Here is a 288,358-nt window from a genome sequence, read left to right on the forward strand (position 1 = left end):
CAAGGCTCAAATTATACCACCACACCATAACCACTAATATTACCACTATACAAGGCTCAAATTATACCACCACACCATAACCACTAATATTACCACTATACAATGCTCACATTATACCACCACACCATAACCACTAATATTACCACTATACAAGGCTCAAATTATACCACCACACCATAACCACTAATATTACCACTATACAAGGCTCAAAATATACCACCACACCATAACCACTAATATTACCACTATACAAGGCTCAAATTATACCACCACACCATAACCACTAATATTACCACTATACAAGGCTCAAATTATACCACCACACCATAACCACTAATATTACCACTATACAAGGATCAAATTATACCACCACACCATAACCACTAATATTAACACTATACAAGGCTCAAATTATACCACCACACCATAACCACTAATATTACCACTATACAAGGCTCAAATTATACCACCACACCATAACCACTAATATTACCACTATACAATGCTCATATTATACCACCACACCATAACCACTAATATTACCACTATACAATGCTCAAATTATACCACCACACCATAACCACTAATATTACCACTATACAAGGCTCAAATTATACCACACCATAACCACTAATATTACCACTATACAATGCTCAAATTATACCACCACACCATAACCACTAATATTACCACTATACAAGGCTCAAATTATACCACACCATAACCACTAATATTACCACTATACAATGCTCAAATTATACCACCACACCATAACCACTAATATTACCACTATACAAGGCTCAAATTATACCACACCATAACCACTAATATTACCACTATACAATGCTCAAATTATACCACCACACCATAACCACTAATATTACCACTATACAAGGCTCAAATTATACCACACCATAACCACTAATATTACCACTATACAATGCTCAAATTATACCACCACACCATAACCACTAATATTACCACTATACAAGGCTCAAATTATACCACACCATAACCACTAATATTACCACTATACAATGCTCAAATTATACCACCACACCATAACCACTAATATTACCACTATACAAGGCTCAAATTATACCACACCATAACCACTAATATTACCACTATACAAGGCTCAAATTATACCACCACACCATAACCACTAATATTACCACTATACAAGGCTCAAATTATACCACACCATAACCACTAATATTACCACTATACAATGCTCAAATTATACCACCACACCATAACCACTAATATTACCACTATACAATGCTCAAATTATACCACCACACCATAACCACTAATATTACCACTATACAAGGCTCAAATTATACCACCACACCATAACCACTAATATTACCACTATACAAGGCTCAAATTATACCACCACACCATAACCACTAATATTACCACTATACAATGCTCACATTATACCACCACGCCATAACCACTAATATTACCACTATACAAGGCTCAAATTATACCACCACACCATAACCACTAATATTACCACTATACAAGGCTCAAATTATACCACCACACCATAACCACTAATATTACCACTATACAAGGCTCAAAATATACCACCACACCATAACCACTAATATTACCACTATACAAGGCTCAAATTATACCACCACACCATAACCACTAATATTACCACTATACAAGGCTCAAATTATACCACCACACCATAACCACTAATATTACCACTATACAAGGCTCATATTATACCACCACACCATAACCACTAATATTACCACTATACAAGGCTCATATTATACCACCACACCATAACCACTAATATTACCACTATACAAGGCTCAAATTATACCACCACACCATAACCACTAATATTACCACTATACAAGGCTCAAATTATACCACCACACCATAACCACTAATATTACCACTATACAATGCTCAAATTATACCACCACACCATAACCACTAATATTACCACTATACAAGGCTCAAATTATACCACACCATAACCACTAATATTACCACTATACAATGCTCAAATTATACCACCACACCATAACCACTAATATTACCACTATACAAGGCTCAAATTATACCACCACACCATAACCACTAATATTACCACTATACAAGGCTCAAATTATACCACCACACCATAACCACTAATATTACCACTATACAAGGCTCAAATTATACCACCACACCATAACCACTAATATTACCACTATACAATGCTCACATTATACCACCACACCATAACCACTAATATTACCACTATACAAGGCTCAAATTATACCACCACACCATAACCACTAATATTACCACTATACAAGGCTCAAAATATACCACCACACCATAACCACTAATATTACCACTATACAAGGCTCAAATTATACCACCACACCATAACCACTAATATTACCACTATACAAGGCTCAAATTATACCACCACACCATAACCACTAATATTACCACTATACAAGGATCAAATTATACCACCACACCATAACCACTAATATTAACACTATACAAGGCTCAAATTATACCACCACACCATAACCACTAATATTACCACTATACAAGGCTCAAATTATACCACCACACCATAACCACTAATATTACCACTATACAATGCTCATATTATACCACCACACCATAACCACTAATATTACCACTATACAATGCTCAAATTATACCACCACACCATAACCACTAATATTACCACTATACAAGGCTCAAATTATACCACACCATAACCACTAATATTACCACTATACAATGCTCAAATTATACCACCACACCATAACCACTAATATTACCACTATACAAGGCTCAAATTATACCACACCATAACCACTAATATTACCACTATACAATGCTCAAATTATACCACCACACCATAACCACTAATATTACCACTATACAAGGCTCAAATTATACCACACCATAACCACTAATATTACCACTATACAATGCTCAAATTATACCACCACACCATAACCACTAATATTACCACTATACAAGGCTCAAATTATACCACACCATAACCACTAATATTACCACTATACAAGGCTCAAATTATACCACCACACCATAACCACTAATATTACCACTATACAAGGCTCAAATTATACCACACCATAACCACTAATATTACCACTATACAATGCTCAAATTATACCACCACACCATAACCACTAATATTACCACTATACAATGCTCAAATTATACCACCACACCATAACCACTAATATTACCACTATACAAGGCTCAAATTATACCACCACACCATAACCACTAATATTACCACTATACAAGGCTCAAATTATACCACCACACCATAACCACTAATATTACCACTATACAATGCTCAAATTATACCACCACACCATAACCACTAATATTACCACTATACAAGGCTCAAATTATACCACACCATAACCACTAATATTACCACTATACAATGCTCAAATTATACCACCACACCATAACCACTAATATTACCACTATACAAGGCTCAAATTATACCACACCATAACCACTAATATTACCACTATACAAGGCTCAAATTATACCACCACACCATAACCACTAATATTACCACTATACAAGGCTCAAATTATACCACACCATAACCACTAATATTACCACTATACAATGCTCAAATTATACCACCACACCATAACCACTAATATTACCACTATACAATGCTCAAATTATACCACCACACCATAACCACTAATATTACCACTATACAAGGCTCAAATTATACCACCACACCATAACCACTAATATTACCACTATACAAGGCTCAAATTATACCACCACACCATAACCACTAATATTACCACTATACAATGCTCACATTATACCACCACGCCATAACCACTAATATTACCACTATACAAGGCTCAAATTATACCACCACACCATAACCACTAATATTACCACTATACAAGGCTCAAATTATACCACCACACCATAACCACTAATATTACCACTATACAAGGCTCAAAATATACCACCACACCATAACCACTAATATTACCACTATACAAGGCTCAAATTATACCACCACACCATAACCACTAATATTACCACTATACAAGGCTCAAATTATACCACCACACCATAACCACTAATATTACCACTATACAAGGATCAAATTATACCACCACACCATAACCACTAATATTACCACTATACAAGGCTCAAATTATACCACCACACCATAACCACTAATATTACCACTATACAAGGCTCAAATTATACCACCACACCATAACCACTAATATTACCACTATGCAAGGCTCATATTATACCACCACACCATAACCACTAATATTACCACTATACAAGGATCAAATTATACCACCACACCATAACCACTAATATTACCACTATACAAGGCTCAAATTATACCACCACACCATAACCAGTAATATTACCACTATACAAGGATCAAATTATACCACCACACCATAACCACTAATATTACCACTATACAAGGCTCAAATTATACCACCACACCATAACCACTAATATTACCACTATACAAGGCTCAAATTATACCACCACACCATAACCACTAATATTACCACTATTCAAGGCTCAAATTATACCACCACACCATAACCACTAATATTACCACTATACAAGGATCAAATTATACCACCACACCATAACCACTAATATTACCACTATACAAGGCTCATATTATACCACCACACCATAACCACTAATATTACCACTATACAAGGCTCAAATTATACCACCACACCATAACCACTAATATTACCACTATACAAGGCTCAAATTATACCACCACACCATAACCACTAATATTACCACTATACAAGGCTCAAATTATACCACCACACCATAACCACTAATATTATCACTATACAAGGCTCAAATTATACCACCACACCATAACCCACTATACAAGGCTCAAATTACACCACCACACCATAACCAGTAATATTACCACTATACAAGGATCAAATTATACCACCACACCATAACCCCTAATATTACCACTATACAAGGCTCAAATTATACCACCACACCATAACCACTAATATTATCACTATACAAGGCTCAAATTATACCACCACACCATAACCCACTATACAAGGCTCAAATTATACCACCACACCATAACCACTAATATTATCACTATACAAGGCTCAAATTATACCACCACACCATAACCCACTATACAAGGCTCAAATTACACCACCACACCATAACCAGTAATATTACCACTATACAAGGATCAAATTATACCACCACACCATAACCCCTAATATTACCACTATACAAGGCTCAAATTATACCACCACACCATAACCAGTAATATTACCACTATACAAGGATCAAATTATACCACCACACCATAACCACTAAAATTACCACTATACAAGGCTCAAATTATACCACCACACCATAACCAGTAATATTACCACTATACAAGGATCAAATTATACCACCACACCATAACCACTAATATTACCACTATACAAGGATCAAATTATACCACCACACCATAACCACTAATATTACCACTATACAAGGCTCAAATTATACCACCACACCATAACCAGTAATATTACCACTATACAAGGATCAAATTATACCACCACACCATAACCACTAATATTACCACTATACAAGGCTCAAATTATACCACCACACCATAACCACTAATATTACCACTATACAAGGCTCAAATTATACCACCACACCATAACCACTAATATTACCACTATACAAGGATCAAATTATACCACCACACCATAACCACTAATATTACCACTATACAAGGCTCAAATTATACCACCACACCATAACCAGTAATATTACCACTATACAAGGCTCAAATTATACCACCACACCATAACCACTAATATTACCACTATACAAGGCTCAAATTATACCACCACACCATAACCACTAATATTACCACTATACAAGGCTCAAATTATACCACCACACCATAACCCCTAATATTACCACTATACAAGGCTCAAATTATACCACCACACCATAACCCCTAATATTACCACTATACAAGGATCAAATTATACCACCACACCATAACCCCTAATATTACCACTATACAAGGATCAAATTATACCACCACACCATAACCACTAATATTACCACTATACAAGGCTCAAATTATACCACCACACCATAACCACTAATATTACCACTATACAATGCTCATATTATACCACCACACCATAACCACTAATATTACCACTATACAAGGCTCATATTATACCACCACACCATAACCACTAATATTACCATTATACAAGGATCAAATTATACCACCACACCATAACCACTAATATTACCACTATACAAGGCTCAAATTATACCACCACACCATAACCACTAATATTACCACTATACAAGGCTCAAATTATACCACCACACCATAACCACTAATATTACCACTATACAATGCTCATATTATACCACCACACCATAACCACTAATATTACCACTATACAAGGCTCATATTATACCACCACACCATAACCACTAATATTACCACTATACAATGCTCATATTATACCACCACACCATAACCACTAATATTACCACTATACAATGCTCATATTATACCACCACACCATAACCACTAATATTACCACTATACAAGGCTCATATTATACCACCACACCATAACCACTAATATTACCATTATACAAGGATCAAATTATACCACCACACCATAACCACTAATATTACCACTATACAAGGCTCAAATTATTCCACCACACCATAACCACTAATATTACCACTGCACTGTGCTATTGCGTTCATGCATTAAACCACTTTGAATGAATAAAAGCACCAAGATATTGGTAATTTTACTGACTTCCACTACTTTTTCTTCTTTCCTCGGACTGTTACATGGGACTTTGCCTGGTTGAGCACCACGTTTTGCCTTGACAGCTCCCGATGAATGTTTCATGATGATGGTAGCACTGTTTGCCGACTTCTCTGTCTCTTTGAAATATTAAGATGTTGTACAAAGACCAATATTACCACCATGCAATAATGAGAGCACAAAAAAGGTGCAGCCCCTATACTCCACCCGCACTTTTGTCCCTACCTATTTGGAGTAACCACCCTAGGCGATGGCCCCCAATTGGGCAAAGGATGACGGTTCCTTCATTTATTAAGTGCAGAGAACCTAACCTGGGTGAGGGAGAATGGTCAGACAAACCGGGTCAGAAGCCGCTGGACACATCAGAAGCAAAATCAGAAACAATCTCATAGTCAAAGTCCAATCTAGAAGTTAAACTTGGAGGTTACTAATCCTGCTAATACCCCCAATTCTGTGCCTGCTGCTGCCCCTATGCCACTAGTAGAGTAACTGCTCCCAGAAATAAGTGTCATAACTATAGTTACCTCCAAAAAATGCCCACAAAGACAATGCCCCTGATAACAGTGCTGTGTCCATACATCCATACATACTGTGTCCATACATCAAAGCCGGCCCTACATTTTGGTGATATCTTTTCTCCAATAGAACAATGGGATCATGCATTGGATCATCCAAATGTCCAGTCCATTTCACTCTGATATCCGTCATTGAGACGAGGCCCCATACACCCAATATCACCCAAAGACGCATTTGTTTTACTGGATTCTATTTACCTACTTTTAGGACTTGTGTAAAATTTTGATGTAGTTTTGGGTGAAACTTATGCAGAAATAAAGAAAATTGGGAAGGGTTCCCAAACTTTAAAGCACCACTGTACCTCTCTGTCTTGGGACCATGCCTACTGTCCCAGGAGAGTAGGCCTCCTGGACTCATTCTGTGGGCCCTGCCATTAGCAGTCCTGAAAGGACTGTCTCTAGTCAACATATGGCATTCCCCTCCCCATCTCTACCCTGGTGAAGGTCTCAAAAAAAATTAATGGATTGTCAGGGTAGATATGGTAAATCTAGAGTGTTCTCAAAGGAAAATAGAATCTTCCTGCATAGTTATTAAAGCGTACTCGTCAGATCCAACAAAAAATGTTTTTTTTAAAATATATCACCCAGTACCTAATCCTAACCATGTACATCTAATTGTTATGTGTCTAGCACCTTTATTAATTTTTTTATTTCACTTTTGAGGTTTTTTATTACACTTTTAATTTAGCTCACTAGTCTGAATTCCTCTCAAAAAGAGGGGGCGTGGCCTCACTGTGCAGGTCTCCGCCCCCTCCCTCAGTATGCTGTCTGCTCACATCTCCCCTAGCGTTAGCAAAACTACAACTCCCAGCATGTCCTCACTGACAGTAGCGGGACACAAGATGACAGTGGGAGGATTTTTCCTCCAGCTATGAGCCCTGCACTCACAGCTGTCAATCAAGGAAGTGTGTCCATGACATAGGTGATGACGCATGGACACAGCAGGACTAGTATGTGTCCAAGCAGGCAGGCAGGGGGGCAGTTGTTTGACTGGATTTTTCAGTATGAAATACTGAAATTTTCTAATGAAAGCAATTGCAAAACCTATTGGTTATACATGCTTTATAACATATCAAAAGTTTTTGTATCTGACAGTGCCGATTTAAGCTCTAGATCATTTTAACTATATAATAAAATCTGTCTTTTGCTAGTCTATTATCTTGAAGAGATTTAGTGTAAGCACCATGGATAGAGACATCAGTTTTTGGAGTAATGGAGACAGTTTGTTAAAGGGGAACTCTGACACTTATCCTGTGGATAGGGGATAAGTGTCTGATCGCAGGGGGTCCAAACACTGGGACCTCCCCGCGATCTTCTGACCCGTGGCCGCTCTGTGCATGGGGACAGCTGGGGTGTCGGGCAAGAGCTTGTGGGGGGTCATGGTCACAGCAGTTAGACCCTCCACGATGAGACACTTATCCCCTATCCACAGAATAGGGATAAGTTGTCAAGTACTGGAGTTCCCATTTATTGCTAATCTGTTTCCATGTAAAAAAAATAAAAGGGGGGGGGGATATTTAAAGGAGTGGTGTAGTGAAAAATCTATCCGTAGGATAATGGATAAGTTAAAGGGGTACTCCGGTTGAAAACTTTTTTTTTTAAATCAAATGGTGCCAGAAAGTTAAACAGATTTGTAAATTACTTCTATAAAAAAAAATCTCAATCCTTCCAGTACGTATTAGCTGCTGAATACTACAGAGGAAATTCTTTTCTTTTTGGAACACAGTGCTCTCTGCTGACATCTCTGTCCATTTTAAGAACTGTGCAGAGTAGGAGAAAATCCCCATAGCAAACATATGCTGCTCTGGACAGTTCTTAAAATGGACAGAGATGTCAGCAGAGAGCTCTGTGTTCCAAAAAGAAAAGAATTTCCTCTGTAGTGTTCAGCAGCTAATAAGTACTGAGAGGATTAAGATTTTTTAACAGAAGTAACTTACAAATCTGTTCAACTTTCTGGCACCAGTTTATTTAAAGAAAAAAAGTTTTCCACCTTTAAAGATCCGACCACTTGGAGGATACTTGGGGTGCGACCACTCTGAACCCCCGTGATCCCGGTAGCCGCAGGAAGGGGGCGTGCTGACCCCCCGCACGTAGCAGCGGCAAACACGCCCCCTCCATGTCTCCCATAGAGATAGATGGAGGGGGCCTGTCGGCCTCCTGCAAATAGAGGATACTTTTTTTCTCTGCACTACTCCTTTAAGGAGCAGAGAGTGACAGTTCCTCCAAAAGAGGGACACTCGGGAGGTATGCTTCCATTATTGTCGGCAGCACACCCTGTGTACACTGATGGTTGTGCTATTAACACACAATGGTTTTGATGCCCATTAAACAGATGTGATCGCCCAGCTGACTGCTGGGACTTTTACATGGGGCATTTATTAAAAAGAAAGGTTTCCAAGAATGTTTTTGTTCAGACAATAATCACCCACTGTTAAAGATTCTCAAGCATCCATACGTATGAGAGCTAAGCCCAGTAAACTTGGTTATGACGGGACCAGACGACCAGAGGCGTAACTTGTAGCTTCTGGGCCCCGATGCAAAATCTGCAACAGGGCCCAATGTGCCAATTATAATACTGGTCTCTTAAAGGGACAGATTTGCTTTGGGGCCACCTTAAGTACCAGGGTTCTGATGTGACTGCTACCTCTGCACCCCCTATAGTTACACCCCTGCAGACAACTATTCTTAGTCTTCAAGGGAACACGAGTTATCAGTTGTCTGAATGACTGTTTGCCCATTAGTTATCCCCCCTGGTAGGTTTGGACAACCCCATCCCAATGTACAGGATTCCAGGTGATAATAGGATTACTAGGGTGATCCCACTGATAAGGACTACGGTAACAGCCCCAACACCTGAACCCAAAATGCAGTACAAAGGGGAAACAAAAATATAACCTCACTATATGTATAGGATCTGTCTTCACCCTAAATACCAGGTAATGTGTCCACTTCACAAGGATTTGACAGGTCTCGAGTGCTGTTTGTTTTTAGTCATATGAACAAATAGGACATCCTATAGACAGTATGCCATAAAGAATAGTATGTCAGATAAGAATCCCAGGCAGGCTGGCCGCCTCTTATAAGTGCAGGATGTTTCCTCTCCATCTAAGTGACCCAGGAGTATTCCCTCACATAAGAGTGTACACAGAGGAATTAAACCCTCCATTAGCCACACATTACAATCAAACGCCACATACAGCAAAACAGATTCTATTTCAGGCCATGGAGCAATATCCTGAAGATGAGCAGCACATAGAGGACTACAGTGATCCCTCGATTTACAATGGGCTCAACATACAATAGTTTCAATATACAATGGTCTTTTCTGGACCATCGTAAGTTGAAACCAGACTCAACATACAATACTACGGACAGTCCAGATCTGTGATACCTGCCAATGGCTGGAAGAACCGACCAATCAGAATGGGCATTCACTGGTAAAACCCCTGTATTACTGAAGTGTATCCACTGACTGGCTGTCTGGTAGCGCCCCCTACAGTACAGGGAGGTATAACATGTTCTGTACTCTTTACCTGTATTTCTGAAGTGTATGCACTGACTGGTGTCTGGTAGCGCCCCCTACAGTACAGGGAGGTATTACATGTTCTGTACTCTTTAACTGTACCAGGGTTAGCTGCTCCTTTGGACACCAGGTGAGGGCGACTCCATTACTTTTTTAGGACATTGTGTGTATTGTACAGGACCCCGAAGAAGCTCCTGTCCTCTACATAGACCAGTGTTTCCCAAGCAGGGTGGCCCCAGCTGTTGCAAAACTACAATTCCCAGCATGCCCGGACAGCCAAAGGCTGTCCGGGCATGCTGGGAGTTGTAGTTTTGCAACAGCTGGAGGCTCCCTGCTTGGGAAACACTGACATAGACAGTGATTTACAGCTCCCAGCAGATCTTTCCTACTTTTATATGTAAGGACTTGATTTATCTATATTAGTTATCTAGTTATTTTTCTTTAATTCTCACTTTTTTCCTATTTTTGGATGACATTTTGGTGCCTTTAGAACCAATTACCAGGTTTCCATAGAGTTATGGTCTCAACATACAATGGTTTCAACATACAATGGTCAGCCCAGAACCAATTAATATTGTAACTTGAGGGACCACTGTACACTGCTTATATGATTTATGACATGATGCTACAGCCTTTGGGAGAAGATGAAGTAGCGGAAGAATAGTTATAGCTCCCCTCACATTGATTTGCCTCACAATTCTATATATAATATAAATAATCAGCTGGTAAAATGGTGGATGGGAGGTGTGTATCATGAAGGCTTTTTATTTCAGTGACTTAAGACTGGATTTTGGGTCCGGTTTTTTGAAGGGACTGAAGGATCTTGACATAACGTCACTCCCATATTCCAGTTCTGGTGTGTTGCAGTCCTGAACCTGACCTTACAGGTGTGTGAGCACTGCCAGAGAGCAGGAGAGAGGAGCGGATCAGCTTGTGTGTTGTATGTTGGATACTGACACTGTCACTGCACAAAAAAACAAAAATGGAGTTTGGACTGAATGTGCCAAGTTAAGGGTAAGAAGCTCAGAAGTTTGTGTTCATATGAAGAACCTGATGTGAAGGACATTAAAGTTTCTGCTATACTGCATGCTGCAAGGCATGGTCGATTTTTTTAGTCCAGTAGTCAGGAATGTTAAATGGTGACCGTGATTCTTACAGACTGTGCAAAAACCAATAGTATAACAACTATAAGAAACTTTGTAATATGTCTTATGAGAGAAAAATTCCCCTTTTCCACTTGTCAGGCTACTTTCCTCTCTCTCGCTCTCTTCTAAACTTTTCCTTCACTCTGAAAAACTGCTAAAATTGTCTCCCTGCTGAGACCTTAACCTATCCTGCAAATGAGATTGAGTTTGGTGAGGGTGTGTGGAAGGGCAGATGTTATTACCCTAGGGGCAGATGGCATTAACCCCTTGTATTTGTGATGCCAGGACGTGGTTAACCTCTGCACCATCCGAGGTATGGCTGCTGGATCCTGGGCCTGGGCAAATAATGACTCCGATGCCAAGTTACCACAGTTTTAGTTCCGGAGAAAAAGTGCATACAGCGCAAAAATGAGCCGACCAGACCGAACGTTTCACTCCGGTCGGCTCATTGAAATGAATGACATACGGGAGCGCATACGGTGACATACGGGAACGCGAGGTTTTAGCTCCCCCCTGCCGTATGCGCTCCCGTATGGGAGAAAACGTAGTGTGAACCCACCCTTACTGAGGTAGACAGGTGTTATAGTCTTTACAGGATAGTTAGGTCCAAGTAGATGACCAGTGACTTCAGAGACTTGAAGGCTCGCTGGGATTTGGGCAGAATTAGGCAGACTGAATTTAGCAGACTTGACTGACTTTACCCCTGTGGTAGCTTACCAAGCTTTGACTTTCACCTGTGGGGCACTTGATGATGGAAGCGTGGCTGCGTGGATAGGCCTTGGGTCTCTTCAGGACCCCAGACACTCTCAGGTCTTGACTGTTCTGTACTCAGATAAGACTGGAACTCAAGAGAGCTAGCTAACTCCTCCCTTAATTTATATAGGAGGACTTTGGAGGGGTCCTATAGGTCACCTCCAAGTCACCTGGTCACAGGCATCTTCCTTGGTTACATATCATAACAACAGCACTTAAAAGGCATATACATCTTAATAAAATACATTAATCATTTGTAGCTGGAATAAGGGATATCCAGCACCACAAATTCGAATAAGAACATAGCTCTTTATTTTAGAATCATCGACAGGAACATTAAACACATAAAGCACGGACCAAGGAGTGACGCATTTCGGCGGACGTCCTTGGTCCGTGATTTCTGTGTTTAATGTTCCTGTTGATGACTCTACAATAAAGAGCTACGTTCTTATCCGAATTTGTGGTGCTGGATATCCCTTGTTCCAGTTATCGTGTGCGTGTAGTCCCCACGTATCCGTGCACACGAGGCAGATTGGTGAGCTGGATACCCTGTTGCTGTATTAATCATTTGTAGGAACATTCACATAACCAGAGTCCTGAGGAGTGTGGGGCCAGGGGACTAGGACGGAATCAACCTGAAAAGGACCATAGATTGTACAGAAGGGTCACTTCTGTACTGGGCCACCACAATAGTTAACCCAGTAAAAGCATTAGTGACTGATTCCCATTCATTCCGGTGAAAAGAGACTGCACATCTATAACATCCACTACTGGGGTAGGGTCACACGTAGCACATCTGCAGCATATTTGACGCTGTGGATGTGCTACTGACCGTCCCTAGAGTGAGCCTCCTCACTACCACTCCCACCTCTGTTCTTGCTTGATTGACAGCCAAGGCTCAGCTTCCAGCTGTTAGTCAAGCAGGGGCAGGGATAGGAGGGAGAACAAGGAGGCGTTCCAGCCTTCAGCAGTTACTTAGGAACTCCTTTTTAACAGCACTTGGGTAAGATATAACACTTACTAGAGCTTTCAATAGTGTTTCAGTGTTTCTGTCTGCTTCTGTCTCATTCTGCAGCTAACTGCTCCTCCCACCTCCTTTCTCCATAGACATCTTTAAGTAGTGTGTAACCTGGTATTTCAGTGAACTGATTTGTTTCAAGAGAGGCTTTTATGATTTTTGATATGATAATGGTGAAACAAATGAAACAATGAATACCCACTTTTACTTCTGCAATCATCTGTTCAGCTTTTGACGAAAGTCTCGGATGGTTGCTTGTGGCTTCTCGTGCCTTATTCCTTGTGCAATTTTGTTAAGTAATATGTTTTACTGTTGGTTAATACAAACAGATTTCTCCATCTATGTTAAATTTGAGACTACATCCAACCTAAAAACTACAGTGGAGGTCATGATGGTTACTAAGACTTCAGACATGGTGGTAGATGGGGGAGATTTATCAAAACCTGTGTAGAGGAAGGGTGGTGGAGTTGTCCATAGCAACCAATCAGATCGCTTCTTTCATTTTCAAAGAGGCCTCTGGGAAATGAAAGAAGCAGTCTGATTGGTTTAATAATTAACTAATTAATTAAAAATGTTTCACTTAATTGAAGTAATAAATGATGGCAGTCATCTACAGTTCACACAGGGAACAGCTTATTATTATTTTTTAAATCAAATCTCTGAAGCTTCCAGGTAATGTGGGGGCAGAATAACACAACCTCTTTCACTGGGCAGAACCTGATCCGCAGGGACCTTGTAACTACAGAAACATCTGCAAATTATACACATGGGATTTACAGTTATCCTAAGAGGAGCTAGCTAGCATTGTTTTGTGGAAACAACAACAGCGCCACCTGGTGATAAGGAATGGGAAAGACAGAATACAAAAAAAAATTATGGCACAAAATTATCAGGACTTTCTGTTTCAAAAAAATTTATTTCTTATTGTTAATGGCAATGATCAGATCTCTCTTCATTAGACTAAAATGCTGTAGCACAACTCTGGTTCTTCCATAAGGTGGCGCTTTTATTTGTCTGTAATGTGCAGAGATACTGTGTAAATGCCGAATTTCTGGAAAAGTTCATTCAGGCAACTGCAAGGCTGTGATCATATACTACTGCTTAGTCATGGGTTTACTGCAGTTTTCCAAAATCAGGGCAAAACTGCTACTGTTTTACCAAAACAGATTAAACAAATCACTGTTCACATGGACTATTTGATTTTGAACCCGAGAGGGTTTCCAGCTGCAAGTTTGCATGGTGACGGGAACGGCAGATTTTCTGCAGCGGAAATTCCACTGACCCACATTCAAACTCGCAGTGGGAAACACGCTGCAGGTTTATAATCAAATCGTCCATGAGAATGAGCCATAAAGGAGACATCCAGCCAAAAGTGGGGAAAAAATAAGCTCACCATGAATCCACAAGACATCCAGGCTGATTTGTTTCAAAATCAGACCCCCATAGCCCCCATAAACAACCTTTGAAAATCTTGAGAGTCAGCTTGTTTCCTGTGCGAGCTGCAGGGAGGGGCTGCTGTGAGAGTGAGCAGGGAGGGGGGTGTTGCCCTCCAGCCAATCAGAGACACTCAAACATGGCACACTGAAGCTGTCAGCTCTTTGAACAGGGAATAAGGGAGTGTGAAGTGTTGTCTAAAGTAGACACTAGTCATCAGTGTGATAAGATCTCCTGGACTTCCTGCCTTGAGAGAAACAGAGTATGTGCTCAGAAAAGATTACACTTCACATTGCAAAGTTATATAACATTATCATGTGCAGCTATATAAAGGTAATTTCATTTGGCTGGAGTTCTCCTTTTAGGGGTCCATATTTGCTGGCAATGGGTTAGCAGAAAATCAGCGAAAGTATACACGTACAGGTTCTGCTATATATTTTTGCTGCATATTTTGTGCAGCTGATTCTGTGACCCATTAACTTCAATGGGTAGCAAAATCAACTGCGGAAAATATGCAGCAAAAATATACAGCAGAAAGCGTACGTGTGAACGGACCCTTAAGGTACGTTCACACGTGTGTACTTTGTTGCAGATTTTCTGCAGCTGACATTGCTACCTATTGACTTCAATAGGTAACAAAATATGCTGTAAACCATCTGCAGCACAATAAATAGCAAAATATGCACGCATGAATGTATCATAAAGCTGCAACCTTCTTACTACTATCGCTATCTCTATCTCAAAACCACAACAAAACTGCAACAAAACCGCAATGTGTAACACAGCTTCAGGATTATGTCCCAACCTCTAGCCAAACTTACAGTATGACAGATCCTGTGGTTAGGCTGGAGGTGTACAGTCATAATAAGGATGCTTAAATGCAGCCTTATAATAGCCATGTGAATGAGGCCTTACTGCATTTCTTTCTACATATAAGCTCACACTTCAAGTTTTCTATACACGGACGCGGTTGGTGAGGAGTATAAAGTATAACCCTGAACCTATGTACTCATTGGGTGAGATTTATCAAAACCTGTGCAGAGGAAGAGTGGTGCAGTTGCCCATAGCAACCAATCAGATTGCTTCTTTCATTTTCCACAGGCCTCTAAAGAGGCCTGTGGAAAATGAAAGAAGCAATCTGATTGGTTGCTATGGGCAACTGCACCACTCTTCCTCTGCACAGGTTTTGATAAATCTCCCCCATTGTACCTGTCATTTGCGGGGTGCACTTTTCTAGATCAGAGGTATACATATGGGTCTCCATAGAGGTATAGTGTGTTGCAAAGCAGAGCAGACTATGTTTCCCTATACATTTCCCTATACAGTAAAATGAAAGGTAATTCATAAGGCCATATGCTGGATGTACGACACATACACAGCAGGTCGGCTGGTACAAACACCCCCCCTCCATTCATCTCTATGGGAGAGGTGAAGACACATTCCCATAGAGATGAATTAAGGGGGTATGTTTCGACCAGCTGACGTGCTGGGTCCGAAACCCGTTCAAGCAGCGAAGAGCCGGGGCTGAGCCAGGGCCCCGTAAGGGAGATCGCGAGGGGTCCCTGCGAATGGGGGATACATTTCCTAGCACTGGACATCTTTAAGCCCCTCACCCCTCAGCAATCTCCTTCATGTTTCACTGGATGGCTCCATTTTCCTGTAAGGAACAAAGTGGCTATAAAGTGTCCTGAAGGGTGGGGGCTAGTCTCAGTGAGGGGTTTATACCAAGACAAGGTGGATTTGAGAATTATATCCCCCTTTAATGACCAAGCTCTTTATTTGACATGTGTCTCTTTAAATGGTAACTTTAGAACGCTTTTTCTGAGCGGAGCGAATCTGAGAGTTTTTTCGTGACATATTGTACTTTATATAAGTGGTGTATTTTTATTGACAGATACAGTATTTTTTGTGAAAAACTCCAAAATATTGTGAAAAACTGGAAAATTTCAGGTGTTTTTTAAATTTATTTTTTATTTAATTTTTTTATGGTGTACACCTGTGATGTTATATTTATTTTGTGAGTCAGTACGATTATGGCAATTTGCTCCTGCTCTGGACAGTTCCTGACGCAGACAGAGGTGTCAGCAGAGAGCACTGTGGTCAGGCAGAAAAGAAATTTAAAAAGAAAAGAACTTCCTGTGGAGCATACAGCAGCTAAGTACTGAAAGGGTTAAGATTTTTAAATAGAAGTAATTTACAAATCTGATTAACGTTCTGGCACCACTTTGTTTAAATAAAATAGTTTTCCACTGGAGTACCCCTTTTATAGGGTTCTAAGTCTATGGGGCTTAATGGAGATTTGGAATTATGTGAAACAGGGAGTGAAGTGGGCTACTGTGTGTTTCTCCCTTTTCAGTCTAATGATGTGGGTCTCAGCACTTGACAGGGACACTTTAAGCTGGCCATGCACATTAGATAAGTGTAAGTCAAACCTGCTGATTTTGGTGAGATTGGATGACCTTGATGGCAGATTTTGGGGGAAAGAAGAATTGGGGCCATATTGGATTTTAACTTGGGCTCTTAAAGGGGTTATCAAGGAAAAAAACTTATATATATATCAACTGGCTCCAGAAAATTAAACAGATTTGTAAATTACTTCTATTAAAAAATCTTAATCCTTTCAGTACTTATGAGCTGCTGAAGCTGAGCTGTTCTTTTCTGTCTAAGTGCTCTCTGATGACACATCTCGGGAACCGCCCAGTTTAGAAGCAAATCCCCATAGCAAACCTCTTCTACTCTGTGCAGTTCCCGAGACAAGCAGAGATGTCAGCAGAGAGCACTGTTGCCAGACAACTCAACTTCAGCAGCTGATAATTATTGAAAGGATTAAGATTTTTTAATAGAAGTAATTTACAAATCTGTTTAAAGGAAAACTGTCATATGTTTTGTCCCACACTATCCACGGGTACCTGTGGATAGTGCAGGAGACGCTGAACATTTTGAGTCCTACCTTGGCCGGATCCGCTGCGCCGTTCGCCTGTTATAGCTTGTTTTGGGTATATTCAAATTAGCTGTTAACTGGCACGGGCGGGGTTACTGCCTTCAACTGGCACTGTGACGTAACTGCCGCCCGGCCCACAGCACAGCTGGCTAATGAATATTCATACGTTGTCTAGCACTCTCTGTCTCATCTCGGCCGAGTCCTGGATGATACTGCGCATGCGCGGGATTTCCTACTATACCCGAAAGCGGTCTTCAGCATTGCTTCATTTGTCCGGAGCAGCGCTGGAGTAAGGGTGCATGCGCAGTATCGTCCAGGACTCTGCCGAGATGAGAAAGAGAGTGCTAGACAACGTATGAATATTCATTAGCCAGCGGTGCTGCGGGCCAGGCGGCGGTTACGTCACAGTGCCAGTTGAAGGCAGTAACCCCGCCCGTGCCAGTTAGCAGCTAATTTGACTATACCGAAAACCAGCTATAACGGGCGAACGGCGCAGCGGATCCGGGCAAGGTAGGACTCAAAATGTTCAGCGTCTCCCGCACTATCCACAGGTACCCGTGGATAGTGCGGGACAAAACATATGACAGTTTTCCTTTAACTTTCTGGAGCCAGTTAAAAAAAAAAAAAAAATGTTTTCCCTGGAATACCCCTTTAAGCATATGCTGTTGTCAGAGAGGTCTTTCTATCTTTCTTCTGTCTCCCCATTGAGAACACACAAACACTGAGCATAGATATTTATAGGGGGATGAGGAGAGACAGCTGTCCTATATGTATGGCCAGCTGTAGACAGCACTACAAGGCTAACCCTTCGTTTTTCTGCTTTACTGACCACTATTGTTTACTATATTCCTATTCTTTACTATAATACTATAGCTCCTCTTCCCTTCTCGCTGTACCTCTCCATACCACTACTCTGACCTGTACTTGAGGGCTTCAATTATGGCTTTTTACAGACCTTGTAGTGGAGTCGCCCCACTAAATGCAACACACTGCAGTAAAATATCATCCTCCAAAATCTACAATGAACTACTACATTTAAACACAGATATGTGTTATGTAAAAAACTATGAAATGATACATGACTTTCTGCTTTCCTCACAACCCCTCATACTCCAGGCTGAAGACACGCCATCTTATTTAGGTGGAGTAGATAAGCTAACTATAGGCCTCGGCTAGTGGAAAGGATATAAGAAGGATGTCTCCAGTTCCAGAAGGTACACTTGTTTCTGAAGATTCTTGATGTATTCTGTCTCAATTAATAAACCGGGTTCTATTGTCCTAAAATCACAAAAGAAACAGGTACATAATCAGGATTTTGGGCTCACAGGGATTGTATAGTATGGACTTCTAAACCGGTACAGGAAAAAGCTAAGGCTGCGTTCACATCACGATTTCTCCATCCGACTTGAATGCATGATTTTATAACTTAAAGGGAACCAATCATCAGATTTTACCCTATATAACGCTTGGCAAAGCGTTATATAGGGTAAAATCTTTATTTTCACCATTCCCGGGGGATGCTGCTGCCCCCCAGGGATGGTGAAGATATGAAGTTATAAACTAGTCACCGCCGCCGCCGCAAGTAGTCACCTGGGCGGGGAGCTCTTCTCATCTACTCCCGTTCTTTGGCCAGGAGCGACGCCCCCTCCGCTTGATAGATGGGCCGCGTCATTGTTCCACTTACTGAACGGACGGAGCTGAGTGATGACGCGGCCCATCAATCAAGCGGAGGGGGCGTCGCTGACGGCCGAAGAACGGGAGTAGATAGAAGAGCTCCCCGCCCAGGTGACTACTTACGACGGCGGCGGCGGTGACTAGTTTATAACTTCATATCTTCACCATCCCTGGGGGCAGCAGCATCCCCCGGGAATGGTGAAAATAAAGATTTTACCCTATATAACGCTTTACCAAGCGTTATATAGGGTAAAATCTGATGATTGGTTCCCTTTAAAATCGTTTGAAATCGTATATAAAGTCGGATCCATTGACCTCCATAAAAAAAATCGCATCCAGTACACACATCCGATTTGATCCGCATCCGATTTCACACGATTTTTGTTCGGGTCTGAAATTGTGGTCAAACCCGATTTCAGACCCGAACAAAAATCGGATGCGGATCAAAACGGATGTGTGTACTGGATGCAATTTTTTAATGGAGGTCAATGGATCCGACTTTACATACGATTTCAAGTTATAAAATCATGTACAGAAGTCGGATGGAGAAATCGTGATGTGAACGCAGCCTTAGAAGTTGTCTATAGGCACAATGACATTGATATTTACCATCTCCGTCAGTGCCATTTATTTTTGTACACAGTTTTTTTTTTATTATAGAACAAACCTGGAACTTGAAGTCTCCATTGCAGATTTCAGACCTTTCATAGCAAGGGATTTCTTCAATATTTCTGTGGGGGGGGGGGGGGGGGGGGTAAAAAAAACAAAAAAAACTGAGAAACAGATATCAGAAAAGATGTATGGGAAGAATTACTGGAAGCGCCAATTAATAAGCCAAAGAAAATAGTAAAAGTAACATGATAACTTTTGCACAACTCGACAGTCATACCTGACACATCTCATGTCATGTGCCACTTCATGGCCGGTGTACTTTTATAATAAAATTTTGGAACATTTGTTTTTACAAATTTGTTGCATCTTAAAGGAAAACTGTCAGCCCGTTCACCCACACTAAACCTTATACACTGTCTTATAGAGCGGGTGAAGAGGAGTCCAACGAGGGGTCACTTACTTAAATATGTGCAGTTGGTCCTGAGATATGTCCCCCAGAAGATCCTCTGCTAAATTCTGTGAATTGCGCAGTGGGGGCGGGGCTTCATTGGCTTAATTTACATATTCATTGCCTGTGAAGTGGAGTCACTAAGCCCCACCCCCTGTATAGCCCCGTACCCCACTGCGCGATTCACTGAATTTAGCAGGGGATCTTCAGGGGGACATATAAGGACCTACTGGACATATTTAAGTCAGTGACCCCTCGTTGGACTCCTGTTCACCCACACTATGACCTAGTGCAGTGGTCTTCAACCTGCGGACCTCCAGATGTTGCAAAACTACAACTCCCAGCATGCCCGGACAGCCGTTGGCTGTCCGGGCATGCTGGGAGTTGTAGTTTTGCAACATCTGGAGGTCCGCAGGTTGAAGACCACTGACCTAGTGTATAAGGTTTAGTGTGGGTGAACAGGCTGATAGTTTTCATTTAATGCTTCTATTAGCCACTCCTCTTTCTGTAGACAAGTGGTCTACAAACTGTGGACCTCCAGATGTTGCAAAACTCTAACACCCAGCATGGTCGGACAGCTAACGGCTGCGTAGGCATGCTGGAAGTTGTAGATTTGCTACATCTGGAGTTTCACAGTTTGGAGACCACTGCTGTACAGAAAGAGGAGTGGATAATAGGAGCATTAAAGGAGTAGTCCAGTGGTGACCAACTTATCCCCTATCCTAAGGATAGGGGATAAGTTGCAGATCGCGGGGGTCCGATGCTGGGGCCCCCTGAGATCTCCTGTACGGGGCCCCGACAGCCCGCGCGAAGGGGGTGTGTCGACCTCCGCACGAAGCGGCGGCCGACACGCCCCCTCAATACAACTCTATGGCAGAGCCGAAGCGCTGCCTTCAGCAATCTCCGGCTCTGCCATAGCGATGTATTGAGGGGGCGTGTCGGCCACCGCTTCGTGCGGGGGTCGACACCCGCTATCTGGCCGGAGAGCCTGGCCCCCGTACAGAGAGATCGCAGGGAGCCCCAGCGTCAGACGCCCCGCGATCTCAAACTTATCCCCTATCCTTAGGATAGGGGATACGTTTTTCACCACTGGACTACCCCTTTAAGATGTGGAGACCAGTGCTCCATTTATCTAGATCTAGAAAACTGTAACGGTAGACATGATAGGTAGATAGATAAAACTGTGTTAATATATGTGTATATGTATGTTCCAGCATAACTTCCAAACGGCTGGAGTTATTTCACACACCAAAAGTCCTATGCAGGACTTTACTCTCAGGCAACAGAGAGTGCCTTGGTGTTTTAAAGGGGTACTCCGGCGCTTAGACATCTTATCCCCTATCCAAAGGATAGGGGATAAGATGCCTGATCGCGGGGGTCCCGCCGCTGGGGACCCCCGTGATCTTGCATGCCGAACCAAGTTTATAATCAGTCCCCGGGGCATGTTCGCTCCGGGTCTGATTACTGTCGATCACGGGGCCGGGGCGTTGTGACTTCAAGGCTCCCGCCCCGTGTGACATCACGCTCCGCCCCCCTCAATGCAAGCCTACGGGAGGGGGCGTGACATAAATGTGTGTCACAGCAGTGTGTCCATCTCTAATATGAATCCAGACCATGAACCAGTGTTTCCCAACCAGGGCGCCTCCAGCTGTTGCAAAACTACAACTCCCAGCATGCTGGGAGTTGTAGTTTTGCAACAGCTGGAGGCGCCCTGGTTGGGAAACACTGCCATGGACAATGAAACCTTTAGGCAGGTCTGATCACTCCTATACACATCGCATAGTATAATGGTTTATGTAACAAAGTGTTTACCAACTAGGGTGCTGGGAGTTGTAGTTTTGCAACAGCTGGAGGTTGGGAAACACTGCTCTAAACTGTGGCCCTCCAGATTTTGCAAAACTACAACTCCCAGCACTGCCCGGGAATGCTGGGAGTTGTAGTTTTGCAACAGCTGGAGGCACACTGTCTGGGAAACACTGAGCTAAGGAAACCATTATACCAGTGGTGCCCAAACTGTGCGTCTCCAGCTGCTGCAAAACAATAACTACCAGCACTCATAAATGGGCATTAATAAAGCTGAGTGGCATGCAGGATATGTGGAAAGATGAGTGGCATGCTGATGGGCAACCTCTAGCTGTTGCATAATTGCAACTACAAGCACAGGTTGTGAATACTGTTAGAACTGGAGAGGGACGGGGCTATGAGTGTATTTCTGCTGAAAAAAATGATCTACAATGTAATGGCTGTTGCCCCCGTATAAATCATGTACAGGACTCTGCTCCCTACACTCACCAGCCATTCCTAGCCGCAGTCAGGTGCTGTCAGCCCGGCCGTTACTGTAGCAACGTATACAAACGCCTACACTATGGCTGCTGGGTGGAGTCTGCACTACGGGCGACCATTTTGTCGGAGACCTGGGGGGTTGCTGTAGTCTAGACTGATGTTGTTGAGGTGACTGGACCGAGCTGCTAGAGCAGCCTCCATTTTAGTCACGTCATCTACCTTTCTTTGTCCGCACTCCTACTAGGCAGCCATTTTGTCGGAGTTCTTTCTCGAAACCTGACTTTTGTGGTGCCTCCAATCTGGACTGATCATCATGACGAAAATGGAGTATGTTGTGTATCCAATTTTATTTTATTTTATTTTGATACACTTTGGAGCTTTTTGTTGTGGTTGGAAACCTATTTAACCACTTGAGGACACAGGCAATTTTCCAATATGTCTAATAGACACATTTCTTATTTTTCGACCTACATATTGATTTTCTTTTGCAACCAAATTAAAATTTGGTTAAAATTTGCAATTAAGCCTTTTATTTTACCATAAAATGTAGTTTTAATGCAGCGTTCTATACAGAAAAACTGACACATCGGTGAAGAAAAGTTGCTGAGTTGCCCATAGCAACCAATCAGATCACTTCTTTCATTTTTGAAAAGGCCTCTAAAAAATGAAAGAAGCGATCTGATTGGTTGCTATGGGCAACTTAGCAAGGTTTTGATAAATCTCCCCATTATCTTTATTTTGTGGCTCAATACAGTTGCAATACCCAAATTCACATGCTTTTGTATTATTGTACTACTTAAAATAACTAAAAAAATCGAACTTTTTTTTTTTTTTTAACAAAATCACTATGCTTAAAGGGGTAGTCCAGTGGTGAAAAAATTATCCCCTAGCCTAAGGATAGGGGATAAGTTTCAGATCACGGGGGTCCAACCGCTGGGGCCCCCGCTATCTCTCTGTAAAGGGCCCGGCTCGCTGGCCAGATAGCGCATGTTGACCACCGCACGAAGCGGCAGCCGACACGCTCCATCAATACTGCGCTATGGCAGAGACTGAGATTGCCGAAGGCAGCGCTCCGGCTCTGCCATAGAGATGTATTGAGGGGGCGTGTCAGCCACCGCTTTGTGTGGTGGTCAACACTCCCAGTTCCCGCGGGCTGTCGGGACCCCGTACAGGAGATCGCGGGGGGCGATCTGGCACCATTTGATTTAAAAAAAAAAAAAATGTTTTCCACTGGAGTACCCCTTTAAAAATAAAAAAGAGCCGAAAGGGTCAGATTGCTTTTATTTTTCAGAGGCCTTTTTAAAAATGAAGGAAACAATCTGATTGGTTGCTATGGGCAACTGCACCACTTGCTCTTTGCACAGGTCTTTGCACATCCCGCAATGAGCTTACCTCTTGATTTCCTTTGCCCACCACTTGAGTTATAAGAAGTTTATTAAGTTATTAGATGTTGTTCCATTTACATTTTTTGTCACCATATATATAAAATTTTATTTTTTGCACTAACATTGTAGAGATATTCTGACAAGAAAATACCAATTTGTACCCCTAGAGGGCAGTACATATTCATTAAAAACAGTAGAAATGTATTGTACTTTTAATACCTTTTTCACTACAGGAAAATAATATTGTTCTTATTATTGTTCTTATTATTGTTCTTATTATTATTATTAGATAATATAGACACAAGTTAAAGAAAGTAAGTGCCCCTTAAACTTGTGTTTTTTTCTTTTTCTTTGTCATTCCTCATCCGGAGGTCCCTCAAAGGAGTACCCGGTGGAAAACTATTTTTTTCATATCAACTTACTATTTTTATTTTATTTTTTCCGCCCTTTACCCATCCTACTATTTTCCCAGGTCGGCCCCCTTATACACAGCACACTAATATAATCGGCCCTGGTTGGTATACACTGGCATACACACACAAAAGGGACTACAACTCCCAGCATGTGTCATTCAGGAGTCTTCAGTCTGTGGTATAACACCAGCATGCTGCCTCTGTAGTCTCCTGGAGTTGTAGTTCACCACACCTCTGTAGGGCATACACCAGTGTTTCACAACCAGGTGTTGCAAAACTACTGCAACCAGCATGCCTGGACAGCCAAAAGCTGTCCAGGCATGCTGGGAGTTGTAGTTTTAATACAGCTGAAGATACCCTGGTTGGGAAACAATGCACTTTGTTTGTAATATACTGAATAGGCTAGGCCAGTGTTTCCCAATCAGTGTGCCTCCAGCTGTTGCAAAACTGCAACTCCCAGCATGCCCAAAGGCTGTCAGGGCATGCTGGGAGTTGTAGCTTTGCAACAGCTGGAAGCACACTGGTTTGTAAACACTAGCATACAGTGGGGATCAAAAGTTTGGGCACCCCAGGTAAAAATTTGTATTAATGTGCATAAAGAAGCCAAGGAAAGATAGAAAAATCTCCAAAAGGCATCAAATTACAGATTAGACATTCTTATAATATGTCAACAAAAGTTAGATTTTATTTCCATCATTTACACTTACATAATAACAGAAAACAAAAAAATGGCGTCTGCAAAAGTTTGGGCACCCTGCAGAGTTAATATCTTGTACATGATGATGTCTAGCTGCCATCTTGTACGTGATGCCGTCTAGCTGCCGTCTTGGGCGTGATGCCGTCTAGCTTTTGTACTGCTTCTAAGGCGTTCTGCAGGGCCACAGCATAGGCCCGGAGAGTCTCACCTGGTTTCTGTCGTCGTTCATACAAACGTACCTCAGAGGGGGAGTGAGACTCGAACACTTGATATAGCCCCTCAAAAATCTTTTCCACTGTAGCCTTGTCGGCCGATGGCCATGTACGTATCTCCTCCAATGCAGGTCCCTGCAACTGTCCAGTAAGTAACTGCACCTGTAGATGAGGGGAGAAATCATAAAAAGCGAAGAGGCTGGATATCTTCTCTTTGAAGTCCCTCAGCGTAAACGGATCCACGCTATAATGTGGGAGAACAGGGTTCCCCAAGAAGACAGGAGTGGCCGCAGGTGTCCTGGTGGTCAGATCAGCGGCGGGGGATGTATCCGGTTGGGCCTGTCCTGCTAACTGTGCTGGCTCCCTTGAGGAAACCACTGGAGCATCACCATGTTGCTGACTAGGGGGTGCAGGTGATGCTGGAACAGGCACCAGAGCAGGGTCATGGAAGTGGTACTGCCACTGTGGGATCCGACATCTTGGCAAACGGGATTGTCCCTTTAAATGAAGCTCGGGAACGTCGGTCCCTTTAAGAGACGTAGCTGTTCTCTGATCTGGAACTTGAGTGCGTAGATCTCGAACTTGAGAGTGTTGATCTGGAAATTGAGTGCGCTGACCTGAAACTTGAGTGCGACGATCGGGAGTTGAATATCGTGCAACCAGGATTTTAGTTTAGCGATCTGGTGCTTCAGGACTTTACACTGGGCCGGTTCTTTAACCTTTTTAGTCTTCAGCCCAACTCTACATTTCTTTTCCGCACCCGCTAGGTCTGTCTGCAAGTTTTCTGTCCCGGACTCCGCCAAAATGTCCGCCACGGCTCCGGAGGCTTCGGTGGGCGGAGTTTCAGGATCACGCGCGCGGTAAGGACTAGCTATGCCCTTAACCCCTTGTGCTGCGAATTGCGGCTCCGCAGTATTTTTCGCCTCCCCCTTACTTTTCTTGCGCACTTTCTGCACACCGCACCAACAGTAACGTCCCGTACTTTAGCAGGCGATTCACAATACATTAATACAGTCTTTCACCTAGGGAGGAGTACACTTTACTTGGTGGCAACAGCTGGAGGCACACACCGGTATCCTGTTCGTAAGACGCCAAAAAGCTATGTGGTAGCTTGGGGGGTGTAGGGTATGGGGAGTGTAGTTGTGCAGGTAATAAAGGGTGTTTGTTAACCCTTGCTATTCATGACGCCAGGGTGAGGGCTCCTCAATAAAGCTTTTCCTACTGCCGCCCTTCCCAGGAACGATAGGGAGGTAGATGATACTGAGTTTAAGTAGTGAGTGATAATGGATTGTCCACAACCAGAAAGCTTCTGTAAACAGTGTTGACTTTACTGAAGATTTTCTGTATACTTCAACAACATAACAGTCTCCCATCAATACAGCTTCCTTTTGGAGATTGACAATGGTTGGGACTTTAGCTTTAAGAGTGTCCAGACTATTGTGCTGCTCCACTGGATTTAGGGAATTAGTTGTGGTCCAGTAGTCAGGCTAGTATTAGCAGGAATTAGTATAAGACTCACGATTTTTGGTTCTGCTGAGGCCGTAGGTTTGAGGCCTAGCGTGTCGTTGAAAGTTGCGTAGCACACCGTCCTGTTAGTCCGGCATCCACGAGAGCAGCAACCCAAGAGAGCGATAATTGGACACAGATCCCTTATATGGGCAGGGGCTGGACTAAAGTTAATTGGTCCATACGGATGTCAATCACCATTACAGAGAATGCTGGGTATCACGTAACCCAAGGACCTCCTAAGGTCCTGCAACATACCATAGAGGTTACTAGCTTGGTCACATGACCGAAGGTCCTGCGACACTGAACAAGGTAAGTACTATACATTCCTATATAATATAGATAGAATTACTAATATATACATTTACTAATATACAAGTTAATCTTAAGGAGAGGCTACTAGGGGCTGTCCCACCTGAGGGACCCTACCTGAACGTAGTTACTCTGACTTTGGGGACATCTACACTATGTACTGGATGCAATACGGTACCGGGACACCACATGAACATTAAAAGACGATGCAATATAGCCAAAAATCTTAACCACCGGAGAACCCCTTTAATGTGTGTGTTTTGAAACTTTTTTTTTTACATGTTCAGTCCCCTTAGGGGACTTTTTAGGATGAATCATTTGATTCCTCATACAGATCAATGGGGTTACATACAATCTCATTGATCTGTGTGCCCTGTGCTCGATTGATAAAGCCTGGTCCTTCCAGGTTTTATCATTCCGAGCACCTCAACTGCCGCAGCAGGAGAGGTAGGCCCTCACGCTACCTCAGAAGTGGATCGACCCCCCCCGCGCGATCACGCTGCGGGGGGGGGGGGGGGGTTGGAATGGGGGCGATTCACCCCACTGGGGACGGGATACAGGCAACTTTAGATGCCACTGTGAGCTTTGACGTCCATGGTCGTTATCGGGTTAATCTTTCCTGGTAAGTTTTATCCTGCAATCCATGTACTAGTTTAGTAGCTCTTCTCTGTACTCTATCTAGAGTATCTATATCCTTCTGGAGATACGGCCTCCAGTACTGCACACAATACTCCATGTGAGGCCTCACCAGTAGTGATGAGCGGCATTGCCCATATTCGAATTTGCAATATTTTGCGAATATATAGACGAATATTCGTCCTATATTCGCGAATTTCGCGTATTCGTTATATTCTCATATGTGAATATTCGCATATTCGAGGAAGAAAACAGTGAGGGTGAGGGCAACTTTACTATCGGTTGCTAGGGATGTTGTTGATAACCTCTGACAAGTGTATTTGCATCATTCTAATTGGCCCACAAGTGAAACGAAGGAATATGCGAATGTTCACATACGCAAATATGCGCATATGCGGGAAAAAAGTGAATAGTTGAAATTTCGAATATATAGCGAATATATTCGCAGAATTTGCGAATTTGCGATATCCATGATAAAAATTTGAAATGCGAATATTCACGCCCAACACTACTCACCAGTGTTCTGTACAGCGGCATGAACACTTCTCTCTTTCTACTACTTATACCTCTCCCTATACATCAGAGCATTATGCTAGCGTTTCCTGCTGCTCTATTACATTGTCTTCCTACCTTTAAGTCTTCTGAAATAATTACTCCTACATCCCTTTCCTCAGATACTGAGGTCAGGACTGTGTCAAATATTCTATATTCTGCCCGAGGGTTTTTAAGCCCCAGGTGCATTATCTTGCACTTATCCACATTAAATTTCAGTTGCCAGAGTTCTGACCATCCTTTTAGATTGCCTAAATCCTTTTCCATTTGGCGTATCCCTCCAGGAACATCATCCCTGTTACATATCTTTGTGTCATCAGCAAAAAGACACACCTTACCATCAAGACCTTTCGCGATATCACTAATGAAGATATTAAACAATATTGGTCCCAGTACAGATCCCTGAGGTCCCCACTGGTGACAAGACCTTGCTCTGAATATACTCCATTGACTATAACCCTCTGTTGTCTGTCACTCAGCCACTGCCTAATCCAATCAACAATATGGGAGTCCAAGCTCAGTGACTGTAGTTTATTGATAAGTCTTCTATGTGGGACAGTGTCAAAAGCCTTACTAAAATCTAGATATGCAATGTCTACTGCCCATCCGCCATCTATTACTTTAGTCACCCAGTCAAAAAAAATCAATAAGATTTGTTTGACATGATCTCCCTGAAGTAAACCCATGTTGTTTTTTTTATCTTGCAATCCATGGGATTTTAGATGTTCCACAATTCTATCCTTTAGTAGGGTTTCCATTAATTTCCCCACTATTGATGTCAGACTTACTGGCCTATAGTTGCTTGATTTCCCCGTACTACCTTTCTTGTGAATGGGCACGACATTTGCTAATTTTCAATCTTCCGGGACGAAATCTGTTACCAGTGATTAGTTAAATAAATCTGTTAACGGTTTTGCTAGCTCACCACTAAGCTCTTTTAATAATTTTGGGTGTATCCCATCAGACCCCTGTGACTTATTTGTCTTTACTTGACAGCAAACGTAGAACCTCTTCCTCTGTAAAGACACATGCATCAAACGATTCATTAGTCTTCCTCCCTAATGGAGGTCCTTTTTCTTCTGTAAAAACTGAAGTATTCATAAAGGCAGTCCGCTAGCCCTTTATTCTCTTCTACATACCTTCCTTCCTATGTTTTTAATTTAGTTATTCCCTGTTTTAATTTCCTTTTTTCATTTATATATCTGAAGAATGTCTTATCTCCTTTTTTCACAGACTGAGCTAGTTTTTCTTCTGCCTGCACTTTAGAAGTTCTTATAACTTGCTTGGCCTCTTTCTGCCTAGTCTTGTAGATTTTCCTATCTTTATTGCTCTGGGTTGTTTTATAATTACTATATGCTAGTTTTTAGTTTTTTATGATTTTGGTCACTTCTGCTGAGTGCCACAGTGCATCTTTTAAGTAGTCCAATTTCTCCTGGACTCCATGTAATCCGCTCCAGTCTGATAGGGACTCATTTATGACTAATCTCCTTTTTGAAAAGTCTGTTTTTCTAAAATCTAAAACTTTTGTTTTTGTGGGGTGTGACTCCTTTACTGTTCTTATATTAAACCACACTGAATCGTGATCACTAGTTCCCAAGCTTTCGCCTACAATAACATCATATACCAAATCCCCATTTGTGAATACCAAATGCAAAATGGCCTCCCTCCGGGTTGGCTCCTCAACCACTTGTTGTAGAGATAATCCCAGTAGGGAATTTAGAATATCTGTACTCCTGGCAGAACTAGCTATTTTGGTTTTCCAGTTTATATCTGGAAGATTGAAGTCTCCCATAATGATAACTTCTCCTTTCATTTCATTGTCTATTTCTTCAACTAGTAGATCATCTAATTCTTTAACTTGGCCAGGTGGTCTATATATCACACCTATACGAGTTACTGTCTGATTTCCAAACTGACTCTATGTTGGCCTCACTAACTTGTATTAGGTTAGAGTTTATGCTATCTTTCAAATATAGGGCCACTCCTCCTCCTTTCTTGCCTTCTCTGTCTCTTCTGTATAAAGAGTACCCTGGTATGGATATGTCCCACTCATTACTTTCATTAAACCATGTCTCAGTAACAACCACTAAATCTACATTCTCAGATGCCATTATTGACCCAAGTTCACTGATTTTATTACGTAAAGTGTGGGTATTTGTAGACAGGACTCTGAGCTTGTAATTTCTTAACGTATGTGCAACTGACATGTTCTGGCATTTGGACTCAAGGATTTTCCCCTCATTTGCCCCCCCCCCCCCCCCCTTCAAGTTTAAATACTCCTTAGCAAATTCTTGGAATTGTTCACTGAGTACATTCGTTCCTTTGAGAGAAAGATTCAAACCATCTTTTTTGTGCAGTTCCTTTCTATTCCAAGTAGAGCTATCATGAGACACAAAGCCAAATCCTTGCTCCTGACACCATTTACTAAGCCATAAATTGAACTCCTTAATATTCCTCTGCCTATCATTCTGAACATTATGCACAGGCAGAACTTCAGAAAAGGAAACAGTGGATGCAAAATCCTGTATATCACAAGTGTGATAAAAGATTCCTTCACCTCTGAAACTTAATTGCAATGCCAGGTCATTTGTCACCAGATGAACAAGAACATCCACGTCCCCTTCCTGCTTTGATTGCTTAACAATATTAAGAATACGTCTTCTATCTCTTCTAGCAGTAGCACCCAGGAGACATCTCACAAAACCATTTTCCTTAAAGGGGTACTCCGGTGAAAAACTTTTTTTTTTTTTAATAAACTGGTGCCAGAAAGTTAATCAGATTTGTAAATTGCTTCTATTAAAAAAATCTTAATCTTTCCTGTACTTATTAGCTGCTGAATACTACAGCGGAAATTCTTTTCTTTTTGAAACACTGAACTGTCTGCTGACATCACGAGCACAGTGCTCTCTGCTGACATTTCTGTCCATTTTATGAACTGTCCAGAACAGCATATGTTTGCTATGGGGATTTCCTTTTACCCTGGATAGTTCCTAAAAATGGACAGAGATGTCAGCAGAGAGCACTGTGCTCGTGATTCAGCAGACAGCTAATAAGTACAGGAAGGATTAAGATTTTTTAATAGAAGTAATTTACAAATCTGTTTAACTTTCTGGCAGTTGGTTTTAAATAAAAAAAAAAAGTTTTTCACCGGAGTACCCCTTTAAGCTCCACATTTCTTATGATTGAATCACCCAACAACAGCTGCTTCTTTTCAGATTTACTTTATCTTTTATGTCCTTGGCATACATTAGACATGTCTTGCATACATTAGACATAGGAGTTGATGGTTCCTCACCTTCTGTGCTTGAGCCAATATCCATGTTGCCCTTACAGTCTGAGAGTGCTGCAAATGAATTATGGAGAACCACAGACTATGGGACATGTCTTCTATCCACAACTCTAAGTCTTCCAGAATCTACAGTAACCCACTTTGTAATTGGATTTAATAAAAAAAAATGCTTCCTTTTTATGTGTATTTTCATTTTGAAAATGTGGCCACTAGGGGTCTCCCTAGGAGTCCCTGGCCACAAGCTTTTTCATTGATTTCGGACTCACGCCGACCTGGCAGTGAGTCTGAAATCGCAGCGCTGGCTGAGCATGTGACGATCTCAGCACAGCTCTCCACCTGTCAATCAGACAGGCGGGAGCGCTGTGCTCACACGCATAGCCTGCAGGACAAGTGGCGCTCTGTACACTGATGACAAGCAGGGCTCTGTACACTGAAAACAAGCAGGGCTCTGTACACTGAGGACAAGCAGGGCTCTGTACACTGAGGACAAGCAGGGCTCTGTACACTGAGGACAAGCAGGGCTCTGTACACTGAGGTCAAGCAGGGCTCTGCACTGAGGACAAGCAGGGCTCTGTGCACTGAAAAAAGTGCGCTAAGAGCCTCCATTGTTTGACCAAGTGTGCTGCTGCAGCCTTCTTTTTGTATCCTTTTTATGTACCACAGCAGCGTGCACCCGTGTATTAGGTAGTTGTGCTGGCTATTTTTCTTTTTTTGTGCAACCTAGAGGGAATGGCACCCTCTGTAGCCGTGCACCCCTCCCATTTTTCACAGGAGGTATTTTAAATTGATAATGGACCCAGCATGTCACCCAGTGAGAGGCTATATGCCCAGCAGAGGTGACTGTTATGAGTGTTAGGCTCAGAATGTGTGTTAGGGTCCCATCCGAAATGAGCCCACCTCCGCATGGTGGATGGGGGGACACGTTTTGATCAAAAAGTGCGCTAAGAGCCTCCATTTTTTTGACCAAGTGTGCTGCTGCAACCTTCTTTTTTGTATACTCACTGAAGACAAGCAGGGCTCTGTACACTGAAGACAAGCAGGGCTCTGTGCACTGAGGACAAGCAGGGCTCTGTACACTGAGGACAAGCAGGGCTCTGTACACTGAGGACAAGCAGGGCTCTGTACACTGAAGACAAGCAGGGATCTGTACACTGAAGACAGGCAGGGCTCTGTACACTAAGGACAAGCAGGGCTCTGTGCACTGAGGACAAGCAGGGCTCTGTGCACTGAGGACAAGCAGGGCTCTGTACACTGAGGACAAGCAGGGCTCTGTACACTGAGAACAAGCAGGGCTCTGTACACTGAGGACAAGCAGGGCTCTGTGCACCGAGGACAAGCAGGGCTCTGTACACTGAGGACAAGCAGGGCTCTGTACACTGAGGACAAGCAGGGCTCTGTACACTGAGAACAAGCAGGGCCTGGTCTGGTAAAATTGGCCTGGTCCTTAAGGTCAAAATGAGCTTGCTTGCTCAGCAGCCAGGGACCTGCCGGTAATGGTGGACATGAGCGATCACACTGATGTCCGCCGTTATCCCCTCAGATGCCGTGATCAATACAGATCACGGCATCTGTGGCAGTGCGGTCGGTAAAATGGATGATCGGAACACCCGGAGAGCTGTCATGGAGATCTGATCATCCATAATGGCGGACGGAGGTCCCCTCACCTGCCTCCGTCTGTCTCCACGAGTCTTCTGCTCTGGTCTGAGATCGAGCAGACCAGAGCAGAAGATCGTCGATAATACTGATCAGTGCTATGCCCTATGGGGACTATTGAAGTGTAAAAATAAAATAAAATTTAAATGTAGAAGAAAAAATCTAAGAAAATGTGTAAATCATCCCTTTTTTCCCTATTTTACCCCCAGAAAGTATAAAAATAAATACATTTATAAACCTCTTTGGTATCACCGGGTGCGTAAGTGTCCAAACTATCAAAATATAATGTTTTTATCCTGTACGGTGAACGGCGTAAATGTAAAAAATTGCTGCTTCATATATGCAAATGTGGTATCAATAAAAAGTAATGGGTATCATGGGTATCATTTTAATCGCTTTGACTCACAGAATGAAGAAAACATGTCATTTTTACCAAAACCTTCCAAAATTAGCAAAATTGCAGTTTTCTTTTCAGTTTTTCCACACAAATAGTATTTTTTTAATTTTGCCATACATTTTATGGTTAAATGAGTGATGTCATTACAAAGGACAACTGGTCCCGCAAAAAAACAAGCCCTCATACTAGTCTTTGGATGAAAATATAAAAGCGTTATGATTTTTAGAAGGTTTGGTGGAAAAAAATGAAAATGCAAAAATAAAATTGCCTGTGTCCCTAAGGGGTTAAGAGAACCAGTGTACCCCATGTGACCCTGCCTGCCAATGGGAACCCCTAAATTCTAGCCCATATAGTGTAGTGTGGGAGAAGTTGCCCCAGTCTAAGTTCAGTACAGCCTAGAGCTGTGAGTAGAGCAAGAGTGGTTAAGGTGTGTTGTGTGTGGAAGGCCCAGATCAAATCTACTTTATACGGTCACCCGTACTGTGGAAGTTCATGCCCTGGCGGAGGAAGCTACAAGACCTTGACGGAACCCTAGCTACCAGGATCAATCTTCAATTCTCTCAAGTCAGTACCAATTTATTGGGTGAAAGCACCACAAGTCCCTGCAAGGCAACAGGGCTCCCAAGGGGTTACGCTGCATCCTCTCTTGCTGCACCATACTGTCTGTGTAATACCATGTGCACCCTGCTCAGTAAAGACAGTTATCCGTAACCTGACGTCTGTGTGTTCCTTTCCTTCCTGTGTCTGGCCCAGGAGAAGCTGTCTCCAACCTTGGACCGTGTATAGGATAACTGTGCCCTGGCGTCACAAAGTGATAAGGTATTTCCCTCCACCACCGTGGCTACCACATAAAATGTCCCTTTGAATAAAAACATAATAATTTTATGGCTGTAAAATGAAGAATCAGGCGCTTCTCTAGGCTGTTTATGGGCCCAAAATATATTTTTGATATGAAATGTTTAGATCTTAAAAAAAGGGTCCAATAAATCATTTATAAAAAAAAAAAAAGTCAGGGTCCCAGAAGTGATTCTCTGTGAGAATATAGAGGGTCCCCTACTCCCCAAGATCTTTAAAAATTCAATTACAAATTTAATGACAAAAGTCAATTGCTATCTCCCCCGGAGTCTTCACACAGAAGCCTGTGACTTTGGCAGATGACATTGTAACTGACCCAAAAGACACCATTGTTCTCCCTGCAAAAATGGAAGTGATATGAAAGCTAAGCAGCATAGAATCCAATATTTACCTGCTCCAACAAACTCAGATAAGTTATGATCACAGCAAAAACCCACTTGTCTTTTTCATTGTTTTAAATGGAAAATGTTATTTGATAACCTGTTACTTTGTACTGGATAGGCGAAAAAATCTTCCTACTGAATATGTTTTCAATATGTCCGATACATATTTCATAAACACATATTAGAACTAATGTACAGGACTGTGTGCTGTAAAAATATACCACATGCACCTCTTTGTTGCCCTGTGGCTCAACGTTTGTTACAGTGAAATTAGCTGCACATCTATAACAGTTACAGACAGCATTAACCCCTTAAGGACTCAAAACTATTTTCGTTTTTGCACTTTCATTTTTTTCCTCCTCACCTTCTAAAAATCATAACACGTTCAATTTTGCACTTACAGACCCAGGGCTTGTTTTTTGCATCACCAATTGTACTTTTTAATGGCATTCCTTATTTTATAACATAATCTGCGGCAAAACAAAGAAAAAAATTATTTGTGGGGTGAAATGAAAAATAAAATGCCATTTTGCAACATTTTAGGGCTTCCGTTTCTACGCAGTGCATTTTTCGGTAAAAATTACACCTTATCTTTATTCTGTAGGTCCATGCAGTTACAGGGATACCCAAATTATGTAGGTTTTATTTATTTTACTACTTTAAAAAATTATAACTACATGCACCAAAATTAGTATGTTTACAATTGTCATCTTCTGACCCCTATACCTTTTTTTATTTTTCCGCGTACAAGGCTATATGAGGGTTTAGTTTTTTGCGGCGTGGTCTGTAGTTTTTATTAGTACCATTTTTGTTTTGATGGGACATGATTTAGTTTTTTGTTTTTCATGTGTACGCCATCGACCGTGCGGTTTACCACATATGTTTATTTTTTTTATTACATTATTTTATTAAAAAAATAGGAAAAGGGGGTTGATTCAAACTTTTATTGGGGGGGGGGGGGCTTAGCGCTTGGAACAGTAGATCGCCGATCGGACGACCAGGAGGCAGGAGAGGACCCTCCTGTTGTCCAGTAAGCTGATCTGGACATCGCGATTCTGTTACGATAGTCCTGATCAGCTCTGCTGAGCTGCCGGGATAGTCTTACTATCACTTTAGATGTCATGATCAACTTTGATCGCGGCGTCTAAAGGGTTAATGCCGGCATCGGCCCGATCGGCAGTTCCTAGCATTAACCCTGGGTCCTGGCTGCTGATAACAGTTGTGACCCACGGGGTTTGAAGCGTTCTCAGCTCGTGAGAATGCTTTAACCCCTTCATGACCCAGCCCATTTTCACCTTCATGACCTGGGCATTTTTTGAAAATCTGACCACTGTCACTTTAAACATTAATAACTTTGGAATGCTTTTACTTATCATTCTGATTCCGAGATTGTTTTTTCGTGACATATTCTACTTTATTTTATCGGTAAAATTTCACTGATATTTGTATCCTTTCTTGGTAAAAAATCTAAAAATTTCATGAAAATTTAGAAAATTTAGCATTTTTCTAACTTTGAAAGTCTCTGCTTGAAAGGAAAATGGATATTCCAAATAAATTACATATTGATTCACATATACAATATGTCTACTTTGTGTTTGCATTAAAAAATTGACAAGTTTTTACTTTTGGAAGACATCAGAGGGCTTCAAAGTTCCGCAGCAATTTTCCAATTTTTCTCAAGATTTTCAAAATCTTAATTTTTCAGGGCCCAGTTCAGGTTGGAAGTGGATTTTAAGGATCTTCATATTAGAAATACCCCATAAATGACCCCATTATAAAAACTGCACCCCCCAAAGTATTCAAAATGACATTCAGTAAGTGTTTTAACCCTTTAGGTGTTTCACAGGAATAGCAGCAAAGTGAAGGAGAAAATTCTAAATCTTCATTTTTTACACTCGCATTTTCTTGTAGACCCAATTTTTTTATTTTTACAAGGGGTAAAAGGAGAGAAATCACCCTAAAATTTGTAACCCAATTTCTCTCGAGTAAGGAAATACCTCATATGCGTATGTAAAATGTTCGGTGGGCGCAGTAGAGGGCTCAGAAGGGAAGGAGCGACAATGGGATTTTGGAGAGTGAGTTTTTCTGAAAGGGTTTTTGGGGGGCATGTCCCATTTAGGAAGCCCCTATGGTGCCAGAACAGTGGACCCCCCCACATGTGACCCCATTTTGGAAACTATACCCCTCATGGAATGTAATAAGGGGTGCAGTGAGCATTTACACCCCACTGGCGTTTGACAGATATTTGAAACGGTGGACTGTGCAAATCAAAAATTTTATTTTTCATTTTCACAGACCACTGTTCCAAAAATCTGTCATACACCAGTGGGGTGTAAATGCTCACTGCACCCCTTATTACATTCCGTGAGGGGTGTAGTTTCCAAAATGGGGTCACATATGGATATTTATTGTTTTGCGTTTGTCAGAACTGCTGTAACAATCAGCCACCCCTGTGCAAATCGCCTCAAATGTACATGGTGCACTCTCCCTTCTGGGCCTTGTTGTGCGCCCCCAGAGCACTTTGCGCCCACATATGGGGTATCTCCGTACTCAGGAGAAATTGCGTTACAAATTTAGAGGGTCTTTTTTCCCTTTTACCTCTTGTGAAAATGAAAAGTATAGGGCAACACCAGCATGTCAGTGTAAAAAATTTATTTTTTTACACTAACATGCTGGTGTAGACCCCAACTTCACCTTTTCATAAGGGGTTAAAGAAGAAAAAGCCCCCCAAAATTTGTAAGGCAATTTCTCCCGAGTACGGTGATACCCCATATGTGTTCCAAAACTGTTGCCCTGAAATACGACAGGGCTCCAAAGTGAGAGAGGGCCATGCGCATTTGAGGCCTGAATTAGGGATTTGCATAGGGGTGGACATAGGGGTATTCTACGCCAGTGATTCCCAAACAGGGTGCCTCCAGCTGTTGCAAAACTCCCAGCATGCCTGGACAGTCAATGGCTGTCCGGCAATACTGGGAGTTATTATTTTGCAACAGCTGGAGGCTCCGTTTTGGAAACAGTAGCGTACCAGACGTTTTTCATTTTTTGGGGGGAGGGGGGCTGTGTAGGGGTATGTGTATATGTAGTGTTTTTTACTTTTTATTTTAGGTTAGTGTCAGTGTAGTGTAGTGTTTTTAGGGTACAGTCACATGGGCAGAGGTTCACAGCAAGTTTGCCGCTGGAAGTTTGAGCTGCAGCGCAAAATTTGCGCCATCTCAAACTTGCAGCACTCACTGTAAACCTCCGCCCATGTGAGTGTACCCTGTACATTCACATTGGGGGGAGGGGGCAAACATCCAGCTGTTGCAAACTCCGAGCATGCCCTTTGGCTGTCCGTGCATGCTGGGAGTTGTAGTTTTGCAACAGCTGGAGGAACACTGGTTTGGAAACACTAAGTTAAGTAATAAACTTTCAAGTGTTTTGCAACCAAACTTAGTGTTTCCAAACCAGTGTGCCTCCAGCTGTTGCAAAACTACAACTCCCAGCATGCATGGTCTGTCAGTGCATGCTGGGAGTTATAGTTTTGCAACAATTGCAACAGCTGGAGGCACTGAGGTAGGAAACAGACAATGTTTCCCAACTAGTGTGCCTCCAGATGTTGCAAAACTACAACTCCCAGCATGCCCAGACTGCCAAGGCATGCTGGAAGTTGTAGTTCGGCAATATCTGAAGGATCAGATGTTGCTGAACTACAACTTCCAGCATGCCTGGGCAGTCTGGGCATGCTGGGAGTTGTAGTTTTGCAACATCTGGAGGTCCACAGTTTGGAGACCACTGTATAATGGTCTCCAATCTGTGCTCTTCCAGATGTTAGAGAACTACAACTCCCAGCATGCCTGGACAGACTGAGCATGCTGAGATTTGTAGTTTTGCAACATCTGGAAGAGCACAGATTGGAGACCATTATACAGTGGTCTCCAAACTGTGGACCTCCAGATGTTGCAAAACTACAACTCCCAGCATGCCCAGAAAGCCAAAGGCTGTCTGGGCATGCTGGGATTTGCAGTTTTCAAACTCTCAGAGGCAGCAGTGAGATCGCTTTACGGCGATCTCACTGCTGCCAATGAAGATGCTGCACTGCTGCCGGAAACTCACCTCCGGGACGCAGCGCAGCCGGGACCGCACGGAGGACGTCGGGACCGCACGGAGGACGCCGGGACCGCTCGGGACACCGCTCGGACGGGTGAGTGACACCGGGGGACGGGACAGGGACACTTAGCAGAGCGGTGTGTGTCCCGATCCCCGTGATCGGAACTCACACACCGCGCTGCTAAGTATTCTCATAGCAAAACGCTGCTATCAGCTAGTCAGATTTGACCAGCTGATAGCAGCGATCGCTGGGGGGGGGGGTGGGGGACGAAACCCCCCGTGGTCGCACGGTAAGATGGCTGGCTATCAGTGATAGCCACCATCTTTCCGGGCGCTGCGGGATGCCGCGAGTAGCGGCAGTAATATCCATGACGTACCTGTATGTCATGGGTCGGGAACACCTTGCCACCCATGACGTACAGGTATGTCATAGGTCGGGAAGGGGTTAAAGGGGTTATCCAGGAAAAAACTTTTTTTTATATATATCAACTGGCTCCAGAAAGTTAAACAGATTTGTAAATTACTTCTATTAAAAAATCTTAATCCTTTCAGTACTTATGAGTTCTGAAGTTGAGGTTGTTCTTTTCTGTCTAAGTGCTCTCTAATGACACGTGTCTCGGGAACTGCCCAAGCAAATCCCCATAGCAAACCTCTTCTAAACTGGGCGGTTCCCGAGACATGTGTCATCAGAGAGCACTTAGACAGAAAAGAACAACCTTAACTTCAGAAGCTCATAAGTACTGAAAGGATTAAGATTTTTTAATAGAAGTCATTTAAAAATCTGTTTAACTTTGTGGAGTCAGTTGATATATAAAAAAAAAAGTTTTTTCCTGGTCAACCCCTTTAAACCCCGGTAACGGGACTCAGGATGTTCAGGTACGCCCTAAGTCCTTAAGGTGTTAAAGAAGCACTCCAGGTTTGGTTTGTTTTTCTGCCCATATCATGCACACTCACCATCACTAGTCGTACATAACAATTTGTTTAATTCCAGCGCATCTGCACCTATGCGTCTCATTAAGATAACTTGGTCATGTGATCACCAACCTGACTACTTGGTTTACTTGGTTTAAAGTTTAATGTGTGTGAGAGGATTTCAATCCTGGGTCAGCTGTCTTCCTATGAACTACAGGATGATGTCATCACCTACCAGATCCTATTCTACAAGCTCCTAGACCCTTCCCCTCCAAGCTCTATCTGTATGCTACTGCTATTTTTTATGGAATCAGGATATAGATTAGTTATTCACCTCCTCTAAGGCTGTTTTTGCCATGATTTTTTCAACATCATGGCCAAAATTGTGATATTTTACAGCAATTGTGCAAATCACAGTAAAAAAGAGGACTTTTCAGAAATGAAAGAAGCTATCTGATTGGTTGCTATGGGCAACTGGTCAACTTTTCCTCTGGACAAGTTTTGATAAATCTCCCCCATCTTGTTTACCACGATTTTGGAACATTTTGGCAGGAAAACAGCATTAATGCAGTAGGAATTCAACATGCAAACACAGTCTAAACACTTTAAATCTTTATAAAACATCTCAATTGTGATTCTAGGTAAAATCACTTTTGCTTCAAGGCAATATTTCCCTAAAAAGGCACGTTGAATAAGAAAATGCATCAAAACAACAGATGATGTGAACTGACACCAACTCACTTATGAGTCTAATGGGTTTACCTGGGTGATAAGATGACTAGCTGCATTCAGAAAACTCCACACCCTCAGCCAGAGGATTCATGGGAAATGTAGGCAGCATAACAGAATCACTTCAGTGATTAATTTACATACAAAATTGAACCAATTTTATGCCTGCCGCATCAGCTAAATTAGGTTAGCACAAGGAATGCACTCGAATATCTACATTGTTCTCTAATAATAACATAGGCTGCATTATATAAGCATATATTCCTTTGGAGTTCCAGAGAAAAATGTTCAACTGAGCCATGACACAGGGGATGTGTCCGGAAGGTGGTCTCCCGACTTGCCTCCAGCCCTTCTTGGCTTGATTGATAGGTCTCTCACTAATCATAGGGACCTATCAATCAAGCTTAGTGTTTGAAGGTTTCGAAGTAAAACTTAGGTGTCAGTGATGAGGGACCTTGTGGGAATTTCAAGATGTCCGTGGTTAAGGCAGTATAAATCTTCTAAAAGGCTTTCTTTAATACTGCAGTTTTTACTGCATCTTAACAATGAACAGTTGTAGCAATGGGAAGCTTTAAAAGGGTTGTCCCATCATTAAGACCTTTCCTCTATCCACAGGATTGGAGAAAAGTGTATGATTTTATACGTTGGACCCCTGTGATCTCGAGTACAGGAATACTATAGCTTTGTTTAGAATGGAGCAGTGTCATATGCGGGCACTACCACTCAATGCTGTACTTGGCTGTTTTTAGCAGTTCCATATATGTGCGGTGACCCAGTAAGGTAGTTGCACCCCTGGGCCCCCCCCTGACCTGTCTCCTATGTATATTCCCTTACGTGCTTATGTTATCAAGTGTATTGTACATTAAATGTGTTATACATTTAAGTAATATTGCTATGTGTTGTATCCAAGGAAGGTACCAGTGACATGTAACCTACAGGATGACCTATGGGACTCCTCCTGAATCTCCCCCATATAAGCCCTGGGTGGAGTTTCCTCAGTCTCTCTTGTGCTCTTTAGTGTTGAGTTGCAGAGAGGTCAAGTCTGGAGAGAGTGTCTGGTGTCCTAAAGAGGCCTAAAGTCTACCACGCAGCCATGGATCCACAAGTCCACTACCCCCCTGGTCCAAGTCAAAACCTTGTAAGCTACAAACACGGTAAAGTCTGTCATAGTCAGTCTCAGTAAAGTCAGTCCAAGTCAGCATGGCCCTGCATCAAATTGTCCAAGTCCACCATAAGTACCAGAAAGCCCTGTGGTCTCTGAAGTCACTGGTCACCTCCTTGGGCCTATCCAAGCTGTATGGACTGTTACATCTGTCTGACTCAGTAAAGCTGCCATTGTGCTGTAACTTGGTGTCAGAGTCATTATTTGCCCCTGTGCCTAGCCCAGGATCCAGCGGTATACCTTTGGGTGGTGTAGAGGATAAACCACGCCCAGGCATCATGAACACAAGGGGTTAATGCCATCTGCCCTTAGGGTAATTCCATCTGCCCTCATCACACCCTCACCACAACTTTTGGCGTCCAACGAACAGGATACGGGTGTGCGCCTTATGCAAAAAGTACCCCCCCCCCAGTCTGAACTGTGTCCAGTGTTGCCGAAAATTTGCACGCAGATGTGAACAAACATTGCGTCAGAAAGTGTATGGGACTTTGTCAGTGAAAAGTGTTCATTCCGAGGCCTTGTGAAAAAAAGGGGGAGGTGAAGAAAAGACTGTTATCTGCCATTGTGAACTGTATAGAGTCTGTACCTGAAAGTGTAAATCTGGTCCTGTGTTTCCCACGTGCGCGAGCGGTCGCAGCTCCACCCACGTCAGTCCCCAGCGGTGACGCCTCTTCAATCAAGTGAGGAGGGACCAAAGAGCCTCCCTATGTTGCACAGGGGAAGATTTTGCTGACTGGACCTAGACAGGAAGTTCCCTGGGGGCAGCCATCTTGGAGGTTCTGGCTGCTGCGTCCGTCTCCAGCAGTCACCCACATAGCCACGCTGCATTACAGGCTCCGCAACCACCACCGATCATCAGTATCAAGTCTCCGGTGCCCGAAGCTGTCATTACTGTCACATTACTGTCCGCAAGTCTGTTTGCAAGACTGGTCATCATAGGGTACCTGCAAAATAGAGGGGGAGTGTCCACTGTAGTACCCCCATCAGTAAAACCGGAGCTGCTGCAGCACTTCATCAATTCTCTTAAAAGGGAACACACCCCATTCTTCTTAAAGTGACAGTGCACTCAAAAAGCAACAGGATGTCTGAACCCAGCCCCACAGATCAATCAGGTGCCAGTACCCCTTCATCTCCAGCGGCAAGGTCATCACCTGCTCGAAAAGTCAGGGTCCTGCCCCCCCTGCCTCCAGCAAGCATCAAGAGTCCTGGTGTTTTAACGTCTGCAGCGGTATTCATGGGGAATGCTGTCCTTCCTATCTACAACGGAGACCTCTTCACCCTGAGGGATTTCAAAGAGAGGATCCGATCCAGAGCTTGTTTGTATTTTACTCTTTCCCTCCTAGCCAATAGGTGCAACAGCTAACAGGACAACTCCAGGGACCGGCACTAGAGGAAGTCCGCATCGGGCCAGCATCTGAGAAGGCGACGGTGGAGAAGATCTGTAACAGGACTGTACCAGGTGTTTGAGTCACATTCTCCATCAGAGGTACGTCTCCGGCTGTATGAAAGGCGACAAAAGCCAGGTGAGACTTTGAGAGCATATGCTGTAGCCCTACAGAATGCCATAGAGACTGTCCAGAAGTTAAATGGTATAACTCCAGAGCAGGGCAACAAAGTGTTAATAGACAGATTTATTGATGGAGCCCATAATAAGTGGGACAAGGCGCAACTGAGAATGTTAGCAGCCCAAAATCCTAATATGTTATTTCCCGCTTTTAAGAGACTAGCTATCCAAGTAATTGAGTCAGAGGCTGAGTCCAAAGATGTTTGTACCCCCCTTGCACCTGCTCAGGGCTATACCACCCCATTCAACTATCCCGGCCGAAGTCCAAGCAACAATGTAATTCACTTACAAAGTATTAAAAAAGACCTTGAACAATTCACTAAGACTATCAAGGAGTTCGCCACCCGGCCTGCTCCACTCTCCTGTGAGAAATCCTTGCCTAGAAAATCCCCTTCTGCTCCTGCCCCCATGTAATTCCAATTACTGTGCTCCTTCACCCGCTAGGTATTCTGGGAGTAACAGACCCTTCTGTACTTACTGTAACAAGTCCAGCCACTGGGAAATGCACTGCTGGGGTTTAAATGGAATTCCCTCTGAGGTCAAGGACCGGACCGGTCAGCAGGCTTAACTCCCAGAACAACCTAAGTCAGGACTCTCACTTTATGTCGCCTCCTGCCCCTTTGTAACAGTTATTGTAGAAGGTGTACATTTAGAGGCGTTAATATATACAGTGTCACAAGTGTCTACCATATCTAAACTTGTTTTCTATCAGCATTGGGATGCTCGTGTATGGTGCGAGCCTGATGATGTTAATTTCCAAGTAGTTGCAGGTAAGGGGCAACCAGTCCCCAGATGTGGATACTTGGAGCCAACCATTCAATTGGGTGAACATGTACTTAAAGGGCAGGGAGTAATTGTAACCAATGTGACAGATAAGGGGTAAGCTGAATTTATATTGGGGATGAACATTATGAGGAATTGTTTTACTGAAATTTTGGATGCCTTGTATGCATCTCTTCCCCATATGTCCCCTTCAGACCAGCGGGCTGCGCAGCACCACTTGAAAGTTCTACAGGCGGAGCAGAAGTTTGCCAACAAGCAAATCTGCAGAGTAGGAGTTCAAGATATCAGGTCGGTGACCTTAGAACCCAACACTGAAACCATCATTTGGTGTTGTGCACGTCCCGGAGTCAAAAATCGGGCCTTGCTGGAACCTATGCAATTAGAAGTTCATCCTCTTGTCCAAGTTGCGAGAAGTCTTGTCACTGTCACCAACGGGAGAGTCCCGGTGCTGTTAGTAAACCTGTCTGACTCTGCTACTGTCTTACCCAAATACACTCCAGTGGCTCAGTTGTACCTCCTAGAGTCGAAAGACACTGTGACAGAACTTCTGGTGGCCCGACAGCATGCAGCTCAAGTTACTGATGGATCCAATGCTAACCCCCTAGAGCCCTGGTGGACGCAGCTCCAGGTGGGGGACAACACTACCCCAAGGGACCAAGTCAATGGAGTCATCAATGTCACCAAAAGGTATCATGAAGCTTTCAGTAAACACCCCACAGACTTCGGGAAGACTTTGATGATCCAGCACCGCATCCTCACAGGAGACAGCCAGTCTATCAAGGAAAAGCACCGTCCGCTGGCGCCAGGCATGTATCAGACTGTCAAGAAGATGCTGGCCGACATGAAAGAAGCGAACGTCCTACAAAAAAGTCAGAGTCCCTGGGCGGCACAACTTGTCCTGGTCAAGAAGAAAGACTAAACCATCTGCTTCTTTGTCGACTACAGGAAACAGAACAATGTCACGCAAAAAGATGCTTATCCTTTGCCAAGGATTGAGGAGTCGCTTACGGCCCTCGGGTCTGCTGCTTACTTCTCCACCCTGGATTTAACTAGCGGATACTGGCATGTGCCCATGACTATGGAGGATTGGGAGAAGACTGCCTTTGTGACACCCATGGGGTTGTTCAAGTTTAAAAGTATGCCGATTGGCTATGCAATGCCCCTGCTACGTTCCAGCGTTTAATGGAAAGGTGCCTGGGTCATTTGAATTTCCAAAGTGTTTTGCTGTACCTGGACGATGTCGTTGTGTACTCCAAGTCTTACCAGGAACACGTCAGTCATCTGTCAGACGTCTTTCAAGTTGTCACGATGCCGGCTGGCAGGTAGTGGATCCTCTGTGCCAGAGAGGGATTGGCATGGACCGTGCTAGTGGATCGGTTCTAAGTCACTACTGGTTTTCACCAGAGCCCGCCGCAAAGCGGGATGGTCTTGCTGCGGCGGTAGTGACCAGGTCGTATCCACTAGCAACGGCTCAACCTCTCTGGCTGCTGAAGATAGGCGCGGTACAAGGGAGTAGACAGAAGCAAGGTCGGACGTAGCAGAAGGTCGGGGCAGGCAGCAAGGATCGTAGTCAGGGGCAACGGCAGGAGGTCTGGAACACAGGCTAGGAACACACAAGGAAACGCTTTCACTGGCACGATGGCAACAAGATCCGGCAAGGAAGTGCAGGGGAAGTGAGGTGATATAGGGAAGTGCACAGGTGATAACACTAATAGGAACCACTGCGCCAATCAGCGGCGCAGTGGCCCTTTAAATCGCAAAGACCCGGCGCGCGCGCGCCCTAGGGAGCGGGGCCGCGCGCGCCGGGACAGGACTGACGGAGAGCGAGTCAGGTACGGGAGCCGGGGTGCGCATCGCGAGCGGGCGCTACCCGCATCGCGAATCGCATCCCGGCTGAAGGCGGTACCGCAGCGCCCCGGGTCAGTGGATCTGACCGGAGCGCTGCAGTGAGGAGAGTGTAGCGAGCGCTCCGGGGAGGAGCGGGGACCCGGAGCGCTCGGCGTAACAGTACCCCCCCCCTTGGGTCTCCCCCTCTTCTTAGAGCCTGAGAACCTGAGGAGCAGACTTTTGTCTAGGATATTGTCCTCAGGTTCCCAGGATCTCTCTTCTGGACCACAACCCTCCCAATCCACTAAAAAAAAAGTTTTCCCTCTGACCTTTTTGGATGCTAAAATCTCTTTGACGGAGAAGATGTCCGAGGAGCCGGAAACAGGAGTGGGAGGAACAGATTTGGGAGAGAAACGGTTAATGATAAGTGGTTTAAGGAGAGAAACGTGAAAGGCATTAGGAATACGAAGAGAAGGAGGAAGAAGAAGTTTGTAAGAGACAGGATTAATCTGGCACAAAATTTTGAAAGGACCAAGATAGCGTGGTCCCAACTTATAGCTAGGGACACGGAAGCGGACATATTTGGCGGAGAGCCATACCTTGTCTCCAGGGGAAAAAATGGGAGGAGCTCTTCTTTTCTTATCCGCGAATTTCTTCATGCGTGAAGAAGCCTGTAAGAGAGAATTTTGGGTCTCTCTCCATATGATGGAAAGATCACGAGAAATTTCATCCACAGCGGGCAGACCAGAGGGCAAGGGGGTAGGGAGGGGGGGAAGAGGGTGACGGCCGTACACCACGAAAAATGGGGATTTGGAGGAGGATTCAGAGACTCTGAAGTTATACGAGAATTCGGCCCATGGTAGAAGATCAGCCCAGTCATCCTGGCGGGAGGAAACAAAATGTCGTAAATAATCACCCAAGACTTGGTTAATTCTTTCTACTTGTCCATTGGATTGAGGATGATATGCAGAAGAAAAATTTAATTTAATCTTAAGTTGTTTACAGAGAGCCCTCCAGAATTTAGACACGAATTGGACGCCTCTATCCGAGACGATCTGCGTAGGCAACCCGTGAAGACGAAAAATGTGTACAAAAAATTGTTTAGCCAACTGAGGCGCTGAAGGAAGACCAGGAAGAGGGATGAAATGTGCCATTTTGGAGAATCGATCAACGACCACCCAAATAACAGTGTTGCCACGGGATAGGGGTAAGTCAGTAATAAAATCCATACCAATCAGAGACCAAGGCTGTTCGGGGACAGGCAGAGGATGAAGAAAACCAGCGGGCTTCTGGCGAGGAGTCTTATCCCGGGCACAGATAGTGCAGGCTCGCACAAAGTCCACCACATCTGTCTCTAGAGTCGGCCACCAATAGAAGCGAGATATGAGTTGCACAGATTTCTTGATGCCTGCATGACCTGCGAGATGGGAGGAGTGACCCCATTTGAGGATTCCGAGGCGTTGGCGTGGAGAAACAAAGGTCTTTCCTGGAGGAGTTTGCCTGATGGAGGCTGGAGAAGTGGAAATCAGGCAGTCAGGAGGAATGATGTGTTGAGGAGAGAGTTCAACTTCAGAAGCATCTGAGGAACGAGAGAGAGCATCGGCCCTAATGTTCTTATCGGCAGGCCGAAAGTGAATTTCAAAATTAAATCGGGCAAAAAACAGAGACCACCTGGCCTGGCGAGGATTCAGCCGTTGGGCAGACTGGAGGTAGGAGAGGTTTTTGTGATCGGTGTAAATAATAACTGGAAATCTTGATCCCTCCAGCAGATGCCTCCATTCCTCAAGTGCTAATTTAATGGCTAGAAGCTCTCGATCCCCGATGGAGTAGTTCCTCTCCGCCGGAGAGAAGGTCCTAGAAAAAAAACCACAAGTAACAGCATGCCCGGAAGAATTTTTTTGTAGAAGGACAGCTCCAGCTCCCACTGAGGAGGCATCAACCTCCAATAGGAAGGGTTTAGATGGGTCAGGTCTGGAGAGCACGGGAGCCGAAGAAAAGGCAGACTTGAGCCGTTTAAAGGCGTCTTCCGCTTGAGGAGGCCAAGACTTGGGATCAGCATTTTTTTTGGTTAAAGCCACGATAGGAGCCACAAGGGTAGAAAAATGTGGAATAAATTGCCTGTAATAATTGGCGAACCCCAAAAAACGTTGGATGGCACGGAGTCCGGAGGGGCGTGGCCAATCTAAGACGGCAGAGAGTTTGTCTGGATCCATTTGTAGTCCCTGGCCAGAGACCAAGTATCCTAGGAAAGGAAGAGATTGGCATTCAAACAGACATTTCTCTATTTTGGCATAGAGTTGATTGTCACGAAGTCTCTGAAGAACCATACGGACATGCTGGCGGTGTTCTTCTAGATTGGCAGAAAAAATCAGGATATCGTCCAGATATACAACAACACAGGAGTATAGGAGATCACGAAAAATTTCATTAACAAAGTCTTGGAAGACGGCAGGGGCGTTGCACAGGCCAAAGGGCATGACCAGATACTCAAAGTGTCCATCTCTGGTGTTAAATGCCGTTTTCCATTCATCCCCCTCTCTGATGCGGATGAGATTATAAGCACCTCTTAAGTCCAGTTTGGTAAAAATGTGGGCACCTTGGAGGCGATCAAAGAGTTCAGAGATGAGGGGTAGGGGGTAGCGGTTCTTTACCGTGATTTTATTAAGACCGCGGTAGTCAATGCAAGGACGTAGAGAGCCATCTTTTTTGGACACAAAGAAAAATCCGGCTCCGGCAGGAGAGGAGGATTTACGGATAAAGCCCTTTTTTAAATTTTCCTGGACGTATTCAGACATGGCAAGAGTCTCTGGGACGGACAGAGGATAGATTCTGCCCCGGGGTGGAGTAGTGCCCGGGAGGAGGTCGATAGGACAATCATAAGGCCTGTGAGGAGGTAGAGTCTCAGCTTGTTTTTTGCAAAAAACATCCGCAAAGTCCATATAGGCCTTAGGGAGACCGGTTACAGGAGGAACCACAGAGTCACGGCAAGGGTTATTGGGAACCGGTTTTAGGCAGTCCTTGGAACAAGAGGGCCCCCAACTCTTGATCTCCCCAGAGGACCAATCCAGGGTTGGGGAATGAAGTTGAAGCCAGGGAAGTCCAAGGAGAATTTCAGAAGTGCAATTGGGGAGGACCAAAAGTTCAATCCTCTCGTGATGAGATCCGATGCACATTAGAAGGGGTTCCGTGCGGAAACGTATGGTACAGTCCAATCTTTCATTGTTTACACAATTGATGTAGAGGGGTCTGGCGAGACTGGTCACCGGGATGTTGAACCTGTTGACGAGAGAGGCCAAAATAAAATTTCCTGCAGATCCGGAGTCCAAGAAGGCCACAGTAGAGAAGGAGAAGGCAGAGGCAGATATCCGCACAGGCACAGTAAGACGTGGAGAAGCAGAGTAGACATCAAGGACTGTCTCGCCTTTGTGCGGAGTCAGCGTACGTCTTTCCAGGCGGGGAGGACGGATAGGACAATCCTTCAGGAAGTGTTCGGTACTAGCACAGTACAGGCAGAGATTCTCCATGCGGCGTCGTGTCCTCTCTTGAGGTGTCAGGCGAGACCGGTCGACCTGCATAGCCTCCACGGCGGGAGGCACAGGAACAGATTGCAGGGGACCAGAGGAGAGAGGAGACGGGGAGAAGAAACGCCTCGTGCGAACAGAGTCCATATCCTGGCGGAGCTCCTGACGCCTTTCGGAAAAACGCATGTCAATGCGAGTGGCTAGGTGAATGAGTTCATGTAGATTAGCAGGGATTTCTCGTGCGGCCAGAACATCTTTAATGTTGCTGGATAGGCCTTTTTTAAAGGTCGCGCAGAGTGCCTCATTATTCCAGGATAATTCTGAAGCAAGAGTACGGAATTGTACGGCATACTCGCCAACGGAAGAATTACCCTGGACCAGGTTCAACAGGGCAGTCTCAGCAGAAGAGGCTCGGGCAGGTTCCTCAAAGACACTTCGAATTTCCGAGAAGAAGGAGTGTACAGAGGCAGTGACGGGGTCATTGCGGTCCCAGAGCGGTGTGGCCCAAGACAGGGCTTTTCCAGACAGAAGGCTGACTACGAAAGCCACCTTAGACCTTTCAGTGGGAAACTGGTCCGACATCATCTCCAAGTGCAATGAACATTGGGAAAGAAAGCCACGGCAAAACTTAGAGTCCCCATCAAATTTATCCGGCAAGGATAATCGTAGTCCAGAAGCGGCCACTCGCTGCGGAGGAGGTGCAGGAGCTGGCGGAGGAGATGATTGCTGAAGCTGTGGTAGTAACTGCTGTAGCATAACGGTCAGTTGAGACAGCTGTTGGCCTTGTTGCGCTATCTGTTGTGACTGCTGGGCGACCACCGTGGTGAGGTCAGCGACAACTGGCAGAGGAACTTCAGCGGGATCCATGGCCGGATCTACTGTCACGATGCCGGCTGGCAGGTAGTGGATCCTCTGTGCCAGAGAGGGATTGGCGTGGACCGTGCTAGTGGATCGGTTCTAAGTCACTACTGGTTTTCACCAGAGCCCGCCGCAAAGCGGGATGGTCTTGCTGCGGCGGTAGTGACCAGGTCGTATCCACTAGCAACGGCTCAACCTCTCTGGCTGCTGAAGATAGGCGCGGTACAAGGGAGTAGACAGAAGCAAGGTCGGACGTAGCAGAAGGTCGGGGCAGGCAGCAAGGATCGTAGTCAGGGGCAACGGCAGGAGGTCTGGAACACAGGCTAGGAACACACAAGGAAACGCTTTCACTGGCACGATGGCAACAAGATCCGGCAAGGAAGTGCAGGGGAAGTGAGGTGATATAGGGAAGTGCACAGGTGATAACACTAATAGGAACCACTGCGCCAATCAGCGGCGCAGTGGCCCTTTAAATCGCAAAGACCCGGTGCGCGCGCGCCCTAGGGAGCGGGGCCGCGCGCGCCGGGACAGGACTGACGGAGAGCGAGTCAGGTACGGGAGCCGGGGTGCGCATCGCGAGCGGGCGCTACCCGCATCGCGAATCGCATCCCGGCTGAAGGCGGTACCGCAGCGCCCCGGGTCAGTGGATCTGACCGGAGCGCTGCAGTGAGGAGAGTGTAGCGAGCGCTCCGGGGAGGAGCGGGGACCCGGAGCGCTCGGCGTAACACAAGTCTTGATCAAGCATGGGTTGAAGATCAAACTATCAAAGTGTAATTTGCTCAAACCTCAAGTCCATTACTTGGGTCATGTTGTCAGCGCAGAGGGAGTCCAGCCAAATCCTGAAAAGGTGGATGCTGTCAAGAACTGGCCGACCCCACGCACGGTGAAAGATGTCAGGAGCTTACTAGGATTTGCCGGCTACTACCGTTGCTTCATCCCACACTTCGCCCAAATTGCAGAACCCCTCACAGGTCTCCTACGGGGTATGGCGAAGGAGAATTACAATGGAAGACTACCTATTGAATGGTTCGAAGAGCAAGAGACAGCGTTCCGAGCTCTTAAACGTCTGCTGACAGAACCACCCATCTTGGCGTATCCAGACTACATTCAGCCGTTCCAGCTATACACTGATGCCAGTTTTGATGGTCTGGGAGCTGTCCTGTTCCAAGTTCAAGATGGACAAGATAGTGATTGCCTATGCCAGTTGTAATCTGCGAGGAGCAGAGAAGAACGATGCCAATTGCAGCTCATTCAAATTGGAACTTCTTGCCTTGTGTGGGCCGTGACAGAAAAATTCTAAGATTATTTGGCTGCCACATCATTTACTGTCTACACGGATAATAACCCTCTGACTCACCTGAATACTGCCAAGTTAGGTGCTATTGAACAGCAGTGGGCTTCAAGATTAGCCAATTACAGCTTCTCCATAAAGTACAGAAGCGGCAAGTCAAACGTCAATGCCGATGTACTGTCTCGGATGATCCCCGGAGAAGAACCACCTGTCGAAGACAGGTGGGAAGACGTGGAGATGCCCCCATTTTATCAACGGTTTGTGAACCAGAATGTTGTGACCGCCCTCATGGACGGTGAGCCCAGGTCCGAAAAGATAAAATTAGAGTTATGGGGTATCTGCTGGACTACCTTCTGGCAAAAAAGGTACCAACCCGTCTACGCTGGGCCCAGTGTGACTACGAGTTGAAACATCTGTGACGACAGAGGAAGTGACTGTTTGTGCACAAAGGACTGTTGTACCGAAATTCTTTGGATCCGGTCTCTGGTGATCGACTTCATCAGACTCTGGTTCCCCGAAGAGATGCGGCTATGGTCCTCAACGCATATCATGACCAGTCGGGACACTTTGGAGTCCACAAGACTGAAGCCACTGTCAAGCGAAAACTCTATTGGATCGGAATGCGGAGCGACATTGAGAAATGGTGCAGTGAATGTGCTGTCTGTAGTGTCATCAAGAATGTGCGCAAGGACGCAAGAGCACCCCTTCACTACATCCACAGTGACAGACCCAACCAGCTGGTCGTGTTAGACCATGTGAAATTGTCTCCTACCCAGTCCGGGTATACCTATGCTCTCACCATGGTGGATCATTACTCCAAATGGGTTGTCGTTGTACCCTTCAAAGATTTTACAGCCAAGACAGCGGCCCAGATGTTCTACCCCAACTGGGTGCAAACCCTTGGATGTCCGGAGTCTGTCCTAACGGACCGTGGAACTGCCTTCGAGGCCCAACTCAAGAACTATGTAAATTCCACGATTGCAAGAATCTCTGGACCACCGCTTATCACCCTCAGGGAAATGGGCTCAGTGAACGTATCAACCAAGTTTTCATTCATATGCTGTGAGCAGCCTCTGTGCCCAGGCAAGAAGAATGGCACAGGTTACTACCCGAGTTGTTGGAGATTTACAACAATACAGTGCACTGCTCCACTGGATACACCCACTTCTTTTTGATGATGGGACGACACGGGCAACTGCCGAAAGACCGGATGTTCGGGTTGCAGGCCCCGATCTAAAATTCACCACATGCATCTCTTGAGTGGGTTTCTGACCATCAGAGAAGAATTCAAAAGGCCAAAGAGATTGTCAGCAAGAAAATGGGCGAGGCCCAACAAAGTCAACAAGAAAACTAGGTGGGTGACAAAGTCTGGCTACGGAAGTTCCCGTCTGGGAGACAGAACCCTATACGGTGACGGCCATACCCTATCCTGAGTCCGATGTGTACGAAGTGCAGAAGCCTGGGTATGAGCCACAAGCCGTTCACTGAAATCGTATCAAAGTCTGTCTAAAAGAAGATTTGCCAGTACTTCCATCACCGCCTCCCCCGGATGTCCGACCTGCAAGGGAGTATGTTCCAGGCGAGGGGATCCACCCATCCATGGATTTCCCGATGTTTTCTCCAAATCAGCCAGCATTTTTCTATGTGCCTCCAACCTCGGAATTAAGCCAACCAACGTTAGTCAACACACCAGTCCCTGCTCTATCACCGTTGGTTCCAGCTTATACACCTCCAGAGCACCAACAATGTCTCCAATGTCTTCGGTACAAATGCCAGCAATCCTGAGTCCAACAAATTCTGAACCAATTCCAGCTCCTGAGTTCCCTGAGGAATAGCCGGCTGAAGCTCCAGAATCTCCAAGGGTTCCTGATTCTCCAGAGGCGCAGATCCGAAAGGTCCACACAGGGACAGTTACCAGTCAGGTACACAGAATAATAGTACCTTTGTACAAAAGCTATTTGTCCATAGTATACTCATAGTCAGTATATAATAAATATTCTCACTAATTCTAATGTCATTTTATGTACAGAGAAGTCAGTAGTGTACATAATGTTTTGTGTGTATAAACTAGTCAAATGTCATGTCTACTTAGGACTGTAGCTAACCAGTTTATATTCTCAGTCCACATCAGACCTCAAATGTCATATCTAATGTCTAACTATTTTCCTGTCCATCGTGTACAGGGTGCTCTACTGGCCAGAGAGTACTCCTGGAAGCCTAGGTAAAAACGTGCAGAGACAGAGCTACTATGTATCTAGGTAAAAATTGTTATCTATTGTCAGAAAATGTGTATCTGTTTATATAATGTTCTGGGGAGAAGTAGCTAAAGCCAAAGGGCCCCAGCAGCTAAGGCATTCATGTAGAAAGTCTCCAGCAGCCCGTTTCAAACTCACCTTATTTCTCCAGCAAGCAGTTACGAGTTCTAAAAAAAAATTACTAAAAAATTACTAAAATTGAGCATGTATGGACATTACGAGCAATGCTACATGGACCAGTTATTTGTTCATTAGCCCTGAGAAGTACATTCGCAAAATGCCCCAGGAACTGTTTGTTTTCCCTAGGCCTCAGTGGCCACTTTCTGTCGTCCGCCCTCCAGGACTGGGCGCCGAGGACGGCTATTATTAAAAGAGGGAGTTTGTGGTGGTCCAGTACAGGAGTTGCACCCCTGTACCCTTGCTGCCCTGTCTGCCAGACTCCATCCTGTGACCCCTGGGCCCCCCTTCACCTGTCTCATATATATATTCCCTTAGGTGCCTATGTTATCCAGTGTATTGTACATTAAATGTGTTATACCTATTGCTATGTGTTGTAACCAAGGAAGTTACCAGTGACATGTGAACCACAGGGTGAAATTGAGACCCCTCCTAAATTTCCCCTATATTAGCACTGGGTGGAGCTTCCTCAGTCTCTCTTGTGCTCTTTAGTGCTGAGTTGTAGTGAGGTCAAGTCTGGAGAGAGTGTCTGGTGTCCTAAAAAGGCCTAAAGTCTACCACGCAGCTACAGATCCACAAGTCCACTATCCCACAGGTCCAAGTCAAAACCTGGTAAGCTACAAACAGGGTAAAGTCTGTCATAGTTAGTCTCAGTCAAGTCAGTCCAAGTCAATCTGTCTCAAGTCAGCCTGGCCCTGCATCAAATTGTCCAAATCCACCATAAGTCCCACCAAGCCATGTGGTCTCTGAAGTTACTGGTCACCTCCTTGGACCCAAGTCAAGCTGTATAGACTGTTACATCTGTCTGAATCAGTAAAGCTGCCGTTGTTCTGTAACTTGGTGTCAAGAGTCATTATTTGCCCCCGTGCCTAGCCCAGGATCCAGCGATATACGCCCTGGCGTCACGAACACAAGGGGTTAATGCCATCTGCCCCCAGGGTAATTCCATCTGCCCTCATCACACCCTCACCACAACCTTTGGCGTCCTACGGACAGGATACCGGTGTGCGCCATTGGCTGTCAAGGAAGGTCCCGCACTGAGAAAAATCCCTTTTTCCGGCTTTGCCAAATTCTCCAAAAGAGCCAAATGATAAACGTCAGGGAGCAGATTACAAAAAGTATCTGACCTCTAAAATCATCTAAATCAAACTACGCTAAGAGGAAACTGTATCAAAGGCCGAGCACAGAGCTTACCCAAGAGACCTGTTCTAACTGTCCCAGGTGAGCTGGTAAAAACACTGCATCCACCCACACTTAACCTTCTATTTTGTATGTCCCTCCACTGGAAGACAATGTTAGTATCAGCTTACTTGACAAACTCAGAAGACAGAAAACATGCGTGTCTGAGAACGGTAGGGTTCTCTTACTTTTCACATCATTGTTACCATTGGCTTTCTCTGTTAGGAGGTGCCTCTTGAAATGATACAATCAATCACCGTGAAGGTATCCTGTCACACTGATATAGTGTATTTCACCAATATCCGCATTCACTTACACATGCACAATAAAAGATGTTAGAAAATTTAACACAGCTGTTTCAGGTTCTCAGGGTTTGTACACACGACAGAGGACAGAGGGTTTGGGGATCAGAGGAGAGAGAGCTACTGAGACACAAAGGACCTAACCTATTATTAGCGCCGGTGTGGTCTCATTCCTCTGATCCACGTCCTGTTTCTGTCCCTTGATCGCTTTCAAACTCCCGGGGTTCGGAACCAATTGATAAGATAAAGACAATGTGAAACAGCTGGACCAAATTAAAAAGAAATTATTAATTAATTAGGCAGGATTACAATGAAACACGCATATACATAGCATCTCCAAACTATCCTACCGGCATATGCAATTTGATCAGATAACAGCACTGTCTTTTATAGTGTAAATTGTCCATTATAAGCCAATCCGGAGACAAAAAAAAAATATCTATGTTGTATAGTCTTCTTATCTTCATTCCATATGGTTCTTGGTAGGGCGTGATGACATGGGTGTATTACACTCATAAGCAAAACTTAGAAGGAGTACATTTTGTAAGGAAAAAAAATCCCCATGACAAAGCAAAGTGTAATTGTTTCATTGTCTTTTAAGAATCAACTTGATATTAAACTCAGATTAAACTCAGGAAAGATGGTAGAAATTCATTGATTTCTTTAAAACATTCCATCTGTCATATACATGGCACTTAGTTTACCCTCTCCCTCTCTGGCTGCTCCTATCATACTGTGTAAGGGTTAAAATTGCTAAAATAAACAAACCTTCCTGATAAGAACACAGGAGCAGCCAGAGATGGGATCCCATCCTGGGCCCTGATGATGATTTTACAGTTCCGTGTATTACAAAAGCCTCCTCTTCCATCAAGAGAAAATGATAAGATAAGGACTATCATAACTTACAGCCCTGCTCTGCTTCCTCCTCAGCGATGGGCTCACTGTTGCCTGCGGAGCTCTTAAAGGATACCTCCGGGATGTACAAATTATCACCTATCCTAAGGATAGGGGATAATAAGTGTTAGATCGCGAGAGTCCGACCGCTGGGGCTCCGCGATCTCCCCAATGGAGCCCTGACTCCCTGCATAGAACGGGAATTTTCAACCACCCCCAGAAGCGGTGGCCGACACGCCCCCTCCGTACAGTTCTATGGCAGAGCCGGAGCGCTGCTTTCGGCAATCTTTGGCTCTGCCATAGAACTGTTTGGAGGGGGCATGGTCGAAAATGCCTGTTCCATGCAGGGAGTCGGGGCTCCATTCGGGAGATTGTGGGGCCCCAGCGTTCGTACCCCTGCGATCTAAGGATAGGGGATCATTTGTAAATCCTGGAGGTAGCCGTAGCTCTTAAGGAAGCAGCCTTAGGCTGCGTATTCAGAGTATTTTGTGCAGGCAGACAGACGGACCGGCCCACAGTATGCTGATGGCCAGTCTGGCCCTGCACGTGGCCATCTTCCTAAGCCGCCGCACCTGTATATTTATCTATCAGTGGGGCGGCCTGACATGTTTTGTGGCCTGCGCCGCTCCCGGGTATGCGCCCCCGGCGGGGCCGGGTTCGACAAATGGTAGGTACGCCACTGCTGTTCAGAAGATCGCAGGGGTCCCAGCGGTCGGAGCCTCGGTGAGAGGGGAGAAGCATTTTTTCGCTGCACAACCTCTTTACCTGCCTGCTAAGTAACACCAGACTACACAGAACAGAGTCATGTATAATAAATATCAGAGACTGTAGAATTTCATATAGTTTAGTGCAAATGGAATTCAGTTTATTATATAAAGAATAATAACATGTAAGCATTTACATTTAAGGGGGGAGGGGGGTTATAAGTATCCAAACATATCAATAGTTTCACATACAATATACAACTATAATGTATAGGGATAGATATATCATCATTATTGTGCACATAGAACTTTCTGCAGTCAAAATCTTTATAAGACCTTCCCGGTTTCCTTCTTCCAGCTCTGTCCGGCCTATTAACAGATATTCATTGAAATACTGCTAGTAAGGGTCATTTTGGTAAAATGCTATCAGGATCATCAAATGCAATCTAAATAGTACATTTCTTCCATTGCAGTTACTTTACATTCAACGCAGGGTTTGGCATATTGACATTTTGAAGTGATTGTATACAACTTGGCGCACAAGACGGAGGTAGAATATTCGAAAAACGCATCTTCTATGGAATGTTTCTAGGTTATGATTATGATGTATGAGAAAATATTTTTTTTTTGTAAGGTGTAAAGCGGTGTTTCTCAACCAAGGTGCCTCCAGTTGTTGCAAAACTACAACTCTCAGCATGCCCGGACAGCCTTCGGCTGTCCGGGCATGCTGGGAGTTGTAGCTTTGCAACAGCTGGGGACACCCTGGTTGGGATACACTGGTGTAGAGTGACAAGAAAATGTGCTAAAATTGGAAGCTCTGCATCTATTTCTGAGTGAGGCCTCATCTACTTGGCACAGAGAACCACTACGGCGGCACTTTGTTTTCCTCTGTATAGCGCCCCCGTATGGTACAGTACAATCATAACAACATCATAATACAAAATGAGATAATGCAACAATATTATGTTATCACACGTTCCATGTAAATATGAGATAAAACATCCATGTGCCTCTGTATAAAATCGCGGCCCATAGATGTCTATCCGTATATCCATAAAAACACCCATGCAGGCTGCTTTCCCCCCTTCTTTGTATCACAGGTTTTAGTGAAAAGTAATCCAGAGGAAGAACCTCTTTGATCTTTTATTATAGATATGGAAGAAAGAAAAAAACGATAAAAAGGAATCTGTAAGTTTTTTCATTATTTTCGGAGTGTGCTTTTTTTTTTTTGTTCAAACGTATAAACCTTAATGACAAATCCATGTTACCCGAACTTTTGCCAAATTTTGTCAATTTGCATCAGTTCTGGAGTGATATTTATTTTTTTATATTTTTTTTTACAGGATCCTTTTATAATCTGTTTTCTTCTTTTCAAAGAGGAGAAGGGAAGACAGATAAAAAAATCTTGTGTGGACCAAGAGTGTTTTCACTCTATCAAAATAGAGGCGCACATCTCGGCCCAACTATGGGTCTGGGAACATAAATTGTCGGCTGTCAGTTCGGGTCATCAGGCCCACGGTTAGGCCGAGACTTAGGCTAGGTTCAGACTACGGAATCTCCGGGCAGAAAATTTCCGTCCGGAGATTCAGAGTGCGGCCAGCACTGACTGAATCAGTCGGCACTAGGACCGCGCGGACACTGCAGTCTCCCATAGACTGCAATGTGTTCCGCAAGGATTTCCACCTAAAGAAAGAGCAACCCCTTTCTTCAGGCGGAAATTTCTAAGCGGATTTTCCATTCACAAATTCCGCTTCACAAATTCTGAAGTGTGAATTTGTGAACGGAAACCCATTCACTACACTATACATTTAAGCAAGTGGAATTTCCGCCTGCAATTTCAGAGAGGAATTGCAGGCGGAAATTCCGTAGTCTGAACCTAGCCTTACTGTCATAATAGGTCAGCCTTAGACCATGTTCACACCAAGGAATTTCCAAGTGGAAAAATTATACTTGGAAATTCAATGTAGCAGAGTCCCATTGATTTCAATGGGATTCTGCTGCACTGTGCACACGGCAGAATTTGGCAGAAACAATGAGCATGTTCTAGGTGCAGTCCTAGCACCGGCAAACATGCAAATGTGCAGAATGTCCACTCAGACATTCCGCACCTTTTTCGTCATGTGAACAAGTTTCCACTTTTTTTTGCCAATTTTTTTGACCTTTGCTTTCCAAAGATGCACTCCAAAAATAGTGGGTGTTTTTTGTGATTCCTATATTATAGAATTTAATTTCTATAAAAAAAAAATTGGGGAAAAAACAACAGAAAAAAGCCAAATGCTAAACCCACATTGCATTTTTTATGTTTTTTTGCTCCCATGGACTTCTATGGGGGAAAACACCAAGGGGGAGATTCATCAAAACCTGTACAGAGGAAAAGTTACTGAGTTGCCCATAGCAACCAATCAGATCGCTTCTTTCATTTTTCAGAGGCCCTTTCAAAAATGAAAGAAGCTATCTGATTGGTTGCTATGGGCAACTCAGCAACTTTCCTCTGGACAGGTTTTGATAAATCTACTTAATAGTCTCAACAGGCTGTGATTTTGGAAAACTTCCAGTGATCCCCAAACCGCAGAAAAACGTCACAGATGAGTGATAAAAAACGCAAAAGGATAAAACGCCAAGTGGGTATGGCGTGTCATCCAGCTTTGCGATGTGCATGAGACCTAACACTTGTAATAACTTGAAGTAATGCAATGTCATATATATATATACACAACTTGACAACTGATGTGGAGGTATAAAGTAACTCTGTGCTGGAGAACTGGATCGGATCTCATAAGAACAACGCAGGGCAATCTTTCTCAACAAAACCTTCCTGGCTGTTCCACATTGAGATTCAATATCATTCTTCTAGACTGGTATTTCCCAACCAGGGTGCCTCCAGCTGTTGCAAAACTAGAACTCCCAGCATGCCCAGGCAGCCGAAGGCTGCCTGGGCATGCTGGGAGTTGTAGTTTTGCAACAGCTGGAGGCACCCTGGTTGGGAAACACTGTTCTAGACTCAATAAATGGCTTCTGCAAATCAAATTCCGGCCATAAATTAGGCAGGGTGCAAACTCCATACAAATGGTCAAAATTTGCACCTTTACGTAGTCGACCGGAGGGCACACTTGCTTCTATACTCTTACCTTCCTCTGTAGGGGTAAAGAGTGGCATGACTCTCGGGCCACTTTTGGTCCGCTTTGTTGTCTAATGCTGCCTGTCTCTTGAGAGAACAAGACTTGCATAGGTTAACACCACCCATGAGGCCCACTATCTTCTTGGGTCCCATAGCAGCTAGGGGATCTGCATCTGTGCAGGTACTATCTGAAAAATATGATATATTATGCTTGAAATTCAAGGGATATGAAACAATACAATAACTGGTATTGACACATGTCAAAATGGCTATTCTGGTCTTTCAAGTCTTGCTCATGTGTTCTTGCTTTACAACTTGTAATAAAAGGGGTATTTCATATTTCTTTCGGATATCCTTTGAGCCCATTATGCCAAGTTCTAATACTGTGTAATATACTTCTATTACATCCGTGTTTATGGAACCCACACCCACACTTTTATTTAACTGTTGTCTCTGACCTTTCCCAGCATCCCACTGTGCCAGAGACAATATGTCATAAGCCACATGGTCTGCAGGGGGCGTGACTGTGCTGCAGTGGGTGGGGGATAGCATTACCTTAGTACAGTGGTTCTCAACCTTTTTTGCCTGAGTACCCCTTGACAGCCCAATCCCCAAAAAATTGCAACTCCATATTAGAGACATTTTGTAATGATTATACTATAATTCATATGCTTAACTTTCCTCTATAACAGGCCCCCTGTTCTTCTCCCCATCTCCCCAGTCCCCCAATTTACAGGTGACGTCTTTCCTAACTCGAGTTGTTTACTTTTCTTTACTTTCTGGCCTAGACCGCCATTAAGTTTTCTTTCCCATACAAGACTTCTCCATAGAACAAGCCAAACATTTTAGGCTCCTTTCTGCAGTACAATACCCACCTATTTACTAACACCCCATGTTTATAGTAACACACAGTAATAGTACCCACTTTGCGTCCCCATAAAGCTGTTAAGCCCCCTCTGTGCCCCCAAATATAGCTGTAGGCCCCCAAACTGCCCCCATATATAGTTGTAGGCAACCATACTGCCCCGCTTTGGTGCTCCACTGGTCTGGGGACATATTGCTATGGCTCATAGCAGTAGGTCCCTGGGCTGCAGGGGCAGTTGAGCAACAAAGCTGATGGTAGTTACTGCCCACAGCAGCCCAGTGCCCGCGCTTCCCCTTTGCTGTCCTTGTGCTCCGTTCCTCGGTGCAGTGACGCCAGCCTACCATTTCTTTCCAGACCAGTAACCAGTGACTGTGGCTGCCATAACTGATTTTTTTTCAAGTGCCCCCTGGAGAACCTCTGGGGGTACTTGTACCCCAGGTTGAGAACCAATGCCTTAGAAAAATCCCTTCCACCCTGCTATCCATCAACTTCTGCATAGCCACGCCCCCTGGAGACCATGTGACTTATGACAGATTTTCCCTGGACACATGGAATGCTGGGAAAGGTCAGAGACAACGGTAAAATAAAAAGACTTGCTCTAAACTTGTGGGTCCAGTGCATGAAAAATGGACACTGTGCCACATTGAGGTTATAAAAGCTAATTACACTGTATTATAACTTGGCATTATAGACTCAAAGGCTAAAGAAAAAAAATCTGGAATACCCCTTTAACAAATGCAACCTAAAAGTTAACATACAACATATAAACAATAAGGGTTTGCCAGAGTTTGGTAAAAAAAAAAAAAAAAAAAAAACAAACAGGCTACGCCATTTATGCAACTCCCATTAAAATCAATAGGAGTTATGCAAATTGAAAGGGAATACCCCTTTAAGACAACAATAATAAGAAAAGACCCCCGGGAACTTAATAAGTAAAATATTCCTAAATACTTTTTTATCACATGTGGGATTAATTGTTCGTTTGCATAGTTAAATTAAATGTATTAATCCTTTCATTTAATTAGCACTTTTATTAATTTCTATGGGGTTAATAACTTGCTGCAAAGAGCACAAACCCACAGTTACTCTAAGCAGATGTTGGCTTTGATGCAGCACATTGAGTAATGGATTGAGTCATTCCTCATTGCTGTGGGTTACAAAGACTTTCCAAAAATTAAAGGAAAGAGTGTAAAGTAAGACAAACGTCGTTCGCCCATGTTGTCACATTGGAAAATATCTGAAAGTAATGAGTCGCAATACATAGAGAATGTCAAAAAAGTGCAAAAAAATCTGATTAATATTATGTGCAATTCAATAATAAGTGCAGAGAATTGTATAGACAAAAACTCTAATTCTATTTGCAAACTCAGAATAACTGGTCCATGTAGTGCTAGGAAAAATCTGTCAGGACCATGTTTCCACACATCATAAGGTTAAAGCAGTACTCCGCGCCTAGACATCTTATCCCCTATCCAAAGGATAGGGGATAAGACGGCACGAGCCTCCGCCCCGCATCGCCAGTCATCCGGCACGGAGCAAAGTTTGCTCCGTGCTCTGGATGTCTGTGGTGCCGCAGCCGAGCAATTAGACATCTAGGGGCGGAGTACCATTTAAGGTTTTTATTTATGGTAAGCAGGGAGTAGTTGTCACATCCTTAGCCTCATGATCTTGTGAAGTTGGCCACCATAGGTCTCCATAATTGTAAAAAATATATTGTATTTGTATAGGGGCTATACACAAAGACAAAACAGTTTGGTCACAATAAGACAAAGAAAAATGATCCAACAGCACTGCCTACTGTTCTGGTGAAATTACTATCTGAGCCAAGTTATTAAATAATTCTGGCCACGTTTCCTTTAAAATTATGTATTGTTGTCATAGAAGGAGAAGGCATTCAGGTCATATATTATATACCGTATATATATTTTATATAACCAAATTTGCTTATATAGGCACTGGAGGGGTTGTCCAGGTGGAGGAGTTCACTAACCTACTATTGGCCATCTGACAGACCGGGCCTTACTGTTCAGTGCTTCCTGATCTCCTCTCAATAGGAAAAGTCCTATAAGCCAATCACTAGCCACGACATTGTCCCAATTGGCTAGAGGAGGCATTTCCAATTTGAGAGCAGGAAATCCTAGGCACTGTCAGAACAGCACCCACAGAGGATCGGTGACAGGTTATTGCTTTTTTTAAGATCTATCAGACCTTTAGGACACAACCTGTTGATATGACATAAATGTCTGTGATACATCTTTATGCCATTTCGTAAACAATTTCATACATGACCCCTACTGGACTTTGCTCAAGGACGGCATAGGGTAAACACCAGAGGTTTGCACTTTTGCACCTACACTGACTGCCCAGTATGTTTACAAGGGTTGTCTAGTTTATACAAGGGAGTCCTATGCAAGATCCTTATCTAATCATAAGAAATGTAAAACAATTGCAAATAGCACCTCTGGAGGTCTAGTGTTACACAGAAAACCCATTAAATTTAATGGGCACAATGTAATTCAAAAATGTCCCTGCAGTGATGCTACAGGGGTATTGCACACTTTAGGCCCTTTCACAGCTCATTCATGTGGTCCTTTTTGGATCATTCATGTGGCCCTTTTTATCATTGTTGGCCGCATATCACCAATTAATACAGAGCAGTGTGCGGCCAATAACAATGATTTAAATGCCTGCACAAAAGATCCAGTTGGCCAATGAACATGGGTTTTCTGTTTCGTCAGCTGATCGCTGGCCCTTTCAAACAGGACGATCAGGAGTTCTGAGAATATTATTTTCTCAATCCTTTGTGGAGGAAATACCTTCTTTGAACATAAAACCTTTTTTACTGTCAGCCGAAAATATCAAACCCGGCCAACTTCTTTCCAGAAGATGACATGACAGTCTGTTATCGGTCAGCTAAGCTGATCATTCATTTGTTAAATTTCACCCAATGAACAGTTCTTTTGGTTGAAATTGTCATTTTTCATCACATTTAAAGGCTATAGACTCCTTTTCACAAATTTTGTTTTTATAATTATTTGTTCCCTAAATTCTGAATTTCTAAATAGTCTTCATTAAAAATGTTCTACCATTTTGCTGCTCAGAGAAAGATAAGAAAAAAATCATCAAGGAGGATTTCCACTAAGTGTTACAGAAAGCAGTAATGATCGGGGTTGTACATAGAAGCTCAGAATGTGGAGAGTTGAGTGAGCATACATGGAGAGCAGCTCACACAGACTGTAGATAGGAAGGAAAGCAGACAATAGGCAGTTTGCAGGGGAGAATCACATGGGCTTTGTACAGGTGTAGAGAGAAAGTATCTGCTGTGTACAACACCCATTCCTGCCCTGAGGCTATCTCTAACTCAGAAAGAGCACAACGTCTGTCTCATGGACAATTTTTATCTTTCTCTGCGCAACAGATAAATGTTAGGACATTTTTTATGAATTTGCAAATGTATGATCAAAGGGGTATTCCGGCCATAGACATCTTATTCCCTATCCAAAGGATAGGGGATAAGATGCCTGATCATCGGGGGGGGCGCGACGATGGGACCCCCGTGATCTCTGTGCAGGATTGGCGACGTAACGTCATGCCACGCCCCCTTGTGACGTTACGCCACCCCCCCTCTCCATTCACGCCGCCTCCTATAGACAGCGGCAGGCCCCCCACGATCAGACATCGTATCCCCTATCCTTTGGATGTCTAAGATGTCTAAGGCCGGAATACCCCTTTAATTCCATCTTTACAATTAAAAAACAACGTTTCTGAGAAGTGTACCTAGCTGGAGGCCAGAAACAAAACTCTTACTGAGACATATATATCTAGACATTTACTCATGTATTTGTGTAATAATTTGAGTGTGTAATAACTTCAAATGTCATTTGTTTGGCGGTTTAACAGTCCATATAGGACACTATGAATCAATATATGGAATATGGCAAATATGACAATATAACCACTACCTAAGTGATCTCTCATATTTGATGTGTCCAGATCATGTGTTTTGTATTTTTTTTCCATTCTTTCACTTTTTGAATCTTTTCTATTCTTTCTTCTGTTTACTGGGTTTTCCAGTAATTGAAAAACGAGTGCATTTCCGTGTGTATCATATTCTGTTTGTGCGTAGATCAGCAACTGAAGGGGATGAAGACTTGTGAGACAACTACAACAGTCCACATCAAATACGCAATAAAGAAACAGGGTCTGGGACTTACACAGTTCCACAAACAACACTAATACTGTTCATATGTAAGTTCACCAACAATAAGAAGCATGGATCAATGGTTTCTGTGGCGTCTGTTTAGGGTAATGCCATTTGGGTTTCAAATAAATGAATCATAACAGGCAGATGTAAGGATAATGGAAGGGTAACTGTACATTCACCTGAACATCATGGGCACAGCTCTGGGTTTATAAAGTAATATGCATGAAATTGTTTATATATTATTCACAGTATAAAACTAACGTGGACATATTACATACACATAAGGAAGGAAGATATGGAGGGAGGATCCAATTTTCCATCAATAAACAAATGCGAGACACGTGTTTGTATCTCATGTGTAGAGGTTGGCACTATTAGCTAATAGGCTATCACCACCTTCACTGTGGGTAGGTGATACGTCCACTCCAAAAATCTAAAAACATGTAAAAAATGTTACTGTGAAACAAAGTGCAGTAGGCCCGAACCACGGATAGATTCATGGCCCCATATATCTGCTTCACTGAAAGTGCCGCTAATGGGTAACAGTCAATGCTATCAGCAAAACTAGCTCATAGAAAACAGTCCATAGGAAGAGAATAAAAGAGCACTTATGGAAGAATGGTGGTCACAATGTAAGTACACATGGGTATGTCATGTACCAGCAGCTTAAACATTTATATCACAAAATGGCACCGCCCGAGGATATGCTTAATACCCACACTTCAGTACATCATTTTTTGTATGTCTGGGGCACGCTTTATCTTCTTTCACTACAATCAGAGCCCGAGCCATCTTTACTTATTTTGCTCACGACAAGCCATTATCTTTTTGCTTGGCGTGTCTTCTCATCTTCATAGATATTCAATACTTATGGAATAAGTTCTTCTTTTACATAAACAAGTAGCCCAAAGAAAAGAGTTATGGTGGTTTGTATAAAAGAACATCAATTGGTTTTCAGTAACTTTTTTTTGCTTGTGTAAGAAATGCACCAACAACGTGTAAATTTGTAGAAAAGCTGAGCAGTGCAGAGCCCATAAATCATCATGCAATCCAAGATTGGACATCCCCGTAGTTTTATCAATATGTAACCTCTGTAAGAACCCATGTCTTCCCTGATGATCCAGTGGAGCACGAATGCTTTGCTGGACTCTGGATGAGCTTATTCTAGACCGTGTACATTATTCCATGAGCGCAGTTCATTCATCTGAAGTGTCTGATGCAGGTGAGATTGGCGCGGCCTTCAGTCAGGAAATCTCTGACAAGCTTTTTTCCAGCGGCAGGCTGTGCACCACTTGTCTCTGTTCTCCATCCCGTACACCTTGCGACATTTCTTGCCTTCGCCACGTGGCTTTCTGCTAAGGAAATGAGAACACTTCTTTTTTAAAGATACATTTTTGTCATGGCAAAAAAGTATGCTAATTCCATGTTTAGAAGCCCTAAAAACTTTTAGCTACTCATATACAGCAGCATTTCTGACCTTTTGGTTGGCACCTAAGGAAATTTGGGTTCATAAAAGCCCTATTACACGGGGCGATTATTGGTTCTAGGTAATAGCCTGGTGATCAGCTGACAAACAAGCAATTGCTCATACATCGCCTAGTTTTAGTATGTTCCCATGTAATAGGGGATGTACGGACAATGAATGATGGAAGCAAAGGGGGAAAGATACAGCAATCGTTCAAGTGGCCCGGCCTACACAATAGTCAAGTATTGTAATAGACTCCCTTTAAGAGTGTGATCTACAAGGTCAGTGCTCGTTTAGTTCACATGTTGGCCCATTATAAAGGGTCATTTAAATAAAGGGTCCTTAAGCTCATGGCTAGGGCTTTAAAGGGGTATTCCGCTGCTCAGCATTTGGAACAAACTGTTCTGAAAGCTGGAGCCGGGAGCTTGTGACATCACACCCCGCCCCCTCAATGCAAGTCTATGGGAGGGGGCGGGGCGGGACTTCATGAGGGGGGGGCTATGATTTCACAAGCTCCCAGCTCCAGCGGTCGGAAAAGTTTGTTCCAAACGCTGAGCAGCGGAGTACTCCTTTAAGGATCCTCATCAATCCCTTTGGCTTTTATCCTGCCTGGCAGATGGGCAGTAAAAAAAATCATCAAGGAGGGATTCTGCTGTCTCAGAGTTGCAAAGAGAAGCATTGATGGGGAGTTGCACACAGTCTGTGGAGAGCTGGGTGAGCATACATGAAGAGCAGCTCATCCAGACTGGAGATAGGGAGAAAAGCAGACAAAAGACATTTTGCAGGGGAGAATCACATTTGCTGTGTACAACTGTAAAGAAAAAGCAGTTACTGTGTACAATCCCCTTCCCTTATTTAGTGCACATGTTGACCAAATATAAAAGGCCCTTAAAGGGGTCTATGCTGCCCCTAGACATCTTATCCCCTATGCCAGGCCGCCGGCCTGGCACCCCGAACATTTATGTTTAGAATGCCGGTTTCGGGTGACTGTTGTTGTGACCTCAAGCCCCTTTCATTCATGTCCATTGGAGGGGGCGTGACGGCTGTGGTCACTCGATAGGAGATAAGTTGTCTAGAAGCAGAGTACCCCTAGTGTAGAGAGGACTTCATTTTGAGGATCAACATGAGACACGCAGAGATAAAACAGCTATGGCATATCCTAAAAATAAGCCATTACTTTCTGTGGTTAAAAAAAACTAAACATTTTTATCTGTCCCATTTTGAAACATATGTTTCCCATTTGGTCTTAGACTCTCTACCGGAAAATGACTAGTAGATCACTGGACAATGTTATTGTTTCTTCTAATATTTCCTATGTATTTTTGTATTTCTATAGTGGCTTATTTTAGTTTGCCTATACAAGTTATTAATACTTTGGAAAACTATATTCAATTTACTCTATATGCTTATTGCTCACCATATATGCAATTTACTCTATATGCTTATTGCTCACCATATATGCAATTTACTCTATATGCTTATTGCTCACCTTATATGCAATTTACTCTATATGCTTATTGCTCACCTTATATGCAATTTACTCTATATGCTTATTGCTCACCTTATATGCAATTTACTCTATATGCTTATTGCTCACCTTATATGCAATTTACTCTATATGCTTATTGCTCACCATATATGCAATTTACTCTATATGCTTATTGCTCACCTTATATGCAATTTACTCTATATGCTTATTGCTCACCTTATATGCAATTTACTCTATATGCTTATTGCTCACCATATATGCAATTTACTCTATATGCTTATTGCTCACCTTATATGCAATTTACTCTATATGCTTATTGCTCACCTTATATGCAATTTACTCTATATGCTTATTGCTCACCTTATATGCAATTTACTCTATATGCTTATTGCTCACCATATATTCAATTTACTCTATATGCTTATTACTCACCTTATATGCAATTTACTCTATATGCTTATTGCTCACCTTATATGCAATTTACTCTATATGCTTATTGCTCACCTTATATGCAATTTACTCTATATGCTTATTGCTCACCTTATATGCAATTTACTCTATATGCTTATTGCTCACCTTATATGCAATTTACTCTATATGCTTATTGCTCACCATATATTCAATTTACTCTATATGCTTATTACTCACCTTATATGCAATTTACTCTATATGCTTATTGCTCACCTTATATGCAATTTACTCTATATGCTTATTGCTCACCTTATATGCAATTTACTCTATATGCTTATTGCTCACCTTATATGCAATTTACTCTATATGCTTATTGCTCACCTTATATGCAATTTACTCTATATGCTTATTGCTCACCTTATATGCAATTTACTCTATATGCTTATTGCTCACCTTATATGCAATTTACTCTATATGCTTATTGCTCACCTTATATGCAATTTACTCTATATGCTTATTGCTCACCATATATGCAATTTACTCTATATGCTTATTGCTCACCTTATATGCAATTTACTCTATATGCTTATTGCTCACCTTATATGCAATTTACTCTATATGCTTATTGCTCACCATATATGCAATTTACTCTATATGCTTATTGCTCACCATATATGCAATTTACTCTATATGCTTATTGCTCACCTTATATGCAATTTACTCTATATGCTTATTGCTCACCATATATTCAATTTACTCTATATGCTTATTGCTCACCATATATGCAATTTACTCTATATGCTTATTGCTCACCATATATGCAATTTACTCTATATGCTTATTGCTCACCATATATGCAATTTACTCTATATGCTTATTGCTCACCATATATGCAATTTACTCTATATGCTTATTGCTCACCATATATTCAATTTACTCTATATGCTTATTGCTCACCATATATGCAATTTACTCTATATGCTTATTGCTCACCTTATATGCAATTTACTCTATATGCTTATTGCTCACCATATATGCAATTTACTCTATATGCTTATTGCTCACCATATATGCAATTTACTCTATATGCTTATTGCTCACCATATATTCAATTTACTCTATATGCTTATTGCTCACCTTATATGCAATTTACTCTATATGCTTATTGCTCACCTTATATGCAATTTACTCTATATGCTTATTGCTCACCATATATGCAATTTACTCTATATGCTTATTGCTCACCTTATATGCAATTTACTCTATATGCTTATTGCTCACCATATATGCAATTTACTCTATATGCTTATTGCTCACCATATATGCAATTTACTCTATATGCTTATTGCTCACCATATATTCAATTTACTCTATATGCTTATTGCTCACCATATATGCAATTTACTCTATATGCTTATTGCTCACCTTATATGCAATTTACTCTATATGCTTATTGCTCACCATATATGCAATTTACTCTATATGCTTATTGCTCACCATATATGCAATTTACTCTATATGCTTATTGCTCACCTTATATGCAATTTACTCTATATGCTTATTACTCACCTTACTGCCACACCAGCTCTAGGAGGGGAAGATCTCACTGTATGAACTGATGGAATATACTCCTCAGTACTAGTATTACAAGGAAGACAGACCTAAAAAACATTAAGGAAAATACAAGGTTGCATTAATACAAGTGGCTCTCGCAGAACGATTATACAGTGGTCCTTCAAGTTACAATATTAATTGGTTCCAGGACGACCATTGTATGTTGTAACCATTGTATGTTGAGATCATAACTCTATGAAAACCTGGTAATTGGTTCTGAAGCCCCAAAATGTCATCCAAAAATAGGAAAAAGTGAGGATTAAAGAAAAATAAGTAGATAACTAATATAGATAAAGCAAATCCTTACATATAAAAGTAGGAAAGATCTGCTGGGAGCTGTAAATCACTGTCTATTTCAGTGTTTTCCAACCAGGGTGCCTTCAGCTGTTGCAAAACTACAACTCCCAGCATGCCCGGACAGCCAAAGGCTGTCCGGGCATGCTGGGAGTTGTAGTTTTGCAACAGCTGGAGGCAGCCTCGTTGGGAAATACTGGTCTATGTAGTGGACAGGAGCTTCTTCAGGGTCCTGTACAGTACACGCAATGTCCTAAATAAGTAAAATGGAGCCGCCATTACCTGGTGTCCAAGCAGCTAACCATGGCATAGGTTAAAAGTAGTACAGAACATGTAATACCTCCCTGTACTGTAGGGGGCGCTACCAGACAGCCAGTCAGTGCATGAACTTTAGGAATACAGGGGTTTTACCAGTGAATGCCCATTCTGATTGGTCGGTTCTTCCAGCTATTGGCATGTTTAGCAGACTCCATAGCATTGTATGTTGAGTCTGGTTTCAAGTTACAATGGTCCAGAAAAGACCATTGTAAGTTGAAACTATTGTATGTTGAGGCCATTGTAAGTTGAGGAATCACTGTATTCTAGTAGCTCAGGGACAAAAATGCCACATTAAATTTTTACAGAAGGAGATGAAGAAAGTAAAAGTTCAACTCACCCAATCCCAAGCAGCAGTGTTTGATTTGTTTTGTCTAGAAAAAATATGATGATTCCTTGAACAAATTTATACTAGAGTTGTCCAGAGAACTGGAGCGCTTGGTAGAACTACTTTTTCTAGACAAAAAAAATCTGCCACTGACTTGGATTTAGCAATTTGTTCTGCAAATTCGCCCGCTTCTTATTACAGTATAGCCATACTTAAAATTTATGGGCAACTATTGACAGCAATAGAAGGAAGGCAGTATAAATAAGTTTACAAACAATATAGATGTACATAACATTATCTACCATATGCAGTGCCACAATGTAGAGAAGCAAAAATTAAGTGCCGCACTCACCGGAATTTGCAGAATGGATGGTATCCATCTGCTGACGCTCATGTGCTTGACACACGAAACAGATACCATCCATCCCACAGAGGCGCCCCTGCATTAATGACTTATGTACCTGCTGATTTATGTGAATAAAGAAGTCTAATCCTGACTGGTGATTGTGGCACTTAAAGGGGTACACAGGTGGAAAAAGATTTTTTTTAAACTGGTGCCAGAAAGTTAAACAGTTTTGCAAATGACTTCTATTTCTTCATATCTTAATCCTTCCAGTACTTAATAGCTGCTGTATACTACAGAGGAAGTTGTATTTCTTTCTGGAGTTCTTTTCAGTCTAACCACAGTGCTCTCTGCTGACGCCTCTGTCCATATAAGGAACTGTCCAGAGCAGGAGAGTTTTGCTATGGGGATTTGCTTGTATTCTGGACAGTTCCTGACACGGACAGAGGTGTCAGCAGAGAGCACTGTGGTCAGACTGAAAACAATTCCAGCTGATAAGTACTGGAAGGATTAAGATTTTTAAATAGAAGTAATTTACAAATCTTTTTAACTTTCTGGCACCAGCTGATTAAAAAAAATTCAATTACCCCTTTAATTTTTGCTTCTCTACGTTGTGACATTGCGTATGTTCTACTCCCGTGTTCCAGGCACCACTGGTAATCAGCTAAAGAACACTTTCTTCTCTTTGTGCTTTATCTAACAAATACATTCCCCTGCACCAGGCAGAATGATATAAAATGAGATTACAGCACCTCTTTGTCTATTATATTATGCTACATGGAGACGCACAGAATATTTAAGTATCGATGTTTCTATTGAACCAGCTTATACTTTGGATTCAGAGTCCTTCTAAATTCCATCAGAAATCTATTACTGACAGAAAAAATAAATTGGTGTTTTCAACACTGAAACCTAACTACTGACAGACTTATACAGACATCGGCATCAGTCTGCAAATAGCAGGCAATGAATGGTGAACAGCGCAATTCCTCAGCATTGCTGTTCAGCACATTGAATGGAGACAGTTTCCTACACTTATATGCTGCACTACCTTGTACACAGTCATTTATGGGTCAGTAAAAAGTACTCCATGGCACTCTTGTATGAATGAAATTGTAAATGTTATTTAAACATAACGTGGGGATGCACAATCACAAGCAGTTCATAGTTCACAGTGAATATTTCTATAAAAAAGCATTTCGGTCCACCCGGGACCACTGTCAAGCCATATCTGCACAAGGTGAAATGTGTGACAGTTCACTGAGGTTTGTCCAGATTAACAATGGTCCCGGGTGGACCAAAACGCTTTCTAAAGAAATATTCACTGTGTATATAGTTGTGAGTTAGCCATCTTTTCATAGGACTATAAACTGTTTGTGACTGTTCATCTCCACATGATGTGTAAATAAAATTCACTCTTCATTCAACCTGGTGTGCAATGGATTACATCTTTTGGCGATTTCAGACATTGATCCTTTCATAGGTACCCTATACTCCTAAAACAAGGGTGCAGGACCCTTACATTGTTTAAAGGGGTTCTCCGCCCCTAGACATCTTATCCTCTATCCACGGGACCCCCGCGATCTCCCTGCTGCACCCGCTGTTCGTTTAGAGCGTCGGGTGCAGCCTCGGAGGCTCATGGGTCACGCCCCCTCCCATAGACTTGCATTCAGGGGGCATGGACGTGACCTCACGAGCCTCTGCCCCACATCGCCAGTCATCTGGCACGGAGCGAAGTTTGCTCTGTGCATCGGATGTCTGGGGTGCCACAGCCAAGATTGCGGGGGTCCCCAGCAGCGGGACCTCCATGATCAGACATCTTATCCCCTATCCTTTGGATCCCTTGATGCATAGACGGAGCTCAGTGACGTCACTAAGCTCCGCCCATACTCTAAGCCGGGCCCAGAGCTGAAGATACAGAAGAGGATTACCAGAGGATGACTGCATGGAACTGTACAAGAAAAGTACCATTGTCATCAGTGCCACCTGCACTACCTGTTGGTACAGATTTCCTTTCATTTGGTGCATTGTGCCAAAAAGTTTGGTGCAGAATTTGTGGCACACTGCGCCATATTTTGGTGCCTGGACAAAGCAGGTTGGGTTTATAATAGTAAATCAGGGCCATTATGTATAGTTACCAGGTATCTTGTGGCTACCAAGGACTTTTTTTTTATTGAAAATCGTCAATAACTTATATTTAATACACTCACCATACATAGCATGACAGCACAATATACAGCACAGGTTCCCTACGCTATACATCATACTACATGCTACACTAACATTCCTGCATACATTAGAAACGTTTCCAAAAACCACAGTATGTACAATATCAAGCAAAAGGAAGACAGTGGATTTATGGTAAATTGGGCATAATCATGTTTCAGAACACTCTAATGGGTTGAGCATTGACTTAGGGCTCTTTTATATGGAGCCGAGCAGGTCATTTTGATCAGAACTCCTTTCATGAGCCTTCATACAGTTATCAATTCGTGTGTTCCTTCCATTTCATAATTGTCGGCCGCACATTCTTCGTAGGGCACCTATATGTGACTTTACAGTGTCCGTTTTCTTCCTTCTCAAGAGCTAGTTTGCATGCTCCCAGGCCGCACATATAATAGTCTATAAGACTCCCTACTAGCTTATAACCCCTAGTTATTTTCCAAGGCTTCTTTATTCGTTAGTTCATTTACAAGGTGGCATTATTTATAGGTGGCACTGAAGATCCTGCTTTCTGAAGTAGAGCTAATTTGCATATTTTCCCCAGGAAGCATTGCCTGGCCTATAAGACACCCTGCATCAGCTTGGTGGTCTCCACAAGGTGACAATTCCTTGCCCTCAGATTCCAGAGGCCATCATAGTCACAGTGCTACAAAAACAAAATCAAATTTCTTTTTTTTATGATCATGTAAAAAGAATCCCTTGTGTTACTGCTAAAAGTGGCCGAATCAGGTAAATGAAACAATCGCTTTGATTGCTTTCGTCTTGTCTTAAATTTAATTTAAAATTTTCAAATAATTTTGAAAAAAACTGTCAAATCCAAATACTTTTTCATGACCCGGAAATTGCAAAAATATATGTAGGAATCGTCTAAAAAAAAAAAATCTGCCAGACTAGTATTATTAAATCTTAGACCCATATATCTTTTTTAATTGGCAAATTCTTTGTTTAAGCTGGCATACATAAGGCGCAACAGCTGCAAACACTTGTAGATAAACGAAAGGAATAAATGTAGGATAATGAAATGGTAATAATGACAGCCCCGTTGTCTTCTCTACAAAGTCACCAATTATATTCATGAAATATCCAAACAATTAACAATTCACAGACTCAACCAAGTGACTAGTTAATAACTACTGTGCACGGCAGATGTGCTCGCACTGCCACGTCTAATATTACAGCGGGTTACAAAGGCTTAAAAAGACTGTCGACAAAAGATATGTGACAATTGTACAGTGTTCCACGAAAACCAGGCCCTCAATGAGGGATAGCACAAGGCACGGTCTGAAAAAAGTGTCGTTCTTCATTTATTACATTAAGTACCTTAACTGCAGAGTTAAATGAAATTGTAATGGTTAAATATTTTGGAATAATTGCAAAAGTAAAATTTTGTGTCCATTGGATTATTACGTAAATCTGTCACTGAGACATAAAAAGCACATTGTAAAATTTTGGTATAAAAATAACTTGCCCAGAATGACGACATTTAAAAACAAACTGGACCTCCCACCACTTCTCCAGTATCCTACTCCCATCCCCCGCTGTGGTCCTCTCCTGCCTCTTGTGGTTGACTTGTCAAACTGCAGATCAGATATTCACCAGCAGCAAGGATGTCCCACCTCAGCCAGTGATTTACTGAGCAGCAGTGTGACATATTGGGTCCCAGCACCAGTAAGAAGACTGGGGCCGAGGCTCAATACATCACACTGCCGCTCACCATATCACCGGCCCGAGGCAGAGCACTGCTGCGGCTGGCAATAAGCTGATTTCCAGTGTGACAAGTCAACCACAAGAAGCAGGAAGAGGATCTTGCAGAGGACAAGAGTAGGGTACCAGGGCATCTGGGGAGCAGTGGGAGGTTAATCCAGTTTGTTTGTTCAATCCCAGATCAGGGGTCTCAAACTCTCGGCCGACAGAATAAATTTGACCAACGTCCTGCGCAGTGCGTGCGATGAGGTCACTTATAGCGCGCACCTCCGCCAGAAAGTCCCTGCAGGCAGATGTAAGTAGCGCTGTCCAGGTGGGGAATCTGTGCTAAGGCTACCTAATGTGGGAAAACTGTGCTGCGCTACCTAATGTGGGGAATCTGTGCTAAGGCTACATAATGTGGGGAAACTGTGCTAAGGCTACCTAATGTGGGGAATCTATGCTGCGCTACCTAATGTGGGGAAACTGTGTTACGCTACCTAATATGGGGAATCTGTGCTAAGGCTACCTAATGTGGGGAATCTGTGCTAAGGCTACCTAATGTGAGGAATCTGTGCTCAGGCTACCTAATGTGGGGAATCTGTGCTAAGGCTACCTAATGTGGGGAAACTGTGCTACGGCAACCTAATGTGGGGAAACTGCTACGGCTACCTAATGTGGGGAATCTGTGCTAAGGATACCTAATGTGGGGAATCTGTGCTCTGGCTACCTAATGTGGGGAATCTGTGCTAAGGCTACCTTATGTGGGGAATCTATGCTAAGGCTCCCTAATCGGGGGAATCTGTGCTACGGCTACCTAATGTGGGGAAACTGCTACCTTCCTAATGTGGGGAAACTGCTGGCTACCTAATGCCCCCCCCCCCTCAGCAGTAGAACCCCATCATCCGTTAGCTCATGCTATTACCACAAAGGGGTAGGGAGAATGGGGGGTGGTACTGCTGGTGGAAGTTGTTGCTGGTGGATGATGAGGGGCGCATGATCAGGGCATTATATGTGAGGGGCGCATGATGGGGGCATTATATGTAAGGGGCGCATGCGGCCCACCCTCACCCTGCCTCCAGTGGCCCCAGATTATTTGAGTTTGAGACCCTGCCCTATGATCTTGGGAAAACTGCTGCAATGATCACTTTTTTAATCGTTCTGTTAAAATTATTACTTTGGCATATTAGAAAACTTTTTCTATAAAAAAATAAATAAATAACACAGGTGGATAAGGCTTCTTTCACACTACCGTCTTGTCCCTGCTTTTTAACAGCCGTTTTTGTGCTACAAAAGTTAAAATAACGGACTATAATGGGTGCTAACGGCTGAATAATGTCCGTCAAAATAACGGCCGTTAAGACCCGTTATAACATCCATCATGTACAGTTATAGTCCGTTATTTTATGGCTGTTTTAACACCTCTACCTACAGACTCCCTCAGCCGGGACTACTACTACTCCCATCATGGAAGAGACTTCTCCCCATGATGGGAGTAGTAGTTCCCCGGCTGTGGGAGTCTGTACTACTACCCCATCATGGAACAGACTCCCCGCCGGTACAGAGGAGCCATTCAGGGATCCCGACGGGGTTTTTAAACTTCCTGTGCTTAATTTCCATATAATCCTATTCCCCCTGACTTTTGTACAATAATTTTATTCCCCTATGTATATTTTTAATGAATGATTCTCCTGCTGCCCAGTCATCTGTTTCACAGTACAGCGGGGACATGTCAGTCCATTCACCGCTGCTCATCTCTGTACTTGACAGAGATGAGCAGCCGGGAATGGAGGGACCTGTCCCCCCTGTGTGCTGCTTCATTCATTACGTTGCCGGTTCCCAACAGCTGCTGCCCTGCTCCAAGCGCAATCAGCTGCTGCTCTGAGCAGTGGGGAATAGACTGACATGTCCTCGCTGTGCGCTCTGATTGCGCTTGGAGCAGGGCAGCAGTGGGGACATGTCGGGAACCGGCCGTGAATGAATGAAGCAGTGCACAGGGGAGACAGGTCCCTCCATTCCCGGCTGCTCATCTCTGTCAAGTACGGAGATGAGCAGCAGTGAATGGACTGACATGTCCCCGCTGTACTGTGAAACAGATGACTGGGCAGCAGGAGAATAATTTATTTAATATATACATGGGGGGAATAAAATGATTGTTCAAAAGTCGGGGGGAATAGGATTATATGGAAATTATGCTCAGGAAGTTTAAAAACCCCACAGGAGCCCTGAATGGCTCCTCTGTACCGGCCATTCAGGGCTCCCGGCGGGGAATTAGAAAATGAAAGTAAAAGTGCACTGTACATCGCAGGGGAGCAGAGCATGCTGCCCCCTCCTGTTTAATAACTTTAGATCGCATCGGGTCTCAGAAGTGAGACCCAGTGCAATCAATCCCTCAGCCCCTGTACTACTACCCCCAACATGGAAAAGACTATGTTCCATGATAGGGGTATTAGTACAAATACTTATGTAGCCTCCCCAGCTGACGGCAGACTCCCGCAGCCGAGGTATTACTACTCCCATCATGGAAACAAGTCTGTTCCATGATTGGAGTAGTAGTAGTCCCTCAGCACTGCAGGAATCTGCTGATGTCACCTCTTCTGAGCATGGTCAGAAGTAATAACGTATATTATAAACCGGGTGCAAACGGATGACATTAAAGGCTCATCCGTTTGCCATAGACTTCAATGTTAAAATTTTAACGGACGTTATACCACCGTTATTTTTGACAGGAGAAAAATTAGACTTGAATGGGATCCCATAGACTTGAATGGGATTTTTTAACAGCCATTTTTAAGGGTTTTCTAACGAAACTTTGTAACTGGTCTTTTAACGGAGCAACAGTATAGTGTGAAAGGAGACTAAGCAAAGTACAGCAAATCTGGGTTTGTTCTCCATGGGAGATAAATTTTGAGGTAACTACAGATGTGGCGGGGAGAATGTGTATTTTTTTTTGGGGGGGGGGGCGGGGGGGTTGTATAATACAATTATATTTGAGGAACTTTACTTTTTATTAGTCCCACATGGTAACTTTGACATGCAGCCTCCCTCCCGCTCATAGATTACACTCTACTGCTACTGGCTCCACACATACATGGCATACCTGGGGCCTTCATTAGTCCCTTGGCTGTCATGGAGACACCACGGCACCCAGTGATTGTTGTTGCCCAGGTGCTGTTGGGGTAACCAATGCCCAGAAACCACTCAGATGCTGTAGCCTTAATTTCACCGCAACAATTTAGGATTAAACTACCAGAATCCGATTTCTCTGCTTCAGTTAGTTTGAGCAGGAGCCCAGCTGTTATGAGGTTACTACAAATGTGTCGATAACAAACCTGTATTTATATTATATATATATATATATATATATATATATATTTTTTTTTTTTTTTTTTTTTTTTTTTATGTTTCATTAAAAATGATTGTGTCGCCTCAGTGATTGTGTCGCCCCGGTGCTAATGGGGTGACAGATTCCCAGAAACCACTTAGATATTGTGATCACAATTTGACCATAGCATCTAAGGGGTTAAATTACCAAAATCGTAGGTTTCTGCACTGCAGGTAGTCTGAGCAGGAGGCCAGCTGTCATGCAACAGCCAAGCTCTCACGATATTCGCCATAGTTGACTAGTGCTGGACTATTCCTACCCTACTGGCAAAAGCAGTATTGTAGTGACAAAGGCATTAAAATAAAAATAAATTGCAAGACACCTCCTAAGCATTACTCCAGTGCTTTCCAAACTGGGTGCCGCGGCACACTACTGTGTCCTCGGGTGTGTCATAGGACCATCCGGTACCACAGCAGCAGTTGCTGCTGCACACTGATTTAAAGTGGCCGCGACGCCTTCTGCCTGTTCTAGATTTCTAAGGCTGATACTAGATACAGGTAACATGTTGTGCATCGTAGGACATGCCACTTGATAAGTAATACTGGTTGCATGGCGAGGGGTGTGTTGCCAAAATATGCCTGTCTAAAAAGAACTTTACCAACGTCGAAGGACTCCAAAGGTAAAAACAAAAGTGAAAGGACTCCATAGGAAAAGACAACAATATAAAGGTCAAGTGGAAAAAATGATGAATACTAATAGCCTATAAACAAAGAAAATACTACTAAGGAGACCATATTATGAAATTAACTTGTATTATCTTCATAAAGGTATACTAATAAACAGTGGCATTGCCAATGGGGGCACCCTGACCCAGGTGCATCTGACAGCCCCTGTCACTGGCTGTTTTTGTGAGCTCGATCTGCAGACTGCCTTGCAGAGCGAGTGCTCACACAAACAGCCAATGACAAGGACGGTCGGAGGCCTGTGGAGGTTAGAGCTCTTGTGGGGGACTTACTCAGCTCCTCTTTCTCCTCTACTGATCAGCAGCTTTCCCTGCACTGCATGGATCATGTGACATCATAACATCACATGACCCCAGCAAGCAGGAGGAGTTGCTGTTCAGTACGGAGGATACAGGAGCTCAGCATTGCAGAAAGGCTTCTGAGGCAGGTAAACTGGGGGCACTCTTTGTACCCCAAACACCCCACCCCCACACACACACACATACACACCATCCCTGCATGGTTAAGCATAGGTCCCCATATCTCTTTTACCCACCACACTTCTGATGCGTTTCACCACCAGGTTTTGTCCAGGATTTTACTAAACAAAGGGCTTCCATATATTCACTCCAATATTGTATTGGAAAATGAATTTGTAAACTAGACAATGCCTTTAGAGAGGTTTTTGGGACAACCATCAGGATAATCGAGCACCTATTTAATATGGAGGCCTGGCTTACAGCTCATCAAGGTGCTTGGGAAAACTATTCTTGCTAATTCTCTAAAGCCCTAACCGAGTGTATGATAGATATGTGAGAACACATTACTCATTGGTTTTGGAAACAATAACCTGATCCTCAATTTATAAAAGGCAATGGTTGATGCCTAATAATGCACATATCAACTTTCACAAAAGCTTATCTGGTCCACCAATATACAGTTATATACATATATACAGTTATTTTTGTATTTTAGTACCACAGATCATAGAGGCAATATTATCAGGTACAAATAAGCCCTGGTTTTATGGCAGGAAATTCTATAAGGATATCTGGTAGAATTTCTCAGACTTTGCTACTTGATCTGGAAAGATCAGCGATCAATACAAGTCAATCCACTGTGCAAGGGAGGATAATCACATGTGCTTCAGCTGTAAAGTCTATGTATTATGTCTTCAGATGAAAGTATTCTGTATTACATGAATATTTATATCACTCATTAAAGGTATCTAGAGGCACAGGCTGGATACACTGGACTTAATAACACTAAGTCATCCTGATCCTGATGGGGCTATATAAAGACTGGCAAATTCCCACCCGTCTAGGAGGTGACATAGTATGCGCTGTTAGCTTAGGCTGCTTTCACACTATATCATTTCTCAGTTTTAAAGACCCGTTAAGGAAACCTTTAAATGGCCCTTACAAAATCCCAGTCAAGTCTATGGGATGATATATATATATATGTGTGTGTGTGTGTATACACAGGAGGAGGATACCCGTGGTCCAATGTGGAGGTGTAGTATGATGCGGTGAATGGATGAATGATATTGGACTGAATCCAAATTAAGAGAATTTGGGTATACATGAGGATTGTTGATGACATCATATAAAGATATTTAATATATGTGTCAAATTATTGGATATATATGCAAAAGTTAATAGATATCTATGAAGAGTGGGTTATAATTTTAGTATGGGAATAAGACAACTGGATGTGTGGGGAATGATGTGCTAGAGGGGTGTATGGGTTATGAGTGTAGTGCTTGAATGTGTGAACAGATTGTATGGGGGTGTATGGAATGGATTGGAGCAGAGATAGATATATAATATAGGTGAAGATATGTATGATGAATTAGGTTAAAGGGGTACTCCGCCCCTGGCATCTTATCCCCTATCCAAAGGGCCGTGACGTCACGAGGGGCGGAGCCGTGACGTAACGATGCTCCGGCCCCTGTATTGCCCGTCATTATGTGCAGAGCGATCTCGCTCTGCTCAGTAATGATAGCGGGGTGCTGCAGCAGCGATCCCCGGGGTCCCCAGCAGCGGGACCCCGGCGATCTGACATCTTATTCCCTATCCCTTGGATAGGGGATAAGATGTCTAGGGGCAGAGTACCCCTTTAAGTGTATGTATGATAATTTGGTCTTTGATAGGATAACTAAGGTATACTTATATTTAGGTATTCATATATATATGAAGTCCAAAATCACAGCACTAGTCAGGCCACAGATCTTTAAAAAGCAGGATTGCCGAAGGCTACTACTGCCGAAACGTTGCTCTTGTTTTTTGGAGATAATAAAGACAACCCAGCTGTTTAAAGATCCGTTACCTGACGAGTGCTGTGATTTTGGACTTCTTGTGCAATTTCCCTTGGCTGGCTGCCTGGGCAACCACGGGCACAGAGGTCGAACCCCGATACTGTCTCACACATCCTTCTATATATATATATATATATATATATATATATATATATATATACACATACATACACACACACACACTATAAGGCTCTTGATACGGTTGTACAGATATAAAATGATATAATTACTATACGAGTTATTATTGAATATATAGATATATGATATCCATGGTATATATGACTTATGTCATGACGTAGGGCACTATTTAGAGGGAGTAGCTCTGTGCACTTGTGGTATAGTTCATAAGCAATATGATCAGAGGGTTAATCACTTATAGATACGATACATGTGATATTTGGTTTTTATGTGTAGTATATATGCTAGGTATGGGAATTAAGAATGTGTTTACATTGAGCACTAGGTTTATTATGGTATAAAAATGAATACTCTAAACTTGCCGTGGGGTTCATGAGATAAGATACAAATATAAGTACTTATATTTGGCAATGTGCCGGTCGTGCCTTTTTGGTGCATATAAGTGCTATTGATGGGTATGGCCCTCATTTACTATTGCAAACCCGACATGTTTTGTCGGGTTGTGCGCCAGATTTTGTCGCAATGTGCAGGAATGTTGCGGCCAAGCAGATGTGAACTGTGGAGGAGCCGGAAGTACTAGCGGGCACCTGTTCGCGTCCCAGTAAGCGGGCATGTTTGGAGCCACGGACCACATTGAACCTCCTCCTGTTGTTGATTTAGGATAATTATCAGGTATATATATATATATATATATATATATATATATATATAAAAAATTCCAGAAGAGCAGCACAACAAATTTGAGAAAGACAATGCAGTGGTGCACGCTGGGTGTGTACCTTGGTGAGAGGTTCACATGTACTAGAGAAAAACAAGAGACCAGCAGCACACACAAATTAGGTGCAAAAAAGGTGAAAAATTTATTGCATTATCCCAGTGTACAAAGGAAGCGACGTTTCAGCGACCTCTCGTCGCCGTTCTCAAGCTCGAGCTTGAGAACGGCGACGAGAGGTCGCTGAAACGTCGCTTCCTTTGTACACTGGGATAATGCAATAAATTTTTCACCTTTTTTGCACCTAATTTGTGTGTGCTGCTGGTCTCTTGTTTTTCTCTTTTTTTTCTATATATATATATATATATATATATATATATATATATATATATATATAGCAGAGATTGCAGTAGATGACACAACACCCCTGAGGAAGGTGCCGATGGGCAACGAAACGCACGGGGTTCAGGGGGGCACCTGCATGTTTATCCTCCATCTGTTGTCTATAGCCCTGATCTCTCAGTATGAACAAGGTTGTATGTATTATTGTTTTTTGACAGGTTTAATACTATTAGTATTGTGAACTGAGGAAAGCTGTACTTTGGATCTTGCACTTTATATATTTTGTGATCCAGGCTAGGGATTGCTCTGATTATACTTGATCTAGCAGGTGTCCCGGGAGTGGTCCTCCCCTTTTCTAGAGGGGTCCCCACTGTTGTGTAGTGGCCTTTGGGCCATTTTAAGCTGTTTTAAATGTCTTTGTCTGCTTTAATCATGTGTAGAGCATAATACAATTATTTTCTAATTTGTATCTGAATAGCGGGTGCGCGCTTTTTTGGTATATCGTCTTTTTCTTGTGGTATCATGTTACATTACTGAAATATATAGTAGCACCCCGTGAGTTTATATAGTTGCTGAGCCCGCTTGAGTTTGGTTATGGTCTATGGGATTTTGTGATTAACCGTTATGACCCATTAATGCTCCTTATAAATAATGGAAGTTATTTTGTGACGGGAGAAAATTGGTGCATGTACCGTTTTTTTCTCCCGTCACAAAATAACGTCCGTTATTCATAACAGCATTAACGGGTCATAACGGCTAATCAAAAAATCGCATAGATTTGATTGTGATTTTGTAACGGCCGTATGGGATTTTGTAACTTTTTTTTTTTTCCTTTCAACTGGTGCCAGAAAGTTAAACAGATTTGTAAATTACTTCAATTAAAAAATCTTAATCCTTCCAGTACTTTTTAGGGGCTGTATACTACAGAGGAAGTGTTTATATTTTTGGATTTCTCTTATGTCACGACCACAGTGCTCTCTGCTGACCTCTGCTGTCCATTTTAGGAACTGTCCAGAGCAGCATATGTTTGCTATGGGGATTTTCTCCTGCTCTGGACAGTTCCTAAAATGGACAGCAGAGGTCAGCAGAGAGCACTGTGGTCATGACATCAGATAAATCCAAAAAGATAAACATTTCCTCTGTAGTATACAGCCCCTAAAAAGTACTGGAAGGATTAAGATTTTTTAATAGAACTAATTTACAATTTTAGTACCCTGTTTACTTAACAGAACATTATAACAGGTCTTTAAAACGGAGAAATTATATAGAGTGAAAGCAGCCTTAAGATGAATGTAGTTTCAAATTCATACAAATACCAATCCCCTTAATACAATAATGGCATATACCTAGAGCAGTGGTGTCCAAACTGTGGACCTCCAGATGTTGCAAAACTACAACTCCCATCATGCCCGGACAGCCGTTGGCTGTCCGGGCATGATGGGAGTTGTAGTTTTGTAACATTTGGAAGTCCACAGTTTGGACACCACTGACCTAGAGTAACTATACTAATATATGATGACGTGTTTGTTAACAGTTTATTTGTCATAGATAAAACAATGTGTATTATTTAAATGACTTTAAATCATTAATCTGCGGGGCCGGGTGGGGGGAAATAGCCGGCTATCGACCTGAAAGGTCACAGATTATCGCTATCGGCCCTAAAAATCGATATCGGTTGATCCCTAGTCACGGCCATGCCCCCTCAATGCAAGTCTATGGGAGGGGGTGTGACAGCCATCACGCCCCCTCCCATAGACTTGCATTGAGGGGGCGTGGTCGTGATGTTATGAGCCTCCTGCGCTGCACCCAACGCTCCAAACGACTGCCGGGTGCAGCAGGGAGATTGCGGGGGTCCCCAGCGACAGGACCCCCCTGATCAGACATCTTATCCCCTATGCTTTGGACTGGGGATTAAATGTCTAGCGGCGGAGTACCCCTTTACGGCTATGTTCACATCTGTGTTACGAAGCTCAGTTTGGGAGCTCTGTTACAGATGCTGAAAATGGAGCTGGACAGTGTGTTTCAACAGACACCAAAATATCCTGTTTGGGCCTATTCTGGTGTCCCCATGACAATTCTTTAATATAACACTACAGTGGTCCATCAAGTTACAATATTAATTGGTTCCAGGACGACCATTGTATGTTGAAACCATTGTATGTTGAGACCATAACTCTATGGAAACCTGGTAATTGGTTCTGAAGTCACCAAAATGTCATCCAAAAATAGGAAAAAGTGAGGATTAAAGAAAAATAAGTAGATAACTAATATAGATAAAGCAAATCCTTACATATAAAAGTAAGAAAGATCTGCTGGGAGCTGTAAATCACTGTATATGTCAGTGTTTCCCAACCAGGGTGCCTCCAGCTGTTGCAAAACTACAACTCCCAGCATGCCCGAACAGCCTTCGGCTGTCCGGGCATGCTGGGAGTTGTAATTTTGCAACAGCTGGAGGCGCCCTGGTTGGGAAACAATGATTTATGTAGAGGACAGGAGCTTCTTCAGGGTCCTATACAGTACACACAGTGTCCCAAATGTAGCCGCCCTTACTTGGTGTCCAAAGGAGCAGCTAACCCTGGCACAGGTAAGGAGTAGTACAGAACTTGTAGTTCCTCCCTGTACTGTAGGGGGCGCTACCAGACAGCCAGTCAGTGCATATACTTCAGTAATAGAGGTGATTTGCCAGTAAAATGCCCATTCTGATTGGTCAATTCCTCCAGTTGTGACAGGTATCACAGATCTGGACTGTCCGTAACATTGTATGTTGAGTCTGGTTTCAAGTTACGATGGTCCAGAAAAGACCATTGTATGTTTAAACTATTGTATGTTGAGGCCATTGTAAGTTGAGGGATCACTGTATTAGTAATAAGCTTGATAAATGTCTAAATGTCCCCCATTGTGCCTGTAACAAGGTAGCATGGTCACCGTCTAAATCCAACAATGTACATTCAATTTATTTCACATCCATTTTTTTATTCATATAAAGGTTATTCCGGTGCTTTACCTGATAAGCATGATCGGACTGTACTAGGTAAAAGGTGTTGGGTGCTGATCTGCTGAGGCGGCCATTTAGTTTGGTCTCTGTCTTGCTATATATAGAGTCGCAGCTTCCAGCATTTGGAAAAAGTATTGTAGAGGGAGGTGACGCAAAAGACGGAGATATAAGCGGGAGGCTGCATAGTCCTTCAGCACCAGCGTCATTGTTAAACCTGATCTCTGTATAGTAAAAGTCTTCTTCTCCATCACAGTCATCGGAATCTCCAGTACGTCTGTATAAAATATATATATATGTGTGAATCAAATACATCTATACATTACAGAGTCATCTGTCATTTTTCATAGTATATGTAAAACCTCTTTGGGCAAATCACCAAAAAATGGTCTACTAGAGGGGTGGTCCTATCAAAGAAGGGGGGCAAAATACATAGAAGAGAAAAGAAAATCTGTACACTGATACACATGGGGGTGATGGTCTCAAGAGTCTTAAAGGGGTACTCCGCTGCTCAGCGTTTGGAACAAACTGTTCCGAACACTGGAGCTCGTGACGTCATAGCCCCGCCCCTCAAGAAGTTACGCCCCCCCCCTCAATGCAAGTCTATGGGAGGGGGTGTGACAACCGCCATGCCCCTTCCATAGACTTGCATTGAGGGGGTGGGGTGTGATGTCATGAGGGGCGGGGCTATGAAGTCACGAGCTCCTGATTCCAGCGTTCGGAACAGTTTATTCCAAATGCTGAGCAGCAGAGTACCCCTTTAACTTTTCCTTAAATGGGTACTCCACCTCTAGGCATCTTATCCCCTATCCAAAGGTGTCACACCCCCTCCCATAGACATGAATGGAAGGGCGTAGCGTGAGGTCACAACCCCTGCCGCGGGAACACAGCGTTCTAAACATACTGTTTTGAACACCAGGTGCTGCGTGGAGATTGCGGGGGGGGGGGGCCTAGCGGCAGGATAGGGTATAAAGGATAGGAGATAAGATTTCTAGGGGCGGAGTATCCATTTAAGGAATATCCACTCTTATATTATTGGTATTGGTACCTAGGGCAGCAATCTTAAAGGAGTACTCCACTGGAAAAATTCAATCAACTGGTGCCAGAAAGTTAAACAGATTTGTAAATTACTTCTATAAAAATATTAATCCTTACAGTACTTATCAGCTGCTGTATGCTCCACAGGAAGTTCTTTTCTTTTTGAATTTCCTTCCTGTCTGACCACAATGCTCTCTGCTGACACCTCTGTCCATGTCAGGAACTGTCCAGAGTAGGAACAAATCCCATAGCAAACCTATGCTGCTCCGGACAGTTCCTAAAATGGACAGAGGTGTCAGCAGAGAGCACTGTGGTCAGACAGAAAGGAAATTCAAATAGAAAAGAACTTCCTGTGGAGCATACAGCAGCTGATAAGTACTGGAAGGATTCATGTTTTTTAATAGAAGTAATTTACAAATCTGTTTAACTTTCTGTCACCAGTTAATTAAAAAAATGTTTTCCAGTGGAATACCCCTTTAAGTGGCAGCATGTTACGTTATAGGTGTATGGCGCCAAGTAATATATGTATGTACGCCACCGTTTTACATTTGCTGGGATGAATAAAATAGCTCCTGGCCTGGCTATGTAGTAAGCGAGCGGTGCTGCATACAGCATTGCCGCACACCAGACAGAGGTCGTACTCGTTCACTGGGCCCAGCAAATGTAGCGAGCAGTAAAAAAAAAAATACAACAATAATGCACAGTGTTACATTGCAGTTTAATAAAAAAAAATACATTTTTAATATTTTTTTATTTAAAACATCGGGTGCTGGATAAAAAAAAAATATATATGCTTTTTTTGACTACCCAAAATATAAACAGGCTTGCAACATTGATTCTATTGTTAGAATAGTCTTTGTATTTTCTGAGGCGACTACTTACCTGTGTGCTCTGAATAGGATTCCTAGGAAATAGCTTTAGAAAATAATCAGACTATTCTCGCAATTGATTCAACGTTGCAAGCTTGTTTGTATTTTGGGCAGTCAAAAAATGCGTTGCTCCCTTATGCCAGTGTTTCCCAACCAGGGTGCCGCCAGATCTTGCAAAACTACAACTCCCAGCATGCCCGGACAGCCAAAGGCTGTCCGGGCATGCTGGGAGTTGTAGTTTTGCGACACCTGGAGGCTCCCTGGTTGGAAAACACCGTCTTATGCAGTACCTGATGTAGTCAACGCATCAAAAATTTCTATTCAACAGTAACATGAGAACCAGGAGTGCCCCCAGATATTTTTCACTGGGGGTAGAGGGGATAATTTTAATGTTATCTATGCTCCACGTTATACAGCTATGCGAATTAAAATTTTTGGAGTAGACATTTTTTTTTCTTAAAGGGAGAAGGAAATTAACTAATTAACCACTCAAGGACCAAGGGCATACCTGTACGCCCTGAGTCGGCTCCCTTTCTATAACGTGGGGCCACGGCGTGGCCCCCGCGTCATAGCGAGTCGGGCCCGGCCTCTGACAACAGCCGGGACCTGTGGCTAATAGTGCGCGGCACTGTGATCACGGTGCCGCACGCTATTAACCCTTTAGATGAGGCATTCAAAGTTGTTCGTTGTGTCTAAAGTGAAAGTAAACTATCCCCGGCTAGCTCAGTGGGCTGTTCAGGACCGCCGCTGCGAAATTGCGGCGTCCGGAACAGCTGCAGGACACAAGGAGGGTCCCTACCTTCCTCCTGTGTGTCCAATCGCCGAATCACTGCTCTGTGCCTGAGATCCAGGCATGAGCAGTCAAGTGGCAGAATCATCGATCAAGGTTATCCTATGGGATAACAATGATCAGTGTGTGCAGCGTTATAGCCACTAGAGGGGGCTATAACATTGCAAAAAAAAAAGTGTGGGAAAAAAAAAGTTAAGTAAATAAAAATAAACATATATGGTATCGCCGCGTGCAGAAATGTCCAAATTATAAAAATATATTGTTAATTAAACCGCACGGTCAATGGCGTACGTGCAAAAAAAATTTCAAAGTCCAAAATAGCTCATTTTTGGTCACTTTTTATATCATGAAAAAATGAAGAAAAAGCGATCAAAAAGTCCAATCAATACAAAAATGAAACCGCTAAAAACTTCAGATCACGGCGCATAAAATGAGCCCTCATACCGCCCCATACGTGGAAAAATAAAAAGTTATAGGGGTCAGAAGATGACAATTTTAAACGTATAGATTTTCCTGCATGTAGTTATGATTTTTTTTCCAGAAGTACTACAAAATCAAACCTATATAAGTAGGGTATCATTTTAATCGTATGGACCTACAGAATAAATATAAGGTATCAATTTTACCAAAAATGCACTGCGTAGAAACGGAAGCCCCCAAAAGTTACAAAATGGTGTTTTTTTCTACAATTTTGTCGCACCCTGATTTTGTTTTCCCGTTTTGCCGTAGATTTTTGGGTAAAATGACTGATTACATTCATTACAAAGTAGAATTGTTGGCTCAAAAAAAATAAGCCATCATATGGATTTCTAGGTGCAAAATTGAAAGAGTTACGATTTTTTAAAGGTAAGGAGGAAAAAATGAAAGTGCAAAAACGGAAAAAACCCCGGTCCTTAATGAGTTAAACCTTATTCCTAAGGTTTTTTTTGTTTGTTATTTTCATCCCCTTTCCCCTGTAGACATGTCCATGGTAAGAACACAGCCTAATAGACACACTATCATTGCTGGTGAAGGCAATAATTGTCACGTCTTTGGAACGATGGTTCCTGCATGTGTGACTCTGTGTTATAGATTTCCCTGAAGGTATACACCTTGTCATGGTCACTAGGAGCCAACGATTACAGAGGACATCAGAGTGATTACCCAAGATGAATGGTCCTGATGTGCTTCTTGATTCCTGCTGCGGTGCTCAGTATTTTCCCGCATTTCTTCCAGAGACATTTGAACATCACTTTCATTGAGTTCTACAGATGGACAGAACACAAGGTAATGGATTATTAACACATCAAATGATACACATATAAGTAGATGGGCATACAACTGCAAATGATTAAAATAAGAAAATATATACTGTCTATGCCTCTGTGAATTAGAAAGATCATATTAGCTGTTCCCATTATGAGTTGTCTGCATAGTATAGGGGTAACTAAATCACTAAATCTTAAAAAGAAACTACAAACCTGATGGGGTTATCCAGGATTAGAAAAAAAGAGTAGATTTCTTTAAAGGGGTACTCTGCCCCTAGACATCTTATCCCCTATGTTAACCCCCATGATCTCTCTGCTGCACCGGGCATTCATTTAAAGCGTAGGGTGCAGCTCCGGAGGCTCGTGACGTCACCCTCCCATAGACTTGCATTGAGGGGGCGTGGCCGTGATATCACAAGCGGGGTGTGACTGTGATGTCACGAGCCTCCGCCCCGCATCACCAGGATGTCTGGGGTGTCTCAGCAGAGATCACGGGGGATTCCAGCGGTGGGACCGACGCGATCAGATATCATATCCACTTCATTTATACAGGAGCACTACGGATCCCCATTGTTGTGATTGGTACAAATTCACTCCGTGATTGGCGGTGGTCCCAGCAGTTAGACCTTCACCAAGCAGTCACATGTCACCAATCCTGTGGATCAGTGTTTCCCAAACAGGGAGCCTCCAGCTGTTGCAAAACTACAACTCTAAGCATGCCCGGACAGCATGCCCGGACAGCCAAAGGCATGCTGAGAGTTGTAGTTTTGCAACAGCTGGAGGCACCCTGGTTGGGAAACACTGCTGTGGATAGATGATATGTTGGGACATTTAGGCCACGTTGCTGTGGGATCCACCAAGTGTACAAACCTGACTGCAGCATGCTTACTCATGTTTATATAAATGACCCAAAGGTATATAGAGAGATGTGGAATGTTAAAGAAAAATACATGGATAGATAGATATGAGATAGATAGATATATATATTAGACAGAGATAGATAGAGATAATAGATATACAGTATAGATATGTAGATATGAAATAGATAGATAGATAGATACAGTGGGGTTCAAAAGTTTGGGCACCCCAGGTAAAAATTTGTATTAATGTGCATAAAGAAGCCAAGGAAAGATGGAAAAATCTCCAAAAGGCATCAAATTACAGATTAGACCTTCCCTGATGACTGCCATTTCTTAATTACATTCCGAAAAGAGGATATTGACATCTGGAAACGTTTTGCTATCTTCTTATAGCCTTCTCCAGCTTTGTGAGCGACAACTATTTTCAGTTTCAGATTTCTAGACAACTGCTTAGAAGAACCCATGGTGCTGATTGTTGGGGCAAGGTCAGATGAGTCTGGGCATTTAAAACCTTTGAGATTGACATCACCTGGTCTTCCCAGATGATGATGGAGAACAATCCATGACACTGGCAGGTCTCAGCTTTGCAATGGGGGCAGTGCATGCTATAAATTCTGCAGGGTGCCCAAACTTTTGCAGATGCCATTTTTTTTGTTTTCTGTTATTTTGAAAGTGTAAATGATGGAAATAAAATCTAACTTTTGTTGACATATTATAAGAATGTCTAATCTGTAATTTGTTGCCTTTTGGAGATTTTTTGATCTTTCCTTGGCTTTTTTATGCACATTAATACAAATTTTTACCTGGGGTGCCCAAACTTTTCATCCCCACTGTAGATAGATAGATAGATATGAGATAGATATGATATGAGATAGATAGGAGATATACAGTAAACCTGTCTGAAGACCAAAAAAGATTTCAGCTTCAACTGCCAGAAGAATTGTTTAGGATACAAAGGAAAACCCCACAAGTAACCTCAGGAGAAATACAGGCTGCTCTGGAAAAAAATGGTGTGGTTGTTCCAATATGCACAATATGATAAACAAAAATTAGCTACATTGTCGAGATGACAGAATTACTGCGCCAATGGCACTAGAAAGCCCAGTTACAATATTCACCACAACACCTAGACACGTCTAATAGCTTTTGTAATTTGGAGTGTCAAGACCAAAATAGAGCTTTATGGTCACAACTATTAGTGCTATGTGTGGAAAGGGGTCAGCAAGGCCTATAGCAAAAAGAATACAATCCCCACAGTAAGGCATGGTAGTAGTCACTGATGTTTTACAAGTTTGTGATCACGGGCAACCTTGTGAAAATTAATGGCAAGATGAATGCAGCTTGTTACAGGAAAATACTGGGGAACAACTTGCATTCTTCTAAACGAAAGCTTCCTATGGGACACTTAAGGACTTTCCAACACAACAATGATCCTAAGCACAAGTTATCCCTCCAGTGGTTTCTACAGAAAAGGTGAAGGTTCTGTATAGGCCATCACAGTCTACTGACCAAAATATCATCGAGCCGCTATGTAGAGATCTCAAACGTGCGGTTCATGCAAGTTGACCAAAAACTTAGCATCACCTGGAGGCATTTTCCGAAGACGAATAGGCAGCTATACCACCTGCAAGAATTCGGGGTCTCATAGACAACTGCACACTGTCATTGATGTTAATCGTGGATTTTTGAACAGAGGTAATTTTATTTTTCAGTTATTTGTCGCAATGTTTTATTCTATGATTGTTCCATTTTGTTATAACAGTTAAATATTATAAATGTGTTTTCCCTGCTCATCCATGTTTTCTTTAAAAGTGGTACATATATTACCAATTCTTTAAGAGTATGCAAACTTTTAAGCACAACTCTGGCTGTGTGAGCAACTCTTGACACATTGCATTTGTAATGTATTTTAGAATATATTGTATCTTACGTCGTTGTGTAAGGGTTTATCTAACTTTTCCAATATATCCAACTTTTATTCTAGTGCATAAATGAAATTTAATGAAATATGTTTAAACCTCGTACAAATATAATATAATAATACAATATAATCAGCTTACAGACAATGGGTAACATGGGTCCCTTTGTTTAGGGAGATGTTCTTCCCAATTGCTCATGGCTGAACACATCAATGTGGAGCAACATTGAACTTTATGTTCGTCTAACCAGATGAGACATCAGACACAAGGAATGATGCTGATCTCCAACAAGTGACTAACATAAGATGACAGAACGAATCCCACAGAATATATTGCACCCAAAGTCACTTGTCTCAGATCTAGAATGCATGTGGCTGCATTGTAGGAACTGAAGCAGATATGTCATAAAGAGATAAGCATAGATGAATAGACGGAAATATGGATAGATATACAGATGATAGACAGATAGATAGCAAATAAAGCATCACACAGCACTCCAATTCCAAGTGAAAACACGGTGACGTTTATTTCTTCATATACAGCAATGTTGGGAAATAAACTTCACCGTGTTTTCACTTGGAATTGGAGCGCTGTGGGATGCTTTATTTGGTATCTATTGCTGCTGCCAGTGACCTGGGCTGCGATTGGGCCCGCTTGCACCCACATCACCATGGACGCTGCTGTTGGGCTGCTCTTCTCTGCTTGCATAGATAGATAGATAGATAGATATAGATATTAGGTAGATAGATAGATATACAGATGATAGATGGATACATAGATATTAGGTAGATAGCTAGATATACAGATAGATAGCTAGATACAGTGAGGATCAAAAGTTTGGGCACCCCAGGTAAAAATTTGTATTAATGTGCATAAAGAAGCCAAGGAAAGATGGAAAAATCTCCAAAAGGCATCAAATTACAGATTAGTCATTCTTTTAATATGTCAACAAAAGTTAGATTTTATTTCCATCATTTACACTTTCAAAATAACAGAAAACAAAAAAATTGGCGTTTGCAAAAGTTTGGTCACCCTGCAGAATAGCATGCACTGCCCCCTTTGCAAAGCTGAGACCTGCCAGTGTCATGGATTGTTCTCAGTCATCATCTGGGAAGACCAGGTGATGTCAATCTCAAAGGTTTTAAATGCCCAGACTCATCTGACCTTGCCCCAACAATCAGCACCATGGGTTCTTCTAAGCAGTTGTCTAGAAATCTGAAATTGAAAATAGTTTACGCTCACAAAGCTGGAGAAGGCTATAAGAAGATAGCAAAACGTTTTCAGATGTCAATATCCTCTGTTCGGAATGAAATTAAGAAATGGCAGTCATCAGGAACAGTGGAAGTTAAAGCAAGATCTGGAAGACCAAGAAAATATCAGACAGAACAGCTAGCAAGATTGTGAGAAAAACCATTCAAAACCCACATTTGACGGCATAATCCCTCCAGAAAGATCTGGCAGACACTGGAGTTGTGGTACACTATTCCACTATAAAGAGATCCTTGTACAAACATGGTCTTCATGGAAGAGTCATCAGAAGAAAACCTCTTCTATGTCCTCACCACAAAAATTAGTGTTTGAACTTTGCAAATGAACATAAAGACAAGCCTGATGCATTTTGGAAACAAGTTCTGTGGACCGATGAGGTTAAAATTGAACTTTTTGGCCAGAATGAGCAAAGGTACGTTTGGAGAAGGAGGGTAACAGAATTTAATGAAAAGAACCTCTGTCCAACTGTTAAGCATGGGGGTGAATCAATCATGCTTTGGGGTTGTATTACAGCCAGTGGCACAGGGAACATTTCACGAGTAGAAGGAAAAATGGATTCAATAAAATTTCAGCAAATTTTGAATGCTAACTTGATGCCATCTGTGAAAAAGCTGAAGTTAAAGAGAGGATGGCTTCTACAAATGGATAATGATCCTAAACACACCTCGAAATCCATGGGGGATTACATCAAGAGGCGTAAACTGAAGGTTTTGCCATGGTCTTCACAATCTCCTGACCTCAACATAATTGAAAATATATGGATAGACCTTAAGAGAGCAGTGCGTGACAGACAGCCCAGAAATCTCAAAGAACTGGAAGACTTTTGTAAGGAAGAATGGGCAAAGATACCTCAAACAAGAATTAAAAGACTCTTGGCTGCCTACAAAAAGCATTTACAAGCTGTGATACTTGCCAAAGGGGGCAGTACAAGATATTAACTCTGCAGGGTGCCCAAACTTTTGCAGACGCCATTTTTTTGTTTTCTGTTATTTTGAAAGTGTAAATGATGGAAATAAAATCTAACTTTTGTTGACATATTATAAGAATGTCTAATCTGTAATTTGATGCCTTTTGGAGATTTTTCCATCTTTCCTTGGCTTCTTTATGCACATTAATACAAATTTTTACCTGGGGTGCCCAAACTTTTCATCCCCACTGTAGATAGATAGATAGATAGATAGGGAGATAGAAAGGGAGATAGATGGATATGAGGGATAGATAGGGGGATAGATAGATGGATATGAGATAGATAGAAAGATGGATAAATAGGGAGATAGATAGGGAGATAGATAGATATGAGGGATAGATAGGGGAATAGATAGATGGACATGAGATAGATAGATAGATAGATAGATAGATAGGGAGATAGATAGGGAGATAGATAGATAGCTAGATATGAGATAGATAGATAGATAGATAGATAGATATGAGATAGATAGATAGATATGAGATAGATAGATAGATATGAGATAGATAGGGAGATAGATAGATAGATAGATAGGGAGAAAGATAGATTAATAGCTATTAAAGGGGTATTCCAGGAATTTTTTTTTTTTTTTAGATAAACTGGCTCCAGAAAGTTAAACAGATTTGTAAATTACTTATATTAAACAATCTTACTCCTTCCAATAATTATCAGCTGCTGAAGTTGAGTTGTTCTTTTCTGTCTAAGTGCTGTCTGATGACACTTGTCTCGGGAGCTGTCCAGCGTAGAAGCAAATTCCCATAGCAAACCTATTCTGCTCTGTGCAGTTTCTATGGGAATTTGCTTCTACTCAGGACAGCTTCCGAGACGCGTGTCATCAGAGAGCACTTAGACAGAAAAGAACAATTCAACTTCAGCAGCTCATAAGTACTGAAAGGATTAAGATTTTTTAATAGAAGTCATTTACAAATCTGTTTAACTTTCTGGAGCCAGTTGATATATATATATAAAAAAAAGTTTTTTCCTGGAATACCTCTTGAAGATGTAGAAATCCTGTAAAGTCCTGTACTGTACAAGTCTTGCTCCATGATTTATCACAATGCACCCACAGGCATTTATAAAATAAAATATCACATTTACACTTTGTAGTAGATACAAAATCATAGATACTTATATAAAACAGGTATAATCTGTTGCAGTTGCAAGTTTCATGGATCCTCCATGGGAAAAGGATAGGGGGGGGGGGGGGGGGGAGATGGGAATAAATTAAGCAGACCTTTCTTTTTCTCGGAACAGGGTCTTCGAAAAGCATGTTCCCATTGTCTGTATCATCGGGGGCGTCATCAGGATAAACCGTGGATCGGAAGTGCTTGGAGTTATCAGCAGTTAGCGGCGGGGATGGAGTCGATGGATTAGAGTAGTCACTTGTTGTGTTCCAGCTCCAATAACCACTGCTGCTGGAACTGGAAGGGATATACCCGGGGTCTTTCCAAGATTCATTCACATCTGTCGATTAAAGGAGTAATGTAAGTAGGCAATCTTTAGATGCTTTAAGACACAGATACTGCTGTTCAATCACATTCGGGATACTCAATAAACCATATGAACATGTTTGCAAACTGCTCCAGTGCATCAAAAAGCACGCATGAAAAGACATGTAAGCACATTTCTAAATAGATAAGTTTAGTGGTTTCCAAACTGTGGCCCTCCAGATGTTGCAAAAATACAAATCCCAGCATGCCCAGACAGCCGTTGGCTGTCTGGGCATGCTGGGAGTTGTATTTTTGCAACATCTGGAGAGACAAAGTTTGGAGGCCACTGGTTTAGACAATAAACCTCATACAGATCCCATGCAGACCTAAGCATCTCGAAAACCTTGAGTGGGATCTGATTCTAAGGGTTTGTTCCCGTGGGGCTGATACGCAGCAGATTCGCTTGAGGAAACTTTACAGCATATTTTAGTAGCAGTAAAGTGAATGGGAAAAAAAGTCCACACGCTAAGAAAACAGTCAGCAAAGCATCAGTGCGAATTTGAGATCCATAGTATGTCAATTTGATTTCATTGGGGAAGTCAAAAACCGTAATAAATCTGCAGTGTTGCATATTTGCTGGATCCACAATACATTTCAAAATATTAACTATATTGTTCTTTGTTTTTTTTGCATCTGTATATTTTGCTCAAAAATTAGCTGTGGCTAATCCATAATAAATCCACACCAAAATCCGCATGATTTAGAGCGCAATTGCAGATGTGGAAATTCTGCAGACATGGAGAATACGCCGTTTTACACTTGCAGGAGAATCCCATTGATCTCAATGGGATTCTGCTGCTCAGTGCACACTAGCAGAACCTTCAGACGCATATCATGATTCCGCCAAATGAATGAACATGTTCATCCCTTTGGTGAAATCTGCTTGGAAAGGATCATAAGTCAATGGGACTAAAATTATGTGCGCAATAAGCCCAAATTTTAATGGTGCAGATTCAGAGCAGAATTTCCTTAATGGGTATGTGCCCTCAGTCCTTCAGACTACACAGAGTATGCTTGTAGTTTGTAACCATGGAGACATGTAGGTCTGCAAAGGAAATATACAAAAAAGTTGCACCGGTGGATATCTGTATCTGAATCATATTAACACAATAAATCTTAAAGGGGTACTCCACTGCCCCAGCGTTTGGAAAATATTGTTCTGAACTGTGGGTGCGGGCTGCGGGGGTCGTGACGTCACGGCCACGACCCTCGTGACATCACAGCACGCCCCCTCATTGCAAGTCTATGGGAGGGGGCGTGGTGACTGCCACGCCCCCTCCCATAGACTTGCATTGAGGGGGCGTGGCGTGATGCCACGACCCCCGCAGCCAGTGTTCGGAACAAAATGATCCAAGCACTGCTGCAGTGGAGTACCTCTTTAATGCATAATAAATCTTTAATGCAAACAATCGGCCATATTACCAGTAAATCGGATTGGTGGGCTTCGAACCAAGGGGCTGGTAGAAAGGCTGGTGAGAACCATGGCAGCTGTCACCTTGTCCATGTCTAACTCATCTTCATATTTCCTAGAAGACAGCAGAACATGTTTCCTTTACACTATTCAGCGGAAATGTCTACTCGTAGAACAAGCCAAGAACAATTACTTTTCAGCCCTTCAGACTAGAGAAGACAGTTTGTCAGAGATTTATTCAGCAAAATGTGCCAGAATTCTGTCTCCAACTGGGCCAAAAACAGGTGCACATTCTGTGTATTATGTATTTTCAAGCATTTTTACACTTTCATAGAAACATTTAAAAGTGTCTGGAAAAGAAGACACGGCCAAGTGCAGTCCTAATATGTGTCACATTTATGAACAAGGTGTGCTATTCTTTTAGCCCAAAATATTGGAGTAGAAAGGTTGCGTAAGGATGAGAAAAGCGTTGAAGATATCTAGCAAAGTCTATCTAGCATGTGCCACTGTGATACATTGGGGGCATTTTATTCCTAACCTGATCTAAAAAGCCATTGTCAAGACACGACCCTTTATAACTGTGCACACTGGCCCTCATTTACTATTGCAAACCCGACATGTTTTGTCGGGATGTGCGCCAGATTCTGGTACATTGCGCCAGAAATTCTGCCAGCGCCAGATTTTGCGCCAGAATGTGGGAAAAGGGGGCATGGTCACCGAAAGGTTCGTGTTCCCGACATTTTCACAAAAACCCAACATATTTACTAAAAAATGTGGTGGATTTGAGCTGAGGAAAACCCCACAGATCAGAGCATGTGTAAAAAAAAGCAAAATGTAGGGAAAGTGGAAAATGTAGGGAAACCTTAGTAACTACTGTGGAAAAAAAGGGAATGTTGTAGGGAATTAAAACCCACAAAGAAACCTACACAACACTCTTAGTAAATGAACGCCACTGTGTAAAAGTTGTATAAATGTGTAATGCAGCCATATCTTAGGCTGATTATTCCATGGCTTTATCTAACAAAATGACTTTTTCTGAGAGCCGTGGCCAAGGGTCCGCAATGCCGCGTGGCCACCTCATTCCACTCCGCCATTGCAATCGCCGTCGCTCTGTATTATGGCATGCGCAAGATGTATCTTCAGTGGACCTGTCTGCTAATTACACAGAGGGCTAAGCAAAAACTTAGGCAGAGGGAGGTGTGGCACCCCTGTCCATTGCGAACCCCTGGCCACACCTCTCAAACTGTTCCTGAATTTCCGAAAAAGTAATTTTTATTAACATAAAGCCAGGGACTAAGCAGCCAAAGGTATGGTTTCATTACACAATTAGACAACTTAAGGAGTACCTGTCATCAACTAAACTTTCCCTGATCCCCCTCCCCATCTGTCCCTTACTCTAACTATGCCTATCCCTGTGGTTATTGAGGTTTAAAACATTGTGGAAATACTTTTTTTTATCCCTCTTCATTAGCTCAGGAGCACTGTCTTTCTGAGAGGTGGAAGGAGGCAGGTCCCGGCAGGCATGATGTCACATGAAGCCTGGCCAGGACTCTGCTTCTGCCAGTCTTCCTGCATGCTGCTTTCCCTCTGCAGCAGTGTTTCCCAACCAGGGTACCTCCAGCTGTTGCAAAGCTACAACTCCCAGCATGCCCAGACAGCAAACAGTGTGCAAACAGACTAAGTACAGGGGAGGGACGGCAGCCTCTGTCTCTCTCCTGTGTCTCTTTGCACTAAAAAGTCAATGCTGAGAACCAGGGGTGGTGGGAGCAATTACAGAGGCAGTAATTAAGATGTCAGGGGGGGGGGGGGGGGGCACCGAGCAGGGAGTGCAGTGAGATAATACAATGTATAAGATAACGTGTGGTGAGGGGCAGGGAGAACACAGAGCAGGGGGAGGGAGAGGTGACTCGCCTCTGTTATATGAGAGGCATGTGCAGGCTTGTAGCTCACAGTGCTGCTCCAGGTTGGGAGCGAGTCCTGAGCTGAGAGTACTGAACTTCCTGTGGAAGGACCAGAGCCCTTTCAGCATTAGTCCTAAAAGCTGTACACTTACTATGAAAAGCATAGGAAGCTGCCTGCAGACCAGGCATAGAAGAGAGACCCCTAGTGGCCAAAAGTATAAAATGAAAAAACTGGTATAAATATTAATATTTTTTAATGAAGATATATTACAATATGTCTTCATTAATGATTATGAACAACATATTAAAAGTTTTTGTTGATGACAGGTACTCTTTAACACAGTGTGCACATTTCTTAGCCATATTTGCCTCACTGCATTTTTTGGGGCAAAAACACTGCAGCCAGATGTTAACTGGGAGTCAACAGGGAAATGTCTAATGCCATACCTACATTTTTACAACCATACTTTTTTTGGCCTCATTGTAGTGCTGGGCGGTATGACCAAAAATGTATATCACTGTATTTTTCTAAATTATAGCGGTTTCACAGTATTTAACGGTATTTCGGGGGTGGGGGTCCTCAGTATAGTGTCAGGTGGTTGGGGGTCCTCACCATGGTACCCGGGGTTTCAGTCAGGCCGCCGGGACCTCTCCTCCATGTCTCCGCAGTTCTGCTTGAGTTTCCCTCGCCCGCCCAGAAGTCACGTGCCCGCCGGGAGTTGTAGTCCCCTCCCAGCTCCAAACAGTCCCTTTAGTGCGGCTCGGACTACACTTCCCAGAGACGCTGTGCGGCCGGACGTTTCTCTACGTTATCATGCATTGTAGTTGGTTGCAATGGAAACGGTATTGCGGTATGTGAAAAATTCATATCGTAAAAAAAAAACACACCAGTATTCGGTATGAACTGCTATACCGCCCATTACTACCTCAGTGGTCTTCAAAATTGCAGCATGCTTTAGCTTGGGTCAGTTTTTTGAGCCACAGCCAGGCGTGGATTGAAAAGGAATGGAAGGAATGGTTAACCTACTGGGAGGACTTTACCTTTCCGCTGGATCTCCTTCTGGCTTTAGCTCAGAAAACTGCATCAAAAACTGCAGTTTTAGCAAATAACGGTGTATGACATTAGCCTTGGGGTAAGTTCATCCGGGCAACAATTAATCGCTGTGGCTTTCACTGAGCCAAGGGCAGCACAGTGTGGGAGCGGAGCCCTGAAGCTCCCTTTGACTTCAATAGCAGCAGGGTTTTCAAAGCCACACCAATATCTGAGCCAAAAGCCATACGGATATTAACCATGTGAACATGCCCTCGGAAGGGATTACACATGCGGCTGCAGAAGCCAATGTCAGGAGTGAATCACACATGGCGGGAAGTATATAGAAAAGATTGTTCTTTTCTCTTTTTATGTAAATCCACTCCTACTTTTAGCTTAAAGTAGTGGATCAAAATGGCATCTGTTAAAGGAACCTTAAAGGGGTATTCCAGGCTAAAACTTTTTATATATATCAACTGGCTCCGGAAAGTTAAAAAGATTTGTAAATTACTCCTATTAAAAAATCTTAATCCTTCCAATAGTTATTAGCTTCTGAAGTTTTCTGTCTAACTGCTCAATGATGATGTCACGTCCCGTGAGCTGAGCATGATGGGAGAATATCCCTTGCATGATGGGAGAATATCCCCATAGGAGCTGGACAGCTCCCGGGACGTGAGTCATCAGAAAGCAGTTAGACAGAAAACAGCAACTCAACTTCAGAAGATTATAACTATGGGAAGGATTAAGATTTTTTAATAGAAGTAATTTACAAATCTGTTTAACTTTCCGGAGCCAGTTGATATATATAAAAAAGTTTTTGCATGGAATACCCCTTTAAGTCTTTTGACTGTCCTGGTGATTTATGTTGTATTAAAACAATTGTAATGAATGTTGTAGAACAATAGGCCACAAAGATTTGCTTTCAAGTGGTATCTCATAAAGTGATGGCATAATGCTATTCCCTTTATGATAAGTCAGGTCCTACCTATGGGACTCCGACCAAGAATGAAAAGGTACTACTGAAGAAAAAAACTGTTTTCAAATCAGCTGGTGCCAGAAAGTTATACAGATTTGTAAATGACTTCTGTTTGAAAATCTTAAGCCTTCCAGTACTTATCAGCTGCTGTATACTAAAGAGGAAGTTGTGTAGTTCTATCCAGTCTGACTACAGTGCTACCTCTGTCCTTGTCAGGAAATGTCCAAGACAGGAGAAAATCCCAATAACAAAACTCTCCTGCTCCAGACAGTTCCTAACACAGACATGGGTGGCAGAAGAGAGCACTGTGGACAGACTGGAAAGAACTGCACAACTTCCTCTAGAGCATGCAGCAGCTGATAAGTATAGGAAGGCTTAAGATTTTTAAATAGAAGTAATTTACAAATCTGTATAACTTTCTGGGACCAGCTGATTTAAAAAAAAAATAAAAAATTCCCCACCGGAGTACCCTTTAAGGGGCTGCAGCACTGATTTATTGCTATGGTCCGTTCACTGTTTTTCCCTGCATGATAGTGCTTGATCACCTGACTGTGCACATCGGGTGTCCTGGTGCAGTTGTTCAGCGAAACACTGTGAAGGGTCACTAGCACTAAAATAGCACTGCAACCTCTTCATTCTAAAAATCGGTGAAGGTTCAAGAGGTTGAGCCTCCACCAGTCATAAAGCAATGACATATTCTAGCTTCATGACATTACCTTGAGGCTCTCCTTTCCCCACCAGCCTTGATAGATATCTCTCTCCCTCAAACAAGGCCAATGATGCAGAAGCTGCGAGGGACTGCCCGATTACTCCAGGTCCAGGCAGCATCAAAGTGGTGACAGGTTCCTTTTAAATCTTCATTCATTGTTGCTAATGTTATAAAGATTTTTATAGGATCTGTAACTAGTTTGCCCAAGACACTAAAGATCAACCACTGACATTATCTATAAGTACCTTCACTGACATCTTATCTGCCTTTTATTGTTAGATGGTAGAGCAAATGCATCCGAAGGAAGAAGCACATGCATCATCCTATATCTCTTCATTATAATTCCCTGAAGAGCGATTACGTTAGAGATTTGTATATATTTTATTTGAGGTTCTGGAAACAGAGAAATTTCAGCTCACAAGAGATGTCACCATCTACAGTACAAAGATGTTTCTTCATTCCTCACAAGGCTATTCAGGGTGTCACCCTTCACTTCCAGAGATGAGAGTATATACATAAGTATGCATCGCAGCAGACAAGCAGGTAAAAATAAAAATTCAGCTTCACTGCGACATAAAATGATCATGTGCAGTATTAAAAACAATATATGAAAAGACAGTGTCTCTTTAGAGAGCACCCGTCACCACTCCTGACATGTCTGTTTTAGTAAACGCTTGTATTCCCATGGAATAAAACAAATCTAAAAGCTGTTTTCTCATAACTTTGCATTTCGCTATTCCTCTTTTGTTCCTCCTAAAGGAGGCAGAGAGAAAAAAGATTATGATCTTGCTAAACAAAAAAGAACGAAAGAAAGGAAAGGAAGAGGAAACAGCTGCAGAGAGAAACACAAACAGGTGCTGCTGCTTTTAGTAAGTGTTTTAATATTTATACCCAGTGCTGGAATTACAGTAACACTTATTATTACTACCATATAATGTCTCACACGCTGCTGCTGAGTATTTATGTAGCAGTTCCTCCCTGTGTGTTTCTACAGCTATTGTCTCCTTCTTCTCTACCCCATAGACTTCTATTGGCAGCTGTAACCTCAGCTAAAATTGTTGTCCTCTCTGGCTTCTATATATGGATTTTTATCAGGAAAGATGAGAGGAGTGTCATAACTGAAGAAAGAGGCGTTTTTGTATAACAAGATATCCTACAAGCTATTTATTATCTTCACGTGAACTACTGATTTATATACAAAAGACTGCTTATAATTGTAGATATATTTTAAGTAATATCTACAGCAGGGGCATTGCTAGAGTTTTAAGAAATAAGGGAAACTGACAGATAAATCAACCACACTAGGAGAAGGAGATGAAAACTGATGGGGGGGGGGGGGCGTGAACAGGACCCAGGGGATGGGGTCATAGGTGCAGATAGTCTTTAAAACCGCCTCCAGTGGAATTGAGACTTAATTTGCATATTGCAGATTGTGGTATAGCTCAGGAATGGCTGAACAGATTGGGGTAGGGAATACTTAGTTTTACTCAGGATCACCCATACTAACCACCTGTATATTCAGGTTAGTAGAGTTGATCCATCTGCCAGTTTCACTTTAAGAGACATGTTGCTCTTTCAAAATAGAAAAATAGGAGTGTTACGCCGAGTGCTCCGGGTCCCCGCTCCTCCCCGGAGCGCTCGCAGCATCCTCGCAATTGCAGCGCCCCGGCCAGACCTGCTGACCGGGTGCGCTGCAATATCTCTCTCAGCCGGGATGCGATTCGCGATGCGGGAGGCGCCCGCTCGCGATGCGCATCCCGGCTCCCGTACCTGACTCATTCCCCGTCTGTCTTGTCCCGGCGCGCGCGGCCCCGCTCCTTAGGGCGCACGCGCGCCGGGTCTCTGCAATTTAAAGGGCCACTGCGCCACTGATTGGCGCAGCAGGCTTAATCAGTGTGTTCACCTGTGCACTCCCTACTTATACCTCACTTCCCCTGCACTCCCTCGCCGGATCTTGTTGCCATTGTGCCAGTGAAAGCGTTTCCTTGTGTGTTCCTAGCCTGTGTTCCAGACCTCCTGCCGTTGCCCCTGACTACGATCCTTGCTGCCTGCCCTGACCTTCTGCTACGTCCGACCTTGCTCTTGTCTACTCCCTTGTACCGCGCCTATCTTCAGCAGTCAGAGAGGTTGAGCCGTTGCTGGTGGATACGACCTGGTTGCTACCGCCGCTGCAAGACCATCCCGCTTTGCGGCGGGCTCTGGTGAATACCAGTAGCAACTTAGAACCGGTCCACCAACACGGTCCACGCCAATCCCTCTCTGGCACAGAGGATCCACCTCCAGCCAGCCGAATCGTGACAGTAGATCCGGCCATGGATCCCGCTGAAGTCCCGCTGCCAGTTGTCGCCGACCTCACCACGGTGGTCGCCCAGCAGTCGCAACAGATAGCGCAACAAGGCCACCAGCTGTCTCAACTGACCGTGATGCTACAGCAGCTATTACCACAGCTCCAGCAACAATCTCCTCCGCCAGCTCCTGCACCTCCTCCGCAGCGAGTGGCCGCTTCCGGCCTACGATTATCCTTGCCGGATAAATTTGATGGGGACTCTAAGTTTTGCCGTGGCTTTCTTTCGCAATGTTCCCTGCACTTGGAGATGATGTCGGACCAGTTTCCTACTGAAAGGTCTAAGGTGGCTTTCGTAGTCAGCCTTCTGTCTGGGAAAGCTCTGTCATGGGCCACACCGCTCTGGGACCGCAATAACCCTGTCACTGCCTCTGTACACTCCTTCTTCACGGAGATTCGAAGTGTCTTTGAGGAACCTGCCCGAGCCTCTTCTGCTGAGACTGCCCTGCTGAACCTGGTCCAGGGTAATTCTTCTGTTGGCGAGTACGCCATCCAATTCCGTACTCTTGCCTCCGAATTATCCTGGAATAATGAGGCCCTCTGCGCGCTCCCTACTTATACCTCACTTCCCCTGCACTCCCTCGCCGGATCTTGTTGCCATTGTGCCAGTGAAAGCGTTTCCTTGTGTGTTCCTAGCCTGTGTTCCAGACCTCCTGCCGTTGCCCCTGACTACGATCCTTGCTGCCTGCCCTGACCTTCTGCTACGTCCGACCTTGCTCTTGTCTACTCCCTTGTACCGCGCCTATCTTCAGCAGTCAGAGAGGTTGAGCCGTTGCTGGTGGATACGACCTGGTTGCTACCGCCGCTGCAAGACCATCCCGCTTTGCGGCGGGCTCTGGTGAATACCAGTAGCAACTTAGAACCGGTCCACCAACACGGTCCACGCCAATCCCTCTCTGGCACAGAGGATCCACCTCCAGCCAGCCGAATCATGACAAGGAGTTGGCACATCTGTAAGACAACTGTGATAACATAGCAGGGTTAGATACAGTGACTAAGCTTTGTGTATGGTAGGGTACATTTACATAATGATGTCACTAAATAGTCAGATACCAGTTCTATGCAGTAAAAGTAACACACTACAGTTAGGTTTAGTGACTCACTGGTTACACCTCTAATAAACTGGTCATTCAGTGTAAATTCTATACATCAATCAACTATCATTATTAAAGAGGTATTCCAACACCTAAAAACCTATCCTCAATCCACAGAGGTCAGACATTTCACAATATCCAGAATGGGACGCATTGAGTGGTGGGTCTGCATGCGCTCCATGCATTGTCTTTGGGAGCCCCAGAAATAACCAAGCATGTACTCGGGTATCTCCGACACTCTCATAGACAATGCATGGAGTGGAAGCTCCCCCATTGCTCCATGCAGTGGGAGAGTCGGCGCCATTCGGGACATCACACAAATACACATTACACACAGATATCGTTTAACACATTACTCAGATTTCTCAGCTTCTAGAAATAGAGCCTGAGTCCTGCCTGAGCTGTTCTCTACACTCCTTCCCTCTCTTGTCCCTCCTGGCTAAGCTGCTCTCTGCACTCCCTCCCTCTCCTATCCCTCCCTACTGAGCTGCTCTCTGCACTCCCTCCCTCTCCTATCCCTCCCTACTGAGCTGGTCTCTGCACTCCCTCCCTCTCCTATCCCTCCCTACTGAGCTGCTCTCTGCACTCCCTCCCTCTCCTATCCCTCCCTACTGAGCTGCTCTCTGCACTCCCTCCCTCTTCTATCCCTCCCTACTGAACTGCTCTTTACACTCCTTCCCTCTTCTGTCCCATCTGACAGAGCTGTTATCTGCACCCCCTTCCTCTGCTGACTGAGCTCTTCTCTTCGCTCCTTCCCTTTCTGGTCCCTCCTGCCTGAACCGTTCTCTGCACTCCCTGCCTCTCCTGTCCCTCCGGACGGAACTCTTCTCTGCACTCCCTGCCTCTCCTGTCCCTCTGGACTGAACTCTTCTCTGCACTCCCTGCCTCTCCTGTCCCTCCAGACTGAACTCTTCTCTGCGCTTCCTGCCTCTCCGGTCCCTCCCACCTGAACTCTTCTCTGCACTCCCTGCCTCTCCTGTCCCTCCGGACTGAGCTGCTGCTTTCATCAAGTTACAACAGTTCACAAGGAGCTCAATTCGCTGGAAGGGTCGAAGGCAGAACTCCACAGAACCACATCCTGGGCACCAAACCACATCTCTACCTGACTGTACCCGAACAAGGGACCCAGCTGCCCCAACCTCACTAATTTCCTGGTAGAAATAAACTATCGGGAGACAGTCTATGCAACTCTACTTCAGAGCTCACACCTCACCAAGATTTCACCAGATTTCCACTTTGCAAACACAACACAATTCATCCAGTGTGCTCAACCTAGATTCCTCCGTCTTCACGTTCCCCATTCAGGATTCCGGAGCTAGGAAGGAACTGGTGAATTGTTTAACAACTCAGAACAACATTTTGCAAAGTGAAAATGTGGCCTCTTTGTGGATTCTTTATACACTGATGGGGGATAGAACATAAAGAGGGTCTCGGGAGACTAATGGAGCTGCTGTCCCTCCACAAGCCAGCAACAGAACAGAGAAATAAGAGGTAGAAAAAAAATTACTTTTTCTGCACATTTTTTATGATTATTTAAATTTACATATCTTTACTCTGTGAATGCCTACATTTTTTTTTTAAAGGGTTCGTAGGATAACTCCTTGGTCAGCTTTCATCTTCTGATCAGAAACGCCAAGATATGTCTGCCTGTTCTCGCCTTCACAGTGCGTCTTCATCTCCTAAGCATTATTAGTCATTCATCCCAGGCTGCACATTCAAATCACCAGACAATACTTACTAAGAATACTCTTTCATCCAACCTGTACAAAATGATATCATCCTTATAATTTAAAGCCTAGAATAATATCCTAACTGTCCTCACTCTTCCCATTATTTCACATTTAGAGAGAATAGCTAATGATGACAGGTACACATTGCTGACATATGGACTTAGTAAGTGTTTTTGATGAGTAATAATAGATGCCTTTTTGGTGACATAATATATGGCATTAGTAATGTAAGGCTGCATGCCGACAACTGTATCATGGCTCCGAACAGCTCACGAGTTGTACGGAGTCAAAATAAAATTTTCTCCCATTTCTTTCAAATTTCATATAGTAGAACACAGCTCCCGCAATATAGGCAAAAAAAACATTTTATTTTTGTTTATTCTGATGGTATTCAGCCCTTAAAGGGGTTCTCCGGTGAAAAACTATTTTTTTAAATCACCTGGTGCCAAAATATTAAACAGATTTGTAAATGACTTCTATTTAAAAAATCTTAACTCTTTCAGTACTTATCAGCTGCTGTAAGCTCCACAGAAAGTTATTTTCTTTTTAAATCTCTTTCCAGTCTGACAACAGTGCTCTCTGCTGACACCTCTGTCCATGTCAGGAACTGTTTAGAGCAGGAGAGGTTTGCTATGGGGATTTGCTCCTGCTCTTGACAGTTCCTGACATGGACAGAGGTGTCAGCAGAGAACACTGTGGTTAGACAGAAAAGAAATTTAAAAAGAAAAGAACTTCCTCTGTATCATACAGAAGCTGATAAGTACTGGAAGGGTTAAGATTTTTAAATAGAAGTAATTTACAAAACTGTTTAACATTCTGGCACCAGGTGATTTAAAATAAAAAAAACATTTCACCGAAGTACCCCTTTAAAGCACTCAATTCAATAATATGCTGCCATAAGTAGTACCATATTGTAATATACAGGCTCCACAGTATAGAGCAGGGTTTCCCAACCAGGGTGCCTCCGGCTGTTGCAAAACTACAACTTCCAGCATGCCCGGACAGCCAAAGGCTGTCCGGGCATGCTGGAAGTTGTAGTTTTGAGACCGTCGGAGGCACCCTGGTTGAGAAACACTGGTATAGAGCGTGGCTTAGCACAGTCTCTTTTACAAGAGGCCTAAAAGAAGTATTTTTATCTCAACATTTATGGCATATGCTGTGCATATGTCTGATAAATGCAGGTCCTACCTCTGGGACCCACACCTATTCCTAGACCAGGACCCCTCCCGTATGCTTGAGGTAGCCAAACTTGGAAGGGAAGCCAAAAACTGAATGGGATGATTTACACATTTTGCATATCTCCCATTGACTTTAATAGGAGTTGCATAAACAGCATAGCGCTGTCAATGGGAGTTATGCAAAATGCATACAGAAGTCCCGCAGGCTATTTTAGGCTTCCTGACTACTGCAAGCTTTTTGGAAGCCCCCCTTGACCCTCGATGATACCTGCATTGATCAGACATTTATGGCATATCCTGTAGACAGAAATGTCAAGATGGGGAAACTCCTTCAAACCAGAGCCACATCGACCGGATACAGTCAACTGAAATTATTGTAAAAATGTGCAAACTTCAAATGATTTTGATGATGTGCTTGTGTATTAGGTGCAATCATATGTTGTGAAAACGAATGTACTGAAAGTCAGATTGATTACTGTCTTATTCTCGGTGTCAACTTAGTATTGCTTTCACACTATAAAATGTGTCCGTTTTAAAAATCCGTATGATGTCCCGTTATGAAAACCCTGAAAATCGGCCGTTAATAGGCCGTTGGAAAATCCCACTATAGTCTATGGGATTTTTACTTTATCCGTTTTAACCCGTTATAACCCGTTATTAATAACGGACGTTATTTTGTGACGGGAGAATGAAAGGAAGAAATAGCGCATGCACTATTTCTCCCGTTACTATCTTCCGTCACAAAATAACGTCTGTTATTAATAACGGGCTAATTTTATTGTGTGAAAGCAGCCTTAGCCTAGACAATCTAAGGCTGGGTTCACACTACGTTTTCTCCCATACGGGAGCGCATACGGCAGGGGGGAGCTAAAACCTCGCGCTCCCGTATGTCACCGTATGCGCTCCCGTATGTCATTCATTTCAATGAGCCGACCGGAGTGAAACGTTCGGTCCGGTCGGCTCATTTTTGCGCCGTATGCGCTTTTACAACCGGACCTAAAACCGTGGTTGACCACAGTTTTAGGTGCGGTTGTAAAAGCGCATACGGCGCAAAAATGAGCCGACCGGACCGAACGTTTCACTCCGGTCGGCTCATTGAAATGAATGACATACGGGAGCGCATACGGTGACATACGGGAGCGCGAGGTTTTAGCTCCCCCTGCCGTATGCGCTCCCGTATGGGAGAAAACGTAGTGTGAACCCAGCCTAAGACTGTGCCAACTTTACCATAATGACTCATACTGTTAAATCTGGCTTATCTTTAGAATGTCTAGTCTAATTTTACACAACCTATAGGTTGGCTTGATACACGGCAAAATCTGGAACCAAGATTCTGTGCAGTTTGGCACATGCTCTTGCATGTTAAGGCTAGGCTTCCGAGCAGGATTTTTTTTTCTTGGATTTTTATGGAAAACTACAACTGAGGTTTTTGAGCCAAATTCAGAAGTGGATCCAGTAGGAAGGAGAAGAAATACTCCTTCTTTTATATATCCCATTCCTTTTTAATACATTGCAGTGGCAGTTTAAAAAAACAAACTGTGTAGGAAACCTAGCCTTTCTTTGTCGGGACCCCCTTTAAGCTGAAATCTCACCCTATCATTAGAAGTGGCAGAAAACACAGCTAAAGCACATTCTATATGTGGTGCCCAGCATGTGTGGCAGTTTTTTGGGGGCAAGCTGCACCAGAATTAGGGCACTTTTTCAATATTATATTGTTGGTTACATTCACTCGTGCAGATTTTGCTGCAGACTTTCCGGAACAAATTTTGCGACCCAATACAGTCAATGAGTAGCAATATCAGCTGCCGACAATCTGCAGCAAAATACGCATGCGTGAACATACAATGTATATATTATGTGCACTGTTCTGATAATTAAAAACCTATCCACTATATATTTATTCTTTGTGCAGTTTTAGATCTTGCATGAAAGGTCATGAAAGGTTTGTCAATCATTAAAAGACCACCTGTCATCAAAATGGAGTCCCTTGTTTTAGTATGGTATATTCAACACATTTCGCACTTTATCTTTAGTTATGATTGCAATTTTGTTAACATTATGATCCTGAAGTGTTACTTCAAGTGTTAAAGGGTTACTCCACCAGCGTTTGGAAGTAAATGTTCCGAACACTGTTTTTGCGCTGCGGGGGTCAGCCATGCCCCTCATGACATCACGACTATGCCCCCTCAATGCAAGTCTATGGGAGGGCTGCCCAGTGGAGTACCCCTTTGAAGCATAAACTCCACATCGCTCCGCATCGCTCATCTTTGAGTATGCTGAATACAGTGCGCTATCCATACTGGATGAAAAACACTGGACTAGATGCACAGGGCCAGTTTTAGTCAGTGTGTGGCCCTGGGCATATTTAAAAGTGGGCCCCCCAAATTGTAATATATTTTAGCGGCCCAGTACAGGATGGTGTTTCCCCGTACCTTTCCTGCCCTGTCAGGCAGTGTCCCTCAGTGTTCCCAGTGCCCCCTGCAGTTGTTTCCCCCATGTAAATATGTTGTGTATTATATTGTGTGTTGTATCTTTAATAAATGTACCATTTGATTGTTACCCAGGAGGTACTAGTGAACACCTGACACCAAAGGTAACCTATGGGCTCCCTGCTAGTCTCCCCCATATAAACCCTGGGTGGAGCTAACTTCTCTCTCTTGTTCCTGAGGTCCAGTGCAGTCAAGTCATCTTAGTGTGTGTGTTCAGAACATTGGAGGCCTTAAGCCAAGCCCTGCAGCCTCAAGTCAAGTCCTGCAGCCTCAAGTCAAGTCCTGCAGCCACAAGTCAAGTGCAAAGTAAGCTAAAGTCACAGTCCTGTCAGTCAAATCAAGTCTTCTGTCTATCCAGCGTGGTCTGTATTAAATTCTCCTGTCTACTACATGTCCCAGCAAACCTGCAAGGTCTCTGTCACTGGTCACCTCCTTGGGCCCTAGCTGTAGACTGTAACAACTGTCAGCCCTCAGTAAGGCTACCGTTGTCCGTAACTTGGCATCGGTGTCTTCATTGCCCCCGTGCCTAGCCCAGGATCTAGCGGTATACCTTCAGGTGGTTAAGGCTAAACCATTCCCTGGCATCATGAACACAAGGGGTTAATACCATCTGTCCCTAGGGCAACATCTGCCCTGTACCACACACCCCGCCATTACCACAACTTTTGGCGTCACAAACAGGATACGTGTGTGCCTTATGCCACAAGTCCTCCCCCCTAGTCTGAACTGTGTCCAAAATTGTGTACATGAAAATCGCATGCCGATGCGGATAAGGTTTGTGCCAGAAAGTGTACAGGACTTTGTCTATAAAAAGTGTTTTACTCGCGGCGCTTGTGAAATAGAGGGGGAGGTAAAGAAAAGACTGTCACTTGTTATTGAAGTCATGAACATCATGTGCAAAATTCGCACTGAAGTCATGTTACATCCCAAGATGTCTGCCGCCATACCTGAAAGGGTTAATCTGCTGGAAGAAAAACGCGCAAAATGATCCCGCCATGGCCAGCGTCCCGCCCCGGGCGTGGAAGCCAAGTCGTAGTTCCTAGTCCCAAGTGGAACTTCAAAGGTCCACACCTTGTAGCCAGGAGGGCGGAAGAAGACCGCTGAGTTACTTAAGGTCGCGGGCCTTGTTGATGACAAAGTTCCGTCCGGCAGCAATTTTGCTGGAGACCGGTATAAGAAGAGAAGCAGAGCTTGACCTCTTCAGACTTTTGGAAGTTCCTGGTGAGAGCAAGATGGCGCATGCGCAGCAGACTACCCGTGCAGAGAGTCCCAAGATGGTGGCCGCGGCGCACATGGTCCAGGAGATAGCAGATCGTCTCCAGAAGATCTCCATTGGGACCGAGGAGGCCTGCTATCAAGTAGCGCTGCCCAAGGACAAAGGAGAATGGCCTGCAACCCCGGCGGAAGGTATGCCAAAGTCTTCAAGAGAGCCGTCGTTGATGAGGCTGTCGCCCCACCACCGGACCTGGGGATCCTGGGCTGAGATCTACACAGAGGAGTCGTAAGTGAGTACCTTGGCTTAGGCCTCTTTTTATGCCCCTCTATCTACCCCCAGTCCAGAGCCAGTGCCCCAGGTCCGGCATCCCCCAGCATGTCCCCAGTCACCACCGCTACCCAAATGGTTATTTGGCAACAAGCTTGCCAGGGAAGTCCCATCCTCCCGTCCCTGCAGCCCAGTGCGAGAAGGCCAAACTTGAGGCCTTAGTGGCTGCCATAATGTAAGAGTTAAGGCAGCAGAGCAGAAGGGGGTATGGCCCTAAAGTTATGCCATATGAAATATGTCAACTTCAGCAACAGGACACCAAGAACCTGGAGGCCTTATATATCAGGAGGTTAGAACAACCCCGAGAAGGGAAGCCACACTTAGAATGGCGAAGAGCTACAGTCATCAAGTTTGACAGAGTGAGGGGGTATGGCACGTTAAGGGACTGCCACCACGGTGGTCCTATTCTGGTCAACAGCAGAGCGGTGAAGAGAGACTATCTCCCTGCACCCAGAGCCTGCAAGGGGAATGGGCAGCAGCCTTCAGCAGGCCCAAGAATCCTACGTAAATCCCCTTTGCCTATTTCCCCTCTGAAGATTGGGACTCAGATCCATTTGGTCTCCTGCCACCAAACGTCAAGGGGAAGGTCGTCCAAGAGGAATGGTATCCTGAGTCACCTGCTATGGACCCCAAGTATTTACGTCAAGGGTCCACTACAGATGTTCTTCGGCCTACTCCTGCTGAGGAGGAGGTTTTGCTGGCCCAACAGGCACCTACACGTGATCCCCAGTGGCGCAAGCTGCTGCTGTTCAAGTGGTGGTCACCGTGAGCCCGACCATCACTGAGTCAAGTTTGTCCCATGTGTCGTGGGATACTCATGTCAGCCCCATGGACGGGGCACAGTCTCGTGGTCCTAGGTACATGTCCCAGTCTAGGAAGCAAGGTGACCGTCGAGATTGGGATGGAAGTTGCCAGGCCACAGTATTTGAAGAATTATTACTGTTGAGTCGTGAGAATGACCGAGTACAGAACTCATTGTTGTTTTCGGTTTTGCACCGTTTAAGAAAAATGCCTGATGAACTTGTCAACAAGTTTACCTGTAACCACATGCGTAAGTGTCCCTGCCCGGCTTTTTAACCTTTAATGAGACCTTCAAAATGTACCTTAACTGTACAGCGGTGCAATGAAAGTCTGTATATATCATAAAAATAATATATTTTGTCTATCATTTTGTAAAAATTGATGTTGGTATACTGTAATAAAATGTGTAAAATGTATTTGTACCGAAATGGTTAAGGTGTATAGTGTGCCCAAGGACAACTTCCAGCAAGGTACAAAGATTAACTCATAAATAAAAGTTAAAGCGTACCCGTCAGATCCAAAAAAAAAAAAAAAAAATGTTTTTAATATATCACTCAGAGTACCTGATCCTGACCATGTACATCTAATTTTTATGTGTCTAGCACCTTTATTTTTTTTTTTATTACACTTTTAATTTAGCTCACTAGTCTGAATTCCTCTCAAAGGGAGGGGGTGTGGCCTCACTGTGCAGGTCTCCGCCCCCTCCCTCAGTATGCTGTCTGCTCACATCTCCCCTAGCATTAGCAAAACTACAACTCCCAGCATGTCCTCACTGACAGTAGCGGGACACAAGCTGACAGTGGGAGGATTTTTCCTCCAGCTGTGAGCCCTGCGCTCACAGCTGTCAATCAAGGAAGTGTGTCCATGACATAGGTGATGACGTATGGACACAGCAGGACTAGTATGTGTCCAAGCAGGCAGGGGGGCAGAAATACTGAAAATTTTCTAATGAAAGCAATTGCAAAACCTATTGGTTATACATGCTTTACAACATATCAATAGTGATGATCGGCATTGGCCATATTCAAATTTGCGATATTTCGCCAATATATAGACGAATATTCGTCCCATATTCGTGAATTTCGTGGATTCGCATATGCAAATATTCGCATATGCGCATATTTGCATATGTGAATATTCTCATATTCCTTCTTTTCACTTGTGGGGCAATTAGAATGATACAAATACACTTGTCAGAGGTTATCAATGATTAGAATGATGCAAACACACTTGTCAGAGGTTATCATTGATAACCTCTGACAAGTGTGTTTGCATCATTCTAATTGGCCCACAAGTGAAAAGAAGGAATATGCGAATATTCACATGTGAGAATATCCGCATATGCGAATATTCACATATGCGAATATATGTAAATGCGAATATGCGCATTTGCAAATATGCAGAAAAAAGTTAATATTCGTAATTTTGAATATATAGCGAATATATTCGCAATATTCGCGATAAAAATTTGAAATGCGAATATTCACGCCAAACACTACATATCAAGTTTTATATCTGACAGTACTCATTTAAGTACCACACATAGTCCAGTGTAGTCAGTACACTATTATTACTTTAGTCTAATCCAATGTCAATGATTAGATAGGACTGTAGCCTTGTATATTTTTATATTTTTCCAGTCCACCAACATCGGCACAGATGGAGGTTCTTTACTGTAAGAGCAGTGAGATTGTGGAATTCTCTGCCAGAGGAGTTGGTGATGGTGAACTCTGTAAAAGAGTTCAAAAGGGGTCTGCACGCATTTTTGGAGAGTAATAACATCGCTGGTTATGGATACTAGATTTATAGGGACAGAGGGTTGATCCAGGGATTTTTTCTGACTGCCATAATTGGAGTCGGGAAGGAATTTTTACCTCTAGTATGAGGGTTTTTTGCCTTCCTCTCGATTAACTCAGTAGGGACTCATTAGGGTTATAGGTTGAACTTGATGGACATGTTCCATCCGTTGTTACCCGTTATTTCATCCGTTATAGTCCATTATTTTGTCCATTATTTTATTTCCATGTTCAGAGCAGACTGCCCAGACTATGATAACCTGAGTAACTATCCCCTGACCCCTCGTGAAATGACAGAACAACATTTTAACTTATAAATGGGTGGGGGTAGGCCACAGCATTTATTTAAATATATAAATAACTCAGATAAGGCACTCAAACTGTAAACAATGGTTAATTGAAGTATGCTCCCCTGACTCCGGTGAGCACGAGCACACAAAAAATCCCCCCCCCCATCCATTGTGCAAATAGTCTTTTAAATACCGTCTCACTGTGACTTATATCAGGAACACACTGAAAATGAAGCAGAAAAACAATACCAAAAACAGCATAACACACCAAAATTCAAGAAAAAGGGGGGGGGGGGGAGGGGGAGAGCGGGACAACCCCTGGGACCCTGTGTGGGGGGTTTAATGGCGGTAACTTTTCCAGAGACCGTTATAAGGTAGGGGAGGGGAACCAAAAGCCCGGGAAATACACCCTCCTTGATAGGCTGCCTGTACTTGGGGAACCCTCCCTAAAAAAGGTGGTGGGGGGGGAGGAGAAAGAGGGGGAAGGGAAGATACCAAAACTAGCAGCATGATAAGGGGACTCAGGGGAAGGGCATGGCTGAATACCTGAGTTGCTGTGCAGTCAGAAGGTCCTGGCCGACAGCCATCACCGGAACCTGACATGAGCAGTACAAATAACGGATCATAACGGACGTTGAAATAACAGGCACTAATGGATGTCAATTGTGAACATCCGTCACCCATAGACTTCAACTTTAAAATTTTAACGAGCGTTATTCCACCATTATTTTGATGGGACAAAAATGTGTGCATGTACAGTCTCTTGTGCCGTCCAAAATAACGGCCGTTAGTCATACCTGGTGCTGCAGTATGGTCAAAAAATCCCATTGACATGAATGGGATATTTTGACAGCCGTATTAGGGACTTTCAGCCGGGAGTTCATGATGGAAGATTTTGCAGGGTGACAACGGTAGTGTGAAAAGGGCCTAATACAGTTGATGTCCTGCTCAAATGGGGTTGTGTAAATGGAAATGTCAACATGAATGGCATTTACGTTTACTGATAAGTTACAGGGCATACTCACACAAGATCAGCCATAAATGGTAGTATGATTTATCGCTGATCCTTTTCTTAAATTTACATATACACATGTGTGCATCGTAATGATAATGGGCCTTGAAGGAAAACAGTCACCCTGTTCACCCACACTTATCCAATATACTAGGTTATACTGTGGGTAAACAGGAGTCTGATGAGGGGTCACTGACTAAAATATGTACTTTAGGTCCGGGATATGTCCCTCCGAATATCCTCTTCTATTTTCACTGAATTGTGTGCTTGAGGTGGGCCCCGGCGGCTCAATTTGCATATTCATTGTCACTGGTTACTTGAACGCTGACTTAGCGCATGCGCTCACTCAACTTGAGGTCACTAGGATGTAGAGTCACAATGAATATGCAAATTTAGCTGGCGGGTCCGTCTCCAGTGCAGAAGCGGATCTTCGGTGGGACATACCTTAGACCAAAGGTACAGTCTCCAGTTCACCCACAGTATAACCCAGGATTACAGTTTTTGTTTATAGGGTTGTGCAGTGCCGCTTTACTGAGTATGGAATGGAGCTGCTGCGTTCCTGGTGACAGAGCTGCTGCAGCACCTGTTTAACACCTGAAAAGTACTGGTCATGTGTCCTATTTTAATAGTTTGTGTGCACGTTAACTGACTGCCATGCATCAGACGGTCTCCTTGGCAGCCCTGCTGTCTGGTACACAGCAGCGTTTTTTAATGCAGAGGTAATGCACAACCTCTTTAACCCCTTAATGACGCTGGACGTAAATGTACTTGGTACTTACCGGCGGTCATGCGCGGCAGGTCCCAACTACTATCAGCGATCCTGCTTATGTGTGCCATTAACCCCTCAGATGCCGTGATCAATACAGCATCACAGCATCTGTGGCAGTGCGGTAACTAAAATGGATGATCGGATCGCCCGCAGCGCGGCCGCGAGGATATGATCGTCCAGAACGGCGGACGGAGGTCCCCTCACCTGCTTCCACCGCCTTCCTAGGGTCTCCTGCTCTGGTCTGCGATCGAGGCCTATGCATAGCACTGTTCAGTATCTGCAATCAAGTGATTGCAATAAATAGTCCCCTATGGGGACATAAAAAGTGTAAAAAAAAAATAAATAAAGTAAAAACATAAAAGAAAAAACATTTGAAAAATCCCCTCCTCCAATGAAAATGTAAATTGGCCCTTTTTCCCATTTTACCCCCAAAAAGTGTAAAAAAAAACATAATAATTAATAAACATATTTGGTATTGTCACATGCGTAAGTGTCCGAACTATCAAAATATAATGGTAATGATCCTGTACGGCGTAAACGTTAACGGTGAACGGCGTGAACGTTAAAAAAAAATTGCTTTTTTTTCCACATCATATTCCAAAAAAAATGTATACAAAATTTACTAAAAGTTTTATATAAGCAAATGTGGTACCAAGAAAAAAGTACAGATCATAGCGCAAAAAATGAGCCCTCAAACCGCCGCTTATACGGAAAAAGGAATAAGTTATAGGTTGTCAAAAGAGAGGGATTTTAAATGTACTAATTTGATTAAAAAGTTTAAGATTTTTTTTAACCCCTTAAGGACAGAGCCCATTTTCACCTCTAGGACGCAGCCCTTTTTGCACATCTGACCACTGTCACTTTAAACATTAATAACTCTGGAATGCTTTTAGTTCATTCTGATTCCGAGATTGTTTTTTCGTGACATATTCTACTTTAACTTAGTGGTAAATTTTTGTGGTAACTTGCATCCTTTCTTGGTGAAAAATCCCCAAATTTGATGAAAAAATTGAAAATTTTGCATTTTTCTAACTTTGAAGCTCTCTGCTTGTAAGGAAAATGGATATTCCAATTTTTTTTTTTTTGGATTCACATACACAATATGTCTGTCTACTTTATGTTTGCATCATAAAATTTATGAGTTTTTACTTTTGGAAGACACCAGAGGGCTTCAAAGTTCTGCAGCAATTTTACAATTTTTCACAAAATTTTCAAACTCGCTATTTTTCATGGACCAGTTCAGGTTTGAAGTGGATTTGAAGGGTCTTCATATTAGAAATACCCCATAAATGACCCCATTACAAAAACTGCACCCCCAAAAGTATTCAAAATGACATTCAGTAAGTGTTTTAACCCTTTAGGTGTTTCACAGGAAAAGCAGCAAAGTGAAGGAGAAAATTCAAAATCTTCATTTTTTACACTTGCATGTTCTTGTAGACCCAATTTTTACAAGGGGTAAAAGGAGAAAATTTATACTTGTATTTGTAGCCCAATTTCTCACGAGTAAGCACATACCTCATATGTCTATGTACATTGTTCGGCGGGCGCAGTAGAGGGCTCAGAAGCGAAGGAGCGACAAGGGGATTTTGGAGAGTACGTTTTTCTGAAATGGTTTTTGGGGGGCATGTTGCATTTAGGAAGCCCCTATGGTGCCAAAACAGCAAAAAAAAAAAAAACACATGGCATACCATTTTGGAAACTAGACCCCTTGGGGAACGTAACAAGGAATTAAGTGAGCCTTAATACCCCATAGGTGTTTCATGACTTTTGCATATATATATCAAAAAAAAAAATTCACTAAAATGTGTGTTTCCCCCCAAATTTCACATTTTTGCAAGGGTTAATAGCAGAAAATACCCCCCAAAATTTGTAACCCCATCTCTTCTGAGTTTGGAGGTACCCAATAAGTTGACCTGAAGTCCACTAGGGGCGAACTACAATGCTCAGAAGGGAAGGCGTCATATTTAGCTTTTTGAGAGCAAATTTTGCTCGGGGGGCATGTCGCATTTAGGAAGCCCCTATGGTGCCAGGACAGCAAAAAAAAAACACATGGCACACCATTTTGGAAACTAGACCCCTTGAGGAACGTAACAAGGGATAAAGTGAACCTTAATATCCCACAGGTGTTTCACGACTTTTGCATATGTAAAAAAAAAAATACATGTGGGTATTTATTGTTTTGCACTTATGTCAGAACCGCTATAAAATCAGCAACCCCTGTGCAAATCACCAATTTAGACCTCAAATTTACATGGTGCACTCTCCCTTCTGAGCCTTGTTGTGCGTCCCCGGAACACTTTGCGCCCACATATGGGGTATCTCCGTCCTCAGGAGATATTGCGTTACAAATTTTGGAGGCTTTTTTTCTCTTACCGCTTGTGAAATTTTAAAGTATGGGGCAACACCAGTATGTTAGTGTACAAAAATGTTTTTTTTTTTACACTAACATGCTGGTGTAGACCCCAACTTTACCTTTTCATAAGAGGTAAAAGGAGGGGGGGGGCAAAACTACAACTCCCAGCATGCACTGACAGAACTTGCATGCTGGGAGTTGTAGTTTTGCAACAGCTGGAGGCACACTGGTTGGAAAATACTGAGTTAGGTAATAGAACCTATTACCTAACTCGGTATTTCACAACCAGTGTGCCTCCAGCTGTTGCAGAACTACAACTCTCAGCATGTACTGATTGCCAAAGGGAATGCTGGGAGATGTAGTTATGCAACAGCTGGAGGCACGCAAGTACAACTCTCAGCATGCCGAGACAGCCATTTGCTGTTCCTGAATGCTGGGAGTTGTAGTTTTGCAAGATTTAGAGGGGTTCAGGGTAGAGATCACTGACAGTGGTCTCTAAACTGTGGCCCTCCAGATGTTGCAAAACTACAAATCTCAGCATGCTAAGACAGCAAACTGCTGGCTGCTACACGGTTCCCCCCGCTGTGCCCGGACACCGATGGGTGGGCATAGCGGGGGGGGAACCGAACTTTAAACCCCCCCGCCCCCAGTCTGCTATTGGTCGGTCGCTCCGCCGATCAATAGCAGGGATAGGAGGGGTGGCAACCCTGCCACCTCACTCCTATCTCTTCAAGGGGGATCGAGGGTGTCTTGGACACCCCCGATCCCCCTTATTTTATCGCGGCGCCGCCGTTGATGGGCAGGGGGAGAGCGCTCCCCCTGCAAACACCATAGATGCCGTGATCAGAACTGATCACGGCATCTATGGGGTTAATGCTGCCGGGACCGGCGCGATCGCGGCCCCGGCAGCTGCGGTGGGACTCCGGCTGTGATTGACAGCTGAGTCCCACCCGCGATCTCCTGCGCTGCCCGCGGCAGAGCAGGAGATCGCTTGGACGTAAGCATACGTCCATTTGCGTGAACGTGTAGTTCGCCTGGACGTATGCATACGTCCAATAGCGGGAAGGGGTTAAAGCAGTACAATAATAGAAAAGTATGTAATCATGGGTATCATTTTAAACATATTGACCCAAAGAATAAAGAACACATGTCATTTTATCGTAAATTGTACAGCGTGAAAACAAAACTTTCCAAAATTTGCTAAATTGCAGTTTTCTTACAAATTACTGGTTGTGCCATACATTTTAGGACAACTGGTTGTGCAAAAAACAAGCCCTCATATTTGTCTGTGCATAAAAATATTCAAAAGCTATGATTTTTAGAAGGCGAGGAGGAAAAAACGAAAATGCAAAAATAAAATTTGCTGAGTCCTTAAGGCCCAAATGGGCTGAGTCTTTAAAGGGGTTATCTACTTTGTAATGACATTAGTCATTTTACCCAAAAATCTACGGTGAAACGGGAAAAAAAATCAATGTGCGACAAAATTGATGAAAAAACACTATTTTGTAAGTTTTGGGGGCTTCCGTTTTTACGCAGTACATTTTTCAGCAAAAATTATACCTTATCTTTATTCTGTAGGTCCATACGGTTAAAATGATACCCTACTTGTATAGGTTTGATTTTGTATCACTTCAGAAAAAAATCATGAATACATGCAGGAAAATGTATACGTTTAAAATGGTAATCTTTTGACCCCTATAACTTTTTTATTTTTCTGTGTTCAGGGTGCTACGAGGGCTCATTTTTGCGCCGTCATCTGAAGTTTTTAGCAGTACCATTTTTGTTCTGATCAGACTTTTTGATCACTTTTTATTCACTTTTTTGTGGTATAAAAAGTGATCAAAAATGCGCTATTTTGGACTTTGGAATTTTTTTGCGCGTAAGACATTGAACGAGCGGTTTAAAAAGCAGTATATTTTTATAATTCGGACATTTCCGCACGCGGCGATACCACATATGTTTATTTTTATTATTATTTGCACAATGTTTTTTTTTTTCTTGGAAATGCCGGGTGATTCAAACTTTTATTAGGGGGAAGGGATAATTGAAAGGGTTAATGATTTTTTTTACACTTTTCTTATGCAATATTATAGCTCCTATAGGGGGCTATAACATTGTATTAACTGATCTTTTACACTGATTGATCCATCTCCATAGGGATGGATCAATCAGTGTTTTCGACGATTGAATGCTCAAGCCTGGATCTCAGGCTTGAGCATTCATTCGGCGATCGGACAGCACAGGAGAAGGTAAGAAGACCTCCTCCTGTGCTACAGCTGTTCGGGATGCCGCGATTATACCGCGGCGATCCCGAACAGCTCCCTGAGCTAACCGGCAACTTTCACTTTCGTTTTTAGCCGAAAAAAAGGGTTAATAGCGCGCGGCACAACGATCAGTGCCGCGCGCTATTAGAGGCGGGACCCGGCTTCACTATGACGCTGGGCCTGCCGCGACATGATGCGGGGTCACCGTGTGACCCCGCGTTATATCGCAGGACCAGGACCCAGGACGTACCCATACGTCCTGGGTCCTTAAGAGGTTAAGGGGTTTATACCTCAACACATTAAAGTAATCCTTAATAAAAATACAACTTGAAAAAACAATAAACATACTAGGGATCGACCGATATAGTTTTTTTAGGGCCGATACCGATAATCGGTGGAGGTTAGGGCTGATAGCCGATAACTTATACCGATATTCCGGTAAAAGTTATCGGCTATTTATCCCCCCGCGACACCGCTGCAGATCATTGATTTAAAGAGGGCGCTTTAAATCAATGCACTGCAGTGGCTTTTGCTGTGCAATAGGCCGCCACCGCCTCCACCCGCTTCTCTCCCCCTACCTGTCAGGGTGGTCCGCGCCATCCTTCCTGTAGTGTCCGGCGGCATTCTGGGTGGAGGGTGAACCGGTCTGGGCTGTCCTTCTTCTCCGGGGGTCATCATCTCCACTCCGGGCAGGCTCCGGCCTAGTAACGCAGCATAGACGCCGCTGCGCAGTGACGCCGTGCGCAGCGACGCACCTGACGTCACGGCATAGCGGCGTCTATACAGCCTGCCCGGAGTGGAGAAGATGACCCCCGGAGAAGGACAGCACCGGACCGGTTCACCCTCCACCCGGAATGCCGCCGGACACTACAGGAAGGATGGATGGCCCGGACCACTTCCATTACGGGTAAGTTTAATTTTTTTTATTGACTCGGAGGGTGGGGGAGGGGCCCGACCGGTATAGCGGTATGGGCAAAAATCCATACCGGTATACCGCCCAGCACTACGGTGGGGGGTGCGATGCGGTGCGGTGGGTAGGGGGGGGGGCAGTCGCGGTGCGGTGCAGCCGGCCGGGGGGGGGGGGGCGGTGCGGCGGGTCTGGGGGGGCGGTCGCGGTGCGGGGGGCGGGGCATTATCGGCTTATCGGTAATTGCCGATACCGATAATGCCCAAAATCGTGATTATCAGCCGATAATATTGGCCATACCGATAATCGGTCGATCCCTAAAACATACACATATAAATATTCACACATAAACACATTGTACATGTTTATTAACAATACAATATACAGGCCACTCAAACACAAACTCAAAGTGCTTCCTTTGTAAAGATGGATACAGTTTTAGGTGACCTCAGATTGTCATACTTGACTTTTGCAGGTAAATGGAGAGGTAGATTGTGGTAAATATAAAAAACAAGTATACTAAGCGATTGTTGAGCTAGCGATTGTGTGTCTGTATACAGGAGTGTGAAGTATACAAGTGAGTAGAATACAAGTGAGGGGACTTAAAATTAAGGGACTTTAAATTCAGGGAGTTTAAATTGAAATATTTGATTGTTTTTTGTTTTCTGTTAATTTTTGCTATCCCCAAATCTAGTATGACCTCCATGTTGGAAAAGGCAGTCCAGTGTGCATCTTGCACAATGTATGCAATCCTTGAACAACAGTTTGAGGGTGCATATTGTTGTGCGAGATGTCTGTGAGTTGTTCATTTGGAAGCCTAGATCCTGGATCTAGAGGAGCAACTGGCAACACTGAGACGCATTGACAACCTGGAGAGGAGTCTCCTGCTCACTGAGCAAGTACTCTCTGGAGTAGAGGTGGGGGAGGATAGTGGGACGGAGGTGCAGGACAGTCAGGCAGCTAGCTGGGTTACAGTTAGAAAACAGGGTAGAGGGAAAAGTGTCAGGGAGGCTAGTCCTGATCTGGCACACCCCAACAAGTTTGCCCCGTTGTCAGATGAGGGGGATGCCATTTCAGAGCTAGCAGTAATGCAACAGGACTCTGCCTCTGACCGCCGGAGGTGGTCTGCTCCAGTAAGGAGGAGGGCAGGGCGGGCCAGACAGATTCTTGTAGTGGGGGACTCAATTATTAGGGGGACAGACAGGGCGATCTGTCGCAAAGACTGGGATCGCCGAACAGTGTGTTGTCTTCCTGGCGCTCGAGTTCGCCACATCACGGATTGGGTTGACAGGTTGCTGGGTGGGGCAGGAGAGGACCCAGCAGTCATGGTACATATTGGCACCAATGACAAAGTAAGAGGTAGGTGGAGTGTCCTTAAAAATGATTTCAGGGACTTAGGCCGCAAGCTTAAGGCAAGGACCTCCAAGGTAGTATTTTCTGAAATATTACCTGTACCACGAGCCACACCAGAGAGGCAGCAGGAAATTAGGGAGGTAAACACGTGGCTCAGAACCTGGTGTAGGAAGGAGGGGTTTGGGTTCATGGAGAACTGGGCCAACTTCGCTGTCGGATACCAGCTCTACCGTAGGGACGAGCTGCACCTCAATGGGGAGGGTGAGGCTGTGCTTGGGGAGAAGATGGCTAGAAGGGTGGAGGAGTGTTTAAACTAGGGACTGGGGGGGAGGGAACCTACAACATAGAGTGGGAAGATAGTGTAGATAGAGAGAGGGGACTTATTAATGTATCTGGGGGTGGAGCAGAGGGAGGGGTTAGAATAGTTAATAGGGATAGGCTTCATAGGAATAAAAAACATACACCATTGAATTGCATGTTGACTAATGCCAGAAGTCTGACCAATAAAACTGAGGAACTGGAGTGGTTGATGTCTGAGGAGGATTATGACAGTGGTTGGACGATAGCTGTGACTGGGCGGTCCACATACAGGGTTATAGTCTATTCAGGAAGGATCGGACAAAACAGAAAGGGGGAGGAGTTTGTCTTTATGTAAAGTCCAGTCTGAAGGCCACACTGCGGGAGGATATTTGGGAGGGAAACGATAATGTGGACTCACTATTCGTAAAAATATATAGAGATAAAAAAAAAAAATTCTGATAGGGGTTTGCTATAAGAGTATCACAGCTCTCGAATAGCCCTTGTTTTAGATAATCATAAAAACATATATTTTTATTGATATGCATTAAAAATAGATTACACACGTGAAAAATAATATAATTAACCCTTGACACCTATCATGAATCCCTATAAACCTAAACATGTTTATTACCAGTGATGGTAAGTGAGTAAGTAAAACCAATAATAGGTGCTTATTCTCATGAGCACATGAGGAGTTGCTCAGGATCTCTCACATCCAATGATAAGCAACCATAATGGTAGACAATACCACCAAACAAAAATAAACACAATAATACTCGCTCACCTCCAACTCAGGATATAGGAAACAATAATACACCTCGTGAAAAATAATGAAAAAACAACATTACAGTTTGTTGTGCCCTTTAAGTTCTGATGCGTTTCCCCCCATAATGTCTGGGTTTCTCAAGAAACACTTTGGGTAAAAAGTCCCTAAAAATGGACTGATGTCAGGGAGCGGAGCTGGTTATGGATGCAGCTGTAGCACACCCCCCTCACTTGACATCCCAGGAGTTCGCTCAATGGCGTCCGATGAACGCCTAGATAGAATAGTGCAAGCGCACCTGTGCACGTACACATCTTATAATACAAAAAACATGTACAAATGGGGAAACAACTACAGGGGGCCCTGGCGACACTGAGGGACACAGCCGGACAGGGCAGGAAAGGTACAGGGAAACACCATCCTGTACTGGGCCACCACACGTATGTGTGAACGTACTCTAAATTCGTATTTCAACTAAACTGAACAGTAATAAAAAGGGGACATTTCTCAGCTTTGTGGTTCTGCCCCATATTTTTTAAGGATCTGACGGGGTCTTAGAAGCCGGACTCCCAATCATCAAAAATGATGACACATTACTATTACATGTTACTTATTATGTAAGGGGATAGACTGTTTCTAAAATGACATTTCCTTTATGTGATAAAACAAATTTTTTTCTTAAATGGAGAATTACTGAATCACAAATATCCCATCAAGATTTAGTAAGTGTGGGCAGACTAGATGGGCCGAATGGTTCTTATCTGCTGATACATTCTATGTGGTGGTAGAGGATCAAGGATCGGGGTCTTTCTGTTTTTATGATTTTCAAAAGGTACCATTTTTGCCACGGTTGACCACATTCATCCTATCAATAACTGATTACAATTTGTTATGACTTCCAGTAAATGCATGTAAAGTAATGCAGTGCTCATGGTTTAAAAATATAAAAGGTATATAGAGGTAATGGTTGGAGCTTTAGGTAATGAATGTGCGGTCTTTATTACTATTTCAGAAAATAACTTTGTAGCTTTATAGTTTTTTTCAATAAGCACCAAACAGTCGTCAGTTTCTACACAACGCCAAATTACAAGTTAAAGGTTTTATGCACATTGAAATATGTTCATGTCACCTCTAGAGGATGCAATCTGCTTGTGAATAATTCATCAGGATCATTGTGCCTAGAAGAGGTTAGCAGAGCTGAATGGACTAGGGATCGAAATGAGAGAGCTAATGATAGATGGAGTGGCTTTGCCTCTGTTCTCAGTAAGCACTTTCACAACTATTATTTATAGGTGATGCCGAATGTTCTGCTGGTAGCCACTTTCAAGATAATCAATTACTAGCAGCCATTTTCATGATATCTAATAAGGCTATGGTTCAGGATGTATATGTTTATTTAACCAACCTCAGATTGGACAACCAACAGTCGTGATGAGAATATCACTTCATAGACCTAAAGATCTCATCTATCAACTCTGAGGCTACACTACTCATAGAAGCTACAGTACTCATAGAAGCTATGCTACTCATAGAGGCTACGCTACTCATAGAGGCTACGCTACTCAGAGGCTACAGTACTCATAGAGGCTACGCTACTCATAGAGGCTACATTACTCATAGAAGCTACGCTACTCATAGAGGCTACGCTACTCATAGAGGCTACGCTACTCATAGAGGCTACAGTACTCATAGAAGCTACACTACTCATAGAGGCTACATTACTCATAGAAGCTACACTACATATAGAAGCTACACTACTCATAGAGACTACGCTACTTATAGAGGCTACGCTACTCATAGAGGCTACGCTACTCATAGAGGCTACGCTACTCATAGAGGCTACATTACTCATAGAAGCTACAGTACTCATAGAGGCTACGCTACTCATCGAGGCTACGCTACTCATAGAGGCTACATTACTCATAGAAGCTACAGTACTCATAGAGGCTACGCTACTCATAGAGGCTACGCTACTCATAGAGGCTACAGTACTCATAGAGGCTACAGTACTCATAGAAGCTACACTACTCATAGAGGCTACATTACTCATAGAAGCTACACTACATATAGAAGCTACACTACTCATAGAGACTACGCTACTTATAGAGGCTACGCTACTCATAGAGGCTACGCTACTCATAGAGGCTACGCTACTCATAGAGGCTACGCTACTCATAGAGGCTACGCTACTCATAGAGGCTACAGTACTCATAGAGGCTGCACTACTCAGAGGCTACACTACTCATAGAGGCTACAGTACTCATAGAGGCTACAGTACTCATAGAGGCTACAGTACTCATAGAGGCTACAGTACTCATAGAGGCTACACTACTCATAGAGGCTACACTACTCATAGAGGCTACACTACTCATAGAGGCTACACTACTCATAGAAGCTACACTACTCATAGAGGCTAATATACTCATAGAAGCTACACTACTCATAGAGGCTAAACTACTCATAGAGGCTGCACTACTCATAGAGGCTACACTACTCATAGAGGCTACACTACTCATAGAGGCTACACTACTCAGAGGCTACACTACTCATAGAGGCTACAGTACTCATAGAGGCTACAGTACTCATAGAGGCTACAGTACTCATAGAGGGTGCACTACTCAGAGGCTACACTACTCATAGAGGCTACAGTACTCATAGAGGCTACAGTACTCATAGAGGCTACAGTACTCATAGAGGCTACAGTACTCATAGAGGCTACAGTTCTCAGGGAGGTTTATCAAAACCTGTCCAGAGGAAAAGCTGCCCAGTTGCCAATAGTAACCAATCAGATCGCTTCTTTCACTTTCAACAAGGCCTCTGCAAAATGAAAGAAGCAATTTGATTGGTTGCTATGGGCGTCTGAGCAACTTTTCCTTTGCATAGGTTTTAATAAATCTCCCCCATAGAGGCTACAGTACTTAAATGATCTTGGACAATTCAACTTCTATTGTTGTCTTTGTGTTCAGTGTACGCTGTGTTTTCAGTTTAAAGGGGTACTCCCGTGGAGAAAGTTAAACAGATTTGTAAATCACTTCTATTAAAAAATCTTAATCCTTCCAGTACTTTTTAGGGTCTGTATACTACAGAGGAAATGGTTTTCTTTTTGGAACACAGAGCTCTCTGCTGACATTATGACCACAGTGCTCTCTGCTGACACCTCTGTCCATTTTAGGAACTGTCCATAGCAGCATATGTTTGCTATGGGGATTTTCTCCTACTCTGGATAGTTCTTAAAATGGACAGAGATGTCAGCAGAGAGGACTGTGGTCATGATGTCAGCAGAGAGCTCTGTGTTCCAAAAAGAAAACCATTTCCTCTGTAGTATTCAGCAGCTAATAAGTACTGGAAGGATTACATTTTTTTAATAGAAGTAATTTAAAAATCTGTTTAAACTTCCTGGCACCAGTTGATTTAAAAAAAAAGTTTTCCACGGGAGTACCCCTTTAATGCTATCTGTCAAACTATATAGGTGAAAGGTGAGATAATTAAAATAGTGTTAAAATATAGTGTTGAAGACCTGAATATTGCATTATTTTGCAATCGTTGTGAAAAAGTTTCAGCAGAACAATTCAGGAAAAACAAACACCATGAATAGGACGTAATATTTCACTTTCCTTATGTGGACTTAGGGTGCGTTCCCACAGGGCGTATACGCAGCGTATTTGACGCTGCGCAAAATTTATGGCAGCAGCGGGAAATACGCTGCGTATCCCTTGCTCACTATACACACAGGGCTTTCCGGCGGCAGCCCTATGTGTGTAGTGAGTTTTGGAGGCGGGGCCGTGTGCCGGCGTGACTGTGACGCGCGGCCCCGCCTCCAAAACTCACTACACGCATAGGGCTGCCGCAGGAAAGCCCTGTGTGTATAGTGAGCAAGGGATACGCAGCGTATTTCCCGCTGCTGCCATAAACTTTGCGCAGCGTCAAATACGCTGCGTATACGCCCTGTGGGAACGCACCCTTACAGTGGAATCGAACATTTGGTGCCAGGTTCACTGGTATATTGGAGTAAGATACTAGGGTTCCTACTTTTCCAAAATTGGAAAAATAATTGAAAAATTAAACAGGTAACAGCAACTAGATGAAAGCCAATAAATACTTCTTTACACACTTAAAGGGGTACTCCGGCCCTAATACATCGTATCCCCTATCCAAACCATAGGGGATATGATGTATGATTTATAAATCACTTCTATAAAAAAATCTTAATCCTTCCTGTACTTATTAGCTACTGAATACTACAGAGGAAATTCTTTTCTTTTTGGAATGCTCTCTGATGACATCACAACCACAGTTCTCTCTGCTGACGTTATTATAATAGTAATAACACTTTATTTATTGTTGTCTTTAGTGGGATTTGAACCCAAGTCCCCAGCACTGCAAGGCAGCAGTGCTAATGACTGAGCCACCATGCTGCACTTAGCATACATCTGCTATGCATGGTTGCTAAAATGGACAGAGATGTCAGCAGAGAGCACTGTGTTCGTGATGTCATCAGTGTTCCAAAAAGAAAGGAATTTCCTCTGTAGCATTCAGCAGCTAATAAGTACTGGAAGGATTAAGATTTTTTAATAGAAGTAATTTACAAATATGTTTAACTTTCTGCCACCAGTTGATTTAAAAGAAAAAAGGTTTTCACCGGAGTACCCCTTTAAAACAAGTCAAAATGAGGCTCAGTAGTGTGTGTGGCCTCCATGTGCCCGTATGACCTCCCTACAACACCTGGGCATGCTCATGATGAGGTGACGGATGGTCTCCTGAGGGATTTCCTCCCAAACCTGGACTAAAGCATCCGAGACATGATGTCCCAGATGTGCTCAATTGGATTCAGGTCTGGGGATTGGGCAGGCCAGTCCATAGCATCAATGCCTTCCTCTTGCAGGAACTGCTGACACACTCCAGCCACATGAGGTCTAGCATTGTCTTGCATTAGGAGGAAACCAGGGCCAACCGCACCAGCATGTGGTCTCACAAGGGGTCTGAGGATCTCATCTCAGTACCTAATGGCAGTCAGACTACCTCTGGCAAGCACATGGAGGGCTGTAGGACCCCCCCCCCCAAAAGAAATGCCACCCCACACCATTACTGACCCACTGCCAAACCGGTCATGCTGGAGGATGTTGCAGGCAACAGAACATTCTCCACGGTGTCTCCAGACTCTGTCACGTCTGTCAGATGTGCTCAGTGTGAACCTGCTTTCATCTGTGAAGAGCACAGGGTGCCAGTGGCGAATTTGCCAGTCTTAGTGTTCTCTGGCAAATGACAAACATCCTGCACGGTGTTGGGTTGTAAGCACAACCCCCAACTGTGGAGGTCGGGCCCGCTACCGACCTTATGGAGTCTGTTTCTTACCGTGTGAGTGGACACATGCACATTTGTGGCCTGCTGGAGGTCATTTTGCAGGGCTCTGGCAGTGCTCCTCCTGCTCCTCCTTGCACAAAGGCAGAGATAGCGGTCCTGCTGCTGGGTTGTTGTCCTCCTACAGCCTCCTCCACATCTCCTGATGTACTGGCCTGTCTCCCGGTGGCACCTCCATGCTCTGGACACTACGCTGACAAACACAGCAAACCTTCTTGCCATAGCTCGCATTGATGTGCCATCCTGGATGAGCTGCACTACCTGAGTCACTTGTGTGGGTTGTAGACTCTGCCTAATGCTACCTATAATTTCCACCTGTTGTCTGTTCCATTTGCACAACAGCATGTGAAATTGATTGTCAATCAGTGTTGCTTCCTGAGTGTACATTGTGATTTCACAGAAGTGTCATTGACTTGAAGTTACATTGTGTTGTTTAAGTGTTCCCTTAATTTTTTTCCCTTTATTTGTTTAAATGTTCCCTTCATTTTATCACCATAATTTCCAGGCTGTAGGGTTACATGCTAGACCCCTTGTCATTTACACAATCCGCCTTGCCAACTTTTTTTTTATTCTTTATTTATAAGAACATCCAAATGGGTACACAGAAACCGGGGGCATAACCCCTTCACCAGAAAAGAGTGTATAAGAATTCCCATAAATGTTAGAAAATGGGAAAAATTAATACAACAGAACAAAACAAAAAAGCTCAATCAGGTATCAGACAGTGAAGGCACTAAACCCCAGCCCGGTCCCCTGTCCCCTGGGTTTTGTTTTATGTAGAACAATATGCTAAATTGCAAGATAAACAGAAAAAAGAAGAAAAAAAGAAGAAGTGGTCAGAGAACACAAACAGGCGTAATACACCAACTATATGGCGTCTCAACAGTATAGCAGCATATATCATCAAACCCAGTGCAATCACAGAGAAGAAGCAGGCCTAAGTAAGACCTCATAAGCCAAAGTATCCTGAAATTGCATCCACGGCGACCAATCGAGTGAAAACGGGAGTGGTGGGAAGTGACCATCAGGTCCTAGACCTCGGCTCCGTAGTCAAGGAGAGCTGGAAATCAGCCTCACACTTAGCAACATATGGGGAAGAAGACTGCTCAGGTGGACAGATCAGCATGGAGTAAGTCAAGGGCAGCGTATAGTGGTGAACATAAGGATTCAAACGACAATGCCTCAGAGGTAAAATGAGAAGGTAGGGAGCTTAAGAAGTGTCATAATTGAGAAATCCTTTGTGACCCCATTAGCACTGGTACCTCACGAGCCTAGGGGGACTTCTAACAACTTTAGTGTAGTTGGTGGGACGGTGCAGTTGGCATCCAGACAATGGTTTTGAAGAGACAAGTTTGAGGAAGAAACAGTTGACTGCCAGACATATTGGGGGAGATTTATCAAAACCTGTGCAGAGGAAGAGTGGTGCAGTTGCCCATAGCAACCAATCAGATTGCTTCTTTCATTTTCCACAGGCCTCTTTAGAGGCCTGTGGAAAATGAAAGCAGCAATCTGATTGGTTGCTATGGGCAACTGCACCACTCTTCCTCTGCACAGGTTTTGATAAATCTCCCCCCATTGACTTAACCCCTTAAGGACTCAGCCCATTTTGGCCTTAAGGACTCAGACAATTTAATTTTTACGTTTTCATTTTTTCCTCCTCGCCTTCTAAAAATCATAACTCTTTTATATTTTCATCCACAGACTAGTATGAGGGCTTGTTTTTTGCGTGACCAGTTGTCCTTTGTAATGACATAACTCATTATATCATAAAATGTATGGCGCAACCAAAAAACACTATTTTTGTGGGGAAATTAAAACGAAAAACGCAATTTTGCTAATTTTGGAAGGTTTCGTTTTCACGCCGTACAATTTATGGTAAAAATGACGTGTGTTCTTTATTCTGAGGGTCAATATGATTAAAATGATACCCATTATTATATACTTTTATATTATTGTTGCGCTTAAAAAAAATCACAAACTTTTTAACCAAATTAGTACGTTTATAATCCCTTTATTTTGATGACCTATAACTTTTTTATTTTTCCGTATAAGCGGCGGTATGGGGGCTCATTTTTTGCGCCATGATCTGTACTTTTTTTTTGATACCACATTTGCATATAAAAAACTTTTAATACATTTTTTATAATTTTTTTTTAATAAAATGTATTAAAAAAGTAGGAATTTTGGACTTTTAAATTTTTTTTTCGTTCACGCCGTTCACCGTACGGGATCATTAACATTTTATTTTAATAGTTCGGACATTTACGCACGCGGCGATACCAAATATGTCTATAAAAAAATGTTTTTTACGCTTTTTGGGGGTAAAATAGGAAAAAACGGACGTTTTACTTTTTTATTGGGGGAGGGGATTTTTCACTTTTTTTTTACATTTTTTTTTACACTTGAATAGTCCCCATAGGGGACTATTCATAGCAATACCATGATTGCTAATACTGATCTGTTCTATGTATAGGACATAGAACAGATCAGTATTATCGGTCATCTCCTGCTCTGGTCTGCTCGATCACAGACCAGAGCAGGAGACGCCGGGAGCCGCACGGAGGAAGGTGAGGGGACCTCCGTGCGGCGTTATGAATGATCGGATCCCCGCAGCAGCGCTGCGGGCGATCCGATCGTTCATTTTAATCGCGAACCGCCGCAGATGCCGGGATCTGTATTGATCCCGGCACCTGAGGGGTTAATGGCGGACGCCCGCGAGATCGCGGGCGTCGGCCATTGCCGGCGGGTCCCTGGCTGCGATCAGCAGCCGGGATCAGCCACGCATGACACGGGCATCGCTCCGATGCCCGCGGTTATGCTTAGGACGTAAATGTACGTCCTGGTGCGTTAAGTACCACCTCACCAGGACGTACATTTACGTCCTGCGTCCGTAAGGGGTTAAGGATAGCTGCTGGGTAGGAGAACAGCCTATATACAATAGACTATGAGTAAAAGTAGCGGTTAAGGTGTGTAAACACTTAACCGGCTCATTTTTTAATAATTCCTTCATGCAAAGTCTAAGGCCTCATGCTCATATACAGGGGGAGATTTATCAAAACCTGTGCAAAGGAAAAGTTACCCAGTTGCTCATAGCAACCAATCAGATCGCTTCTTTCATTTTTCACAGGCCTTGTTAAAAATGGGCAACTTTTCATCTGGACAGGTTTTGATCTCCCCCATAAAGATGTAATATGGCGTCTACAGGCGTACCACCGAAGGTTCTGTTGGACTCCATATACAGTATACAGAGGTATAGAAGGAACGCTTACAGCATCCAATCTTGTCTTCACACTCAGTTGTATTTAAAGAAGATGTCCAGCAGTAAGAAATCTTCTGATATTCTGTGGATAGGGGATAAATGTCTGATCACAGGGGGTCTGACCTCTAAGGCCCCGGCTGTGCTCCTGTATGTGACTTTTCGCACCCAGCACTTTAGCTTGTTGAAACACGCCCCCTCCATTCATCTCTATAGGAGAGGCGGAGACACAGGCCCAGATTATCAAACTGTATGAGAGAAAAAATGGAGGGATTTTCCCACAGCAGCCAATCACAGCTCAGTGACGGGCTGAGGTAAAGTGAAAGCTGAGCTATGATTGGCTGCTGTGGGAAAATCCCTCCATTTTTTCTCTCCATACAGTTTGATAGATCTGGGCCACAGTGTTTGCGTGTCTCCGCCTCTCCCATACAGATGAATGGAGGGGGCGTGTTTGGAATCGCGATATAGCAATACAGCCCCCAGGAAAACATGCGATTCTCTGCTCGGGTCGGCTCCCGTGGCGGAGGCCGGCCAGAGCAGGTAAAGACAAAATACTAAAAGTCAGTGTTTCCCTACCAGGGGGCCTCCAGCTGTTGCAAAACTACAACTCTCAGCATGCCCGGACAGCCAAAGGCTGTCCGGGCATGCTGGGAGTAGTAGTTTTACAACAGCTGGAGGCACCCTGGTAGAAAAAAACTGAGCTAAGTGTAAAAGGCCACTGGGAGGAAAATAAAAAAAAACTTCTGCTCACCTAGTCCCGGTCCCTGCAGATGCCGTTCCCCTCCGTGAGGTCCAGGGTGTCCTCTCTTCATTAATCATCTTGTAGGACCTTTCCCTTTTCAGCCAATCACCGGCCGCAGTGGTGTCACTTGTCAAGCCTGTGATTGGCTGAATGGGAAAGGGCTTGTTCTGCAGCAAATACACTAGGTTTGAAATCTGCCCGGCAAACCCAGTGTATGTTACTGCAGGACAAGGTGACAGAGGGGGGAATGTGACAAAGAGGGGGAAATGTGACAAAGGGGGGGGGGGATGTGACAAAGGGGGAGGGGGGAATGTGATAAGGGGGGGGGGGATGTGACATGGAGGGGGGGAATGTGACATGGAGGGGGGGAATGTGACATGGAGGGGGGGAATGTGACATGGAGGGGGGGAATGTGACAAGGGGGGATGAATGTGACAAAGAGGGGGAAATGTGACAAAGGGGGGGGGAGAATGTGACAAAGAGGGGGAAATGTGACAAAGGGGGGGGGAGAATGTGACAAAGGGGGGGAGGGGTAATGTGATAAGGGGGGGGAATGTGACAAAGGGGGGGAGGGGGTAATGTGATAAGGGGGGGGATGTGATAAGGGGGGGAATGTGACATGGAGGGAGGAAGAATGTGACAAAGGGGGGAATGTGACAAGGGGGGGGGGAATGTGACAAAGGGGGGAGGGGGTAATGTGATAAGGGGGGGATGTGATAAGGGGGGAAATGTGACATGGAGGGAGGAAGAATGTGACAAGGGGGGAAGAATGTGACAAGGGGGGGGATGTGACAAAGGGGGAGGAGAATGTGATAAGGGGGAGGGGGAAATGTGACAAGGGAGGGGTAATGTGACGGGGGGAGATGTGAAATGGGCGGGGGGGAGATGTGAAATTTCAATGCAAAAAATTGTACCACTTTTGGTACAAATTTCCAGACATGATCATTCCGCCAGGGAGGTTAAAGGGGTACTCTGCTGCTCAGTGTTTGGAACAAACTGTTCCGAACGCTGGAGCCTGCGTCAGGAGCTTGTGACTTCATAGCTTCGCCCCCTCATGTCATCACACCCCGCCCACTGAATGCAAGTCTATGGGAGGGGGCGTGGCAGCCGTCATGCCCTCCCATAGACTTGCATTGAGGGGGTGGGGCATGAAAGTATGAGTGGCCGAGGCTCCGTCCCAGCTCCAGCATTCGGAACAGTTTGTTCCAAACACTGAGGAGCGGTGTACCCCTTTAAGCACTTATGGATTGGATTCCACATATCCTGAGTGTAGACAGCAGCACTTGTAGCAGCCACATATATTACAAAAACGCACAAGCAGGACAACTAAACACTGTAACACTTTTTATATGTTTCCTTTAGAAAGATAAATATATGTGCAAAATGATGCAGCAAAAACTAGAGACCCCTTTAGTAAAACGGTTAGTTCCCTGCTCTTGTTTAGGTCACAAAGTGATAAGTGCAGGCAGGTTACTGTAAAAACAAACAAGTGGCGTATTAAAATTTAAACACGATCTGAATTGCAAATGATTGTCTCTCAACTCTTACAAATAAATTACAAAAACATATTACTAGCACTGGCTCGGAGCCATATCCCTGGATGAGAATCTGCCCACACCACAAGATGTTTTCTGATGAAATGATATCAGATATAGAAACCCTAATGTTGTTCTGGCTCATTCTCTTTAAGGGGTACTCCGGGGAACTGCATTTATCAGACACTTATCCTCTATCCTGTCAACCGGAGATAAATGTCTGATAAGTTCAGTTCCCTGGAGTACCCCTTTAAGTCTTGGTTTTGTAGGTGTTGTAAAGAAATGGTAACACATAAGTTAAGCATTTGGAAAGTTATAGCGTTTTATGAAAATAAATACAAACAATGTGAGAGCTATGTTCCCGGCCCATCAGGAAAACTTATATTCCCCTAGAATAAGTGCTTTTTTTTTTTTTTTTTTTTTAACCCCAAAATATTGCGGAAAATTTCTGGCATTTTTTATTTTATTATTTTTTTATGGCATTCATAAAAATTATGTTATTTTTATTCTGTGGGTCGGTATGATTATGGCGCTACCCAATTTATATAGTTTTTTTTTCCATATTTTTTTTCCTTTTCTTAAAGGGGTACTCCGGCCCTAAGACATCTTATCTCCTATCCAAAGGATAGGGGATAAGATGCCTGATCGCGGGGGTCCCGCCAGTGGGGACCCCCGCAATCTTTCATGCAGCACCCCGCTATCATCAGCCTTCGGAGCTGTCACGCCCCCTCCCATAGGATTGCATTGAGCGGAGCGCGACGTCACAATACACTGGCCCTGTGATTGTGATTCATCAGACCCGGAGTGATGTTCGTTCCAGAGGCTGATGATAGTGGGGTGCTGCATGAAAGATTGAGGGGATCCCCAGCGACAGGACCCCAGCGATCAGCCATCTTATCCCCTATCATTTGGGTAGGGGATAAGATGTGTTAGGGCCGGAGTACCCCTTTAACAAAATCCTTTTCCCCCCTCTTTTGTGTTGTCATGTTCTGACTTTCTTATTTTTCGTCCAACACCATTGTGTGAGGGCTTATTTTTTGCGGAACGAGCTATACTTTTTATTGGTAGCATTTTTGCAATTCATGCTTCTTTTTTACCTTTTTGTACTCCACATTTTGGACCAAAATGTGTTTTTTTATGTTGTTGTTTTCTATGGCGTTCACTGTTCGGCATAAATATGATTATCGTTTTATTGTACAAATCATTAAGAATGTGGTAATACCTATTATGTAAAGGTTTGGACATTTTTTTTGGGGGGGGTGATAATATAGTTTTTTTTTTTGGGGGGGGGGAAATGGGCATTTATTTTATTTTTATTTAGTCAGTACTACAATGACATGCAGCCTGTGCAATCCAGCCTATGGATGAACCTCACAGACTGACTGACCTCACAGACTGACTGACCTCACAGGCTGACTGACCTCACAGGCTGATTGACCTCACAGGCTGATTGACCTCACAGGCTGACTGACCTCACAGGCTGACTGACCTCACAGGCTGACTGACCTCACAGACTGACTGACCTCACAGACTGACTGACCTCACAGACTGACTGACCTCACAGACTGACTGACCTCACAGGCTGATTGACCTCACAGGCTGACTGACCTCACAGGCTGACTGACCTCACAGACTGACTGACCTCACAGACTGACTGACCTCACAGGCTGACTGACCTCACAGGCTGACTGACCTCACAGGCTGAAGATACAAGCATACGTCCTAGGGCGGGAAGGAGTTAAAAATATTTTTAACAGAAAAACTTGCAGAAAAACTTGATTTAAACAATAGGTCATTTTCTGATGACACACTTCTTTTATATCCTCAGGATTGGTAATAAATGTGCGGACCCCACTGATCACAAGAACAGAGGCTCCTAAATGACTTTTGGGAATGGAACTTCTATTCTGGTGCATACACTTTTATTTACCGTATTTTTCGCCCTATAGGACGCAACGGTGTATAAGACGCACCCTATTTTTAGGTGCAAAATCAAAAAAATTTAAGATTTTTAACCCAATAGTGGTCTTCAACCTGCGGACCTCCAGATGTTGCAAAACTACAACTCCCAGCATGCCCGGACAGCCGTTGGCTGTCCGGGCATGCTGGGAGTTGTAGTTTAGCAACATCTGGAGGTCCGCAGATTGAAGACCACTGTATAGGAGGTAATACTCACGTGTCCCCGCCGCTCCGGACCCGTCACCGCTGCCCTGGATGTCGCTCCATCTCTGTCGCCGCGTCCCCGTCGCTCCGGAACGTCTCTGCTGCCGGCCGGATATCCTCGCTCTCCGTCATCACGTCGTTACGCATGCCAACGCACGTACGTGATGACGAGGAAGAAGAGCGCTGGCCATACAGGGGATCCCTGAACGGAGAAGACACCGAGGAGGCAGGTAAGGTCCCTCCCGGTGTCCTGTAAGCACTAACCCGGCTATTCAGTCGGGCTGTTCGGGACCGTCCTGGTGAAATCGCCGGGTTAGTGTCACTTTCCCTTCAGACGCGGCGGTCAGCTTTGATCGCTGCGTCTGAAGGGTTAATACAGGGCATCACCGCGATCGGTGATGTCCTGTATTAGCCGCAGGTCCCAGCCATGATGGTCGCAGGGACCGCCGCGATAGGGGTGTATTCGCCGTAGAAGACGCACCGACTTTTTCCCCCCAGTTTTGGGGAAGAAAAAGTGCGTCTTATACGGCGAAAAATACGGTATCCCCCCCACACTGTCTTTGCTACCAATAAAGCCTTACATAACAGTTTGGCTAATACAAGGGGATTGAAGGGAACCTGTCAGCAGATTTTACCCTATATGTTATGTCCTGATGCCCTGGAGTGCGTCCTCCATAATGCCAAAAATCACTTTGAATAATGTCCTGCACCGTATGTTAATCAGGAACTGTCCAGAAGAGGTTTGCTATGAGGATTTGCTCCATCTCTGGACAGTTCCTGACACGGACAGAGGTGTCAGCAGAGAGCACTGAGGTCAGACTAGAGAACTATACAACTTCCTCTGTAGTATACAGCAGCTGATAGATACTGGAAGGATTAAGATTTTTTTTTAAATAGAAGTCATTTACAAATCTGTGTAACTTTCTGGCACCAGTTGATTTGAAAAAATGTGTTTCCCACCAGAGTACTTCTTTAAAGAGGTATTCCAGTGTTTATCGACTTATATCCTTTCCCCATCCCAGAGGTCTGCCCCCGCACACAATTTCCCCAATGGGACCCTGAATTTCCCAACTGCATGGGAGTGGGTCAGCACGCGCTTCATGTATTCTCTGTGGCAGCCCCGTAGATAAACAAGTACCGAACTAGGAGATAAGTTGTTAAAAGCTGGACTACCCCTTTAATACAGTTTGACTACACAGTTTACTTCAAAGAATGGAACAAGACTGGTGAACGTAGACTGTCCAGGCAATATGGCACTTGTCATAGAACAACCTCTACCAGTCTGTTCGGCCTCTTTTATCACATACAAGATTATATTTTCTCTGATAAGCATTGCAGATGGAAGAAATAGTTGGATTAAGTACTTTAGACACATTTTACTCAGTCTTTAATTCTTTCTATAAATTATGAATTCAATAGATTCTCAGACAGAAGATTATATTTTAAAGGTTGGAATATGGAAACCCTATTAAAGCGGCCCCCAGATAATGCGCCCAAGAACAGAGCAACAGCATATCTGTAAATCACGTATACAGTATATCATTAAAGTAAATTACCATTTAAATGACACGTTTGACAAAACGGTTTAGAATTTCTCTTTTTTATGGTCCTATTCCATGGCCTAATTTAGCAAAACTGTTAATCTCAATTTCGAAAGGTGGCAGCAAAGGTATTACAAGCTTGAACACTTTCACTTTCTGACAATGATAGGACTTATCTCTGCGATTAAGGATGATGTATAGCTTGTTCTAGAGATGTTCATAAAATAGTAATTAAAAGAATAAAGAGGGAGCCCCTTAAAGGGGTACTCTGGTGGAAAACTGGTAAACTCAACTGGTGCCAGAAAGTTAAACAGATTTGTAAATTACTTCTATTAAAACATCTTAATCCTTCTAGTACTTATTAGCTGCTGAATACTACAGAGGAAATTCTTTTCTTTTTGGAACACAGAGCTCTCTGCTGACATCTCTGTCCATTTTAAGAACTGTCCAGAGTAGGAGAAAATCCCCATAGCAAACATATGCTGCCCTGGACAGTTCCTAAAATGGACAGAGATGTCAGCAGAGAGCACTGTGGTCGTGATGTCAGCACAGAGCTCTGTGTTCCACAAAGAAAATAATTTCCTCTGTAGTATTCAGCAGCTAATAAGTACTGGAAGGGTTAAGATTTTTAATAGAAGTAATTTACAAATCTGTTTAACTTTCTGGCACCAGTTGATTTAAAAAGAAAAAGTTTTCCGCCAGAGTACCCCTTTAACCCCTTAAGGACTCAGCCCATTTTGGCCTTAAGGACTCAGACAATTACATTTTTACGTTTTCATTTTTTCCTCCTCGCCTTCTAAAAATCATAACTCTTTTATATTTTCATCCACAGACTAGTATGAGGGCTTGTTTTTTGCGCGACCAGTTGTCCTTTGTAATGACATCACTCATTATATCATAAAATGTATGGCGCAATTTTGCTAATTTTGGAAGGTTTCGTTTTCACGCCGTACAATTTATGGTAAAAATTACGTGTGTTCTTTATTCTGAGGGTCAATACGATTAAAATGATACCCATTATTACATACTTTTATATTATTGTTGTGCTTAAAAAAAATCACAAACTTTTTAACCAAATTAGTACGTTTATAATCCCTTTATTTTGATGACCTCTAACTTTTTTATTTTTCCGTATAAGCGGCGGTATGAGGGCTCATTTTTTGCGCCATGATCTGTACTTTTTTTGATACCACATTTGCATATAAAAAACTTTTAATAAATGTTTTATAATTTTTTTTTATAAAATGTATTAAAAAAGTAGCAATTTTGGACTTTTTTTTTTCTACGTTCACGCCGTTCACCGTACGGGATCATTAACATTTTATTTTAATAGTTCGGACATTTACGCACGCGGCGATACCAAATATGTCTATAAAATTTCTTTTTTACGCTTTTGGGGGGTAAAATAGGAAAAAACGGACGTTTAACTTTTTTATTGGGGGAGGGGATTTTTCACTTTTTTTTTACTTTTACATTTTTTTTAACACTTGAATAGTCCCCATAGGGGACTATTCATAGCAATACCATGATTGCTAATACTGATCTGTTCTATGTATAGGACATAGAACAGATCAGTGTTCTCGGTCATCTTCTGCTCTGGTCTGCTCGATCTCAGACCAGAGCAGAAGACGCCGGGAGTCGGACAGAGGAAGGTGAGGGGACCTCCGTGCGGCGCTCTGAATGATCGGATCCCCGCAGCAGCGCTGCGGGCGATCCGATCGTTCATTTAAATCGCGCACTGCCGCAGATGCCGGGATCTGTATTGATCCCGGCACCTCAGGGGTTAATGACAGACGCCCGCGATTTCGGCCATTGCCGGCGGGTCCCTGGCTGCGATCAGCAGCCGGGATCAGCCGCGCATGACACGGGCATCGCTCCGATGCCCGCGGTTATGCACAGGACGTAAATGTACGTCCTGGTGCGTTAAGTACCACCGCACCAGGACGTACATTTACGTCCTGCGTCCTTGAGGGGTTAAAGGGGTACTCCGGTGGGGGGAAAAAATGTTAAATCCATTGGTGCCAGAAAGTTAAACATATTTGTAAATTACTTCTATTAAAAAATCTTAACCCTTCCAGTACTTATTAGCTGATGTATACTACAGAGGAAGTTGAGTTGTTCTTTCTAGCCTGCCCACAGTGCTCTCTACTGACCCCTCTGTCCATGTCAGGAACTGTCCAGAGCAGGAGAGGTTTGCTATGGGGATTTGTTCCTACTTTGGACAGTTCCTGACACGGACAGAGGTGTCAGCAGAGAGCACTGTGCTCAGACAGAAAAGAACAACTCAACTTCCCCTGTAGTATATAGCAGCTGATAAGTACTGGAAGGATTAATATTTTTTTACTAGAGGTAATTTACAAAACTGTTAACTTTCTGGAGCCAGTTGATATATATAAAAAAAATAGTTTTCCATTGGAGTACATCTTTAAAGGGAACCCATCATGTTTAAAATGCAAGAGGAGATGAGCAGATTGATATACATTTTTGTGGAAAAATATTCAGTAAAACTTCTGAGTCCAGTGGGTGGTCCTTGAATTTTAACAAAGATATCAGAGTAAAAATGGATCGGAGGGCCCTTGTAGATCCAAATTATTGATACTATCTTAGTTATTTCCCAAAGGTAACATCTTTAAAAAGATAGATATATATTTAAAAATATACTGTTACCTTTGGGAGATAATTAATATAATATCTGTAATTTGGATTTGCAAGGGCCCTGCGGTCCAATTTTACACTGATATTTTTGTTATTTTCATTTTTTTACTTCCAATAGTCTTAGTAAATGAATCGAAACATAAACATTTTACCACATAATTTGCTGGACTGTTTCTTTTTTATTATTGTTAAATACTTAAAGGGGTACTCCAGCCCTATGACATCTTATCCCCTATCCAAAGGATAGGGAATAAGATATCTGATTCTCTCATGCAGACACCCACCTGTGTTCGCTCCGTGTCTGAAGGGTCACGACTACGGGGCCAGAGTATCGTGACCTCATGACTCCGCCCCCTTGTGACAATGCCCCGCCCCCTCAATGCAATCCTATGGGAGGGGGCATCATCATGATTTTAGACCATCAGACCCCCCACGATCGTGTTGCAGGGGTCCGATGAGCCCCACTGAGCTACCCACATCTTTTACCTTCAATATAGTTGCCGTGACAGGCATTGATTGCAACGTCTAAAATTTTAATGATGGCAGCAGTGGAGCTCCATTCTGCAGCGGAGAAAGCTCATAACAGGGGAGGAGGGCGTTTACTATGAGGATGCTGGACGAAAGTCACAGTGCACTCAGGGTTTGAGAATGTGCACCAAGCTCCTTCGTTTGCTAATCTATAAAACCAGGAATATCGGAGGAACGGAGATAGCGATCATGAAACAGTAAGTACCATTGTCATCAGTGTCACCTGCTCTACACGCTTATAGGTTAGTGCATGTGATACTGATGACTGATTCCCTTTAAAGGGTGTCGTGGAAATATTAAGTTGTCACATTGCCTTCATATTGTGCGATATGGCGTAGATTCATGTGTTGTCGACTGACCACCATAGCTGCAGATGTGGGGGGTTTTGTTGATGGCACATGGAGGTGTGTCATATCTTCTGTAGGCTGAATCACCTTGTAACCTAATGCTGACTGTATGTATGGGCGTGGCTCTGTACTGTATGTATGGGCGTGGCTCTGTACTATGGGAGTGGCTATTGAAAACCCTCCTTTTGTTGTCTACATAAATAAACTGAACACTGACCTTCTCGAGGATTTCTTGCTATGCTGGAGAAGGAATCAGTTGCTGGACCACTGACTCTGCGAATTCGCTATCCCTGGCAGACCACTGAGCCCGAATTATTACAAGTCTGGAGATTCTACAACAAGGGTAACTCTCATTAAAACTAATTTTTGCTATTGCACTCTTTATGGTAAATAAAACATATTTCTAATATACTTTGTTTAAAAAAAATGAAGTTTTCTATGTTTTATTTGTGCTTAAAAAATCTCAAGAGCACATTTCCCCCAACTCATACACAGACTTTGGACCGAAGCCCAAACACAGGAAGTGCAGCATGGAGTGCTGAGGGGGGTGTGTCCAACCTCATCCAATCCTAGCTCCTCTCACACTTAACTGCCATATGCTGTTGGTTGGACACACCCCCCTCAGTACTCCAGGCTGCATTTCCTGTGTTTGGGCTTTGGTCCAAAGTCTGTGTATGAGACGGAGGAAAATGTGCTCTTGAGCTTTTTTAAGCACAAATAAAACATAGAAAACTTAATTTTTTTTTAAAACAAAGTACATTAGAAATATTTTTTATTTTTTTTAATTCGTTTTTTTTGTTTTTTTTGTATTAGTTTTAATGAGAGTGACCATTTAAGTTATGTTATATACAAAAAGTATAATTTTAATAATGGGAGTGATGGGTGGGATTATATAGTCAGGGGATGTGTATTAGGCATACATGTTCCTTAAAATAAAATATTCCCACCCCCTGGCTGTATAATTCCCCCCATCACCTAATATTTTACTCCCCTTACTAAAGTGTCCGAAAATGATAAACCCTTATATCCCAGGAATAGGAGGGCATATTTATGGTGGTATCTAAACAATTTTTTTTTTAGTTGGTCACAGGTCCTCTTTAAAGGGGTACTCACTGTCTGTCACGCCCCCTCCCATAGACTTGCATTGAGGGTGCGGGGCATGACATCATGAGGGGCGGGGCTATGATGTCACGGCGTCGGCTCCAGCGTTCGGAACAGTTTGTTCCAAACGCTGAGCAGCGGAGTACCCCTTTAAGTGACTTTATTATTTTGTATTTAGGGGATTTACAGAAAACTATGAGCATCAGTTTCAGAGCTAATATGGGTCTATATTTTGGAGTAAACTACACAGACCCAGGTCTATTAACTCTGATGTGGCTGTTAATATTATTAATAATAAACTTAATACAATTTATATCTTAGTTGATGCAAGACCAGTTATAGATATTCACATTTATAAAATTTTGCAATTAAATCCCTAATTCCTCACTATACAGAGGTTTTAGCTGATGAGATGTGCATTACATCGGGTCCTGACTTTCCCATGGAAATCTATGGTCTGGAAAAGAGGGTGGTCTTCTCATAGAGGTAATATTTTGGAGAGGTTTCCCTGTATACTAATCTATTTGGTTTTATTCATACCTTGCTTGTGGGACATCAATGTTGGATGAGACGACCTTTCTTTTCTGCTCCAATAAGCAGACGGATCTTGTGCATTCCTGTCTCAGTTCCTGTTCGGAGTCCGCTGATCTACTTGCATTGCTCAGGACCACGGACGACATGTCCTTACATTCTGTAGCGTGGACATTGAACTCGGGGGTCACGTAAATACTTTGTCTGAAGTCTGCCTGTTGTTCTTTAGACTGCCAGGAAGATTTTACTCGTGTTCCCTGTGGAAATAACATTAACACAAAAACATCAGATCAGACTCTCAATGAAAACAGTAAAAGCAAGAAGTTGTATCCTCTGGTGTAAATAACATGGCTGCCGTACACACAAGCCATAAAGTATTCATAAGAGGTTTGTATTTGCGCACATCCAAACTCAACACGTTCCTCATCATACATAGTTGAATCACTCCCACTATTTGGTCCATATATTTTTAGTATATTAGCAAATTCTATAGTAATAAAATGGATCTTTCAGCAGGTTGGGTTTTCCTTAAAAACTGTTTAGCAAAATGTGAAAAAAAAATTAAGTAAAGTGAGAAAATGTGATAAAACATTAAAAGCTTCAATCATTATGGGGTACAATCTTTGGGTATATCATCATTGTAGCCAAGTATACAGACACCGAGGTGACCGCAGCACAGATGCAATGGCCTCAGCATTATACAGTAAGAAACTGAGCCCAGTGATTGGCTGCAGCAATCACATAAGTGTGGGCGTGTGTTATTGCTGGGTAATGCTTATTTTAATATTTTATCACATTTCCTTAGTTTGAATAATTTTTATCATATCCCAAAAACTTCTTATGTTTTAGAGTAGAAAGACTTTAGTCAGAGAGGTGGAAATCGGTCACAGACAAAAAATGTATTCTGCATGCCATGGTTATATTTTCTACAATGATGACATCTGTTCTATCCTCCTTACTGCAATATACCATATTTATCGGCGTATAACACACACCCTCAGTTTAATAAGAACATTTTAATAAAAAAAAAATGTATTCAAAATGAATGACTTGGAAGCCCTGAACTTAATGTCACATCATTCCCTCTACTCTGAGTCCCCCCATTTGCCACATCATTCCCCCTACCCCCCAGTCTGATCCCCCCTGTGCCACATTATTCCCCTTCTGATCCCCCCTGTACCACATCAATCTCCTCTATGATCCCCCTTGTGCCACATAATCTCTTCCCCTCTGATTCTCCCTTTATCATCCCCTGTGCCACATCATTCCCCCTTGTGCCACATCATTCATATCCCTCTGATCCCCCCCCCTGTGCCACATCACTCCCCCCCTCTGATCCCCCCTGTGCCACATCACTCCCCCCCCCTGATCCCCTCTGTGCCACACCTACTCCCCTGCTTGTTCTTTCCTTACCTGGCCTGTGTCTGTGGGCATGCACCAGCAGGCTCAGGATCAGGTGTGGGTCTTGGGCTGTGCAGTCAGTGAAGTACTGACGAGTGACGTCCTCTGCGCTGCTCCTCAGTGCCCCTTCAGGAACATCACTTGTCAGTCCCAGCAGCCACTTCTGGGCAATAAATTTAAAGTGGCCGTGGAGCAGGCTGCTTGTTTAAGATTAGCAGCCTGACCACAGCCACTTTAGAACAGTAACCAGCGGCGGCGGCTTCAGGCCCAAACACAGCATTTTGGGCTTGGACATTCAGCAAGAGGCTGGGCAGAAAGAGTGAAGTTTTCCCAGTTTCCTACAGATTTGTCTGGAGAATTGTTCACCGACTCTTCTGTTTTCCCAAACCTTCCACTGGGAACAAGATCAGCCATTTCCCACTGACTGCTGCGGCTGCAACAACTCAATCTGAGGAAACCACTCACCCTACCAGCCGGAGTTCAGCGGATTTTGGATTTATCAGCATATAACACGCAGGTAGGTTTTTTGTCTCATATTGTAGTTTTAAAAGTGTGTGTTATACACCGATAAATACAGTATTTTAATTTTTTAAAACTATTTATTTTACATCTATAGAGTTTAACCCCTTAAAGGATAGGGGATACGATGCCTGATCGCGGGAGTCCCGCCGCTGGGGACCCCCGTGATCTTGCACGCAGCACCCCGATAGAATCAGTCCCTGGAGCGTGTTCGCTCTGGCTCTTATTACTGGCGATCACGGGGACGGAGCATTGTGATGTCACGGCTCCGCCCCATGTGACATCACGCTCCGCCCCCTCAATGCAGCCTATGGGAGGGGGCGTGACAGCTGTATATATAGGTATATAGGTAAGGCCCTATATTTTTTGCAGATTCACTGTAGTCTTGTCCAGGCACTGTGCAAAGAACTGTGTCTAAGCTGCTCAGGTAAATGTGACTTAGTTGTAGTACCTGCACACAGCCTGCATGGCCATGGAGTTATTCAGAAGCCACAGTGCTTTATAGAGAATTAGGGTTGCAGTATCTAGATCAGCAAGTAATGACACATTCTAGAAATATATGTAACAATGAAAAGATCAATTTCATGATTTGCACATGAAATAACTTCTTACTTCCATTACAGCAACATACAGAGGCGTATTCTTGGCAACATTTTGGTCAGCAAGTAGTCTTTCCCATTCTAAGCAGTTATATAATCTGTCCCACCCGAAAAATCTGCCTTAATGTAGTGTGGGCCTTACATAAAGAATAAAACACCTTTAACTATTCTATAATGAAATTCAGTAACATTTCATCATGGAAAAGTAATGCTCCCTGGTTCCATGAGACAATATAGCTGAATGCCAGCTCAGAAGAACAGTGCGAATAAAAAAAACATCTTATAATGGAATCCTTTAGTTCTGTGCAGTTCTGTGAGATAGTATCACTAATAATGGACTTACATATAGAGAGGAGCGAGAAGTTTGGCATAAATGAGGTTTGGAGAACATTAGAGCTTTGCCAGGAGCTATTGTAGAAAAAGGGATTAGGAACACTTTTTGGTGCTATTTCAGCATAGGATTATTTATGAACACTGAGAAGATGTGCCATGTCTGTCCTGGTCTGTGTTTACACACAGCTATTGGATTTGCTGCGTGTGAACAGATTTATGTTCCCTGGTCAGGTAACAGGGAATAGTTAATGTCTCTGGCTTTTTCAGCCTCAGCCTCTGTTGTCCAATTTTCTTTAGGGTGTGTCTATTTAAGTTCAGCACTGACTAGCTTCAGTGCTGGTGATTGACTTCATTTCATCCTGACTTGCTAACATGCTGGATATGCAGCTGGTGATACTTCATTACATCTTGCTACTGCCATGCTGATAATGGAGGCTTTGGGTGAAACTCTTCTTATTTGAGCTTTTAAATCTACTTTCTCTGTTTTAGCATGCATCTTGTATGTTTTGGTTTTAACCATGGTTAGGAGGCATGCTCTTAGTGGATTTTAAGCTGTGTTTGTTTAGTCGGTTTTAGGATTTGTATATCCTTTCTGCTATGTGTCTGTTCACACTGTGTTTTCTCTTGTATGCGTTCTTATGAAGTTCTGCGTTTTATATTTCTGTTTTCCTACTGGGCCAGTATCCTGTCCACACTGGTGAGTGTGCCGCTGGCCAGTAGTCTATTTGGATTATTAATGGCTACTTTGTTAGTGGAGTGTCCAGTTTGTGTGTCCAGTGTGAACAGTGTCCTATGTTGCATCCCTGTTACCGCTCCATGGGACTCCTTGTCTACTGGCGGTGTTTGGAGGGATTGCCATTAGTCTTGTGTTCAGTGTGAACAGTGTTCTATAATTATATCTTGTTGCATCCGTTTTTCTGAGTTATAACTAGGCATCCCTGTTACCTGTCCATGGGGACTCAGAGGGTATTGTTATTCCTGTGTCTACTGTAGGTGTTCTGAAGGGATTGCGATTATTCCTGTCTTGTGTTCAGTGTGAACAGTGTTCTATAAATATAGCATGTGTATGCTTGCATCCCTATTACCTGTCCATGGGGGCTTTGTGTCTACTGGGGGTTTGCATAGGAATTGCAAATATTCCTGTTTAGAAATAGATCCCGTTTACCTGTCCGTGGGGACTCAGAGGGTATTGTTATTCCTGTGTCTACCGGAGGTTTTTCTAGGGGAATCATCTTATTCCTGTTTTGTTTCTGGAGTATGTTCAGACTTATCCGTTTTCCCGTCTGGTGTTTTGAATTCTATGGCACTCATTTAATAAGAGTGGAGTGTAGGTTTCTTTGTGGGTTTTAATTCCCTGCAATTTATTTTCCACGGTATTTACTAAGGTTTCCCTACATTTTCCAATTTCCCTACACTTTGCTTTTTTTTACACATGCTCTGATCTGTAGGGTTTTCCTCAGCTAAAATCCACCACATTTTATGTGGAAACCTTAGTAAATATGTTGTTTTTTTGTGAAAATGTCGGAAGCACGCCCCTTTTTTGAGACCACGCCCCCTTTTCCCGGCGGGTTTTCTTAGCAAAATAGAGAGTTAGTCTGGGTTTTTTCAATTCTGGCGTAATGCAACAGAATTTGGCGCACAACCCGACAAAACATGTCGGGTTTGCAATAGTAAATGAGGGCCTATATGTTTATTGGTTCTATTCAGATCTTTGGAGTTCTGTTCATGACCGCTTATCTATAGTGTCCTCTGTTCATGTCCGCTGATATAGTGTCCTCTGTACTAACTCTCTGATCTGTGTCCTCTGAACTTAATCTGTTATAGAGTTCTATGTTCCTGTTATGTTTCTGGTTTGTGACCGACTATTTATTAGTATGTGTTTTTATTAGGCCCCTGCACTTTAGTTCAGGGAGGGACCCGCGCCCAGTTGTCGATCCACCGGTTAGGGTGGATGGGCAAGTAGGCAGGGAAAGGGGTTTGAGGGTCAGTTTAGGGCTCACTCTCCCTGTCCCCTGGTCGGTCCCTGACAAGATGTTTGGGTAGCCCAGAATACTTTGCAGTTAGCAGCAAGATCACATGACTGCAGGTTAGCCAATCATTGCTTGCATTATGTTACATATAGATTCCAGACCAATCAGGGAACAGCATATGGGTAGGCCTAAGAGACTCTTAAAGGGGTACTCCCCTGGAAAACATTATTTTTAAATCAACTGATGCCAGAAAGTTAAACAGATTTATAAATTACTTCTATTTATTAAAAAATCTTAATCCTTCCAGTACTTATCAGCTGCTGTATATTACAGAGGAAGTTATTTTCTTTTTGAATTTCCTTTCTGTCTGACCACAGTGCTCTCTTCTGACACCTCTGTACATTTTAGGAACTGTCTGGATCAGAATAGGTTTGCTATGGGGATTGGCTCCTACTCTGGACAGTTCCTAAAATGGACATAGGTGTCAGCAGAGAGCACTGTGGTCAGACAAAATTCAAAAATATAGAGCATTTCTAGCTGGATTTAACAAAAAAAAAAAAAAGCATTTCTAGAGGTTAAAATGAAGTACGCAGGGTCTGTCACTCCACATTAACTGTATTTTCTGGGTTTAAAGGGGTATTCCAGGATTTTTTTTTATTTGACTATGCTACAGGGGCTGTAAAGTTAGTGTAATTCATAATATAATGTCTGTACCAGTGTGTGATGGTGGTCTCAAAATTCTTATTTGATTTTCACCCCAATATTTATTTTTAACAGCATACAAAATGACTGTTGTCTCAGATTTTACCCAGGTTGCAATGCGGCCAAGACCTGACATCACTAATCAGCTGATGACAGGGAGCCAGTCTCTTTCAATGGGTGGAGCGATTGCTTGGTGGGAGAGAGATAAATCTGCAACTAATTGTATTTTTGCACGAGCTGTAGACACCCTGATTGAAAAACACAGGTCTTTTGAATCGATGCAGCTCTTTTATATTTCAATGGGTGTGAGGGCTGATGTGTGTGGCATAGAAGAAAATTCAAACAGAAAATACCAGTTCACATAAAGATAGGAGGGGTTTGGATTCATGGAGAACTGGGCTGACTTGGCTGTCAGATACCAGCTCTACCGTAGGGACGGGCTGCACCTCAATGGGGAGGTTGAAGCTGTGCTTGGGGAGAAGATGGCTAGAAGGGTGGAAGAGTATTTAAACTAGGGACTTGGAGGGAGGGAACCTACAACGTAGAGGGGGAAGATAGTATAGATAGAGAGGGGGGACTTATTAATATACCTGGGGGTGGAGCAGAGGGAGGGATTAGAATAGTTAATAGGGATATGCTTCATAGGAAGAAAAAACATACAACTTTGAATTGCATGTTGGTTAATGCCAGAAGTCTGACCAATAAAACAGAGGAACTGGAGTGGTTGATGTCTGAGGAAAATTATGACATAGTGGGTATAACAGAGGCTTGGTTGAATGATAACTGTGACTGGGCGGTCAACATACAGGGTTATAGTCTATTCAGGAAGGATAGGGGGAGGAGTTTGACATTATGTGAAATTGAGTCTAAACAGAGGGTTGTTATTAATGGTACTTATTCTGATTGGGTAACTGTTACTAGTGGGGTACCACAGGGGTCAGTCTTGGGTCCTGTTCTATTTAATATATTCATTAATGACCTTGTAGAGGGGTTGAATAGTAAAGTAGCAATCTTTGCAGATGATACTAAACTCTGTAAATATGTAAACACTATAGAGGATAGTGCACTGTAACAAATGGATCTGAATAGGTTGGAGGTTTGGGCTGGGAAGTGGCAGATGAGGTTCAACACTGATAAATGTAAGGTAATGCACATGGGGAAGAAAAATCCAGGTTGGGATTATGTATTAAATGGGAGAACACTTGGGACGACTGATGTGGAAAAGGACTTGGGAGTCTTAGTTAATAGTAAATTTAGCAGTCAGGGCCACCATCAGGGGGGTACAACCCATACACCCTGTATGGGGCCTCAGAGTTTCAGGGGGCTAAACTCAAGAAATGTCACTTGTACCCCCCTGATGGCGGCCCTGCTTGTCAGTGAGTGACTGCGACTGTCAATTACTGACCGCGGGGTGCCCGCAAGGACTATGACCAGGCCTCATAGTCCGGGGGGGCCCGCACATTTCTATTAAATTACCTATTTCTAGGGCGTAGGCCCCTTAAGAATTATGGCAGGGCCGGACAGGCCAAGGGTTGATTGGAGTTGACGGATCCTCGACAGGGTAGGTGTTATGGGAGTGATAAGAGGTGTTGAGTGGTGCAGGGGGGTGGTGATGAGAGGTGGTGGGCGGGTGATGAGAGGTGCAGGGGGATTATGGGGGTGATGAGAGGTGCATGGGGGGTGATAAGTGGTGCAAGGGGGTAATGAGAGGTGCAGGGGGGTTATGGGGGTGATAATAGGTGTAGGTGGGTTATGGGGGTGATGAGAGGTGCAGGGGGTTTATGGGGGTGATAAGAGGTGCAGGGGGTTTATGGGGGTGATGAGAGATGCAGGGGGGTTATGGGGGTTATAAGAGGTGCAGGGGGGGTTATGGGGGTGATGAGGAGAGGTTTGGCAGGGGGTTATGGGGGTGATGAGGAGTGATGCGGACACAGAGGATAAGAGGGAGTGTATGTAGCAGTATTATACAGTGTGTGGCAGTATTATATTCAGGGTACAGTGTGTGGCAGTATTATATTCAGGGAACAGTGTGTGGTAGGATTATATTCAGTAGATACAGTGTCTGGCAGTATTATATTCAGGGTACAGTGTGCGGCAGTATTATATTCAGGGTACAGTGTGTGGCAGTATTATATTCAGGGTACAGTGTGCGGCAGTATTATATTCAGGGTACAGTGTCTGGCAGTATTATATTCAGAGTACAGTGGGTGGCAGGATTATTTTAAGTAGATACAGTGTGGGGTAGCATTATATTCAGGGTACAGTGTGGGGCAGCATTATATTCAGGTTAGTGTGTGGCAGGATTATATTTAGGGTACAGTGTGTTGCAGTATTACATTCAGTGGATACAGTGTGTGGCAGTATTATATTCGGAGGGTATAGTGTATGGCAGTATTATATTCATGGCACTGTGTGTGGCAGTATTATATTCAGGGTACAGTGTGTGGCAGGATTATATTTAGTGGGTACTGCAATGGCATCCATGTCCCTGCTGCCGGCACCGCTACGGTTCGCATGCACCTGCAGGGTCTCCCCTCACCTCCTGGCTGTTCAGTATCCTCTGCTCCCCGTGTCTGCCGGTACGCACGTCCCCCCTCCTAGGGCGCGCGCCAGCTCTTTTTAAATTTTAAAGGACAGCGCACCATTGATTGGTGCTAATCTCATTTGACCCTGCACTTCCTATAATCCTTGCCAGATCTTTGTGCCTAGTTTACCTAAGAGAAAGCGTTTACCTGTGTCTTGCCTTGCCGCATATCTGACTCCTTGCTACTTATCCTGACCTTGCTCCTGTGCTGCCTGCCTTCTGACCTTCTTGCTACGTGACCTGACCTTGCTTCATTGCCGCCAGCCCTGACCTCCTGCCTGTCCTGACTTCGTCTGTGCCTATACCTTCCTGTGCCACGTTAAACCTCGGCTTCCTGAGGGGACGAGTCGTACCAGGGGTAGCGACCTGGGTGCCTCCTGCCGCAGCAAGTCCATCCCGCTTTGAGGCGGGCTTTGGTGAAAGCCAGCAGCACCTTAGACTCCGCTCCCTGGTACGGCCCACGCCATCTTCCTCACAGGTCAGTGGATCCACCGTACCACAGCCATAACAGGTATTGGGCGGGTGATAAGCAGTGCATGTTTTACTCAAGACATGATGCTTATTAATGAGGCCAAAAAGTAAAATCCTGGTTTTATCAGACCAGTGACTTTGCTTCTCACATTTGAAAAATTTGTTGGGTGCTTTTTTCTTTACATTTCTTGAGTTTGGCATAAAGATGATTATTCCGCAGGTGACGTAAGACCTGGCGCACATAAGTGCGATACACCTCCAAGTTGGGAAAGAAGATCAAGATCTCATGTAGATAAACCACGACACACGTGTAAAGAAGATCACGGAAAATGTAATTTACAAATTCTTGGAAGACAGCTGGGGCGTTACAGAGTCCAAAAGGCATCACTAAGCAATCAAAGTGTCCATCACATGTATTAAAAGCCATCTTCCACTCGTCTCCCTCTCGAATCCTGATTAAATGATATGCTCCTCGCAGGTCCAATTTGGTGAAGACCTTGGTGCCCCACATAGAAACATGGAATGCGTCGGCAGATAAGAACCATTTGGCCCATCTAGTCTGCCCAATAATCTGAATACTATGAATAGTCCAGGGCCCTATCTTATATGAAGGATAGCCTTATGCTTATCCCATGCATGTTTAAACTCCTTCGCTGTATTTGCAGCGACCACTACTGTAGGAAGGCTATTCCATGCATCTACTACTCTCTCTCAGTAAAGTAATACTTCCTCATATTACTTTTAAACCTTTGCCCCTCTAATTTAAAACTATGTCCTCTTTTTTTTTCTTCTTTTAAATATGCTCTTCTCCTTTACCTTCCCGCAGACGGTCGAAGAGCTCAGAAATGAGAGGTAAAGGATACCGATTCTTGATGGTAATTTTATTGAGACCACGGTAGTCAATGCAAGGGCGAAGAGAGACTTCCTTCTTCTCCACGAAAAAGAATCCAGCTCCGGAAGGAGAGGAGGATTTCTGGATAAAACCCTTCTGGAGGTTCTCCTTAATATACTGAGACATGGCTTGCGTTTCAGGCACCGAGAGAGGGTAGATTCTTCTCCGAGGAGGTGTGGTACCAGGCAAAAGCTCATTAGGACAATCATAGGGTCGACATGGAGGAAGACTTTCGGCTTGTTTCTCGCAAAACACATTAGCAAAGTCCTGATAAGGAGGGGGCAAACCCGGAAGAGAAGAAGGTGAAGGAAGAGTGCTTCAGACAGAGATTCTGACAGCTTTGACTCCAGCGAGAAATTTCTCCTGTTTGCCAATTGAGAAACGGTGCATGAAGTTTCAACCAAGATAAACCCAAGAGAATCGCAGAAATACAAAAAGGAAGCACATAGAACATGTGTAAAACCCCCAAGTGCATGGTCAGAGGATCAGTGCGGTATTGTAACGCAAAGTTCAAACTTTCACTGTTGATGGAGGAAATGTATAGGGGTTTGCTGAGCCGTGACACTGTAAGACGATACTTTTGGACCAGGGATGCATTGATGAAAGTTCCTGCAGAACCAGAGTCCAAGAAAGCAGAGGCAGGAAACAAAGTACGAGAAGAGGTACAGATTTGTACCGGCATAGACAAATGAGGAGAGGAGATATTCTTACATAGGGATGCCTCTCCAACGTGCCCTAGGTGCGTGCATTTCCCAGACAAGAAGGACAAAGAGGACAGTCTTTGAGGAAATGATCTGGACTGGGAAAATAGAGGCAAAGATTTTCCTCACGTCTGCGGGACCTCTCATGCTGTGACAGGTGAACGCGGTCCACTTGCATAGCTTTTTCAGCAGGAGGTACGACAGGTGACAGAGGAGTCCACTGGAACACCAGTGCCAGTCTAGGGAAATGACAAGTACGAGCAGGCTCACGCTCAAGATGAATTTCCTCTTGCCTCTCGGCGAAGCACGCATCAATTTGAGTGGACAGGAGAATGAGCTCACTCAAGGTAGAAGGAGGATCCTGTGCGGCCAAAGCATCTTTGACCCTGCTGGAAAGACCTTTTTTGAAGGTGGCACAAAGGGCTGCATTATTCCAGTCACGTTCAGAAGCCAGGGTCCAAAAGCGCTGTTTCTGCAGAGGAAGACCAAGCAGGCTTTTCAAAGACGCTGCATAATTCTGCGAGGAAAGTTTAAAGGTTGGTAGTCACGAGGTCGCTTCTGTCCCAGAGATAAGTGACCCAGGCCAAAGCCTTACCTGAGAGCAGACTAACCACGAAGGCCACCTTGGCACGCTCTGTCGGAAACTGATTGGCCATCAGTTCGACATGCATGGAGCACTGGGTCACGAATCCCCTGCACAATTTAGGTTCTCCTTCATACTTCGTCAGCAAGGATAAACGAAGTTTGAGAACCACTGGAGCTGGTTGTGGCTGTTGTTACTGCTGCTGGACCGTGAGGAGCTGCTGCGATTGTTGCGCAATTTGCTGGGACTGGGCTGCAATAGAATTGAGGTCTGAAACATCTGGCAGGATCACCCCGGCGGGATCCATGGCCAGATCTTACTGTTACGGCTGTGGTGAGGTGGATCCACTGATCGCAAGTCTGACCACAGCACTGTCTGTAGCAATACCACCCCTATAGTGAAACATGGTGGTGGACCTCTGACTGGGCTGAAGGTCCACCATCCAACAATGACTCTAAGCACACAGCCAAAACAACACAGAAGTGACAACTCTGTGAGTGCCCATAAGTGGCCCAGCCAGAACAGTGACTTGAACCTAGTCGAACATCTCTAGAGAGACCTGAAAATTGCTTTCACCAATGGTCAAAAATCAACCTAACAGAGCTTGAGAGGATCTGCAGAGAATGGCAGAAAACCCCAAATCCAGGTATACAAACCTTGTGGCCTCATCCCCAAGAAGACTGGAGGCTCTAATCACTACCAAAAAGGCTTCAACTAAGTCTTGAGTAAGGGGTTTGAATACTTATGTCAATGCAATATTGTTGTTTTCCCTTTTCAATAAATTAGCAAATATTTTTAACATTCTGTTTTCACTTTGTCATTACTGGGTATTGAGTGCAGAATGATGGGGAGGAAACACAAGGCCGCAACATAACAAAATGTGAAAAAAGTGAAAGGGTCTGAAGACTTTCTGTACACCTCCAGTTAGGAAGTAACTCAATCAGTGTAATTTATAAAACATAATAGGAGGGAATTGTCTATCATATAAACAATTACGCTGTACCAAAGCTTCATTTTTAACATGTTTTTTTAAATGTCCCTTTTTTAAATGTCTTAATGAATATGACACATTGGGTGTGATGTTCTGGAAGATTATGAGAAGTGTGATTTTATGTGCTACAATTATACAACTTGATTATTTTTTATGAAATAATTATCCTTGACAAAATGCTGTAACATAACTGTAATGGCAATCTGCTTTTGTGTTCATTTAACATACAGGCCTAGCTAAGGAAAGTGTAAATTATATGGTAAAAAAAATATTCAGGAAAAAAAGTTTAAAATTAAAGCCTGAAAAAATTGCAAGATTTAGGTGATAACTGTTATTACATTCCCCCATTTTCTTAATGTAAAGCTTCAGCTTTTTTTTAAAGAAAATATAAGTAAATTCATTAAAAGGGACATTTATCAAGCTTTTTTGCAGGTTTGTCACACTTGCGCAACAAGTGTGTGACTCTTTGTTAAAGTGATTTTTTATTTTTTTTACAAAAAAATGTAATCTCTGATCCCCTCAAGATCTCCTCCTGTGCTCTTCCCTTGTCTGCACATCACACAACAATCTTCAAGATTACTCCCTTACTTCCCTCCTACACTGGAATTCACTAACCTGAAACATTCGGCTCTCACTCACCATCAAGATCTTCAAAAGCACCCTAAAAAAAAATTTTTTTCGGGACAGCCTACAACATGCTACTACTGTATTGCCCTATGAATGGCTGCCTCCTGAACTGGAACTACTCACAGAAGACCAGCTGCCTCCCTCACCTTCTATTTCGCTGCCCTCACAGGCAGGGCCCTTTCTCCCTCTATCAGTCTGTCATTTACTGTCTCAGGTCAAGATCTGATTCTTGTCAAGAGATACTTCTAAGAAGTAGGGGCTGCCGAGAACCCCTTCAACTCTATACATTTTGTGCCCTGTGTGCAAATTATGGTAACATTGTGTTTGTCGCTACTCTTCTGCACAGAAATGCAAATGTTGTATGGCACTGGGTCTCAAGCTGGATACAGAATGCATTCAGAGGTGCATTCTTAATTACTTTAAGGTTTTGCACCTCATAATACATTCTCTATAACTATTTTTAGGCTGGTCTATTTTAGCGCTTAAAGGGAAACTCCCCCCCACACTAACCAGAGATACTGGCTGGTAGTGCATGGGGCGCTGATCAATATGCTGCCTATTATGCCCGGATTCGCCCCACCGTTTTTCCGTTATCTTCATTCTTCTGGATATGCAGATGAGCTGCTAACTGGCACGGGCGGGGTTACAAGGCTCCTTCTGGCACTCTGACGTCAGCGCCGCTCGTCCGCCGCACCGCCCGGCTTATAATTATTCATTCCCTCCCTCCGACTGTTCCTCCCATCCCCGCTCTGTACTGGACTCCACTGAAGAGGGACAGGATGAATATTCATTAGCCGGGGGGGGGGGCTGCTGCGGATGAGCGACACTGGCATCAGAGTGCCAGAAGGTGCCTTGTAACCCCGCCCGTCCAAGTTAGCAGCTCATTTGCATATCCAGACAAATGAAGATAACGGCGGGACGGATCCAGGCATGGTAGGCAGCATATTGATCAGCGTCCCCCGCACTACCAGTCAGTACCAGTGCAGGGGGAGTTTACTGACAGTTTTCCTTTAAGAGTGGAAGCAGTTCAGTTTATTAAAATAAAAAATGTACATAGTCCAATTACCATAACCTTTAAAAGTTGCTATCGACAGAGCTGAGTGCTTGATTTTTAGGGGGGTGTAGTTTTAACTTTTAATACATTTCTAAAGCAGCAACAATTTTTTTTCTTTTTTCCACCAATAGGGGCATCATTTTCACTAACCAGTCTGTATTTATTTTTATTTCTTCAGCACCATTTTGGGTTCTCTATAAATAATTTTCAGAGTTTTTAACGTATGACATGAACAGAGGGAGAGAGGACCCTGTTTTTCTAAGGCATATGTCAAAGGTATACATTTACCTTATAGGATATGTTAAAATGCAGCAAAAACTTCTTTCACGTTGTACAAAATTTTGGCAAAATCTGGTGGGGATAATTTTCCAGGATAAGCAGTTTTGTACTTCATACCTCTTTATAACTTTCACAAGCACACATTACTGTATATTTAGATGTTATTGCATTTTTTTTTCATTTTTCAGAATTCCTTTATATAAAGTCATGACCGTACTGCTGACACACAGACATAAAAAAGCAAGACTACATTTTGCCAAAATGAACTTGAGTAAACCAAAATCCTCCTGGGAAAACGTTTTGTGGACAGATGAGACCAAGATAGAGTTTTTTGGTAAAGCACATCATTCTACTGTTTACCGAAAACGGAATGAGGCCTACAAAGATAAGAACACAGAACCTACAGTGAAATATGGTGGATGTTCAATAATGTTTTGGGGTTGTTTTGCTGGCTCTGGCACTGGGTGCCTTGAATGTGTACAAGGCATCATAAAATCTGAGGATTACCAACGGATTTTGGGTCGCACTGTACAGCCCAGTGTCAAAAAGCTGGATTTGCGTCTGTGATCTTGGGTCTTCCAGCAGGACAATGACCCCAAACAGTTTGCAAAGGAAGAGTGGTCCAACATTCCGGCTGAGAGGTGTAAGAAGCTTATTGATGGTTATAGGAAGTGACTGAATTCAGTAATTTTTTTCCAAAGCGTGTGCAACCAAATATTAAGTTAAGGGTGCCAATAATTTTGTCCAGACCATTTTTGGAGTTTGGTGACATTATGTCCAATTTGCTTTTTTTCCTCTTTTTTTGGTTTAGTTCCAATACACACAAAGAGAATAAACATGTGTTACTGCAATCCTTTTCTGTGAGAAATACTTCATTTTCTTGAAAAATTTCAGGTTTGCCAACATTTACGGCCATGACTGTCTATATATATATATATATATATATATATAATTTTTTTTTTTTTTTTCGCAATACATGCAGTAAATTTTTTATATTTTTCTATTTGGATTCACAATATTCTGACTTACACATCATCAGCCCATCTTAAATTATGATGGTGATGCCCGCGGAAACATGTTCAATATCCTTTCCTTACTCTACCATGCACAGTCAACATAGAGAGAACTTTGAACAACTGACTCTTATGATATGTCAAATAGTCAAGAATAAGGGGATCTTGTTCCCCGCTATCAGTAGACATGTGCCAAATGGACACAATTTCTCTCCACTGAAATCAATGCGATTCAGGCTTAAAGGGGTACTCCGGTGGAAAACATTTTATTTTTTTTTTTAAATCAACTGGTGGCAGAAAGTTAAACAGATTTGTAAATGACTTCTATGAAAAAATTGTTACCCTTCCAGTACTTTTTAGCAGCTGTATGTTACAGAGGAAATTATTTTCTTTTTTAATTTATTTTTTGTCTTGTCCACAGTGCTCTCTGCTGACACTTGATGCCTGTACCGGGAACTGTCCAGAGCAGGAGAAAATCCCCATAGCAAACCTATGCTGCTCTGTACAGTTCCTGACACAGACAGAGGTGTCAGCAGAGAGCACTGTGGACAAGACAAAAAAGAAATTCAAAAAGAAAAGAATTTCCTCTGTAACATACAGTTGCTAAAAAGTACTGGAAGGGTAAACATTTTTTAATAGAGGTAATTTACAAATCTGTTTAACTTTCCGGCATTTTTATTTGACTATGCTACAGAGACTGTAAAGTTAGTGTAGTTCATAATATAGTGTCTGTACCTGTGTGTGAAAGTAGTCTAACAATTCTTCTGTGATTATTGCCCAAATATTTGTTTTTAACAGCACACAAAATTCCTCATGTCTCCGGATCTCCCAGGTTGCAGTGCGTCGAGACCTGTCATCACTAGTAAGGTGTTCGGAGGGAGTCTGTCCTGCTTCAATTTAGAAACAGCTGTAGGCCCTCTGGCTAGAAAAGATTGTGTTTCAATGGGGGGGGGGGGTGGCTGATGTGTGGAAGTAAAGTGACCTCAAACTTTCAAGCGTGGAACTGTGGGATGTGTAGTTTAGAGAACGAAATCCAACAGGAAATACCCAGGTAAGTACTACAATCACCCTATGGTGGATAGCCACTTTAAGTTTCCACTTTTGACCTGAAAAAACTGCCTTGTTATTTTGCACTCCCAAGATGCATTTTTTTAATCTTTTTATTTTAAACAGTTGGGAAGATTTATAATTGCCTTTTGAGTCTTTTTTCCCCTTTATATTTGGAGCATTAAATGTAGCACGTGCGCCTAAGCACAAACTATCTTACAAAAGTCAGTTTTATTTTTCACTTTTCAATGATCAGGGATTTATCATGTGCAAATGTCGTGCAGAAAGTCGCAACTCTCTCCAAAACACCGCAAATCTACATCAGCCCAGACCTGGCTTACAAACCTGCCTTTGGAAAGCACTTTTTAAAAGTCAAACAAAAAGTTTTGTGCAGAAAATTTTTGGAGAAGAACAGGAATCTGACTAAATGGTGTCCTGAAGTGATTTATTTTTTTAGTTTTTTTACGTGCCCCAAATTTATAAACCTTCCCCCTGTGATAGTATGGTAAATATGTTTCCTAAAAACGACCTCTGGATATGACAGTAAGCACATGCACTTATTTTCTTTGGTCGACCATGGTAAGGCCTGTTCTGAGTGGAACTTGTCCTGAGAAAGTGCTGTACAGCGGCCCCTCAACATACGATGGTAATCCGTTCCAAATGGACCATCGTTCATTGAAACCATCGTATGTTGAGGGATCCGTGCAATGTAAAGTATAGGACAGTGGTCTACAACCTGCGGACCTCCAGATGTTGCAAAACTACAACACCCAGCATTCCCGGACAGCCAACGGCTGTCCGGGCATGCTGGGAGTTGTAGTTTTGCAACATCTGGAGGTCCGCAGGTTGAAGACCACTGTTAGAGGAAGTTGTACTCACCTGTCCCCGCCGCTCCGGACCGTCACCGCTCGCCACCGCTGCCCGGGATGTCGCCGTTCATTGCCGTCGCCGCGTCCCTGAGGTGTCCCCGACGCTCCGGCAAGGCCTCTGCTTCCCCGGCATCCTCGCTCTCCGTCACCGCCATCACGTCGCTACGCACGCCGCTTCTATTGGATGACGGTACGGCGTGCGCAGCGACATGATGACGTCGATGGAGAGCGCCGACGATGCAGGGGATCCTGAAGAGGACGCGCCGGAGCTCCGAGGACAGGTAAGTGATCGTCAATGGACCGCACGGGGCACCGTAAACGGCTATCCGGGGGCAGCTGAAGCAGTCAGCGCAGCCAGATAGCCGTTTATGCGATGGCCCCGACATACAAAAGCATTGTATGTTGATGCTGCCTTCAACATGCCATGGCCTCTGAGAGGCCATCGCATGTTGAAATTATCGTATGTCGGGGCCATCGTAGGTCGAGGGGTCACTGTGGTATCTTGCGCACTGTGCTGCAGCTCAGTTTTAGGTTCTTGGCAATGTTCTTACAGCCATCTTAATGTATAGAACCAATTTTATTTTTCAGACCCTTAGAGAGTTCTTTGCCTTGGGGTGCCATGTTGAACTTCCAGTGACCAGTATTAGGGAGTGCGAGAGCTATAACAACAAATTTAAGACTCCTGCTCCCTATTCATGCCTGAGACTTTGCAACATTAATGATTCAAATGACACCAGTAAGGTAAAATTGCTAATTGGGCCAAATTTGGACATTTCCACGTACGGGTGTCCTCACTTTTGTTACCAAGGTTTAGACATAATGGCTGAGTGTTGAGTTATTTTAAAGTGGCAGACTGTGAGGGTGTACTCACTAATGGGAGAGACTGTATATAATGAAGCATAATTGAAACGCTCCATGTATTTGCTGTGCATCTGTGATTGTGTCATTGGCTCAGCATGGGAGAAAACCCTATGACAGCTCATTTGCTTGCAGAATAGTTATCGGTGTTAGGGACCATTATGTGCTTCACAGTATAAACATGTGATGAATTATGGAATACATGTTACCATGTATCTAAATGATACACTGCTTAATATTCTGACACTTTTTACACTATCACAAATAAAATTGAGATATTAATATAGGAATGGCTCATAATACATCGGCATATTTCTGCTGTGACAGTTCTGCTTGCATCTGCTTTCTTAAGGATATGCCCACCTTCACCATTATTGATAGGTTCACATAAGGAAACTTTCTATTGTACACTGCATTAAATACCTTATAATGATCCGGTGTAAGAATATGTTGACATGCTACATATTTGTTGCAGATTTTGACTTCCCTGCAAAAAATCTGCAACAAATTTGAAACAATTCTGCCATGTGTATACAGTCAGTATAACAGCTCTGTGAGCTGTGTGAGACCTTAAAGGGGTACTCCTGTGGAAGACACATTTTTTCATATCAACTGGTGCCAGGAAGTTAAACAGATTTGTAAATTACTTCCATTTAAAATTGTAATACTTCCAGTACTTATCAGCTGCTGTATGCTACAGGTGAAGTTGTGTAGTTCTTTCCAGTCTGACCACAGTGCTCTCTGCAGACACCACTGCTCATGTCAGGAACTGTCCAGAGTACAAGCAAATTCCCATAGCAAACTTCTCCTGCTCTGGACAGTTTCTTACATGGACAGAGGTGGCAGCAGAGAGCACTGTGGTCAGACTGGAAAGCTTTTTCTGAAGCATACAGAAGCTGATAAGTACTGGAAGGATCAAGATTTTTAATTAGAAGTAATTTACAAATCAGTTTAACTTTCTGGCACCTGTTGATTTGAAAACTTTTTTTTCCCCCACCGATGTACCCCTTAAAATTATGTGGGTGGCCTGGCAAGTAATTGGCTGCCCCAGAAGAAGCCTTGAAGCGAAACGTTGGGCGGTGGAGGCTCACATGTTACTCTTTCCCACTTGGTAATGATGATAGTTACTTTTCTGTGCATATTCCATTTATATGTTTAATTACTTTTGAATTAATTAATGAATAAAAATGTATATGATTGATCGTTATACGCTTGTTTTTGCCTTTATATGAACCCATTTATACATTAAAAAAGTCCTTAAACAGCTCATGCAACCATCAAGCTTACTATACCACTCTGTGTATTTTTAGCTATCAAGTATATTTGCCTCCTAGTGAATAAAGTAAAGACTTCTGTTGGTCACTTGGTTTGAACTCCATAAACACCTACTACAATATCATCCATAATGTAAAAAGCGATCGGCTTCAAAGGTTTATAGAAAACAAAAAACATGGTGTGCCTCATAAGGTAATAACGTCAGATATCAAGTGATTTGGAAAAAAATGATATAGCAAGGTGCTCACCTGGGTAGGTTGAGGGATAGCCACAACACTATAAAATGCCCATCAATCCCACTGCGGGAGACAACAAAATAGGATGTGCAGCGTGGGGAAAGGAACTGGTATGTTACCAATGAACAACCAGGAAGACAAGGTACCAAAAAGCAAAAAAGTCATCCCCAATGGTGCCACAATCCAATAGTCAGTGCAGCATAGGGAGCAGAAGCAAAACCATTTATTTTCTAATATAAGCGCTTTCGGGTACAAAAATCCCCTTCTCCAGATACAAGGACTACCTACAAGTAATACAAGTACTACTTGTATCTGAAGAAGGGGATTTTTTTTTTTGTACCCGGAAGCGCTTATATTGGACAATCAATGATGTTGCTTCTTCTACCTATGCAGCACTGACTAGTGGATTGTGTCGGGATTGGGGACTACTCTTTGGTTAATCCTTGGCTTTAATGCTTGGGATGGATTGTGAAGGTATTGTATTGGAAGAGTTCATTCTCCTATTCTTGAGGTTGAAGGAGAACTCCAGCAAAAATTTACTTATCACACAGGATAGGGGATAAGTAGCTGATTGCGGGGGGTCCAACCACTTGGACCCCTGCCATTCCCAGGATTCCCGAGTGCTGTGCTCTGGTATTTTCGGCACTCCCATAAAAATGAATGGAGCGCGTGTTGTCTGCAGCACGCACTCCTCATTTAGCAACAGGTTCCTTTCCAGAGATCATGGGGGTCCCAGTGGTTGGACCCCCCTCAATTAGCTACTTATCCCCTATCCTGTGAATAGGGGATAATTAATTTTCTGGATTTCTCCTTTAATGGTAATTTAGTATGTTGACGCTTATTCCACCTCTAGTGTTATATTATCTACTCTAAGACATACCTGCATTGACTGGTTTTGCAACATTAGCAACTGACACATAGTAGCAAACTACAATAAGATTAATCGTATAACAAACACTTTTGTAATTAAGATCTTAAAGGGGTACTCCGGTGCTTAGACATCTTATCCCCTATACAAAGGATAGGGGATAAGATGCCTGATCGCGGGGGTCCCGCCGCTGGGGACCCCCGTGATCTTCCACGCCGCACCCCGTTAGAATCAGCCCCCCCCCCCATGCTCGCTCCGGGTCTGATTACTTGCGATCACGGGGACGGAGCATAGTGACGTCACGGCTCCGCCCCGTGTGATGTCACGCTCCGCCCCCTCAATGCAAGCCTATGGGAGGGGGCGTGACAGCGTGTTTTTCCATTTGTGACTTACCCTATTTGTTTTGTTTCATTTCTATTCTTGTTGTTTAGGCGACTCTATTTCCGTTCTTTGTTGTCTTTTTATCCCCCACTTTGTTTGCCACATGCCTTCCCCCTGAGGAAGGAGCGAAAGCGCGCTCGGGATTCGGTGTGTTGCCAGATATCTAACATGGGTGAGTGATAATCCTTGGTTACTATTTCACATTGTTTGGATATAGTTAGCTCCTTTTTGGAGTACTCTGATAGGGAGTTATAGATACTATATTCAATTTGGATGACTGGTATTGGTTGTTATATATGAATCCCCATGTTAACTAAATACTTTTTATGATTGATGTGTCAACACACTGACATATGTCTGATGTACCTGTTTATCATCTCATAATATATAGAGAATGTAATGTTTTTAATGTGGTAATTCAATAAAGAATATTTTTATGGGATATAGTGCAACTTGTTTTTTTTTTGTGTATAAGGAGGTATCATATACAAGTTGTTGAGAATGTATTTGACTAAATGTCCATAACCAGTCCCAGCACTATGCATGTTATAAGTAGGGGACATATTTGGCGTGGCCCGTTGGTATTTTGTGGTGTTAAATATGAACACATAGTAGCAAACTACAATAATATTAATTGTATAACAAACACTTTTGTAATTTAGATCTTAAAGGGGTACTCCGGCCCTAAAACATCTTATCCCCTATCCAAAGGATAGGGGATAAGACGCCTGATCACGGGGGTCCCGCCGCTGGGGACCCCCATGATCTTCCACCCCGCACCCCGTTAGAATCAGCCCCCAGAGCATGCTCGCTCCTGGTCTGATTACTGGTGATCACCGGGATGGAGCATAGTGACATCACGGCTCCGCCCCGTGTGACGTCACGCTCCGCCCCCTCAATGCAAGCCAATGGGAGGGGGCGTGACAGCGTGTTTTTCCGTTTGTGACTTACCCTATTTGTTTTGTTTAATTTCTATTCTTGTTGCTTAGGCGACTCTATTTCCGTTCTTTGTTGTCTTTTTATCCCCCACTTTGTTTTCCTATCTTTGCTTCTATTTCCTGTTTCTTGCTGTGCTGAAAACTACAAATCCCAGCATGCCACATGCCTTGCTGGTTTGGGGTGGCTCCTTTTTTTTGTTGTTTGTTTGTTCCGCCCTTTACACATCCTACTATTTTCCCGGGTCGGCCCCTTATACACAGCACACTAATATAATCAGCCTTGGTTGGGATACACTGTCATACACACACAAAAGGGACTACAACTCCCAGCATGTGTCATTCAGGAGTCTTCAGTCTGTGGTATAACACCAGCATGCTGCCTCTGTAGTCTCCTGGGGGTTGTAGTTCACCACACCTCTGTAGGGCATACACCAGTGTTTCCCAACCAGGGTGCCTCCAGGTGTTGCAAAACTACAACTCCCAGCATGCCCTTACAGCCTTTGAGCATGCTAGGTGTGGTAGTTTTGCAACAGCTGGAGGCACACTGGTTGGGGAACACTGGTGTAACATGATGTCTATGCTGAATAGGCTAGAACAGTGTTTCCCAACCAGTGTGCCTCCAGCTGTTGCAAATCTACAACTCCCAGCATGCCCAATGTCAGGGCATGCTGGGAGTTGTAGTTTTGCAACAACTGGAGGCACACTGATTTGTAAACACTAGCATACACACACATAACAGGGACTACAACTCCCAGCATGTGTCATTCAGGAGTCCCCCCCCCCCTCCCCCTTCACATATAGAGATCATTCCCAGTATGAGATTTATTCCCCTGCAGTCCATACATCTCCAGCCCGTGCACCTTCTCATCCTCCCCTTCAGATAACACATTTATCTTCTCCTGTGCAGACCTGCATCCTTAGAATACAGAGCAGGGGGAGGGGAGGAGCTGTGTACTCAGCTGAATGAGATGAGGGGGCGTGGCTTATTCCTCTCATGCAGACAGAGGGGGAAAAAAAGCTTTGAGATCTTGTCCACCACAGACTCAGAACTGTGGACAACAGTAAAAGAAAATCCTCTGAACTACAGAACTTCCTGCCCAACAAACAGGTAAGAAAAACCACACACATGCTGCCAAAACATATAACACATGTATATTGCAAAAAACTAAACTTACAAAGAAGATGCCATATAGTGAAAAAAATGTACCACCGGAGTACCCCTTTAATTGATGTCTGCAGCCAGAAGCTTCAGGCTAATTGGATGTCGCTGAGAGGGTGGTCCTATATACGGAGTCAGGGACCAAATGCACAGCACATGCGTTACTGTACTGTACAGTGTGTGGCAGCAGCAGGAGGGGGCACATTAAGCAAGCACATTTAAGTGTACCTGTTGTTAGCAAAAACGTTTGATATATTGTAGATAATACTATTATATGTATACAGTATTTGTAGTATACGCTGGTTAAATTTTTTTTATATTTTTGAGAGAAAAAATGCTGTCCCTGCTGCTGTTGCTCTGTGAGGAGTCCAAATACAGGAAGTGAGGGCGGGACAAGCCGGGATCTGTGCAGGCTCCTGACTTACCAATCATCATGCTGTGTGAGCCAAGGACTGTGTGAGCTGTGTGAGCCAGAGCCCTGCTTGTCCTCAGTGTACAGAGCCCTGCTTGTCCTCAGTGTACATAGCCCTGCTTGTCCTCAGTGCACAGAGCCCTGCTTGTCCTCAGTGTACAGAGCCCTGCTTGTCCTCAGTGTACAGAGCCCTGCTTGTCCTCAGTGCACAGAGCCCTGCTTGTCCTCAGTGCACAGAGCCCTGCTTGTCCTCAGTGCACAGAGCCCTGCTTGTCCTCAGTGCACAGAGCTCTGCTTGTCCTCAGTGTTCAAAGCCCTGCTTGTCCTCGGGGTACAGAGCCCTGCTTGTCCTCAGTGTACAGAGCCCTGCTTGTCATCAGTGTACAGAGCCCTGCTTGTCCTCAGTATACAGAGCTCTGCTTGTCCTCAGTGTACAGAGCCCTGCTTGTCCTCAGTGTACAGAGCCCTGCTTGTCCTCAGTGTACAGAGCCCTGCTTGTCCTCAGTGCACAGAGCCCTGCTTGTCCTCAGTGCACAGAGCCCTGCTTGTCCTCAGCGCACAGAGCCCTGCTTGTCCTCAGCGCACAGAGCCCTGCTTGTCCTCAGCGCACAGAGCCCTGCTTGTCCTCAGCGCACAGAGCCCTGCTTGTCCTCAGTGCACAGAGCCCTGCTTGTCCTCAGCGCACAGAGCCTTGCTTGTCCTCAGTGTACAGAGCTCTGCTTGTCCTCAGTCTACAGAGCTCTGTTTGTCTCAGTGTACAGAGCCCTGCTTGTCCTTAGTGTACAGAGCCCTGCTTGTCCTCAGTGTACAGAACCCTGCTTGTCCTCAGTGTACAGAGCTCTGCTTGTCCTCAGTGTACAGAGCTCTGCTTGTCCTCAGTGTACAGAGCCCTGCTTGTCCTCAGTGTACAGAGCCCTGCTTGTCCTCAGTGTATACAGCCCTGCTTGTCCTCAGTGTATAGAGCCCTGCTTGTCCTCACTGCACAGAGCCCTGCTTGTCCTCAGTGTACAGAGCCCTGCTTGTCGCCCCTCACTTCCTGTATTTGGTCTCCTCATAGAGACACAGGCAATAGCTGCAGGGACAAACATATACACATTTTAACCCCTTAAGGACCGGAGGTTTTTCCGTTTTTGCATTTTCGTTTTTTGCTCCTTGCCTTTAAAAAATCATAACTCTTTCAAATTTACACCTAAAAATCCATATGATGGCTTATTTTTTGCGCCACCAATTCTACTTTGTAATGACGTCAGTCATTTTGCCCAAAAATCTATGGTGAAGCGGGAAAAAAATCATTATGCGACAAAATTGAAAAAAAAAACGCTGTTTTGTAACTTTTGGGGGCTTCCGTTTCTACGTAGTACATTTTTCGGTAAAAATGACACCTGATATGTATTCTGTAGGTCCATACGATTAAAATGATACCCTACTTATATAGGTTTTATTTTGTCGGACTTCTGGAAAAAATCATAACTACATGCAGGAAAATTAATACGTTTAAAATTGTCATCTTCTGACCCCTATAACTTTTTTATTTTTCCGTGTATGGGGCGGTATGAGGGCTCATTTTTTGCGCCGTGATCTGAAGTTTTTAACGGTACCATTTTTGCATTGATAGGACTTATTGATCACTTTTTATTCATTTTTAAATGATATAAAAAGTGACCAAAAATGCACTATTTTGGACTTTGGAATTTTTTTGCGCGCACGCCATTGACCGAGCGGTTTAATTAATGATATATTTTTATAATTCGGACATTTCCGCACGCGGTGATACCACATATGTTTATTTTTATTTCCACTGTGTTTTTTTTTTAATTGGAAAAGGGGGGTGATTCAAACTTTTAATAGGGGAGGAGTTAAATGATCTTTATTCACTTTTTTTTTCACTTTTTTTTTGCAGTGTTATAGGCCCCATAGGGACCTATAACACTGCACACACTGATCTTCTATGTTGATCACTGGTTTCTCATAAGAAACCAGTGATCAACGATTCTGCCGGATGACTGCTCATGCCTGGATCTCAGGCACTGAGCAGTCATTCGGCGATCGGACAGCGAGGAGGCAGGAAGGGGCCCTCCCGCTGTCCGGGATGCCGCGATTAGCCGCGGCTATCCCGAACAGCCCGACTGAGCTAGCCGGGAACTTTCACTTTCACTTTTAGCCGCGCGGCTCAGCTTTGAGCGCGCGGCTAAAGGGTTAATAGCGCGCGGCGCCGCGATCGGCGCTGCGCGCTATTAGAGGCGGGTCCCGGCTTCACTATGACGCCGGGCCCGCCATGATATGACGCGGGGTTACTGTGTAACCCCGCGTTATATCAGAAGAGCAGGACCAAGGACGTACCGGTACGTCCTTGGTCCTTAAGGGGTTAAACCAATGTATATTACAAATATACATATAATAGTATTATCTACATTATACAAAAAGTTTTTCCTTACGACAGGTACACTTTAAATGGTTAGTCGCATTTTAAATGGCACACAAGATTCAAACACATTGTAATTCAATGCTGCACTCAACAATGGCCTCTGAGAGATCAGTATATTTACTCTGAAAGGTCGTTGTGAGTTGAAACTCTCATATGTCGGGGCCATCTTAGGTTGAAGGTTTACTGTATAGTGATTACAGTGCAGTTACATCTAGTTACTCACAGGTGGCGTCTTCTCTGAGTTGTACTTTTTTCTTTTCTTCCCATCCTGCCTGGTACCGCTATATAGACTTATTGCAGCCAATACTGATCTTTACAGTCTGTCAGACAAACAACATAGGCTCCATACTTTTCAACATCATCCTCACCTTTGCCAAAACCCATAGTCTTGAATGGTAATAATGTCCCCCTTGGCAGGTAGGTGCCCCTAGTAGGTAGATAGATGACCCTCAGTAAGTAGAATTGTTCCCCTGTATATATAGCTGCCCCAAGTAGGTATTGCAGCTCCCTAATAGGTAACATTGCCCCACAGTAGGTATAGAGATGGCCCCCAGTATGTAGAGTTGCTCCCTTAAATTACTAAATAAACTCAGATTCTCAGAACTGATGGTAAACTCATGTTTTGTCAGCACATTCCATCCACACAGTTTTGATGAGTTTTTGATTTGGCAGCATTATGATGGGCCACTCTTATGGACACTGTGACTGACACTGTTATGAAGGTACTGTTCTGGGGCACTCTGACAAGTGTTCTTTCGGGGGCACTGTGGGTGACTCCTTTATGTCTCAATGTATCAGTCACATGTGGCTGGCACTTGATCTGCCCTGTTTTTTGGAAGCAGAGCTACACTGTAGGGAATATGTATAGGGACACTTACACATTCCACCTACAGGAGCTTTTAGGACATTCCATTCTAAATCCTTAGACATTAATATGGAGTTAGTCCCCTTTGCAGTTAAAGCAACTTTCAATTTTGTGAGAAGACTTTCTACAAGATTTTGGAGTATGTTTGAGTGGCTTGCAATCTCAATTCTACTTTATCTCAACAGTGATTGATGGGGATGAGGTCAAGGCTCTGTGTGGGCCAGTCACGTCCTTCCACACAAAATTCACCCTACCATGCCCTTATGGACCTTTATGGCTTTATGGAACAGAAAAAGGCCCAAACTGTTCCCACAAATTTGCAAGCATTTTGTCCAAAATGTCTTGGTATGCTGAAGTATTAATATGCACCGTATTTTTCGCCCTATAGGACGCACCGGCGTATAAGATGCACCCAATTTATAGGTGCAAAATCTAAAAAAATAAAGATTTTGAACCCAATAATGGTCTTCAACCTGCGGACCTCCAGATGTTGCAAAACTACAACTCCCAGCATGCCCGGACAGCCGTTGGCTGTCCGGGCATGTTGGGAGTTGTAGTTTTGCAACATCTGGAGGTCCGCAGATTGAAGACCACTGCATAGGAGGTAATACTCACGTGTCCCCGTCGCTCCGGACCCGTCACCGCTGCCCTGGATGTCGCTCCATCGCTGTCGCCGTGTCCCCGTCGCTCCGGAACGTCTCTGCTGCCGGCCGGGTATCCTCGCTCTCCGTCGCCGCCATCACGTCGTTACGCACGCCGACGCACGTACGCGTCGACGTGATGACGAGGAAGGAGAGCGCCGGCCATACAAGGGATCCCTGAACGGGGAAGACACCGAGGAGGCAGGTAAGGTCCCTCCCGGTGTCCTGTAAGCACTAACCCGGCTATTCAGTCGGGCTGTTCGGGACCGCCGCGGTGAAATCGCGGCGGTCCCGAACAGCCCGACTGAACAGCCGGGTTAGTGTCACTTTCCCTTCAGACGCGGTGGTCAGCTTTGATCGCCGCGTCTGAAGGGTTAATACAGGGCATCACCGCGATCGGTGATGTCCTGTATTAGCTGCGGGTCCCGGCCGTTGATGACCACAGGGACCGCCGCGATAGGGGTGTATTCGCCGTATAAGACGCACCGACTTTTTCCCCCCAGTTTTGGGGAAGAAAAAGTGCGTCTTATACGGCGAAAAATACGGTACCTTCACTGTAGCGTGGCCTAGGCCAAACCCTGAAAAAACCCATAGCATTATCCTTTTTCCACCAAACTGTACAGTTGGCACAATGCAGTCTGATAGATAATGGCACATAAAAAAAAAGTGTGATTCGCCACTCCACAAAACATGATTCCATTGCTACAGAGTCCGGTGACACTGAGCTTTACACCACTCTATCTGACACTTGGCATTGTGTTTGGTGATAAATGACTTGCATACATCTGCTTGGCCATGGAAACCCATGCCAAGAAGTGCCTGGCCCACTGTTTTAATGCCAGATGAAGTTATAGTTAGGAGAGCCCTGATGACCAAGCATAATACGCCTCAGCACTTGGTGACCCAGCTTTGTAACTTTGTCGCTGAATTTCTCCCTTTTGTGGCTGAGTTGCTAAATGCTTCCAGTCTTCAATGAATGGGGAAAATGTATTGCACTTACTGCAATTGTGGTGTTATAGTACCACACCCAATGCATTGAGCACTTTGGAACAACCCATTCTTTCTCACGTTTGTAAAGGTAGACTGCATGGTTGGTATTTGTTTTAATATATTTGTGGCAGTACTTTAGCCAATATATGAAGTGCCTGGTGAGACCCTGCAGAAAAGTGCCTAGGAGAGGAAGGCTGTGCCTAGGGGTAACTACCATGAGACATATAGTAGAGAACTGTACTGTACAGGGGGCTTGTGGAGTGCACACTGTCCTCCAGCTCTAGGAGAGGACCACATAAATGTAAACAATCAAGTTAAGTTGTGGAACGTTTGAGTGACTTTAAACCAAGCTTGATGAATGGCTTTGTGTGTTTTCAACTATCATGTGTCTTAAAAGGGGGAATTTTTTATTTTTTTTAAAATCAACTGGTGCTAGAAAGTTATTTGAAAATCTTAATCCTTCCAGTACTTATCAGGTGCTGTGTGCTCCAGAGGAAGTTATTTTCTTTTTGGATTTCTTTTCTGTCTGACCACAGTGCTCTCTGCTGACACCTCTGTCCATGTCAGGAACTGCATGAGCAAATCCCCATAGCAAACCTATCCTGCTCTGGACAGTTCCTGACATGGACAGAGGTGTCAGCAGAGAGCACTGAGGTCAGACAAAAAGGAAATTCAAAAAGAAAAGAAATTCCTCTGTAGCATACAGCAACTGATAAGTACTAGTAGGGTTAAGATTTCCAAATAGAAGAAATGTACAAATCTGTATAATTTTCTGGCACAAGTTGATTTAAAAAAAATAAAAATTCCACTGGAGTACCCCTTTAATGCCGCACACAGAAATTTCTGTGCAGAATTCCAAAGAAGAGTTACGAACAGAAATTGCACAGCAGCACAGACCCATTGAATTCAATTATGTCAATGAACTGAGCATATGCCAGAATTTAAAGGCCATCTGCAGCAAAAGACTACTTATCCCCTATCCACATGATAGGGGATAAGTGCTTGGTCACGCGATCTCCTGCACAGGGCCACAGCTCTCCTGTGCAGGAGGCGTGGTGGCCGCAGCATGCCACATCCTCCATGTAGTTCTATGGGAGAGGTGGGGAGGCAGCGTTCGTGCCTCCCCGCCTCTCACATAGCACTGTATGGGGAGGGAGCGTACCATTGACCTCAGAGAGGTCGACGCTACGCGATCAGACAGTTGTCACTTCCTGTGGATAAGGCATAAGTTGTCTTTTGCTGCAGATGTTCCGCTAATTCCGGTGTCCGCAAAAACATTGAACATGTTCAATGTTTTTACAGATTCGGCAAGGAAATGGATTGCCATTTAGTCATATGTGCGGAATGTCCGCACCTGTCTTTTGTGGGGAAAATCTGCACATTTTACGCCTGTGTGAACATAGTCCAAGGGCTCATTTACATGAGCAGATTTCCTTTCAAACGAGTAGCGTGTTTCCCACTATGAATTTGAAAGGAGGCAAGCTCTCCGTGGCCTGTCCACAGCAGATTTTTAGCAGCGGACTTTACGCTGTTGTAAATCCGCCGCAGACCGTATTGACTTCAATGGGGGGTGTGCGGCAGGTTTTCTGCAGTGGAGATTCAACTGCCGAAAACTTCCAGGTGAAAGCCGGCGGAGAGCCTGCCCTCTTTTAAACCAGCAGCAGTTCAAAAAGAAAATCCACTCTTGTGAATAAGCCCTGAGGGTCACACCAAAAATGCTGTCCCATCCGCTCTCCACAGTATCTCCTAATTTATTTATCATTTGTGAACCATGTCATAAAAGACACAGAAGGAGCAATAAAGCACTGACTGGGATTTTTGTGGATGATCCTATAATCTGTTTCTCCTCTGCCTGATCTAGAAAAAGATAAAAAAATAATGCACGTTTATTTGAGTGATGTTTCATGGAGGCAAGAAAGTTCAGTAATAAGTGCCTTATTTTGAGCCTTAATGACCAAGCAATTAGTTTTTTCAGTGTCAAGTTCAGCCAAAGTATTTTTATTTTCAATTTTTCCAAATTACAATGTTATTCAACTCTGCAAGCATATATAACTAGAAAAGAACCGAGAAAGAAAAAATTACAAAAAAAAGGAAAGAAAAAACAAAACAAGAATGCAAAAAGTTGAAAGGGCACTTACCGACTCCTGTGAAATTAAAACAATCCATTTCAATCCATTAAAGGGGTATTACAGGAAAAAACTTTTTTTTTTTTATATCAACTGGCTCCAGAAAGTTAAACACATTTGTACATTACTTCTATAAAACAATCTTAATTCTTTCAATAATTATCAGCTGCTGAAGTAGTTGCTGTTTTCTGTCGGGCCACAGTGCTCTATGCTGACATCCCTGCTTGTCTCGGGAACTGCACAGAGTAGGAGAGGTTTGCTATGAGGATTTGCTTCTACACTGGGTGGTTCCCGAGACACGTGTCATCAGAGAGCACTTAGACAGAAAAGAACAACGCAACTTCATCAGCTCATAAGTACTGAAAGTATTAAGATTTTTTAAGAGAAGTAATTTGCAAATCTGTTTAACTTTCTGCAGCCAGTTGAGATATATATATATATATATATATATATACCACAAAACAAAGAGAGCGGCACTCCAAGTACGTGTAACCCCGTGCGGGTGTATTTATTCACACATCTGTAGAAAAGCGCAACGTTTCGGCTCCTCAATAGAGCCTTTCTCAAGCACAAGCACAAGTGAAATGCACAATATATTTATAGGCCCCTCAATTAGCACACATTGATGAGGGGGAGGTGTCAAAAACTGTCACAATCCCGTGACGTCATATAATAAACAGTGATAAAACAATCTCCTGTCCACATTTGTAACATGGCAGCCTGTGACATCTTGAATTCCAATGAGCAAGCGCAAGGAGACGTGGCCCGGATACAGGACTGTGACAAATTTTTTGACCCAGTGATGTGGGTTGGCTGATGACGTGGACTGACGACTTCCGGTATGGCCGGAAGTTGTGATCCGGGACTTGCGCATTTAGTTTGTTTACAAACGGAGGGAGCGGAGTGAACAACCATGCGCTATTGGAGGAGTGACGCAGCCAGCAACAGCTGATGACCGCCCACTACACCGGAGATCATGAATATAGGTACACAATCGGACACTGGAAGTATTGTAACTGGTCACTTTCAAGTGGGGTTTTGCACTATATGATTATTGAAAGATGCTTTTGCTGTATATGTATCTTTACATACTAATAGATCACTGTGAATGAGATTGTTTTATCACTGTTTATTATATGACGTCACGGGATTGTGACAGTTTTTGACACCTCCCCCTCATCAATGTGTGCTAATTGAGGGGCCTATAAATATATTGTGCATTTCACTTGTGCTTGTGCTTGAGAAAGGCTCTATTGAGGAGCCGAAACGTTGCGCATTTCTACAGATGTGTGAATAAATACACCCGCACGGGGTTACACGTACTTGGAGTGCCGCTCTCTTTGTTTTGTGGTGAATTACTTGGGGCCTGAGTCGGACCCTGGAGCTGAGCACCCAACAGGATCTGGAATCCTTGGCAACAGCCACGCATGGTGCTTCTTCATTTGGATTGTTTCTTCTATATATATATATATATATATATATATATATATATATATATATATATATAAAAAATCCTGGATAACCCCTTTAAAGCCATGGCACTTTTAACTAACTGAAATAAAGACGTGAAGTTTTAACCTCACAGGTGTCGATGAGTGCCCTTCCAACTTTTTTGTTCCTGTGTTTTTATACCATTACATACCCTGTACCGTTATATGAAGTGAGCCCCTCCACCATTTTTACAACACCTGTTTTACTCTCTGTACGTCCTAGTTCGGAACTTTAAATCGCATTCCTCTAGCATAGCCAACCAAATGAGGGTTTGTTTTCTGTGGGACAAGTTGTATTCTTAATATCACCATTTTTAGAGTGCATATAATGCATTGTAAAACAGTTTTGCAGGGGAAGAATAGCAATGAGTAAATAAAAAAAATTATTCCATCATTGTTTAGATTTTTTAGTATTCTGGCATTAAAAACAAAATATATAGCTAATTCTTTAAAGTGTACCTGTCGTCAACAAAAACATTTGATATAATGTAGATAACGCCATTATATGTATATTTGTAATATACAGTGGGGAAAAAAGTATTTAGTCAGCCACCAATTGTGCAAGTTCTTCCACTCAAAAAGATGAGAGAGGCCTGTAATTTTCATCATAGGTATACCTCAACTATGAGAGACATAATGAGAAAAAAAATCCATAAAATCACACTGTCTGATTTTTAAAGAATTTATTTGCAAATTATGGTGGAAAATAAGTATTTGGTCAATAACAAAAGTTCATCTCAATACAGTTATATACCCTTTGTTGGCAATGACAGAGGTCAAACGTTTTCTGTCTTCACAAGGTTTTCACACACTTTTGCTGGTATTTTGGCCCATTCCTCCATGCAGATCTCCTCTAGAGCAGTGATGTTTTGGGGCTGACGCTGGGCAAAATGGACTTTCAACTCCCTCCAAAGATTTTCTATGGGGTTGAGATCTGGAGACTGGCTAGGCCACTCCAGGACCTTGAAATGCTTCTTATGAAGCCACTCCTTCATTGCCCGGGCAGTGTGTTTGGGATCATTGTCATGCTGAAAGACCCCGGTACGTTTCATCTTCAGTGCCCTTGCTGATGGAAGGAGGTTTTCACTCAAAATCTCACGATACATGGCCCCATTCATTCTTTCCTTTACACGGATCAGTCGTCCTGGTCCCTTTGCTGCAAAACAGCCCCAAAGCATGATGTTTCCTCCCCCATACTTCACAGTAGGTATGGTGTTCTTTGAATGCAACTCAGCATTCTTTCTCCTCCAAACACGACAAGTTGAGTTTTTACCAAAGAGTTCCACTTTGGTTTCATCTAACCATATGACATTCTCCCAATCCTCTTCTGGATCATCCAAATGCTCTCTAGCAAAGTTCAAACAGGTGCCATTAATACAGGTAATGAGTGGAGGACAGAGGAGACTCTTAACCCCTTCCAGCAAATGGACGTTTATGAATGCTTAAAATTAGAGGTGCACCGAAATGGAAATTTCAGAACCGAAACGAAACCGAAATAAAAAAAAATGTCCGGCCGAAACCGATACCGAAAATGACTCCCCGTCTTCTGGTAAAATGCAGCGCTCCGCTCATTAGATTAGATTCTCCCACATTAGATTGCCAGCTACCCCACATTAGGTCGGGAGTTCCCCCACAATAGTAGGCAGCTCCCCCACAATAGTAGGCAGCTCCCCCACAATAGTAGGCAGCTCCCCCCACATTTGTAGGCAGCTCCCCCCCCCACATTAGGTCAGCAGTTCCCCCACAATAGTAGGCAGGTTCCCCACAATAGTAGGCAGCTCCCCCACAATAGTAGGCAGCTCCCCCACAACAGTAGGCAGGTTCCCAAATTAGGTCAGCATTTCCCCCACAATAGTAGGCAGGTTCCCCACAATAGTAGGCAGCTCCCCCCAACAATAGTAGGCAGTTCCCACACAATATTAGGCAGCTCCCCCCAACAATATTAGGCAGCTCCCCCCACATTAGGTCAGCAGTTCCCCCACAATAGTAGGCAGGTTCCTCACATTAGGTCAGCATTTCCCCCACAATAGTAGGCAGCTCCCCCCAACAATAGTAGGCAGTTCCCACACAATATTAGGCAGCTCGCCCCCCCCCCCACACACACACATTTGTAAGCAGCTCCCCCCCACATTAGGTCAGCAGTTCCCCCACCCCACAGACATACAGCTTCCAGCCATATACAGTGTATGGCTGGAGGCTGTATGTCTGTACTGCTGCCCCCACAGTGTTCCGGTCACCGCTCCTCCGGCCCGGGGTCACATCTACTGCTATGGCCTATGGACCATAGCAGTAGGTGCCGGTGCCGGGACCGGAGGAGCGATGACCGGAACACTGAAGAAGATGACGCGGTCACTTACCAGGCCCCGGCCGCCGTGCGTTCTCCTGCGACGATCCTGCGGTCCTCCTGCGTCTCTATGGTTGTACGCACGGGACGCCAGTGACGTTCCGTGCGTACGACCATAGAGGCGGAGAAGCGAAGGACCGAAGGAGGATCGCGGGAGGACGCCGGGGAATGGTGAGTGACAGCCGGACATCCTTATGTCCCGAAAAGATTTTTCGGGACACAGGGATGTCCGGGATAGGATTAGGAATACTTCTTTTTTATGTGCCCGGGCCGGCTCCGGTGTGTGGCTGCAGGCGGGGGCCGGCCAGAGCATATAAAAACTAATACTGTATACTAAAAACTAGGGGGCCTCCAGCTGTTGTGAAACTACAACTCCCAGCATGCCCGGACAGACTTTGCTGGTCCGGGCATGCTGGGAGTTGTAGTTTTACAACAGCTGGAGTCCCCTGGTTTTTAGTATACAGTATTAGTTTTTATATGCTCTGGCCGGCCCCCGCCTGCAGCCACACATAGGAGCCGGCCCGGGCACATAAAAAGAAGTATTCCTAATCCTATCCCGGAGAGCGCAACCCCCCCCCCCCCAGATGTTGCGGCCGGCCCCCCCTGCACCGCCCACGAGTGCCTCTGTCACTGGCAGTGTTTGTAACTTGTGCTGTGGGCGGGCAGGGGAGGTGGTCATTATCGGCACATTTTTAGTTGTTTCGGCATTTTGCCCAAATAGCTATTTTTGGCCGATATGTATCGGCCGCCGATATATCGGTGCATCCCTACTTAAAATGAATGTCCATTTTTCCTGTAACTTAAGACAAATGGACGTTCTTAAACGTCCAATACATTTTCTATCACCATGTCCGTTGGCATGGTGATAGGGTGATAGAAAGGTCATATCAGCTGTTCTGAACAGCTGACCGATGACACTATGCAGCTGGGGACCAATCAAAATGGTCCCCTGCTGCTGATCGTTGTCATTAGTCAGTCAGTTAGTGACTGACTAATGACTAGGACTTGCGGGGTTCCGGGCTGATCGGGTCTCTGGTGACCCGGAAAATAGGGATGATCAGAGCTGTCAGAGACAGCCCCGATCATCCTGAGGGATAGGAGCAAGGTGGCAGCTGAGGGATAGTTGCAAAGTTTGTTACCTAACTGTGTTTCGCAACCAGTGTGCCTCCAGTTGTGGCAAACTACAACTCACAGCATTCACTGATAGACCGTACATGCAGGGAGTTGTAGTTTTGCAACAGCTGGAGGCACACTGGTTGCGAAACACTGAGTTAAGTAACAAACTCTGTGTTATGCAACCAGTGTGCCTCCAACTGTTGCATAACTTCAACCCCCAGCATGCACGGACAGCCAAAGAGCAAGCTGGTAGTGGTAGTTTTGCAACAGCTGGAGGTTTCCCACCCCCCATGTGAATGTAGAGGGTACATTCACACGGGCGGGGGTCTACAGCGAGTTTCCGCCGCAGCTCAAACTCCCAGCGTAAAACTCGCTGTAGACCCCGGCCATGTGAGTGTACCCTAAGAACACTACACTAACACAAAATAAATTGTAAAACACTACATATACACATACCCCCCCCCCCAAAAAAAAACACATACCCCCCCCCCCCAAAAAAAAAAAAATTCTTGTATGACACTGTATCCAAAACAGAGCCTCCAGCTCTTGCAAGACAACTCCCAGTATTGACGGACAGCCTTTGACTGTCCAGACATGCTGGAAGTTTTCCAACAGCTGGAGGCACCCTTTTTGGGAAACATTGCCATGGAGTATTTTTGGTATCGGAGGCAAGTGTAATTCTTGCATCCGGGTCCGTCCCTATGCAACTCCCTTATTTAGTCCTCAAATGCGCATGGCGCTCTCACTTCCGAGCCCTGTTGTATTTCAAGGCAACAGTTTAGGGCGGCATATGGGGTATTTCTGTACCCAAAATTTGTAACGCAATTTTCTACTGAGTATGGAAATACCCCATATGTGGGCGTAAAAATGCTCTGCAGGTGCACAACAAGGCTCAGGAGTGAGAGCGCACCATGTACAATTGAGGTGATTTGCACAGGGGTGGCTGATCGTTACAGCGGCTCTGACATAAACACGCAAAAAAAAAAAAATCATTTTGGAAACTTCACCCCTCACGGAATGTAACAAGGGGTATAGTGAGCCTTAACACCCCACAGGTGTTTGACAAATTTTCGTTAAAGTTGGACGTGAAAATGAAAATCTTGTATTTTTTCACTAAAATGCTGGTGTTATCCCAAATTTTTCATTTTCACAAGGGGTAATCGGAAAAAAGCCCCCCAAAATTTGTAACCCCATTTCTTTTCAGTATATAAATACCCCATATCTGGATGTAAATGGCTCTGCGGGCGAACTTCAGGGCTTAGAAGAGAAGGAGCGCCAATGGGCTTTTGGAGAGAGAATGTGTTTAATTCTTCATTTGCACAGCCCACTGTTCCAAAGATCTATCAAAGGCCAATGGGGTGTAAATGCTCACTGCACCCCTTATTACATTCCATGAGGGCTGTAGTTTCCGAAATAGGGTCCCATGTGGGGGGTCCACTGTTCTGGCACCACGGGGGGGCTTTGTAAACGCACATGATCCCCGACCTCCATTCCAAACAAATTCTCTCTCCAAAAGCCCAATGACACTCCTTCTCTTCTGAGCATTGTAGTTCACCTGCATAGCACTTTACATCCACATATAGGAAAAAACTGCATTTCAGTGAAAAAATATTTTTTTCATTTACACATCCGACTTTAACGAAAAGTCCTTAAACACCTATGGGGTGTTAAGGCTCACTGTACCCCTTGTTACATTCCTTGAGGGGTGTAGTTTCCAAAATAGTATGCCATGTGAGGTTTTTTTTTGCTGTTCTGGCACCATAGGGGCTTCCTAAATGCGACATGCCCCCCAAAAACCATTTCAGCAAAATATTATTTCCAAAAGTCAAATGTGGTTCCTTCTCTTCTGAGCAATGTAGTTCGCCCGCAGAGCATTTTACATCCACACATGGGGTGTTTCCATACTCAGAAGAGATGGGGTTACAAATTTTGGGTGGCATTTTCTCCTATTATCCCTTGTAAAAATTTAAAATTTGGGGGAAAACCAGCATTTTAGTGAACATCTTTTTTTATTTACACATCCAACTTTAACGAAAAGTCGTCAAAAACCTGTGGGGTGTTAAGACTCACTGTACCCCTTGTTATGTTCTTTGAGGGGTTTAGTTTCCAAAATAGTATGCCACGTGTTTTTTTTTTTTTGCTGTTCTGGCACCATAGGGGCTTCCTAAATGTGACATGCCCCCTAAAAACTGAGGCCTCTACTGCACCCGTCGAACACTTGACATCCACATATGAGGTATTTCCTTACTCAAGAGAAATTGGGTTACAAATTTTGGGGGGATTTCTCTCCTCTTACTCCTTGTAAAAATTCAAAAACTGGGTCTACAAGAACATGCCAGTGTAAAAAATGCAGATCTTGAATTTTCTCCTTCACATTGTTGCTATTCTTAAAGGGTTAACACACTTATTGAATGTCATTTTGAATACTTTGAGGGGTGCAGTTTTTATAATGGGGTCATTTATGAGGTATTTCTAATATGAAGGCCCTTCAAATCCACTTCAAAACTGAACTGGTCCATGAAAAATTCAGATTTTGAAAATATTGTGAAAAATTGGAAAATTGATGCTGAACTTTGAAGCCCTCTGGTGTCTTCCAAAAGTAAAAACACGTCAATTTTATGATGGAAACATAAAGTGGACATATTGGCCCACATTTATCATTGAAGTGCAAGTTAAGCATTTTTTTACACCTTTTTTTTGTGTGCTGATAATGTGTAGGAGCACCAAGTTTATTAAAAGGTAAAAGAGCTTTGATAAATTTTGTGAAGGTCCACATTTTCTGAAATTTCTGTCTACACATACACCAAAAAGCTACACCATGTCTGGGCTTGTGTAGTTTTAGAGACTTTTGAAAAGTCTCTAAAACTACACAAGCCCAGACATGGTGTAGCTTTTTGGTGTATGTGTAGACAGAAATTTCAGAAAATGTGGACCTTCCCTTACAAAATTCTATCAAAGCTCTTTTACCTTTTAATCAAACATTGGTGCACCTACACATTATCAGCACACAAAAAAAGGTGCTAAAAAAACCTGCCTTTCCCCTTTAGACACACTTCAATGATAAATGTGGGCCATTGTATATGTGAATCAATATATAATTTTTTTTTTTTGGAATGTCTATTTTCCTTACAAGCAAAGAGTTTCAAAGTTAGAAAAATGCAAGATTTTCAAATAAGAAATTATGCAAGTATCAACTAAATTTTACTGCTATGTTAAAGTAGAATATGTCATGAAAAAACAATCTCGGAATCAAATTCATAAGTAAAAGCATCCCAGAGTTATTAATGTTTAAAGTGACAGTGGTCAGATGTGCAAAAAATGCTCTGGTCCTTAAAGGGGTACTCCGTTCCTAGACATCTTATCCCCTATCCAAAGGATAGGGGATAAGATGTCAGATCGCTGGGGTCCTGCCACTGGGGACCCCCGCAATATAGCAAGCTGCACCCACCTGTAACTGCTTCTGGAAACGCTGGAGGCTCTCAGGCTAATTCCTTCCGACCACGGGGACGGAAGATCGCAACATCACGACTCCGCCCCGTGGAGGTATATATTGTGGGGGTCCCCAGCGGCGGGACCACGGCGATCTGACATCTTATCTCCTATCCTTTGGATAGGGGAGAAGATGTCTAGGAGCGGAGTACTCCTTTAAGGTGAAAATGGGCTTGGTCCTTAAGGGGTTAAAGAAGAAGTTAGGTCTGTGAGAGCCAGAAATCTTGCTTGTTTTTTTTTTCTATTTTACCGAGGAATTTACCAATTAATTCATTAGAAATCCTACAATGTGATTTTATGGATTTTTTATGTCTCTTAGTTGAGGTATACCTATGATGAAAATTACAGGCCTCTCATCTTTTTAACCCCTTAACGACGCAGGACGTATATTTACGTCCTGCGTCGGCTCCCGCGATATGAAGCGGGATCGCGCCGCGATCCCGCATCATATCGCGTCGGTCCCGGCGCTAATCAACGGCCGGGACCCGCAGCTAATACCACACATCGCCGATCGCGGCGATGTGCGGTATTAACCCTTTAGAAGCGGCGGTCAAAGCTGACCGCCGCTTCTAAAGTGAAAGTGAAAGTGACCCGGCTGCTCAGTCGGGCTGTTCGGGACCGCCGCGGTGAAATCGCGGCGTCCCGAACAGCTGATCGGACACCGGGAGGGCCCTTACCTGCCTCCCCGGTGTCCGATCGACGAATGACTGCTCCGTGCCTGAGATCCAGGCAGGAGCAGTCAAGCGCCGATAATGCTGATCACAGGCGTGTTAATGCACGCCAGTGATCAGCATTAGAGATCAGTGTGTGCAGTGTTATAGGTCCCTATGGGACCTATAACACTGCAAAAAAAATGTAAAAAAAAAGTGTTAATAAAGGTCATTTAACCCCTTCCCTAATAAAAGTTTGAATCACCCCCCTTTTCCCATAAAAAAAATAAAACAGTGTAAAAAAAATAAAAAATAAACACATGTGGTATCGCCGCGTGCGTAAATGTCCGAACTATAAAAATATATCATTAATTAAGCCGTACGGTCAATGGCGTACGCGCAAAAAAATTCCAAAGTCCAAAAAAGCGTATTTTGGTCACTTTTTATATCATTAAAAAATGAATAAAAAGTGATCAAAAAGTCCGATCAAAACAAAAATCATACCGATAAAAACTTCAGATCACGGCGCAAAAAATGAGTCCTCATACCACCCCATACGTGGAAAAATAAAAAAAGTTATAGGGGTCGGAAGATGACATTTTTAAACGTATAAATTTTCCTGCATGTAGTTATGATTTTTTCCAGAAGTGCGACAAAATCAAACCTATATAAGTAGGGTATCATTTTAACCGTATGGACCTACAGAATAAAGATAAGGTGTAATTTTTACCGAAATATGCACTGCGTAGAAACGAAAGCCCCCAAAAGTTACAAAATGGCGTTTTTTTTTTCGATTTTGTCGCACAATGATTTTTTTTACCGTTTCGCCGTGCATTTTTGGGTAAAATGACTAATGTCACTGCAAAGTAGAATTGGCGACGCAAAAAATAAGCCATAATATGGATTTTTAGGTGGAAAATTGAAAGGGTTATGATTTTTAAAAGGTAAGGAGGAAAAAACGAAAGTGCAAAAACGGAAAAACCCTGAGTCCTTAAGGGGTTAAGTGGGAGAACTTGCACAATTGGTGGCTGACTAAATACTTTTTTTCCCCCACTGTACATTGGTTAAAAATTGTGTATATTTTTGGGTGAAAAATGCTGTCCTTGCAGCTATTGTCTAGCTAGTGTGTCTCTATGAGGAGTCCAAATACAGGAAGTGAGGGCAGGACAAGCAGGGCTTGTGCAGACTCCTGGCTTGTCAATCATCCAGATGTATGAGCTGGGAGCATGTTATAAAGCCTCAGTGCACACTGTCCTGCTTTTTCTCAGCGTACAGAACCCTGCTTGTCCTCAGTGCACAGAGCCCTGCTTGTCCTCAGTGTACAGAGAGCCCTGCTTGTCCTCAGTGTACAGAGCCCTGCTTGTCCTCAGTGTACAGAGCCCTGCTTGTCCTCAGTGTACAGAGCCCTGCTTGTCCTCAGTGTACAGAGCCCCGCTTGTCCTCAGTATACAGAGCCCTGCTTGTCCTCAGTGTACAGAGCCCTACTTGTCCTCACTACACAGAGCCCTGCTTGTCCTCAGTGTACAGAGCCCTGCTTGTCCTCAGTGTACAGGGGCCCGCTTGTCCTCAGTATACAGAGCCCTGCTTGTCCTCAGTGTACAGAGCCCTACTTGTCCTCACTACACAGAGCCCTGCTTGTCCTCAGTGTACAGAGCCCTGCTTATCCTCAGTGTACAGAGCCCCGCTTGTCCTCAGTGTACAGAGCCCCGCTTGTCCTCAGTGTACAGAGCCCTGCTTGTCCTCAGTATACAGAGCCCTGCTTGTCCTCACTGCACAGAGCTCTGCTTGTCCTCAATGTACAGAGCCCTGCTTGTCCCCCCTCACTTCCTGTATTTGGACTTCTCACAGAGACACATGCCATAGCTGCAGGGACAAAAATATACAAATTTTTTAACCAAAGTATACTACAAATATGCATATAATGGTATTATCTACATTATATAAAAAGTTTTTGTTGACGACAGGTACTCTTTAAGTTGATTTGATAATTGTGATTTAGGGCAATAACTCATTTTATTTTATTCTACTTTTGTACAGTATATACTAATATATATATATATATATATACACATAATTATGAGGCTGAGGGGTCATAAATCAGACACTCATACCCGCACTTCGGTTGTGGCTTATGCTGGCTGGTTCCCCATGGGTAAAATCAGTGCACAGGATCATTGAACAAGCAGGAGACCTTTACTGAATAATAAAAATATCCTGCACATACAAGTAAAAGAACTGTTATTTGAGATGTATCACTGTTATGTGTTCTTTTGTGCATTTTTGTATTGATCTGTCAGGGATAATTTAATAAAGAATATTGGCTTTTAATAAAAGCTTTTGTGCTAGATATGTTTATTATTTGGTGAAGTTCTAGAGCAGTGTTTCCCAACCAGGGTGCCTCCAGCTGTTGCAGTACTACAACTCCCAGCATGGTGGGAGTTGTAGTTTTTCAACAGCTGGAGGTACCCTGGTTGGGAAACACTGCTCTAGGGGCAAACACTGTAGTAAATCTGCCCCCATTATCTTACTTTTTAACCCATGAAGTGACTTAAAAAAACACAGCTAATTTCTTTCCAAAACAACTCCCCGTCTGTCTCCAGGTTGGGTGTGGTTTTACATCTTGGCTCCATTCACTTCAATGGAATTGAGCTGCAGAACTACACCCAACCTGGAGACCGACAGGGAGCAATTTTTGAAAGAAATTAGCGCTGTTTTTCTATTCCTGGATAACCCCTTTAAACGTGGACCTCAGCTTTAGGGGTCTGTACACCATGCAGATGAACTGAAGTAACAGCAAGAAGTAACCCTGTGCTCATCTTTCCAGTAAAGCCTCAGCAATGAAAGGGCACCATTAAAATACAACATTTGCCAAGGCAACGCATTATATATGGAAAATCTTTTTCCTCACCATTTCTGGGAGACGTTCCTGCAATAAGGGCTGGTGGAGGATATGAATTTAAAAAGTGTCCCCCACCAGCCCCGTAAGTAGTCCCCTGGGCAGGGAGCTATACTTACCAAGTCCTGCTGCTCTGGCTGTAATCACACCCCCTCAGCTTTATTGACAGCCCATGTCACTGCTCTGCTACTCAAGCAGACGGAGCAGAGCAATAAGGCGGGCCGTACCTGGGGTGTCAATCCCGCTGAGGGGGCATGATTACAGCTGGAGTAAACAGGACTAGGTGAGTATAGCTCTTCGCCCAGGGGAATACTTTCAGGCCAGTGGGGGGAGACTTTTTAACTTCAAATCCTCACCATCCCTGCTGGCAGGAACATCTCCGGGGGATGGTGAGGAAGAAGATTTCACCATATACAATGCGCTGCCATGCATTATATACGGTAAAAGCTCATGAGCAGTTCCTTTTAAGAAGCATTATGACAAACATAACAGGATAATACTTACCACAGAGGCAGCAATGCAGCTACTATGAGAAAGACCTACACAGGTGGAGAGAAGCTGTGCAGAGCCTCACAATGCACAAGTGTTACAAGTGGCCAAAGTTTTTGAAGTGCCAGTCGGGCTCCTTTCCATAGTTGTATGCCCCTGAATTGTCACAGTTGGTGTTGGTGTTATCCAGTCATGGTACGGTGATGTTATCCAGTCATGGTATGATGATGTTATCTAGTCAAGGTATTGTGGTGTTATCCAGTCATGGTATGATGATGTTATCTAGTCAAGGTATTGTGGTGTTATCCAGTCATGGTATGGTGATGTTATCCAGTCATGGTATGGTGGTGTTATCCAGTCATGGTATGGTGATGTTATCCAGTCATGGTATGGTGGTGTTATCCAGTCATGGTATGGTGATGTTATCTAGTCATGGTATGGTGGTGTTATCCACTCATGGTATGGTGATGTTATCCAGTCATGGTATGGTGGTGTTATCCAGTCATGGTATGTTGGTGTTATCCAGTCATGGTATGGTGATGTTATCCAGTCATGGTATGGTGGTGTTATCCAGTCATGGTATGGTGATGTTATCCAGGCATGGTATGGTGATGTTATCCAGTCATGGTATGTTGGTGTTATCCAGTCATGGTATGGTGATGTTATCCAATCATGGTATGGTGTTGTTATCCAGTTATGGTATGGTGATGTTATCCAGTCATGGTATTGGGGTGTTTTCCATTCATGGTATGGTGATGTTATCCAGTCATAGTATGGTGATTTTATCCAGTCATGGTATGGTGGTGTTATCCAGTCATGGTATGGTGGTGTTATCCAGTCATGGTATGGTGATGTTATCCAGTCATGGTATGGTGATGTTATCCAGTCATGGTATGGTGATGTTATCCAGTCATGGTATGGTGATGTCATCCTGTCATGGTATGGTGATGTTATCCAGTCATGGTATGGTGATGTTATCCAGTCATGGTATGGTGATGTTATCCAGTCATGGTATGGTGGTGTTATCCAGTCATGGTATGGTGGTGTTATCCAGTCATGGTATTGTGGTGTTATCCAGTCATGGTATGGTGATGTTATCCAGTCATGGTATTGGGGTGTTATCCAGTCACGGTATGGTGATGTTATCCAGTCACGGTATGGTGATGTTATCCAGTTATGTTATGGTGGTGTTATCCAGTCCCATAATTCATAAAATGAGGAGAGATGAACCTGCACTAACCGTTCAGGGCTAACTCTTTATCCTAGTTGCATCAGGTGGGTTAGCAGGGAGATCATAGGGGACACTCTGGGGCGTTCAGAAGCAACAGCAGTTTCATACGTAGAGACGTACTTTTTTTCAGCCTTGATGGTGTTATCCAGTCATGTAGGGTGGTGTTATCCAGGCATGGTATGGTGGTGTCATCCAGGCATGGAATGGTGGTGTTATCCAGACATGTAATGGTGGTGTTATCCAGTCATGTATGGTGGTGTTATCCAGGCACGGAATGGTGGTGTTATCCAGGCATGGAATGGTGGTGTTATCCAGTCATGTATGGTGATGTTATCCAGGCATGGAATGGTGGTGTTATCCAGGCATTATATGGTGGTGTTTTCCATTTATGGTGTTATCCCATTAAAGTATAGTGGTATTATTTAATAACAGTATGATGGTATAAATGACTGCATCTGCCATGAGGTGGCACTGGCCCCTATTACATAATTAGCAGCCAATGGATAACTTGTATGCATGGCGGCTCACTACAGTACAGAAGCAGGGAGTCCGGCGATACCCAGGAGTCCGTACACACATTATGTATGTCAATAACAGCATAGTGCATCACAAAATGTCCATACATGGGCATGGGCTCCTGTGTATCGCATTCTTAAGATTCAGACGCAATGGACAGTGACCACAAGAGTTGTAAGCCATTGGCGCTCTGCTCTGTGACTTTCACTTTTAGGCCACAGGCTGCATTACGAGTGATCATAATGAGGAGTGATCCGGAGCAGCTGTTGATGGCTGCCCGTCACAGTCTGCATGATAAGAGCAGCGTGCAACCCGCACTAGAAAACGGAAGACACAGAGGTGTGGGAGCAACAGGAGAGGTGAGTTATTGTTTTTTGCGCACATAAAAAGTTACGGTTGATAAGGGGCGTACAGAAAGGGGCATCAATATTACATGGGGGTACAAGGAGAATTAATATAACATAAAGGCACAGAAGGAGGCATTAATGTTATGTAGGGGAACAGAAGGGGAAATTAATATTATGTAGGGACACAGAAGAGGACATGATTGTAACATGGGGCACAGAAGAGGGAATTTTTGTAATAGGGGCACAGAAGGGCATTAATATTATATAGGGGACCTAAAGGGTGCATTATTGTAACATGAGGGCACAGGAGGAGGACATTACTATTATGTGGAGGCACAGAAGGCGGCATTTAGATAGCACCGGGCACAGTATTGGGCATTATTATAGTGTGGGGGCACTAAAGGGGTACTTCAGGGGCACAGACTTGGCATTAATACAATATGGGGCTTACATGGGGCATTATTACAGATTGGGGCACTATGGATAAGAAGTATGTACAGAGGTAAGGAGTTTCTAGAAAAGCTCAGAGTCTAAGATGTTTGTCCAATTATTTTGAGACAAGTCATGGCTGGAAGAAGTATAGTGGTGGTCTGGACCAAGTGGAAAAGAAAAGGGAAAGCGAATGACTCTAATTAGAGAAGACATTACTTGTGAGATGTAACTGCAATGTAATGTCCTCCATACTAAGGTAACTGTATGCGGTAGTAATATGTTGTCATGGTTTGGTGGTATTATTTGTCCCTTGTTATTATTGGTAATATTGGCCTTACTGGGTTTAATGCAGTAACAGTATGGTAATAATATTTAGTCACTATATGGTGGTAATATATGGTCCTGGTGTGGTGCTGTTAGTTGGCCATTATATAATGTTGGTCTCAGTACCGTGGGTTTTGCTTTCAATAACATGGTACTATGTATGGTGATATTTGTTCCTTGTACAGTGGTGTTATTTGGTAACTGTAAGACTCTCATATGGAGATATACAGCTCACTTTACACTGTTAAAAGCTTGCCACGGGCAGCATAAAAGATAGAATTGGCCCTAGTGGTATTATTTAGACATGGTATGGTAATATGCAGACACAGTATGGGGGTGTTATGGTGACTGTAGGGGGGTATTATTTAGACACGGTATGAGGGTGTTATGGTCACTGTAGGGGGTATTATTTAGACATGGTATGGGGGTGTTATGGTCACTGTAGGGGGGTATTATTTAGACATGGTATGGGGGTTTTATGGTCACTGTAAGGGGGTATTATTCAGACACGGTATGAGGGTGTTATGATCACTGTAGGGGGGTATTATTTAGACACGGTATGAGGGTGTTATGGTCACTGTAGGGGGGTATTATTTAGACATGGTATGGGGGTGTTATGGTCACTGTAGGGGGGTATTATTTAGACACGGTATGGGGGGTGTTATGGTCACTGTAAGGGGGTTATTATTCAGACACGGTATGGGGGTGTTATGGTCACTGTAAGGGGGTATTATTTAGACACAAAATGGGGGTGTTATGGTCACTGTAGGGGGTAGTATTCAGACACGGTATGAGGGTGTTATGGTCACTGTAGGGGGGTATTATTTAGACACAGTATGGGGGTGTTATGGTCACTATAAGGGGGGTATTATTCAGACATGGTATGGGGGTGTTATCCAGTGAAAATAGAGTGATGTCATTCTGTCACAGTATGGTAGTGTTGACCAATCACAGTATGGTGGTGTTATTAAGTAACAGTATGGTAGTTGTATTTATCTACAGTACAGTAGTCTTATCTAGTAATTTGGTGGTAGTTACTGTATTTATTATTATTTTGAGGTAGAATCATCCATGTGTCCACACCACTAGCCCCAGGACCTGTCAGAATTTCCTCATATCGGTCAGACCACCGATGGCGTTATCTTTCCAGCATCACAATCAGAAATCAACGATAAACTTTAATATGATCTCTGATACATTTGTTTTATGATCGCTCTCTATCAATGTAACAACTTCTCTTTGTTAGCACTGACCAACGTTACATTGGCGTAGAAATGCGTAAATCATGGCATCACTTGTGGATTGTTAATGTGCCTTTAATGGGGCTTCTGCGGGCTCAGTGCCTCGGGCAGCATCAGCTCTATATACAGCCCTGACTATTATTGGCTTTTTAGAAACAGATGTAACTTATGAACTTGACAAAATATGAAGATGACAACTTGTGGATTTGTATGCCCAGGTGATGCGGTGTCTTTTCTGTGTACAGCACACTGTATAGAATCCATGCTGGGCCTTTTCTTTGTTATACAATGCTTTCTATCCAGTGTGATCCACTGACATAACATTAGCACGAGCCCCGTGTTGCAGTCACACCCACTCCATGCATTCCCTCCACACTTCTATTATAATCACAGTGCACACTATAAGTAGGTTATATGGACATTTATGACATCTGAGAGATGGCGGAAGGTTGTCTAGCAGATTAGTCCATTATTAGGCGGCACTATAAGCCTTTGTTACGGTAACACATTGCCCAAGAGGTGACTCTGTCACACAAAGACCCACACGTTACACGTTACCCATATACTACACTGCGGCACACCCCCCTATACATGCTATTGACAGAGTGAAGCCGGGCATAGACATATGCATTCTCCACAATACTGGCATCATTTCTGATCAAAACCCTTCAATATGATCGATGGCGTTCTACACATTTTCAATGTTAATAGCATTTACAGCTGCAATTTCTCAACTTGACGGCCGATAAGTCTATATGACGGGCATCGATCATTATGGATTTTCATTAGACTGACGTTCGCCATCGTGATCAAATTGCTTTGTTTACGGGACATTGTGGCATGTGAAGCCATCTGATGCCAACCAGCGATACATGAGATTGTTTATCTTTAGCTACAGCCTTTGTCACGGCAGCCCCCCCCCCATCCCTGGCACAGAGGTGATTCCCAGGGGTGCTGCTGTCACACAAAGACCCATGCATGATATATATATATATACTTTAGGAAAGGGCATGGGGGGAGACTGGCACTAGCACTGGCACATACTGACAGATAAAGCCATTACCAGGGCACGTGTTTCTCTCTCTCTCTCTAGAAGAAGGGGGTGTGTTGGCTCTGCCAGTGCTGCATGGATCGCAGGATCCCAGGGCTCACCCCCCAGCTATGCCCCTCAGCATGGCATGTGTTGCTTCCCTGGCAGTAATGAAGGGGCAGAGGCAGCACAAAGCCCCATTAGGTGCCGATCAGAATATCTGGAGACATTTCTCTACATGCCCAGAACTAGTTTCCTTTGTTAGCAGCTGAGAAACAAGCTGCCTGCTGCAGCACATGGCTACCCGAGCACGCCCACTCCCGTGCCTTCTCCTGCCTGGCACTAACCTGGTACGGACACCTGGCAGATTCGGGGCATGAGGTTCTCGGTGCCTCCTCGTCCTGCACCACATCGATCTCCTCCTCGTCGTCCTCTTCCTCCTCGCCACGTCCGTGCCCTGCAGATGACCCCGTGCCCAGCGCTGGCAGCGTCTCCTTCATGCCACATCTAGAAGAAGAAGGCGCCTTGGCAGTGCCCAGCTTATTGCCCAGCACGGAGCGCTTGCTGAGGCGACGAGGCTGCATGTTCTTACCCGGGACTGTCCTGTCTCCTCCCCCTCAGGTCCTGGGAGCTGTCAGTTTCAGCACCTCCCCATGTGCAGTGCACCCAGCACCCCCCAACACTGGCCCAGCACCTCCTGCCCATCAGCCCCCAACACACACAGGGGGGGAGGGGGCACTTGTAGTCCCATCACATGGACCTGTCACTGACTTATCTGTCATCTGTAGAAAGACCTGTTCAAGCCATTCTGATCCAAGAGCAGCACTTTATCATTGTTTCTTTATCAGAATTGTCCATCATCCTCTATAGGTCACCGCCCTGCCATCTGGACAATGTTATACACACACTTGACCAGTGGTCTCAAACTGTGGTCCTCCAGATGTTGCGAAACTTCAACTCCCAGCATGCCCGGACAGCCAACGGCTGTCCGGGCATGCTGGGAGTTGAAGTTTCGCAACATCTGGAGGGCCACAGTTTAAGGGTGCGTTCACACGGAGTAAGGCTGGGTTCACACCACGTTTTGTACTTACGGTTCCCGTATATGGCTGGGGGGAGGGGGGACGGAGGGGAATCACGGCGCCCGCACTCAGCCATATTCGGGAACCGTATTTAATGCATGTCTATGAGCCGATCAGAGTGAACCGCAGCCTCTGGTCGGCTGCGTTTTCGGCAGTATGCGGTTTCCCGACCGCCGGCAAAAACGTGATCGACCGTGTTTTTGCCGGCGGTCGGGAAACCGCATACAGCCGACCGGAGGCTGCGGTTCACTCCGGTCGGCTCATAGACATGCATTAAATACAATAAAAACAAGCAATCTCCAGGTAGCAGAGCGGGATCAATGGAAGCGCTGAGACCAGATAAGAAGTTAAAAGGATTTATTTCCCATAATGCAACGCGTTTCACGGTCACCCGCTTCCTCAGGCATGTGCACATTCTATTTCAGCGGGACGAAGCTGCAGAGACCCTTTGATGATACACCCTGTTCCATTGTTGTACTTGGTTGGAGTACAACTTCATGTGGTAAGCGCAATTCACACTTAGCGTTACCAACTCACCTTTGGTGTTACACTACGGAGCGCATCCGTTTGTGCTTTTGTTATTTCATGCATTAAATACGGTTCCCAATTAATGCTGAGTGCTGTAATTGGGAACCGTATTTAATGCATGTCTATGAGCCGACCGGAGTGAACCGCAGCCTCCGGTCGGCTGTATGCGGTTTCCCGACCGTAGGCAAAAACGCGGTCGACCACGTTTTTGCCGGCGGTCGGGAAACCGCATACGGCCGCCCCCCCTACCCCCAGCCGTATACGGGAACCGTAAGAACAAAACGTGGTGTGAACCCAGCCTAATTCAGGAGGAATTTACTCGAGTAATTCCTCCAAATTAATTCACATCTCCTCTGCCCATTGACTTTAATGTTTTTTCCGCTGTCCTGTTCACACTGCGGAAATTCTGCTAGCGGAATTCCGACGGTGAATTCCGTTCCGCTTGAAGAATGAGCATGTTCATTCTTCAAGCTGAATCCGCTAGCAGAAATCAATAGAAGTCAATTGTAAAAAAAAAAAAAAAAACAATTCCGCCCGACATCGTTTTCGCGTGGAATTTGTTTTTGAATTTGCACGGAAATGGCTGAAAAAAAACCTTTACTTCTTTCTCCCCCGAATTTCGCGCGAAAATAAAATTCTTTTTCGGCGTGAATTACTCTTGATTTACTCCATGTGAACGCACCCAAGACCGCTGAAGTTGACACTATGGAAGAGATTTATCAAAACCTGTCCAGAGGAAAAGTTGCTGAGTTGCCCATAGCAACCAATCAGATCGCTTCTTTCATTTTTTAAAAGGCCTCTGACAAGTGAAAGAAGCGATCTGATTGGTTGCTATGGGCAACTCGGCAGCTTTTCCTCTGGACAGGATTTGATAAATCTCCCCCTTAGGAGCCCCCGCGAGCGGAATTCCACAGTGTGAACTTAACATTATTGTGAATGGGTCTCCGTGAGACCCGTTCACACTGCGGAATTTCAGCGGCGGACGATTCCACAGCTGAAATTGTTCCGCGCAAAGAAAGAACATTTTCATTCTCTGCGCAGATTCCGTGAGCACTGCATAGCCGTCAATGGTGACGGCTCAGTGCCCCGCGGCCCAAGTGCCGAAGCACCCTCGGCAGCGGCCGCCAGGCAGAATCTCGGCTCGCGGAATTCAGCGAACGGAGATTCCGCAGTGTGAACGCACCCTAAGGAATAATTTCAGTCAGGAAATTGTTGCCTTCTGTCATTTTATCCATCGAGCGGAATTCAAGCGGTATTTCCATGCGGAAATAAAGAGGAATTAAGGAGGAGGCTATTTAATTCTACTTTTCTGAATTCCGCTTGAAAACGATGTCGGGCGGAACATTTTTTTTTGCCATTGACTTCTATTGGATTCTGCTCGCCGATTCCACTTGAAGAATGAACTTTCTTCAAGCGGAAAGGAATTCAGCGTCGAATTTCCGCAGTGTGAACAGGACAGCAGAAAAAAACATTAAAGTCAATGGGCTGAGGGGATGTGCATTAATTTGGAGCAGAGAATTCAAGAGGAATTACTTGAGTACATTCCTCTTGAATGAAGTGTGAACGCACCCTTATTGTCTCACCCAGGGGCGTAGCTATAGAGGTAGCAGTCGCACTGGGGCCCTGGTGACTAAGGGGTCCCCAAATCAAATTTGCCACATAAGGGTACGTTCAGACGTGTGGATTTTATCAGCTTATTTAGCTGCGGATCCGCCGCTGAAGGACCTCCTATATGCTGCCTTTATATGTGCCTGATCGGAGCGGCAATACGCTGCTCTGAGCAGACACACTGCGATGTGCGAGTCACCGCGCGCATGCGCAGTATACTCGCACATCGCGGCAGCTCTCGGCCTAGCTCATTGAGCAGGGGAAGCAGCCGCGAGTACACTGCGCATCTGCGGCGACTCGCACATCGAGTGTGTCTGCTTGGAGTCACGCTCCGAGCAGGCACATTTAAGGGCATCTTACAGAGGTCAGTCAGTGGCAGATCTGCAGTGTAAAATACGCTGTAAATCCACACGTGTGAACGTACCCTAAGAGACCAGCATTATAATTGGCATATGGGGCCCTGTTGCAGATTTTGCATAGGGGCCCAGAAGCTACAAGCTACACCTCTGGTCTCACCCACCTGTTAGGGCTAGTTCACACAGGGCTGATTTGTAGAAGCATTTTCTGTGACTGTTCTACAAACATTGGGGAGATTTATCAAAACCCGTCCAGAGGAAAAGTTGCTGAGTTGCCCATAGCAACCAATCAGATCGCTTCTTTCATTTTTAAAAAGCCCTCTGAAAAATAAAAGAAGTGATCTGATTGGTTGCTATGGGCAACTCAGCAACTTTTCCTCTGGACAGGTTTGGATAAATCTCCCCCAATTGTTTCACGCAGAAGCCGCCACATTCAGATGAATGGAACGAATTTTTAGCCGCAGAAATGTTGAACAATTCGTGCTGCCTGTGAATATTTACCCCAGGGGTGCGTTCACACACAGCTTACTTGCTGCAGATTTCACGCATGAAAATCTGCAGGTAACTTGAAAGTATGTGGTCTGCGCGATCTTTTGGGTAAATTCACATGCAGCACAAATTGTTATAGAAAGTGGTTCTGCAACTGGGATTGGGCTTTGTTCACAAAAGAATAAAGCGAACGTATGACACCTGTAAATCCTGGCCCGACAGCAGGTTTAATGCCCCCATGGTAGGGCTGTGGCAACACGAACACAAAAATTACTCCGTACTATACTAGTGTGAACTCAGCCTAATTCATCATCCAAAATCTTAAAGGGGTACTCCGCCCCTAGACATCTTATTCCCTATCCAAAGGATAGGGGATAAGATGTCAGATCGCCGGGGTCCCGCTGCTGGGGACCCCGGGGTTCGCTGCTGCAGCACCCCGCTATCATTACTGCGCAGAGCGAGATCGCTCTGCACGTAATGACGGGCAATACAGGGGCCAGAGCATCGTTACGTCACGGCTCCGCCCCTCGTGACGTTACGGCCTGCCCCCATCAATACAAGTCTATGGGAGGGGACGTGGTGGTCGTCACGCCCCCTGCCATAGACTTGCATTAAGGGGACGGGCCGTGATGTCATGAGGGGCGGAGCCATGATGTCACGCTGCTCCGGCCCCTGTATCGCCCGTCATTACGCACAGAGCGAACTCACTCTGTGCAGTAATGATGGCGGGGTGCCGCAGTGGCGATCCCCGGGGTCCCCAGCAACGGGACCGCGGCGATCTATCATCTTATCCCCTATACTTTGGATAGGGGATAAGATGCCAGGGGCGGAGTACCCCTTTAACAAAAAATAACATCAGCAAGCAAGGGCCTAGTCTGTTACACGTATACACCGGAGATGTATAGGGATGGCACTACATCAGCCATTAGTGTTGAGCGGCATAGGCCATATTCGAATTCGCGAATATTCGCGAATATATGGACGAATATTCGTCATATATTCGCGAATATTCGCATATTCGTTATATTCTCGTTTTATTTTCGCATATGCGAAATTCGCGTATGCGAAAATTGCCATATGTGAAAATTAGCATACACAAAATTAACATACGCAAAATTCGCATATGCGAAAATTAGCATACACTAGTTTTCGCATATGCGAAGGTTTGCGCGCCAGTCTCACACAGTAGTATTACAGCCTTCTTTACACCACACAAGCTGGAAGCAGAGAGGGGTGATCACTGTGATGTGTACTGTGAAGAAAAAAAAACGAATATTCGTAATTACGAATATATAGCGCTATATTCGCGAAATTCGCGAATTCGCGAATATGCGATATTCGCGAATAATATTCGAATTGCGAATATTCGCGAGCAACACTATCAGCCATATACTGGTTCCTATGTTATTTAATGGTATCCAACTGAATGGAACAGCACGGAGGTCTGCACTATGCCATCTAGGAAACCCTGAGGCTTATGTTCTGAGCGAAGGCCAAAATTACGCACTTTTGGCCTCTATTGGCTAAGTGGAGGGGGGCTCTTCTGTTTAAAAAAAAAAAAGGCTATTTATTGTGTAATAAGAAGTACGCTATATACGAGTGGTCTCCAAGCTGCGGACCTCCAGATGTTGCAAAACTACAACTACCAGCATGCCCGGACAGCCAACGGCTTAAAGATTTTTTTAATAGAAGTGATTTACAAATCTGTTTAACTTTCTGGCACCAGTTGATTTAAAAAAAATAAATAAATAAAAAAAAAAAAAGTTTTCCACGAAAGTACCCCTTTAAGGGGTTAAAGTGGAAGAAACTGCTGTACAAAATCTTAATCCTTCCAGTACTTTTTAGGGGCTGTATACTAAAGAGAAATCCCCAAAAAAAAAAAACTATGCATTTCCTCTGATGTCATGACCTCTCTGCTGACCACTGCTGTCCATTTTAGGAACTGTCCAGAGCAGCATATGTTTGCCATGGGGATTTTCTTCTGCTCTGGACAGTTCCTAAAATGGACAGCGGAGGTCAGCAGAGAGCACTGTGGTCATGACATCAGAGGAAATGCATTTCTTTTTTGGATTTCTCTTTAGTTTTCCACGGGACTACCCCTTTAAGGACGGACCCATTTTTTACCTTAATGACCAGGCTCTTTTTTTTATTTCACATGTGTCTCTTTAAATGGTAATAACTTTAGAACGCTTTTTCTGAGCGGAGCGATTCTGAGATAGTTTTTTCATGACATATTGTACTTTATATAAGTGGTGCTTTTTTTGTTGACACATGCAGCATTTTTTGTGAAAAACTCTAAAATATTGTAAAAAACTGGAACATTTCTGCCGTTTTTCTTTTTGTTTTATTATGGTGTACACTGTGCAGTAAAAGGGATGTTCTATTTATTCTGTGTGTCAGTACGATTATGGCGATACCCATTTTATATCGCTTTCTATGTTCCTTTTCCTTTTCTGAGCAAAATTATTTTTCTGGCATTCATTTCCAACAGCCATAACTGTTTTATTTTTCGTCCGACACCATTGAGTAAGGGCTTATTTTTTGCGGGCTGAGCTGTACTTTTTATTGGTATCATTTTTTGCAATATGTGTTACCTTTTTGATCTTTTTTTTTTTCGCTATTCGTACCAAAATTGGCGAATTTAGCGCTTTTTTTTTTTTTTTGTTTTTTACGGTGTTCACCGTGCGGGATAATTTGCATTATAGTTTTACAGTCCACGTCATTACGGACTTGGTAATATTTGTGTTTTTGATCTTTTTTGGTGATAATACAGGGCTTTTATTGGGAAAGGGGAATTTCTTTTTTTTTTTTTTTTAACACTTCATACTTTTACTGAAGAACTTTTTATTAGATTTTTTACACTTTTTACAGGTTATACTATGCTGCAATACATTTGTTCTGCAGCACAGTATGACCCGATCAGCTGCAGACAGTACAGCCTGTGTGGTTCAGCCTGTGGCTGGATCTCACAGATCTCCGTAGCAGGCAGACAGGAGGTCATGATCTGACCTCCTGCTGCCATAGCAACCAACGGCAAACTGTGATCATAACACGGCGCCGCAGTTGGTGAACAGGGGGAGCGCCATTGATGCGTGATCAGGATTGATCACGACATCTATGGGGTTAATGCTACCGGGACCGGCGCAATCATGCCTGCGGCAGTGCAGGAGATCGCTAGGACGTATGCATAAATCCCAGCGTGCGAACGTGTCGGGTGATGGGACTTATGCATACGTCCTATAGCGGGAAGGGGTTAAAGGGGTACTCCGGTGGAAAACACTTTTTTTTTTTTTTTTAAATCAACTGGTACTAAAAAGTTAAACAGATTTGTAAATTACTTCAATTTAAAAATCTTTACCCTTCCAGTACTTAGCTGTTGTATACTACAGAGGAAGTTGTATAGTTCATTTCTGTCTCACCACAGTGCTCTCTGCTGTCACCTCTGTCCATGTCAGGAACTGTCCAGAGCAGGAGCAAATCCTCATAGCAAACCTCTCCTGCTCTGGACAGTTCCTGAGTCTCGCTGCAAATGCAGTGAAGGAGTTTAAACATGCATGGGATAGGCATAAGGCTATCCTTCATATAAGATAGGGCCAGGGACTATTGATAGGATTCAGATTATTGGGCAGACTAGATAGGCCAAATGGTTCTTATCTGCCGACACATTCTATGTTTCTATACTGTATGGATATCAGAAAAATGGTTCCAAGCTCTTATTTCTTTATTAAATTCACTACTTTGGGGCAGGAAAGCACGAGAATGAAATATGTCTTTTAACGTTAGCTGAGCACGATGGGGGTTGGGCACTTTTTTTTTTTAGGTACTTTTTAGCACTAAAATTGCAGACTATTATGAGAAGGAGGGAAAAGGTAGTCCTATTTTTTCTCTCTAAGGGTATGTTCACACTACGGAATTCCCGCGGAATTCCACGGGCGGAATTCCGCGAGCCGAATTCCACGGTGTGAACTTAACATTAGTGTGAATGGTTCTCCGCGAGACCCGTTCACACTGCGGAATTTCAGTGTGAACGGGTCGCTAAAATTGTTCCGCGCAAAGAAAGAACATGTTCATTCTTTGCACGGAAATCCGCGAGCACTGCATAGCTGTCAATGGTGACGGCTTAGTGCCGCCCGGTCCTACCGCCGCCGCCGGCTGCCAGTCTGAATCTCCGCTCGTTGAATTCAGCGAGCGGAGATTTCGTTCACACACTGTAGTATGAACATACCCTAATGGGTAGTTATAAGGATATTTTTGAGATTTTGGAAGCTGGGATACTCACTACACCCATGCATATCTATATACCGTATATACTCGAGTATAGGCCGAGTTTTTCAGCACGATTTTTCGTGCTGAAAACACCCCCCTCGGCTTATACTCGAGTGAACTCCCCCACCCGCAGTGGTCTTCAACCTGCGGACCTCCAGAGGTTTCAAAACTACAACTCACAGCAAGCCCGGGCAGCCATCGGCTGTCCGGGCTTGCTGGGAGTTGTAGTTTTGAAACCTCCGGAGGTCCGCAGGTTGAAGACCACTGCGGCCTTCAACATCATCCAGCCCCCCTCTCACCCCCTTTAGTTCTGAGTACTCACCTCCGCTCGGCGCTGGTCCGGTCCTGCAGGACTGTCCGGTGAGGAGGTGGTCCGGTGGGATACTGGTTCCGGGCTGCTATCTTCACCGGGGAGGCCTCTTCTAAGCGCTTCGGGCCCGGCCTCAGAATAGTCACGTTGCCGTGACAACGACGCAGAGGTGCGTTCATTGCCAACGTAATTCTGCGTCATTGCCAAGGCAACGGCTCTATTCCGGGCCGGAAGCGCGGAGAAGAGGCGCCCCCGGTGAAGATAGCAGCCCGGACCACCTCCCCACCGGACCACCTCCTCACCGGACCACCTCCTCACCGGACAGCCCTGCAGGACCGGACCAGCGCCGAGCGGAGGTGAGTACTCAGAACTAAAGGGGGTGAGAGGGGGCTGGATGATGTTGAAGGCCGCAGTGGTCTTCAACCTGCGGACCTCCGGAGGTTTCAAAACTACAACTCCCAGCAAGCCCGGACAGCCGATGGCTGCCCGGGCTTGCTGGGAGTTGTAGTTTTGAAACCTCTGGAGGTCCGCAGGTTGAAGACCACTGAGGGCGAATGATGAGAAGAGGATGATGAAGGGGGGGTGTGGGGATGATGAAGGGGGGGGGGGTGTGGGATGATAAGGGGATGATGAAGGGGGGATGTGTGGGATGATAAGGGGATGATGAAGGGGGGATGTGTGGGATGATAAGGGGATGATGAAGGGGGGATGTGTGGGATGATAAGGGGATGATAAGGGGATGATGAAGGGGGGATGTGTGGGATGATAAGGGGATGATGAAGGGGGGATGTGTGGGATGATAAGGGGATGATGAAGGGGGAATGTGTGGGATGATAAGGGGATGATGAAGGGGGGATGTGTGGGATGATGACAAGGGGATGATGATGAGGATGTTAATGACGGGTCTGGATGATGACAGGGGGGGATGAGGTATTTCCCACCCTAGGCTTATACTCGAGTCAATAACTTTTCCTGGGATTTTGGGTTAAAATTAGGGGTCTCGGCTTATACTCGGGTCGGCTTATACTCGAGTATATACGGTAATAAAGTATGGGAGGAACTTAAATTTTTTTTTAAATCACATGGAGTTTTGACTTTACTTCATTATGGTCGAATAAAGCACTTAAAGAATTCCTTAAAATTAAAGATTCACTCTTTTGGATGAAAAGGGGCTTATTTATGTAAATCAGTTATACGCTTTAGGTCAAATAAAGTCGTTTGAAGAGATAGGGGGGGGCAGACAATCAGAAACATTGTTTTTTACAAATAAGTAACGCAGATCATAAATCAATAAAAGGAGAGTTGAGGAGAGTACATTCATATCCACTTGTTGAATTAATGAGAGGGCCCCCTGTCCCTAAACCCATGACAAAAATTTATAAAATGTTGATGCTATCAAAGGTAGATGGGAAAGGGACTTGGGGGGGGGGGGGGGGTTTACATTCAGATTCATGGGGCAGAGCTGTGGTAAACTTGAACTTTACATCATATAGTAAGGCCCATGTAATGATACAGTCTAAGATTTTGTATAGCATGTACTCCATTGGGATTGAAGCGTATGGGCCTCAGACAGGATGCAAACTGTCCAAAATGTCAGATGGAGGATGCTAACTTTTTGTATCTTATATGGAATTATTCCTATATTCATTCATTTTGGAATCATCGATGTTATTGAAAAAAGGTATAACATTAAGATCGAACGAGACCCTTAGAGGCTTATCCTTGGAGAGTTCAGGGATTCTATATATAAGAAAAGTTTAATTAGACTATTTCCTTACGCGAAGTTGCTGTCTGGGCATGCTGGGAGTTGTGATTCTGCAGCGGTTGGGGGTTCACAGCTTGAAGACCACTGCTATAGAGGGTGCAAATGTATCTGAGCCCTGGAACTCAAATAATGTGAAATATGAGATGATCAAAATGGAGCCCCTGCACTAATTACTTGGGTTCTGGGGTCTGTAAGGTCCATAGTAAAAACATCAGGTTCTGTCTATAGCAGATACTAAATCATCGCAGCTCCAAGAAACAAGCAGTTATTCTGACATGTCACATGGGATGTCATAGACAGCTGGAGTCCTGACAGCCGCCCGAGCCTTCAGTCTGTAGATTGTTACAGTGAGATTAGTGAGATTAGCGTCTTCTTCTTCTACTTGTCTGAAATGGAGCTAAAAGGTTTGGGGTTCGTCCCCCTCCTGTTGGTGTTTTGGTGTGCGGCCTGGCTTGCCACCAGCTACATCATGACGGTCGTCCTCGGCCATGCCGCCTCGCCACTGATGAGCATCAGGTAAGATAAACAAGCACATGATTCTTATTTCATGGGTTGGGAGTGAGGAAATATCCATAATAACATTGGTTTCTTTTCCTTCACAGTGGCGTGGGAAATTTCTTTCCCGAAAGCATATTATTCAGAATTGGATTCATAGGGATGTCCATTGGCACTTTGGTACTAACCTTTCTTATTTATAAGTATATGGTTATGCATACTGAAGAGTTCAGGGGTCATCAGGTCCTGATCCAGAGGATCCTGCTGGCCATTGTGTGGGCCTCCTGTTTTGGCACAGCTGTCATGCATGTATTTTCCCCCAAAGAATATCCCAGGATACACTTTGTCAGCACAATAATTTCAATTACATGTGAAGCCTTATACTACCTTGGGCAGTCCATCCAGATGTATAAATTACCAGGAGCAAACAAAGTCATCCACCATAGTAGATGCACCTGCTGTGGCCTGACTTTTGTCTGCACAATTTTCTATTTTGGATATGAAACATTAAAGGAATTATTCTATAATGATGAAGACTGGGACGAGATCCGTGAAATCCCCATCATAATCATCGAGTGGGTGATGCTTCTACTGATCCTGATAAACATTGTGACCTATTATTCCACCATGCAGAGGTTATTGTTGACCGTCTCCAGAAACAGCTGCACACTCTCTCTTAGAGTAAAAATTGATGACTTCGGGGTGTAGACCACCATGTGGGCATCAAGTGGACTTCTGGAAGAAATACTGCACAGGACACGGAAAAACAAACTAAAGAAGAATAACTGGGGGACTACATATGGTGCCAGTAATCATGGCACAATAATATGAGCTGGTGATATTACCTATACAAAAAGAAAATAATAAAAATATTGGTGTGTGAAGTGTAATACCTAGTTAGAAAAACAGAATTAAATTCATCATTATAACCACCCTCTGCATTACCCTGTTTATTATTTTTCAAGCAAGCACTTTGTTCTTATTGGTCCACTCTCTGGCGTGCTCCTTGTATAAGGGGTTTGGTATACCCTTTTTGTTTAAAACGATCCTCCAGGTTATCTAGTTGTTGCTGGCATTTTTGTGTGGAAGAACAATTCCTTCGGATTCTTTTCATTTGACCGAATGGAATGTTCTTCTTCCATTATTTCAGATGGCAACAGTTAAAGTCGAGGTATCTGTTTGCATCCACCTCCTTAAAATAGGTGGCAGTATGCAAACAGCCATCCTGAATATAGATATTTAAATCCAGGAACTCAATTTTTTTGGGGGACTGATGCAGCGCTGCCTTTGGCAATCTCTGGCTCTGCCATAGCACTTTTTTTGAGGGGGCGTGTTGGCTTCACCTTCGTCTGGTGGTCAAAACACACTATCTGGCCAGCGAGCCAGGGCCCCGTACAGGAGATCACGGGGCCCCCCAGCGGTTGGACCCCCGCGATCTGAAACTTATGCCCTATCCTTGGGATAGAGGATGTTTTTCAATACTGGACTACTCCTTTAATGGCCTCCAAAATGAAGTTCCTCTGATGTATGGGCATCAAGGGATCTTCCACTAAAAAAGATCACACAGCTTCCACTCCTCTGTCATGTGGTATGTTACTATATAATGAAGCAACATCTAGTGTTGCCCACATATAGTCCTCTTCCCGTATGATATCTTTCAATAGGGTTAATAAATGCCCTTTTATTTCTGAGGTATGCTGGTAAAGACACCACACATTTCTGTAACTGATGGTCTATATATTCAGATAAACATCTGGCAACTATCTGACGACCAGGTGTTTTTTTTTTCAGTCTTTACGTACCTTCGGTAGAAAATAAAAATAAGGAACATTTGGGTTGGGGTTAAATATAGATCATGTTTTTCCCTCTTAAAGGGGTACTACACACAAAGACATCTTATCCCCTCTCCAAAGGACCCCCGTGATCTCGGTTGCGGCACCCTGCTGTCATCACTGCACAGAGCAAACTTACTCTGTGCGTAATGATGGGTGATACAGGCGCCAGAACATCGGCATAGCCATTGACTGTCCTGGCATGCTGGGAGTTTTGCTACAGCTGGAGACACTCTATTTGGGAAGCACTGCCGTAGGGTAATTTGGTGGTGGATGCAAATCCCTAATTTAGGCCTCAAATGCACATGGTGCTCTTTCACTTTGGAGCCCTCTCATATTTCAAGGCAACAGTTTTGGGTTACAAATTTTTTTTCTCTCTTCTTTTACCCCTTAAGAAAAGGTAAATTTGGGGTCTACACCAGCATGTTAGTGTAAACAGAGTGTACCATATACATTTGAGGCCTAAATTGGTGATTTGCACAGGGGTGGCTGGAAGTTACAGCAGTTCTGACATAAACATAAAAAACACCCATATGTGACCCCCATTTTGAAAACTACACCCCTCACGTAAAGTAACAAGGGGTATAGTGAGCCTTAACATCCCACAGGTGTTTGACAAATTTTAGTTAAAGTTGGAGGTGAAAATAAAAAAAAATTATATTTTTTTCCCTAAAATGCTGTTGTTACCCCACATGTGGATGTAAAGTGCTCTGTGGGTGAACTACAGGGCTCAGAAGAGAAGGAGCACCATTGGGCTTTTGGAGAGAGAATCTGGCTGAAATTGAAGGCCATGTGCGTTTAGGCCTCCATGGTGCTAGAACAGTGAACCCCCCCCACATATGACCCCATTTTAGAAACTACACCCCTAATAAGAGGTGCAGTGAGCATTTACATCTCACAGGTGTCTGATAGATTTTTTTGAGCAGTGGTCTTTCAAAATGAAAAATGAAAATTTTTCATTTGCACAGCCCACTGTTACAAAGATCTGTCAAATGCCAGTGGGGTTTAACCCCTTAAGGACCCGGCCATTTTTTGCACATCTGACCACTGTCAATTTAAGCATTAATGACTCTGGAATGCTTTTACTTTTCATTCTGATTCTGAGATTTTTTTTTCGTGACATATTCTACTTCATGTTAGTGGTAAATTTTTGTCGAGGCTTGCATCATTTCTTGGTGAAAAATTCCAAAATTTGATGAAAAAATTGAAAATTTAGCATTTTTCTAAATTTGAAGCTCTCTGCTTGTAACAAAAACAGACATTCCAAATAAATTATATATTGATTCACAGATACAATATGTCTACTTTATATTTTCATCATAAAGTTGACAGGTTTTTACTTTTGGAAGACATCAGAGGGCTTCAAAGTTCAGCAGCAATTTTCCAATTTTTCACAACATTTTCTAAATTGGAATTTTTCAGGGACCAGTTCAGTTATGAAGTGGATTTGAAGGGCCTTCATAATAGAAATGCCCCACAAATGACCCCATTATAAAAAAAAACCTCAAAGTATCCAAAATGACATTTTGGTAAGTGTGTTAACCCTTTAGGTGTTTCACAGGAATAGCAGCAAAGTGAAGGAGGAAATTCAAAATCTCAATTTTTTACACTCGCATGTTCTTGTAGACCCAGTTTTTGAATTTTTACAAGGGATAATAGGAGAAAAAGCCCTCCAAAATTGGTAACCCAATTTCTCTAGAGTAAGGAAATACCTCATATATGTATGTCAAGTGTTCGGCGGGTGCAGTAGAGGGCTCAGAAGGGAAGGAGCAACAATAGGATTTTGGAGAGTGAATTTTTGCTGAAATGGTTTTTGGGTGGCATGTCACATTTAGGAAGCCCCTATGGTGCCAGAACAGCAGAAAACCCGCAGATGGCATACCATTTTGGAAACTACACCCCTCAAAGCACGTACCAAGGGGTCCAGTGAGCCTTAACACCCCACAGGTCTTTGACGACTAAAGTGAATTCACTTCCAGTTAGTGGAAGAGAGGTGGTTGTGGTTGTGATAAATATAAAGCAAGTACACTATGCTGAGCTAGCGATTGTGTGTCTGTATACAGGAGTGGGAAGTATACAAGTGAGTGAGTATAAAAGTGAGGGGACTTAAAATTAAGGGACTTTAAATTCAGGAAGTTTAAATTGAAATATTTGATTTTTTTTTTCTTTTCTGTTAATTTTTGCTATCCCCAAATCTAGTATGGCCTCTATGTTGGAAAAGGCAGTCCAGTGTGCATCTTGCACAATGTATGCAATCCTTGAACAACAGTTTGAGGGTGCATATTGTTGTGTGAGATGTGTGCGAGTTGCTCATTTGGAAGCCCAGATCCTGGATCTAGAGGAGCAACTGGCAACACTGAGGTGCATTGAAAACCCAGAGAGGAGTCTCCTGCTCGCTGAGCAGGCACTCTCTGGGGTAAAGGTGGGGGAGGATAGTGGGACGGAGGTGCAGGACAGTCAGGCAGTTAGCTGGGTTACAGTTAGAAAACGGAGTAGAGGGAAACGTGTCAGGGAGGCTAGTCCTGAACTGGCACACCCCAACAAGTTTGCCCGGTTGTCAGATGAGGGGGATGCCATTTCAGAGCTAGCGGTACTGCAGCAGGACTCTGCCTCTGACTGCCAGGGGGGTGTCTGCTCCATTAAGGAGGGAGGGAGGAGAGCATGGCAGGCCAGACAGGTACTGGTAGTGGGGGACTCAATTATTAGGGGGACAGACAGGGCGATCTGTCACAAAGACCGAGATCGCCGAACAGTGTGTTGTCTTCCTGGCCCTCGAGTTCGGCACATCGCGGATCGGGTTGACAGGTTACTGGGTGGGGCTGGAGAAGACCCAGCAGTCATGGTACATATTGGCACCAATGACAAAGTAAGAGGTAGATGGAGTGTCCTTAAAAATGATTTCAGGGACTTAGGCTGCAAGCTTAAGGCAAGGACCTCCAAGATAGTATTTTCTGAAATATTACCTGTACCATGAGCCACACCAGAGAGGCAGTGGGAGATTAGGGAGGTAAACAAGTGGCTCAGAAGCTGGTGTAGGAAGGAGGGGTTGGGGTTCATGGAGAACTGGGCCGACTTCGATTTTAACCCCTTAAGGACCACGGACGTATGAGTACGTCCCTGGGTCTTAAGGACCAGGGACGTACTCATACGTCCCAGCGAATTTCGCATCCCGCCACGCGCCGGGCAGGTTGCGAAACCGGACACCTGCTGAAATCATTCAGCAGGCGTCCCAGGCAAACGCCGAGGGGGGTCCTGGGACCCCCACATGTCGACGATCGCCGCAGATCGTCCGCAAAATCACGTGGGCGATCTGCGGTGATTCTGGTCATTCGGGTCAGTGATGACCCGATGACCTGGAAATAAATGGTGATCGGCGGTGTACAATACACCCCCAATCACCTACCGTTGCTGGGGAGCAGTGACAATACTGTCACCGCCCGAGCAGCGCTGCTATTGGCCGGCGATCGTCCAGCCAATAGCAGAGCGGCAGAGGAGGGGTTAACGGCTCCTTCCCGCTGCTGTACCCGCTCTCTGCATTCAGTCAGCGGGTGCAGCAGTGAGGAGAAGACCGTCGACCCCCCCTCGGAGCCAGAGCCCCCTCAGGAGCCGTTACAATAGGGAGAGCAGTGTATAGGGACAGGTAGGACTAATAAAGTGAAAAAAGTTTTTTAAAAAGTTTAAAAAAGAAGAAGAAAAAAAATACCCCCCCCCCCCCGACCCCCTAATAGGTCCCCAAGGGTCCTATTAGGGTATGATCCCTGACCCCGGGTCCTATTAGGGGATCAGGGAGCTGCGTGCGCCACCTTTTTTTTTTTTGGCCGCAGCGTTTCCCCCCCCCCCCCAATGATAACACACCGTTATATATAAAGTAGTACACCAAGCACCACATACACACTTCCCTGCCCCCCCCACACACACACACACCCCCCCCCACCAACCCCCCCCCGCCACCATAGAAAAAAGGCAATGGCCCACCGGGCATTTTTGGTAGCGGAGGCTTACGCTTTTTTAGCCTCCGGCTCCGAATCTGCCTGTGAGGACGATGAAGATCCAACATTTTTGTGTTCTTCATCGTCCTCCTCATCATCTAGCAGTGATGATGAGTCCCCCGTACGGCGGCGGAGACGCCGCCAGGCGAGGCCACGCACCCCCATGAGAGTGACCCAGTGGCCGACACTAGTACGAGTGGCAATGCCGCTCGTAATAGGAGTCCGGCCCCCCAGACAAGTGCACCGGAGCCCCCTTCCGATGACCCTGTCTGGAGCCCCCCAGAGGATTATCAGCCATGGATTCCTGAGTTTGTTGGCAACTCAGAAATCCGGATTGACACGGCTGGGTTCACTGATCTGGACTTTTTAAAGTTTTTTTTCAGTGACAGCCTGGTCAATCTAATGGTGGAGCAAATGAACTTGTACGCCCAGCAGTTCATTGCCCACCAGCCAGATTCGTTTTTGGCCAGGTCCAATGAATGGTGCGCCATTGATTCAGCGGAAATGAGGAAATTTTGGGGCCTCTCGCTGCATATGGGCCTGGACAAAAAACCAAGTGCTCGTCATTACTGGAGCGGGGACGTCCTCTACCAGACCCCGCTTTACAGTATGGCGATGACACGGAGGCGGTTCGAGGCTATTCGGAAATGCCTGCATTATGCTGAAAATGCGGCATGTCCGCCCTGAGGTGATCCCGCCTATGACCGGTCATCGATTACTTTGGGGCCAAATTTTTGGAGGCTTACGTACCGCTCAGGGACCTCTCGGTAGATGAGTCTCTCATCAGTTTTAAGGGGAGACTCATCTTTCGCCAGTATATTCCCTCAAAGCGGGCGCGGTATGGCGTGAAGCTCTATAAACTCTGCGAGAGTACCTCCAGGTACACTTGCAGGTTTAGAGTATATGAGGGACGAGATTCCCGTATTGAACCTCCAGATTGTTCCCCCACTCTGGGTGTTAGCGGGAAAATCGTTTGGGACCTTATGCACCCATTGCTGGATAAGGGTAACCACGTGTACGTACCAGCATCCCTCTCTTCACATCCCTTGCCGCCAGATCCACGTCCGCTTGTGGGACCATGCGGAAAAACCAGAGAGGCCTCCCTCAAAATTTGGTCAAGACGCCTATTTCTAAGGGTGAGTCCCGTGCCCTGACCCATGATAACCTGTTGTTGGTGAAGTATAAGGATAAGAGGGATGTCCGTATGCTGACCACTATTCATGGGAATGGCAGCACCCCTGTCCCTGTGCAAGGTACTGTGGGACCGTTCCTCAAGCCCGATTGTATTCTGGACTACAATCGGTATATGGGGGGAGTTGATCTCTCAGATCAAGTCCTCAAGCCATACAACGCCATGCGGAAAACATGGGCATGGTACAAAAAAGTTGCGGTCTACTTGGTACAGGTTGCCATGTACAACGCTTTTGTACTATCCCAGTACACTGGCAACACAGGGACATTCCTCCAGTACCAAGAAGAAGTCCGAAGGTTCCTGATCTTTGGCGACCGAGAAAGATCAGGCCGGACTTCCCAAGGGTCTGGAGTTATAGGCGCCAGGATCGTCCCCGGCCAGCACTTTCCAGGTGTGATCCCCCCCACTGGAAAGAAGGGACGAACCCAGAAAAAATTCAGAGTGCGTTTCAGGAAGGGGATGCGCAAGGACACCACATATCAATGCGACACTTGCCCAGATAATCCGGGCCTCTGCATAGGCTGCTTCAGGGAGTATCACACTTCCATGGAGCCCTAAATTTTCCCTTTTCATTTGAATTTTCCATAATTTGACCAATGTACCAAGTCCAGAGTACATTCCAAAATGTAACCCCCATAAAATCACTAAATTGCCCAAAAAAACCTGAAAAAAAACCCAAAGCCCGATAAGACCTCTGGGGGTGTTTTTTCAAAAATGGGTCACACACATCACATTCCCAGAATGATGACTCAGAGCATAGGGTATGGGGCGGGCATATTTTTTTAGTTTTGGCTATGCTCTGGGTCATCATTCTGGGAACATATCCTGTTTTATTATGTTTTATAATTTTCTGGCCCACTGTACCCCATATTACGGCCTCTGTACCCCACCTGTCTACCCCAGTTACGGCCCGTTGTCCCCCATAGTGTTCCCCTATTTTAAGGTTCAGTGCTCCCCCCATTAGCGCTCCTTGAGGGGGGTCCCATATCCTGGCTCCATATCAAGCTAAAGGTCCCTGACTGCGCTCCCACTCAAGCAAGACCTGCTGTGCACCCGCCAAGCCTAAATCATCAAAAAATAAGGTATGTCCTTACTCCAAAGAAATGTATTTACAAATTGTGGGGTGTCTTTTCTGCTATTAAACCTTGTAAAAATTTAAAATTTTGGGGGAATATAATTCCAAAATATAATGCCATGTGGGTTTTTTTTTTGCTGTCCTGGCACCAAAGGGGCTTCCTAAATGCGGCATGCCCCCAGAGCAAGCATTTTCGGTAAAATTTTGTATTTTTTTTTTTACATATGCAAAAGTCGTGAAACCCCTGTGGGGTATTAAGGTTCACTTTACCCCTTGTTACGTTCCCCAAGGGGTCTAGTTTCCAAAATATAATGCCATGTGGTTTTTTTTTGGCTGTCCTGGCACCATAGGGGCTTCCTAAATGCGGCATGCCCCCAGAGCAAAATTTGCTTCCAAAAAGCCAAATGTGACTACTCCGCTTCTGAGACCTGTAGTGAGCCAGCAGAGCACTTTTTCACCCCCATATGGGGTGTTTTCTGAATCGGGAGAAATTAGGCTTCAAATTTTGGGGGGTATTTTCTGCTTTAACCCTTTGTAAAAATGTAAAATTTATGGCAAACCAAGCATTTTCGGTAAAATTATTATTTTTTTTTTTACATATGCAAAAGTTGTGAAACCCCTGTGGGGTATTAAGGTTCACTTTACCCCTTGTTACGTTCCCCAAGGGGTCTAGTTTCCAAAATATAATGCCATGTGTTTTTTTTTTGCTGTCCTGGCACCATAGGGGCTTCCTAAATGCGGCATGCCCCCAGAGCAAAATTTGCTTCCAAAAAGTCAAATGTGACTACTCCTCTTCTGAGACCTGTAGTGCGCCAGCAGAGCACTTTTCACCCCCACATGGGGTGTTTTCTGAATCGGGAGAAATTGGGCTTCAAATTTTGGGGGGTATTTTCTGCTTTAACCGTTTGTAAAAATTTAAAATTTTGGAGAAAACAAGCATTTTATGTAAATTTTTTTTTTTTTACATTTGCAAAAGTAAGGAAACACCTGTGGGGTATTAAGGCTCACTTAATTCCTTGTTACGTTCCCCGAGGGGTCTAGTTTCCAAAATGGTATGCCATGTGTTTTTTTTTTCTGTTTTGGCACCCTAGGGGCTTCCTAAAGGTGACATGCCCCCCAAAAACCATTTCAGAAAAATGTTCTCTCCAAAATCCCCTTGTCGCTCCTTCCCTTCTGAGCCCTCTACTGCACCAAATGAACACTTTACATAGACATATGAGGTATGTGTTTACTCAAGAGAAATTGGGCTACAAATATCAGTAAACATTTTCTCCTTTTACTCCTTGCAAAAATTCAAAAATTGGGTCTACAAGAACATGCAAGTGTAAAAAATGAAGATTTTGAATTTTCTCCTTCACTTTGCTGCTATTCCTGTGAAACACCTAAAGGGTTAAAACACTTACTGAATGTCATTTTGAATATTTTGGGGGGTGTAGTTTTTATAATGGGGTAATTTATGGGGTATTTCTAATATGAAGACCCTTCAAATCCACTTCATAACTGAACTGGTCACTGAAAAATAGTGAGTTTGAAAATGTTGTGAAAAATGTGAAAATTGCTGCTGAACATTAAAGCCCTCTGGTGTCTTCCAAAAGTAAAAACTCATACATTTTATGATGCAAACATAAAGTAGACATATTGTATATGTGATCCAAATAAAATGTATTTGGAATATCCATTTTTCTTACAAGCAGAGAGCTTCAAAGTTAGAAAAATGCAACATTTTCATCAAATTTTGGGATTTTTCACCATGAAAGGATGCAAGTTGCCACAAAATGTTACCACTGTGTTAAAGTAGAATATGTCACGAAAAAAAAATCTCGGAATCAGAATGATAACTAAAAGCATTCCAGAGTTATTAATGTTTAATTTGACAGTGGTCAGATGTGCAAAAAACGCTCTGGTCATAAGGTGTAAAATGGCCTGGTCCTTAAGGGGTTAAAGGAAACAGGTTTTTGACTATAGCTAAAGACAATTATCTGTCCCAAATGGTGCAGGGCCCAACCAGAGGGGGCGCCCTACTAGACTTAATATTTACCAACGTACCTGACAGAGTAATTAATGTGCAAGTAGATGGACACCTAGGAAATAGGGATTATAATGCAATGCATTATAACTTGTTCTTCAATAAGGAAATCTCTCGAGGGGCCACAAAAACAATGAACTTTCGGAAGGCAAAGTTCGATCAACTCAGAGAAGCCCTTAACAATATAAAATGGGATAATGTCCTCAAAAAGAACAATACTGACACTAAATCGGAGACTTTTAAAAATATCTTAAATTTTCACTGTAATATGTATATACCTTATGGGAATAAAAGGGTCAGAAATAAAAGAAAACCAATATGGATGAATAAAAATGTTAAGGGGGCAATAAATGACAAAAATAAAGCATTTCAATTACTAAAACAGGACGGCAGTGAAGAAGCATTAAAAAGCTATAGAGAAAAATGTGAAATATGTAAAAAAACAGATAAAAGCCGCAAAAATAGAGACAGAAAGACTCATTGCCAAAGAGAGTATAACTAACCCCAAAATGTTCTTTAATTATATAAATAGCAAAACGATCAAAAATGAAATTGTTGGCCCTTTAAAAAATGATGAGGAAGAAATTATAAACGGGGATCAGGAAAAAGTAAATATACTTAACAAATTCTTCTCCACTGTATTCACCGAGGAAAATGAAATGCCAGGTGAAATACAGTGTGATGAGGTAAACTCCCCAGTACAGGTCACCTGTCTAACCCAGGAAGAAGTACAGTGCCGCCTACAAAAAATCTAAATAAACAAATCACCAGGTCCAGATGGCATTCTCCCACATGTTCTAAAGGAATGAAGTAATGTAATAGACAGACCCCTATTTTTAATATTCAGGGACTCTATAGTGACAGGGACTGTTCCCCAGGACTGGCGCATGGCAAATGTGGTGCCAATATTTAAGAAGGGGTCAAAAGGTGACCCCTGGAATTATAGACCTATTAGTTTAACCTCGGTTGTATGTAAATTGTTTGAGGGTTTCCTAAGAGATGCTATTTTGGAATATCTTGATAAAAATTAATGTATGACCCTGTATCAGCATGGATTTATGAGGGATCGGTCCTGTCAAACTAACCTGATTAGCTTTTATGAGGAGGTGAGCACCAGACTGCACCAGGGGGCAATTGCTGGATGTCGTATATCTGGATTTTTCCAAAGCATTTGATACGGTTCCACATAAAAGGTTGGTGCATAAAATGAGAAGGATTGGGCTGGGGGGAATGTGTGCAAGTGGGTAAGTAACTGGCTCAATGATAGGAAACAGAGGGTGATTATTAACCCCTTAAGGACCCATGACGTATGCATACGTCACCGCACCCTGGGCTTTAAGGACCCATGACGTATGAGTACGTCATGGCGGTTTCCGGTCCCTGCCGCGTGCTGGGCAGAGATTGGAAGCTGATGCCTGCTGAAATGCTTCAGCAGGCATCCAGGGCAAACGCCGAGGGGGGCCATGTAGGCCCCACATGTCGGCGATCGTCGCAAATCGCGAGGGAAATAACCCCTGCGACCTGCGGCGATACAGGGCTGATCGGGTCCCTGGGACCCGACCGCCCGGTAATTTTGCATGATCCCGGTTGTCACAGACAGCCAGGACCATGCTGGAGTATAGGAGCGAGGTGGCAAGCCTGCCACCTCCTCCTATCCCCTGCGATCCGTCGGTTAGCTAACTGACCAATCGCAGGGGGGGGGGGCGGTTACTTCCATCCGCCCTGCCCGGCCCCTGGAAGTCTGGAGAGGACGGGAGGAAGACCTGAGGATGCGGCTGGGGACGGGGGAGTGCTGGGGCCCGGCCCCGGTACTTACCTAGTCCTTGAAGACCCGGATCCCGGCGATGAAGACGGCGGCGGCGACAGGTGAGTTCCTCTTCAGCCGCGGTCAGGCCCTTTACAGCAATGCACGTCGCCGTAAAGCGACATGCATTGCTGTAATGGGACCCTGTATACTACAACTTCCAGCATGCCCAGACAGTCCTTGGCGTCTGGGCATGCTGGGAGTTGCAGTTTTGCAACATCTGGAGGTCCACAGTTTGGAGACCACTGTGCCCTTCCAGATGTTGCAAAACTACAAAACTACACATCCTCAGCATGCCCTTACTGTCCAGGCATGCTGGGAGTTGTAGTTCTGTAACATCTGGCCCTTCAGATGCTGCAGAACTACAACTCCCAGCATGTCTGGACAGTTTTGGCATACTGGGAGTTGTAGTTTTGCAACATCTGGAAGGGCACAGATTGGGAACCACTGTATTAGTGGTCTGCAAACTGTAGTCCTCCAGATGTTGCAAAACTACAACTCCAAGTATGCTGGGAGTTGTAGTTTGGCAACATCTGGCTCTAAAGATGTTGCTGAACTACTACTTCCAGCATGCTTGAGAATGTTTGGGAGTAGTGGTTTTGCAACAACTGGAGGCACACTGGTTGGGAAACATTGTCTGTTTCCTTACTCAGTGTTTCCCAACCCGTGTGCCTCCAGCTGTTGCAAAACTATAACTACCAGCATGCACTGATAGACTGTGCATGCTGGGAGTTGTAGTTTTGCAACAGCTGGAGGTCCCCCCCCCCTGTGAATGTATAGGGCACATTCACATGGGCAGGGGGCTTACAGTGAGTATCAGGCTGCAAGTTTGCTATGCAGCAAATTTTGCGCGGCAGCTCAAACTCGCAGCGGGAAACTCGCTGTAATCCCCCGCCCGTGTGACTGTACCCTAAAAACACTACACTAACACAAAATAAAAAGTAAAAAACATTACATATACACATACCCCTACACAGCCCCCCTCCCCAATAAAAATGAAAAACGTCTGGTACGCCACTGTTTCCAAAATGGAGCCTCCAGCTGTTGCAAAACAACAACTCCCAGTATTGCCGGACAGCCGTTGACTGTCCAAGCATGCTGGGAGTTTTGCAACAGCTGTAGGCACCCTGTTTGGGAATCACTGGCGTAGAATACTCCTATGTCCACCCCTATGCAAATCCCTAATTCAGGCCTCAAATGCATATGGCGCTCTCACTTTGGAGCCCTGTCGTATTTCAAGGCAACCGTTTAGGGTCACATATGGGGTATCGCCGTACTCGGGAGAAATTGCCTAACAAATTTTGGGGGGCTTTTTCTCCTTTCACCCCTTATGAAAAGGTGAAGTTGGGGTCTACAGCAGCATGTTAGTGTAAAAAAATTAATTTTTTACACTAACATGCTGGTGTTGCCCTATACTTTTCATTGTGACAAGAGGTAAAAGGGAAAAAATCCCCCCAAAATTTGTAATGCAATTTCTCCCGCCTACAGAGATACTCCATATGTGGGCGCAAAGTGCTCTGGGGACGCACAACAAGGCCCAGAAGGGAGAGTGCACCACGTACATTTGAGGTGATTTGCACAGGGGGGGCTGATTGTTACAGCGGTTTTGACAAACGCAAAAAAAAAAAAAAACACATGTGACCCCATTTCGGAAACTACACCCCTCACGGAATGTAATGAGGGGTGCAGTGAGAATTTACACCCCACTTGTGTCTGACAGATCTTTGGAACAGTGGGCTGTTCAAATTAAAAATGTTGTACAGCCCACTGTTCCAAAGATCTGACAGACACCAGTGGGGGGTAAATGCTCACTGTACCCCTTGTTACGTTCCTCAAGGGGTCTAGTTTCCAAAATGGTGTGCCATGTGGGGGTTATTTTGCTGTCCTGGCACCATAGGGGCTTCCTAAATGCGACATGCCCCCGGGCAAAATTTGCTCTCAAAAAGCCAAATATGACTCCTTCTCTTCTGAGCATTGTAGTTCGCCCGTAGTGCACTTCAGGTCAACTTATGGGGTACCTCCATACTCATAAGAGATGGGGTTACAAATTTTTGGGGGTATTTTCTGCTATTAACCCTTGCAAAAATGAAAAATTTGGGGGGAAACACACATTTTAGTGAAATTTTATTTTTATTTTTTTACATATGCAAAAGTCGTGAAACACCTGTGGGGTATTAAGGCTCACTTTATTCCTTGTTATGTCCCTCGAGGGGTCTAGTTTCCAAAATGGTATGCCATGTGTTTTTTTTTTGCTGTTCTAGCACCATAGGGGCTTCCTAAATGCAACATGCCCCCCAAAAACAATTTCAGAAAAACATACTCTCCAAAATCCCCTTGTCGCTCCTTCGCTTCTGAGCCCTCTACTGCGCCCGCCGAACACTTTACATAGACATATGAGGTATGTGCTTACTCGAGAGAAATTGGTCAACAAAGCCCTAAGTATAAATGTTCTCCTTTTACCCCTTGTAAAAATTCAAAAATTGGGTCTACAAGAACATGCAAGTGTAAAAAATGAAGATTGTGAATTTTCTCCTTCACTTTGCTGCTATTCCTTTGAAACACCTAAAGGGTTAAAACGCTGACTGAATGTCATTTTGAATACTTTGGGGGGTGCAGTTTTTATAATGGGGTAATTTGTGGGGTATTTCTAAGATGAAGACCCTTCAAATCCACTTCAAACCTGAACTGGTCCCTGAAAAATTGTGATTTTGGAAATTTTGTGAAAAATTGGAAAATTGCTGCTGAACTTTGAAGCCCTCTGATGTCTTCCAAAAGTAAAAACACGTCAATTTTATTATGGAAACATAAAGTGGACATATTGTATATGTGAATAAAAAAGATTATTTGGAATGTCCATTTTCCTTACAAGCAGAGAGCTTCAAAGTTAGAAAAATGCTAAATGTTCAAATTTTTCATCAAATTTTGGGATTTTTCACTAAGAAAGGATGCAAGTTACCACAAAATTTTACCAATATGTTAAAGTAGAATATGTCAGAAAAAAACAATCTCGGAATCAGAATGATAACTAAAAGCATTCCAGAGTTATTAAGGTTTAAAGTGACAGTGGTCAGATGTTCAAAAAATGGCCGGGTCCTAAGGTGTAAAATGGCTGGGTCCTTAAGGGGTTAATGGTACTTACTCTGATTGGGTGACTGTTACTAGTGGGGTACCACAGGGGTTTGTCTTGGGTCCTGTCCTATTTAATATATTCATTAACGACCTTGCAGAGGGGTTGAATAGTAAAGTAGCAATCTTTGCAGATGACACTAAACTTTGTAAAGTGGTAAACACTATAGAGGACAGTGCACTGTTACAAATGGATCTGGATAGGTTGGAGGTTTGGGCTGGGAAGTGGCAGATGAGGTTCAACACTGATAAATGTAAGGTAATGCACATGGGGAAGAAAAATCCGAGCTGGGATTATGTATTAAATGGGAGAACACTTGGGACGACTGACATGGAAAAGGACTTAGGAGTCTTAGTTAACTGTAAATTTAGCTGTAGTGACCAGTGTCGGGCAGCTGCTGCCAAGGCTAATAAAATCATGGGGTGCCTCAATAGGGGCATAGATGCCGATGACAAATCACTGTCAGACCTCACATAGAATACTGTCAGGATCCGGACTGATATGTAGCAAGGACACTGGAGGTAGATCCCCTGTGTCAGTGAGGTGATGGCGTGGGCCGTACCAGGGGAACGGAATCTAAGGGGTTACTGGTTTTCACCAGAGCCCGCCGCAAAGCGGAATTGACTTGCAGCGGCAGCTAACCCCCACGTTGTTCTACCCGATAGCGACTCAACCCCACTGACAGCTGAGACAGGCGCGGTACACAGGGACAAGGCAAGAGCAAGGTCGGACGTAGCAGAAGGTCAGGGCAGGCAGCAAGAGTCGTAGTCAGGGGCAACAGCAGAAGGTCTGGGTACACAGGCTTGGGAACACACTAAAACGCTTTCTCAGGGCACTAAGGCAACAAGATCCGGCAGGGACAGGAAGGGGAAGTGGGTTTTTATATCAATGGAAGTGATTGACACTGATTGGGCCAGGCACCAATTAGTGGTGCACTGGCCCTTTAAATCTCAGACAGCCGGCGCGCACGCGCCCGGGAGAGCGGGGCCGCGCGCGCCAGAACGTGATGGCCGGGGAACGGGACAGGTGAGTGGATTGGGATGTGATCCGCGGGCGGGCGCATCCAGCTACGCGGATCGCATCCCCGCCGGCAGAGACATTGCAGCGCTCCCGGTCAGCGGGTCTGACCGGGGCTCTGCAGAGAGGAGAACGCCGCAAGCGCTCCGGGGAGGAGCAGGGACCCGGAGCGCTCGGCGTAACAGTACCCCCACCCCCTTTGGTCTCCTACTCTTTTTGGAGCCCAGAAACCTATGGATGAGCTCCTTGTTGATGATATTGTCCTCGGGCTCCCAAGACCTCTCTTCAGGGCCACTATTCTCCCAGTCAACAAGAAAAAATGTTTTACCTCTGACAAACTTGGAGGCGAGGATTTCTTTTACCGCGAAGACATCAGAGGAGCCAGAGACAGGAGCAGGAACGGTGACCTTGGGGGAAAAGCGGTTAAGAACGAGAGGTTTGAGAAGGGAAACATGAAAGGAGTTAGGAATACGAAGAGAAGGAGGAAGATGAAGCTTGTAGGAGACAGAGTTGATTTGACTTTTGACTTTAAATGGTCCAAGGTAACGTGGACCTAGCTTGTAGCTAGGAACACAAAACCGGATATATTTGGCAGAGAGCCACACTTTGTCACCAGGAGCGAAGACAGGAGGAGTTCTCTTTTTATCTGCATGTCTCTTCATATGAGACGAGGCCAGTAGGAGCGACTTTTGAGTCTCCTTCCAGATAACGGAGAAGTCCCGGGTTACTTAATCTACGGCAGGAACTCCAGAAGAAGTGGGAATGGGTAGGGGGGCAGAGGGTGACGGCAGTACACCACAAAGAATGGGGATTTGGGGGAGGATTCAGAATTTTTGAAATTGTACGAGAATTCAGCCCAGGGTAGAAGGTCGACCCAATCATCTTGGCAGGAGGAGACAAAATGTTGCAAATAGTCACCAATAATCTGGTTTACTCTCTCTACTTGTCCATTGGATTGGGGGTGAAAGGAGGACAAGAAATGTAATTGGATCTTTAATTGATTACAGAGAGCTCTCCAAAATTTTTACACAAATTGAACGCCTCTATCCAAGATGATATGCGTGGGAAGCCCGTGAAGACGAAGAATGTGCAGAAAAAATAGCTTCGCCAACTGTGGCGCAGAGGGAAGGCCTGGAAGCGGAATGAAGTGAGCCATTTTGGAAAAACGATCAACGATCACCCAGATGACGGTATTGCCATGGGATACGGGAAGATCAGTAATGAAATCCATGGCAATTTGGGACCATGGTTGCTCAGGGACGGGCAAAGGAAGGAGGAGTCCAGCAGGCTTCTGGCGAGGGGTTTTATCCCGGACACAAATAGTACAGGCCCGAACAAAATCAGAAACATCACCCTATAGTGTAGGCCACCAATACAGACGGAAGAGGAGCTGAATGGACTTTTTAATGCCAGCATGACCAGCCAGGTGAGAGGAATGCCCCCATTTGAGGATCTTGAGGCGAAGGCGTGGAGGAACAAAAGTCTTTCCAGGGGGGGTTTGCCCCAGTGAGGCTGGAGCAGAGGAGACCAGGCACTCAGGCGGTACGATATGCTGCAGAGGGGCTTCAGATTCGGAGGCATCAGAGGAACGAGAAAGGGCGTCAGCTCTGACATTCTTGTCAGCGGGACGGAAGTGTATCTCGAAGTTAAAGCGGGCAAAAAACAACGACCATCTAGCCTGGCGAGGATTCAGACGCTGAGTGGACTGGAGGTAAGAGAGATTCTTGTGGTCAGTGTAAATGACAATGGGGTGTTTGGAACCCTCCAATAGATGTCTCCACTCCTCGAGTGCTAACTTGATGGCCAGAAGTTCACGATCTCCAATAGAGTAGTTCTTTTCTGCCGGAGAGAAAGTTTTTGAGAAATAACCACAAGTAATGTTACGTCCGGTAGCGTTTTTTTGAAGAAGTATGGCTCCAGCTCCGACTGAGGAAGCATCTACTTCCAGGAAGAATGGCTTCAACGGATCAGGTCTGGACAGAACTGGTGCAGAGACGAAGGCAGCTTTGAGACGATTGAAGGCCTCATCCGCTTGTGGAGGCCACGACTTAGGATTAGCATTCTTCCTGGTCAGAGCCACAATAGGGGCCACTATGGTGGAGAAGTGGGGAATAAACTGTCGGTAATAGTTGGCAAATCCCAGGAAGCGTTGAATAGCACGGAGTCCAGAAGGGCGCGGCCAATCCAAAACCGCTGACAGTTTATCTGGATCCATTTGAAGCCCTTGGCCAGAGACTAGGTAACCTAGGAAAGGAGACTGTTGCATTCAAAGAGACATTTTTCAAATTTAGCGTACAGGTGGCTTTCACGGAGTCTTTGGAGCACTTGACGGACATGACGACGGTGTTCCTCTAAGTTAGAGATGTCATCCAAGTAAACCACAACACAGGTATGCAATAAGTCCCGAAAGATCTCATTAACGAAGTCCTGGAAGACTGCAGGGGCGTTGCAGAGCCCAAAGGGTATAACTAGATATTCAAAATGTCCTTCTCTGGTATTGAAAGCGGTCTTCCACTCATCACCTTTACGGATGTGAATAAGATTATACGCGCCCCTTAAGTCCAGTTTGGTGAAGATACTTGCTCCGCGTAGACGGTCAAAGAGTTCGGAGATCAAAGGCAGGGGATAGCGGGGGGCGTGGTTTGGCCGCTGAACGGAATGGCCGTGCAGAGACAGAGCTCCTGCTAAGCACCACTGAACCTATAGCTTTTACTGCCGCTAGCGACTAACCAACCCTACGGGGACCAAGCTGACGACTATGGCTACCTTTGGCAGAAAATGCAACTCCAAAACGGGGCGCTACAAGCCGATGCAGCAGTTTTTTCAGGTCGGCCCCAAGAAGATGTCCGAGAACAAAGATGGCGCTGAGGAGCGCGCAGCGCGGGAGCCTCATATGCGCGAAGCCTCTAAGAGAACCAACTCACAGAGAGGCGGCACTGCCTGGAACCCTTCCCGGAATAGCCCTGCTGCGGAGGGACAGCCTCACAGACTGCATTATGACCTACCGGACCACGGAAGAGACCCGGAGATGACTTCCCGCCGCCGACATGGTGAGTCCACTCCTAATGACTCTTGTGACTCCGCCGGAGCCCTGACAGCCCCGGTGGTTATTGCGGCACCTTCTATATCCCCTCAAATCAGCCCACTCAAACAACGTCCCAGGCTTCAGGCCTCAGAGGGCCTGCCAGCCCCCACTGATCTAGATGACACCCTTGCAATGCCGGAGCCTGATTTATTTAACACTTACCCTACCTCAGACTCCGTGGTCTCGGACACTACACTAAAGGACATGCTTCTGGTGTTCCGTAGCACCCTGCATAAGGACTTTAGCCAACTGCTTACACCTGTCCAGACATCTATTCATAAGCTGGAGTGCAAAATGGCCCACACTGAAACTAGCTTGACTAGCTTTGCGGCGGCGCATAATGAATTGGCTGATTCCCATGATGACTTAGAAGACAAAGTGGCAGCCTTGCAATCAAAACTTGTAGATGCCGAGGGCAGGAATAGGCGCAATAATGTAAAATTTAGGGGCATCCCTGAGGAAATAGCGCCATCTCAGCTCTTGCATTATGTTCAAGAACTAGCCCATACCCTATTGCCTAACATGGAGACCTACTTCTACAGCATTGACAGAGCCCAACGAGTGCAAAAGCCTGGCACATTGCCGGAGGAGATTCCCAGAGACGTCCTGGCACGATTTACATTCTTCCAGACCAAAGATAAACTGCTCCAGTTTTCTAAGAAGCACCCCAAACTCCCAGCTCCTTATGAAGGACTTAAAATGTATGCGGATTTGTCAGCCGCCACTTTACAGGCCAGAAGTGATTTTGGTCAGCTTACTGGACTTCTCTGTGACCTTGGTCTGCCTTATAGATGGGGATACCCGACTAAAATACTACTTCAACGCCAAGGCCGGACCTTTGCCTTCTCCTCTGTGGACGAGGGAATGGACGCTCTGCATGCCTGGGGTCTCCTTGCAGATGATGATCCTTGTGAGCGTTTCACGCCTTCCAATGACCCACCAGCTAAAGACTCTGACCTGCCCAGATCTACTGATGCTAATAGCCCTGGTTAACTGATGGTACAATGCAGATCTTTATATGTTCTTTATAGTATATCTCCACACTTCCCTTAGTGCTGGTACTACTGAGTGTAACATACCGCCTGGTTCAAACTGTACTACATATTTTCTCTTTTCCTTCTTCTCCCCTCCCTAGTTTCTTGCCTGTTGTGTTATTTGTTCAGTTTTTCTATTCTGACAGTGTCTGTCGCAGTGTGACATCCCTGTCTCGGTGTCAAAAGACACCAGTCAGGTTTTTAAACTTCTCTACAGCAACCCCTCATAGCGCATCTTAACAAGCCCATTGATACGCCCTATTTTAAGCAGACCCCAGCTATCTGGTAGCACTGTGAGTAGCGCACCACCTGGCGTAAACTGTACTACGTCTCTTCTCTATTCCTTTCCCCTCCCTAGCTTTACACTTATTGTTTTGATTGTTCAGTTTTATATTCAGACAGTGTCTGTTGCAGTGTGACATCCCTGTCTAGGTGTCTAAGACAGCAGTCAGGTTTTTAAACTTCCCTATAACAACCCTTCATAGCACAACTTAACTAGCTCATTGATACGCCCTACTTTGAGCAGACCCCAGGTATCCTGTTTACCCATTCAGGTGTTGTGTGACATCCCTGTCTAGGTGTCAAGAGACACCAGTCAGGTTTTTAATCCCTCTCAATAACCACATCCCATAGCCCAGATTAGTATATATATTATAGGGTGGTACTTAGCGCAGACTCCTGACCTTCTATCAATACGTTCTAGTGTGGCGTGACACCCCTGCCCAAGTACCAGGTAACCTCAGCCGAGGTTTTAAAACTCCCCAAAAACACCATACCACAGCCCTCTCTGACCTCTCCACTACCTAGAGCTTAACTATGGGCATCAACATTATTTCACTCAACGTTAATGGCTTGAACAGCCCGTTTAAAAGACAACTACTATGGCGAGAACTAGAACACAGACATGTGACGGTGGCCTGTATCCAGGAGACACACCTCTCAGCTACTAATACCCCATCCATTCGCCACAGGAATTTCCCACATGTTATTTACTCCACCTATCGATCTAAAAAGAGGGGCGTCCTAATTGCAGTGAGAAACAATGTAGATTTCCACATCACAGAACAGATTATTGACCCCAATAGTAGGTACTTAATACTACTCTGCTCCATTGATGGGGTTGATTACACCATTGTTAACCTGTACGCTCCCAACTCCCACCAAATTAGATTTTTTAAGAAGGTATGGCGAGTGATAAACAAACACAAGCAGGGGGAACTACTGATATGTGGAGATTTTAACACAATCTCTGATCACAACCTTGACACCTCCCAACTGACAGCCAGACGAAGGCCCTCACTGACGGACACTCTGAGAGACAATGACCTGTTTGATATGTGGAGATTACAACACGCATCAGAACGTGACTACTCCTACTTCTCCCCCAGATTCCACACATATTCCAGAATCGACATGATACTTACCAGAAGATCACTTATAGATAGAATAGAATCCACAGCTATTGGGGAAATCACATGGAGCGACCACGCTCCTGTTCTCCTGACCATTTCAGACAAAATGCCGAAACACAGCGATTTTGTCTGGCGAGCAAACACGCACATTATTGCCCACTCCGATCACTCGCAAACACTCGCTAACACCCTCTCCGATTACTTCCAACAGAACTGCACACCAGGAATGACGGCCTCAACGGTTTGGCTTGCCCACAAAGCGGTCATAGGAGGTAAATTCATTCAACTAGGGGCCTTTCTTAAAACACAACGCACCCTGCGCATTGATAAAGCACTAGCACGAATTGCCACGTTGGAAGCCATCCAAAAGTGCAAACCCTCACCAGAGATAGCCTCAGACCAGATGAGAGAAAGGGTCCAACTGCGCAAGCTGCTGCTTTATCACTGTGAGAAAAGCTTTAAAAAAACTAGACTAAAATATTATTCTCAAGATAACAAAACTAGTGCCTTGTTGGCAAAAAAATTAAAACCGGCCTACATTAAACAAAAGATCTCTAATATGGTCCATCCGTTTACTGTAAAAACGGAATTGGCACCTAGAGCAATTGCGAATGCCTTTAGAGACTATTATGATGCCCTGTACAACCTCAACAGAGACCCCACTGTTACCAAACCTATAGCTCCTCAAATCTCTGCTTTCCTAACCTCTTTAAACCTACCAAAACTCTCAGAAACAGCCCTAGACTCCCTGAACCCCCATAATAGTTGGCAATATAGTTCCCCCACAATAGTTGGCAGTATAGTTCCCCCACAATGGTAGGCAGCTCCCCCCCACAATAGTTGGCAGTATTTTTCCCCCACAATAGTTGGCAGTATAGTTCCCCCACAATGGTAGGCAGCTCCCCCCCACAATAGTTGGCAGTATAGTCCCCCCATAATGGTAGGCAGCTCCTCCCCACAATAGTTGGCAGTATAGTTCCCCCACAATAGTTGGCAGTGTAGTCCCCCCACAATGGTAGGCAGCTCCCCCCACAATAGTTGGCAGTATAGTTCCCCCACAATAGTTGGCAGTATAGTTCCCCCACAATGGTAGGCAGCTCCCCCCCACAATAGTTGGCAGTATATTCCCCCCTTTATGGTAGGCAGCTCCTCCCCACAATAGTTGGCAGTATAATTCCCCCACAATAGTTGGAAGTATAGTTCCCCCACAATAGTTGGCAGTATAGTCCCCCCACAATAGTAGGCAGCTCCCCCCCACAGACATACAGATTCCAGCCATATACAGTGTACGGCTGTATGTCTGTGTGCTGCCCCCACAGTGTTCCGGTCACCGCTCCTCCGGACCGGGGTCACCATCTACTGCTATGGCCGGACATCCTTATGTCCCGAAAAGATTTTTCGGGACACAGGGATGTCCGGCATAGGAAAACCTATGATTATCTGCCCGGGCCGGCTCCCGTGTGCGGCTGCAGGCGGGGGCCGGCCAGAGCAGGTAAAAACTAATACTGTATACTAAAAACCATGGGGCCTCCAGCTGTTGTGAAACTACAACTACCAGCATGCCCGGACAGCCTTTGCCGGTCCGGGCATGCTGGGAGTTGTATTTTCACAACAGCTGGAGGCACCCTGGTTTTTAGTATACAGCAGTGGTCGGCACTGTGCGGCTGCTGCTGCTCTGCATACAAGGGCCTGATACTAGTATCAGGCCCTTGTATGTTACCAGTGTGCACTGCAAGAGCCGCATTAAAGTGTGTGAAGAGCCGCATGAGGCTCGCGAGCCGCAGCTTGCCGACCACTGGCCTAGGCCATCTTTATGTAGAGCAACAGTTTTATGTTTTTCAGATTCTCAGAGAGCTCTTTGCCATGAGGTGCTATGTTGAATCTCCAGTGACCAGTATTAGTGAGTATGAGAGTGATAACACCAAATATAAGATGTCTGCTCCCCATTTACACCTGAGACCTTGTAATACTATGTCACATGACACTGGGGAGGGAAAATGGCTAATTGGGCCAATTTGGTCATTTCCACTTAGGGGTATACTTACTTTTGTTGCCAAGGATTAGACATTGCTGTGTGTTGAGTTATTTTGTAGCTTCTGATAGATCTCAACCTATAGCTGCATGAGACTATTTAGCAAAGTTCTCTCTAAAAGTTAGAAACTGACATAACTTAAGTTGTAAAGTCCTAAAGTTGTATCTTGCTCTGCAATATGGTAAAGGTAACCAGCAGATTTTCCTATCTACAGAGTACCTGTCATCAAACCGTATTTTCTAAACTAACTCAGATTATATTCCCCAACTACTCCTGACACCCCTCCTGCCCTTAACCCCTTAAGGACCCAGCCCAAATATACTTTAAGGACCCGGCCATTTTTTAAACATCTGACCACTGTCACTTCAAGCATTAATAACTCTGGGATGCCTTTACCTTTCATTCTGATTCCGAGATTGTTTTTTCGTGACATATTCTACTTTATGTTAGCGGTAAAATTTTGTTGATACTTGTATCATTTCTTGGTGAAAAATTCCAAAATTTTATGAAAAAATTGAAAATTTACCATTTTTCTAACTTTGAAGCTCTCTGCTTATAAGGAAAATGAATATTCCAAATAAATTATATATTTATTCACATATACAATATGTCTACTTTATGTTTGCATCATAAAGTTGACATGTTTTTACTTTTGAAAGACATCAGAGGGCTTCAAAGTTCAGCAGCAATTTTCCAATTTTTCACAAAATTTTCAAAATCGGATTTTTTCAGGGACCAGTTAGGTTTTGAAGTGGATTTAAGGGGCCTTCTTATTAAAAATACCCCATAAATGACAGCATTATAAAAACTGCGCCCCTCAAAGTATTCAAAATGACATTCAAAAGGTTTCTTAACCCTTTTGGTGTTTCACAGGAATAGCAGCAAGTTGAAGGAGAAAATGCAAAATCTTCATTTTTTACACTCGCATGTTCTTGTAAACCCAGTTCTTGCATTTTTAAAAGGGGTAAAAAGAGAGAAATTTTCTTAAAATTTGTAACCCAATTTCTCTCGAGTAAGGAAATACCTCATATGTGTATGTAAAATTTTCGGCGGGCGCAGTAGAGGGCTCAGAAGGGAAGGAGCGACAGTGGGATTTTGGAGAGTGAGTTTTTCTGAAATGGTTTTTGGGGGGCATGTCACATTTAGGAAGCCCCTATGGTGCCAGGAAAGCAAAAAAAAAAACACATGGCATACTATTTTGGAAACTACACCCCTCAAGGAACGTAACAAGGGGTCCAGTGAGCCTTAACACCCCACAGGTGTTTGACGACTTTACGTTAAAGTTGGATGTGTAAATTATTTTTTTTTCACTAAAACGCTAGTTTTCCCCCAAAATTTAAAATTTTTACAAGGAGTAATAGGAGAAAATGCCCCCCAAAATTTGTAACCCCATCTCTTCTGAGTATGGAAATACCTCATATGTGCACGTCAAGTGCTCTGTGGGCGAACTACAATGAGAAAGAAGAGAAAGAGTCACATTTGGATTTTGCAAAGCAAATTTTTCTGAAATGGTTTTTTGGGGGCATGTTGCATTTAGGAAGCCCCTATGGTGCCAGGGCAGCAGAAAAAAAAAACATATGGCACGTAACAAGGGGTCCGCTGAGCCTTAACACCCCACAGGTGTTTGACGACTTTTTGTTAAAGTTGGATGTGTAAATGAATTTTTTCTTTTTTTTTTTTAAACTAAAATGCTGGTTTTCCCCTAAATTTTACTTTTTACAAGGGGTAATAGGAGAAAATGCCCCCAAAAATTTGTAACCCCATCTCTTCTGAGTATGGAAATACTCCATGTGTGGACGTCAAGTGCTCTGTGGGCAAACTACAATGCACAGAAGAGAAGGAGTCACATTTGGATTTTGCAAAGCAAATTTTTCTGAAATGGTTTTTCGAGGTCATGTTGCATTTAGGAAGCCCCTATGGTGCCAGGACAGCAAAAAAAAAAAAAAACCCACATGGCATACTATTTTGGAAACTACACCCCTCAAGGCACGTAACAAGGGGTCCACTGAGCCTTAACACCCCACAGGTGTTTGACGACTTTTTGTTAAAGTTGGATGTGTAAATTAATTTTTTCTTTTTTTTTTTTTTACTAAAATGCTGGTTTTCCCCCAAATTTTACTTTTTTTTTTTTACAAGGGTTAATAGCAGAAAATACCCGCCCAAATACCCCCCATCTTTTCTGAGTATGGAGGTACCCCATAAGTGCACCTGAAGTGCACTACGGGCGAACAACAATGCTCAGAAGAGAAGGAGTCATATTTGGCTTTTTGAGAGCAAATTTTGCTCGGGGAGCATGTCGCATTTAGGAAGCCCCTGTGGTGCCAGGACAGCAAAAAAAAAAAAAACCCACATGGCATACCATTTTGGAAACTAGACCCATTGAGGAACGTAACAAGGAATAAAGTGAGCCTTAATACCCCACAGGGGTTTCACGACTTTTGCATATGTAAAAAAATATTTATATATTTTTTCACTAAAATGTGTGTTTCCCCCCAAATTTCACATTTTTGCAAGGGTTAATAGCAGAAGATACCCCCCAAAATTTGTAACCCCATCTCTTTTGAGTATGGAGGTACCCCATAAGTTGACCTGAAGTGCACTACGGGCGAACTACAATACTCAGAAGAGAAGGAGTCATATTTGGCTTTTTTGAGAGCAATCTTGCTCGGGGAGCATGTCGCATTTAGGAAGCCCCTATGGTGCCAGGACAGCAAAAAAAAAACAAAAAAAAACACATGGCATACCATTTTGGAAACTAGACCCCTTGAGAAACGTAACAAGGAATAAAGTGAGCCTTAATATCCCACAGGGGTTTCATGACTTTTGCATATGTAAAAAAATATATATATATTTTCACTAAAATGTGTGTTTCCCCCCAAATTTCACATTTTTGCAAGGGTTAAGAGCAGAAAATACCCCCCAAAATGTGTAACCCCATCTCTTCTGAGTATGGAGGTACCCCATAAGTGGACGGCAAATGCACTGCAGGAGTGCTACAATGCTCAGAAGAGAAGGAGTCACATTTGCTAATTTTGCTGAAATGGGGGGGGGGGGGGGGAGCATGTCGCAGAAAAGTTAAAAAAAATTTAATTTGTAAATACATTTCTTTGGAAAAAGAACATACCTCATATCTGGGTGTAAAACGGATCTCCTGGTGAACACTGGTCACGGAGGAACTTGAGGGCAGTCAGGGGCCTTGAGCTTCTGCCTATGGAGCCATAACAGTGGGACCCCCCCTCAAGGGGCATTATATGGGGTACACTAATAACTAACAAGAGGTACAGTGGGACATAAAAGGATAAAACAGGTTATGTTCCCAGAATGATAACCCAGAGCATAGCCAAAACTAAAAAAATATGCCCACCATAAACCCTATGCTCTGAATCATCATTCTGGGAATGTGATGTGTGTGGCTATCCCTAACCTGTTGCCTCAAATACGCACCCGCTCAGGTGGAGAGAGAGTGCTGCGCATTTGAGGCAACATAAAAAGTCCCCGATGATAGTGACTCAGTGACCCATTGTTAGGATTCGGCAGGCTGGAGGTGGATCCTCTGTGTCAGAGAGGGATTGGCGTGGACCGCGTCGGTGGACCGGTTCTAAGTTGCTACTGGTTTTCACCAGAGCCCGCCGCAAAGCGGAATGGACTTGCAGCGGCGGTAGCAACCAGGTCGTATCCACCGGCTACGGCTCAACCTTGCTGACTGCTGAGAAGGCGTGGGACAAAAGGACTAGGCAGAGGCAAGGTCAGACGTAGCAGAAGGTCGGGGCAGGCGGCAAGGTTCGTAGTCAATGAGGATAGCAGGAGATCTGAAACACAGGCTTTGGACAACACTAAACGCTTTCTCTGGCACAAGGCAACAAGATCCGGCAAGGAAGTGCAGGGGAAGTGAGGTTATATACACAGGGAGCAGGTGGAAGTTAATTAGACTGATTGGGCCAGGCACCAATCACTGGTGCACTGGCCCTTTAAATCTTAGAGCGCTGGCGCGCGCGCCCTAGAGAGCGGAGCCGTGCGCGCCAGAACATGATAGCCGGGGACCGGGACGGGTAAGTGACTTGGGATGCGATTCGCGAGCGGGCGCGTCCCGCTATGCGAATCGCATCCCCATCGCGAATGTCAGTGCAGCGCTCCCGGTCAGCGGGTCTGACCGGGGCGCTGCAGAAGGGAGAACGCTGCGAGCGCTCCGGGGAGGAGCAGGGACCCGGAGCGCTCGGCGTAACACCCATGACCCATAGAAAAAAAATACCCCCAGAGGTCTTATCAGTTTTTTAAAAATTTTTGGGCAATTTAGTGGTTTTATGGGGTTAAAATTTGGAATGTCCTCTGGACTTGGTACATTGGGGAGAAATTATGGAAAATTAAAATGAAAAGGGAAAATTTAGTACTGCATGGAAGTGTGATGCTCCCTGAAGCAGTTTTTAGTGCAGAGGCCCGGATGATCAGGGCAAGTGTCACATTGATAGGTTGTGTCCTTCCGAATCGCCCTCCTGTTACACACTCTGCATTTTTTCTGGGATCGTCCCTTCTTTCCAGTGTGGGGGACCTCACCTGGAAAGTGTTGGCCTGGGACGATCCTGGCACCTATTACTTCAGTTCCTTGGGAAGTCCGGCCTGCTCTATTCCGGTCATCAAAGATCAGGACCTTTAGGACTTCTTCTTGGAACTGAAGGAATGTCCCTGTGTTGCCAGCGTTCTGGTACAGTACAAAAGAGTTGTACATGGCAACCTGTACCAAGTAGACCGCAACTTTCTTGTACCATACACGTGTTTTCCGCATGGTGTTATATGGCTTCAGAATTTGATCGGAAAGATCAACTCCCCCCATATAGTGATTGTAGTCCAGAATACAATCAGGCTTGAGGACCATTGTTGTGGTAGCTCGCACAGGGACAGGGAGCTGCCGTTACCATGAATTGTGGTCAGCATAAGGACATCCCTCTTATCCTTATATTTGACCAGCAACAGGTTTTTATGGGTAAGGGCATGGGACTCACCCTTAGGCATAGCTTTCTGAATGAAATTTAGAGGGAGGCCTCTCTGATTCTTCCGCACGATCCCACAAGCGGACATGGATCTGGCGGCAAGGGATGTGAAGAGAGGGATGCTGGTACAAAAGTTGTCCACGTACACGTGGTAACCCTTATCCAGCAATGGGTACATAAGGTCCCAAACGATTTTCCCACTAACACCCAGAGTGGGGGAACAATCTGAAGGTTCAATACGGGAATCTCGTCCCTCATATACTATAAACTTGTAAGTGTACCCGGAGGTACTCTCACAAAGTTTATATAGCTTCACTCCATATCGCGCTCGCTTCGAGGGAATATACTGGCGGAAGATGAGTCTCCCCTTAAAACTGATGAGAGACTCATCTACAGAGAGCTCAGTAAGCGGTACATAGGCCTGCAAAAATTTGGCCCCAAAGTGATCGATGACCGGCCTCACTTTGTAAAGCCGGTCATAGGTGGGATCATTTCAGGGTGGACATGCCTCATTATCTGCATAATGCAGGCATTTCCGAATGGCCTCGAACCGCTTCTGTGCCATGGCCATACTGTACAGCGGGGTCTGTTATAGGACGTCGCCGCTCCAGTACTGCCTGAGACTTGGCTTTTTGACCAGGCCCATATGCAGCAAGAGGCCTCAAAATGTCCTCATTTCGGCTGCACCGAGGGCGTACCATTCATTGGACCTGGCCAAAAAAGAATCAGGGTGGTGGGCGATGAACTGCCTGGCATACAGATTCGTCTGCTCCACCATGTGATTGACCAGGCTGTCACTGAAAAAATAACTGAAAAAGTCAAATTTAGTGAACCCAGCCGTGTCAATCCGGATTCCGGAGTCGCCAACAAACTCCGGAATCCGTGGCTGATAACCCTCTGGGGGTCTCCAGACAGGTTAATCGGAAGGGGGCTCCGGTAAAATCGCCTGGGGGGTTGGACTCCTAGTACGAGCGGCATCACCACTCGCACTAGTGCCAGCCACTGGGGCACTTTCATGGGGGGTGCGTGGCCTCGTCTGGCGGCGTCTCCACCGCCGTGCAGGGGGCTCATCATCACTGCTAGATGATGAGGAGGACGATGAAGAACACAGGAATGTTGGATCTTCATCATCCTCACTGACAGATTCGGAGGCAAGAAATCGTATGCCTCCGCTACCGAAAATGCCCGGCGAGCCATCGCCTTTTTCTACGGTGGCAGGGGGGGGGGGGGCGGTGGCGGGGGGAGGGGGTGTGTGTGGGGGGGTGGCTATGTAGTGCTCGTGAAATCCGCGCAAAGAATGAACATGTTCTTTCTCTGCGTGGAACACTTTCAGTGGCGGAAATGTCCGCCGCTAAAATTCCGCAGTGTGAATGGGTATCACGGAGACCAGTTAACACTAATGTTAAAGTTCACACAGCGGAATTGCGCAATTCCGTAGTGTGAACGGGGCCTTATATGAACAATAATAAAAAGCTGTGGCCAAATGGGGGGGGGGGGGCAAATGCAGCACCCTGAACCCCTAATAGGGCCCGGGTCAAGCTGAAAAATCTCCGGCAGACCCTTGGGGAACTATTAGGGGGTCGGGGATTTTATTTTAGTTTTTTTACTGTTTTACACTATTTTCTCCTACCTTTCCCTGGGGGGTTTTCTGTCCCTGCTCTATGGGGGATCGTCAGTCCTGAGGGGGCTCCAATCTTCACAGGAACCTTCGAGCAGCTTTGCCCGCTGACTGAACTCAGCTAACGGGCACAGAGCTGCAAGAAGATGCAGTTAACCCCTCCCCCGCCGGCTGCTATTGGCTGGACCATCGTCCAGCCAATAGCAGCGCTCCTGGGGGGGGGGGGGGGGTGACGAAATCTCCACCTCCCCATAGATACAGTGGGTTATAGGGGGTGTATTGTACACCCCCGATCACCTTGTATCTTTGGGTCAGCGGGTCACACGTGACCCATATGACCCGAATCGCGGCAGATCCTTAGTGTGAATTCACCACCGATCTGTCGCGATCGCCGACATGGGGGGTCTGATGACCCCCCTGGGCATTTGCGCGGGATGCCTGCTGAACGATATTAGAGGGCATCCCGGTCCGGTTTATCATACCTTTCTAAATTGGGAAGATTTAAAGGCTCATGAATGGCCTACATGAGTTGCCCTACAGGCTCCAGGGGCTATAAGTATGGAGACATCCACCATTACTTCTAGGGGAGAATCCCTCTGAACAGATGGAACCAGCTGGAACAATTTTCTCATATGGAATTGAAAGTAGAGAGATACAGGAGAGTCATATGGTCATGTGCATGATCCCTAAGTGGAGTTGAACTGACCTATGCCTGAAATTGCATGAAAGTCAATGTCAACTTATGATTAAATATTCCGAGGTCTAGGATTAGCAAAGTAGAGGGATTCCATGTAGGGGCAGGTCAGTCAGGTTGGAGTAGATCTTGAAACAGCGCTTCGTTCCTGTAATGATGAGAAACTCGTTGCCTTGTATGTATGTGGCTCATGTGCATTGTGTTCATTCACTGTAATCAGCAAATCAATAGAAGCCGCTGACTATTATCATAATGGCGGTGTCCCAGGAACCCGTAATAGATGACATCACACTAATCATCGATCACTTTTTTTCATACAATATATGGAGAGTCTGCATTATAATACAATATTGTCTTCTCTGCCATCTTACACAAATATCACAATTTCTTTTATGATAAATGTAATTTTTCCATTGATTTTCTCTTTGTTTCAGGAGCTTCACAGTGCACAGCAATTACCCTGAAAAATCACAATTATTGATCAGTCATAGGCTGGTGACATGTATAATTACAGCTCTATCACTTGTCACAGATGGAAGCCAGCGCCTGCAGCCATACGTTGTCCTGAGATTGTGTATCTCCTCAAGGCTGTGTTCACATAGACCATTCGCCTACAGTCTCCAGATGTGCGCTGTAAGGGAGTAGTCACCATTCACACATTGCACTAGTAACAATGGAGCTCTCATATGGCTATAATAATAAGCAATTTGTTTTTTTGTTTTTTTTTTACTTTATTTTTATTTATTTTTAGGTTTTGTGCCCAATGTAAATCAGGTCATATGGGTCACATGGGATGGATTTTCTTAGGATTACCCACAGAATGTCCATTTGTGTTGGATTTCTCCCATTAAGTGGAGTAATTCATACATACATACATACAGTGGTGCAGCTTTTGTTTAGAAAAGGCTTCAGATCAAAGTGAAATCTTCAAATGTGGATTTGAAACACAGATTTTTCTTTTCTTTTGCATTTATGTAATCTGCACCATTATCCACAACAGCAAATCCACACAATCTGATGGCCACATATTCAGCTGATTGGCAGGGACTGCGGAGGTCAGACCCCACCAATCCAACAGACATCAGTATTAAAGTCCAGGATAACCTATAAGGATGACCAGGGCCGGTTTTAGACAATGTGGCCCTGGGCAAAATGAAAAGTGGGGCCCCAAAAGATGAAAATAACAAACAAGTCAGTCACTTTAGTTAATTCAGGATGTAGCATGCCGGGAGTGTTACAAGTTTATGAACCACTTGGGGACTCAGAGCATACCTGTCCGTCCTGGTCCCATTACCGGCATTTAAAGCGTTCTCACGAGTGGAGGAAACTTTAAACTCAGTGAGTCCCAACTTCTGTCAGCAGCAAGGACCCAGGGTTAATGCCAGGTATTAACCCTTTAGAAGCCACAATCAAAGTTGATCACGGCATCCAAAATTAAACTGAAAGTATCCTGGCAGCTCAGCGGAGCTGATCGCGACGAAATCGTGATGTCCCAATCAGCTGAAGGGATAGTGGGAGGGCCCTTACCTGCCTCCTCGCTGTCCGGACGGTGCTCTATTGCTCCAAGCCTGCCATGGCAGAGCACCGATAACACTGATCAATGCTATGCTATGACATAGCATTGATCACTTTATGCAATCAAAAGATCACATGGTCAGTCTGCCAAGAGCACCGATAACACTGATCAATGCTATGCTATGACATAGCATTGATCACTTTATGCAATCAAAAGATCACATGGTATAGCCCCCTATGGGGACTTAAAAAAAAAAAAAAAAAAAAACTCCAAATTTTTTAACCCAATTTCTCCCATTACCCCTTGGGAAAATTTTCAATTTACGGCCCACTGTTCAAAAAAACCTGTGAGGAGTAGGTACTCACTGTACCCCTTGTTACCTTCCTTCTGGGGTGTAGTTTTAAAATTGTGGTCACTTGCCGGGTTTTTTCTTTTACATTTTATGTCAGAACCTCAACATTGCAGTGCGAAGCACCACTTTAGGCCTCAAAGCTCATCGGTGCTGTCTCACTCCTAAGCCCTGTTTTGCACCAGCATAGTGCTTTACCACCATAATGTTTGGTTAATACCAGCAATTCAGTGTTAAACCAGCAATTCAGTGTTAAAAATAAATTTTTTACATTTATGGCCCACTGTTCAAAAAACATGTGAGGTGTACGTACTCACTATAACCCTTGTTACATTCCTTGAGGGGTGTAGTTTCTAAAATGGTGTCATATGTGTGGGGTTTCTGCTGTTCTTGCACAATGGGGGCTTTGTGAATGCACATGGCCCCCGACTTAAATTGCAACAAACTTTTCACTACAAAAGCTCAATGGCGCTCCTTCTATTCTGAGACCTGTAGTGCACCCGCAGAACACTTTACATCCACATATGGGGTATTTTATTTCTCAGGCAAAATTGTACTTCAAATTTTGGGGGCGTTTTCCCCAATTACCCCATGTGAAAATGAAACATTTGAGTTAACACTATCAATACAGAGCGAAAAATCAAATTCTTTTACTTTTACAGCCCACTGTTCAAAAAACCTGTGAGGTGTAAGTACTCACTGTAACTCTTGTTACATTATCGGAGGGGTGTAGTTTCTAAAATGGGGTCACACGTGGGGAGTTTCCGCTGTTCTGGCACCATGTGAGGTTTGTAAATGCACATGGCCCCAACTTCAATTCCAGCAAAATTCTCTCTCCTAAAGTCCAATGGCGCTCCTTCTTTTCTGAGACCTGTAGTGCGCCAGCAGAGCACTTAATGTCCACATATGGGGTGTTTTCTTAAGCGGGAGGAATTGGGCTTCAAATTTTGGGGTCCATTTTCTCCTATTACACATGTGAAAATGAAAAATTTGGAGTAACATCATCATTCTAGTGTTAAAAACCAAATTTTTCATTTTCTCGTCCTACTTCAACGCAAAGACGTCAAACACCTGTGAGGTTTTAAGGCTCACTATACCCCTTGTTACGTTCTTTGAGGGGTGTAGTTTCCCAAATATTGTGCCATGTAGAGGGTTGTTTTTTTTTTTTGCTGTTCTGGCACCATGGGGACTTCCTAAATGCAACATAGCCCCCAAAATCCATGACAGCAAAATTTGATCTCCAAACTTCCACAGTTGCTCTTTCCCTCTTGAGCCATGTTATGAGCCCGCAGAACACTTTATGTCAACATATGAGGTATTTCCATACTCAAGAGAAATTGGGCTACAAATTTTTTGGGGGCCTTTTCACCTCATACCACTTTTAAAAATAAAAAAAATGGGACTACAAGAACATGTTAGTGTAAAAAATGCTGATTTTTCTCCTCCACTTTGCTGCTAACCTAAAGGGTTAACAAACTTTCTGAATGTCATTTTGAATAGTTTAAGGGGGTGTAGTTTCTATAATGGGGTCATGTATGGGGTATTTCTCACAGAAAAGCCCCTCAAGTACACTTCAAACTTAACTGGTCCCTGAAAAATTCAGATTTAGAATTTTTCATGAAAATTGCTGCTATACTTTGAAGCCCTCTTATGTCTTCAAAAAGTAAAAACATTTCAACTTTATGATGACAACGTGAAGTAGACATTTTGGGGTTTATTTACTAAGAATGGAGTGTAGTTTTCTTTGTGGGTTTTGATTTCCGACTGGTATTCTCCCAAGGTATTTACTAAGGTTTCCCTACATTTTGCACTTTTCCTTATGTTTTGCTTTTTTTTTTACAACTGTTCTGATCGGTAGGGTTTTTCTCAGCTCAAATCCACCACATTTTCTTTGGAAACCTTAATAAATATGTTGGGATTTTTCAAAACTGTCGGGGACACGCCCCTTTCGTCAGGACCACACCCACTTTCTCCCATGACCACACCCCCTTTTTGGGGTTTTCTTGTAAACTGGAGGGTTTTGGTTTTTTTTTGGTCACAAATTCTGTCGCATGGAACATGCAACATAATTTGGGTGCAAAACCCAGAGTAAAAAGAGTCGGGATCGCGTTAGTAAATAAACCCCATTGTATTTGTGAATCAATATATAATTTATTTGGAATCTCCATTTTCCTTACAAGCAGAGAGCTTCAAAGTTAGAAAAATTGGATTAGATTTTTCACCAAGGAAGTATGCAAGTAACGAAAACTTACCACTATGTTAAAGTAGAATATGTCACGAACAAACTATCTCAGAATCAGAATAAAAGGTAAAAGCATCCCAGAGTTATTAATGTTTAAAGTGACAGCGGTCAGAATAGCAAAAAAGGTCTGAGTCCTTAAGGTGAAAATGGGCTGAGTCCATAAGGGGTTAAAGAAGTAAAACAAAATCAAACCTGTATCAGTTGTGTATCATTTTAATTGTATGGACCTACAGAATAAACATCTGGGGGGAGATTTATCAAAGCTGTCTATGTCCGCATCAATATAGACCAAACTATAGAGCGTTAGGCCGGTCTATTGTGCGCCTAATTAATCAAAAGGCGCACGGCTCTAGATAAATTCTGTGCATGGACTTTGGTATCTATGCTTTAGACTGTATTTATACCTGCTCCAACATGGTCTGACATTTCGGCGTACTTTGAAATGTCGCTTTTGATAAATTCAGCACCAATGCATTTTTCCGTCTAATATAGACTGGAATGCATCATGTCCTAAAAATCCTCTAAAGCAAAAGTCTCAGAAAAGTCGCACATATTTAGACTGCGACTTTCTGTGCAACAAATTTAGACAGGAAAACCCAGTCTAAATCCTTTGATAAATCTCCCCCCTGATATCTTCTTTACCAAAAAGTGCACTGCGTGGAATTAAAAGCCCCCAAATGTTACAAAATGGCATTTTTTGTTTTTGTACAATTGTGCCCACAAATAATTTATTTTTGGTATCCCCATATTTTTTGTGGTGAAATGACTAATGTAAAAAAAAAAAAAAAGCCCTCATGTGGGTCTGTAGGTGAAAAATGTAAAGTGTTATGATTTTTAGGAAGGGGAAGAGGAAAAAACTTAACTGCATCAATGAAAAATGGCCCAGTCCTCAAGGGGTTAAGGAACGCTGGTTGGGAAACACTGGTCTTTGGAGTGAAAAAGTTGGACTAGGCTGCCACGCACTTCACCCAGCTATTACAGATAGCCGTAGCAGGCCTCAAGACTGAGACCTGATGTGACCTAAATTTTTGACACGTATCGGCAACTTGTCATGTTTTTACAAATACACTATCGCCTTAAAGGATTATTCCAGTATCAATTTTTTGGGTGTTTTGGGGGGAAAATAAAAAAACTATTCCTAAACTATTTAAAATACTCTCCCACACAGCTCCCGTCCCAGTGTTTATCAGTCCCCTGCTCCTCAACACTTGTGGCTGCTTTCAAGATGAGAAAGAAGTAAGCAGACCACTTGCGTAGAAAGAAGGAGGTTGTTTTATTAAAGCAATCCACAATCTAAATAGCAAGACCTTCCTCAGACCGAATTGCTGCGGAGGAGAGAGTCAAGGAGCAAAGTTGCGGTCAATACCATGTCAAAGTTAGGTAGGTAGAGCCACATACGACTATGGTCGCCTCCTACCTACCTACCTTTCACATGGTATTTACCACAACTTTTCTCCTTGACTCTCTCCTCCGCAGCAATCCGGTCTGAGGAAGGGCTTGTTAGACGGAATCGTTACTTTATTTTGGATTGCTTTAATAAAAAATAAAAACTCCTTCTTTCAACGCAAGTGGTGTGCTGTGTTACTTCTTTCTCTGGCTTTATACGGTGTGTGACCCTAATCGTGCATCCACGAATAATCCACGAGTCTCATCACTGCATTTTTTTTTTACATTAGTTACATATAAGTGTTATAAGTAGATTCGATGGGTCAAATGGTTTTTATTTGCCAACACATTCTATGTAAGTCCATAGATCTTCTTCCCACTCACACTACAGAGTATTATATAGCATGCGATACAGCGGTTATGTCACACCGGTCTCCTTTGCCCCGTCAGCTCGTGCACACAGGAGAGAGTAGCGTCCATGACACAGGATAGAGTTGGCCCACCGGAGAAACAGGCTGCGGAATCCGTTGTATAAGTGCAGCGGATCACTTCATGGGCTCGCCTAGTTCACAGCTATTTATGGGGGGGATTTATCATTGGTTTTGCTGTGGATTTGTCACACAATTTGTCTCAGTTGTTGTTTAGAGACATTTTTTATTGCAACTTTTGCTTTAAAAGCTTTTTCTAAAGTTGTGCAGCTATGTCATAGCCTTGGTAACTTTTTGCAGCAGTCATGAATTTATCATATGCCCTCAAAAGTCTACACAAGGCCTGAACTGACTTACAAATCTGGTTGTGGACAGAATTTGTAAAAAGTCACATTTTGGCGCAACAGGTTAAAAGGTCGACAGAAAAGTCGCAGAGAAGGAACCATACAAAGAGGTATGCTGAAGTGTCATTTTAAAAGAAATGTGTACCAGCACCATATTTATCACATGACATGCGACCAATTAACACATTTGGCTTTGTACACATTGCCACCCCACAAATTAAAAAGTGCAGCTAAATTGTTCACCACCACCACCCGATAAATTCTCTCCATAGAGATGAACAAGCAGGGTGGGATCTGATAGTTCACAGGAAGTCATGTGAAAGACCAGTTCCTGTAACACATTCAGAGCTGTAATTTTCCGGCTGCCAGCCAGGTGGTCGCTACAGAACTGAATTGCATGGATGTAGCAGAGCCGTGAGGCAACAGATGATACTACAGGAATACTTGTGGCGAATGTGTATTACCGTATTTTTCGCCGTATATGACGAACTTTTTCTTCCCCAAAACTTATACGGCAAATACACATTAAAACCCTGTCATATCGCGGCGGTCCCTGCTGCCATCTACGGCCGGGACCCATGGCTAATACAGGACATCACCGATTGCGGTAATGCCCTGTATTAACCCTTCATACGCGGTGATCAAAGCTGACCGCCACGTCTGAAGCAAAAGTAAAACTAACCCGGCTGCTCAGTCGGGCTGTTTGTGACCGACGCGGTGAAATCGCGGCATCCCAAACAGCTTACAGGACACCGGGAGGGACCTTACCTGCCTCCTCGGTGTCCGATCGGCAAATGACTGCTAAGTGCCGGGATCCCCTGCATGGCCGGCGCTCTCCTTCATCATCACGTCGTCGCGCACGCCGTCCCCTCATCCAATAGAAGCGGCGTGCGTAGCGACATGATGGCGGCGACGGAGACTGAGGATCCCGGGCAGCAGAGACGTTCCGAAGCGACGGGGACACCGTGGGGACTCGGCGACAGCGATGAAGGGCGACATCCAGGGCAGCGGTGACGGGTCCGGAGCGGCGGGGACATGTGAGTATTACCTCCTATACCAGTGGTCTTCAACCTGCGGACTGGGCATGCTGGGAGTTGTAGTTTTGCAACATCTGGAGGTCCGCAGGTTGAAGATCACTGTCCTATACTTTACATTGTATTTGGTTCAGAATCTTTTTTTTCCTAGATTTTCCTCCTTTAAAATTGGGTGCATCTTATATGCCGGAGCGTCTTTTACGGTGAAAAATATGGTATATTGGGGATGTGTAACAATGAAAAACAAAGTGCATCTTTAATTTAGGGAGTATTGGAGAGGAAACTCGTGTGTGAGTCTTAAGGTACATTCAGAGAATTTCCGAGATTCCAGGTGCAGCAGGCGCTGCCGGCGTTAGGACTGCACGGACTTACGCTGTTACTATAAATGGCAATGCAGCCTGAATGGAATTCCACCAAATGAATGAACATGTTCATTCTTCTGGCAGAAATTCTGCAGCGGACATTCATCAGAACAATTTTTGAAGCAGAATCCCATTGCCAGGGATGCAAAGTGGATTCTCAGTGTGACTGAGCCCTAAGGGTGCGTTCACACGCTATTACTAGCAGCGGGTTTCCCACTGCGAGTTACGCTACCATTGATTTAAATTGGTCTACAGACAGTCCGCAATAGTGTCAGATTTGCGGACTGTCTGCGGAAACCCGCTGCTAGTAATAGCGTGTGAACGCACTCTAATGCTATAAGAGGGAGGAAGGTGGAAGCTGAAGCAGATTCATGCTGTGAGTTGTAGTTTTGCCACAGCTGGAGGCACACTGGTTATAGGATATAGACCTGCCATCATGCTGTACAACACTTCATGTTTAGTGTCCCCCACAATTCAACAGATTCACAAATCCACCAGTAAGAAGCAGCTGAAAGCTGAGAACGTCAAAATATATCATCACCTTTAATACTGACATCTACACGGATCCTTGAGCTTTTTTTTATCCTTGAATTGTGCAGCAATATTATTATTCTAACACTTATTATTTTTTATTGGCATTCACTTACTCTAGTACCATTTCATGTATCAGCACATCCTACAACAGGACGACAATCCCGGGATTACATATTATACAAGGTTATTTTACTTTCATAATACTTTTCCGATCCTGTGACATCGAGAAACTTCAACATTGTAATGATGTAAAAATCAAACTCGACTTTCCAAATTAAAGCGTCATTGTCATTAAAAACAACTATTGATATGTTGATCAGACATTGTCAAAAGTTGTTGATCGCACCAGGTTAAGGGTGGTTGTAATGGTGAGTTATTAGCCGGGATAGATGGTGCCACTGCACTTTGCTACCCGACCGGCAGATCGGACATTTTATCTGCATCTGTGCAGAGAAAAGGTCGGATTTCTCGGGCAGCCAGGAAGAGGAGCGCAATGCTGACCGTTTTCCTGGCTAATAACTCTTGATCGCAACGAGTCTTGACCCGATGCGATCAACATGTCAAAACTTGTTTTTAATGACTAACAATTTAAAGGGCATCTCTATTCAAAAGATTTTCTATGCATACTGGGTCTTCCTGTTTCAGCTCATCTGTCAGAGATGTGATTGGCTGCTATAGGCCACTTCTCCACTTTTACACTGTGCCAACCTCAACACCAACCTCTATATAAAAATATGGCAAAGAGAAAATGAAAGCCGGTCACTCACCATTTCTTGTCTTCAAACTTCTTTATTTGAACAAAAAAAGGTACTCACACAATGTACAGGGGAGAGGGACTAAGTCCAGGGGGTACAGATAGGCAACAAGCTCCGTTTCGCACTATATAGTGCTTCTTCCGGCCATGGCCGGAAGAAGCACTAGATAGGCAACAAGTTCTGTTTCGCACTATCTGAGCCCCCCCCCGGATTTGTCCCTCTCCCCTGTACGTTGTGCGAGTACCTTTTTGTTCAAATAAAGAAGTTTGAAGAGACAAGAAATGGTGAGTGGCCGGCTTTCATTTTCTCTTTGCCATGTTGCTATTTGTACTCTATCTTTAGCCTGTGCACCGCCATACGTCTATTCTTAAAGGGGTATTCCAGGAAAAAACTTTTTCTTATATATCAACTGGCTCCAGAAAGTGAAACAGATTTGTAAATTACTTCTATTAAAAACTCTTAATCCTTTCAGTACTTATGAGTTGCTGAAGTTGAGTTGTTCTTTTCTGTCTAAGTGCTGTCTGATGACACGTGTCTCGGGAACCGCTCAGTTTAAAAGCTAATCCCCATAGCAAACCTCTTCTACTCTGTGCAGTTCCCGAGACAAGCAGAGATGTCAGCAGAGAGCGCTGTTGCCAGACAAAAAACAACAACTCAACCTCAGCAGCTGATAATTATTGAAAGGATTAAGATTTTTTAATAGAAGTCATTTACAAATCTGTTTAACTTTCTGGAGCCAGTTGATATAAAAAAAAAAAAGTTTTTTCCTGGAATACCCCTTTAAGCTCTAGCCCCAATACCGGATTTTCTGTATTACCGCAGTGCTGAACGAATCTTCTTCCCGACTCTATATAAAAATGCATTTCCTGATCTTTTACCCAGCAGCTGATTTCTAGCAGAGTAGGGCTATGTTCACATCCCTCAAGTAATCTGCAAAACTGTACAAAATCCGCTGCCAGCGTGGTAGAAAGGAATCCGAGTGGCAGCATAGAAATTCCACAGTGTGAACATAAACTAACAGTAGTCACCTAAACAGGAAGTAACACTATTTCTAGGCAACCATTGAGATGGCCTCTAATTGTTGTATGTATAAGTGATGTATAAGTATGTATAAATTATGTTTAAAGGGACTTTCACGTTTTATAGCATATTATTTATGTACAGATGTGTTCCCCCGTTAAGGTCTGTTCAAGGAAAATATGTATTTTTTTTATTTATTTATTTTTTACTTTATGTGTTGCTTGGTGTTGGATTGTATTGAATTGGTATCATAATTAGTTGCAATTTAAGAAAGGTTAAAACGAGTTTTGCAGGATTTCTTTTATGGGTGGTCTATCCTCAGGGTGGGCCCATCAATATCTGATCTGTAGGGGCCTGATCAAGAGCTTCCTCCACAATCAACTGATTAAAGCAGTGTTTCCCAACCAGGGTGCCTCCAGCTGTTGCAAAACTACAACTCCCAGCATGTCCAGGCTACCTGGTCATACTGGGAGTTGTAGTTTTGCAACAGCTGGAGGCACCCTGGTTGGGAAACACTGGATTACAGGAACCTCTGTGCTCATGTGAGTGCTGAAACTTTTTCAATTCCAAGCAGGCAGAATGCTATATACTGGGTAGCAGCTGTACCTGGTATTATAGCTGGTTGAAGTGAATGGGGCAAGCTTTGAGCGCAGTGGCACATGATCAGTGGGCATGCTTCCACTGGTTAGAAATTGATGGACCATAAAGACCCCTTTAAACAATTTCTAGAATTTTGATAAGTCATACAATTTGTCATGATACCTAATCAATACAATCCTAAACCATGAAGGAAGAAAATATACTCACTCATTACTTATTTTGTTTCTGGCAAGGTTATGAGAAATGGGTAGCAATGGGCACCCACCACAGCCTTCCAATGAAAAGTGTACATGTTAAACATACCGTATATACTCGAGTATAAGCTGACCCGAATATAAGCCGAGGCCCCTAATTTTACCCCAAAAACCCAGGAAAAGTTATTGACTCGACTATAAGCCTAGGGTGGGAAATACATCATCCCCCCATGTCCAGACCCCCGTCATCATCGCCCCCCCCCCCCCCTTCGTCATCACTGCCTGTCAATCGTGGTCTTCAACCTGAGGATCTCCAGATGTTGCAAAACTTCAACTCCCAGCATGCCCGGACAGCATGCTGGGAGTTGTAGTTTTGAAACATCTGGAGGTCCGCAGGTTGAAGACCACTGCGGCCTTCGTCATCATCCAGACCCCCCCCCCCCCTTTAGTTTTCTACTCACCTCCCCTCGGTGGGAAGGAAGAGTGAGATGGTCCAGGCAATCTATGTTGCAGGGACCGTCCGATGGGGATGGTAAGTCGTTCCGGGCTGTCCATCCTCACCGGGAGGCCCTCTTCTCTGCTCCGGGCCCGGACTAGTGACGTTGCCTTGAAAACGACGTACAGGGACGTTCATGTGCAGGGACATCATGGACGTCTGCTGCGCACGGACGTCCCTGTGCATCAAGGCAACGTCAATAGTCCGGGGCCGGCCTGGAGCGGAGAAGAGGGCCTCCGGGTGAAGATGGACAGCCCGGAATGACTAACCCTCCCCCACCAGACGGACCCTGCAGCATAGATGGCCCCGACCAGCTCACCCTTCCTTCCCACCGAGGGGAGGCGAGTAGAAAACTAAAGGGGGGTCTGGATGATGACGAAGGCCCGGGCAGTGGTCTTCAACCTGCGGACCGCCAGATGTTTCAAAACTACAACTCCCAGCATGCCCGGACAGCCGATGGCTGTCCGGGCATGCTGGGAGTTGTAGTTTTGAAACATCTGGAGGTCCGCAGGTTGCAGATCACTGAGAAGGGATTGACAGGCGGAGAGTTCACTTGAGTATAAGCCGTAGGAGCGTTTTCAGCACGAAAAAGGAGAAATTCGGCTTATATTCGAGTATATACAGTATACATTTTTTTTTTTAACAATGGAGCCTATAAGAAATGAATAGATAGCAGATGGAATCAAGGCATTGGTCAGGTGTATACATTTTTTCATTTGCATTTCACCATATGTTATGGAAGTACACATCTGTATGTCATGCATATATTATAAAAGTGGGATCAGTGGAGATCTAACTACGAGGACCCCAACCAGTTATGTTGGGTCTTAGGCCCCCATTCTAGGCAGAGAGCTTCACTCCACAGTAGTAAGACCCCCACTGATAACACCAATAACATAATAAGCAGAAACCCATTTTAAGCAAAGATTATGGATAGAGGTGGCACAAAACATATGTAAAACCTATGAATGTGGTAAACAATATAATACAATATCCAGGCTTTAAACATCTGCTCAACAATACAAAATGTCAGGTTAAGGAAAATATACACAAGTACAAATGCAGATTGTGAAGTTGTCTCTTTGTTCTTCTATAGTACCAGTACACAGGATATAAAAGGACGCGTCAGTACCGTATAAACTTGTTAAGTCCAGGGTCATCCAGTTTCTGTCTTTTTTTTTGGCAAATTTCCCAAAATTAAAAAAATAAAATAAATGGCACATTAAAAAAATATAAGAAAAAAATAAAAATATGCAAACGTCTTCATGCAGCAGGGAGACTTTGTCTTTGTATGCAAACGTGTGCTTTTTTTCTGAAGTCATTCCACAGCTATGTAGGATATATGAGAATCACCCATTTAAAGGATTGTGCTAGATTAGCCCCAAAAACCCAGACATTAATTTTTTTCAGCATTTTTCAAAGTCTAGTGTAGTCTCCATTTTGTTGCAGGTCCCCAATACTTTCATAGTCGCTTTCAGCATGTTGGAGAACCCCCTGACAAGATTGGGAGTAAGTCAAAGTCCTGTCTTCTTCATGGGTTAATGTAGCAATGGCTTCGTACTCAGGGTCAGGTCCACCGTTTACTATGTCCATTGCGGGTGGTAAGCCAATGAGGTTGGGGCTTTTATCAAGGTCCCTGACTGTTGCATATGTACCATTACAGGTCGTTGGCGAGACCTCCACATCTTGGATGTAGGAATAATGGGAGAGGTCCTCCTGAAGCCTCAGAGATTGTCCAGTTCTAGACACTCTTGAATACATGGCAGAAATCTAGAAATAAACCAATTTATGTAAGTAACAAATTCCAAATAAGATCAGATGTACAATAAAACATTTCATACATCACTTAAAGGGAATCTCCAACAATTTCTTTGTTTGTTTGTTTTTTGTCCCAATTCTTAAGGTTTTTTTTTTTTTTTTTAAGTAAACACCCTAGTGACAAGGCACTAAGTAACCTGAGATGGATCAGTTGCTATGTCCTGTCAATGGTTGTTAAAGGGGTTCTCCACTGCCCTGTCTTCCGGAGCTCCGCTCGCAGTGTCCGGAAGTTTATTACTCTGGACGCTGTGTGCGGGTTTCCGTGTTTGAGGCCGCCCCATCGTGACATCAAGCCCGCCCCCTCAACGAAAGTCTATGGGAAGGGGGCGCGACCGATGTCAGGCCCCTTTTCCATAGACTTTCGTTGAGCTCCGGAAGACAGGGCAGTGGAGAACCCCTTTAAAGGGAATGTATTGCTTAGATTTTTTTCCTAATAAGTAGGACTGGGCGGTATACAGCCGTCAGCCTATCAACGGCCGACGCGATGTCCCGGCCTGGCCAGTGATAGGCTGAGCCCAATGTCATGTAAGGAGCTCTGGCTGGCTTCTTACATGACAGTGCGTTTAACCTATCACTGGCCGGGGCGGGGCGGGACATCGCTCCGGCCGGTGATAGGCTGACGGCTGTCCGATGTTCCAGTCTCAAGGAACAGCGTGAGGCCGACTTATGTAAGTTAAAGTTTATTTTGTTTATCTTTTGCATCCCGGGCATAGGGATACAGTGTACAGCAGTGGTCTCAAACCTGCGGACCTCCAGCTGTTGCAAAACTACAACTCCCAGCATGCCCGGACAGCCGTTGGCTGTCCGAGCATGCTGAGAGTTGTAGTTTTGCAACATCTGGAGGTCTGCAGGTTGGAGACCACTGGTGTACAGTATAGAGTTCCATCGCCGACGGCCCCCAACAAAGAGGAGGAGGGCAGTGCTTGCGGGTGACACATATGAGTAGTACCCCACTGGGCTGATAATTAATTGGGGGGGAGCAGAGCAGCGTTGGCGGGAAACATGATTTGATGGGGGGGGGGGGGGGGGGCAGAACAGCGCTGGCGGGTCACATGATTTGGGGGGTGGGGGAGCAGAACAGTGCTCACGGGTCACATGATGTGGGGGGGTTAAGGAAATACCATTATATACCGTGGAACCGCCATAAGTTACAAAAATACCGTGATACACATATTTGGTCATACCGCTCAGCTCTACTAATAAGAAGAGTCAGATACTGAAACATGCTCTTTCATTCTAATACACACCACAGGATATATTATTGCTACACATAAGAGCATACGGCCTATATTTTACCAAAGAAAATTGTAAATAGCTGCAAAAAAAGCATAGTAAAAAAAAACTACAACAAAACCAAAGAAATACAATCCCCAGCTTAAAGGGGTTATCCAGGAATGTTTCCAAAACAGCTCCACATCTGTCCCCAGGTTGTGTGTGGTGTTACAACTTAGCTCCATTCACGTCAATGGAACTGAGCTGTAGAACCACACCCAACCTGGAAACAGACGGGGAGAGGTTTCTGAAATTAAATTTTCTATTTTTTTTTATATTCCTGGATAACCCATTTAAATCCTCTTCTGAGGCTGCAATAAATGGAACAAAAGGTATTTTCTAACTTGGGGGATAGAGGGAATAGAGAAATCTCTAGCCACCAAATAAGAGTTAAAACTGAGTCCATGATATTTAAAGGAAATCTGCAGTGAAAAAAACTCTGTCGGAGGCGTGCTGGCCACAGATGACGCCGTGGCCGACACTCCCCTTCCATGTATCTCTATGGGAGAGGCAGGGATGCAGCATTCGTGTACCCCGCCTCTCCCATAGAGCTGTATGGGGGGGGGGGGGGGGGCATGTTCTTTGACCTCAGTGAGGTCGGCAAAAAGCACTAGCCAGCGCACAGCGCGGGGAATGCCAGTGCCCCGTGCGGGAGATCGCGCGCGCGGGGTCCCAGTGGTTGAACCCCCCCGTAATCAGACACGTGTTTCGGGTCCGCTGACCTACGTCCGGGGGAAGGTCAGGAGACAAAGGTCAGCGGACCAAAACATGTGTAGGGGTGGCGGCATCCTGGGACTTGCAGTACTTCTTATCATTACTTGGTATGTAATAGCTTGATGTCTGTTCAGCTTTATTACTTTTTGTGCTTATTGTGGCGGATAGTGAATTGCACCTGCACTTTAGGACTTATGTTGTCCAGATTCCCTGCCATTTTGCACATTTAAATTCTCAGCTGTTTCACATCTTTCTGTTTACATGGTACTTTTATGAATTATATCTATTACCGCCTGACTAGTGTTTTGTCCCAGGTTTTGCCGCCTTCTTGTCGTCTATTCCTCCTGTTTTAATATGTTTTTTATTCATGCACTGTTTTGAATATGTATTTCTTCAATAAAGATTAATGGTTTATCTTTCAAATAGCTCCCCTCTCTTTGTTGTTTATTGGGAGTTTAGTTGGCTTTTCTTGTCACATCAATAGGGCTTTTTAGTGATACAGCACCCCATTTCTCATTTGGGAAACTACTGTAGTTACCTTCCCATTGTGGCATTTATTATAGGTGGATGCTTGTATGTGCCCTAGGTATATGGAAACCTTCTTTGCATGTTTTTTGTATTTTGTATATAAATGATGTACAGTTATCTCCCAGAATATATGAATGTGATCGGCCACTCATCCCCACATCTGATACACTTGGTGTCTAAGTTATACCCTGTTTTTTTTCATAAAGGCAGGAGCTGTATTAAAATAGTTGTGACACTCTTTATCACTGGATACTTGTCCAGATATCTAGATAATAGGAATTTGTATAAATGTAAGATGGTACCAGACCTATTCCCTTGTTTAAACTATAAGAGAAGAATATTAAATCTCCAACCTTCAAGTCTAATAACTGGACTTGTGGATTCCAAGTGTGGTGTCGCTGGAGGTATTGAAAGGGTATCCTGGGGTTAAGGGCATGTTTAGCTTTTCCCATCCATCAAAACCTTGAAGTTTGACTGTTTTTTGGACCGGACTTTCATATTTAAATGGGTTATCCCCTTAGGGGCATGTATGGAGAAACAGTATTTAAAATACTCTCCGATCTTATGTTTAAAGGGGTTATCCAGCAGGAGTTTTTTTTTTTTTTTAACAAATTTACCAGCTCAACATTGCACTCCTCGTCCCCACAGAAATTGTGAGATCCCGGTCTGAGTATCATACTTCCCCTCAGTCACTTACTGGCCACAGAGATGTTCTGCCTCACCAGTAAGTGACTGAAGAGGACGAGGAGTGCAATGTTGAGCGGGTAAATTTGTAATCTACCCACAAGACCACCTGGCGGCTCTCTGGCAAACCAGCCTTTCATATATTGAATTGTCATTCTTTTTATTCCAATTTTTGTACAATGTTATGGGGGCTACCATCTTGCCTGAGCTGTTTATAACAGCATTTAGTGATATGCTTTACAGAAGGACCAATAGAGCACAATAGACAGAAGATGTCCCATTCAGACAAATTAAATAAGCTACTGAGCATTTTCTGTGAACTTTTCAGATGTCATTCTACAGGGAAGTGGGAGGCTGATTTCTGCTGTGAATGGCAGTAGATCCAATGTTATCTCTCTACTGGTGTCATTGTACTCCAGTAAAGGCATTACTGGGAAATGATCCGTACAGAACAGGAAGTCTCAGCTTAGCTTGTGGCGTAGTGGCCGGAATGGAAACTGTAAGATTTCAGGATAATTTTAAAACATAGATAGAACAATACTTAAGTAGAAAAAACATCACCAGCAATTGTTTAAAAATATGGTTAACATAAAAACTTGATCTAAACAATGGGACATTTTTTGTATGACACGGTCCCTTTAAAAACTCTGCTTCAAAGCAAGGCTGGCACTGAGCCGAAATAGGAAAAAGTGGCAGAGCAGCATGGCTCATATCTGCCAGATTCTTTAATGTATAAAAGGTACTTTAAGAATCTGTTTAATCAGCTTTAGGTTATACAAGTCATGAAATTTGTTAAACGAAATTTCCATCTAAATTGCCCTTTACATCCATAATGAAAGGCCCTTTTCCATAAATTTATCATTGTCTAGTCTTGACCTGGTCCATGGTGCAATTCTCTGAATTATTTATTAGTCTGAGCTGAACTTCTGCATGTCTGGCCGGGGGCTTTGTATCCTTTATCCGTCAAGTCTATATACTTGTATTGTTCATGAAACAATCATTCTGTGCTGTGCCAATCCTCTGTTATTCCTCCTGGAAATTTATGAATAATTTGACAACGGAGTGTTACTAGATGTCCCTAAACAGTCTGACATTGTCCAATTACTTCTGACAGTTCAAGACTGTAGGGAGACACCCCTATGACAAGGACGTAGGAAAAGAGGTAAAAAGAAAACAGGGGGCGCTCCCTTAGTTTACGTATACTGACTTGGTGTGACCCTCCACCACACCTAAGTGATATACTCACCAGATCTGGTGGAAAGCCTTAATCCCAGGGTTCCTGGGACCAATGCCTGCAGTGGACTGGTGGGGGTATGGCTTTAGTAGGTAATGGCTGCTGCACTCTGACCGGGAATGGACCCTTGCGCAAGGGCCAGTTTGAGCAACACGTGAAAAATGTAGACAATACGGTCTTAGAGGCGCAGCGCACAAACGTGGTCACAAATGGGAGGACTCGAGCCAGCACAGGACAATAAATATTTTTATTTGAAACAATGGACGACGCGTTTCGGCACACAGTGTGTGCCTTCCTCAGGTCCAAACATACAGTGCAAATTAAGGGGTGGATCAGATGCAAGATTGCACTTATGGGGTTCCTGTGTTGAGCAGTGCTGGTGTGGGTCTGCCCGAAATGCGTCGTCCATTGTTTCAAATAAAAATATTTATTGTCCTGTGCTGGCTAGAGTCCTCCCATTTGTGACCACGTTTTTGCGCAGTGCCTCTAAGACCGTATTTTCTCCATTTTTCACGTGTCCCTATGACAAGGGGAATAGTAAGACCCTGTTGTCAAAGTATTCATACATTTCTAGGAAGAATAACAAAGGAACCGTTTAACATAGAACTGTAAGAAAATATGCTTTAGCGTTATTTTTTCATTAAGGAATACATATATTTACTAAAACAGCCAGGACAGGAGAGCCCATGGGTCCTCTTAAATGGTTCCGATTAAAAGTTCTTCCCAGACATAATAGGAGATAACCATCTTGTGGGGGGTCAATGTGCTGAGACCGCTGTCATCTCATGTACAGGGGACAACCCCTTTATTTTTGCAAAAGCAGAGTAAAAATCTCTTTTCCAGTAAAAAAATGTTTTCCACCGGAGAACCCCTTTAATCCTAAAATGTATCCCGTATCCACAGGATATGGGATAACTAGCTGATTTGGAAAAGGGACAAAAGTATACAGAATGCATTTCATCTGGGCCCTATCTTTATACATACATCATCCTCAGTCAGGCAGGGGTCTTCTTCCCGAGATTTGTAGGATATGCAACTCTGCCTCTAAAAGAAAAGCGAAAGAAAAGAAAGAAAAAAAAAATCAATACTCTGTGAAGCCAAGTTTATTCTTTGTTGAATCCTCCAGGGTTATTATCTGAGGATTCGGGAACAAAGATCTTCCTTTAAAGCCTAATAGAGAGGTTAATATGTAAACCGGACTGTCAATGAACACAGACGGCACATACTTCTAAGGAGAGCCTTGAAAACCATCTCATTATAATATGTAAGGAAGTATTGGCCATCTATGACCAAAATATGGTTCTACAGATTTATTACTACCACAATAAAAGCAAAAAGCTCTAAAAAGTTCCTTTATTTCACCTGTGTTGTATGTAAGGTCATTGAACAAACGGCATAGGGCATAATACAAACGGCATCATTTACTTGATTTTACATCACAAAAACCCACAATTTCCATAAGTACCTGGCCATCTATTGTATACACCCTATTCAGCTTATATAAGGTCAAAGGGCCAGCAAATTTTCTATCTAATTTACATACCTACTAAGGATGTTGGGGCAGAAAAAAACTCAAAACAAAACACAAAAAGTATTGCACTACATAGATGTGGTCAGATGTATTTTAATTTCTTAAAGTAGTTATCCAGAATTAGAATAAACATGGATGCTTTCTTCCAGAAGCAGCGCCACTCTTGTCCTCAGGGATGTGTCGTATTGAAGCTCAGTTTTATTTAAAGGAATAGAGCCAAGTTTTAATACCGCACAAAACTTGAGGACAGGTGAGGTGCTTGGAAGAAAGCGGATATGTTTTCCTTATCCTGGATATCCCCTTCAAGGCCATGTTGGAATTGTCAGGTTTTCAAGTTCTATATGTGTATTATGAACTATTTATTAGGACATATCAGAAAAAACCTCTGCAATATGTAATGTAAATATCACTAAACTGAAGCCATGTCATTACTTACATGTTTCCTCACAGTTATCCAAAGGATTTAAAAATGTATAAGATTTTTTTGTTATATTACATAATTATGTAAAAATATGTAAAAATAAATAAATAAATATATATATCAATTTTTCCCACCTCCTTGTATTACAGTCATTTTTATACAGGGGATATAAATTTGTATATAGCAGATATATAGCAGGTATCCAGTAGATGTAGTGATTGAATGGTGGGGGTAAAGCTAGAAGCTGTGATTTGGGCTAACATGGTTTTTAATTTCTCATTTGTTTTGTATTCATCTTTTTGTTCATCAATTTTACACATTGTGCCCCCCATTCCCCCTCCTATATAGTTACAAAAAGATAAAGGGGTGGGCATTGAAACCAAAATATCTTTTGTTAATTCCCCCTGTTACAGTAGAAATGCAGCCCCCTAACACTCACTACAAAGCGCACATGGATTGGTTTAGACTCAGCAGCTCCCCAGCCCTTGCAGTACAGCTTATGTGCAGCTGCATGCTCTGCAAGGATGTTCATAAATGTCCTTACAGGGATATGTGGCTCCCATACTAAGAACTAAGTACCTTGTCATCTGTGCTTGCTCCTCCCTCTGGCTCCTGGTTTTTCTCCTCTGTTTCTTTACCCTGGACATTCTCATTCTCATCCAATAGTTTTTTAGGAAGAGGTGGGGGAATGTCATCATCTTGATAAGTCGGGGTACTTGCTGCACTGTGAGTGTTGATACTTTGCCTGCTCTTTCTATTATGGTCCACAGAGGCGTATTCAACAACCGCCTCCATCTTACACTCTGCATTCGCTAGATGCTGCATGTTCATGGTCAGACTCTTTTCTTCTGCGCTGGCCGACGAGCTTATATCCTTTAGTTCTTTTACAGTCTCATAAAGAGAGTCCTCGATGATGTTGTCATGGGAAGAACTGTCTTTCAGTACCTCATATGGCCCTTCATTATACAGAGGAACGTCGTCTTCCAGACTTGCAGATTCTAAACTATTATCTGGAGGGATCTGAGGCAACTCCCGGGTCTGGGGGCACCTCATCGACTTTCCAGTGAAGTCCTGAGGATCACACAGGTCAGGAAGAGAGCTCTGCACGTCTTCATACGTGGGAACACAGGTGGCAGCACTGTCTTCGGAGACTGTAAGTAACCGAAAACTGCATTAAGCCAAACAGTGACAAAAACATTGAGAGACATTGACAATTGATCTATACGAACACAGTATGAAAACAAACAAAAAAATATTTTATAATGCTTAATATCTCCTGTGGTGGCCCTGTAGGGAAACTGAACACTTACTGAAGATTGACCAAAGACTTTCTATGGAGCCCATCTTCAGCAGCGGAGAGACAGCAGGAAAAGCAGTTCTCAGCTTCACCCTGGAATAAACAGGGGTCCCAGCACCCAGAATCCCACCACTGAAAACTTTTGACCTGTGTCTATGAAATTTAAAAAACTTGTCTGAAATCACAGGTACACATTAAAAAGAGCAAACCACTGAAACAGAGTCCACAGAGTTAACTTCTTAAGTTCAGGGCAATGGAATTCTCTTGATCTTACTTGTATTTTCTATATGTCAAAACCATGCACACGCCAAAGGCCGGCACAGTATAAAGGTCAGTGCAGAAAGGTGCCTTTACCACTTTTATATATTCTATTATGTTGTATTGTTTATTTCAATTATAATAATTACAATTTCCTGTATAATTATTATATAATAATTCATGACTGAAGCTAACCAAAGTCGAGATACAATTGCTTCTACAGAACTATGGATTGTAAGCTCTTGGGAACAGGGCCCTCACTCCTCTTTGAATAGCCGGTATGTAATTCTGTAATGTCTGATCTTTGTAAATTTACCCTCAGAATTGTAAAGTGCTGTGCAATATGTTGGCACTATATAAATAATAATAACAACAATTCACTATAGGTGAATATCAATGTACTTACCATCCCCAGTGCTGACAGCTCCATTGCGGTAACTGCTGGCTGGTGCCTCGGTTCCCAGGCTGGTCACAGAGTGACTGTGCGTCTCCTTGTCAGAAGGCTATAAATAAAACCAAAATATGACAATCTATATACAGTGTGTAACACAATACAATCAGCGTCAGGCTACAATACTAAAATACTATTATGCCAGTGTTTTCCAACCAGGGTGTCTACAACTGCCAGCATGCCAAGACAGCCTTTAGCTGCCCGGGCATGCTGGGAGGTGTAATTTGGTAACAGCTTGCGGTACCTTGGTTGGAAAACACTGCACTGTGCAATAAGACATACAGTACTGTAGCACTACATGTCAAGTTTAACAAGAAAATGGCAAGCACCAATGTAACTTAAAGGGGTATTCTGGAGATTTGTTTTCCTATTTAACAGTGCTCTGGTTGCACTTAAATAGTAAAAAACCATATACTTACCCTCTCACTTCCCTGCTGTTCCAGACAACTCTGTGTCAGACCCCTGTTGTCCTTACTTGTGTATGTTTTGCACAAGGACCTTCCTGCTCAGTCAATCAGTGAGTGCAGCAGTGTCTTGCCATTTAGCTGAGCTGAAGAGGACACAAGGAAGTGCAGCATGGATGGGGACAGACACACAGATGGCCGGAGCGGTGGGGCAGCTAAAGGGGTAAGTGCATATATATTTTTTTATATAATATATTGAAATTGTTCAAGAAAATCAAGTATTTCTCACAGAAAAGGATTGCAGTAACACATGTTTTGCTATACACATGTTTATTCCCTTTGTGTGTATTGGAGTTAAACCAAAAAAAGGGAGAAAAAAAGCAAATTGGACATAATGTCACCAAACTCCAAAAATGGGCTGGACAAAATTATTGGCACCCTTTCAATATTGTGGAAAAAGAAGATCGTTTCAAGCATGTGATGCTCCTTTTAACTCACCTGGGGCAAGTAACAGGTGTGGGCAATATAAAAATCCCACCTGAAAACAGATAAAAAGGAGAGAAGTTCACTTGGTCTTTGCATTGTGTCTGCCACACTAAGCATGGACACCAGAGAGAGGAGAAGAGAACTGTCAGAGGACTTGAGAACCAAAATTGTGGAAACATATCAACAATCTCAAGGTAACAAGTCCATTTCCAGAGATCTAGATTTGCCTTTGTCCACAGTGCACAACATTATAAAGAAGTTAGCAACCCATGGCACTGTAGCTAATCTTCCTGGGCGTGGATGGAAGAGAAAAATTGATGAAAGGTGTCAACGCAGGATAGTCCGGATGGTGGATAAGCAGCCCCAAACAAGTTCCAAAGATATTCAAGCTGTCATGCAGGCTCAGGGAGCATCAGTGTCAGCGTGAACTATCCGTCGACATTTAAATGAAATGAAACGCTATGGCAGGAGACCCAGGAGGACCCCACTGCTGACACAGAGACATAAAAAAGCAAGACTACATTTTGCAGACAGATGAGACCAAGATAGAGCTTTTTGGTAAAGCACATCATTCTACTGTTTACCGAAAACAGAATGAGGCCAACAAAGAAAAGAACACAGTACCTACAGTGAAATATGGTGGAGGTTCAATGATGTTTTGGGGTTGTTTTGCTGCCTCTGGCACTGGGTGCCCTGAATGTGTGCAAGGCATCATGAAATATGAGGAGTACGAATGGATTTTGGGTCGCACTGACCAGCCCAGTGTAAGAAAGCTGGGTCTGCGTTGAGGATCTTGGGTCTTCCCGCAGCACCCAGAAAAGGATGGCAACAAAGTGCTGGAGAATTCTGGAGTGGCAGCAATGAGTCCAGATCTAAATCCCATTGAACACCTGTGGAGAGATCTTAAAATTGCTGTTGGGAAAAGGCGCCTTTCAATAAGAGAGACCTGGAGCAGTTTGCAAAGAAAGAGTGGTCCAACATTCCGGCTGAGAGGTGCAAGAAGTTTATTGATGGTTGTAGGAAGCGAGTGCTTTCAGTTATTTTTTCCAAAAGATGTGCCAGCCAATATTAAGTTAAGGGTGCCAATAATTTTGTCCAGCCCATTTTTGGAGTTTGATGTGACATTATGTCCAATTTGCTTTTTTTCCTCCCTTCCAACCTAATGTGGGGGAACTACAACCTAATGTGGGGGAAACTATGCTGACAACCTAGTGTGGGGGAAACTATACTGCCAACCTAATGTGGGGAAACTATACTGCCAACCTAATGTGGGGAAACTATACTGCCAACCTAATGTGGGGAAACTATGCTGACACCCTAATGTGGGGGGAACTACGCTGACAACCTAATGTGGGGGGAACTACGCTGACAACCTAATGTGGGGGGGAACAATGGCGCATGTGCGAGATCTGAGAGGCAGAGAAGGAGGTACGGTAATAGGATACAAGGGCAGGCCACACGGGTGAAAGAGGCATGTACCGCTCTGATAGTCTTGGAGACAGGGAGGGCTGGGCAGGCAGGAAAAGCTGACCAATCCAAACAGGTTTTGTGTACAACAACCAGCCAATCGCTGGTAAGGTACCGTACATTGTGGTAGAGGGGTAGTCTTATACGGCGAGTATATCCCAAACTCTATATTTTAACTGTATAAGTTGGGGGGTTGTCTTATACCAGTTGTTTTATACCCCGGAAAAAACGGTATATAATTTCTATTAAATAGAAAACTAAATTCTCAAAAATACCCCTATCCGGATGAAGGTCAGCATGCCGAAACGCGCGTTGGAGTGGCTGCATCCCGGTCCCTGCATTATTCCTATGACCACATTGGCCTTTTGAGGGTATCATTTTATTACTATTGTTTCATTATGCACTTTACTTTTGGTGTCTGATATGAATGCCAGCATGTAGCACCTTATGTACACTGTATTGGATTATCTCTACCTTTTTTGTGTGGATTGGTGCCCATGCCTATGTACTTGATTTACCATAATGTTATGTGTTCTACCCCTTGATTTACATCCCTGATGCAGGGTATCCAGTATTGCTACATATTTTTGATGTATCTTTTCTCTATATGTGTGTTTGGTTTTAATGTATACCAATAAATTTCATGTTTTTATATCTTTATAAATGACTCTAATTGCTTCTGCTTTTTTGGTTCATATTTATATTCGGAGTCTAGCAGTATTTGTGGGCATTACTTATTAAGGGGGTGTTACGGTAGTTCTTTTTGCACTACACACTATTATTCCTTGTTTGTTGTCTGTTTTTCTGTATGCTTATAATACAAAACCGGCATAGTCAATAGGAAGGATAATAGAAATAAAAATAATTTGTCTGCAATACAGTCTATACACCTTTCCCATATTGGCCCTGATCAGAAAGTCAACACTTTATTTATATATATATATATATATATATATATATATATATATATATATATATTATTATTTTTTGCATTTCTGTCATGTCGAGATATTTACTAAGGGTTTTCCTATTGTTTTGGCTGAAATTGCTGCAGTTACTTTGCACATAGCTGACAAACTTTAAAGGGGTACTCCCATGGAAAACTTTTTTTTTTTAAATCAACTGGTGCCAGAAACAGATTTGTAAATCACTTCTATTAAAAAATCTTAATCCTTCCAGTACTTTTTAGGGGCTGTATACTAAAGAGAAATCCAAAAAAGAAATGCATTTCCTCTGATGACATGACCACAGTGCTCTCTGCTGACCTCTGCTGTCCATTTCAGGAACTGTCCAGAGCAGGAGAAAATCCCCATAGCAAACATATGCTGCTCTGGACAGTTCCTAAAATGGACAGCAGAGGTCAGCAGAGAGCACTGTGGTCATGTCATCAGAGGAAATGCATTTCTTTTTTTGGATTTCTCTTTAGTATACAGCCCCTAAAAAGTACTGGAAGGATTAAGATTTTTTAATAGAAGTAATTTACAAATCTTTTTAACTTTCTGGCACCAGTTGATTTAAAAAATAAATAAATAAATAAATAAATAAATTAAAAAAAAGTTTTCCACGGGAGTACCCCTTTAATGTGGTTGGAGGAAAACCAACCAGACACACCAGCCAAGGAGTAGACCAGTGTTTCCCAAGCAGGGTGTCTCCAGCTGTGGCTAAACTACCACTACCAGCATGCCCGGACAGCCTTTGGCTGTCCGGGCATGCTGGGAGTTGGAGTTTGGCCACAGCTGGAGGCACCCTGCTTGGGAAACGCTGGAGTGGACATAGTAAATCTGACAGAATACAAAAGAAAACCCCTAAATCATAGGAATGTTATAAAAACTAAATAATCTTCGTAAATCTGGGCCATTGTGTCCCTAAAATCACTATTCTCTGACTTACTGCATTCATGAGGTTTTCATGGTCACCATTTTGATGATGATGATTCTTCTTCTTCCCTCTTTGGAATACAAAAAATAGGAGACATAATAAACAACAAATATTAAAATATAATTCTGGATATGCAAACTTTACAAAAACCTACAGTGTAGGGTGCAGTGAAAATCTCCCATGTCCTTTATCACGACTGTCATAAATCAAACAAAGGGACCGTATAATTGAATGATTGGATTATGTGGTGGGCTGGCAGCCAAAACATCTGTCCTTAATGCTGGTACTGTATTTGTAGGAATATATAGAGCATTATGTGAAGGTTAGTTTCTTTATATAAATTACATGGAAATCTTTCACAATTTCATCAGGGTTCATTAATATGGCTGCTTATGAATATTCATTAGGGGTTCTGCACCAACAAAATCCCCTTAGACCAGAGAAAGATATTACATTATGTATGCTTTGCCTGAATACATTCCTACCACATAGCCTCGCTCTAAAAATAGTCAAAATCCGAATTCCTAACTTAAAGGGGAACTCCGGTGAAAAACTTTTTTTTTTTTAAATCAACTGTTGCCAGAAAATTAAACAGATTTGTAAATTACTTCTATTAAAAATCCTTCCTGTACTTATTAGCTGCTGAATTCCACAGTGGAAAACTACAGAGAGGCCGGACGAAGTGCTTTTGCACTAAATCAACCGGTTAATCGCCTCCTGAGCTTCCCACACAGATCTCCACCTCATGAATATGATTTGAGCCTCGCAGCAGTCAGCGCATGAACGGTGAGTTACCGGACTTATTCCTTTTTTTTTACATACACACAAAATTATTTTCCGTTTGAAACACAGTGCTCTCTGCTGACATCTCTGTCCATTTTAGGAACTGTCCAGAGTAAAAGGAAATCCCCATAGCAAACATATTCTGTTCTGGACAGTTCCTAAAATGGACAGAGATGTCAGCAGAGAGCACTGTGCTCATGGTGTCAGCAGAGAGCTCTGTGTTTCAAAAAGAAAATAATTTCTGCTGTAGTATTCAGCAGCTAATAAGTACAGGAAGGAATAAGATTTTTTTAATATAAGTTATTTACAAATCTGTTTTACTTTCTGGCACCAGTTGATTTAAAAAAAAAAAAAAAAAGGTTTTCACCAGAGTACCCATTTTAAGCCCCTTTGACACTACAGGTATCATCCTGTAAAAAAACCTCCGTTATTACTCCCGGCAAAAAGTCCTGAAAATGTCCTTCAAAAAATCCCATTCATGTCAATTGGATTTTTTTTAACATTCTTTTGCATCAGGCATGTCAGTTTTTTGTCGATTATTTTTGCCGACACAAAAGACAGTGCGTGCACTAATTTTTGGTCCGGCAAAAAAAAAAAAAAAAAATGGTGAAAAAAACGGACGTTAAAATTTTACATTGAAGTCTATGGGAACCGGATGTTCAAAAAAAACATCCATTATCATCAGTTATTGTCAGGTTTTTTTAACATCCAGTTTTTGCACTGAGCATGCTCATTACAGCTTTACAAAAAGGGTTAAAAACCTGATTTAAAAAAAACGGATGTAACTGGTTATAAGGGATGATTACGGATGATAACGGATGAAAAACATCAGGTTTTTTAAGAAAAAATCCATTAAAAATAATGGATGATGGTCATCAGTTATCATCCGTTATTACCAGTTTTTTAATCCAGTCTTTTTTTCATCCGTTACTGTAAAATAACGGAAGTAAAAAAGCAGGATGATACCTGTAGTGTGAAATGGGCCCTAAAGACCATTAAAAGTCAGAATTGAGAATATAGTCTTGAACACACAGCCATAATGCCTGAGCTGAGTAATGTCTTAAAGGGGTACTCTCGTGGAAAACTTTTTTTTTTACTCAACTGATGCCAGAAAGTTAAACAGATTTGTAAATTTCTTCTATTAAAAAAAATCTTAATCCTTCCATTAGTTATTAGCTGCTGAATACTACAGTGGAAATTATTTTCTTTTTGGAACACAGAGCTCTCTGGTGACATCATGACCACAGTGCTCTCTGCTGACACCTCTGTCCATTTTAAGAACTGTCCAGAATAGGAGAAAATCCCCATAGAAAACATATGCTGCTCTGGACAGTTCCTAAAATGGACAGAGATGTCAGCAGAGAGCACTGTGTTCCAAAAAGAAAATAATTTCCTCTGTATTATTCAGCAGCTAATAAGTACTGGAAGGCTTAAGATTTTTTAATAGAAGTAATTTACAAATCTGTTTAACTTTCTGGCAAAAGTTTTTCACCGGAGTACCCATTTAATACTAATTTAGGGTTTTGTTTTCTTGAATGAAGGAGCTCCATATCCCCAGCACAGCTGGAAGTGAGACAATTCTGTCTTCAGACACCACTAGAGGAGGCATCAGAGCTCACTGCATACAGTTTATACATTAAATTCAATAATAACAACTCTATATTGAGTAAGCTCACAAGCTCCCTCTAGAGGTGACAACATTTTTTATCTTTTAGCCTTATGCAGGGGTTTGGCGCAGTGTATATCCTTCTACTAAAATATATATGGGAATTAATCAACATTGAATATTGGACAAAACCATGTGGTGTTCAAAGTGATTTTTGTTTGTTAAAACAGGGTATGCCATATGCATGGTCTCAGACTGTTACTCCAGCAAAGTTCAAGTGAATTGGGGTGAGCTGCAGTACCAGACCAAGCCTATGGTCAATCATGGCTTTCTGAAAAACAAGTAATTACTAATTTAATTAAAGAGGTTGTCCAGGAAGCAGAAACAATCCTAACACTTCTGCACTCATCTGCGATGGTATACTGTTATAAGATGGGAGGGGGCGGGTCCGATCATCACACACGAGTGAAACCACGCCCACACGCTATGTCCAAAAGATGCAAGATGTCGTCCCAACATCATGCAGTTATTGGACATGGCATGTGGGCGTTGTTTCCTTCTCACACGATGATCAGGACAAGCACTGGCCCCCTCCCATCTTGGAATAGTATACTTCTGAGACAACCAGGAGCGGAAGTGGAGTTTCGGGGGACATTAGAGGTAGGGCCATTACTGCTTCTAGGTCAACCCCTTTCATGATTAACATGACAAGAGAAAGGGAATGAAAGTGAGGAGTCAAAATGGAAACTCTTTGGACAGAATTAGCAGCAGCAGTGGGTTGTCATGTTTGTTTGCTTTTGGGTTTGTTATTTTTTTTTTTACTTCATATTCAAGGTCAGAAAAGCTACACAACTAATTGCAAATACTGGTAAAAAGTAATGTGGTTTTTCAAATGTATTTTCTTTTCCTGACTTTCAAAATGCAACAATGCAAAAAAAAAAAACAACCTATCCTAAAAAGTGTTTTTCGATCTCATTAAAGCGTACCCGTCAGATCCAACAAAAATACATTAATGCATCACTCAGTACCTAATCCTGACCATGTACATCTAATTTTTATGTGTCTAGCACCTTTATTTATTTTATTACTCTTTTATTTAGCTCACTAGTCTGAATTCCTCTCAAAGGAAGGGGGCGTGACCTCACTGTGCAGGTCTCCGCCCCCTCCCTCAGTATGATGTCTGCTCACATCTCCCCTAGCATTAGCAAAACTACAACTCCCAGCTTGTCCTCACTGACAGTAGCGGGACACAAGCTGACAGTGGGAGGATTTTTCCTCCAGCCCTGAGCCCTGCACACACAGCTGTCAATCAAGGAAGTGTGTCCATGACATAGGTGATGACGCATGGACACAGCAGGACTAGTATGTGTCCAAGCAGGCAGGGGGGGGGGCAGTTGTTTGGCTTTTTCAGCATGAAATACTGAAAATGTTCTAATGAAAGCAATTGCAAAACCTATTGGTTATACATGGTTTACAACATATCAAAAGTTTTTGTATATGACAGTGCCAATTTAAGTTATTCCCCTATCCTCAGGATCGATGGGGACCACTGCTGATCCTAAAAACGGGAACAAATTGTCCCTGGAATGACCAACACTCCATTCCTTCTCTAAGGGCAAAACTCTGGTGCAATTTGTGCCAAAAACTGTCCTATATGACTTTCAGCACATGTGTGTGAGACACTTTTCCTCCTCGCTTGGAAAAGAGGTAGGGCTTTTGGCTTATTAGGAAGTGGGCTTCACTTTGGTGAAAAGGGGGCAGTGTTCAGATGTGCCAAATTCTGCCACGCATTTTAAGCATAACAATAAAGCAAACAATAGATGGTCTAGACCTAGAGTAGACAGTTTAAAGGGGTACTCGACTGGAAAACATTTTTTTTTAAATCAACTGGTGCCAGAATGTTAAACAGATTTGTACATTACTTCTATTAAAAAATCTTAATCCTTCCATTACTTATCAGCTGTTGTTATGATCCACAGGAAGTTCTTTTCTTTTTGAATTTCCTTTCCAGTCTGACCACAGTGCTCTCTGCTGACACCTCTGTCCATTTTAGGAACTGTCCAGAGTAGGAGCAAATCCTCATAGAAAACCTATCCTACTCTGGACAGTTCCTAAAATGGACAGAGGTGTCAGCAGAGAGCACTGTGGTCAGACTGGAAAGGAAATTCAAAAAGAAAAGAACTTCCTGTGGATCATAACAGCAGCTGATAAGTAATGGAAGGATTAAGATTTTTTTTTATGGAAGTAATTTACATATTTGTTTAACTTTCTGGCACCAGTTGATTTAAAAAATTTTTTTTCCCAGTGCAGTACCCCTTTTAAAGGGCATCTGCCATGTACAAAACACTTGCTGAGCTGCCCACACATTGCAGTAGGGCTTGAGAAGTATAATCCAGGCATACCTTTGCTCTGACCTAAGGGTGCTTTATATCCATATAAACAGCTTTGGGGCCTGGGGTCCACTATGCTTCAGGGCCTGGGGTCCACTATGCTTCAGGGCCTGGGGTCCACTATGCTTCAGGGCCTGGGGTCCACTATGCTTCAGGGCCTGGGGTCCACTTTGCTTCAGGGCCTGGGGTCCACTATGCTTCAGGGCCTGGGGTCCACTATGCTTCAGGGCCTGGGGTCCACTATGCTTCAGGGCCTGGGGTCCACTATGCTTCAGGGCCTGGGGTCCACTATGCTTCAGGGCCTGGGGTCCACTATGCTTCAGGGCCTGGGGTCCACTATGCTTCAGGGCCTGGGGTCCACTTTGCTTCAGGGCTGCCTCTCCCTGCTTCTGTTATGCACTTGACACGTCATCCTTCTCTTGATTGACACACGAGCTTGTCTGCCTGCATCAGCCCTATGTAATTGTCCCAGCGCATGCGCCATCAATGTGTATGATGGTGCAAGTGTCAGAACCCCTCTGAATTACTGCACATTGTAAGATCTAGAGACAGAGCTCGCTCACTCCCTGACTTTACTAACAGCTCTTTTTTCATAGTTAATAGAGAATGTGCGGGACAAATAAAAATGGTTCGCTGTGTGAAGAGTAGACATGACATGAGTGGAGAGAGGCGGTGCAGCCCCGAAACATAGTGGACCCTGGACGCCTTACAAAAACTTTTTTTCTTTTTTTAATACATTTTTTTTATCGATACAAAGAACCCTAAAGTCAGAGGAAAGAGATGCCTGGATTTTACCTGTTATGCGCAAATGCAGTGTTTCCCAACCAGGATGCCTCCAGCTGTTGCAAACTACAACTCCCAGCATGCCCGGACAGCCTTCGACTGTCCGGGCATGCTGGGAGTTGTAATTTTGCAACAGCTGAAGGCACCCCGGTTGGGAAACACTGTCCTAATGCAATGTGTGGCCAGCAGCAGCATGTGTTTTGCACATGACAGTTGTAATTAAAGGGGTATACTAAAAAAGAAGAAGGTTGCAGTAGCACTCTTGGTCAAAAAATGGAGACTCTTAGCGCACTTTTTGATCAAAACGCGTCTCCCCCATCCACCACGTGGAGGTGGCCTCATTTCGGATGGGACCCTAACACACATTCTGAGCCTAACACTCATAACACTCACCTCTGCTGGGCATATAGCCTCTCACTGGCTGACATGCTGGATTCATTATCAATTTGAAATACCTCCTGTGCCATTCCCTCTAGGTCGCACAAAAAAAAAAGAAAAACAGCCAGCACAACTACCTAATACACGGGTGCATGCTGCTGTGACAAATACAGAGTATACCGCTTGGTGGATGTGGGGGGGGTACACGTTTTGATCAAAAAGTGCGCTAAGAGCCTCCATTTTTTGACCAAGTGTGCTGCTGCAACCTTCTTTTTTTGTATACCCTGTATTTGTCACAGCAGCGTGCACCCGTGTATTAGGTAGTTGTGCTGGCTATTTTTCTTTTCAATTAAAGGGGTATTACAGGAAAAAACTTTTTTTTTTTATATCAACTGGCTCCAGAAAGTTAAACAGATTTGTAAATGACTTCTATTAAAAAAATCTTAATCCTTTCAATAATTATCAGCTGCTGAAGTTGAGTTTTTGTTTTCTGTCTGGCAACAGTGCTCTCTGCTGACATCTCTGCTTGTCTCGGGAACTCCACAGAGTAGAAGAGGTTTGAGATGGGGATTTGCTTCTTAACTGGACAGTTCCCGAGACACGTGTAACCAGAGATCACTTAGAACAACTTAACTTCAGCAGCTCATTAGTACTGAAAGGATTAAGATTTTTTAATAGAAGTAATTTACAAATCTGTTTAACTTTCTGGAGCCAGTTGATATATATAAAAAAAGTTTTTTCCTGGATAACCCCTTTAAAAACGTGTTCAAACAGCCTGAGACACTGGGATAAATAGGGCGCATTTGTAGGCTGTCTAGGCTAAATTTGCACCGTGTAAGAATAAGACAGTTTTTACTCATCTCCATCAACGTCTTTAAATGGTCACTCTCATTAAAACGAATTTTTGCTATAGCACTCCTTATGGTAAATATTTCTAATATACTTTGTTTAAAAAAATTAAGTTTTCTATATTTTATTTGTGCTTCAAAAAGCTCAAGAGCACATTTTCCCCCAACTCATACACAGACTTTGGACCGAAGCCCAAACACAAGAAGTGCAACCTGGAGTGCTGAGGGGGGTGTGTCCAGCCTCATCCAATCATAGCTCCTCTCACACTTAACTGCCGTATGCTGTTGGCTGGACCCCCCCCCCTCAGCACTCCAGGCTGCACTTCCTGTGTTTGGGCTTAGGTCCAAAGTCTGTTTATGAGATGGGGGAAAATGTGCTCTTGAGCTTTTTTTTTTAAGCACAAAGAAAACTTAATTTTTTTTAAAACAAAGTATATTAGAAATATTTTTTATTTACCATAAGGAGTGTAATAGCAAAAATTTGTTTTAATGAGAGTGACCATTTAAAAATCTACTATTTTGGGATTCTGTTGGATTTTGAAAATCTGCAGCATTTCCGCAACATAAATTGACATAATACAGATCTCAAATCCACATATCTAAGCCTTCTGCATGGACTTTGATGCTACTGTAAATGTTGCATATTTTCTACATATAACATAAAGTCATGGCTGTAAATGTTGGCATCCCCCAAATTTTACCAGAAAATGAAGTATTCCTCAAAGAAAAGGATTGCAGTAACACATGTTTTGCTATACACATGTTTATTCTCTTTGTGTGTATTGGAACTAAACCAAAAAAAGGAGGAAAAAAAGCAAATTGGACATAATGTCACACCAAACTCCAAAAATGGGCTGGACAAAATTATTGGCACCCTATCAAAATTGTGGAAAAATAAGATTGTTTCAAGCATGTGATGCTCCTTTAAACTCACCTGGGGCAAGTAACAGGTGTAAGCAATATAAAAATCAAACCTGAAAGCAGATAAAAAAGGAGATAAGTTCACTTTTGCATTGTGTGTCTGTGTGTGCCACACTAAGCATGGACAACATAAAGAGGAGAAGAAAACTGTCTGTGAGGACTTGAGAACCCAAATTGTGGAAAAATATCAAGAATCTCAAGGTTAGAATTCCATCTCCAGAGATCTAGATTGGCCTTTGTCCACAGTGCGCAACATTATCAAGAAAGTTGCAACCCATGGCACTGTAGCTAATCTCCCTGGGTGTGGACGGAAGAGAAAAATTGATGAAAGGTGTCAACGCAGGATAGTCCGGATGGTGGATAAGCAGCCCCAAACAAGTTCCAAAGATATTGAAGCTGTCCTGCAGGCTCAGGGAGCATCTGTGTCAGCGCCAACTATCCGTCGACATTTAAATGAAATGAAACGCTATGGCAGGAGACCCAGGAGGACCCCACTGCTGACACAGAGACATAAAAAAGCAAGACTACATTTTGCCAAAATGAACTTGAGTAAGCCAAAATCCTTCTGGGAAAACGTGTTGTGGACAGATAAGACCAAGATAGAGCTTTTTGGAAAAGCACATCATTCTACTGTTTACCGAAAACAGAAAGAGGCCTACAAGGAAAAGAACACAGTACCTACAGTGAAATATGGTGGAGGTTCAATGATGTTTTGGGTTGTTTTGCTGCCTCTGGCACTGGGTGAAATCTGAGGATTACCAACGGATTTTGGGTCGCACTATACAGCCGAATGTCATAAAGCTGGGTTTGCATCCGAGATCTTCGGTCTTCCAGCAGGAGAATGACCCCAAAAATAAAAAAAGCACCCAGAAATGGATGCCAACAACGCGCTGGAGAGTTCTGAAGTGGCAGCAATGAGTCCAGATCTAAATCCCATTGAACACCTGTGGAGAGATCTTAAAATTGCTGTTGGGAAAAGGCGCCTTCCAATAAGAGAGACCTGGAGCAGTTTGCAAAGGAAGAGTGGTCCAACATTCCGGCTGAGAGGTGTAAGAAGCTTATTGATGGTTATAGGAAGCGAGTGATTTCAGTTATACTTTCCAAAGGGTGTTCAACCAAATATTAAGTTAAGGGTGCCAATAATATTGTCCAGCCCATTTTTGGAGTTTGGTGTGACATTATGTCCAATTTGCTTTTTTTCCTCCCTTTTTTGGTTTAGTTCCAATACACACAAAGGGAATAAACATGTGTATAGCAAAACATGTGTTACTGCAATCCTTTTCTGTGAGAAATGCTTCATTTTCTAGAAATATTTCAGGGGGGCCAACATTTACGGTCATGACTGTTTATGTGCGGAGAATCTGCAGTGAGTCTGCTAGGTGTGGTTTTGATAGAAAAACAAGGGCCGACATTTAGCATTGTCTTTAGACAGTTTTTGTGTCTAGAAAAGGCGCAAAAAAGGCGCAAACAGGGTTTTCTTGCGCCTTTTGGTTTACACATTTCTGCTGATTTTGAGTTGTGATCCACTGATTTTGGCAATACACATGATATGGAAGGGTTTAATGAACTGCGCCTTTTTGTGAAAAGGTGAAAAGCCACTGAAAAGTCTCTAAAACTACACCAGCCCAGACTAAGCTTAGCTTTTTGGTGTATGTGAAGAGAGAAATTTCAGAAAATGTGACCTGCTCTGTGACCATTTTATAAATGTGGTGCTCCTACACATTACCAGCACACAAAAAAAGTGTAGAAAAATACTCCATGTACACTACAATGATAAATGCCGGCCATCGTCTCTCAGCTTTCCTCCATTCTTGGAGTGCACAGATCTGCACCAGGCCAGGTGCGTGCTGCTTATGCTGAGGAAACGTAAAAACTATGCATTAAAACGCGCTATGAAACACTACATCGTCAAGCCCCATATCTTGTGTTTCTGATGCGTTTCATGCACATTCTTGTTATCCTTGACAATGTGTGTGCATGTGTGGGAAACGTGTCAGAAACAAGCAATGGTGATGTAGGGTTAGGTGTGGTTGTGCCCTTATGGCAAAGTACCCTAGAAGCCTGAATGATCTCACCTGTCACAGCTGGAGCAGAGGAAGATGAGGACAGTGATGACCAGTAAGGTAGATACAACGGCCACCCCACCATATGAGATGAGGAGCACTTGTTCACTGCTGAGCGCCCAGCTCCCAGCTATTCTCTGTAAGATCGGGGCCATGGTCAGCGGCAGAGGTCCTGTTCACACCGAGGCTTCATTGGTATCACTGGAGTCTCTGCTGCAAAAGAAGAAGCACAGGACATTGAAACCTCTGAACATATTCTCTTCACCCAATACATCTATTGTCAGTACACTATTAGGCACAGGCCATATTCTCTGTTTATAATTCTTACTAAAAGCAGAGTAAATCCCTGCATTTTGCTTAAAGGGGTACTCTGGTGGAAAACATTTTGTTAAATCAACTGGTGCCAAAAAGTTAAAACAGATTTGTAAATGACTTCTATTAAAAAATCTTTACCCTTCCAGTACTTTTTAGCAGCTGTATGCTACAGAGGAAATTCTTTTCTTTTTGAATTTCTTTTTTGTCTTGTCCACAGTGCTCTCTGCTGACACCTGAAGCCTGTATCAGGAACTGTCCAGAGCAGGGGAAAATCCCCATTGCAAACCTATGCTGCTCAGGACAGTTCCTGACACGGACAGAGGTGTCAGCAAAGAGCACTGTGGACAAGACAAAAAATAAATTAAAAAAGAAAAGAATTTCCTCTGTAGCATACAGCTGCTAATAAGTACTGGAAGGGTAAAGATTTCTTAATAGAAGTCATTTACAAATCTGTTTAACTTTCTGGAACCAGTTGATTTAAAAAGCGATTTTTCACCGGAGTACCCCTTTAAGAAGAACATAGATCGTTGAAAATCTTCAAAAGATCCATATTCTCATCAGGTGGCAAAATGACAGAATGAAAGGGGATTTATTCTACGTTATCACCGCTGGCTCATCGATATAGCATTGGCTCATATACTAGTCATATACAGAGTGCAATATGTTGGTGATTTATAAAGATAAAATCTATAAAGAATCCCCAAAATATCCACACTATGGCCGTCATTTATCATTGTAGGTGTAAGTGAAGCATTATTCTACACCTTTTTGTGTGTGCTGGTAATGTGTAGGAGCGCCAAATTTAATAATTTAATAAATGGTCACAGAACATTTGATACATTTTGTGCAGGTCACATTTTCAGAATTTCTCTCTTCACATACACCAAAAAGCTAAGCTAAGTCTGGCCTGGTGTAGTTTTAGAGACTTTTCAGAGGCTTTGCACCTTTTTTGTGCCTTTTCACAAAAAGGCGCAGTTGATAAAACCCTTCCATATCATGTGTATTGCCAAAATCAGTGGATTGGAACAAAAAATCAGCAGAAATGTGTAAACCAAAAGGCGCAAAAAAGGTGCAAATAAACCCTGCTTGAGCCTTTTTTGCGCCTTTTCTATAAACATAGTCTTAGGGTGCAGGCACACCAAGTTTTTACAATACAGTTCCCGTATCAGGTTTTTGATGAAAAATGAATTGTTCAAAACCGGACTAAACTATATCAAAACGTGTGTACAAATTTCAACCCATATTAAAAAAAAACGTATACGGTTTGAAAAATGATGTCCGGTTGCATCCGTTTTTTAAGAAAACGTAACTTTTCACTCCATTTTGAATAAAGTTTCACTTGTTTGATTGAAATTCCAAGAAAAAAACTGTGCAAAGTCAAAAACCGTATGGTGAAAACCAGATGGAGCCGTACACACATACGGTTCTGTACAGTTCCCATTGACTCCCATTTAAAAAAAAAAAATACATACGGTTTAATACGTTTTTTTTTCCACCCGGACCAAAAAACGTGGTAGACTACGGTTTTGGGTACGGGTAAAAAAAACTGACAAAACTGTATAAGACGCAAAATGGACTAAACCGGATGATGCGTTTGACATACGGTTTACAATGTTAAATCAATGCATACGGTTTTCTATATGGTTCCGTACGGTTTTTAACTTGAAACCGTATACGGGAACTGTATAGCAAAAACGTGGTGTGCATGCAGCCTAATGACAATGATAAATGTCGGCCTATATCCTTACACATATTCTTTAAGATCTTGCATTGAAATTTTTTTTATATTGACTTCTTTAGCTGGTATAATACATGTGGCCACAAGGTGGCAGCACTGCTCTGTTTCCTGTTAGGTGTTTCCTAACCAGAGCTCCTCCAGCTGTTGCAAAACTACAACTCTCAGCATGCCCGGACAGCTTTGGCTGTCCGGGCATGCTGGGAGTTGTAGTTTAGCAACAACTGGGAAACACTGCATTAGATATTAATTGGTGATAGTGGATGAGCCTGACAGTCAGGATCTAGTCCTTTTTGCTTAAAAAAAAAAAACTAAAAACATGGCATTTTATTTTGTGCTTCACGTTTCTTTCATGCACTTTTTGTGGCATTTTTCTGAAATGGTTTGTTTTTAGCACACATGTTTTTCAGTTGAGTTGTTTCTGAAGCAAAATGCCATCCAAAAATAGAAAAATGTCTGTAGAGGACAGGAGCTTCTTCAGGTACAGTACCCACAGCGTCCTAAAAAAGTAACACGGAGCCGCCCTTACCTGGTGTCCAAAGGAGCAGCTAACCCTGGCACAGGTAAAGAATAGTACAGAACATGTAGTACCTCCCTGTACTGTAGGGGGCACTACCAAAACCTCACATATGAGGAAAGAAGGGCATTGCGTAACTTGGAAAAAGATGCCTCCCTGGTCATCAAACCATCCGATAAGGGTGGGAACATAGTGGTGATGACCAGGGAGACATATCGAAAGATGTGCCTGGAGATACTTGATAACCGGGATTGTTATAAATTACTTGTTAATGATCCAACCAGAATCTATAGTGAGGAGCTAACAGAGATCCTCACGAGAGCTAAGCACAACAAGTTGTTGGATGAAAAGGAACTCTTGTATCTAAAACCTAATTCTCCAAAAGTGGCAACTTTTTATAGCATACCCAAGATTCACAAGGGTCTCACACCTCTACGTGGGCGCCCGATAGTGTCGGGAATCGATAATTTAACCCAAGGCCCTAGTCAATATATTGATAGTGTTTTGAGACCCTTTGTGTACGCACTGCCATCGTATGTACGCGATACCACGGATGTCCTGAGCCAGCTGGAGGGCCTCCACGTGGAAGAAGGTAGCTTTTTGGCGTCCCTTGACGTGGAGGCCCTCTATTCGTCCATACCCCATCAGCAGGGGCGTGAGGCAGTCCAAGCACTAGAGGTGTACACTTTGAGAAACACAATGCTTTTGTGATGGAACTTTTACAGTTTGTTTTGATGAAAAACTATTTTCTCTTCGAGGGTAAGTCCTTTCACCAGCAGCGAGGTACAGCGATGGGGAGCCCCTGCGCCCCCAGTTACGCTAACCTGTACCGGCTGGTGGGAGGACCAAGTGGTGTTCACAGAGACTATGTCGCCATTTGTCTGCCATATTAATTTATGGCTACGGTTTATTGACGACATCTTCCTGATCTGGTCCTCCACCCAACAATATTTTGAAGAGTTCGTGTCGACCTTAAACGTCAATAACCTGGGTTTAAAATTCACTTACTCCATAAGCCCCTATAATCTGGTGTTCCTGGACCTCAACATCTCCATCAACACGGATAATAGCATTTCAACAACGCTACATATAAAGGATACAGCGACGAACACTCTACTACAATGGGGTAGCTGTCCCCCACCGGCATTGAAGAGAGGGATACCGGTGGGACAGTACCTAAGAGTACATCGAAACTGTTCCACAATGGAAGAATTTAAAATCAAAGGGAGAGAATTGAGAAGCAGATTGAGGGATCGAGGGTATCCAAATAGGATTCTAAAACAGGCTTATGCCAGGGCACTTAGGAGTAATCGTGAACATCTCTTGGTCGCATAAAAAGACAATGAGGTAAATGAAGAAACCCCGGAGTCACCCAGAATAGTGGGGACATATGATGAAAAGTCACAGGAGATTAGACAAATCATCTCAAACAACTGGAAAATTCTTAAATCAGATGCCATCTTGGGAGAAATACTTAATGAGAAGCCCCAAATCCCCTAGCGTAGGGGAAAAAACTTAAAGGACCATCTGACAAGTAGTTATTTCCCCCCTATTATACGCCCTGTAACCTGGATAAGCAGTAAAACGATAGGCACATACCCCTGTTCATACTGTTCAATCTGCAGGTACATCAAAGCAGGTAAAACGTTTCGTAGTGAAGTGTCGGGACGGGAATTCACGAAGCGACATTTCGCTAACTGCAGTACAGTTGGGGTGGTATATCTTCTCACGTGCTCCTGCTCCAAAAACTAGGTAGATAAAACCATCAGAACATTAAGGAAAAGGATACAGGAGCACGTGGGGGATATTGTGAATGGGAGAGATACTCACTTCAGAGAACATCATAGCCAGTGCAGTAAAGATCTCCTGGTGCAAGTGATAGAAGAAGTGAAACAGTCACCAAGGGGAGGAAGTTGGGACAAATTAATTCTGCAGAGAGAAGCAGAGTGGACTTTCCTCTAAGCAAAATAATACAACCCGTCCACCTAAATAGTGTGGGATGGAGCTAGCGTGCAAACTGTATTTCATCTTGTAAACAGTTGTAACTATATGCTCTATGTAGGAGTTTGGATCATATTGGGGGAGATTTATCAAAACCTGTGTGCAGAGGAAGAGTGGTGCAGTTGCCCATAGCAACCAATCAGATTGCTTCTTTCATTTTCCACAGGCCTCTAAAGAGGCCTGTGGAAAATGAAAGAAGCAATCTGATTGGTTGCTATGGGCAACTGCACCACTCTTCCTCTGCACAGGTTTTGATAAATCTCCCCAATTGTGCTTTATGGTAGAATATATCCTATTTCCAAATGATGCTGTGAACAAGCGGTGGTAAGCCATAAATGCCCGTCATTGGCAGGATGTAGTACTTACCCTTCTTCGCGTATTCGTGGAAATGACAGCGCGGACGAAAACGAGGCCTGACACGCACGCCACTAGGTTGCTTGGTAGACGGCACTGTAAGCGAGGCTTGCAGTGCACGCTTGTAAACGTGAATCCCGAACAGCCAATCCTCCTGCATCTACGGCCCCGGCACGTACACTATTGGTGCCGGGACCGGATGCATGAGGGCTTATGCAGAATTATAAAACTACATCCCTTTCCCTTATCCCCTTACACCCTTCCCTTCAATCCCCTGGTTGGACTTGATGGACGTATGTCTTTTTTCAACCATACTAACTATGTAACTATGTTTCAAACCAGGGATAGGATAAAAGGTGCATATTAACACCTTGGCAGTGCACGGCCGCCATCAGAAGCCTTGAACGCCAGCCAACTATGGGCAAAATAATTGCTTATGAAACCTTTGTCAGCGATTCCTGATGAACGGACAGTGAAACGCGTTGAATCACAACCTAACATCTCCTGACCGGTGAAGCAAGTACCTGGGAGACAGGTTTATTTTTCTGTACATGCACTGCACCTTAGTGATGAAGTACTGTAATACCCTATACATAGACTGTGGTCAGAGTGAACTTGTCAGAGACTGCTTTCAGTGGAAGCACATGAGATTATCTGCTAATATGCACAGGAGCACTTTAATGTGAAGACTTGTGGGCAGTCTATATCCTTAATACAGCAAAAACGCAATAGTGAATTATGAACGTGAACAAGGTCATTATCAGTTACCCCGGATTCATGCTATATGCTATACACTCTGCATAAGGGAATGGTGCAATAATCCTAGTACATCCAATTGCCTGGACGTTGCAATAAGGGGAATGTGCAATACCTGGACTGCTGCTAGGGGTGAGTGCAACCAATGTACGAATGCTAATTATTTGTTTTGCTGACATCAAAGCGACAAATATCACTACGTCCAGATACAGTGGATCAGTAGGTAGTAGATGGCGGCCGTAGTTATGTTATGTAATATGCTCTATTTTTAAAAGTTGAGTTTTAATATCTTTAGTCATCATCAGTGCAAAATATTATTTAGAAACTAAAGGGAACATATAGGTCCTGAATAGAGATGAGCGAACTTACAGTAAATTCGATTCGTCACAAACTTCTCGGCTCGGCAGTTGATGACTTATCCTGCATAAATGAGTTCAGCTTTCAGGTGCTCCTGTGGGCTGGGAAAGGTGGATAAAGTCCTAGGAGACTCTTTCCTAGGACTGTATCCACCTTTTCCAGCCCACGGGAGCACCTGAAAGCTGAACTCATTTATGCAGGATAAGTCATCAACTGCCGAGCCGAGAAGTTTGTGACGAATCGAATTTACTGTAAGTTCGTTCATCTCTAGTCCTGAACCAAGTGTGTGAATCCCATTCAGTGCTACAGGCACTACCATACAGCCAGTCAGTGCATGCACTTCAGTAATACGGGGGTTTTAACAGTGAATGCCCATTCTGATTGGTCAGATCTTCCAGCCATTGACGCATTTCACAGATCTGGACTGTCCGTAGCATTGTATGTCGAGTCTGGTTTCAAGTTACAATGATCCAGTAAAGACCACTGTATATTAAAGATATTGCAACCTGAGGTTATTGTAAGTTGAGGGATCACTGTATATATAAGCTGGAAGCCTTCTCATGACTACAGTTAAACATATAGGGCAATGTTTCCCAACCAGGGTGCCTCCAGCTGTTGCAAAACTACAACTCCCAGCATGCCCGGACAGCCGTTGGCTGTCCGGGCATGCTGGGAGTTGTAGTTTTGCAACAGCTGGAGGCACCCTGGTTGAGAAACACTGGTATAGAATCTGCCGCAGACAATGAAGCTAAACACATGAACATCCAGTACATTTGAATGGACCACGAACGTAACACCTTTTGCCCCCAAGTTCCTCATATACGTCCACCACGACTACCATTACAAATTCCGGGGCCCCCCACTACCGAACAATCTCGGCTCCAAGACAATGCAGGGGAATATATATTTAATTTTGGCTGAGCCTCTGTGGTCCACAGGGGAATCTACAACAATCCCCGTACAGCAGTATATTGGGCAGCAGACAGTGCTACCTGTGACCTCTATCTTCATGTAAAGTAATAGCAATGCTGTTCATCTAAATAGAAAGTCAACGGGTTGCTTGGCAACTCGGCGTACAGCAGCCTGGTGAAAAAAATATAAAAAAATTTATAAATTATATACACACACACATATATATATATATATATATATATATATATATATATATATGTGTGTGTGTATATGTGTATATGTGTATATATATATATATATATATATATGTGTATATGTGTATATATATATATATATACACATATACACATATACACACACACATTTTTATGCTGCAGGTATATAGTTATGTTTTCTGTGTATTTAGTTACTGCAGTGGTATTAGGCTTAACTATATAGCTGAAAACACTCGCCGCGTGGCCAAATCGTATGCTTTGTACTCCAAAATTAAGCAGTTCTGTAATGGTATTTTGAGGTGAAATTAAAAAAAAAAAATTTTACACCTGCAATTCTACCGCCTGGAGAGTACTCCCGTGGAAAACTATTTTTTTTTTAAATCAACTGGTGCCAGGAAGTTAAACAGATTTGTAAATGACTTCTATTAAAAAATCTTAATCCTTCCAGTACTTTTTAGGGGCTATATACTACAGAGGAAATGCTTTACATTTTAGATTTTTCTGATGTCATGACCACAGTGCTCTCTGTTGACCTCTGCTGTCCATTTTAGGAACTGTCCAGAACAGGAGAAAATCCCCATAGCAAACATATGCTGCTCACAACAGTTCCTAAAATGGACAGCAGAGGTCAGCAGAGAGCACTGTGGTCATGACATCAGAAAAATCTAAAAAGTAAAGCATTTCCTCTGTAGTATGCAAAAAAATAAAATAAGTTTTCCACGGGAGTACCCCTTTAAATCAACTGGTGCCAGAGAGTTGAACAGAATTGTAAATTACTTCTATTACAAAACCTTAATCCTTCCAGTACTTATTAGCTGCTGTATACTACAGAGGAAATGCTTTTCTTTTTGGATTTCTCTTTTGTCACGACCACAGTGCTCTCTGCTGACCATTTTAGGAACTGTCCAGAGTAGGAGAAAATCCCCATAGCAAACATATGCTGCTCTGGACTGTTCCTAAAATGGACAGCAGAGGTCAGCAGAGAGCACTGTGGTTGTGACAGAAGAGAAATCTAAAAAAGAAAAGAATTTCCTTTGTAGTAGACAACCCCTAAAAAGTACTGGAAGGATTAAGATTTTTTTTAATAGAAGTAATTTACAAATCTGTTTAACTTTCTGGCACCAGTTGATTTAAAAAAAAAGTTTTCCACCCAAGTACCCCTTTAAGGGTAAGTATTGGGCACATACCGCTCTATACACGAAACCGAGGGATATTTGTAATTAAGAATATTTCGTAAAGTAAATGTGCGCACAGCTTAATGAATGTATAATTTGAGAGATATGCATTGGGACTCTATCCATGTAAAATAATTACAATCCCATTTTAATTACAAGATAATTTCCTACTGAAGGCACCGATGCCCGCACAGCCGCAGACGTGAGCGCGGAATAGACGTTACTTTAAAAACCCGGGAACTATGCAAAAAAAAAAGGGACTCTGAATAAGCCGGAGTGGTTGTCAGGGCGATGGCGACAATATTAGGTGTAGTGTTACCTCTCCCCTGACCAAATTACACAGAGTCAACATTTGGAGGATATTCCAGTAATTTATACCTTAGTGTAGCGGTAAAAATCAATATTTCATTCTGGATGCGCAGAGCTGGAGTGTAAAAGCGACGCTCGGGCTTATTATACAGCAGCCGATTCAGCACTACGCCACATATTGTTTTATTGAAATGCTGCAGCCGCTTCTAACCGGGAAAGTTACTGACAGTAGGTGACATGGGGCCTGACCTCTATGGAAAGGGCTTGTGTAAAAGAAGATGTGCTGGAAGGGCTCCCGGCTTATATCTATGGAGTTATGGATTAGAAAAGTACATTTATATGGAACCAAAACACTGTCAGGCAAACCTTCCAATATCAGGTGATCTCTACCTCAAGCAAAGATGGCAGTAGAGTTGTAGTGGTAATAAGAGCAGTGTTTTTCAAACAGTGTGTCTCCAGCTGTTGCAAAACTACAACTCCCAGCATGCCCGGACAGCCTTCGGCTGTCCGGGCATGCAGGGAGTTGTAGTTTTGCAACACGACTCTTAGCTGTCTTCGTAAGTCTTCTAGAAAAGGAATGAAGTGGTGGTCAAACATGGACACTACCGTTCCATTTACTTGGGGAACAAGGGACCTCCGCTCTTGTGACTGGTGGGGAACCCATTGGTTGGACCCCTTTGTTCAGATACTATCCTGTGAATAGGTGACGAGTTTATATTATAACCGCAGGATTGGGGATAAGTGTCTGATCGTGGAGAGTTTAACCTCCATCACGAGAACAGGGACCTCGCTTTGTATGGAATGGTCAGTCGACATGCCCTCCAATTATTCTCTATGAATCAGGTACTTGCAAGAAGAAAAGAACAAAAGGGGCCCTCCCTAGTGTAGTGGACCTTAGTATTAATAGGGTACAATGCTCTCTAGTGCAGTGGACCTTAGTGTTAATAGGGTACAATGCTCCCTAGTGCAGTGGACCTTAGTGATAATAGGGTACAATGCTCTCTAGTGCAGTGGACCTTAGTGATAATAGGGTACAATGCTCCCTAGTGCAGTGGACCTTAGTATTAATAGGGTACAATGCTCTCTAGTGCAGTGGACCTTAGTATTAATAGGGCACAATGCTCCCTAGTGTAGTGGACCTTAGTGTTAATAGGGTACAATGCTCCCTAGTGCAGTGGACCTTAGTGTTAATAGGGTACAATGCTCCCTAGTGCAGTGGATCTTAGTGTTAATAGGGCACAATGCTTCCTAGTGTAGTGGACCTTAGTATTAATAGGGTACAATGCTCCCTAGTGTAGTGGACCTTAGTGTTAATAGGCAACAACAAAAAACGTGGTCTCAAATGGCTGGTGTAGGATTCTATCTGGTGTAGGATTCTATTGTGGCACTTGTAGTCCGCTGCAGACATCCTCCATTGTATGCATTTTTATGCTGGGGATCGCCCCTAGCAACGGACTACAAGGGCAGGATCTGCTCCCCCAGTATATATGCACAACTGCATTTGGGGTTGAGCACCTCCAGCCATTTGAGACCACGTTTTTTGTTGTTGTTTGTAAATTTATACGTGGAGGTGTGTAAACTCCATATGTTAATGCGCCTTGAACACTTTCCAGGCAGCATTAGGGTTGCACCTGTGAGGCCATGCACCTATATCAGCCAACTTGGGTGGGGCTTGTAGCCTCTCTCCCCCCTTCCATTGTATGTGTGCTTAGTCACGCTGGAGGGAACTGGGAGCAGGCTGCATGTCGACCTAGTGCTGCTGTAATTGCCCACTGGCCCCTGGTTTTTGCTTATTACGCACAGGTAGGTTAGCGTTAGGTCCCGTGCCATCTGAGAAACCTTGGCGTTGGTGTGCGGGCTCTGGTGTGTCCTTTATATAAGGATACACTGGCGAATGTCTCAATTTTAACATCAGTGTTGAGGGATTAGCCAATGTCACTATATACATCTACCACAGTAGTGCACCTAAATTTCTGTATTGTATTAGTGTTAATAGGGTACAATGCTCCCTAGTGCAGTGGACCTTAGTGATAATAGGGTACAATGCTCCCTAGTGCAGTGGACCTTAGTGATAATAGGGTACAATGCTCCCTAGTGCAGTGGACCTTAGTGATAATAGGGTACAATGCTCCCTAGTGTAGTGGACCTTAGTGTTAATAGGGTACAATGCTCCCTAGTGTAGTGGACCTTAGTGTTAATAGGGTACAATGCTCCCTAGTGTAGTGGACCTTAGTGTTAATAGGGCACAATGCTCCCTAGTGTAGTGGACCTTAGTATTAATAGGTTACATTGCTCCCTAGCGCAGTGGACCTTAGTATTAATAGGGTACAATGCTCTCTAGTGCAGTGGACCTTAGTGTTAATAGGGCACAATGCTCCCTAGTGTAGTGGACCTTAGTGTTAATAGAGTACAATGCTCCCTAGTGCAGTGGACCTTAGTATTAATAGGGCACAATGCTCCCTAGTGTAGTGGACCTTAGTGTTAATAGGGTACAATGCTCTCTAGTGCAGTGGACCTTAGTGTTAATAGGGTACAATGCTCCCTAGTGTAGTGGACCTTAGTGTTAATAGGGTACAATGCTCCCTAGTGCACTGGACCTTAGTGTTAATAGGGTACAATGCTCCCTAGTGCAGTGGATCTTAGTGTTAATAGGGCACAATGCTTCCTAGTGTAGTGGACCTTAGTATTAATAGGGTACAATGCTCCCTAGTGTAGTGGACCTTAGTGTTAATAGGGTACAATGCTCCCTAGTGCAGTGGACCTTAGTGATAATAGGGTACAATGCTCCCTAGTGCAGTGGACCTTAGTGATAATAGGGTACAATGCTCCCTAGTGTAGTGGACCTTAGTGTTAATAGGGTACAATGCTCCCTAGTGTAGTGGACCTTAGTGTTAATAGGGCACAATGCTCCCTAGTGTAGTGGACCTTAGTGTTAATAGGGCACAATGCTCCCTAGTGCAGTGGACCTTAGTGTTAATAGGGCACAATGCTCCCTAGTGCAGTGGACCTTAGTGTTAATAGGGCACAATGCTCCCTAGTGCAGTGGACCTTAGTGTTAATAGGGTACAATGCTCCCTAGTGCAGTGGACCTTAGTGATAATAGGGTACGATAAAAAGGAGAAAGGCACTCACCTTAAGGTGTTGATTAAAGACACAAATAGTGGGCTCATCCCCTTAAACCCCATGGGTGTTACCAAGGTTTAGCACTTTATATTAAACACATTAGAAAGAAACCAGAAAAAATATCCCATCATCATATATGATTCTTAAATTTTACAAGATAAATAAAAATATTGCACAGAGCACACAGAGTAAAAACAAATAAAATACAGGAAGGGAAGGAAAAACTCTAAAACCCATCCCTAAACCAGGGAGGGAATCCCAAATAAGTGAGACCTCCCCACGGGGACACCCACATTCCACTATTACAGAGTATACAATCACAATAATATATCCTTGGAATAGCTATATTCAATACCCATCCTAGTTCGGGCAAAGGGCACGAAAAATCTGTCACAATGAATGAGCCACTCACAGTCCTCGGAACGGGTGTCCGAGCCCAGAGTCCCATAAGAGAGCTGAGTAGGCATGTACATCTGAAAGAAGCAGTGGTTGCAGCCTGCGCCCCGTGCCAACCTCCCAAGGGAACGATTGGTAAGTATACCATGAAGAGGATCCTAGCAGACTCCTTGTAACAATGGGCTACACAGATATCTAGAAGGACAGATATCGGACCTAAAGATGCAAAATAACAAAGGGATAATACAACGTGTTTCAAAAGGCGCCCACCTTTCTTCATCCTGTCAGTAGACCTGATGATGAAAGGTAGACGCCTTTTGAAACGTGTTGTTTTATCAAATTAATCCGTTTGTCATTTTGCACGTTGTGGTCTGATATTGGTCCTTCTACATATCGGTGTAGCCTGTTGTTACAAGGAGTCTGCTAGGATCCTCACTATCACATTCACTCTCTATGGAGCCACCAGTGATAGCTGAATGCTTTACATATCGATTGCCTCCATAGAGAAGGAATGGAGTGTCTGGGTGCGTGTTCCAACCCATAGCTCCATTTAGCAGAGAAAGTTGGTTCCCCCTTTTTGTTCTCACGATCAGACACTTATCCCCTAAAGGAATACCCCTTTAGGGTACGTTCACATGTATGCAGATTTGATGTCCGAATTTGATGCACAGGATTTTCTGCTGCAGATTTCAATCCAAACTAAATGACTGAGCACAGCTTCTAATCCTGTACGTGTGAATGTAACCTTAAGGGATTCTCTGTTTGTAAATAAAGCTTCAGCATTAAAATGCTTAAACTTTCTAGTACACAGTCATGAATGCAATTGTCATCATTTGATCACCTCACAGATTGTGCACCGGGGTTGTTCGGGTAAGACCTGAAGAGATTTTCCTATTGGTCAGAACACGTAATGAGAGATGAGCGAACTTACAGTAATTCGATTCGTCACGAACTTCTCGGCTCGGCAGTTGCTGACTTTATCCTGCATAAATGAGTTCAGCTTTCAGGTGCTCCGGTGGGCTGGAAAAGGTGGATACAGTCTTAGGAGAGAGTCTCCAGCCCGCCGGAGAACCTGAAAGCTGAACTAATTTATACAGGATAAAGTTAGCAAACGCCGAGCCGAGAAGTTTGTGACGAATTGAATTACTGCAAGTTCGCTCATCTCTACAGATAATGTCACAGATTATAGCAGTGACCGCACACTCTATGGCTGATGTCAGAAGGTGATATCACTGGAGGTCCTGTGGCGGACACCTCGGCAGCACACTTCTGAGAGTTATGACATCTGGATTCTGTTGGGCTCTCTTGGTATTATATTGCCATTAGTGTCCACAGGAGCTGAAGATATACAGCCGCAGACCCTTTATATCACAAGACCCCACTGATACAGTCTTCTGTTTGTCCCTGTAGCATCTCCAGAGATGAAGATGCATATTCACTTTGTGGAATAAAGTGTTAAAGAGTACCTGTCATGATCTTGTTAAATTTTATAATCCTTCCAGTTTATTGCCCCATCATGATAACCCCCCCCCCCCCCCTGCCTTTATTTTTATTATTTTTTAGTTTTCTACCTTGATATTGCTCTGTATTTTCTGCTCAGTCTCAGCCAGATTCACAAACTGGGAAGGGGCGTTCACCAGCAGGTGTGACATCATCTGAAGCCATACAGGGGAGAACTTCCTCCCTCACTGTGCTACACACAGCCCAGAGCAGTTCAGTGTGTGAGGTGAGCTATGATTGGCTAAGGCTGCACACACACTCCTGATTCTGGACTTCTGCCAGGCCAGCAGGAGTCCAAAGTCTGTGCAGGAGATAGGGGGAAATGTGCTCTGGACAAGTAGGGAGACATCTAGTGGCAGCTTTTTTTAAACACAAATAAAACTTATTTTTTTAAACAAAGTACATTAGAAAGATTGCAATAGCAAAAATTAGTTTTAATGAGAGTGCCCATTTAGGTTTGGTGGTGAAGATCTATATGGTGAAATAAAGGACCAGCTGAGCTGTGAACTCCTAAAAATTTGTGGTCCCTGTTTTGTCCCAAGCCTTAAGCCCAGCAGGATAATCCAGATGCAGTATTTTTGTTACATGTTTTTGTGCTTTCCAGGGTGTGCCAGATTTTTGGATATTAACAGAAGTTATTCAGAAAATGGTAACACCAGATGGGTGTGCGAGTGATGATCATTTTGTACACGCTGGGATTTATTTTCCAGATAAAAAGCTTCAGTTTTATCTAATGCTGCACGGAGCTCTGGTATCATCTTCCTCAGTCCTCTACATTCAGTTATTTAAAACGCATCATAAATGTAAGTCTTTTTAGCGATGCTCTTCATACTTTTTAGAACTCTTAATACAATGGCAGTCACTGATATGTATTCCTTTTACATACACCTTTCCTCAACATCTGGATGGCCTTTGTAACACAAACCTCTCTACCGACCTGACCCCTAGGCTGGGTTCACAGCTAACGTATATAACTATTCATAAAAAGGCTAAAAACATAAACAGGTGTTAAAACTGATTCTTTTGTATTTCATAGAGCAAATTCAGTTTACCATTATATAAAAAGTCAAAAATAAATGAATTATAAAAAAAAGAAAATCGTTGCAGCATTAATATTTTTTGGCTGGACATAGTGCAGACTACTATGCCATTCTATACAACAAAAACAAACAAAAAACATAATAAAATGGATACATAAACATAAGCGGACCAACAAACAAAAGCTTGCTCATTGGCTAGTAGTCTCTAACCTTTCCCAGCATTCCATGAGACAATAGGTCATAAAACCCATGGAGGGCACTTATCATTGTAGGTGTAAGTGAAGCATTATTCTACACCTTTTTTGTGTGCTGATAATGTGTAGGAGAACCAAATGTATTAAATGGTCACAGGGCAATTGATAAATTTTGTGCAGGTCACATTTTCTGAAATTTCACTCTTCACATACACCAAAAAGCTATGCTAAGTCTGGGCTGGTCTAGTTTTCGAGACTTTTCAGTGGCTTTGCAGCTTTTTTACGCCTTTTCACAAAAAAGGCACAGTTCATAAAACCCTTCCATATCATGTGTATTGCCAAAACCTGTGGATTGCAACTCAAAATCAACAGAAATGTGTAAACAAAAAGGCGCAAAAAAACCCTGCTTGCGCCTTTTTTGCACCTTTTCTAGACACAAAAAATAGTCAAAAGACAATGATAAATGTCGGCCATGGACTTCAGGGGGCGTGGCTATGCTGCAGAGGGTGGGTGGGAGGTCTTCCCCCTTACTGCAGCATAGCCACACCCCTGGAGACCATGTGACTTATGACATATTGTCTCTGGCCGTATGGAATGCTGGGAAAGATCAGAGACAACAGTGAAATAAAAAGACTTGCACTATAGCACTTCCGGGTGGGGGTCCAGTATTCTAATTTAAATCTTGAACACTGGATTCAGCTCACCCCCCCCCCCCCCTTTCCTATTCTGCGTCTCGGACTGGGATACTCCAATCCTGGCTTGTAAATACCACAACGGAAAAGTCGTCCAGCGCAGACACGGTGCATACAATTACTTTATTCACAGGATACGGACATGAACAAAAAGTGAAGTCTTTGGGCAACATACAACGGTCGAAACACGTCACTTTTTGTACATGTCAGTATCCTGCGAATAAAGTAATTTTATGCACTGTAAATGCGCTGGATGACTTTTCCGTTGTAGTATTATAATTTAGTATCATGGGCTCAAAGACTGAAGAAAATAGATTCTGGAATACGCCTTTTAGTGTGGCACCGGTTCCTATTGCGCGCATGGCCCCTATGGAGCAGTAGAGGTTGCACATAATGTATGTCCATGTCATAATATAATTTGTGGATATATTGTATTTTTCGCCCTATAGGACGCACCGGCATATAAGACGCACCCAATTTTAAAGGTGCAAAATCTTGAAAAAAAGATTCTGAACCCAACAGTGATCTTAAACCTGAAAACCTTCAGATGTTGCAAAACTACAACTCCCAGCATGCCCGGACAGCCAACGGCTGTCCGGGCATGCTGGGAGTTGTAGTTTTGCAACATCTGGAGGTTCGCAGGTTGAAGACCACTGGTATAGGAGGTAATACTGACCTGTCCCCACCGCTCCGGACCCGTCATCGCTCCTTATCGCTGCCTTGGATGTCGCTCCATCGCTGTCGCCGCGTCCCCGTGGTGTCCCCGACGCTCCGGACATCTTCTTCCCCGGGAGCCACACTCTCCGTCGCAGTCATCACGTCGCTACGCACGCCGCTCCTATTGGATGACGGGACGGCGTGATGATGTCGAAGGAGAGCGCCGGCCATACAGGGGATCCCGGCACGGAGCAGACACAGAGGAGACAGGTAAGGTCCCTCCCCGGTGTCCTGTAAGCTGTTCGGTATGCCGCGATTTCACCGCGGCGGTCCCGAACAGCCCGACTGAGCAGCCGGGTTAGTGTCAATTATGCTTCAGATGCGGCGGTCAGCTTTGATCGCCGCGTCTGAAGGGTTAATACAGGGCATCACTGCGATCGGTGATGTCCTGCATTAGCCGCGGGTCCCGGCCGTTGATGGCCGCAGGGACCGCCGCGATAGGAGTGTATTCGCTGTATAAGATGCACCAACTTTTACCCCCCCCAGTTTTGAGGAACAAAAAGTGCATCTTATACGGCGAAAAATACGGTATATTATAATGTGTGTATATTGTATTCATGAGCGTTACTACATTTTATTGGCTAGCGGGCCATTAAACAGTTAAGCCATGTATGGGTTATTTTAAGTTTTTCTACATTGACATGTTTAGAAACAAAACAAATCCCCCCCCCACCCTCCCCCGCCTCAGCGGACCGGGATAGTAAAATATAATCTGCCATCTCCAGGGAATTCTTTCCAAGTCGTTCTCTTCTTGTTCGGCCCCACAGCCAATGTAATTATACAATCTAATGAACTGAGACTAATGTAATGTCAAAAAACTTCTCAGCTAATGGAAAACAGGTTTCTTCCTCCATATTTTACCGGATACACAGATCTAACACAAGGACACACACAACATAACGTCCCCTTATACCCATAGATAAATGTTATGACTTTATAAATGGGCGCTCCCTACTGTGACTAATGGGGAGCTCACAAAACGGGTAATGACAAAGAATCTCTCGAGGGCAGTAATACACAATATCAATAGGATAGAAGACATTATCAGCAGGTGATCTAATACAAGTCACATATACTGTACACAGCCGCATTAGGGACTATTCCCATTGGGAAATTGGTACATGACATGTTTATGTATGAAAATTCTCTTGTTATGATGCTTTAGAGAAGTTTTGTAAACGGAAATGCTTTGACAACCTTCCCGATACGGGAGCACTACATGACAGCCAGTCACATCAGTAGCCAGTCACATGGCAGAAATGCTGCTAGACTGCTAGGATTCTGTTCTCCAAAGCTGACGAATTTTTGGAGTTTTTTTGCGGAATTTGAGCGGAATTTCATCAGAATTTCTGGGTCCTCAAAACACAGAATTCTGCCAAAAATGTATCGC

The 288,358-nt window shown here is 43.6% G+C and overlaps 4 protein-coding genes and 1 long non-coding RNA gene across 20 annotated transcripts in view; 1 reads left to right on the forward strand and 4 right to left on the reverse strand.

Annotated features, from left to right (window-relative positions):
• Window positions 1-23,789, reverse strand: part of LOC130274584 (uncharacterized) — a 65,962-nt gene extending 42,173 nt beyond the window's left edge. Inside the window, exons 1-4 of the mRNA XM_056523018.1 lie at window positions 23,320-23,789; window positions 20,635-20,698; window positions 19,481-19,571; window positions 14,121-14,198 (exon numbers count right to left, since the gene is read on the reverse strand). Coding sequence (XP_056378993.1) covers window positions 14,121-14,198; window positions 19,481-19,571; window positions 20,635-20,698; window positions 23,320-23,326 — 240 coding nt within the window. The 5' untranslated portion in view covers window positions 23,327-23,789. The remainder of the gene's footprint in view (window positions 1-14,120; window positions 14,199-19,480; window positions 19,572-20,634; window positions 20,699-23,319) is intronic.
• Window positions 23,790-57,986: 34,197 nt separating this feature from the next.
• ZNF704 (zinc finger protein 704) lies at window positions 57,987-194,249 on the reverse strand. 9 transcript variants are annotated; one of them, XR_008844277.1, is made up of 9 exons: window positions 193,715-194,248; window positions 145,973-146,220; window positions 98,616-98,719; window positions 96,938-97,167; window positions 90,585-90,685; window positions 86,757-87,021; window positions 70,966-71,057; window positions 60,973-67,386; window positions 57,987-58,213 (listed from the first exon to the last, which is right to left on the reverse strand). XR_008844277.1 is itself a non-coding variant. In XM_056522219.1 (8 exons), the coding sequence occupies exons 1-8, from the start codon at window positions 193,949-193,951 to the stop codon at window positions 61,147-61,149; spliced, it is 1,281 nt and encodes a 426-aa protein (XP_056378194.1). In that variant the 5' UTR covers window positions 193,952-194,249; the 3' UTR covers window positions 60,825-61,146. The 9 variants fall into 9 exon arrangements, 3 of the variants coding, with proteins under 3 accessions (XP_056378194.1, XP_056378193.1, XP_056378192.1); XR_008844282.1 differs by lacking the exon at window positions 57,987-58,213 and having other exon boundaries at window positions 60,825-61,146; window positions 66,751-67,386; XR_008844281.1 differs by lacking the exon at window positions 57,987-58,213 and having other exon boundaries at window positions 60,825-61,150; window positions 66,751-67,386.
• Window positions 194,250-204,123: 9,874 nt separating this feature from the next.
• Window positions 204,124-205,040, forward strand: LOC130272725 (DNA damage-regulated autophagy modulator protein 1-like). Its single transcript, XM_056518593.1, has 2 exons — window positions 204,124-204,284; window positions 204,371-205,040. The coding sequence occupies exons 1-2, from the start codon at window positions 204,160-204,162 to the stop codon at window positions 204,969-204,971; spliced, it is 726 nt and encodes a 241-aa protein (XP_056374568.1). The 5' UTR covers window positions 204,124-204,159; the 3' UTR covers window positions 204,972-205,040.
• Window positions 205,041-243,373: 38,333 nt separating this feature from the next.
• LOC130274192 (uncharacterized) lies at window positions 243,374-246,158 on the reverse strand. Its single transcript, XR_008844283.1, has 2 exons — window positions 245,670-246,158; window positions 243,374-245,568 (listed from the first exon to the last, which is right to left on the reverse strand). It is a non-coding gene; the product is annotated as an uncharacterized LOC130274192 (long non-coding RNA).
• Window positions 246,159-246,941: 783 nt separating this feature from the next.
• The window catches only part of PAG1 (phosphoprotein membrane anchor with glycosphingolipid microdomains 1), a 264,608-nt gene continuing 223,191 nt past the window's right edge, over window positions 246,942-288,358 (reverse strand). For 7 of the 8 annotated variants that reach the window (XM_056522227.1, XM_056522222.1, XM_056522220.1 and 4 more), the window contains 6 exons: window positions 270,673-270,873; window positions 260,901-260,958; window positions 256,609-256,705; window positions 255,227-255,798; window positions 253,680-253,739; window positions 246,942-248,215 (listed from right to left, as the gene is read on the reverse strand). In XM_056522227.1, coding sequence (XP_056378202.1) covers window positions 247,862-248,215; window positions 253,680-253,739; window positions 255,227-255,798; window positions 256,609-256,705; window positions 260,901-260,958; window positions 270,673-270,815 — 1,284 coding nt within the window. In that variant the 5' untranslated portion in view covers window positions 270,816-270,873 and the 3' untranslated portion in view covers window positions 246,942-247,861. Of the gene's footprint in view, window positions 248,216-253,679; window positions 253,740-255,226; window positions 255,799-256,608; window positions 256,706-260,900; window positions 260,959-270,672; window positions 270,874-275,057; window positions 275,185-288,358 lie in introns of those variants that run through there. The other variant, XM_056522228.1, reaches the window with a different exon arrangement.

This window comes from Hyla sarda, chromosome 5, assembly GCF_029499605.1.
Source record: "Hyla sarda isolate aHylSar1 chromosome 5, aHylSar1.hap1, whole genome shotgun sequence".
Taxonomy (NCBI): Eukaryota; Metazoa; Chordata; class Amphibia; order Anura; family Hylidae; genus Hyla; species Hyla sarda.

What these genes read in the sequence shown, in the direction of transcription:
- ZNF704 (XM_056522217.1), bottom strand. Translation starts at nt 193,951, where the DNA reads ATGCAGCCTCGTCGCCTCAGCAAGCGCTCCGTGCTGGGCAATAAGCTG. An exon ending in CTGCCAGGTGTCCGTACCAG is followed by an intron (nt 146,221 to 193,714) that starts GTTAGTGCCAGG and finishes TTATTTCCACAG; the next exon opens with GGAACACGAGTAAAATCTTC. An exon ending in CTGTTCCGAGAAAAAGAAAG is followed by an intron (nt 90,686 to 96,937) that starts GTCTGCTTAATT and finishes GTCCATCTGTAG; the next exon opens with AACTCAATGAAAGTGATGTT.
- LOC130272725 (XM_056518593.1), top strand. Translation starts at nt 204,160, where the DNA reads ATGGAGCTAAAAGGTTTGGGGTTCGTCCCCCTCCTGTTGGTGTTTTGG. An exon ending in TCGCCACTGATGAGCATCAG is followed by an intron (nt 204,285 to 204,370) that starts GTAAGATAAACA and finishes TTTCCTTCACAG; the next exon opens with TGGCGTGGGAAATTTCTTTC.